The sequence below is a fragment of the Aquarana catesbeiana genome, linkage group LG06 (assembly GCF_042186555.1).
Source record: "Aquarana catesbeiana isolate 2022-GZ linkage group LG06, ASM4218655v1, whole genome shotgun sequence".
Lineage (NCBI taxonomy): Eukaryota > Metazoa > Chordata > Amphibia > Anura > Ranidae > Aquarana > Aquarana catesbeiana.
The window spans coordinates 330,730,970-331,019,327 of record NC_133329.1 but is presented as its reverse complement, the minus strand read 5'-3'; the positions used below and the strand labels follow the sequence as shown (position 1 = coordinate 331,019,327).

General features: G+C 42.8%; 1 protein-coding gene across 1 annotated transcript; it reads right to left on the bottom strand.

Annotated features, from left to right (window-relative positions):
- Positions 1-166,455: 166,455 nt before the first annotated feature.
- On the bottom strand, positions 166,456-168,866 carry LOC141148073 (uncharacterized). The gene is made up of 2 exons (XM_073635226.1): positions 168,418-168,866; positions 166,456-166,881 (listed from the first exon to the last, which is right to left on the bottom strand). Exons 1-2 carry the CDS (start codon positions 168,841-168,843, stop codon positions 166,456-166,458), a joined length of 852 nt encoding a protein of 283 aa, XP_073491327.1. The 5' UTR covers positions 168,844-168,866.
- Between the last annotated feature and the right edge of the window lie 119,492 nt (positions 168,867-288,358).

Genomic DNA, 288,358 nt, shown 5'->3' with positions numbered 1-288,358 from the left:
CTGCCCATGTGTACGGGGCTTAACCCTCCTGTATCAAATTGTTTTGTAACTACACTGTTTCCCTTTATTTTGTAAAGTACTGTGAAAACTGTTTGCGCTATATAAATCCTGTATTATAATAATATTAATAATGCAGGAGAGACATAGTAAGTCTCCTCTGCAACAAAAAGCCTGCTTGGTTGTCCTTTATACATTTTTTCTTAAAGTTCCACTTTAAAGTCTACAACTACAGTACATGTCCATCTAAGACTACCTCGTCCACATGGCGACAACACAATGAGAATTCACTGCAGAACAAACAGCATTCTCACCCGAGAACTGGTTAAAAGAACTGAAAAATAACAGATCTACTGGCAGAGTCAACGGGCAATATAAATATGCTACAGGGAAGACTCTGAAAACAAACACTACAGTGTTAATGCTACTGACAGACTGCATCTTATATTTCGCTGGTTATTTTGTCCATAGTTCCACTGTAAATAGCTATTTTTGTTTATTTAAAAGTGGATTCACACACAATTTAAAGTGTATATTAACCCTAACAATGAACATGTCTGCACCCTTTTGGTTTGTTAAATATACTACTAAAATAGTTTTTTTTATCTGTTAATTAGTTGATAAAATTGAATAAAGACACCAGTCCATCCAGTTCAACCGGAGTGTGTCCGTGTGTGTGTTTATGTCACTACCATCAATATCCTTGTACATTGTGTTCTCTGAAAAACATATCTAATGCCGCGTACACACGGTCGGACTTTTCACCTGCAAAAGTCCGACGGACGCCGCCGGACCAAGTCCGGCGGACAATCCGACCGTGTGTGGTCTCCATCGGACTTCCGACGGACCGTTTCGGGCGGAAATCCGACGTACTTTAGATTTGAAGCCTGCTTCAAATCTTTACGTCGTACCTCCGCCGGACTCAGTTCCTGACGGAAAGCCCGTTCGTCTGTATGCTAGTCCGAAGGACCAGATACGACGGAGGAGCAGGTTACCGCATCTCGCGCTCGCTGCAATAGGAAAAACTAATTTTCCCATTGCGGCGAGCGCGGGGGGCATCCCAGGCCCTTAGGTCTGGTATGGAACTTTAAGGAGAACCCCCTACGCCGAAAAACCGGCGTGGGGGTCCCCCCAAAATCCATACCAGACCCCGATCCGAGCACGCAGCCCGGCCGGTCAGGAAAGGGGGTGGGGACGAACGAGCGCCCCCCCCTCCTGAACCGTACCAGGCCGCATGCCCTCAACATGGGGGGGTGCTTTGGGGGAGGGGGCGCCTTGCGGTGCCCCCCCCCACCACAAAGCACCTTGTCCCCATGTTGATGAGGACAAGGGCCTCTTCCCGACAACCCTGGCCGTTGGTTGTCGGGGTCTGCGGGCGGGGGGCTTATCGGAATCTGGGAGCCCCCTTTAATAAGGGGGCCCCCAGATCCCGGCCCCCCACCCTATGTGAATGAGTATGGGGTACATGGTACCCCTACCCATTCACCTAGGGAAAAAGTGTAAGTAATAAAACACACTACACAGGTTTTTAAAATATTTTATTAAACAGCTCCGGGGGGGATCTTCCTCCGGCTTCGGGGGTCTTCTTCCGGCTTCGGGGGTCCCTCCGCTTCATCTTCTCCCGGCGTCGGGTTGGTTCTTCTCCGCTCTCTTCTCTCCAGTTCTTCGGCCGGCTCCTCTGCTGTCTTCAGGTAGCTCTCTTGCCAGCAGAGGTCCGGACTTCTTGTCTTCTTCTCTTCTCCAGATGTTGACACGACGCTCTCTCCGGCTGGACTGCTCTCCGAGGGCTGCGTTGTGACTTATATAGGCGGAGACCCCGCCCCCTTTTGATGTCACAGTCCCTGGGCATGCTGGGACTGGGACGTTTTAGGGGGCGTGGTCACTGGGTGATGTTGACCACGCCCCCTAAAACGTCACAGTCCCAGCATGCCCAGGGACTGTGACATCAAAAGGGGGCGGGGTCTCCGCCTATATAAGTCACAACGCAGCCCTCGGAGAGCAGTCCAGCCGGAGAGAGCGTCGTGTCAACATCTGGAGAAGAGAAGAAGACAAGAAGTCCGGACCTCTGCTGGCAAGAGAGCTACCTGAAGACAGCAGAGGAGCCGGCCGAAGAACTGGAGAGAAGAGAACGGAGAAGAACCAACCGGACGCCGGGAGAAGATGAAGCGGAGGGACCCCCGAAGCCGGAAGAAGACCCCCGAAGCCGGAGGAAGATCCCCCCCCGGAGCTGTTTAATAAAATATTTTAAAAACCTGTGTAGTGTGTTTTATTACTTACACTTTTTCCCTAGGTGAATGGGTAGGGGTACCATGTACCCCATACTCATTCACATAGGGTGGGGGGCCGGGATCTGGGGGCGCCCTTATTAAAGGGGGCTCCCAGATTCCGATAAGCCCCCGCCCGCAGACCCCGACAACCAACGGCCAGGGTTGTCGGGAAGAGGCCCTTGTCCTCATCAACATGGGGACAAGGTGCTTTGGGGTGGGGGGGGCGCAGGGCGGCCCCCCTCCCCCAAAGCACCCACCCCCCATGTTGAGGGCATGTGGCCTGGTATGGTTCAGGAGGGGGGGGGGCGCTCGCTCGTCCCCTCCCCCTTTCCTGACCGGCCAGGCTGCGTGCTCGGATCGGGGTCTGGTATGGATTTTAGGGGGGACCCCACGCCGTTTTTTCGAAAAAACGGCATGGGGTCCCCCCTAAAATCCATACCAGACCTTAGGGCCTGGTATGCCCCGCGACGGGGCTCGCAAGGTGTCAATCTCGCCGATAAAAGCGGCAAGATTGACATCCTTTTCTAGTCCCGTCGCACCTGAGTCACGTTCAAAATGAACGGACTTGTCCGTGTGTGGGCAAGTCCGTTCATTCTGAAAGTCCGCCGGAACTCCGGCGAAAGTCCGTCGGAAAGACGGGCGGACTTAGCCCGCCGGAAAGTCCGGGCATGTGTGGGCAAGTCCGTCCGTTTTAAAGTCCGGCGCACCTGGCGGACAAAGTCCGTCGGAAAGTGTGCCGGACCAAGTAGGATAGAAAGTCCGACCGTGTGTACGCGGCATTAGGGTTTTTTTTACCTTAAAGCCGTTGTAAACCGACGAACATTTATTTTTTTCTTACCTGCAAGATAAAGCCATAATGTGCTAGTATGCATATCATACTAGCACATTATGTGAAACTGACCTGCAAATTAAGCATTCTAGCGATGTGATGTCATTGCTGGAGGCTGCTTTAACCTTCACCCAGCTTGCTTCCGGATTTGGGGGCTCCGGCTCTGTTACTGGCCGGAGCTGTGATGACGTCACTCTTGTGCATGCATGCCAGAGCCACCGTTAAAGGCACAGGGGTCTGAAGGAATGGCACAGCTGGCCATTCCTTCAAAGCGCATGTGCCAGTGATGTCACTGGTTGCATGTACAGTAAAGATCTCCTAAATTGTGCAAGTTTAGGAGATATTTACACTACCTATAGGTAAGCCTTAGTATAGGCTTCCCTATAAGTAAAATTTAATGTTTGAAGTCTACTTCCACTTTAATGCATTCTCTGCATTAAGGTAACAAAATGGAAAAAAAAAACCTGTGCCAGGATCCTCCCCCAGCTCACCCTTATACTTACCTGAGCCTAATCTCAATCCAATCCTGTGCCCAAGAACAGGGGTTCTCGCCGCTCTCTCCCTCCTCACAGGACAGATTGAAAGGGAGCTCTGCTGTCAATCAAATTCTGTGACAGGGGAGCAAGAGGTGAGGCCAAGCTGCACTATCTGTATGCACCACTCTAGATCAAGCCCACATAAGTGTCCTATAGGTAGTGGCTTCCTATGGGGGAATTTGCTGAAGAGAATGAGCCAGGAGTGCCAGCGGGGGGACCCCAGATGAGGAGGATCAGGGCCGCCCTGCACAAAATCATTGCACAAAGCAGATGAGTATAACTCACTTAAAACAAAAAGGAGGTTTAGAAAGAGCTTCTTGTAAAGTTGCTGATCAATGATGCAAAAATATACTCATTGATCCTGCCAGAAATCCAGTAAGCTGGTGCCTTCCTGTGCTCCCTGTAATGTTTTCTTAAGCAATGGTATCAGCCATGCCCAATTCACTTCTGTAAACTACAGAACATCTTCCTATATTATAGAGATGAAGAGGAGTGTTGTATAGTCCATGAATATTTCTTAATTTGCAAATAAGTTCATAGGCACATTGCAAGTAAATTGACTATTTTAAGAAAGTCAGTTCCCTAGCTTAGCCCCATCACCATCGTAGCCCTTCTCCTGATCTGGTAATGTCCAATTACTCTCTGTGTTGGCCCAGCTGCTCTGCAACTCCCACCACCTTTTTACATAACTGTTTATGTAGCAGTTGGTGGAGGGGAGAAGGGGAATACTATAGAGCAGTCATTTTTAATCAGGGCTCTGTGGAACCTTAGGGTTCCTCCAAAGCATGCTACAGTTTACTTGAGCTGTGGCTGATTGACCTCCCATCTGATGGTGCCTGCAAGGCCACTTGGCAAAACCAGCAGCATGGCACTAATCATCTATTTAGCTGTCTGTAAGGCTTGCATCCTATCACCACTGTAAGGGCTCCATTTTTCTACTCTTTAGGGGTACAAACTTGTCTTCAATGACGAAGAAAACAGTCAATGGATAATTTTGTTGCTTTTAGTATACTAGCTGTATAGCCATCTCTGCACGTTTGGAAGTAATAGGCGAATTGGGATTTAAAAAAAAAAAAGAAATTTGATATTGGCTTATTTATAAAGTTCCTGTAATCTAGTTTGTTTCCAGTCACACTAGCTGTGCCCGGTACTGTCTACTTTTGGTTCATTAATGTATCTTTTCTCTGCTGACCTTGTTCAGCTCCAGCTGTGTTTATGTGATAGTGTGTTTAACATTCTATAGGACATTTCTGAAATCACTGGTTTGATCAGGTCCACAGTATCTGTTTTAGTAATGATAGATGTGGGTATAAATGAGTTTACCATGTCCTTTAAAACACTGAAGGTCATTTACTATGGTCTGGGGCACAGATTAACATATTTTCTGCACCTTTGCGCGTGTAAGTATTTAAAATATACACTACATATGTCATTGATGTCATTTAATGGATAGGAACTCTGTGCTAATGATGGGTATACCCACTGTGGCCATAAAATTCATAATATATTTTATATTTGTGGATAGATATAATAACTGGGGTTGTTGCATACGGCCATGGCTTATGCCGCGCACACACAACCGGACTTTCCATCAGATTAGACTCTGATGGTCTTTCCTACAGAGTTCAGATGGAGTTCCGCTGAAACGGACTTGCCTACACACGATCACACCAAAGTCTGTTTGTTTAGAACGCGATGACGTACGACGGGACTAGAAAAAGGGAAGTTCAATAGCCAGTGGCCAATAGCTGCCCTTGCGTTGTTTTTGGTCCGTCAGACTAGCATACAGACGAACGGTTTTCCCAATAGGAATTGAGTCAGTCGGAAAGATTTGAAACATGTTCTATTTCTAGGTCCGTCAGAATTTTAGAAAGAAGAAGTCCGATGAAGCCCACACATGATCAGAATGTCCGACGGAATGATTCCTTCTGACCTTTTCTCCCGGAAAGTCCGGTCGTGTGTACGCGGCATTAGATGCTATTGGGCTCCATTAGCAGAAATTAAAGCTGAAGTTAAGCTAAAAAAAAATAATTCTCTACACTTACTTACATTACTTACTCGTAATGATGGATGTCCCATAATGTGTAGGTTGCTGGATTCTGTAGAAATCTTCACTGCAGGGCTGTCCTGTCCTCTTCTTGCTGCCGGAGCATCTTATGCTGTGGGGATTATTAACTTCAGGTCACTGGGCTTAGCTGCACTAAAGATGATCTGATGGAGACATCACCCTCTCCTGCCCTTTCCTCCATTGACAAAAGTTATTTCACTGATTTCAGTGCCTGTAACATGATCTGTGAATAGGGCAGTGTGTGATCAGGAATAGGATTTTCTCTTCTATTCTCAGACTTTGTTACAAGCAGTGCAATTAGTGAAAGAACTTTTCTCAATGAAGGAGAGGGCAGGAGAGGGCATGTCCCCATCAGATCATCATTAGTGCAGCTAAGCCCAGTGACCTGAAGTTAATAACCCCCACAGCACCGGAGGATCTACAGGAAGAGGACAGGCCAGCCTTGCAGTGAAGATTTCTACAAAATTCTAGCAGCCTGCACATCGTGGGGCATCCTTCATTGCAGGTAAGTCATGTAACTAAATTTGTAGAGAAAACATTTTTTAACTAATTGTCATCTTTATTATTTGTGAATACTTGCTATCAGGGCATCACACACTTAAAAATGTACATGTGAGTAATTGAGCTTGCAACTACAGCCAATCATTCAGCTGTAGAGGCAGGCACAATTGCATATTAATTTACTTTCTCCTGTCAGAGATTTATATTCAGGAGCTTTTGCTACATTGCCCAAGCCCTGATGAAGGGGGGTGTTTACCCCTGAAACACATTAATGGTCTTTTGCCTTCCTGTTGTTACCTGGGATAATCTTGGACTCTTGAGACAATCATTTGGCACTTTCCCCTTTTTCATTTTTATGTGGACTTTTTAATATCGGTAACCCCTGTTTTTTTTGAGACCCTCTTTCTTTGTGGAAAGCTGTCAAAACAAAGCCATTAGCAATACTGTTGCTTCCTCATTGCAGGTTAAGGATCTACAGCAGGGATCCTCAAACTACGGCGCTCCAGCTGTTGCAGAAGTACACTTCCCATGAGGCATTGTAAAACTCTGATATTCACAGACATGACAAGGCACAATGGTAATTGAAGTTCCTGAACAACTGGAGGGCCGCAGTTTGAAGACTCCTGATCTAAAGTATCTCACAAAAGTGAGTACACCGCTCACATTTTTGTAAATATTTTATTATATCTTTTCATGTGACAACACTGAAGAAATGACACTTTTCTACAATGTAAAGTAGTGAGTGTACAGCTTGTATAACAGTGTAAATTTCCTGTCCCCTCAAAATAACTCAACGCACAGCCATTAATGTCTAAACCACTGGCAACAAAAGTAAGTACACCACTAAGTAAAAATGTCCAAATTGGGCCCAAATTGTCAATATTTTGTATGGCCACCATTATTTTCCAGCACTGCCTTAACCCTCTTGGGCATGGAGTTCACCAGAGCTTCACATATTGCCACTGGAGTCCTCTTCCACTCCTCCATGATGACATCACAGAGCTGGTGGATGTTAGAGACCTTCCGTTTGAGGATGCCCCACAGATGCTAGGGTTTAGGTCTGCAGACCTAAATAGGGTTTAGGTCTGGAGACAATGCTTAGCTAGTCCATCACCTTTACCGTCAGCTTCTTTAGCAAGGCAGTGGTCATCTTAGAGGTGTGTTTGGGGTCGTTATCAGGTTGGAATACTGCCCTGCAGGCCAGTTTCTGGAGGGAGGGGATCATGTTCTGCTTCAGTGTGTCACAGTACATGTTGGCATTCATGGTCCTCTCAATAAACTGTAGCTCCCCAGTGCCGGCAACACTCATGCAGCCCCGGACCATGACACTCCCACCACCATGCATGACTGTAGGCAAGACACACTTGTCTTTGTACTCCTCACCTGGTCACATGCTTGACACCATCTGAACCAAATACGTTTATCTTGGTCTCATCAGACCACAGGACATGGTTCAAGTAATCCATGTCCTTAGTCTGCTTGTCTTCGGCAATCTTTTTGCAGGCTTTCTTGTGCATCATTTTTAGAAGAGGCTTCCTTCTGGGACGACAGCTATGCTGACCAATTTGATGCAGTGGGCGTATGGTCTGAGCACTGACAGGCTGACCCCCCACCCCTTCAACCTCTGCTGCAATGCTGGCTTCATTTATACGTCTATTTCCCATAGACAACCTTTGGATATGACGCTGAGCACGTGAACTCAACTTCTTTGGTCGACCATGGCGAGACCTGTTCTGAGTGGAACCTGTCCTGTTAAACTGCTGTAACTGCTGTATGGTCTTGGCCACCGTGCTGCAGCTCAGTTTCAGGGTCTTGGCAATCTTTTTATAGCCTAGGCCATCTTTATGTAGAGCAACAATTTTTTTTGTCAGGTCCTCACAGAGTTCTTTGCCATGAGGTGCCATGCTGAACTTCCAGTGACCAGTACGAGAGAATGAGAGCGATAACACCAAATTTAACACACCTGCTCCCCATACACACCTGAGGCCTTGTAACACTAACGAGTCACATGACACGAGGGGGAAAATGGCTAATTGGGCCCAGTTGAACATTTTCACTTAGGGATGTACTCACTTTTGTTGCCAGCGGTTTAGACATTAATGGCTGTGTGTTGAGTTATTTTGAGGGGACAGCAAATTTACACAAGCTGTACACTCACTACTTTACATTGTAGCAAAGTGTCATTTCTTCAGTGTTGTCACATGAAAAGATTTAATACAATATTTACAAAATCTGGACAAGTCTTGTCCCCCTGGTAAACGCCTCACCAGACCCACTAAACAGAGTTTTCGTATAGCCAAACTAATCTTTCAACAAGGTCTCGTTGATATTTGGAGGGAAGTAAATCCCACCCTACGAGACTTCACACATTTCTCTAATCCCCATAGATCCTTCGCGAGAATCGATCATATCCTCATCGCTTCTGCTTCTATCCCCCTAACGAACAGGGCATATATCAAAGATGTAGTCTGGTCGGATCACTCACTGGTGATCCTTTCCATTCAGCGCCCGTTGGGCCCTAAACCCTGCAGATTCAAAGAAATCGAAACTATAATCTGCAATTACTTTACCACAAACGATCAGCCAGAAACTAGCCCTTCATGCCTTTGGGCAGCACATAAGGCCGTAATTAGAGGACATCTGATCCAAATTGCCTCTCAGATCAATAAAGCCAACAAAGCTGACATAGAGAAATTGGATAAGGATTATACAGCCTTAACTAAAAAACACAAGGCCGACCCAAGAGCTGTTCCCACCGTCAAGCTGGATGCAGCTCGTACGGCATTAAACCTCGCCCTGACCACAAGGGCTGAAAAATGGCTACGGTGGAATAGATCCCGATTCTTTTGCCAAGGCGATAGAATCGGTTCTATGCTTGCGGGCAGGCTATCCCCGAAGTTTAAATCCCCAGCCCTTCTCAAAATCAAAATCCAAGGCGGCACTCTGTCCCAGAACCCTAAACGAATAATGGTGGAATTCCTGACCTTTTACAAATCCCTATAGAGTGGTGAGAACGGTCCCACTACAGAGACGGTAGATCACTTCCTAGACAACATTCAAATTCCCAAATTAGAAGAAAGACACCGCCAAAAACTAGACTCCCCTATCTCCGCTGAGGAAGTATGTGCAGTTATTAAACACTTGAAATCTCACTCGGCGCCTGGCCCAGATGGCTTCTCCATACCATATTACAAATCGTTCTCTTCTATTCTTGCCCCTTATATGGCCCGATTCTTTAACGCACTCAGGCAGGAGACTTCACTAGATGCCTCACTTAACACGGCCTACATCACGGTCATCCCTAAACCTGATAAAGATGCCAGCTCGGTTAGTAACTATAGACAAATATCTCTCATTAATAATGACTTAAAGATTCTGACTAAGATCCTTGCAGACCGCCTGGCCTCCTTCATTAGATTATACATTAACAAAGACCAAGTGGGCTTCATCCCAGGGAGGCAGGGACCTGACCAAACTAGACGAGCGATTGATCTAATATCTCTTCTCAATTCTAACTGGGATGGGGGCCCTTCCAGACAGGGATGTTTACTCTCTCTAGACCTCCAAAAAGCTTTTGATACTGTCCAATGGCCATATATCTTCAAAACTCTTCAAAGGTGGGGATTTGGGAATTCATTTCCTAATGTCATGCATGCCCTTTATTCCAACCCCTCGGCTCAGGTGCGTCTGCAGGGATTTTACTCGGAATCCTTCCCCATAGCTAGAGGCACCAGACAGGGCTGCCCCCTATCCCCATTAATCTTTGCCATAGCAATTGAATCCTTAGCGATAGCCATCAGAAACAACCCGAATATTCAAGGCATTCAAAGTGGCCCCAAGTGTCATAAATGCGCATTATTTGCAGATGACATCTTACTATTTGTCTCCTCCCCACTAACGTCACTCCCCAACGTATGTCACCTCCTAGAACAATTCGGGGCGGCATCAGGCCTTAGGGTTAACTACGATAAATCACAGGCACTCAATATTAACATCCCAGACTCTCTTTTGGCCAGGCTCAGGGAGAGCTTCCGATTCTCCTGGAATGACTCCTCCATCACATACCTGGGGATCAAACTGACCCCCAGGATAGAACTCCTATACCAAGCCAATTACCCACCTCTCTACAAAAAACTAGAGGAAGACCTCTCCGGGTGGTCCCGTCTATCCCTGTCATGGCTGGGTAGAATCAACACGATTAAGATGACTCTACTCCCCCGCATTCTCTACTATTTTAGAGCCCTCCCGATTCCTGTAGGCAAAACTCGCCTACAACGACTCCAAGCTAAAATCGTCAAATACATTTGGGATAGAGGGGGACACAGATTCCCCAAAGCAGTCCTGTTCAGATCTAGAACTGAAGGGGGCATGGGACTTCCAAATCTGCTTTGGTACTTGCAAGCTGCTCATCTAGCCCAGATCTCAGCGGTATACTCACGCTGGGAACAACCTGACTGGATTCACATAGAAAGGCAGGCAGTCCCTCTCCACACTCTAGACTACCTTCTCTGCAGCCATAGAAAACTAAGACCCTCCATACTTTCCCCAACCCTCTCACACTCCTTCGCACTATGGGACAGTCTGCGTGGCAACCAACATCTGACTTCCCCCACAAAACCGTTGCAACATTTATTTCGAAATCCTGATTTCCCTCCGGGCCTTGACATATCAGCATTTCGATGGTGGCTCGACAAAGGGTTATACAGAATAGGGCACTTCCTTAGACCTCTTGGCCCACTCTCCAAAGCATTCTGTGTTAGTAACCTAGACATGCCTGTCTCTGAATCCTTTAGATTATCTCAAATCTCAAACTTTTTACACAAAAGGTGTAAAACACTTCCGAATGGGCCCCAACTAACTCCCTATGAAGTATGGTGTGGTCAGGACAGTGAGCAGAGGGGGGGCATCTCGGTAATCTATAAAGCCCTGTCCTCCACGCAATCCAAGACGTCTTACATGCAGGCTTGGGAAACTGACCTTTCCCAACACTGGACATTGGAAACGTGGCACAGGAACTTTTCCCAATCATACAAAGGTATCCTTAACTCCAGCCTCATGGAAGCTAGTTTAAAAGTGTTGACTAGATGGTACCTGGTCCCCTCAAAGCTAGCGCACATGTACCCGTCAGCATCTCCCCTATGTTTTCGAGGATGTGGCCTTACAGGCGATATGCTCCATATATGGTGGACCTGTCCCAGAGTTCGACCATATTGGCACAAGATCTTTTCTTGGATTGGCAAGCTAACCTCAATACCTATTCAAATGTCCCCCCTCATAGCGCTCCTTAACTTCCCAGTGAAAGAAGCCTCCAGGATTACTCAACGCCTTATATTCTTTATCATCTTAGGTGCCAAACTCACCCTGGCTCATGCATGGAAAAAACCATCGATTTCAACACTTCTAGCCAAAAGAAAGATCTCTTGGATTATGAACCAAGAGAAGATGGCAAGTGTAATCCTGGATCGCTCGGACAAATTTAAACAAATTTGGGAACCCTGGGCTTCCTTTTGTAGGGGTTACCCTCTAATTATCTCCCCCTGGATGTCACCTTCCGGCTCTCTTTCCCCCCAGTCGACTCGTACTCACCTCTTCTATCGTATATCTCTTCTTTCTTTTTCCTCCCTTTTCTTTCCTCTTGTATTCTTTCCTATCCCCTACCTCTCTAGGTCAGTCTTGGACTTCAGCCACTGACTGACTGGTTGTGACCGGGGCCGGGGTCTAGATTTACCCTGCTCCCGGTCCCAACTTCGACTACAACCTAGATTCTTACGGACATGTCGCTGTTTTAATTCCCTGTTTTATACACCATGTGTTCCCATGCATGTGTCCTTGTTTGTATTTTACTGAGCAGTCTTTCCTTCACAGGACTCGAAGTTATTCCTTTGTCCAGAAAACGTTGGACTAGTTCATACACTTACTGTTCTACGAATTGTTTTAATAACCCTCTGCATTTTCTTTTTCTTTACACAAGATTAATCAATAGCTTTATTGTCTATGATGGGGGGATGCTGGGGGGGTGGGAAGCGCCGCCACAGCTTGTGCCCAGTTGGGGTGGCGGGGGTTTCTCCCCTTCTGCACCTCTCGTCGGATAAAGCTCCTGGGAACATGTTTGACACAGGGGGATTCTGATCAAAACACCTGACAGGTTATGTTTGTTTTATGCAGATATGTTTTGTAATAATATCATTGATTAATATGTCTTCCACATGACCGTGTTGGTCGCCCCAAGACAAATGTCTCACGTTGTATCTATAACTTGTGATGTATTCTTTTCATCCACTTTTGACAAAATAAAATATATTGAAACATAAAATATTTACAAAAATGTGAGGGGTGTACTTACTTTTGTGAGATACTGTATGTCTAGCACCTCAGCCCCTTCTTTCTTTAAATATTACACCCAAAGACACTTTTTGTGCACATTTGCAATGTTGCCTTGTGATACCAGTATTCTCAGTGTGAAATTCTAGATATCCCTATACTAATATTCTCTGGCTTGCTGTGATATGAATGTAAAGCAAGCAACTTCTAGCCACTATGCATTTCCATGCATCAAAATGTATGTGTTCTACTTCAGGAAAATAGAAAGTGCAAATAAGCCCAATTGTAATTTCTGTGCTATTAAAGTGGACCTGAACTCAGTAATGCCCTGTACACACGATCGGACATTGATCGGACATTCCGACAACAAAACCCATCCTTTTTTTCAGATGGATGTTGGCTCAAACTTGTCTTGCATACACACGGTTGCACAAAGTTGTCGTAAAATCCGATCGTTCCGAACGCGGTGACGTAAAACACATACGTCGGGACTATAAACCGGGCAATAGCCAATAGCTTTCATCTCTTAATTTATTCTGAGCATGTATGGCACTTTGTCCGTCGCATTTGTCTACACACGATCAGAATTTAAAGGATCGGATTTTGTTGTTGGAAAATTTTATAGCCTGCTCTCAAACTTTGTGTGTCGGAAATTCCGATGGAAAAAGTCCGATGGAGCCTACACACGGTCGGAATTTCCGACACCAAGCTCCGATCGCACATATTCCGTCGGAAAGTCCGACTGTGTGTACAGGGCATAAGTGTACATTTGGTATGTTATAGGGAACATTTACAAATGTTATATTGGTGTTAAACCCAAAATCCTTAACTATTGTGGCTGTATTTGTTTTCTTTAGGCCCCTTTCCTCTGTTCTCACCTGGCGATCTGGCCAGTAACACACCTCCTGTATTAGAGTGCCTCTACTCTGGATGAAGGAGCGTACAAGTGTGAGGGGGCTGAGAGCGTACAGGTGTGAGGGGGGCTAAGTGTGTATAGGTGTGAGGGGGCTGAGTGTGTATAGGTGTGAGGGGGGCTGAGAGCGTACAGGTGTGGGGGGGCTTAGAGTGTATAGGTGTGAGGGGGGGCTGAGAGCGTAGATGTGGGAGGGGGTTGAGAACGTACAGGTGTGAGGAGGGCTGAGAGCCTACAGGTATGTGGGGGGCTGAGAGCATACAGGTGTGAGGGGGGCTGAGAGCATACAGGTGTGCGGTGGGGCTGAGAGCGTACAGGTGTGAGGGGGCTGAGTGTGTATATGTGTGAGGGGGGCTGAGATCATACAGGTGTGAGGAGGGCTGACAGAGTACAGGTGTGAGGGGGGCTGAGAGCGTACATGTGTGAGGGGGGCTGAAAGAATACAGGTGTGAGGTGGGGCTGAGAGCATACAGGTGTGAGGGGGGCTGAGTGTGCATATGTGTGAGGGGGGCTGAGACCGTACAGGTATGAGGGGGCTAAGTGCATATAGGTGTGAGGGGGGCTGAGAGCGTACAGGTATGAGGGGCGCTGAGAGTGTACAGGTGTGAGGGGGCTGAGAGGGTGCAGGTATGGGGGGCTGAGGGCATACAGGTGTGAGGGGGCTAAGAGCATACATGTGTGAGAGGGCTGAGAGCATACAGGTGTGAGGAGGGCTGAGAGCGTACAGGTGTGAGGGGGCTGAGAGCGTACAGGTGTGAGGGGGCTGAGAGCGTATAGGTGTGAGGGGGGCTGAGAGCGTACAGGTGTGAGGGGGGCTGAGAGCATATAGGTTTGAGGGGGGCTGAGAGCATACATGTGTGAGGGGGGCTGAGAACATACAGGTGTGAGGGGGCTGAGAGCGTACAGGTGTGAGGTGGGGCTGGGAGCGTACAGGTGTGAGGGGGGCTAAGTGCATATAGGTGTGAGGGGGGCTGAGAGCGTACAGGTATGAGGGGCGCTGAGAGTGTAAAGGTGTGAGGGGCTCACAGCGTATGGGTATGGGGGGCTGAGAGCGTACATGTGTGAGGGGGCTGAGAGCATATAGGCGTGAGGGGGGCTGAGAGCGTACAGGTATGAGGGGCGCTGAGAGTGTAAAGGTGTGAGGGGGCTGAGAGCATATGGGTATGGGGGGGCTGAGGGCATACATGTGTGAGGGGGCTGAGAGCATATAGGTGTGAGGGGTCTGAGAGCATATAGGTGTGAGGGGGCTGAGAGCGTACAGGTGTGAGGTGGGGCTGAGAGCGTACAGGTGTGAGGGGGCTAAGTGCAAATAGGTGTGAGGGGGGCTAAGAGCGTACAGGTGTGAGGGGGCTGAGAGCATACAGGTGTGAGGGGGCTGAGAGTGTACAGGTGTGAGGGGGCTGAGATCATATAGGGTGAGGGGGCTAAGTGCATATAGGTGTGAGGGGGCTGAGAGCATAGAGGTATGAGGGGCGCTGAGAGTGTAAAGGTGTGAGGGGGGCTGAGGGTGTACAGGTGTGAGGGTGCTCAGAGCGTATAGGTGTGAGGGGGCTGAGAGCGTACAGATGTGAGGAGGTCTGAGAGCGTACAGGTGTGAGGGGGGCTGAGAGGGGGGCTGTATTAGAATGCCTCTACTCTGGATGAAGGAGTGTACAGGTGTGAGGGGGCTGAGAGTGTACAGGTGTGAGGGGGCTGAGTGCAAATAGATGTTAGGGGGCTGAGAGTGTACAGGTGTGAGGGGGGCTGAGATCGTACAGGTGTGAGGGGGGCTAAGTGCGTATAGGTGTGAGGGGGCTGAAAGCATAGAGGTATGAGGGGCGCTGAGAGTGTAAAGGTGTGAGGGGGCTGAGAGCGTATAGTTGTGAGGGGAGCTGAGGGCGTAAAAATTTATGATCACCGCCATTACTAGTAAAAACAATTAAAAAATTATATAAAGTCCATAAATCTATCCCATAGTTTGTAGATGCTATAACTTTTGCGCAAACCAATCAATATGTGCTTATTGGGATTTTTTTAACCAAAAACATGTAGAAGAATACTTATTGGCCTAAATTGATGAAAAAATTTGATTTTTTAAATTTTTTTTATTGGATGTGTTTTATAGCACAAAGTAAAAAATATTGTGTTTTTTTTTCAAAATTGTCGGTCTTTTTTCGTTTATAGCGCAAAAAATAAAAACCGCAGAGGTGATCAAATACCAGCAAAAGAAAGTTCTATTTGTGAAAAAAATTGTTGTCCACCCACATAGGAAAATTTTTTTATTTGGGTACAGCGTCGCACGACATCGCAATTGTCAGTTAAACTGGAGTTCCACCCCAAAAAAAAAAAAAAAAGGCATTACTGTGCAGGAAATAATATAAAAAAAAACATTTGGACATTTTTTTTTTTTTTACTCACCCCTTAATTCCTGTTGCTATGTGGTCCCTTGAAATCTTCCTCTTTCCTCACGGCGGCTCCTTACGTCACTTCTTTCGGCGCCTCGGCTCGCTACTGCTCCTGGGAGATGTTTGTCATCATTTCCCAGGAGTCAGTGGGAAACGCCGAGGGCTTCGTTACCATCACAACGGGGCGAGCACTTCCGTCGACGACGCCCGTTTTGATGGCAACCTGATTAGTTGACGGTGTCCTGTTGAGAAATGCCCTCTGTCGAATAATGCCCGCCTGGTGCTACGCATGTGCAGAGCTTGCGCAGTACGGAGCCGCCGAAAACCACCGAACAGTGGATTCCACTGTTTGGCGGCTTTCGGCGGCTCCATACTACGCAAGCGCTGTGCATGCGCAGTACAGGGCGGGCATTATTCGTTCGACAGGGGGCATTTCTCGTCAGAACAACGGCGCTGCGAAAATGACACAATGCGCATGCGTGAGATCGGGGAGAGAATGGGCACCGTATCCTGGAACAGGATGCTTGTGGGCTTCATGAAAATGAAAACGGCCAGAACACCATGAACAAAGTTCTTTAAACAGGTGAAACCGGACATCGGAGGAGAAATTTAACAGAATACGTGAGTTTTACAATGCCTTTTTAAATGCTTGTGAAAAGGTTTAAAAATATATATATATAGATTGTAGTTGGAACTCCGCTTTAAAGCAATGCAGTGCAGTATTGCAAAAAATGGCCTGGTTAGGAAGGGGGTAAAATCTTTCGGAGCTGAAGTTGTTAATGGGCTATTCATTTTGGTATTTTGAGTTGGAGTTCTGCTTTAAGGTGGAATATCCCTTTAGGCATTAGTTATGCATAGTGATTACATTGGACAGCATTGCTGCAATATGCTAGCGCCGGTAAGAAGATCTCATTCTGTAACCACATGTGTAGGTTTATCTTTATTTAGCTCAAGTTCGTAATAGTAAATAATCCATCTCTTTTTCTGTGTAAATCTTTATGAAAGTTTATTAAGGGTATATGTCACTTGCGTTCAAGATGGATGTTCCTGAATTGCACCATTGTTTCTAATTAGCAGTGTTTTTTAATTAACAAAGCTACATGCAAATTACATGAACACAGTTTACTGCATTGCAATTTCACAGGCCGTGCTCATGAATATGGTAATTTGTTTGATTTTATGCCCTCCTGAATTGTCTTTTTGAAAGAAAACACCATATTTTATTGGCAATTTTATTTTTTATTCCTGTCTAGAATTCCACTGCTAGCATTGGCAACTACCCCTGTAACAATAAATAAATAAAATAAGTTGTCTGCGGTAATAATTTAGCACAGATTTACACATTCGGCATGTGATAAAAATCATCGAATGCTCAAATGACAGGGCATTTTGAAATTTCAAACTTTATTTATTCTTTTCGCAGATAACAGCAGCTTACTATGGCCTACTGAGAATTAGATCATTTTTATTTTATGACCTGGAACAATTCCTTTCCTTTTTTTACATTTAGGCATCCGACATTTGCTTGGGTAAACATTTTATTTATTTTCCTAAATAAAATGCTAACATGTTCTACTCCTCGCATGCAATTACTACCGCTCTCTACTGTGTTTCCTAATTGTACTTGCTGGGGTTGTTGGTTGGAAGCCAACAGTTTTGATGGTTAGTGAATTATCATTTTTATTCAGCTACCTGGAAAAAAAAATCATTTGCAGAATCCCCTGTGTAATTAGTAGGACTCATGATTAATTGTCCTGCAAAATTAGCTCCACTGTTGCTTTTATTTCACTGCTTCAAATATTAATTAACGTTAACTTCTTCCCTCCGCCATTGCCTCTTTAATATTCAGCGTTGCGGTGAAAAATTAGTCAGGTTTTCTTCCTGCATTAGCTTGCCGAAGCTTCGATTGCAGGAATTAGTATTGTGATTTAGAAGATCACACTTGGGTCAGAAATAATTTTTATAGAAGGGCAAACAAAGCAGCAAAGCATCATGGGAAGGCATTCATGCACTAACTGGAAGTAAATTGTTTAAATAATGATTCATTCCCTTGTGCTTTTGGGTACTATTAGCAAATACGCAAACCTCTGTATGCTTGTGTGCCCAGGAATTGTTTAATAGCATGTAGATAAAGGGTTTGCATCAGGCAAAACACAAAGTCTGAACCTCTGGTTTATCCTGGCATGAGTGTCATTACATTTCTGGAAATAAATTGGTTATTTATGGGGTCCCTCCATATATACATTTGAAAAATTTTGTTTTGGTGGTATATATATGAACAGAGGCCTTTGTTATTGGGGAATCACACATTTCCTTCTGCTTCCCAAACTACTAAAATTGACTATACTATTTACAAAAAAATACTAAAATTGTTTATTAATTACTTGCATACTCTGCATTTCATTGATCCACACCAGCCTTTTTCAATCAGGGTTGTTCTAGAGGTTGCTAGAAGTTCCTTGAACATTGGCAAACTGATTTCACTCTGACAGTGGAAGTATAGTTCCAGTTCTGCTCTTGTCTCTCAGGTATAAAACCACTGATACCAGAGATATCTGTAAGGAGAACATTCCTCTCACTGGGCTCAATTCACAAAGAGTACATTTCCAAATAGTTTTGTGTGATAAATCATCTCATGAGATAAAATAATATATATATGCAATTCACGAAAATACGTGAGTTAATTTTCTCATGCTATGTTTCTTTAAACCAGTCATTATTTTCTACTTGATTCATGCGAGCCGAATTCAGTGTAGCTTGCCGAAGATTTCAAATCCAGGAAGTGTCAAACAGGCTCTACAGAGGAAGAAGGAGCCTTCAGCAGCCATGTTAGCATGCCTCTGGCCGATGACATCACAAGGGGTGACTCCATCCTTGAGTTTTTTAGGTTCGGCGGTGACGACGGGCGACGTGATTGGCGATGATTCTACACCGGGGGACTTTTTGCTTATTTTTTATTTTTTAATGAAGGACTTGTCAAAAACTTGTGTTGTGTCTTTACTCACTTGTTACACTTTTTTGGTGAATGGGTAGGTACCTCATATTCATTCACATTTGGGGCCCAGGATCTGGGGGCCCCTTTTGTTAAAGGGGGCTTTCAGATTCCGATAAGCCCCCCTGCTGGCAGACCCCCACAACCACCAGCGAGGATTGTGGGGAAGAGACCCTTGTCCCCATCAACATGGGGACAAGGTGCTTTGGGGGAGGCAGAGCCACTCAGCCCCAAAGCACCCCCCTCATATTGAAGGCATGTGGTCTGGTATGGTTCACGAGGGGGGGAGGCACTCCCTCATTCCCTTCCCTTTCCTGACCTGCCAGGCTGCATGCTCAGATAAGAGTCTGGTATGGATTTTGGAGGGGATCCCCACACCATTCTTTTTTCAATTTTGGCATGGGGTTTGCCTTAAAATCTATACACGACCTGAAGAGCCTGGTATGCATTGCGGAGGACCCCACACCATTTTTTTCCTTATTTTTTCTTTGCTGGCAATTTTGCTGGCTGATGACTCATCGGTTGTTAAGAACTCAGCGTTCCCCCACTCCTTAAAGTGGGGTTCCACCCAAAAAACAAAAATACCTGTAAAAATTCTAAAAAAAAAACCAAAAAAACATTTGGATATTTTTTTTTTTTTTCACTTACCTCTAAATGCCTGTTGCTAGGTGGTCCCTCGTAGTCTGCCTGTTCCTTTGCCTGGGCTGGTGACATCACTTCCCCCCAGGCACAAGAAGGGCTCCGCTCTGCTCCCTCCCTCCTGTCAATCATCTGGGACCCAATACAGGTCCCAGGTGATTGAGCGGCCAATCACGGCGCGCGGCGCCGCTCGCGCATGCGCAGTGGGTGCCAGGCTGTGAAGCCACAGCCCGGCGCCCACAGTTGAAATGCCGGCGCCGACGAGCGGAGGGGGGGGACGAGCGGGGCTTCAATCCCCCGCATCGCTGGACCCAGGGACAGGTAAGTGTCCAATTAAAAGTCAGCAGCTGCAGTATTTGTAGCTGCTGACTTTTAATTTTTTTTTTTTTTGACGGCCCCCCTGGGTGGAACTCCTCTTTAACAACAATGCTGGCTGTTAAGGACCCATTTTTTGATCAAATATAAAAGATAAAGTTGTGTCAAATAAATAGATACCAAACATGTCAAGTCTTAAAATTACGTGCATCCGTCGCAAAAAACAAAGGTACCCAAAAATCTCTATACATGACGCTTTAAAAGCCTTTACAGCTCATCAGTTTAGAGCTCACTAGGAGTTCTTGTGCTAGAATTATTGCTCTCACTCACATGTGGTGCGACCATGGTTTACATTCGCGTATGTACCCTGTGCTCCATTTGTGTTTGAGCATGTGTGAGGCAAGAGGGGGGTTGCTGCAATTAAAAAAAAATACATTTTATTATAATTTTTTTTCAAACTTTTATTTATTTGTTTTTCTTGATTCCTATTACAAAGGGTTAGTGAACCCCATGTAATAGCATTGGGCAGGTGACAGGTATTCTTTATGGAGACACTAGGGGTCTAATAGTCCCCATTGTTTCTCTTGCCCTTCACAGCATTTAGTCAAGCACAGATCAGCTTGGTTGGATGCGTCCCCTGGCTGCCCTGGCCAGGAAATGGTGGATCTGAAACCAGAAGTGACAAAATCATTGTCAGTTCCGATTTCTTTGTTTATAGGTGAGATTGAGGCATGGATTTGCCTTGCTCGATTAACAGTTCACTCTGTGGATGTACGTAGTAATTCAAGCTAAACTTGTTAAAGTGATAGTAAACTCCACTTTTTCACTTGTATCTACAGGGAAGCCTATAATAAGACTTACCTGTAAATACAGTGAATATCTCCTAAACTTGCACCCTATAGGAGATATTTACTATTTTAGCAGCCATTGATTTCACTGGTGCATGCACACAGTGCTCTGCGTTGATGGCACACTGAGTGATGGAGTGACATCATCGCAGCCTCGCCATTCAAATGACCAGAGAGTGCAAACCCAGAAGGACGACCGGGTGCAAATGGAAGCACCGACAGTGGTGACAGCATGCCACTGGAGGGCTTCATTTTACAGGTAGGTCTGTCATAATGTGCTAGTATGTGGTGCATACTAGCACAATATGACATTAAAGCATAGTTCCAGTCATTTTTGTGTTTATTAAAAGTCAGCAGCTACAAAAGTGTAGCTGCTGACTTTTAGTAAACAGCACTCACCTGTCCCACAATCCAGTGATGGGCTAACCCCAGCCGTTTTCACCCCATGTCCTCCCTTGGCAGCCCTGGCATCTTTACTATGGGCACCCGGCTGTGACAGCTTGCGGCTTCACAGCCAGGTGCCCACTGCACATGCGGGACCTGTCATGTGGCCAAGAAGACTGTAGGAGGAATGGGGGAAGGAGACCTTCCACTTCCGATCATCTAAGGTGACCCGAAAGGAAGTGGGAGCTGTTATCTGTCAAAATCGGGTACCCGCTCCCCCCCTCCCCAAAAGCTAAGTTTCACAAACATGAGTTGGGTAGGAGGCCTTAAAGCGGAACTTCCCCTTTTGGGTGAAACTCCGCTTCAACCTGCAGGGACCCAGCTATTTTTTCATGAATTTACCACCATATTAACTTACCTTTTTTGTGTCCACATATTTGTGCCCCTGAAGGCACTAGTGACATAGCCCCAGCTACACAGATGCCCCATGGAAAGGCAACATTACTTCAGGCCTTCTGGGAGATCTTATACTTAAGCTCTGAGATCTTGTGAGATCTTGCAGCATTCTCATACTGCGCATGTACAAGTTGAAGCACATGATGTCATGCATGTCATTTCCTACATGCAAGGTACGGCATCAAACTCATTTTTAAATTTGTTTTAAAAAAAACATTTTCTGTAATATCTTGCGGTTAATGATTTTCTTTTTCATTAGATGAATATAATTTTTCATTAGATGAATATAAAGCTGTATGGCACATGCATGAGATGAGGTGCATGACATCATGTGCTCCATCCCTCTCATGCCAAGGAGAATATGCATCTTTAAAATGGTAGCGTGGTAGCAGAGACAATGGCTACACAGAGGCAGCCTGAAAAGGGTACCAAAGGAAATAAAGGAAGCATGAACATAGGTAAGTGTACAAGTTTATGCATACTCTAATACTGTACATATTATTGCCATTTTCAGGCAGGGAGGAAGGTCCTCTTTAAGTACAGTGAACTCTAGACACAATCATTTCAAGCAGGGGCTCCCTGAGACCTGAACATTATTTCAAGGGTTACTCCAGGATAGAATGGTTAAGAACAGGTGATCTACACTAGCCAAGCAAAGATCTATGAAGGGCATTACCTGAGAATAAAGCATTCTTCTTTTCTTTCCAAACTATTGGCTGGTACTTCCTTGTCAGATATAGACCTCTAATAATGCACTGACATGCACCTCCTACCTTCTTCTCTGTGTTTCTGTTAAAACTAAACTCCAGCCAGATGGGTTAAAGCCCCTTGGAAAACAAATGTTGGTGTCTGTGCTCATATTTTGGCATGGCATTTACGTCAGGGCAGGAAGTGATGGAAAATCTCTCCACCAAGAATGCAGACAAAAAACATAATGAGCTCTCAACCATATGCCTTCTGAAGGCATAATGATCTACATGTAGCCCACCTGTGTAGCTAGCTAGTACCAAGGTCAGCATAGTAATGGAGATACTGGAGGTAACGTCAAGACATATTATTTACAAACTATAACACCTAGTTTTTTTGTCTTTCCTTTGGACATTTGTAGTTAATGTCAGGAAGAGAACTGTAGGGAAAGGCAGTTTAGAATACAGTAAGAAGTCAGAAGACCTATTACATTCAAAGAAACTACTTTCTCCCGTTTGTTGGCATGTACAGCTAAAAACTAGCAATAAACAATAAGCAGGCTGAACACTTCCTCCAATAGCATATTTTACATTTTATTAAATAATCAAATAACGCAAACAGTAAAGTTTGCACAGAACGTCATCCGTCAGGTGTTTCTAGCAACATGTATTTAATACAGCCTTAGTCACAAGGCTTTTTAGTCACATAAAAATTTAAAAAAGGAAATTTTGACTTTAAACTGAACCACTGGCAAAAGCAATGTTGGCAAGAAATAGGACAAGTATATGCACAACTATTTGAACATTGTCCTTACATCAGTCCTTAGGGGGTGCACGGCGCTGTCCCCCTATCCATGCGTCCGGCCCCTAATCTACATTCAGGGCACCGTCGCTAGGATTCCAATGTTTTTTTTGTTTTTTTTTAAGCACATTAGAGCCTGAGGCTCTAATTGGCTTCAAAAAAGTGTGGACTCGGGCGCAATTCACCCTGAGCCCACCCAGTTGTGTGAAAATAGTGAATTAATATTCACTATTTTCTTCCTGCTTCTCCTCCCCGCCAATCAGGAAGCGGTTTGACCAGATTGGCCGAGAGGAGAAGCGGGCAGGGGGGAGGATGTATGGGGAGATCTGGGAGCCCCAGCTGCCATTGGTCTCCCTCATCTACCGATCGTACTGGCAGTAGGAGAGTAAGAAGAAGCAGTGTATCTGCAGCCTGGCGCTCACCGACTTCACCGGGCAGTTGCTCACCAGCCCCATCGTCATCGCTGTCTACCTGGCCGGCCGGAAATGGAGCCGGGTGGACCCGTCCGATCACCTGTGCCACTTCTTCGAGTTGAGCTGTAACCAGGGAGCCGGGGAGCTGTGACCGCAGTGATCACACAGCTCTGCTTACAATACCCCAGAACAGTGTTTCTTAATCAGGATGCCATGGCACCCTGCAGTTTCACCTGGGTTCTCTTGGGTTTCCACAATTTAGTTTTTCTGAATCAGTGTGATGAGTTACCATGGTGTGGGCAGGCTGGCCGGCCGCCAGCACCATAACAACCAATGACACTCAATGGCCAGGAAGCATTGTGTCATTTGTTGCTATGATGATGATGCCTGACTGCCCAGAGGCAATACATGACTCAGATCCAGGGCAGACTGCATTCAGAGCTACTCTCAGCATTCAGTAGAAGATGGAAGTCTGCTTGCTCCAGATCTTCTCTACTTTCCGCCTTCTGGTTTTTAACTGAAGCCAAAAAGTAGGGCTCTAATGTGAAGAAGGGGGTCTGTGCTTGGTGAGTTCTGTAATGGGGGACTGTGCGATTGGTGGGCTTGGTGATTGGGGGACTCTGATGTGATAGGGAGGCTCTGATGTGATGGGGGACTTTAATGTATGGGGGGGACCTCTGATGTATAGGCTGGAATCTGACATGATGGGGTGGGGGGTCTCTGTTGTGATAGGTTGACCTATGATGTCATGTGGGAACCTCTGATGTGAAGGGGATCTTTTGATGTGAAGTTATTTTCAGGGTGGATTTGATTTAAATCAAGTCGATGTAAATCATGATTTAAACTAATAAAAAGGCTTGACTTAAATTAACTCGATTTAAATCATAATTTTTAAAGAGCAACTGTCATCTCTGTCCTGCAGAGGCTCCTCCTCTGACCCACTGTTGACTCACTGACAGTCCCATTCACTTTAATGGGACGGCTGGTGATGCGGCCATGACACAACAAGGTGAGGGACGTAGCGGCAGCAGGTGAGTGGATGCCTGCTAACAGGCGCTGCCATGATTGATCTGAAATGACAGGTGCTCTTTAAATGTAAGGACTCATTCTTGCTGGTAGTTAGAATCTTTAATATTTGAAAACAAAATGAATGTTTCCTATTTAGAATAAGCTGTCAGGTTAGTAAAACGGCGAGATCAGAACCGACTCAATTATACAGTTTGTAGTGTACGTAGATTTGCAAAACAATGGGTTAAAGGACAGAAAAAACAAATACCAGGGTTGATAAACAACCCCGGTCCTAGCGCACAAAATAGAAAGAAGAAATGAATCTACCTTAAAAGTGATTCTAGCTGCTGTTATAAATAAAAAACAAAATAAAGGACAAAGTATACTCTCTTAGAAAAAGGAAGTACTAACAGCGCTTAATGCATTTAAAGATAAATAAATAAATTAAAATAACTCATATAAGCTAAAATAGTCAAACAAACTAAACGCTTGTAGTAAAACTCAACTTTCAAGTGTTAGCTCTGACAAGGATATGTAGAAGCACAACATACAGTGCAGTGACATGAGAGCAAAAAGTCGTTATGTCATCCAGCTGGGACCTCTTGTTCAGTCTTCAGCAGCACACAAGTTGTTTACCATGAAATTGCACTACCCTGACTGAGGAGGATTGGAATACTCTAGCGGTGGAAGAGCGGATCTATGGGAGAAAGGATATGACAGGCTTGTCTATTTCTTGCCTCTGGTAAGCTCACATCCAAAGGGGGCCTGTCACACGGTGATGTGGTGAAGGTGTAGTGACCCTTGGATATGCACACTCCGGAACGAATAGAATCCCTTTCTTTTGTTTGATGTCCACTGCTTGCAATGAACTTTTCATGGAAAATTTAGAGTCAGTGCAGTGATTGCGATAGATAACAGATACCATTGTTGGTTTTTGTATGAACTTTTGATTTGGGATTTTTTGTTCTCATGTCACTGTACTGTATGTTGTGCCTCTACATATCCTCGTCCGAGCTAACACTTGAAAGTTGAGTGTTACTACATGCGTTTAGTTTGTTTGACTATTTTAGCTTATATGAGTTATTTTAATTTATTTATTTATCTTTAAATGCATTAAGAGCTGTTAATACTTCCTTTTTCTAAGAGAGTATACTTTGTCCTTTAATGGGTTAAAGGAATATTCCTGAACTTTGGTTTATCTCCTGGTTACTGTGAAATTGTGTGAATGCATCAATGCGGTGCATGTTATCTCAGCTTGCAGAGCTTGGATTCATTGAATGAGTTTACCAAAAATGTAAATGTTGCAGAATATACAGCGTCATGCTAAATAACTAAGCTCCATTTCACACTGAATAAACTAAATTATTAATGTATTCTAAATAGAAAACTATCTTTAGATAGATATAAATTAAATATATATAAATTTGATAAATATCAAAAAAATCTGAATTTAAATAAAAAAAATCTGATTTTTTGTTTTCAATCTCTTTTTATTAATTTTCTAAAAAATCAATTGTATAAATACATATACATGCATATTACTCGCTTTATAACATTAAATGTTGCGCCGTATTTTCAACAAAGAATGATAATATCTCGTAATAATTTCTGTTTTCTAATTCTATATCAATCCATTATTCTTTCATTATTTACATATAATTCATTACTCTGTCTCGCTTCCATTCATCACAAACATTTAAACTATAACACTATCCAGTCAATAAACACACACAAAATACTAAACAAAACTAGACAAAACAAAAAAAAAAAAAAGGGGGGGGGCGGTACGATCATTTTTATAAATATTGTATGAAAATTGCCGGGGTCCGAAACTCTTCCCATTGTTGTCATATTTTTGGCATTTGATTGCTTAAATTTCCTTCGGTCCTAATCACTTCCTCCATGCATTGTATTTCGCTCATCACGCAAACCCACTCTACAATTGTACGGCCTTTTGCTTTTCGCCAGTTTCAAGCTATTATTGTCCTTGTAGCTGTTATCATATGGCGGAAGATATCTGCCATAATGGCTTTCATTGATCCTGGAATAATGGATAATATTGAAATACTGATATTTGGTTGTATCTCAGAACCAGACACCATCCGATAAATACCAAATATCTTAAGCCACAAATCTTTCACCATTTGGACACTTATACCAAATATGTGTCATTGTTCCTCTTTCTTTAAGACATCTCCAACATGTTTCTGAATTATCTCCGTTTATTTTATGTAAATCTACTGGGCTCCAATACCATCTCATAATAATTTTATAGTTTCTTTCCTGATGTTTAACTGCTATCGATAGTTTATGTGTCAAAGAAACTGCCTTTTTCCATTCTGATAATGGAATCAACCTCTCTATTTCATTTTGCCATATTCTCATACATATTAACTCATCGAGGGATCCAGAAGAGAGTAGGAGTTTATATATAGTTGACAAGTTATGGGTCGATCTTTGTTCCTTTATTAATAGTTGTTCAAAACTAGTTAATGGTCTATCAATCAAGGAAAGTTGTATACTAGATCCAATGTATGTATTTAACTGCTGATATTGCATCCATTTATGTTTATGTTCAGGTCCCAGGTCGCATAGCCGAGGAAACTTGCCATCCACAAGGGTCTGGACTATCCTTATATTCTCAATCCTGTTCCATTTGAGAAAATGTATAGCCTCTAATGCAGGTGGGAAATCAGGATCAGAGAACAAAGGAGTCACTGGCCCAATCAATGTGGAAAGGCATCCCCTTTTCAACATTGTATCCCATATTTTCAGAGTTGATGACACAAAGAGTGTTAATTCTTTTTTCCCTGGTAGAAACTGGGGTTTAAACCATGGGAGGGATTTAAGTTGCAAAAAGGTAATATCTTCCTCTAGAGTTACCCTAGAGTTACCAATTGTTTATATTTTGCATTGTGAAACCAGTCTATAATCCTGATTAAAGCGGGGGTCCACCTATCTATCATTTTTTTTTTTGAGTTCATTCACAAACTTTTCTTCTCAGCATTACATACTGACATATTGTGTGTAATATGTCCGCCTGTGACAGATTTCGTCGGAAAGAATAACTTATATTATTCACTGCAGGCGGTTTCCATCTTCATTGTGGGCATTTGAAGCCCACAAGCATTTATTTCCTGGATGTGGTGAATGCTGTGCTCCCAGCATTCACCGCTCGTTCCCGCACATGCTCAGTGGCATCCTGGGAAGCCAGAGACTAGCTCCCAGGAGTCTGGGAGAGGCTAGAAACACGCCTACTCCCACGGGAGGAGAACCAGGAAGTGCAAAGGAGAATAGAAAAATAAAAGGTAATTACGGCGATTTAAATTTTTTTAAACGGCATGTCAGCATCTAGGCAAGGAAGAGAATACATACAGATATTGTTCAAAATTTGGGTGGAACTCCGCTTTAAGGACACTGCTTGCAAATATATTGTAAAGTCCAGAAGAGCAAGACCTCCATTCTTGTTTGTTCTAATTAGGATTTCTCTTTTTATTCATGGTGTTTTCTGAGCCCAAATAAAACTTCCTATATCTTTATGTAGCTGTGCCATTAAATTAATTGGAGGGATCAAGGGTATAGCTTAAAATACATATAATAGTTTTGCTAGTACAGGAGGTCCCCGAGTTACGAACCTCGGACTTGCGAACGGGCACATCAGAAAACAGCGGAAAACACTGGAAAACAGCGGAAAACAGCGGAAAATGACGTAGGAAAACAGAGAAAAACAGCGGAAAACATCGGAGAACATTGGAAAACGAAGTTGAAAAACATGGTAAAACGACGTCTCTGCCTTTCTGCGCACGCACTTCCAACTTACGAACAGATCCGACTTAAGAACAAACAGGCAGTCCCTAACCCGTTTGTAACTCGGGGACTGCCTGTATATCATTTTTCACTATGTTAATTCTTCCCATCCATGAATAAACCATTTTATCATATCTTTGAAGTGATTTTATAACTTTCGAACTATTGGGGAGTAATTCAGCTCCTGCAATTTAGCCATATCTCTTGGGATATGTAACCCTAGATATTTAATTGCTATTTTTTGCCATTTAAAGGGAAAAATTCTTCCAAAGAAGTTCCTGAACTTTATTTGATAATGATACATTCAACATCTCTGACTTATTATAATTAACTTTAAAGTTACTTACCCTTCCAAACCGTTTAAATTCAAGATTTGGTAGTGTCGTTATCGGGTTAGTAACATATATTAACCACTTGCCGACCGCCTCACGCATATATACGTGAGCAGAGCGGCACGGGCAGGCAAAATCACGTACCTGGTACGTGATTGCCTTCCCGCGGGCGGGGGGTCCGATCGGACCCCCCCCCGGTGCCATCGGCGGTCGGCGTTTGGCTGGGAGAGTTGAGAGACGAGGGGGAGACCATCCGATCGTGGCCCCCCCCTCGCGATCGCTCCCAGCCAATGAGAAACATCCCCTGCCTCTGTATAGTACACAGAGGCAGAGGATGTGATGTCATCTCTCCTCGGCTGGCCAGTTTCCGTTCCAGCGCCGAGGAGAGAAGACATGTAAGTGCACCAACACTCACACAACACAGTAGAACATGCCAGGCACACTAAACACCCCCGATCCCCCCCCGATCGCCCCCCGATCCCCCCCAATCACCCCCCCCCCCTGTCACAAACTGACACCAAGCAGGTTTTTTTGTTTTGTTTTGTTTTTTTCCTGATTACTGCATAGTGTCAGTTTGTGACAGTTAGCAGTGGTAGGACAGTTAGTATTAGCCCCCTGTAGGTCTAGGGTACCCCCCTAACCCCCCCTAATAAAGTTTTAACCCCTTGATCACCTCCTGTCACCAGTGTCGCTAAGCGATCATTTTTCTGATCGCTGTATTAGTGTCGCTGGTGACGCTAGTTAGGAACGTAAATATTTAGGTTCGCTGTCAGCGTTTTATAGCGACAGGGACCCCCATATACTACCGAATAAATGTTTTAACCCCTTGATTGCCCCCTAGTTAACCCTTTCACCACTGATCACCGTATAACTGTTACGGGTGACGCTGGTTAGTTCGTTTATTTTTTTTAGTGTCAGGGCACCCGCCGTTTATTACCGAATAAAGGTTTAGCCCCCTGATCGCCCGGCGGTGATATGCGTCGCCCCAGGCAGCGTCAGATTAGCGCCAGTACCGCGAACACCCACGCACGCACCGTACACGCACCGTACACCTCCCTTAGTGGTATAGTATCTGAACACATCAATATCTGATCCGATCAGATCTATACTAGCGTCCCCAGCAGTTTAGGGTTCCCAAAAACGCAGTGTTAGCGGGATCAGCCCAGATACCTGCTAGCACCTGCGTTTTGCCCCTCCGCCCAGCCCACCCAAGTGCAGTATCGATCGATCACTGTCACTTACAAAACACTAAACGCATAACTGCAGCGTTCGCAGAGTCAGGCCTGATCCCTGCGATCGCTAACAGTTTTTTTGGTAGCATTTTGGTGAACTGGCAAGCACCAGCCCCAAGCAGCGTCAGATTAGCGCCAGTACCACTAACACCCACGCACGCACCGTACACCTCCCTTAGTGGTATAGTATCTGATCGGATCAATATCTGATCCGATCAGATCTATACTAGCGTCCCCAGCAGTTTAGGGTTCCCAAAAACGCAGTGTTAGTGGGATCAGCCCAGATACCTGCTAGCACCTGCGTTTTGCCCCTCCGCCCGGCCCAGCCCAGCCCACCCAAGTGCAGTATCGATCGATCACTGTCACTTTTTTTTGTAGCGTTTTGGTGAACTGGCAAGCGCCAGCGGCCTAGTACACCCCGGTCGTAGTCATACCAGCACTGCAGTAACACTTGGTGACGTGGCGAGTCCCATAAGTGCAGTTCAAGCTGGTGAGGTGGCAAGCACAAGTAGTGTCCCGCTGCCACCAAAAAGACAAACACAGGCCCGTCATGCCCATAATGCCCTTCCTGCTGCATTCGCCAATCCTAATTGGGAACCCACCACTTCTGCAGCGCCCGTACTTCCCCCATTCACATCCCCAACCAAATGCAGTCGGCTGCATGAGAGGCATTTATATGTCCTCCCGAGTACCCCTACCCAACGAACCCCCCCAAAAAAGATGTGTCTGCAGCAAGCGCGTATATAGACGTGACACCCGCTATTATTGTCCCTCCTGTCCTGATAATCCTGGTCTTTGCATTGGTGAATGTTTTGAACGCTACCATTCACTAGTTGAGTATTAGCGTAGGGTACAGCATTGCACAGACTAGGCACACTTTCACAGGGTCTCCCAAGATGCCATCGCATTTTGAGAGACCCGAACCTGGAACCGGTTACAGTTATAAAAGTTACAGTTACAAAAAAAAAGTGTAAAAAAAAAAAAAAAACACAAACAAAAATAAAAAAAAATAGTTGTCGTTTTATTGTTCTCTCTCTCTCTATTCTCTCTCTCTTGTTCTGCTCTTTTTTACTGTATTCTATTCTGCAATGTTTTATTGTTATTATGTTTTATCATGTTTGCTTTTCAGGTATGCAATTTTTTATACTTTACCGTTTACTGTGCTTTATTGTTAACCATTTTTTTGTCTTCAGGTACGCCATTCACGACTTTGAGTGGTTATACCAGAATGATGCCTGCAGGTTTAGGTATCATCTTGGTATCATTCTTTTCAGCCAGCGGTCGGCTTTCATGTAAAAGCAATCCTAGTGGCTAATTAGCCTCTAGACTGCTTTTACAAGCAGTGGGAGGGAATGCCCCCCCCCCCCACCGTCTTCCGTGTTTTTCTCTGGCTCTCCTGTCTCAACAGGGAACCTGAGAATGCAGCCGGTGATTCAGCCAGCTGACCATAGAGCTGATCAGAGACCAGAGTGGCTCCAAACATCTCTATGGCCTAAGAAACCGGAAGCTACGAGCATTTTAGGACTTAGATTTCGCCGGATGTAAACAGCGCCATTCGGAAATTGGGAAAGCATTTTATCACACCGATCTTGGTGTGGTCAGATGCTTTGAGGGCAGAGGAGAAATCTAGGGTCTAATAGACCCCAATTTTTTCAAAAAAGAGTACCTGTCACTACCTATTGCTATCATAGGGGATATTTACATTCCCTGAGATAACAATAAAAATGATTTAAAAAAAAATATGAAAGGAACAGTTTAAAAATAAGATAAAAAAGCAAAAAAATAATAAAGAAAAAAAAAAAAAAAAAAGCACCCCTGTCCCCCCTGCTCTCGCGCTAAGGCGAACGCAAGCGTCGGTCTGGCGTCAAATGTAAACAGCAATTGCACCATGCATGTGAGGTATCACCGCGAAGGTCAGATCGAGGGCAGTAATTTTAGCAGTAGACCTCCTCTGTAAATCTAAAGTGGTAACCTGTAAAGGCTTTTAAAGGCTTTTAAAAATGTATTAATTTTGTTGCCACTGCACGTTTGTGCGCAATTGTAAAGCATGTCATGTTTGGTATCCATGTACTCGGCCTAAGATCATCTTTTTTATTTCATCAAACATTTGGGCAATATAGTGTGTTTTAGTGCATTAAAATTTAAAAAAGTGTGTTTTTTCCACAAAAAATGCGTTTGAAAAATCGCTGCGCAATTACTGTGTGAAAAAAAAAAATGAAACACCCACCATTTTAATCTGTAGGGCATTTGCTTTAAAATAATATATAATGTTTGGGGGTTCAAAGTAATTTTCTTGCAAAAAAAAATAATTTTTTCATGTAATCAAAAAGTGTCAGAAAGGGCTTTGTCTTCAAGTGGTTAGAAGAGTGGGTGATGTGTGACGTAAGCTTCTAAATGTTGTGCATAAAATGCCAGGACAGTTCAAACCCCCCCAAATGACCCCATTTTGGAAAGTAGACACCCCAAGCTATTTGCTGAGAGGCATGTCGAGTCCATGGAATATTTTATATTGTGACACAAGTTGCGGGAAAGAGACAAATTTTTTTTTTTTTTTTTGCACAAAGTTGTCACTAAATGTTATATTGCTCAAACACGCCATGGGGATTTGTGAAATTACACCCCAAAATAAATTCTGTTGCTTCTCCTGAGTACGGGGATACCACATGTGTGGGACTTTTTGGGAGCCTAGCCGCATACGGGACCCCGAAAACCAAGAACCGCCTTCAGGCTTTCTAAGGCCGTAAATTTTTGATTTCACTCTTCACTGCCTATCACAGTTTCGGAGGCCATGGAAAGCCCAGGTGGCACAAAACCCCCCCAAATGACCCCATTTTGGAAAGTAGACACCCCAAGCTATTTGCTGAGAGGTATAGTGAGTATTTTGCAGACCTCACTTTTTGTCACAAGGTTTTGAAAATTGAAAAAAGAAAAAAAAAAAATTTTTTTTCTGGTCTTTCTTCATTTTCAAAAACAAATGAGAGCTGCAAAATACTCACCATGCCTCTCAGCAAATAGCATAGGGTGTCTACTTTCCAAAATGGGGTCATTTGGGGGGGGGTTGTGCCATCTTGGCATTTTATGGCCTTCAAAACTGTGATAGGTAGTGAGGAGTGAAATCAAAAATGTATGCCCTTAGAAATCCTGAAGGTGGTGCTGGGTTTTCGGGGCCCCGTACGTGGCTAGGCTCCCAAAAAGTGCCACACATGTGGTATCCCCGTACTCAGGAGAAGCAGCTGAATGTATTTTGGGGTGCAATTCCACATATGCCCATGGCCTATGTGAGCAATATATCATTTAGTGACAACTTTTTGTAAATTTTTTTTTTTTTTTTTTTTTTTGTCATTATTCAATCACTTGGGACAAAAAAAATAAATATTCAATGGGCTCAACATGCCTCTCAGCAATTTCCTTGGGGTGTCTACTTTCCAAAATGGGGTCATTTGGGGGGGGTTTGTACTGCCCTGCCATTTTAGCACCTCAAGAAATGACATAGGCAGTCATAAACTAAAAGCTGTGTAAATTCCAGAAAATGTACCCTAGTTTGTAGACGCTATAACTTTTGCGCAAACCAATAAATATACGCTTATTGACATTTTTTTTACCAAAGACATGTGGCCGAATACATTTTGGCCTAAATGTATGACTAAAATTTAGTTTATTGGATTTTTTTTATAACAAAAAGTAGAAAATATCATTTTTTTTCAAAATTTTCAGTCTTTTTCCGTTTATAGCGCAAAAAATAAAAACGGCAGAGGTGATCAAATACCATCAAAAGAAAGCTCTATTTGTGGGAAGAAAAGGACGCAAATTTCGTTTGGGTAGAGCATTGCATGACCGCGCAATTAGCAGTTAAAGCGACGCAGTGCCGAATTGTAAAAAGTGCTCTGGTCAGGAAGGGGGTAAATCCTTCCGGGGCTGAAGTGGTTAATAAGTCGATATTTGATATCCTTGCATAATCAGAAAGCATACCATTTGTAGATTTTGCATACGTTTAAAGGGTGCTGTGACTTAAAATAGGTTGCCCTAGAACTTCTGGTTTCATATTTTACCCACCAATCATTGTTATAACTGTTAAAAAGATATTAGTATGCTTCAGTAAAGCAAATGATGTAATCCTTGCCTCCCAATCAGCTTCCAGTTTATTGTATGAGCTTACTGCTCTTTGCCATGCTGACTATGGCTGCAGGTGAAGCTGTGTACTAGTGCAAATGAAATGCTACAAGTTCAGTGACTTTTGTATCGCAATATATTTCATGGTGTTGAAAGCGATGAGTGTTCACTTGTGCTTGTGCCACAAGTTTCCTTCCCATTCGGTCAGATTTATTGCTGGTTTCTTCCCTTATAACCTTTGAGGCTTACTGCAAGCAAGCAAGAAGACTCTGACAGCTTTATTTGTGAAATGCTTAGGCCTGCCAGATTTGAGGTTAGCACATGACTGTTCGCTGCATGTTTAAAGAGATTCCATGTGTAAAATATTAAAGATTTCCTACTGCGAGGAGAAATATGTACTTTTAGTCAGACTGAGAAAAATGAAAATAAACAGCGTGTGCAGGAATGTTTAAAATACAGAATATTTGAGTAACAAATGTTTTCATAAATGATTGGAAACCATGGATCAGGGTATGCAGGACAATGTCTTCACTATTTGGATGTAATTTTATACAGTCATTAGGTTGAATGCCTCTCGTGTATGTAAGTATTGGGCTTTATAATATAAACTTTAAGTGCCTGCCAACACGCAGACATAGTAATTCCTCGTTCTGTAAGCAGAATGTATGTATGTAGGTGGTCTTTCAGCCTCCTCACATATAATGAAGGACCACTCGTCTTGCATTGTATGCAATGATGTCAGAATGTCTATAATTATACGACCGGTGAGGAAGAGCAGCTTCCTGGGACTAGTTTTTCACATAGACAGTCCTAGCCTGTGCTGACAGATACCAGTCTTTTATAGTTGAATAAGAAGCTGCAGGAACCATTCAAGACCCACCAAATTCCCTGGCTGAACAACTTCAAGACATGAAGAAGCCCTCTCCTACACTAACGCCCCAACGGTGGCCCACCTCCTACACTCATTAGTTCTCACAATTCATCTATCTTGTCTACCTCACATTATGTGTGTATGTGGTTTTTCATGTGTCTACATCACACATGGTTTGTTTTTATGCATAAGTGAGCATTACCTTCTATGGGCTGAATGAAAGGCCTAAGCAGCCACCATAGGTGTGCACAGCCTATTGCATTAGGGTGTGCACCCCAAAGCTCAAACACATTTGCGTGTGTGTGCATGTGTATATATAATGACGGTGTCAGCAGAGCAATAGATGTTGTCAGTAGGGCAGAGACTGGTGTTAGTAGGGCAGTGGACGGTGTCAGTAGTTTTTATTTTTATTATTTTTTAAAATTATTTTGTACAATTGTATTTTTTTTTGTATTAATATGTTTTACAATTGTTTTTAGGAGCCCCATTAGGGGGCTTTGGTGAAATATCAGGGGTCTAAACAGGGGGAATCTGTGCCACACTGGGTGATTAGAATGTGCCCCGGCACACCTGGCACACCCTGTGACAAATTAATTTCCATGACAAATTTGACAGTGTAAGGCCAAACAGTGAATTAATCAGTTTAGTAGTAAATAGCCTTAATTGTCTGTCTTGCACTTTTATGATAATAGGGCCTCTCAACATATGTATTCTCCAGAAAAAATAAGACATATTGTAATTATGGTTATGTTTATGCGGGAAAACAGATATGTAGTTGCAGTGGCAGGCCCATCCATTAGGGGCGCAGGGGCGCCACCCCCCTAATCCATGCGCCTGGCCCCTAATCTACATGCAGGACCGGACACATGGATTTCAATAGGGTTTTTTTTTTTAAGCACATGATTAGAGCCTGAGGCTCTAATTGGCTTCCTTCAAAAAAGGGTGGGCTCGGGGCACAGAGCATTGCACCCTGAGCCCATCCAGTTGTATGACTATAGCGAGTTAATAGCATTATTCACTATTGTCTTCCAGATTCTCCTCCGGACCAATCACGAAGAGGGTCTTAAGACCCGATTGGCCGAGTGGAGAAGTGATCTTATTGGCTGCCAAGGGAAGGAGGAGGGAAGCCGCTAAGTAGGAAGCCGCCGCCATGGAGGAGGAGGAGACGCAGGAAGGAGTCGAAGCTGCTAGATGGGGTAAGTGTGGGGCTGGTGAGGAATGGAGGAGCGAGCGACGGGGGAGTGGTGGAGGGTTTGACTGAGCGACCGACAGACTGACCGGGGGGGGGTTGGGTGGTGGCGACGGGTGTCTTGTTTGCCCCCCCCCCCCCAAAATATACAGCACCAGCCACCACTGTGCAGTTGGAATTTTTTAATTGTGCCCGTGTATGGTGAAAACTGTTAGAAAAGCATTCCATAAACACAGTTGTATTTTCACAGATACTGCTTTCTATAAATTCTGCAAGGCAATGAACAGCACTAAACAATTCTAAAAAGGTTCACCCAAATGACTGATGTGGGTAATGAATACTATTTAAAAAGTTGCAAGCATTACTGCCCACTCATTGATAGAAAGTAAACCTGTAGTTTGAAGGATTGTACAAAGCATTTTTAGTCCAAAATAGCAAACTTATATTTAACATCACAAAAAAAAGAGAAAAAAGATTTATTTTCTGGTAACTTCATGATTTAAACTGAACCTGTCCTTCATCTAAAACCTTTAAAAGTTTAGTGTAAGATTATGTCAATTACTTTTATTAGCTGGAAAAGCCTCTTTTCTGCCAATGGCATGGTTTGACCTGCATGTTGGCTACTCTACCATTACAAGAAAAGTATGGTCGTTTGTTGAATGACTGCATTTCCCAAGCTCCTTTAAATCAAGATATTGCTTTTAAATTAATGTTTTAAATGTTCTTGTTTAATAATAATAATGATAAATAATAATGCCAATGCCATTACTACTACAAAAAAATCATAATAATAATTTGGCAACAACTCTGTAATCAACAAAACCATACTCTGAAAATCAGGAAATACATTTATATTTGTAATTTTTCTAAGTATGACACTATTATCCACTTCTAAAACACTATGTAATATTAACACATAATGGCATAGGCTCTTTGCCAAGTTGAATCCACAGTGCAGATAAGCTGTGATTTTGCTGTAAAGAATTAAAAGTAAATGTGAAATATGCCTACCAGAATGTCATTATTGGCTTTATTAATAACTTAATTGACATTAAGGCAAGCGCTTCAACCCTTAATGCAGTTTATAGAATTGCCAGAACACTATGAGAACAGATTTTATTTTCCCTGAAGCTACAGTACTTGATAAGACCACATTTTATTCCAAGTGTTCAATGCGAATAGAGAAGAACACTAAATAGTGAGTGTGAGAATAGTCACCATAAATCATTATAAATGTATTATAATAAAGACGTTATGAGCTATCGTATATTGGCTGCACTCTTTACATCGGAGATGATCTAAATGTATATTCTGAATTAGTGTCTGATGTGGGGAGAGGTGGTTAATGTAACCCTGACCTAATATGATCCCAGTCTACACCCATCTCTGCTGGGTGATAGGCTAAAGTCAAATCTTTGACCAGCCAGCTTAAGCTTACAAATGGCAAGTATGATCTCTACAAATGGAGCAAAGAAACCTGGGGCAAATGAGGAGTTTTTGCACACTGCAACTTTTTCTGGAAAGATAAAGCAATTAATGCTAAATTTCAGGTGGATATATATAACAAACTACAGTATATGCCTTTGTACATTCTTTTTCAATTTTTTAAAAAAAATTTTTTATTTTTTATTTTTATTTTTTACATACAACTAGACCCTATAACCTTACAGATTATGGTTGGAAGTGATTAACGCATTCAAGAAGTCATCACTCTAATTAGTGTGTAGAACAGTAAAGCTTTCCTAAAATATTTGCATGTCTCATTCCATCAGATATCCCACATGACTATAAAGCTCAACCAGTGGCAACTGGTAGTCAATATTTTTGGAGGGGGGCAAACAAACCTGTCCCCCTCACTAGCCACCACAACCCCCCCCGTGAAAGACAGACTGGAATCGGAGGTGGTGCGGGTCCCTGGAAGCTGCCCCGGCCCCCTCACTTGCACTAGCACACATGACCCCCCCGCCCCCGGACAGGTCGGAGGCCATCCATGTCCACATGACAACCCCCGTGCGGGAGACGGACAGGAATCAGAGGTGGTGCGGCCTCCCGGAAGCTGCCCCTGGCCCCCTCGCACTGCCCCCCCCGTGGATGGGTCGGATGCCATCAATGTCCTTACCTTAGAAGGTGGTGCTGGTGATCCAGCGTAGGGCTCCTGGAAGTTGCCCCTCCACCTGCTGCAGCTTGCTGTTACACCAGGCCATCGCTTCTCCTCCTAAGACTCCTCCCTGGCCAATCGGGTCTTAGGGCCCGCTTTCTGATTGGCCGGGAGGAGAATCAGGAAGACAACAGTGAATAATAATTTGCTATTGTCACACAACTGGGTGGGCTCAGGACACAGTGATCTGCGCCCTGAGCCCACCCTTTTTTGAAGCCAATTAGAGTCTCAGGCTCTAATCACATGTTTCAAAATAAAAGCCCTTTGAAATCCATGTGTCCGGCGCCCTGCATGTAGATTAGGAGATGGGCGCATAGATTAAGGGGACGGCGCCCCTGCACCCCTGCGCCCCGTATGGACCACTGTGCTCAACCAAAAAAAAAAAATCTCTATTGTCATCAGTGTGAATGGGCCTTTAACTCACAATTTATCCAGAAGAAAGAAAAAACAAACGCTTAGAAAAAATAGTCTTCATGTTTGCAGTGTTACTTTCATACAAGATACAACATGTTTTTGAGAAATTGTACTGAACAAGTGACTGTTTGTAACACAGTATAGGCTTGTCAGAATATTTGGAAATGTATTCTGATTATTTGGGGAAGAGGAGACACTAGAGCTGTGAGATAAAAATAACTTAACCAAAACCTTCATAACAAAACTGAGATTTGGCTGCACACACACAAACAAAAGACAGAGAGATCTAGCAGACTCTGATGTTGTGACTTTTACATATCCTGTGATACTGAGATGCGAATTTTGTATGTAGTAGCTACCAATTCTTAGACGATCTTGCAAGAAATGTGTTCCTTAATTTCCTGTGAATTGAACTAAAAACAGTGTTAACTTTCGTATGTAATTAGTAATCACATCATACCCCATGTAATAGAAATGAACAGAGGCAAACATATTTGTCCAGCCAGGGTGACAACTACAGCAGGGTGCTGTGATGTCTTCAGGAAACTCTGTACAGTACCATGTTGTCCATTCCCACGATCTGCCTATATTGCATACAGAACCTCAGAGACTCAGCGATGATGCCAATGCTTTAATTTAAAAATTTCATTAGGGGCAAGAAAAACCCAGGATAGTCAAAATATAAGCAGATTAAGCTTCAGCTTTAAACATAACAAAATCTTAAATGTCAGCCCAAATCTATAAAGTTTTGATAATAAAAATATATGGATGTTATAAATTTGCAAATAATTATTTGATATTTACTGAAGAATCGTGTCTTCTTCCTAATTGGTATAAAGTCAATCATTTCCTGTTGGTTTTTAGTGTCTACAGCCCAACTTTGCTTTTTTTCTGTATTAGCACCCTCCTGACCAAATACCTATGTTACTTTTATTAATATGGTTTTCTTAATCAGACTGAGAGGGGGTCAATTTATCGCACGTCTTGACGCTATAAATCAAGGTATAGATTGAAAAAAGGACCATTATATACATCAAAAAAGTTACTATAAAATGTAGATTTTTTGAAGTGGTGTCTGTTTAAGAGAAGAAAAATTTAAAAAAGAGCTCTTCATCAATTCATCAGACTGAAAAGTAATGTTTAAACAGAGCGGAATTTATGAATCTGCATACCAAGCCGCCCTACACAGGGTCACAAAGGGATGTTACATTTGTACAGGCATTTGCTGAACGTCTAGAGGTTTAATGCAATTTAGCATGCAGTGAAGAAATACTTTCCTATCTACCAACCTTCTTCATAGTAAAACAACGACTAGTATTAAAATGCTTCAAAAAACATTCTTGTTATGTGTAGCGCCCAAAGAGGCTTATTTTACAAAATTCTTGACAAATTACAAAAATTTATATTTATCCTTTTTAATATTTTCATTAAAAACTGCTACATTTATTTTGAAAGATAACAAATTACAAATGGAGATAGTTGCAGTTTGTAAATGCAAGTATAGACATTTAGCTAGATTTAGAGCATCAGCGTTTTAAGGCATTTTTTCCCAATGCCCCATTATTGGGGGGGGGGGGGGTGTAGTACCCCAGGCACCTCTTCTTCCTCTTTGTGTGTAGTTTTCTGAACAAGGAGATAGAGCTATGCAATTAAAATAGAGTATAGAGGAAAACTGGTGCTTACCATTGTGTGTGAGAGGAGAAGAAGACTGGAAGAAGACTGAGGCACATAGCGAGGAAAAGAGAGAGGTAAACTCTTGTAAATATGGGTGCATCCCCTAACATTCCAGAATCCAACTGGTGGATATTTTGTCCAGATATATAAGGATTTATGAGGAAATCAGAACTCAATAAATTTTACAGCTTTGCCAGAAAGTCAGCGTCCACCTTTGACAGCTTATTGACTATTGTTTGACGACATCTGCAAAGAATGATTATCAACATGAGGATGAATGAGAGCCAACACGAAAATGAATACCAACATTTCAGAAAGAAAAGAAGAAGTGACTTAGGCTACATTCACACAGGTGTCTGTAGGCAGGGGTCACTTAGTTGCCCCTTTAAATGTATTTCTTCTTTAAAATCCTTCTAGGTGGGAGATGATTTAATTTCCTCTTGGCAGGATCATATACATACCCTGAGTAGAGCTTAGTTCTGGGTAGTCCAGCTTGACTAGTGGGAAGATTGAATGAAGGAAGAAATTGGCTGCACACCGACGTGATTGAAGTCCATTTATTGAATATTCCATGCAAACAATGACAACACCACGGTTGCAGTAGGCTACTTTGACTACTGCACCAACTAGGAGCCACGGATGAACTCCTGCACAGCCAGGCACACTGAATTTTCACAGGCACTCCAGAGTCAGAGAACATTACGTGACTTTTTTTTGTTATCTATTGAGGGTTGATAACTTGGCTATAGGTGGGAGGTTACGGGATGCCCATTTGACTTCAGCAAAAACTTTGGCAACAACCTCAGGGATATCTTCCTATGTACAATTTATATTCAGTCTCCTTGACATTCCTCCTGCACACACTTGCTTGCTGGCTCCAGCTGAATCACTGTTTGTAGATCCGACAGGTTCTCAGTCAGAATTTTTAGCAATGTCCCATTACAGGCAGGAACCTGAGGCCTTTTGTTGCGTAGCAAAATACAGTGACCAGCTTGTACTTCCTCCTGTGGCTACTGATACCAGCAACACCTCTTCAGGCACTGCCAACCCACCTGGCTGCAGCTGCCCCTTTCACTAGCCCTCCAGGCAACTTCTCCACACCAGTCCTCCAGACTGACTGACTCTCACCAGCCCACCCGGCTGACTCTCAGGAGATTTCCCAGGGAAGGGATGAATACTTAAGCACTCCGCTGTCTTCAGAGAGATCTGTCTACATGTAGCAGTCTTCCTCCTTGTGAGTCCCCAATAGTGCTCACCTACTCACGCTGTCCTCTCTCTTGCTCCTGTGCCTCCAGGAAGGGCTTCCTCCATGTGCTGTGGCAGGATCCTTCCAGCACCCAAGCCCCGGCCCAAGGTCACCCTGTCCCCAGACTAGGGGCCACCCCTCATGGCTACCGACAACACCCACAGCACTATATCTCCATCTTCCACCCAACCAAACCGGATATAATCAAAAAATCCCCCTGCCGCACATGGCAGGACCCCTGCAGGGCGCGGACAGACCACGTGGTGTATGGCATTATTTGTCCGTGTGGGTGCCTCTACGTTGGCCGGACTTCTCGTCCCATGAGAGTGCGTATTGGCGAACATAAATGTGATATCACTAACACACGCGTCAAATATTTGGTCCCTCAGCATTTTCAAGAAGCCCACCATGGAGACCCATCAGGCATGAGAGTGTTTGGGATTGAGTCCATTGGGGGAGGTCTCAACAGGGGTAGAAGACACCATAGGCTTTGCAAACACGAAGCCTATTGGATCTTCACCCTTGGAAGCATGACCCCCGGGGGATTGAATGAGGATCCTGAGGTTCACAAAATTACCTAATTCTGTAGAGTCCATCAGTAGTGTTCTCACGCCTCCCTTCTCCTCCTACCTTTGTCCATTCTTCTTCTCCATTTCTGCTATCCCTCTCTACATAGGTTGGCTCTGTCGGTTGTGCTCTTATGCGTATGCTTCTCAATAGGTTTTTTAGTTCATGGTTTTTAATTCAATTTTTTAATATATATTTTCTATTTAATATTCATTGTTTATTTATTTTGTTATTGTGACACCATTCATGACACTTTTTGTATTATATAGAATACGTGTATCCTTTTGCTTTTGACAGTTCTGTCATTTCGCAATCATATGTTGCACACAGTAACTAGGGAGGGACTACTTGTATTCCAATTAATTTATCGTATGTCTCCCTCGCCTTCTTTGGGTATATTGATATACCTAGCATTTTGCATTTAATATATATTGTGTTTCAAGTTACTGTATGTTGCCACATGTGTTCATCTCCTTCAGCACCATCCCTGTTTAGTATATTTCAGCTTGGGTTGTCCCTCTATATGTATTTTCCCCACATGACGACCTTTGGTCGATTCGTGGTGTCAGCGGTGTGGGCACATATGTGATGTGCAGATTTGCATATACAGGGTGCACCTCATGCGTCGGCGGTAGTTATGCTGGCATTTAGATGGTAATTATTCAATTTATTTATTATTTAACAATTTTTTATCAATTTTTATTATTAAGAATTACTCATCATTTTTTAATCATCCCCTCATTTTGATATTGATTACCATTTTTGTAGCATCATTTAGTACTTTGCAGGGGCCCCCTCCCCCTTATTTCTGTCCTTCTTTGGCCCCCTTGAGTTGCTGCCCGCAAGGCAGCTGTATGTTCTGGCTGATGCTGGGTGGCTCTAACGAGCGGCTGGCCTTGACCTCCCATAGTCTGCCTCCAGCAATATGGTGCAGAACAGTTCTTCGCCACCTACATCATTGACGGGCGACGAATGACGAGGAGGAAGTGACGCATACTCCGCCTCTTCCTCCACCCTGGAGCGCAAAGCATCAGCGTGCGTTCCAGGATGGGAGTGCTACCCGGATACGATCAGCGGTCTTTTTGTTTGATGGTGCGGCGGCCCACATGTACGATAATCGGTGAGGCCTTTGAAGGTTCACATATTTGTTTTGATATGATCATTTGTTCACATGGTGAGGTGTCCCCCTGCCTGCTAAGTTCACATAGCTCATGTCACCTTTGCACTTTATGTGCGCTGTATGCCACGACATATTACTAAATGTTTGCTGTGCTTCCATCATGGGCAACCCTGTATTATTATTATTAGTATTAGCTATTTACTTATTTGATATTTATTAATTTCTAGTCATTTATTTATTTATTTTTCATTTTTCGCCCACATGATTGAAGGGCGTGAGAGGGAGGGGCAGCTTGAGGGGGTGGGGCCCCATGCGCCCTACCTGATCCACTGATGGCGCTCTCATCTCAGGCACTATATATACAGGGACTGCTGAAGGAGTGATCACTGCTGAGCTCTGATGAAGAAGGGATGTTCCCTTCAAAGTGCATTAGCTGGTAGTGATGCTTGTGTGTTCCTCCATGACCCTTGGAAGGTTTTGCTCACCATAGAACCGTATGCTGCTAGTTGGTGCATTTTTACATTGCGCCTTACTCTACTATTGCTTGTGAGTAATTTCTTTTTATCATTTATTCAATAAATACTTCTACAAAAGATAATGCACATGGCTGGTGCGCCCTCTTTTTCTTTCTTTCGCGCATTCCATGTAGCCTGGTCTCGCTGGGCTTCTCTTGGTTGAGCCCATGAGCAACCCCTGGGTGGACTTTGCTGTTTTTATATTTTGGGTGGCTATTACTTGGTTTTCGATCATCAACGTGTAAGTCTGTTTTGGTACAACTACCACAATAGGCAATGGTTCTTCTCCATATGTTTATATGATGTATACTGTATTTTCTAAATCTTACCTGTCTGTATTTTAGTGTAAATGTTTTCATCTATTAATAAACCGCTGAAGAAGGAAGGGCCTTTAAAGTCCCGCAAGGGGGAACCTTGCTCTCTTCATCCATCTGCCACCCGACTGCCCTGCTGGCACGGCCCATGTCTATTTATAAGGTAAACTCTGCCCCCCTGCCAGCCAATTACTGAGGATTGGCCAAGGCCTCATAAATATTCAAGGCAGCTCCTCCTCACCTCCATCCACTAGTTCTAGAAGGTTCTACAACCTTCTAGGGTGTATAAGAGTAATGCCCTGTACACACGGTTGGACATTGATCTGACATTCTGACAACAAAATCCATGGATTTTTTCCGACGGATGTTGGCTCAAACTTGTCTTGCATACACACGGTCACACAAAGTTGTCGGAAAATCCGATCGTTCTGAACGCGGTGACGTAAAACACGTACGTCGGGACTATAAACGGGGCAGTAGCCAATAGCTTTCGTCTCCTAATTTATTCTGAACATGCGTGGCACTTTGTGCGTCGGATTTGTGTACACACGATCAGAATTTCCGACAACGGATTTTGTTGTCAGAAAATTTTATAGCAAGCTCTCAAACTTTGTGTGTCAGAAATTCTGATGGAAAATGTGTGATAGAGCCCACACACGGTCGTAATTTCTGACAACAAGGTCCTATCACACATTTTCCATGGGAAAATCCTATCGTGTGTACGGGGCATAAGAGTATTAGCTCTTCAAACATAAATAATACTGAAGCCTATATAAGTGTTAAAACTATTTCTAAATACATGTTGAAAATATCACCTTACCTTAATCCTCTTTTTAAACTTATATTGTTTCACTTAATAGGCCATATACATCTTTTTTATGTCTTTATGTGTTTGGACATGCACACTTGATCCAATAATTTTTTAGCTATTACCATAAAGTAAGCTTATGGAATCAGAAGGGAGAGTGGGGCAAACCATGTCTACCACTGACATCTCCTGAATTGATTGGCTAAAAATATTTGATATCTTTTATTTTGTCCAGGATTGTTGATCTAGGTATGTCTTGTGCTGTCTGCTAATGCCCATAGACTGTTTCATGATCAAGCCAAAACTGACAACATTGAACGTTAGCTGTCTCATCTCATATAGATACTACTGTATAAAAGGTCTTAGACTGGCATTAGTGATTTTTGACAGGAAATCATCAGGACAACAATCTGTGTCTACATAACTGGGATACTTACTCACACACCTGAAGCTTTCTGGCAGATTCATTCAGTATACCACCTTTAGTCCTTTCTCACCACAGAATGGAATTCTCATTACTGTTCCAACTGCTTAAACAAGCACATAAAACACTCGCATTTAAGTCTAGTCATTTACTTCCTAATGCAACTTTGAAGTGGGAAGACTGAGCTGTAAGTAAAAAGCACAGAGGTTGTAATCGTGTCCATATGACTAAATCTGTACTAAATTGAAATTTATTCTAAAGAAGAATTCTAGGTATGGAAATTTTTACATACCAGTAGTTACATATTTTTACAGAGTTCCATTGGTCCAGCTTGGACCAATGTACTGTAACTTTGCATATTCCACACCTGTGATATCCCTCAGAAGCTGGAAATCACTGTAGTAGACACAGCTACTCCAGTGATCTCAACTAGCTTCAAGTGATCTCCCTGCTGCTTTGTGAACACAGGAGGTCAGCCGCTGGGCATGGGTGCAATTCAGAGGATGGTTTACATTAACTCAATGAATGCAAAGTGTTCTCTGATTGTAGAAGGTGGAAAGGCATGGCGGTGGCATCACTGTCCCCATCTTGTCCAATCAGAGAATGCTTTGCATTCATTGAGAAAATGCAAAGCATCCTCTGAATGGCACCCATGCCCAGCAGATGACCTCCTGTGTTCAGAATCCAACAGGGCAGCCACTCGGCTTGGGACCCAGAGGCTAATGGAGATCACTGGATTAGTGGTGGTATTGTCTACTACTGTGATTTCAAACTTCTACAAGGATCCCTTAGGTATGGTATCTACATATTATACAAGTGTAGGCGCAATGAACTGGAAAAAGCAGCAAAAAACAACCCTAACCCACAAACTGGTATATATGAAAGAAAAAACCAAATGTGTGTCTAAAGGAAAACATTTAAAACTTTAAAAACATCTCGGAATATAAAAATACATTCAAAGGCAGGTGCATAAAAAAGGCCACAGTAGTGGATATATATATCTATAGTATAAAAACCATGTATATACAGGAAAAAAGTCCAAAGGTCCAGAACCAGGACAATGAGTCCACATATAGGGTTGCATTCAATGGGAACTGAAACGGGTTCCCAAATCCTGAGGAGAAGCACAAAGAAAAAGAGGCGCCTCTAGGTGTAGACTTTAAAACAATTTATTCATAAATCTTGTGTCAATCACACTCACATTTAGAAAGTCATCAGAAAGGCATGTGAATATAGAATATCCATCCAAGAGGTGTCATCAGGTCGGTCATAGAACTCTTGCCTGCTAGCTGTATGCTCTGCCTGCGTGTGGAGAGGCACCGCTGTGATGTTTATGCCGGCCGCGGTGACAGCAAAGGACCAAAACGAGGCTCGGAGCGCAGGTGGATAGCGGGCGAGGAAAAATGACATCACTGGCAAGCGACGCGTTTCCTGAGCGCACGGGCTGCGATGACGTGACAGCCGCGCCCCTTCATCAAGAGCTTGTTCCTCTCAGCAAGCACATACACTCTTATAGCCTAATCTGAAATTTGATATGCGTAGCAAGATGGGCATTTATTCTAATCAAATATATTAAACATTGGGCACTTTAAATAGAATTTATTGGGAAAAATATAGGAAAAATCTTTGCTGAGGCAATCAGTGGATCAGTGGTAAACTGAAGTTTTGCAATCACCAGATTATCAATTGCTTGACTTGACAATCTGTCTCTCAGTTTCTAAACATACAGCAATGTGGTGTTAGGCAACTTGCAGACAACCACAAGCTGTCAAACTTCAACTGACCTCTGACCCCCTTGTATTACAGCTAAAATGTCAGGCACATATAAATTAAATCAAGTTAAAGGATAGGTTTACCTTTAAAAAATAATAAATATACATGTTTTAGCATTTATTATTTTTTCTTGGGAGTCTGCAGAGTTTTGCACCTGGTGGGTGCAATGTCAGGCTCCTGCAGATACTGCCTACAGTTTTCTGCCCATACCTCTGTGAGGGCTTTCTGTTTGAAAGCTGCAGGAAGTGTCAATGAACTACAAGAATGCTATCCAATAACCTTTGTAGTTGAATATGGTTGTGTATGCAGGGTTCCCTCTTCACCTAGTGAGTACTTCATGAGGCGCACTTCTCAACAGTTCTCAACATCTCAGTCTATCAGTCAAATCTCCACCATTGTAATTATCAGTTCAATCAACAGTTTCTCTCTGATAGAGGTGTATCTTAGTGTGCTCAAAGCAGGGGTGTCCATCCATGGGGTATAGTTGAAAGGAATGTATCTTAAGGCATCTGTCTTCTATGGCTCTTGTCTTCCCACTAGCCAGAAGTAGACAGCAAAGTAGGATTCATTTAATCTGCGGCTCCTAGGTGGTACAGTCTGCATGGAGGTTCAGCAGCCTGTCAACAGGAGACGTCCCCATGCAATCTCCAAACAGACTTCGGTTGCCTCAACACCATTCACCCCCTTGCTGCAAGTAAAAGTCATCAAAAGCCATACAGTTTTAGCAGCAGATCCAGATGCCGTTATAGGTTGTTGGGATACCTCTAATCTCCCATATGCCTGGTCAGACCGTTGTGGTCTTCCGAGTTGGTAAGGAGCCTCATATTCACTTGGGTGCATTCACCTCTTGGGAGATTGGATTTTCTCATCACGGATTCTGGATCAGCTTTTTTATGCTTATGAACTTTTTATTTATTTTTTGAAATTGCACTATATGTGATGGGACTCTTTGTATGATTATATTTCTTATGAATATTTTTCTGCCTATACGACACTATCACTTTATTATTTTTATGCACAATTTTTTAGTGATTATATTAATCTTATAGGATGTTTTTTATGTTATTAGGTTTATGATAATATGTCATTCGTTATTTTTCAAAGTTTTTTGGTATTTGTTTACACTTTCACTTATTGGTTATCCTTAGCGCTGCATTGTTTTTACTACTAATATCTGGAGTTTGTGTCTGACTTTTTGATGCTGGCTGCTTTGGTAATTTAGGGTTAAACTTCCGATTTTTGTTTATCTTTATATCAACCTGTTTTAGGCTGTAAGGGTTAATCCTTTATAGATACCAATTATTTACTAGGTTTGTAGCGCAGCATTAACCTTTGGGTTTTTTTATACATCATTTAAAAATTTGTTTGAAAATTCTCAGCACATTCAATGACTTGATGAATGTTGTTCAAAAGTACTTCAACCTTTTGGTTGCTTTTGATTTGATTTTGAAGTGAATAGACTTTCCTGAATGAAAACTGCATACATTGTTAGAAACTTGTTTGTTCAAGAACAAAGTTCCAATTTTCTTGTCAAGTCGAAAATGAACCACAATTTGAACCACAATTTGACCCCACTAAAAATTTGGAATTAAATTCTACTAGTGTATGTCCAGCTTTAAATTCCATGAAAAACCTAACCTGTCCTAAAACAGCTCCCTCCCTACCTCCTAACCCCTATTCTGACTAACCTATGTAAGAAAGGCATGAATAATTAGCTATTTTCTGGCCACTCCGTTCTGGTCTTGTGATCGCCCATGGGTCAGCCAGCTGCAGGAAAGAATAGAGAGTACTCGGCAATGGCTGGAAATGCCTGGGAGCAGTGACATTACCTATAGGCTCCAATTGCCCATCTGTTGTTGGCGCTTCCTCCTCTGCCCTGTAGCCATTGCTGGCTGACCAAGGGGAGCCAGATCATGTAACATGGAGCAGCCTGAAAATAGGTAAGTATACAGGCAGGGGCGGAACTACCACCATAGCGACCCATGCAGGCGCTATGGGGCCCGCAGCCGAGTGGGGCCTGGTGAGGATGAGAGCACCGCCGGCACAGTCTCCCAGCCAGGGGAAGAGAGAGGAGAGGAAGAGGCAAGCTGTCCGTATCAGCAGAGAGCTGAATTGCCCGATGTAATAGCTTTCATTAGGACTTCCAGTGTTTCCGGGGCTCACTTCACATAGCTCCACCTCTTGGCCCGGTGCCTTTGATAGACAGAACGCCAATCCAATGCAGGACGTGTGACGTCATCAAAGGTGTCAGGCCAAGAGGTGGGGCTATGTGACGATGAGCCCAAGGAAGACGGGAAATTCAAATGAAAGCTATTACAGCGGGCAATCCCGCTCTCTGCTGATCCGGGTGGCTTGCCTCTTCCTCTGCACAGGTGAGGCTGTATGGGGCACAGGCAGACCACGCTGTATTGGGCACAGGCAACGCTGTATTGGGCACAGGCAACGCTGTATGGGGCACAGTTCACGCTGCATTGGGCACAGGTCACGCTGTATGGGGCACAGTTCACGCTGCATTGGGCACAGGTCACGCTGTATTGGGCACAGGTCACGCTGTATGGGGCACAGGTCAGGCTGTATGGGGCACAGGTCAGGCTGTATGGGGCACAGGTCAGGCTGTATGGGGCACAGGTCATGCTGCACTGGGCACAGGTCACACTGCATTGGGCACAGGTCATGCTGTATGGGGCACAGGTCACGCTGCATTGGGCACAGGTCACGCTGCATTGGGCACAGGTCATGCTGTATGGGGCACAGGTCACGCTGCACTGGGCACAGGTCACGCTGCATTGGGCACAGGTCACACTGCATTGTGCACAGGTCATGCTGCATTGGGCACAGGTCACGCTGCATTGTGCACAGGTCACGCTATATGTGGCACAGGTCACGCTGCATTGACACTAGGGCAGCTGTGGGGGGGCTGTTTGCAGGGGGGCCCCATACAACATTTTGCTATGGGGCCCTGCTATTTCTAGTTACGCCCCTGTATACAGATTTTTCTTGCACGGGTTAGTCAGAATAGGTATTAGGAGGGGGAGAGAGCATTTTTAGGACTAGTTACGTTTTGTATGGAATTCTACTTTAAAGTGTTTGTTAATCTAAATGATTCACTGCCAGCCCCTCTATTATATTCAGGCATACCACACTGTATACATCCTTTATTAAAACAAGGCATGTGAATACCTTTTTAGAGCTATCTTCAGGCCAGTCATGTGACTCGCGGGGCTGTACAGCTCCGATACATGGCTACTGCAGGAGGGAGCGAGATCCTCCTCTGTAATAAGAATATTCCTGCGCTACCCAATTGGAAAAAGAAAACAAGAACTTAGAAAAATAGTAAAAACGCACGTATGCGACTGGACAGCTGCATGCACCGAAGCAAGGGTCAGACATAAGCCCAAAATCAAACTAAGGTATAGGGGGGGAGGTGCTGCGCTAACCAGAAGAAAGCTGTAAATCTCTGTCTGTGATCAATTAATAAAATGACATAAAATCGCATAATAAATCGCATAAATAAGTGTTGACACTAAAAAACATTCAAGTCTTAATAATCAGCATCATGTGTATGTGAAAAAAAGTGCATAAAAAATCCTTTTCAATTGGTATATACTAAATGACAAAAAAAATTGCATGTTAAATCGCATAAATAAGTGTTGACACTAAAAACATATAAATCTAGATAATCATGTGTTGGTGCACAAAGGGACATAAACACTACTTCATGTGAATAATTCTAAATAAAAATACATAGAATAAATCAGAAATAACCATCAAAAACATATCCTTATAAATGGTGCAAAACGCACAAAGTGCCAGTGCTTAAAGGTGATCTAGATATCGCAAATAAAACACATCAATCCAACGCAATATGGATAATAAATAATATAAATAAATGTCCCAATAATAGTGATATAAAATATATTGTGCTGGCCTGCGAAACAAATGACCAATGACATGCCAGTAAGTGCAGCAAACTTAAAGTGCCAGTGTAAAAGTCATTGAAGGTGCAAAAGCAAGTTCTGGTGTATTCAATAAAACAACAGTAGGGTGTCTGGGATGCAATTCACTCAGTGTCCTCTTCGTGCATAAAACACTAATGTAAGCAGTGGCCCCTTACCTAGCGGTGCTAGGTCAACCGCATGAATTGTAGCTAAAACGCCAGGTCCTGAGCCTCAATCGCGTCCCTATATCCACGCTTGCCGGTGTTGGGTTATCCTAATGGCAGCTGATTACAAGTGGCTATGGTCCTATCAGGGGTCCTGGACCAGCGCGGATCCTAGCTCAGCCTCCACATCTCAGGTATGTATGTACAGGAATATGCAGGACAAAGGTACTTGATAGTGAAGTATGTATTAACCAGGTAATGCTTTATTAAAAATCTTTAAGTAGATGTACTCACATAAAAACAATGCAGAGCAAACCTCTCTCCTACGAGCAGCAAACTCGTTCTGTGTCTAGCAATGTGAAACAGCCTATTCCGTCCCTACGCGTGACATCACCGATCACGTGACTTCTTCAGGGGAGATCCTCCTCTGATGTCAGCCGGGGAGGTCACATGGCCAGTCTCAGACCCTCCTGCTATAGCCCTGGAGACCGGCCGTGAGTCACGTGACCGGCCTGAAGATCGCTCTAAAACTGTATTTACATGCCTCGTTTTAAAAAAAGACGTATTCAGTGTGGTGTGCCTAACTATAATATAGGGGCTGGCAGTGACCATTTGTAAAATTTTATTTGTACTAATAGTGGCAGGGGGGGGCGCAGACACAGACACGGAGCTGACAGGCAGGGAGGAGGGGGAGAGAGGAGAGCAGGGAGGAGAGCTGCGGATGATGGAGGGATGTAGGCTGACCACGGTGGTCAGGCCTCAGCAGCCCTGATTATCGGGGTCAGCACAGAGAGGGGGACCCAGGAAGTAGCAGGAAGAGCCAGGTTTTTTTTATAGTTTAGAGAGGGGCAGATTACACAGCACAAGCACTGTGCTGTTTAATCTGATTTAAGGGAACAGGAGCTCTATTTTTTTTTTTAGGTTAACAAACACTTTAAGGAAATGACTGTAAGGATTTTTCTTTATATTTATTCATTAAAAGAACAGGCCAGAGATCAAACAGTAGGGAAGTACTCCTCTGGTTAACCACTGTGTTCTTGAGCATATGGAGGGAAAACAGAACAGGGATAGGAGGTTGCTAATAAAATATATATTTAACTGGACCTCTGGATATCCTATTAAAGTTCATGCATGTGCTGAGTCCAGCCACAATGGGTATACCATATCTGAGAAGAGCCTTTATTTTTTGGGAGACATCTAATATTCTTTATGGCACCACATGCTGGACTTTTTATTGGGAACCAGAACACGGCAGGGTGTAAACATTTCACTGCCCTGGGCAGTTTGCAGGCAGTGAGGAGTTCAACCTGTTTATAAAGAGGTGGTCGGGTGAAATGGAGTGTCAATATGATCTTTTTATGAAAGTAAACTCATCATTTAAAATCTTAAAGGATCTAAGAAGCATTTTACTGCAGCAAAGTCCATCAAGCATTTCATCAATGTTATGTTGATACACTCATGCTGCTTTATATCACACACTTTCTGTATAGTTATATTCCAAGCCCCACTGAACAGCTATAAAGTCTCATGAAGCTGAACCTTCACAGTAAGTGACATACTGGTAGTGGTTTATAATTTATATCTGAACTGCCATGTGTGTGGGTATTTTCTGGAGTTTCTAAAACATCTATCATATGAATGGTTATTCTCTGCAATAACTTAGAAGAACATTTCATTGTTCCTAGAAAATGTAGAATAAATAAATGGAATTTCATAATATACAGCAACTTTTTTAATAGCTCCACCTTTCATTATTAAAAATTCAGTCTTCAAGTTTGGGTCAGTGAATATGACTAGGTTGAGTCATTAGTCTGCTGTAGGCGGAGTCTCCCTTCCTCTATTGATCAGACTACAACATTTTAACTGTGTAGCAAGGCAAAAGGGGCTTATCTTCGTCAGACAATTGTGAACAAAGCCAAGAACTTCACAAGCACCAAGGATTTACATGACCAGGCCTGGACTCGCCATAGGGCTCACCAGGCATTTGCTTGGTGGGCCGGAACCGCCAGACCGCATGTCTGTGGACCTTAACTTCAAGAGGCTCCTTATATTAGAGGTGAACAAGATCAACTGCCCCCTCCTGCTGGGTGCAGGCACAGTGCTCACATTTTGCCCTGCTCGGCTATTTCTGCCTCAGCCCGTTCGGGAACAGGAGTGAGCCCCGCGTGGATCTGTCCCTTTCCTTGGCAGCTGCATGGCTCTACACACAGCGAGGCTTCTCCCCTTGCCCTGTGTGTCTGTGCTCTACCCAGTGAAGAAACCCTCCTCCGGCAAGCAGCGGCACAGACACACAGCAAGCACTATTGGAGCAGGTCAGTGTGTGAGTGTGTGTGAGTCGATCACTGACAAGTGAAAAGTAAACTCCAAAATCAATGCCTAAATATATCTTGCCATGTTAATAATGGGAAAATTAGCATATATAGTGTCTATGCATAAACAAAAGTTCATACATAAAACATATTGTTCTGAATCCCAATTTCCCACTGCTTAGTGAAACCAAAACTCCAGTGCAAACAGTCCTATTTGCTGTGATCATCACTTTTCTATGTCAGTAATTTTCGTTTTATGGTATGAACACTATATAGATAATTAGTATTTGACACAGCAGTGCAGCACATATATTTATACGTATTTTTGGTTTAAGTGGGGAAGTTACACTTTGCAGCAGCTGAATTTATTTATTCATGTTTATTCAAGTGGCAGCGCATACTTTTTTTTTTCTGTTTTATTTGAACAGAGTGTTTAAAGCTCCTCTCTCTATATATACAGTATATGTATACATACACTATATTGCCAAAAGTATTGGGATGAGCCCCCCATCTGCAGACCCCCACAACCACCTGGCAAGGGTTGGGGGGATGAGGCCCTTGTCCTCATCAACATGGGGACCCCAAAGCACCCTCCCCATGTTGAGGGCATGTGGCCTGGTACGATTCAGGAGGGGGGGCGCTCTCTCATCCCCCCCTCTTTTCCTGCAGCCTGCCAGGTTGCATGGCCAGATAAGGGTCTGGTATCGATTTTGGGGGGGACTCCCACGCCATTTTTTAAAATTTTTGTGTGGGGTTTCCCTTAAAATCCATACCAGACCTGAAGGGCCTGATATGGATTTTGGGGGGGACTCCCACGCCATTTAAAAAAAAAAAGGGTCTGGTATGGACCTGGGGGGGGGGGGACACCCACGCTAGTTTTTTTCAATGATTTTTTATGTATATTGCCAGGATTTGGCAATACATTACAGCCGCAAGCAATTTTGAGTGACATTTTTTCCTTTAGAAATGTCATTTTGTTGCAGTACTGTTATAAACATGGGAAAGATGCGCTACTTTACAGGCAGACTAAGGGGACCCCCCAGGCACAATATTTAAAGGAATATTTCATTTTTATTGTTTCACTTGAAGCATTATTTTAAAATCACTGCTCCTTTAAAATCTTTTTTTGCATTCATACATGACCCCTAGGGCAGTACCTGGGTCCCCAAACACTTTTTATGGCAATAACTTGCATATAATGCCGCGTACACACGGTCGGACTTTTCGTCTACAAAAGTCCAACGGACGCTGACGGACTAAAGCTGGCTGGTAATCCGATCGTGTGTGGGCTTCTCCGGACTTTCAACTGACTTTTTCAGCCTCAAATCCGACGGACTTTAGATTTGAAACATGCTTCAAATCTTTCCGACGGACTCGAGTCCGGTCGAAAAATCCGCTCGTCTGTATGCTAGTCTGACGGACAAAAACCCACGCTAGGGCAGCTATTGGCTACTGGCTATCAACTTCCTTATTTTAGTCCGGTGTACGTCATCACGTAAGAATTCGACGGACTTTTGTGTGATCGTGTGTAGGCAAGTCTGTTCGTTAGAAAGTCCGCCGCAAGTCCGTCGAAAGTCCGTCAAAAGTCTGTCGGACAGGCTGTCGGACTTTTGTAGCTGAAAAGTCCGACCGTGTGTACGCCCCATAAGCCTTTAAAATTAACACTTTTTATTTTTCACGTTCGTGTCCCATAGACTTTAACGGTGTTCGCACAAATTTTTTGTCTGTTCCCATGTTCTGGTGCGAACTGAATCGGGGGGTGTTTGGCTCATCCCTAATTGTAATGAAATACAAGACCTTTCAATTATGTTTGGCTTCATACTGGCCTCATATATGGATGCCTGTGATGAGAAATCTCAATTTTCAAGCCACATAATGGTGTCAAATGCCCACAAGGAGTTATCCATACTGTAAAATAAATAACTGGAAAGCCAGCTAAAAGCAATGAACACTTTTAATGTGGCCAATATGGAGGTTGAGGAGACACAAACTAATGCAGAGGAACCACTAAGACATATTAGAAGCTGCCAGATAATTCAACCCACTATTTCCTATCCAAAACTGAAATACTAGTTTTAGGTAGAATTGGCAATTAACAGTAAGAACTCAAAACAAGTGTTCTCTGGAATCTACCACAGTTTCCCTTTACTGGTGCTGTCATCTGTGCTCTACAGATGACTTCTATAAGCAAATGAAAATGCATAGCAAGCAGAGCACAGGGAATGCACTGAAAAGGAAAAAATAGAATAGGAAGGCACCATTTATCCCTGCGGCACTTTGGAGAAAGGGATCACTGCATTCACTGGAGCTTGGAGGCTTCAGAGCTGAAATGAAGACTGTAAAAACGTCACATAAAGGAAGAATGCATTCCAGATTCATTTTGCGATACCCATAATTCAGTAATGTCTCTAAGTAGCTGGAAGAAATATAATAAATGTTTTTCCACAGCATTGATCATACTGTATCACAGGAAATATTAGCGGGCAGGGAGCCATGATTATATGGGCAGTAAGTCTCAAACCAAAAAAAAGGAAAAAAAAGTTTGCAATGTTATAGGCTGAAATTATTTACATTAGGAATAACACTAATTCAGCATCCAATGGCCTAATAGAACTGCTAACCTAACACCATTGTCTGGCAAATCAGAGTCTGTCTACGTTACATGGAATATTTTAAATACAGATGCTTCAATATGTATAGCCCTAATAAACTGAGACAATTCTGAACATAAAAATTATGGCACGCTCATAAAGCAAAATCTTCTGCTGTATTTTCATCTGGCTGGAGTATGTTTTATTAGATTTCTATATATATGGATTCAATAAAATTGAAAAAACATAGGAACTCTTCATAAATCTACAATATTAAACAGACTGATTTATTCAGTATGAAAGAGGACATTTTCCTGAGTGAAAGACAATTATGGGGCCAAACTGTAATAGTTTAGAATAAAAAGCAATGCAAGACATGCCGAGGAATTCAACCCTGATAAAACTGCAGGCAATATTTCAAAATGGATATTATCATGGCAAGAGAAGTTAGTGGACAGATATGAATGTTAGGAGCTTCTGATAAAATAAGGCAGAGCGGCAGTGCAACAATGAATCTCTAGCAGTCTATGGGGTAACTACAGGAGTTGCTACTGTTAGGGGTCCAAGCACAACTGGTCTTTATCTTTATTAACCTGCTGTGTGCTTACAATAAATTCCATATGGAATGAAAAAGCTCAATTCACAAAGCTTTAAAGTGGAAATAAAGTGAATTTTTTTTAAAAACTTGTTGACAGGTAGGGCTTTGATGACAGAAGAAACTCTGAGGCTGGGATCACACTAGAGTTCACAGCGGCTTACAGCAGGAGTCCAGTGCGTCTCCATTCACCGTTTCGGGTCTGATTTTAGTGTTTGTGTACTCTGAGCCAAGCATGTACAATATACAGTCAGTCCCTCACACATTTGCAGTAGTTCTATCATCCCAATCAAGAGAATGAAGACTGAATCCAGAAGACCAGGAGATGAAGGAAGCATAACAGAAAAGAGCGCTGACATCAGTTTTGTATGTAAGTCTGCTATAGTGTGCAGCTTCTGGGGGCTAAAAATGTTTATTTTGGGGTTCTAGGCGAGGTCCACAATACTTACCTCTGCTTAAAATGGTTCAAGATCCCTCGGTATTGAAATCTTCTACCTGGCTTCTTCTAGCGGACTGTGGCTGTCTTGCTTGGCCAGCACAGGATGAGGTCACTCCTGCACATGCACAGGTGTTCAATCATTCCAGCACCCAGGAACTGTACCAAATTGTAAACTAAGCTGCGCATGTTCAGTTCACTATACAAGTAGACTGCAAGCAGGTGAGTAGGTTTATGTTATTGCTGAAGAGACATTACATGTCTGCATGCTAGTAGTTTTTTAATTGGAGACTTTAGTTCCAATTTACAGTAAGAGAAAAGCCTAACACTACCTATTTTTTTAATTCCCTATCCCCTCCTTCTACCTGTAGGCGTATGGGTGAGTGGAGCCTGGGCCTACAGTGGTAGCTGCTGTGTGGTTGTTAGTCATGTCCTCCATGTTCCCCATTAGCTTGTTGGGCGGCAAGTACTGGCTGGCAGTGTGGGTTCTTCTGAGCTACGTTAGGCACTCTGTACAGGGTCATTTCGCTACACAAACAGGGTGCCTTTAATTTGTGTCATTCTCTATACCGTGCAACAAGGCTGAGGCTGCCATCGGGGACTACTCCACCTTAGGCAGGCCTCTACTCCTCAGAGATGAATGTACACCATGTACACTGCACTGCAACTGTTCTCCAGTTAACTCTCAGTTTCTCATGTCAATGTACACCTTCACAGTAACTTGCATTTTGGAAGGGACACGCTGAGCCAATGTCCACAACCACCTGACCAGCGTTATCCATTACCGCTCCCAAGTAGCAGAGTGGGGCTCACACATGCACTCAACTCAACTCTTGACCTTCTGTACCTTTGTACTTCGCTGCTAGAGACCATGTACACGGCATCGACAGGCTGCTTGTTGCACTTCTGTTACTCTTAGCAACTACTTATGTCTTAAAAATACTTTACTCCATGTTGGTATCTTCATACCCCAATGTGTTAAAGACCCACTTGTTAACTGTATGTATGCCAGTTACTTACGATACACCTCTTTAGTAACTTCAGACCAGGCCAGGACAAGGTTTCAAAAACGTTACTTAATAAAGGTACAACAGGCAAGACATGATACTTTCCTAGTCCCTAGCATTTTAGTGTCTATAATCCTTTACAAACTGCTTGCTATGGGGGCATTCGGCAGGAGGGAGGGGTCAGGAGCGCCAGCGAGGGACCCGAGAAGAGGAGGATTGGGGCTGCTCTGTGTAAAACCATTGCACAGTGCAGGAAAGTATAACATGTTTGTTATTTTTAAACAAAAAAAAAACAAGACACTTTACTTTCAGCTATATGACTGTAGTTTTAAATTTCATTGGCCTTAACTGAAGCTAACTGTCACTTTATTTGTAAATAAGGATACTTATCCTGGTATATTTGCTTTTTGAATTGAGCCCAAAATCTGTGTGTAGTGTGAACATTTCCTGACTGTTGATAACAGGAAAAGCATACAGTGCCTTGCAAAATTATTCACCCCCCTTGGCTTTTTACCTATTTTGTTACATTACAGCCTATAGTTCATTGTTTTTTTTAATCTGAATTATATTTGATGGATCAGAACACAATAGTCTAAGTTGGTGAAGTAAAATTAGAAAAATATATACATAAAAATATTTTTCAGAAATAAAAAACTGATAATTGGCATGTGCGTATGTATTCACCTTTGTTATGAAGCCCATAAAAAGCTCCGGTGCAACCAATTACCTTCAGAAGTTACATAATTAGTGAAATGATGTTCACCTGTGTGCAATCTAAGTGTCACATGACCTGTCATTACATATACACACCTTTTTGAAAGGCCCCAGAGGCTGCAACACCTAAGCAAGAGGCACCACTAACCCAACACTGCCATGAAGACCCAGGAACTCTCCAAACAAGTAAGGGACAATGTTGTTGAGAAGGACAAGTCAGGGTTAGGTTATAAAAAAATATCCAAATCTTTGATGTTCCCTAGGAGCACCATCAAATCTATCATAACCAAACGGAAAGAAAATGGCACAACAGCAAACTTGCCAAGAGACGGCCGCACACCAAAACTCACGGACCGGGCAAGGAGGCCTAATCAGAGAGGCAGCACAGAGACCTAAGGTAAGCCTGGAGGAGCTGCAGAGTTCCAAGGCAGAGACTGAAGTATCTGTACATAGGACGACAATAAGCCGTATGCTCCATAGAGTTGGGCTTTATGGCAGAGTGGCCAGAAGAAAGCCATTACTTTCAGCAAAAAACAAAATGGTACGTTTTGAGTTTTTGAAAAGGCATGTGGGAAACTCCCAAAATGTATGGAGGAAGGTGCTCTGGTCTGATGGGTCTAAAATTGAACTTTTTGGCCATCAAAGAAAACGCTATGTCTGGCGCAAACCCAACACATCACATCACCCAAAGAACACCATCCCCACAGTGAAACATGGTGGTGGCAGCATCATGCTGTGGGGATGTTTTTCAGCAGTCTGGACTGGGAAACTGGTCAGAGTTGAGGGAAAGATGTATGGTGCTAAATACAGGGATATTCTTGAGCAAAACCTGTACCACTCTGTGTGTGATTTGAGGCTAGGACCGAGGTTCACCTTCCAGCAGGACAATGACCCCAAATACACTGCTAAATCAACACTTGAGTGGTTTAAGGGGAAACATGTAAATGTGTTGGAATGGCCCAGTCAAAGCCCAAACCTCAATCCAATAGAAAATCTGTGGTCATACTTAGAGATTGCAGTTCACAAGTGCAAACCATCCAACTTGAAGGTGCTGGAGCAGTTTTGCAAGGAGGAATGGGCAAAAATACCAGTGGTTAGATGTAGTAAGCTCATAGAGAATTATCCAAAGCGACTTGGAGCTGTGATAGCCGCAAAAGGTGGCTCTAAAAAGTATTGACTTTGGGGGGGGGGGTTATAGTTATGCACATTGACTTTTTCTGTTATTTTGTCCTATTTGTTGTTTACTTCACAACAATAAAAAAAAAAAAAAAATCTTCAAAGTTGTGGGCAGGTTCTGTAAATTAAATGATGCAAATCCTCAAACAATCCATGTTAATTCCAGGTTGTGAGGCAACAAAACACGAAAAATGCCAAGGGGGGTGAATACTTTTCCAAGGCACTGTACGTACACATAATTTGTAATGCTGTTTTTTGGGGTTTTTTTTGCTTTTTTCTTTAAAAAAAAAAAAGAACCTATTAAAGAAATGAATCAGGTTTTTGGACAATGATAGTGACAGAGTAGGAGTACTGAAATAGCAAAAGGACGTTGTGGTTTTTAGTTATTCTGCTTTTCCCCTTAAAGATAAACAGGACTATACTACAAAGCATAAAACATGCAATTTGTCCTTTGCATCATGCATCTCAAAAAGCAATGTCCACTGTAAAATTCTCTCCTTTTGCAACCGCTTTGAAATGCTATGGCAGAGTCTATCAGGAGTCTTGGTGACCTCTGGGAATATTGTAAAGTGGTATGCAATGCTATATAGTTAACATAACAAGCATACTTCTCTGTCTTTCTCTGTACCTCTCTAAACGCCCATGCACACGATCGGACTTTTCCACAACAACGGTCCGACGGACCTGTTTTATCGGACAATCCGACCATCTGTATGCTCCATCGGACAATTGTTGTTGCTTTTTCAACGGACAGATGTTCGCTGTGTATGCTCTCGAACTTTTTGTTCCAATGTCCGATGGAGGATAATCTGATCGTGTATACACAAGTTCATTGGACTAAAGTCCAAAGTACAAACACGCATGCTCAGAACCGATGCTAAACATCAGCCAACAATAGCAAAAGTTGCCCAAAGGGTGGTGGTAAAGAGCTGAAAAACCATGTGAGTTGGTGAAAGTTGGCTGAAAATGTTCTGCCGTGTGTATGCAGAACAAGTTCACGGCCAACGCCCTTTCGGACAAAAATCCACGTAAAAGTCCGATGGAAGTCCGATCGTGTGTATGAGGCTTTAGACTGGGTTCCCACCGCAGATCTATCAGCGATTTTCACTCATTTTACCAATGTTTTTTGCCACAGCCCTACAGACTTTCTACTAGAGTGTGCATTTTTACTGTGTTTTCTGAAAGTGCACCAAAGATGCGGCATGCTGAACTTTTGGTATACTTTTGGAAACCATGACAAAAACGCGTATCTAGTAGAAAGTCTATAGTACCACCACTAAAACCGTGGGTGAAAATCACAGACGCACCCGCACTGTTACCAAACAGAAAGGCCAGGTTCTCTTCAACAGTGATTTTGACCTCCTTGATATACTATTTGCCAAAGCTGTGTCAACTTAGTCAATACTAAAAAGGCTTATGCCGCGTACACACGGTCGGACTTTCCGGCATACTTGGTCCGGCGGACCAGAGTGTGCCGGACAATCCGCCCGTGTGTGGGCGGCGGCGGACTTTTCCGGCGGACTTCTTCCCAAAAGCCCGCCGGACCTAGATTTCAAACATGTTTGAAATCTTTCCGTCGGACTCAGTTTCGGGCGGAAAGTCCGCTCGTGTGTGTGCTGGTCCGACGGAAAGCCCGCTCGTGTGTAGGCTGGTCCGACAGACCAAATACGACACGAGGGGATGGTATTGCATCTCGCGCTCGCTGCAATAGGAAAAACAAATCTTCCTATTGCGGCGAGCGCGGGGCATACCAGGCCCTTAGGTCTGGTATGGATTATAAAGGGGAACCCCGCTACGCCGAAAAAACGGCGTGGGGTCCCCCTAAAATCCATACCAGACCCCGATCCGAGCACGCAGCCTGGCCGGTCAGGAAAGGGGGTGGGGACGAGCGAGCGCCCCCCCCCCTCCTGAACCGTACCAGGCCGCATGCCCTCAACATGGGGGGTGGGTGCTTTGGGGGAGGGGGGCGCCCTGCGCCCCCCCCCCCCCAAAGCACCTTGTCCCCATGTTGATGAGGACAAGGGCCTCTTCCCGACAACCCTGGCCGTTGGTTGTCGGGGTCTGCGGGCGGGGGCTTATCGGAATCTGGGAGCCCCCTTTAATAAGGGGGCCCCCAGATCCCGGCCCCCCACCCTATGTAAATGAGTATGGGGTACATGGTACCCCTACCCATTTACCTAGGAAAAAAGTGTAAGTAATAAAACACACTACACAGGTTTTTAAAATATTTTATTAAACAGCTCCGGGGGGGGGGATCTTCTTCCGGCTTCGGGGGTCCCTCCGCTTCATCTTCTCCCGGCGTCCGGTTGGTTCTTCTCCGCTCTCTTCTCCCGGTGTCGCAGGTCTTCGGCCGGCCCCTCCGCTCTCTTCATGTAGCTCTATTGCGAGCGGAGGTCCGGACTTCTGGGCTTCTTGGCTTCTTGGCTTCTTGGCTTCTCTTCTCTTCTCTTCCCCCAGATGTTGACACGACGCTCTCTCCGGCTGGACTGGTCTCTGAGGGCTGCGTTGTGACTTATATAGGCGGAGACCCCGCCCCCATATGATGTCACAGTCCCTGGGCATGCTGGGACTGTGACGTTTTAGGGGGCGTGGTCGGGGGCGTGGTCGACCACGCCCCTAAAACGTCACAGTCCCAGCATGCCCAGGGACTGTGACATCATATGGGGGCGGGGTCTCCGCCTATATAAGTCACAACGCAGCCCTCAGAGACCAGTCCAGCCGGAGAGAGCGTCGTGTCAACATCTGGGGGAAGAGAAGAGAAGAGAAGCCAAGAAGCCAAGAAGCCAAGAAGCCAAGAAGCCCAGAAGTCCGGACCTCCGCTCGCAATAGAGCTACATGAAGAGAGCGGAGGGGCCGGCCGAAGACCTGCGACACCGGGAGAAGAGAGCGGAGAAGAACCAACCGGACGCCGGGAGAAGATGAAGCGGAGGGACCCCCGAAGCCGGAAGAAGATCCCCCCCCCCGGAGCTGTTTAATAAAATATTTTAAAAACCTGTGTAGTGTGTTTTATTACTTACACTTTTTTCCTAGGTAAATGGGTAGGGGTACCATGTACCCCATACTCATTTACATAGGGTGGGGGGCCGGGATCTGGGGGCCCCCTTATTAAAGGGGGCTCCCAGATTCCGATAAGCCCCCGCCCGCAGACCCCGACAACCAACGGCCAGGGTTGTCGGGAAGAGGCCCTTGTCCTCATCAACATGGGGACAAGGTGCTTTGGGGGGGGGGGGGCGCAGGGCGCCCCCCTCCCCCAAAGCACCCACCCCCCATGTTGAGGGCATGCGGCCTGGTACGGTTCAGGAGGGGGGGGGGCGCTCGCTCGTCCCCACCCCCTTTCCTGACCGGCCAGGCTGCGTGCTCGGATCGGGGTCTGGTATGGATTTTAGGGGGACCCCACGCCGTTTTTTCGGCGTAGCGGGGTTCCCCTTTATAATTCATACCAGACCTAAGGGCCTGGTATGCCCCGCGACGGGGCTCGAAAGGTGTCAATCTAGCCGATAAAAGCGGCAAGATTGACATCCTTTTCTAGTCCCGTCGCACCTGAGTCACGTTCAAAATGAACGGACTTGTCCGTGTGTGGGCAAGTCCGTTCATTCTGAAAGTCCGCCGGAACTCCGGCGAAAGTCCGTCGGAAAGACGGGCGGACTTAGCCCGCCGGAAAGTCCGGTCGTGTGTGGGCAAGTCCGTTCGTTTTAAAGTCCGGCGCACCTGGCGGACAAAGTCCGTCGGAAAGTGTGCCGGACCAAGTAGGATAGAAAGTCCACTCGTGTGTACGCGGCATTAGGCTTAAAGCTGACCTCCAGGTAGATAGAAAAGACACCTATTAATGCAGCTCTGCATTCATTAATACTTCTTTAGTTGCATTTATTTATTTAATATAATCTTTTTTTATTAGAAATGTTGAAAGTACTAAATTACAATAATACAAATTACAAAGAAGAAAAAGGGGAGACGAGTCGATTGTTCCAAGAAATAATCAGAGACAACCATGTATCTCGTGTACAGATATGTAAATAGGATACAGCATTGGTTTTATAATTCTACCTAACACAGCACGACAGCCAATTGCAAGAGGACTGTATAGGTAGATCCAGATTTGTTTAAATGTATGTCCTCACACCACTCAACAACTCTGAAGATGAAAATAACACACAACAAGCACATAATCATTTTTTTATTTTTATTTTTTTATTATTTATTTCAGAGATAAAGATTAATGAATATCATGCACTGATTTATTGCGTATCTGGAGTTCTGCTTCAATGACTTTAATTTAAATATATTCCTCAATACCCACAAAGGATTAAAATCCACTTTGTGTGCACTGAAGGCCTTCACAAAACCCAGATATATGGCATCATCTCTGTGCTGTAGATAGTCTGTGCAGGGAGCAGAGCTATGGGAGTGACCCAGCAGGCTCCACCCACTACAGGCTGCCTGCAGAAAACTACAGAAGGGGGTGGAGGCAAGACTAGTCACCATGCGCAAGGAGGGAGAGCAGCAGAGACCGGTCTTTATTACAGGAAGCTCCTGCGCAGAGGTATAGTTTCACACTGGATAAGTAGCACAGATCTGTAAGAAATACACAAAGCACATTAAGATTACAAGAATTACCAAGAATACACATGAATACACATGAATTGTTTATTTAGACAAGCCTTTTGTAAAGTGATTGTAAAGTCTCGTTTAAAAAAAAAAAAATAACCAACATGTTATACTTACCTTCTCTGTTGCAGTGGTTTTGCACAGAGCAGCCCCAATCCTCCTCTTCTCAGGTCCCTCTTCGTTGCTCTTGGCCCCTCCCTTCTCTTGAGTGCCCCCACAACAAGCAGCTTGCTATGGGGCCCCCACAAGCCGAGCTGCAGTTGGCAAAACTTCCTGAGTGCATGAGGCCTTAAAGGTGTACTGCATTTAAAGTGGTTATAAGCCCTTACATATATCCAGTGAAGTGACTGGCCTCAGGTGATACACAGAGATCAAACAAATCCTCCTACATAAGTTATACCTGTTTATCTACAGCCCTCTCTTTTTTACATCTGTTTAAAGTCCAAAATCTATAAAGCTTGTCTGAGCTTTTTGAGCAGAGCTCAGTGAGGAGATCTCTGAGAGCTGTTTGGAGGGAAGGGACAACCCCCCTTTACACAGCACACAGGAACAGAGCTGAGGCTGTCAATCAGTTGGAGCTCCTTCCCTTGTCACCCTTTTTCTCTTGGTGTCAAGAAAACTTGTCAGAAGTGATCCATGCTGATAGCAGAGGAAGGAAGCAGCAGACAGAAATTACACTTTCTGCTCCTAATTGGAACAAGTACACACTATAGAGGAATATGCTTTGTTAATATGTTTTGCCTGTGGTTTGCAACCACTTTAAGATGACTAGTAAACATATACAATTTCAGGTTATGTGTCTTTCCTGCCTGCTTATTGATTGTTTTGAACATGGCAATTACTACACTTGGAAAGTATTGAAGGTACTGAGGAAATCCTCTTTACCAGGGGCGGACTGACAACTCATGGGGCCCCCGGGCAATATAAGATTATGGGGCCCCCAGCTTACAGGTGACCGCCATGCCAGGAGTAAGTAACAAACAAAACAACATATAGAGTACACCAGTCAGGAAGAGCGCCACGCTCACATCAGAGTCCTCCCTTACACCAAAGTCCCAACATTCTCCCTATACATCATAGTCTGCAGAGTCCTACCTTATGGCAAAGCCCCCCCCCAGTGTGTCTCCTTCTATCATTGTCCCCTTACACACACCTTTGCACCTTAGTGCTTGGTGTGGCAGTCAGCTGGCAGGAAAAGGCCTTTAAATTAGAAAAAAAAATCCACCTGTTGCAGGCTCTGAACTGCGCAAGTGAGTCTTAAGCCCCATACACACGATAGGACTTTGTACAAACTTTCCCTTGTATTTTTGTACAAAGGGCATTGCCCAGAAGTTTGTCTTGCTCACAGACGGCAGGACTTTTCCAGGCAACTTTCACCAAATCACGTGGTTTTTCAGCTCTTTACCACCACCCTTTGGTCAACTTCTGTATTGTTGTCTGATATTGTGTCAATCTCGCTACTTTTATTGGCGAGATTTACACCTTGCGAGCTGGGTTCACACTGGTGCGAGGATCCAACTTGGATCCCCGCCAATGCCAGGCACTGTGTTTGGTATGAATCTTGAGGGGGAACTCCACGCCAAATTTTAAATAAAAAAAGGCATGGGTTCCCCTCCAGGGGCATACCAGGCCCTTAGATCTGGTATGGATTTTAAGGGGAACCCCCTACGCCGAAAAAACAGCGTGGGGGTCCCCCCCAAAATCCATACCAGACCCTTATCCGAGCACGCAGCCTGGCCGGTCAGGAAAGGGGGTGGGGACGAGCGAGGCCCCCCTCCTGAGCCGTACTAGGCCGCATGCCCTCAACATGGGGGGTGGGTGCTTCGGGGGAGGGGGCGCCCTGCGGCCCCCCCACCCCAAAGCACCTTGTCCCCATGTTGATGAGGACAAGGGCCTCTTCCCGACAACCCTGGCCGTTGGTTGTCGGGGTCTGCAGGCGGGGGGCTTATCGGAATCCGGGAGCCCCCTTTAATAAGGGGGCCCCCAGATCCCGGCCCCCCACCCAGTGTGAATGAGTATGGGGTACCCATTCACCTAGGGAAAAAAGTGTCAATAAAAAAACCACACTACACAGGTTTTAAAAGTAATTTATTAGGCAGCTCCAGGGGTCTTCTTCCGACTTCGGGGGGTCTTCTTCCGACTTCGGGGATCTTCTGCTGACTTCGGGGGTCTCTCCCGGATTCCGTTAAGCCCCCCGCCCGCAGACCCCGACAACCAACGGCCAGGGTTTTCGGGAAGAGGCCCTTGTCCTCATCAACATGGGGACAAGGTGCTTTGGGGTGGGGGGCCACAGGAAGCACCCACTCCCCATGTTGAGGGCATGTGGCCTGGTACAGCTCAGGAGGAGGGGCGCTCGCCCCTCCCCACCCCCTTTCCTGACCGGCCGGGCTGCATGCTCGGATGTGGGTCTGGTATGGACTTTGGGGTGACCCCCACGCCGCTTTTTCGGCATAGGGGGTTCCCCTTAAAATCCATACCAGACCTAAGGGCCTGGTATGCCCCCAGAGGGGAATTCCCTCTCATGCTCGCCGCAATAGGAAAATGTGTTTTTCCTATTGCAGCCAGTGCGAGATGTACAGTACCCTGTCGCCGAGAACCAGCGCGATGTGTTGGCGCTGGAAACATTCTCAAGGCCGCGTACTGCAGTTTGTACAAAAGTCTGATGCTTTTGTGTACACAGGATCGGACTTTGCTCCATCGGACTTTTGTTGCCGGAAAGTTTGTCCATTCGCACAGCCAACAAAAGTCCGATGGAAAGAGAAAAAGTTTGTCCGATGGAGCGTACACACAGTCGGATGTTGCTAAAAAACAGCTAATTTGCATGTTTGTCCGATCGTGTGTACGGGCCTTTAGAGCCAGCGAAATAGTGAACTGCTGTGGTTGGCCTCAGATCTGGCAGTGGGGCGTGTGAATAAAAGCCATGCTTGATGTGTGCCATATCACCGCACAGGCAAGCACCCAGACCTGCCCTGCTGCCTGATCCGAGGCTGGGCTCAGCAGTTCCCCATTCAGCTGCCTCCGAATGACAACAAGTGGATTTTTCACGGGCATAGGATTGTTAGATCGACTTCTGTTTAGCGGCAGTAAGCACAAATGAAACATACAGTATACATACACACACAGTATACATACACATAGACACACACACACATTATACATATATACACATAGACACCAGTGGCGGCTGGTGCTCAAAATTTTTGGGGGGGGTGCAAACAAACTGAAAACAAAACATCAATTACAGCCACTGTGCCCATCAAATGCAGCTACTGTGCCCAAACGCAGCTACTGTGCCCATCAATTGCTGCCACAGTGCCCATCAAGCGCAGCAACTGTGCCCATCAAGCGCAGCCACTGTGACCATCAAACGCAGCCACTGTGCCATCAAACGCAGCCACTGTCCCCATCAAACGCAGCCACTGTGCCCATTAATTGCTGCCAGTATGCCCATCAATTGCTGCTACTGTGCCCATCAATTGCTGCCAGTGTGCCCATCAATTGCTGCTACTGTGCTCCATCAAATGCTGCCAGTGTGCCCATCAATTGCCGCTACTGTGCCCCATCAAATGCTGCCAGTGTGCCCATCAATTGCCGCTACTGTTCCCCATCAAATACTGCCAGTGTGCCCATCAATTGCCGCTACTGTGTTCAATCAAATGCTGCCAGTGTGCCCATCAATTGCCGCTACTGTGCCCCATCAAATGCTGCCAGTGTGCATCGCCCAGCACTTACCTGTCTCGCATCGGGTCAGCAGTGGTGTCCTGCACGCTCTTCCATGTCTTCTTCCATCCTCTCTATCAGGCGTCCAATCACAGCGCCTGACGCTTCAGCCAATCAGGTGACAGGTAACAGACCCGAGCACCTGATTGGTTTAGAGGTGGTTCTGTGTTAGCAAAGTGAATTCCTTCGCTTTGCTAACATACAGCTGAGTGAACAGCGAACGCCCAGCATTGTGCCCGCTGTTCACCTTTTTGGGCGCGACCATAGATAGATTCATGCAATGCATGAATCTATCTATGGTGATAGAGAGGTGCCAAGAGAGAGGGGGCAGCGCCCATGTGCCCCTTATGGACACACTGCCACTGATAGACACACAGTTTACATATACACATAGCCATAGACACACTCTATACATATATACACATAGACACATAGTATACATATATACACATAGACACACAGTATACATATATACACACAGACACACACCATACATATATACATATACACACACACACACACACACCAGCACTTTTCACCCAAAAATCAGTCTAAAGGAAACACACTGCTGCCCCCATCTCCTGACATGCTGGGACTTGTAGTGCCCCAGCAGCTCACAGACACTTTAGGTGGTAATGCAGGAGAGGAGGGGATTGTGTCTGTGTATTGGTGGGTAGGTAATGAGTAGGGAGGTGTAGCAGAGATTGGGGGAGAAGTTCAGAACATTCTTCGTCCAGAAGCATGGCACTTCTGACACAAAAAATCGATCTAACAGCTTCAGAGACAGGGGGAGCCCTGCTAGAGGAAAAACACATCCTCCCCCTCCCTCCTGCTCACCAGGGTAAGCCACTGACAAAAATACAATCAGTTCAGCTCAGCAAGCTTACCTTCCAGCAGGTTGCAGCCCTTCCCACACTGCAGGCTGTGTCCCCCCCTCCCTCTCCTCTCCTCCAGCTGTCGGCAATCTCCTGCTCTGAAATCAAATGAGCGAATGAGGAAGGTGTCGTGCACACTGTGTTCCCATTGGCTGAGGAGGCAGTACAGAGGTGGGGCAGCTATAGCCTCTGTTTTTTTTTACAACAGAATGATGTCGGCAAGGGACATTTCAGGGACAGGTGTAAAAAAACACAGATTTTTACATACTGTCCCTGCTTATAGTGAGGCAGGCCACTCTGATGGGGCCCCCTAATGGCATGGGGCCCTCGGTCCATGCCCGAGTGCCCGAATGGTCAGTCCGCCCCTGCTCTTTACATAACTCTTAATACGCGTCTTGTTTCACTCAACTCTCTGAAAGACGATGCTGCATTTAAACTGGAAGCCTTACTCTTTTAAGAATAGATAGCCTTCCCCTAGCATTCCTGCACATGTTGTATGTTGTATCCTGGGTTATCCAAAGTGACCTGACAAGTCCAATGAGTGGCAGCCTAGGAGCCTACAGTATATTGTGAAGTCAATCACTAACCCACCCTAGTTTAAAAAAAAAACACTTTTAGGAATTGCTTTCATCCTATGGAGAGAAGGAGCAGGCATTAACAAGTGAGAAACTAAAAACAGAGTATACTGGAGGTATTGTAGGATTTTAGGATGCTTTTAAGCTTGTGCATGTGTTGACATATCTTTCTGGCACATCAGTGCATGTTATGTTGAATGGGATGTTATTTTTTTTTTACTGTCCCTAAACAGACTCAACAATAAAATTTGACATGTTTATTTTCAGTGCACCACAAGGCGACACCAGTTTTTATTGCATGCCCTGTAGGATGCTGAGCTTCAGATGCATTCGTGTTGAGCATGCATATGCTTTGGGGTGATATTGAAAATGAATGGCAAGGCACCCCGTATTGTTGTGTCATGTGTGAATGCACATTAGAACACTGCATTAAAGGGGGAAAAAATGTCAAAATGTTTGGTACCCAGACTACAGTGAGCATTTTCTTTAAACATGATAGGAGGATTAACTGTAAAGGATGCTAATATAAATGGCATGTGGACTCCAAAAATACATTTTCCGGGCCTTAAACCAGAACTTTACCCATAACAACTTGATAAAAAATAATGTTCTTTAGCAAGGAACATACATTCCACATTAATTCCACAATTCTGTCCCCAGCTACATCACTAACCTAGTCTAAAAATATCAACCAAACCGCTCTCTTCGGTCATCCCAAGGCATCCTGCTCCCTTGTCACCTTCTCCCACGCTCGCCTCCAGGACTTCTCCTGAGCTTCTCCCATCCTTTGGAACTCCCTACCCCAATCTATCCAACTATCTTCTAATCTATCCATCTTTAGACTACAACTGAAAACCCTTCTCTTTAAAGAAGCCTATCCTGCTTCTAACTAATACACTGTGTTTTTACTTTGTCCATCAGCTCAACCCCCACAGCTATTACCTTTTGTATCACTTGACCCTCCCTCCTAGATTGTAAGCTCTAACGAGCAGGGCCCTCTGATTCCTCTTGTACCAAATTGTAATGTAACTGTAATGTCTGCCTTCATTTTGTAAAACGCTGCGCAAACCGTTGGCTACCAAAATTAATGTGAGCTGTAAATTGCCTCCAGGATTGCACCTGTTTCTTCTTGCTGGAGGTTGCAATTTTGCTGATGCCCAGAGGCCCTGAGTAGCAGTAAATCTTTAGTCTGTCAGGAGATAGGCCTCTACATTTTCGGTCACAAATTGGAGAGCAACTGAGCATGTGCAGACCATGGTGACATAGTGTATTACTAGATTGTAAACAGTGAAGGCACTTTTTAAAAAATGTTTTACATAGCTATACCAGCAAAAGGGGCCAGACTAAAGTTATCTAGCAGGATTTAACCTCTTCGCGCCCACACTATAGCCGAAAGTCGGCTGCAGCGCGGACGCTAACTGCTGGGAGGCCGTCCCTGAACGTCCTGCTGTTTACTTTACTAATACTCAGGAGAAGTAGCAGAATGTATTTTGGGGAGTTATTTGTGGTATAAACATGCCATGTGAGAGAAATAACCTATTACAATGACAATTTTGCAGGGAAAAAAAAAATCTTCATTTTGAAAAGAATTGTGGGAAAAAATAACAACATCAAAAACCTCACCATGCATCTTACTAAATACCTTGGAATGTTTACTTTCAAAAAAGGGGTCATTTGGGGGGTATTTGTACATTCCTGGCTTGTTCGGGTCGCAAGAAATGAGATAGGCCACCAGTACATCAGGTGTGATCAATTTTTTATGATTTGCACCACAACTTGTAGACTCTCTAACCTTCACAAGGACCAAATAATATCCACTAATGTGGGTTATTTTTACCAAAGATATGTAGCAGTATAAATTGTGGCCAAAATTTATGAAGAAAAATTAATAATTTGCAAAATTTTATCACAGAAACGAAGAAAAATTCGTTTTTCTTTCAAAATTTTCGGTCTTTTTTCATTTATAGCACAAAAAATAAAAAACCCAGAGGTGATCAAATACCACCAAAAGAAAGCTCTATTTGTATGAAAAAAAAAGACAAAAAATTCATTTGGGTACAGTATTACATGACTGAGTAATTGTCATTCAAAGTGTGAGAGCGCTGAAAGCTGAAAATTGGTCTGGGCAGGAGGGGGGTTTAAGTGCCCAGTAGGCAAGTGGTTAAAGCCTTTGTTACCACAACACTTCATATTCCTGCTGTACCATGTACTTGCATGAGAAAGTATCCTTTTCTCTTTCTATTGCTTCCTTTGTGTGGAATCCCTGGTGTTTCTACCAGTCCCCTTGCTTTCCTATTAAAAACTGACCACACTAAGTAAACCTAAAAAAGAGAAAAAAGGTATTTAGAATTTTTTTTTGTATCTATGCAATTTTTTTTTTACTTTTATTGTTTACAATCACTTTCATTTTCTGACTAAACTTCCACTTTAATAACCCAATGCTGTTATAAGGGATTAAGAGGATTAAGAGCCAGATAAAGACACAAGCTACAAATAAAAGGGTTAGAGGGATTGTTCTGCCAATGCGATATAATCCTCCTATGAGAAGTAAAGACACTACAAAGGCTAGATTGAGTTGTGATTTTTTGATTGTAACACTTGGGATAGTGTATTTGCTTGCTGCATCCCACAGGGAGAGCAAATTACCATCAGTTTAGTAAATAAAAGGGTTATACTAGTCTCCTTCTGTAGGTCAGGGTCCTCCTGCAGTGACATATAAACTTTGATAAGTTGGAAAGATTGGAATGATGTTCAACTGTGTGCTACGATTGGGGTAAAGAAGTGGTACTTAAAAAAGAAAAAGGTGGACCCGGCAAACTCAAACAAAGAAAAAAAGAGTCTCACTGTGGTACCATCTCATTAGTTTCAAATTCCATACAATGTAAGCTGACGCGTTTTGCTACATATGCTTCTTCAGGGTATACGCTCTAAAGATGGCAGCCAAGTGAAGTGTCTTAAACAATTAAAAAGACAAAACCCTATGCATAACCCTCCATCCCAGGGTAGGAACTTGTAAAGTTGTCCAGAAGCCCCAAACTTACAGACCAAGAAGGTGGGATTACATATCACAAACACTTTATATCCAGGATGTGTTCCAAAAGATGGATAGTTATAAAGACTCCTGAGAGGTAAAGGCAGGGATGGACATCCAAGACAAATGTGTGGCTGAACTGACTATACTTCACTTCAAACGTCTGCCATAGACTGTGTTTGCCTCTTACCATATGAGGCAAACATAGTCTATGGCAGATGTTTACAGTGAAGTATAATGGGGCAGGGATGGACATCCATGAAAAGGCAGGGATGGACATCCCAGAAAAATGTGTGGCTGAACCCACTATACTTCACTTAAAGCGTCTGCCATAGACTGTTTGCCTCATACCGTATGAGGCAAACACAGTCTATGGCAGACGTTTGAAGTATAGTCTGTTCAGCCACACATTTGTCTTTAATGTCCATCCCTGCCTTTTCCTCTCAGAAGTCTTTATATCTATCCATCTTTTGGAATGGTGTCATCCTGGATATAAAGTGTTTGAGACATGTAATCCCACCTTCTTGTTCCGTAAGTGTGGGGCTTCTGGGCAACTTTACAGGTTCCTACCTTGGGATGGAGGGTTATGCATAGGATTTTGTCTTTTTAATTGTTTAAGACACTTCACTTGGCTGCCATCTTTAGAGAATGTACCCTGAAGAAGCAAATGTAGCGAAACACGTCGGTGTCACGTGGTTGCTATACCTATGTACATTTGTCTGATCTTTTTAAGCTGTTGATTTTAATCTAGATGGCATCTTTTAACAAGATACAATAAAACTGATGTTATTATGACGTGAGGGTTTTTTGTATATATTATTTGGCTTCTCACTTGCTTGGCACATTTAAAGTCCCTTCCCTGGTGGAGGAATAGCTTCGTGTCTGGTTGTATCCTGGCTTCCTTCATTAAGGGAATTTACATTGTATGGAATAAGGAAGTGGTACCCTATCACCTGTTCATGAATACCAGAAAAGAAATGTCTATGACAACTGGTATAGTAGCAGGTCGGTGAGGCCCTGTCACTTATTCACTAATGCCACTATGGTGTTGAGGTGGCCTGGAATGTGTACCTTTCAGCAAGTCTTTAAGGGGATGTTGTTTTTCTCCCTTATAGTATAAAGACAAAACTTTTTTTATTTTGTTTTATTTTATTTAGTATTAGTATTTTATTTTGTAGCACTTGGTTTAAAGAAAAAAAGATTTGGGTTTACTAGTTTTTTTTTGTTTTGTTTTTTAACAGCCAGTAAATGTTCATGATTTATGTATATTATATAGATACATGTATAGTTGTGTGATTTTTGAGAGTGCCCACAGGATGTCAGTGTTGCATATGTGAGGTTGTTAAAGCAAATACATTGATTCTTTTCAGTAAAGAGGGGCGGAAAATATTATTAGTCGCTCCAGCAGGGTAGGAAGAGGGAAAGATCAACACGGTGTAGGAAATAGGAAATATCTCCCCTGCTGATGACATCACACGGTTTTCATCACCTATCACACGCTGAAAGGAAAGTTTTGGAAGGTGGTAATTAGCACATTAAAGTGTAACACTGCAGTTCTTTTAGATACATAGGATTTTTTAATAAAAAGCTCATTTACACTTTCATTACCTTCAAATACATAATTTTTATACCTTGTACTTCTGCTTACTGTTTTACATAGTAGAAGTGGAAAAGGACACCAGCTCCAATAATTAAATCATTTGTTGAGGGATTTCTTTTTATTACTGCTATGTACAGAATTACAGTTTCACTTCAAAACAAACTGGACCATTTTCAGAACATTTGAATACATCTGAAAACCTAAACATAACCCGTGGAGTCCTTTCTGTTAGCTAATATTAGTAATGCTTCTGGAAATATAAAATTCCTCTATGCCTACTTGGTGTAAATAATTTTAAAGGGAACCTTTGCTTCTTCCATGTAGTTTAAAGCAACAGGATCATTTTAATGGCAGCCCAGGTAGCAACCTTGTTATATTCCAAGGAGTGAAGAAAAAATCTGGATCTTCGAGGTATAGGAAGCATAATGCCGCGTACACACAACCGGTTTAGCCGTCGGAATAAACTCCGAAGGTTTCTTCAATGGAACTCCAATGGAATTCCATTCAAGCGGTCTTGCCTACATACGGTCAATCTGAAGTCCGACCAAAGTCCGACTGTCCAGAACACGGTGACGTACAGCACGTACAATGGGACTAGAAAAAGGAAGTTCAATAGCCAGTAGCCAATAGCTTCCGTCTCGTACTTGCTTCAGAGCAAGCATCGTTTTTTGTCCGTCGGAACAGCATACAGACAAGCGGTTTTCCCGATAGGAATTGGTTCCGTTGGAAATATTTAGAGCATGTTCCATTTCTGGGTCCGTCAGAATTTTCGAAAAAAAAAGTCAGATGAGGCACACACGATCCATCTGACTTTTTCTGTCGGACATTCCGCTCGTGTGTACGCGGCATAAGACTTCCCCGCCTCCGGTATGATAGAGCTGGTACTTAGCCACTTGCCCTCTGTAAGATTTACCCTCCCTTCAAGACCAGGACATTTTTGTTGCGATACAGCACTGCTTTACTTTAACTGACAATTGCGCAGTCGTGCGACATTGTACCCAAATAAAATTGATGTCCTTTTTTTCCTACAAAAAGAGCTTTCTTTTAAGGGTATTTAATCACCACTGCATTTTTTATTTTTTTGCGTTATAAACAAAAAGACCGACAATTTTGAAAAAAAAAACAATATTTTTTACTTTCTGCTATAAAACATATCCAATAAAAAAAATGTAAAAATCGAATTTCTTCATAAATTTAGGCTAATATGTATTCTGCTACATATTTTTGGTAAAAAAATCCCAATAAGCATATATTGATTGGTTTGCGCAAAAGTTATAATGTCTCCAACTATGGGATATTTTTTATTTTTTACTAGTAATGGCAGCGATTAGCGACTTATAGCGGGACTGCAATATTGCGGCAGATAAATCGGACACTAACTGACACTTTTAACACATTTTAGGGACCAGTGACACTAATACAGTGATCAGTGCTAAAAAAATATGCACTGTCACTGTACTAATGACACTGGCTGGGAAGAAGTTAACATTAGGGGCAATCAAAGGGTTAAATGTGTTCTTAGCCAGTGCTTGTGGGAGGTGCTTTTACTAACGGAAAGCATAGATCCATGTCCCTGCTTTTGAGACGTGACTGAAGACATGGGTGTTTTTAGCTATAAATTGTGCCTTTAGCCACTTCAGCCCCTAAAGGATTTACCCCCTTCCTGACCAGAGCATTTTTCGGCACTGCGTCACTTTAGCTGACAATTGCGCGGTCGTGTGACGTTGTACCCAAAAAAAAATTGACGTCCTTTTTTCCCACAAGTACAGCTTTCTTTTGGTGGTATTTGATCACCTCTACTTTTTTTTTTCTGCGCTATAAACAAAAAAAGATTTTGAAAAAAAAAGCTATATTTTTTCATTTTTGCTATAATAAATTTCTTCCACAGTTTAGGCTGATATGTATTCTACATATTTTTGGTAAAAAAAAACACAATAACTGTATATTGACTGGTTTGCGCAAAAGTTATAGCATCTACAAAATAGGGGATAGATTTATGGCATTTTTATTATACATTTTTATATCATTATACATTTTTTTTTACTAGTAATGGCGGCGATCTGCGATTTTTATTGTGACTGCGACATTGTGGCGGACAGATCGGACACTTTTGACACTATTTTGGGACCACTGACAATTATACTGCGATCAGAGCTAAAAATAGCCACTGATTACTGTATAAGTGTCACTGGCAGGGAAGCGTTAAACACTAGGGGGCGATCAGGGGGTTAAGTGTGTTCCCTCAGTGTGTTCTAACTGTAGGGGGGATGGCTCACTGGAACATGACAGAGATCACTGCTCCCAATCAGTGGGAGCAGTAGATCGCATGTCATGTTGCTAGGCAGAACAGGGAAATGCCTTGTTTACATAGGCATCTCCCCGTTCTGCCTCTCCTCCTTCGCTGGTGAACATTGAGTCCGAGGGACCTGCGGACACGCTAGGTGGGAAATATGAAAGTCAACATAGGCTTGTGTATCTGAGATATTCCACATCTATGAGGAGGTCCACTCAGCTAATGCTCCAAGCCACGACCGGTTTCATCACTAAACTGACTTCTTCCATGCCCCGGAAGAATTCAGTTTAGTGATGAAACCAGTCGGGTGATAGCGCCATTTCCTGTCATCACAATTGGAGGATACACCTTAGAAACCATTATGTCTGATATATATGCTGTTTCAATCATCTTTTATGTTAGTGCATTACTTTTATTAAATCTTGCTGGTGGCTTGGAGCTTTTGCTAAGTGGACCTCCTCATAGACGTGGAAAATCTCAGATCCACAAGCCTATATTGACCCCCCGTAATAGGTGGTCAACACTCTTTGGTAAGGGCACGCACTGTTTATTGGTGGTGGTCTCACAAGGAGGAGGAAGTTGGTGACGCAACAGTCAAACTTTCACTTTTTGTCACGTTCGTGACTCCTGGACTCACTTGTTTATACTTTATTTTCACTTGTTGTTCAATTTATTACCACAACATACACTTTTATTCATGAGCCAGGCAAGAACCTGAAAGAGATTTTTCTTCCAGAATCTCCTTTATCCATCCATACTAAGTACTCTGCAATTAAAGTATCTGACAGCACTTACTCCTCATTTCTTCTTTCAGGGTCACCCTGAATAGGTTAGCATGATGTGTATGCCTGGCTTAAGTGCTTATGCAGTACCTGTGATCAGTAAACAGTTAAATACAATCATTTGAAGCATTAAACAAATTTTAATGCAATATACACAGGTAAAATGTGTACTTATTTATACTGATCTCTACTGTAGAGCCAAAAGAGAGACATAAAGGGAGGAATGAGGGACACAGGGACTTGGTTCCCAATAAGGGACAGTCCCTCTAAATGAGGGATAGTTCAGAGGTATGGGCTTGCAATTTTTCAGAAAACTAAACTTGCTTCATGACAGTATTAAAATATACCTCTTAAAAGTTTTCCTAAAATGTACTTATAAACTCAGTAACTTAATATAATAAACCAGACATTTATTGGTTATATTTGACCTATTTATTTACACATAAGAGGATGATTTACGCTTTTGCAGTTTAAAATGCCTTTATCTTGGAATAACAGCTAATAAAATTGTCAATATTTTTAAGTGAATGACTTACATGTTAGCTAATTCACAATAAAACATATTTGTTCCCATAACAGTGCTTCAGTGCTCAAAACCCCATTGCATGCTAAAGATGAAGGGAAAAGTCAGAATAGCTCACAAAGGATTCCTGGCCTAGATTTTAGCTGTGGGATTGCTGTTTTCGTACAATGTTACAGAAGTAGGTTGCCTGCCATCAATGGGAAGCTATGCTTTAAAGTGTAACTTATTGTTTTCCTATCCAATGCTGGCAGCTGAATCAAAGAGAAGGCTGTGCGCATTTTTGTTTCGTGCATGCCAAAGCAATACAAAAACACTGGAAGGATACAGGCAAACCCCAGTGGAGATCTGTGCTGCCAATTTTTGCACATGATAGAAGTTGTACAATGACAGAAGATCTTTGACAACTGCTGAATTGTCTACGTGCCAAGGGAAGGAACTAGCAGCCTGGAAGGAGAATACATGAGGTGGCAACAATTCACTAGAATTACACATTTCCTTCGTCTGCTGTAGATAAACAGGGGGGAAAAATAATATATATAGACTTTGTAAAAAAGAAATAGAAAACTAAAAAACATTTTAATGTTTTTTTTAGGCATACTTAATATTCAAAAATTAAGCTTAAAGTGTTTCTATGGCTGGTGGTAAAGTATGTGCAGCGCTAATCTTATTTAAAATGGGTGTATTACAACAAAATGAACTTTGAGTGTTCAATTCAGTGCCAACTGAACGTAATAAAGTCAGTGTAACAGTGTAGGTTCAGTGTATCCTCATAATTATGATGGGCTGCCTCACTAACTAATCAGAATGTTCAGGAGGCAGCTTTGCCTGTGGGAATGGCCCAGTATTGGGGCAAAACAGTGGGCCCTAAAAGTTGCTGTGGGTAAGTTTACCTCTTTCTGTCGGCAGATCATTCTTGTTGCAGCTTTTCATTTTCTAAAACTTACACAGACTTTCTACATTTCATCCAACATTTAAATTCTGCCCAGAATGGAGATCAGTTAGTGGAATCACTTATTGCTTTTTTCAAGGACTCAATCTCCCTGCTTCACCTTCCAGCCTCAACCCTCAAAAAGGGTGCCACACTTTCTTAAAGTGCATCTGTGCCCAGACTTGGGACATAATGTATTTAAATATTTAAGAACTTAAAAATGAGTCATCCCTGACCTCTCTAGCTGCTTGTACAATGAAGTAATTAATTCTCACAGATTGCAACAAATATTCTAAACTCAGGTTTCAGTTGGTTTAGAAACAGGCAGCTTAGAAACTGCTCTGTATTTACATTAAAGATGCTTCTGTAAACTCTAAAAATGAATTTCTTCCCAAAATGAGTACATATAGCTACAAATGTTTTTTATGGCTTACTCAGAATATATAAATATATTCAGAATATATAAATATTTTAGTGTGCATAGTATGGGCACAGGTTCACTTTAAATGGATTTTCCATAAGGTTAAACAAGTTACTAATTGGGGTACCCAGTAACGACGTTTGTGGACTGGAGATACAAAATGAAAAGGAGAAGTCTGACCTCCAGAGACCCTAATGCCGTGTACACACGTGCGGACTTTTCGACTGGACAGGTCCGACGGACAATTCGACCGTGTGTGGGCTTCATCAGACCTGCAGCTGACTTTTTCGGTCAAAAATCTGACAGACTTTAGATTTGGAACATGTTTCAAATCTTTCCAACGGACTCGAGTTCGGTCGAAAAGTCCGCTAGTCTGTATGCTAGTCCGACGGACGAAAACCGATGCTAGGGCAGCTATTGGCTACTGGCTATGAACTTCCTTATTTTAGTCCAGTCGTACGTCATCACGTACGAATCCGTCGGACTTTGGTGTGATTGTGTGTAGGCAAGTCTGTTTGTTCGGAAAGTCCGTCGGAAGTCCGTCGAATAGACCGTCGGACCAGTCCGGTCGAAAAGTCCACTCGTGTGTACGCGGCATTACACATATTAGAACTTCAACTACTTTATACCAATCCAGTCCTGAAATATCAGATTTGGGTGGACTTCAATTAAATTGTAAGATTTGTGTAGAGGGCATCTAACTATTTGTTCTAATTACCCTGTTTCAGCTTGCAACTGAAAAAAAGAGATCTCTACATAGGTTTGTATGGTTCCTTAAACCTAAACCCTTGATGACAGTGCATCCACCATGTATACAGGTGTTGGAAAACAGAAGTATGCATCTCCATCACTTGCATCAGTCTTCAACCATCCAAGTCTATGATAAGTGTGCTATCTCACAGGGCTGCATAGAAAAGCTTTACTTCAGTTCCTTCAAATAAAGCAGGGGTAGGTTCCAGAAAGTCCCCATATACATGAGAGAAGTGGGGAAAGGCTCCAGAAAGTTCCCCTCTACATGCGACATTTACTTTAAGGACCCTTTCACACAGACGCCTCAGTTCTGTGGGATACACTTGCTCAGAGGGGGATCGCTCCACTGATCCCCACTTGGCAGGCAGGTGACAGGTCAGTCTTCGCTTACTGAGCAGAGCGGAGACGGACGGAGTCTCACTCTCCTCTATGTGGAGATCGAATGAAATCGGACCACTTGTCCGTTTTCATTTGATCCCATCCGGTCCACCAGAAGGATGGAAAATAGGACCTCTATCCATTTGTATTTGTATTTGGTGGACAGGATCGGATTGGATATCGGCGGACATGTCACCGCTGACATCTACCGATCCATAGAGGTGAATGGAGTGTCCGATCAGGTCTGCCTGAAAAACTGACAGGCAAACCTGATCGGACAGCCCATGTGAAAGGGGCCTAACACACCTCTCTTACATTAAAGTAAGATATTTACTTCATTTCCAACAGTTCTACTGGGCCTAGACTTGAACCTGGGACCTCTGCTGTGTCTGGCGTTGACTCTTCTCACTGAGCTACCTGAGATGCTGCACAGCACCCTGTCTGATCCATTGAACAACCCTGCCTTGTGCCTTGACTTATGCTGAACCTTGAACTCTTTGCTCCTCCCATGAACGTCCTGATTTAAGCCATGTCTCTGAACTTCGTGTTTGCAAGATTATTGTGCTTTCTCCAGCCAATATTTAACTCTTGTCTTCCATGCTGTCGTCCATATTTTGCTACCACTCGTTACCAACCTTTGGCTTGTTCCTAGAATATGCTTCTGCCTGATCCCAACCTGCAACCACTTGTTACCGACACTTGGCTTGTATGCTGACTTCTGTTTGATCCTTATCTGCTATATCCGCTACTGCACCCTGTCTTACTCACCTCCTGGTGGGGCGACCCTGAGGGCTGCGACCTAGTACTAATACCCAGCAAAACCCATCTCCACCATCAGGAGCTCTGGTGAACACCGGATCAGTAAAGCCAAAGAAATGCTGCTCTAGGTGAGTGACCGACTTTCACATGTTGTGAACTGGGTGCTGCACAGCTCGTCTGTGAAATTCAGTAAGATGCAAAATCCGGAATATTGCTGCACTCCTTGGTATCTTTATTGAAGCATTAAAATCACAGGTATCACAGGAACGTAAAAGGTAACGCGTTTCACGCTAAAGTCAGCGCTTACTCAAACGTGTTACTTTTTATGTTCCTGTCATACCTGTGATGTGATTTTAATTCTTCAATAATGACACCAAGGAGTGCAGCAATATTCTGGATTTTGCATGTTACACATGTGAACACCGGTTAGTACTTAGACTCCGCACCTTGAGTGAGCCCACATCATCTGCCAGGGTGACCTGCTGGTTAGTGGGAGTCCCCCTACTGCTATAGTTAATGGTCTCAAAGCCTGACCCCTGATTGTGACATCTATTCTTTCATAGTCTAGTCATACTTATTTAGTTAATGTTCTCTTTATTATATTTATAATGGTGCCAAAGTTTAAGATGAAATAGGTTACCTATAGTGAGAGCTGCATATCAGAACAATCAATAGATTCAGAAATGCAATGAACTGAATTTATATGGAAATATTAACTTTTCCCTCATAAACTGGGTTGGCTTAATTCCTAAAATTGTACAAGCCCACATATTACTTTTGTAATATAAATGGTCGCTTCACAAACCAATAGGAGGCTCAGGATGGGCAGGTGGCGGCAGAGTCTTTTATTTATTTTGACATTCAGTATATACTAAATTTAACATTTGCCTGTTAATTTTGTATCGTTTAAATTACTCAAGCTTGAAAAAGATTTACTTCATCTTTATACAAACAGTTGAAACTCTGTTCACCAGATTTTCACAGTGTTGTTGGTTGAAATTTACACTCTTTTCACATGATTCTGTACTGTGCACACATCCTAAGAGCTAACAAATTTGGCGCTGAAACCTTAGAACATGCAGCCTGCCTTTCCAAAGGCTTAGATCCAGGGCAATACAAAAATAAGTATACTGGTAACTGTAGTGTTTATTTAGGTAAACTGTGTTCTCAGAGTTAGTTTTAAAATTTAAAATTTCAAGTGCACTTAGAATTCAATTGGCTCTGATAGTGATATAGCCAGGCTGGTAATAAAAATGAAAAAATGTGTGTCAACGTCACTGGACATGCTCACCACATTATTTGCATAGTCACTTTTTCCCATTAAAGAATGTGATGCATAAGCTAATGCAATAAGCAAAGACTGAAAGTGATGACTTTGTATTTTGTTCTTCACACAGAGCTGAATAAATATAATCTGACAACTCTTGGCACAATCCACAAGTACTTCAGATAATGGTATGAATATATTTGCACTGCCGCTCCAAATTCAAAGAACTGGGCTCTTCGAGCAAAGCCAGGTGACAGTTCACCTGTGTTCATATAATAGAGAACATATGTCCAAATAACTCTTATTATCCCCATGTGTCCTTGATGTATAGCTAATATCTTAGGATCAGTTCAGACCGTTTTGGTAAAAGGTCAGAGCCTAATCAGTGATTCAGAAAGTGTGTTCATAGACAGTAAGCAGAATACATATAGTATTTATTTGTAGCATACTACTTAGCATAGCTAGCTGTATTGTTCCATCTGGAAGAACTACAGGCTTATTAGTCTAGTTTGATAAAGTAACTTTCTCAAAGAAGAACGGATTGAAATATTTACTTACAAGCCTTCAATGCAAAAATTGCATTTACTCTGAAGTCCCCTTGCTTTGGTATCTACTCCAGAGCAGTCCCATTGGAAAACTGTTCCTTACGTAAAGTGTCATTAAACCCACATGATTAAAAATGATCAATAAATTCTGCATAACATTTTGTTCATACTCACTCAGTCACTATGGGATTCATTTTTCATATTCTTCAAAAAACCTGGTTGATCCTGCTGTGCTCTGTCCCCTCCTCCTGTGTATGTCCCCACTGCAGTTGGGGATTTTGCAGAGCACTGTTGGCAGCTAGTGCACATGCTCAGTGTATTTTCTACCCTGACCATTTCCTTCGTATCACATCTGAGCAGCCCATGTGACTAGAGAGTCACACATGTGGGAATATACATAGTGGTAAATGACAGCCCACTCCCTCCCTCCTCCTCCATGCCCATTAACCAACTAAACACAATGGAGGCGGGATATTAAATTTTGATTGATGGAGGCTTCACCTCCCTGTTATTCTAAGACACAGTCTGGAGGTGTGTGAAATGCACATACCCCATGTATTGCCAAACAATAATAAAGATTTGATTTCAAATATATATTTATATGACCGTTTAAAACAGTTTATCCAGTTGTAGACTCTGGGGGTACTAGGCACGCCCAAAAACATGGCATCATTGTACACAGGATGTGACTACTACATCCAGTCTTTCTGCCCTGCTGCCGGGATCCATCTCTGTCCCAGTACTCGACAATTCAGCTTTAATTAATCACATCTGCATTGCCGAGTACACAGAGAAGAAGGGTAGAAAAGGAAGCGCCACCTGAGTGTAGTATTATAGGATGCTTTAATCACACAAAGGAAGATCACACTTACAGGAAAAAGGGGTTAAAAAGGCTCATCTGTATATATGTGGTCCATGGTATGTTCCTCGGGTCCTGATCCGGATGGTGCTGCAGGGATGCAGAGCAGCAGATCATTGGTTATCATCAGAAAGAGGCTGGGGCTGGTGTGAAACGCACGTAGAGCGCGCGTGACATCACGGATCATCCGATCACTTCCGGGAACACTTCCGGGGGAGGGCCTCCACCAAGGAGAGAAGCTGTGGATTGGCTGCGCGCTCAGAGCTACTGCTCCTTCAATAGGCCTGAGTGGAAAGAATCAGCAATGTGCTATTTATAAGGTGGCGCCGTGGGACAACAAGTCCTAGCGCCGGCCAAAAAGGAAAGAACCGATTATACATTAATAAATATATCTAAATGTAAAAAAGAAATAACATTTAAAATAATCGATAGATAAGTGTGTAAGTGATTGGTTGATGGTCAATAATGGTCCATGATTGGTAATTATTAATAGTTGGTAAATACTAAGGCCGCACTAATATATATAAACACTTAATGAGCATGAAATTGATCATATTTTAGATTATACTTTAAAAAAAACTATTTTAAAAATATATATTTTTTTAAAAAACGGAAAATTGTATACTCACCTTTCCGTAATTTTCCTTTCCTGTCGTATCTTCATGGCAGCATACACTTTGGGTTGTGACTCCGCCCCCACAACCTGATAGGACTACATAGCTATAAATTGTAGAGGTGGCCCCTGCCCAGTATTCTCCGTATATATATCACCTTAGACGGGTGGGAGATTGTATGCTGCCATGAAGATACGACAGGAAAGGAAAATTACGGAAAGGTGAGTATACAATTTTCCGTTTTCCTGTCGCATCATGGCAGCATACACTTTGGGGAGTAACTCGCAAAGACTGGGTGGGAATTCAAACTAAGTTTATTTAACAAAGAATAGAGGAATTGGCCTGGATAACGGATCTTCCGAAATCCACCGTGGATAAGCAGGCGGAATCCACCTTGTAATGAGACATAAAGGTGTTCCTGGAGGACCAGGTAGCCGCTCTGCAAATCGTCTCCGCCGAGACTCTACAATATGCCGCCCAGGAGGTTGCCACTGCCCTGGTGGAATGTGCCCTTAAGCCCTCAGGTACTTGATGGTTACTCAGTGAGTAAGATCTCTAGATGGTCTTTACTAGCCATGAAGCAATGGTGCGTGAGGATGCCGCTTGACCTCTCCTGAAACCATGTGGGATAATTAGGAGGCTCTCTGACTTTCTGATAGATTTTGTTGCCGAGAGATACTCCATGACGGTACCCTTAACATCTAATGGATGGGGATCTCCCTGATCCGTGCTGAGTGCTGGAAGATTAATCTCCTGGTTAAAATGGAAAGATGAGGATACCTTGGGGATGAATCGATCCGAAGGTCTTAGGACTAGCCTGTCTGGAAGAACAACCAAATATGGTTCGCTAACCATTAGAGCTTGCATCTCTGACACTCGCTTCGCCGATGTTATGGCTATTAAAAATGAAACTTTCAGCGTTAGATCCCAGAGGGATATGCTCTGTGTTGGAAAAATAATGCCTCCAGATAATGCCTCCAGAACGATTGAGAGATCCCAGATCGGGAATGACGGTTTCCTAGGGGGCCTCAGCTTTAGACAGGCCCTCTGAAACTGAATCACCAGAGGCTCTTGCGCCCATTTAACTCCTGTCAAGGCGGACAGGGCCGATACCTGGACCTTCAGGGTGCTTGACCTAAGGCCTTTTTCTAGGCCTAGCTGAAGGAATTCCAAGATCTGAGACACCGACGGGGAGGACGAGTCCCAACCTTGCTGCTGAGAGAAGGAGACAAATTTTTCCCAAACTCTTCTGTACGTGATGTTGGTAGTAGACCTTCTGGCCTGGAGTAAGGTATCCACCACCTTCTGGGAACATCCCTGCTCTAAGTACCTAGCCCTTTCAGCCTCCAGGCCATCAAGTGTAGCTTCCCCGGGTTCGGGTGAAGAAGATGTCCCTGGGAGAGTAGGTCTGTCGTCAATGGGAGAGGCAGAGGCTCTGCCGTGTTCAGCTGCATGAGGGTAGTAAACCATGGCCTCCTCGGCCAGAAAGGGATCACTGCTACCACCAATGCTGTTGACTTCTTGAGCCTCAGGAGGAATCTCGCTATGAGAGGCGTCGGGGGAAAAATGTACCCCAGGTGAAAGTTCCAGGGGTGTTGGAGGCAGTCCGTCCCCTCTGCCGAAGGAAACGGTACCCTTGATAGGAATCTCTGGCATTTTGTGTTCTCCGGAGTTGCTGCTAGGTCTATCTCTGGAGAGCCCCAGGTCCGGGATATGAGAGCATAGGCTTGTGGACTCAGAGACCATTCGTTGTTGGAGGAGAAATTCCTGCTCAGCGAGTCGGCTAAGGTGTTCTGGACTCCCGGAACATAAACCGCCCTTAGGTCCAGTAGATTCAGCTGCGCCCATTCCAGAACAGGACGGACCTCCTGCAACATGGACCTGCTTCTGGTGCCCCCCTGCCTGTTGACGTAGGCAACAGCCACCTTGTTGTCCATCCTCAGGAGGACGTGCTTCCCCCTCAAGTGAAAACTGAAGGCCAGGAGAGCCTGGAATGCTGCTCTCATCTCCAGAACATTCGACACTGTATCCTGTGCCCTGAGAGGCCAACGACCCTGAGCCGCAAGGTCCTGATAGTAAGCTCCCCATCCCTGTAGACTGGCATCTGAGGTCACGATTTCTTGATAGGGAGTGATTATATGCCTGCATCTTCCCAAGTTGTGAGGTCGTACCCACCACTTCAATGATTGCTTTACCTCCTGAGAGATGAAGATTGGTTGGGACATTGATGTGCCCTTCCACTGACGCAGGAAGGAGATCTGGAGAGGTCTCGAATTCCATTGTGCCCATTGGACCATTGGAATGGTGGAAGCTAGGGAGCCCAGGATACTGAGACATGTCCTGGCCGGGAGCATTGTAGCAGAGATTGCCCTTTTCACCTTTTGAATTAGAGGAGGGATTTTTTCCCCCGGAAGTTCCACTGTTTTCTCCCTCGTGTCCAGTTCGGCTCCCAGAAAGACCATTCTCTGCGTGGGATGGATGTTGCTCTTCTTCCAATTTATCAGCCACCCTAGGGACTGTAACGTGGAGACGAGGATTTCCCTGTGAAGGACGAGAGAATCCTGGCTGTCTGAGAGAAGTAGGATGTCGTCCAGATAATGATGGACCCTCAGCCCCCTTTCTCTCAGGTGGGCTATTACAGGTAATAGGACCTTTGTAAACGTCCTGGGTGCGGTAGAGATCCCGAACGGGAGGCTTCGGAATTGGAAGTGCCGATGGTTTAGGGTAAACCGGAGAAACTTTTGAAACTCGGAATGGATAGGGATATGCAAATATGCGTCCTGGAGGTCGATTGACAGCATCCAATCTCCCAAGTTTATTGCTTGGAGGATTGATTGAAGGCTTTCCATCTTGAATGTTTCTATCTGTATCGACCGGTTGAGGTTTTTTAGATCCAGGACTGGACGAAGGTCCCCTGATTTCTTTTTCACTAAGAAGAGTGGGGAATAGAAACCCTTGCCTCTTTGAGATAGCGGTACCTCCACTATTGCTTGTTTTTGGAGCAACTCCTGAATATACTGGACTAAGGATAGTCTTTTCTATTGAGAAGGAGGAAGTCTGGTTGAGCAAAATTGGTCTCTTGGAGGACGACCTCTGAATGCCCACCTGTGTCCGAAATGAATGGGGGACACCGTCCATGGGTCCTTTATCATTCCCGCCCAGACCAACTTGAACTTTGTGAGTCTGGCACCCACTACCGCTGGTTGGGCGGGCGAACCTTCAAAAGGACTTCTGGTCATTGGAGGCAGGGGTCTTGGGTTTCTGGAATTTGAGGAAGGACGTCTGGGGGTTCTTCCAGCTCCTTCTGTATTCCTTCCCGGGTCTATAGGATTTTGCATCCCTGTATCTCTCTGGAAGATTACGTTTAAAGGGAGGTGGCCTTTGTTGTTTCGGCCTTCTGTCCGATGGTATGAGACCCGACTTCCCGCCTGTCACTTTAGAGATTGCGGTATCCAGCTTCGTCCCAAAGAGGTTCACCCCGTCATACGGAATCCTGCACCAGTTAGATTTCGAGGCGGGGTCAGCCGACCAAGGTTTGAGCCATAGTGCCCTTCTGGCCATTACAGAAGCTAACATGGACCTTGATGTGGATCTGATAGTATCTACGGAAGCTTCCGCCACGAATTCTCCCGCAAGGCTCAGTTCTTGTGAGGCCTTAGTGATCTGCTCTTGATCTGCGCCCTCAGTGACGAGTCTCGCTGTGGCTGAGGACCAGCTGGAGATAGCTTTCCCAACCGCCGCTAATGCCACCGCTGGCCTGCAGGCACCTCCTGCGAACAGGTAAGCTCTCTTAAGGTCTGTATCCACCTTCCTGTCAAGCACGTCCCTGAACGTTACTGCATCTTCAATGGGGAGCGTCACGTGCCTGGCTAGACGCATCAAAGATGCATCCACTACTGGAGGAGAAAGTAAAGGGGATACTTTGGGTTCCTTGAGTGGGTACAGTTTGGTAAGCCTGTTGGACAGACTAAACTTCTTTTCAGGATTCTGCCACTCCTCCTTAATCAGTTCATCTAATTCGTCGATGAATGGGAAGGCCTCCGGGACCTTCTTGAGGTTTGGGAAATACTTTCTCTGTTTTGGCTGTATCTCCTCAAGCTCCTCCCAGTTAATCGCTTCCTTAACCGATCTGATGAACGGTTCTATGAGCGCAAAATCAAAGCCAGCTGAAGCTTCCAGCTCCTCACCATCCGATGGGAGTTCTTGATCCCTTGATGCACTGGGAATGGTGGGTGAGGTGCTATAGGCCGTAAACTCTACATCAGGAGTTGAGACCTGGGGAGTAGAGACTCCAGTGGGTTCTATGGAATCCGGCTCTTTCTCCCTGGTGGCTTCATCCATGCACTTGCGGCAGGCTAGTTTGTCTGGGAGGGCCGTGGCCCCGCATACCCAGCAAGCGTTCCCGGCTGGGCGGGAAGGGTGCGCAGAGGATTGGTGTCCTCGTGCAGGGGATCTTCTGTGGTAAGAACGGCTATGTCTTGAATGGGAACGACTCCGTCTACGACTCCCCTTGTGGCCTGAGCGACTTCTTCCGTGTGAGCATCTGCGTCTATGGCCGGAGCGGCTTCTCCTGTGCGAAGACTCTCTTCGTCCTGACTTGGATGATCTTGCGGACCTGACAGGGCTGACCAATTAGGTAGCGATAATACGGTCCTGCTCTCTTTTTCAATCTTCTCTACTTACCACTGGAATCCCCCCCCTTACCTATTAGGCTGGTGGTGATCTGCTGGGGCAGCGGCCTCCATAGGAGAGGAAGGTGAGCACCTGAGAAGGGTATAGGAAGGTAAGAGCATGCAAACAGGCCCCAAAAAGACAGTGCATAAGTATTAGACACTTACCCAGAGAGGGGATACTTCAGGGATGCAGCAAGTCAAAATACAGCAGTCAGAAGTCTTCCAGGAAGCAAGGAGAGCTCAGAAAAGACAAACAGGGCTTTTAAAATTGCCGCCATGGCCGCCGAGGTCACGACCCGCTCGCGCACGCGCAGTAGCGGCGCGAGGCGCCCGGCGCCATCTTGGAAACTGGCAAAATCGAAAGGACGCCCTGAGGGTGCGCACTGCGCATGCGCGGAAGCGCCGAGACGCCCAGGAAGCCTGAAGGGAGGCACAGAGGGACCACAGAGCCCAGCAAAGGAGGAGAAAAAAACGAAAGTGAAACAAAGTGACATGGAGACCGCTGCACAACAACTAAGCCTGTTTAAGGCTTATACTGGAGCCGCAACATACCCCCGAGATCACCAGAGCGGGGTTCCTTCCATCTAGCTTGTTTAGAGGCTGTACAGGTAAGGACTTCCACCCAGGAGAGGCTAGAACCTGGCTGGGGCGAATTCGGTAAGGGGGTGCTTCTGATATGTTCAGTCCTTCAGGTGAGGAAAAATAAGAGAATACTGGGCAGGGGCCACCTCTACAATTTATAGCTATGTAGTCCTATCAGGTTGTGGGGGCGGAGTCACAACCCAAAGTGTATGCTGCCATGATGCGACAGGAAATATATTTTTAAAAATATTTAAAAAATATTTAAAAAAGACAAAAAACATAATTTTTCAAAAATCATATATATGAACTCTTCATAAATATATATCCATATTTAAAATGGTGTGTATCCATGTTTAAAGCTATATGCATATATTGTATTATATCATTTAAAGGAAGAGGTTGGGCATGCGTGTTAGGAAGGCACAAAAAGGCATGTTAGTCATAAGTATATGTACCTGCGCACAGCATGCATATAAATATGCATTGCTATAAAAAAAAAGTATATAAAAATATATATATAAAATATATATAATATATATACGCATATGTACACATATACCTATACGCACATATATATATATGTACATGCATGCGCATTAATTGAATATATGGAAAGGAATGTTAAAAGGAAATAACATATATGATTGGGGATATATGATAGGTGTATAGTTATATACAAATACGTAGCTAAAAATGTAAGGAAAGAAGTGTAATAAAGGGAAGCTATATTACTTGCTGTTCTTATCACTATTGTACTTACTTTGGCTGTGCGAAATGAGGGATATCTGTAAAAACAAACAAAAGGGGGGGGAAGAATTTTTGATAAATCATTTAGTGGTTAGTTAATTGAGTGTATGCACACAGATAAAACACATACGCGCAACTAGCATGCATATATGTATGAGTGGCAAAAGTACATTCCCAGATGTGCATGTACCCATACATCATGGCAAGAAGTGAAAAAAGATGAAAAACGTACACAGCAAGGTTACATCTGTTGGGGTAGTCTCATGAGGAGACGAGGTAGCTCATAACAGTGTATGCACCTCGATATCCTCGTTTAACCCCCCAGGTGTTAAGGTGCCCAAGCAGTAGATCCATTAGGTTTCTTGTTGGCACAAGCGTTTATAATGCTTGGCCACAGGGTATGTAGCCGGAATCTACTCAACCCAGACCAACCGTGGCTGTGGTGTGTTAGGAAATATTTAGAGATGCTGTGGTGGTCACGGCCTTTTTCAATAAAGCGCCTATGTTCGCCAAAACGTGCCCTAAGTGCTCTGATGAGGGATTATTGGAGCCTGTGGGTAGACTGCAGTATTGTTAAAAGCCGCATCTATAAATGGGGTAGGGTATCTTTTGTCTTTGAATTTCTTATACAAAAGTTGACCATGGATGTCATAATCGGGGGATATTACTGACCCATCTGGGATGGTGGCAGCTGTCATAGTGTATGAAAGAATTGCCTGCAGTGGGCTTGAAAAAAGTTTTTTGCATATATGATTTCATTATTATGGCAAAGTTCGAGATCTAAAAATGCCAAAGTATCGTGGTCGGCCAAGGTGTCAAGGTTACAATACTGTACAAAAGCAACAATGTGTTATGTGATATACTACGATCGATATATCGTCGATGTAGTAATCATTTGGGATGGCTCGTTTGATGACATTGTTGCTTTTGTACAGTATTGTAACCGTAACACCTTGTGCCTATCCTTTACTCACGTGGCCTTAAAGCGGAGTTCCACCCAATTTTGAAAGACCACCTCTCCACCCCTAGTTTTTGGATATTTAAAAATCTTTTTTTTACTTTCTCTCGTACCCTTTCAGAAGTACTAAGAGTACTTCCGATCCAGCCGAGCCGCAACCAAGGGCATCACATCCTCTTCTGCAGCGAGTCCCCCATTATCTTCTTGGATATGTGTGTGTCTCAGAAGACAAGCTGGCCATTCGCAAAGTGCCATGCGACTCGCGCATGTGCAGTCGGAAACCGGCAGTGAAGCCCGCAAGGCTCCACTGCCGGTTTCCCTTAGTTGGATGAATCGGCCTGGGGGGGCAACATTGCGGGCTCCCTGGACAGGTAAGTGTCCTTATTAAAAGTCAGCAGCTACAGTGTTTGCAGCTGCTGACTTAAAAAAAAAAAATTTTGGCTGGAACACCGCTTTAAAGGGGCAATAAATACCAAGAGTGCATTACGTACAGCGTAATGCCCCGTACACACGATCGGACTTTCCAACAACAAAACCATGAAATTTTGTTCGAAGGTTGTTGGCTCAAACTTGTCTTGCATACACACGGTCACACAAATGTTGGCCAACAATTACGAACGTAGTGACGTACAAGACGTACGGCGAGCCGATAAAAAAGAAGTTCAATAGTCATGGGCCACCCTTTGGGCTCCTTCTGCTAATGTTGTGTTTGGTGAGCATTGATTCCGAGCATGCCTGTTTGTACTTCGGACTTTTGTCCGACAGACTTGTGTACATATGATGGGAAAGTCCGACAACACACATTTGTTGACGGAAAATTTGAAAGATGGCTAGCCAACATTTATTGGCGGAAAGTCAGACAACAAATGTCCGATGGAGCATACACACGGTCGGACTTTGTGAAGTGTGTGTATTTGTTTAAAATCATTGCGGAAAATACCTTATTTACAGCACCGCTGGGCACTCACGTGACCTGCCGGAGCACTCCTTCTCTGCTCCGAGCACTACAGTGGGAGGAGCTGAGATTCCATGCTGACGTCAGCTGGGAGGAAGGGAGGAGAGCGGCGGAAGGTCACGTGAATGCCCAGCGGCGCTGTAAATAAGGTAATTTTGCAATTATTTTAAACAAATATACACGCTTCACATTCTATTATCCTGTGACAGAGCGGATTACAGGATTACAGGATTTCTCATGAGTTATTAGAGCATAGAGAGGAGTAAATGACACAGCAAAAGCACTGTGCTGTATATCATGCTTTAAAGGATCAGGATCATTTTTTTTTTTTTTTTTTTAGGGTTACAACCACTTTATTGTGACCAAAAGTTTAATTACAAAACACTAGAAATCGCTAAAACTGCCTTTGGCGGGTGAATGGCTGCTAAAGGGGCCAAAATCTGCTTGATAGAGAAAATTAGAGGAAATCAGAATTGCTAAACAATACGAATTTCAGACTTTTTACTCCATCTGGTCCGCCTGGATAACATTTAACCACTTAACCTCCCTGGCGGTATGATTATTTCGGATTTTAGGTGCTGAAAGCGGTACCATTATTTTGCATGGAAATTTGGCGTTTTATATTGTAGGTCTGTAAATCTTAACAATAACACACTTAAATCTGTCCAAACCAGAGTCTAGTAGATATCCCGGGTATGATAAAGTTTGAAACACAAAAACATAAATTATAATATAATAAATAAAAATAAATAATTTTAAAAAATTTAAAAAAATAGTAATAAAATAAATTTCCCCACAATTCACTATCGCTCAATTCTGCAAGTGTTCTAATTTATTATCGCTGTTTTCTAGCTGGTCTAAAGCCACTTTTGACGTAAAGGGACACTTTTTGGTTGCTATGGACAATCTCCAGTTTCCAGGCAGAAAGAACAGTGTATATCATGTAAAACTGCATGCAGGGCATGGGCCAAAGCACTGGGGACAAAAGGGATGTGAAATCATTTCATACAGTACTGTAATCTGTAAGATTACAGTACTGTATGTGTTATGATTTTGACAGTTTTTTGAATTTGCCGCCAGGCTCCGCCCCCGTGCGTCGCGCCGCTCGCAGGGAACGGAGCCTGGCTCGGAGAGGCTTCGGAGGAGGACGGAGCCCTCGGACACTGCGGGGGACATCGCAGGATCCCGGGGACAAGGTAAGTAACGCCGCCCCAGGATCCTGCAATGCGATCCCGAGTGTGGCTCGGGGTTACCGCTAATGGTACTGAATTTTAACCCCGAGCCACACTCGGGAAAACCGCCAGGGAGGTTAAGGACCAGCCTCGTTTTGGATTTTAGGTGTTTACATGTTTAAAACAGGTTTTTCTGCTAGAAAATTACTTAGAACCCCCAAACATTATATATGGTTTTTCTTCTAACACCCTAGAGAATACAATGGCGGTCATTGCAATACTTTTTTTTGCACCGTATTTGCGCAGCGGTCTTATAAGCGCATTTTGTTTGGAAAAAAATTCACTTTTTTGAATAAAAAAATAAAACAACAGTAAAGTTAGCCCAATTTTTTTTAATATTGTGAAATATAATGTTACGCCAAGTAAATTGATACCCAACATGTCATGCTTGAAAATTGCGCCCGCTCGTGGAATGGCGTCAAACTTTTACCCTCAAAAATCTCCATAGGCGACGTTTAAAAAATTCTACAGGTTGCATATTTTGCGCTACAGAGGAGGTTTAGGGCTAGAATTATTGCTCTCGCTCTACCGGTCGCTGTGATACCTCACATGTGTGGTTTGACCACCGTTTTCATATGCGGGCGCTACTCGCGTATGCGTTCGCTTCCGCGCGCGAGCTCGTCGGGACAGGGGGGTTTTAAAAAATTTTTTTTTTATTTTTATTATTTATTTTAAAATATTTTATTTATTTTTACACTGTTTAAAAAAAAAAAAAATTGTTTCACTTTTATTCCTATTACAAGGAATGTAAACATCCCTTGTAATAGAAAAAAGCATGGCAGGACCTCTTAAATATGAGATCTGGGGTCAAAAAGACCTCAGATCTCATATTTACACTAAAATGCAATAAAAAAAAAAAAAAAAAAAAAGTCATTTAGAAAAATGACATTTGAAAAAATATGCCTTTAAGAGGCGTGGACGGAAGTGATGTTTTGACGTCGCTTCCGCCCAGCAGTATCTTGGAGACGAGTGAGCACCATCTTGGCCTCACTTGTCTCCTGACACACAACGGAAGAGGACGCGATCGCCTCCGCCGCTACCGACGGCTCCGGTAAGCGGCGGAGGGCACCGGATCGCGGCGGGAGGGGGGGTGCCCCTCTCCCGCCACCGTTAAAAGTGATCTCGCGGCGAATCCGCCGCAGGGACCACTTTTATCTGAAAGCCGGCCGCCGCACGAAAACGGGGATACCGGGGTTATGGCAGCTAGCTGCTGCCATAACAACGATATCCCCGTTCAAACTTAGGACGTATATAGTCGTGCGGCGGTCGGGAAGTGGTTAAATACTCCAGCAATCAGAAGACCAGTGTACCTCCTGTGATATTATTGCTTGATTCACTGTGAAGATGGTTGTATTTTAGCTTGTATTGCTGAATATTTTTTTTGTAGAATAATGCCCCGTACACACGTTCGGACATTGATCGGACATTCCGACAACAAAATCCATGGATTTTTTCCGACGGATGTTGGCTCAAACTTGTTTTGCGTACACACGGTCGCACAAGGTTGTCGGAATTTCCGATCGCCAAGAACGCGGTGACGTACACCATGTACGACGAGACTAGAAAAGGCCAGTTCAGAACCAAGCGCGTCACCCTTTGGGCTCCTTTTGCTAATCTCGTGTTAGTAAAAGTTTGGTGAGAGACGATTGGCACTTTTTCAGACTCGTGGTTTTCAGATCGTTTTCTGCTGTTCAGTTTGTGCTTGTGGGTTTGTATCTGCTCTTCAGTGCGTGCAGCAAGTGACGCGTGACTCTTGTCATTCTGTTCTTGTTCGTTCGTTACTGTTTTTTAGGTTGCTCTTCACAGGCCTTGCTGTTCTTCAGTGCGTTCTGTTACTTCGTTCTGAGCAGCTGACCGTTTTCTAGCCATGTTGCATATATGTACTCCTCGTAGAGTTCGTGCTGTGTGGGGGCTTGGTGTTGGGGTCCTGACCTTGACACAAGTCCAGTCCATGAACAGGGTGGGGAGGAGTTCATGGACCAAGAATTGGTTGCTTCAGCGTGACCAGTTCTGTCATATGCCTTTGCTCCGTGAGATCCGTGAGAATAATCCTGATGATTTCAGGAACTTTCTCCGGATGACGGACCCTGTATTTCACTGTTTGTTGGCTTTGTTGACCCCCTATATCAGCATGCAGGATACCTGCATGAGGCAAGCCATCACTCCGGAGCAGAGGCTCGTCGCCACCCTGCGGTACTTGGCGATGGGGAGAAGCCTGCAGGACTTGAAGTTCTCGACAGGCATCTCCCCCCAGGCTCTGGGGATCATTATCCCAGAGACCTGTTCTGCCATCATCCAGGTCCTGCAGAAGGAGTATATTAAGGTAAGATTTTTATCCTTTAACATCACATTTTCTTGTATTTAATGTTTGCTAATATATTGTATTTCTTTCCTCATTCCCAAATTACCATGATTGTAATATGCTGTGAATGTCCCCTTTGTCCTTATGCATGCTTGATATTTTTGTAATTATTTTTTTTCTCCTTCATGCATATTTGCCTTCATTTACCTCCCCGGCATGCTCTCCTGGCCCTATATTCACCTCATGTAGTCACTTAACAATGTATTTTATCAGCTCCATAGTAGTGCTTTACACCAAACACCCCTAAAATGTTTTGAAATGTGATTTGTGCTTTAAATTCAGGCAGAGTGCCAGAGGCTTTTTTTGGGGAGTCCCCAAATCATTTGGAACCCTCCCTCCCCCCAACTACTAAGTCAGCTGATACCAATTCTCTATCTATCCTCAATCATCTATCTGCTGACTTTGCCAAACCCATACACACTATACCTACCTCTTTTGTGGTCAGATGTATGGATGAATTCCCCAAAGCATGTAGTGCAAGGGCCTGCCTGTATACTTTCAAATGGTACTGTTTAAAGTTTTGGTATCCTATTATTATCTTGATAGATAATAGCAGAATGTCCAAATGTGCTAAAATGTGTACAGTGTGTATTTATATCTTTGTATTATGACACTTCTTACCTGTCCAGTGGGCTGTCAATAGTGTAACTAAGGAGGGGCTGTTCCAAGTAATACACATTATTTAGGCATTCATCTCTCAATGAAGTGGAGAGGGTTACCTGTCCAAGAGCTCCCCCCCTATAATGTTAGAAATGGCCCATGAGAGGGGGGAGGGGAATGTGATAGGTGTACCTTATACTTTGGTCTTTTAAAAATTCCCATAAATAAATGTTATCTTGATGTTGGCCAAGAATGTTTGTGTCTAATCTGCTTTCCATGTTTATGTGCAAAAAGACTAATTTTTTTGTTTGTTTTACTCCACAGTTTCCTTCCACGCCACAGGAATGGCAGACTGTGGCCTCCCACTTTGCCCAGCGGTGGGACTTTCCTAACTGCGGAGGGGCAATTGATGGGAAACACGTCCACATCATCCCACCACCCAACTCGGGGTCGTACTATTATAATTATAAGGGGTTCAATAGTATTGTGATGTTGGCAGTGGTGTCGGCTACTTATGAATTTCTGTATGTGGACGTGGGGAAGAATGGCCGGATGTCCGATGGTGGAGTCATCGCCGAGACGGAGTTCTACAGGCGTCTCCAGAATGGCAGCTTGGACTTGCCACCTCCAGAAGACAATGTGGAAGGACTTCCATTCGTCTTCGTTGCAGATGAAGCTTTTGTGCTGGGGGACCATCTTATGCGGGCATTCCCGATGAGGACCCTTACCCCGGACCAGAGGGTTTTTAATTACCGGCTGGCCAGAGCCAGAAGAGTGGTGGAGAACACGTTTGGAATCATGGCCAGCTGGTTCCGCCTATTTCTTACACCCATACATATGGCGGAGTACAAACTGAATCACATAATCCTGGCGTGCTGTGTTCTACACAACTTTTTACGGCAACATTCTGCCAACTCTGCTGGCTCAGTTGGGCCTGAGGCCGGAATTCAAAATGAACCAACCCTGACGGCGCTTGAAAGTGGCCGTCCTGGCTTTCCCCCCCTGAGTGCCCGTGATGTCCGGCTAAGATACCTTGAATTCTTTGCGGGTAGGGGGGCTATCAATATGCCAGACAATGTGTAAAACCTTTTTCAAATAAAAAAACAAAATAAGCAAATCTTTGGTGACATTTACTGCATGTGTTTGTTTTAGCTGACCCTGACAGAAATGTGGTGAGTCCTGAAAATGGCGTGATTGTGTAACCTTACAAAGCATTGTTGGGTGTTATTTACTAAAGGCAAAGACACTTTGCACTACAAGTGCACTTGAAACTGCACTTGTAGTGCAAAGTGGATTTGCCCTTAGGAAATAACACCCATTGTCACAGAAAGCAGCAATTAAAGCACCCCAAAAGTGTAGCGTTGAGACAATAATTCACACATTCTTGATTAACAATCTTTTTAATACCTGCACAATCACAGGTGCATTTAGAAAAGGTTTTTTTAAAAAAAACAACATGTTTGTTGTGTAACAATTTTTGGGGGTCACATTAGAAAAAGTAGAAATGTCCATTTAAGATAAAACAGGCATGTTTAAAACCAACAAGAAAGACACAAATCTTGAACTTACAAAGTTCACATTTGGTAGAACTTGAAGGCAATATCAGACATGAGTATTTAGAAACTGTGTTTGATATTGCGTTCAGATGGGGTGAAGTCACCCCCGGAAAAGCCAAATTTTGAAGATGCACACAAATAGCCGAATGTCAACATGTGCTAGCTGCCATCATGGGGGATCAAGGGACGTGTTTTGGGGGAGCAACCCCTTCCTCTCAGCTACTTTATTATTGAGGAAGGGGTTGCACCCCCAAAACGTGGCCATTGATCTCCCGTGATGGCAGATAGCACATGTTGACACACTGTGTGCATCTTCAAAATTTGGCTTTTCTCCAATTTGACAAAAAATGTTAAAAAATTGTAGCACAGCATAAAACAAAGGGATTTGGAGGGGTTTTAAACTCTCCCCAAAACATCAATGATGTTCTTATTTTTTTGAAGAACATCATTGATGTTTTTCTTGATGTTTTCCAAGTCCCTATTACACCCCATGATCTCCCCAATCAGGATCTGTGCACTTTCCGAGGTGAAAGGATCTGGATCCACAACATCACGATCACCTAAAAAGATAGAAACCAAAAAAAACCATGTATTATAAATATGCCGGCATTCATCTCTTACCTGAGCCTGTGGTCGCAGACACTCACCTGTTGTGGTGCCAATTTCCACCACATCTTCCTCCTCCTGCTCTGTTTGTCTTGGGTGCATTTCCCCTTTTCCAGAGGTGGGGGGTCTCTGGTCTCCTCGGATGAGGGGTGTCCTCCGAGTCTTTTCTCCCCTATGTAAAAAAAAAAAAGGTATACTCAGCACACAGATATTTGAGGGAAGAACTATAAATATGAAACATTGCTTTGAAGTGGGGTACAATTGTCTGTTTTGGCAGAGTTCCAAGATGTAGAATTTTTAGTGTCCTTTGTCAAGCTTCAATACTTTACCTGTTTTGTACAAGCTTCACAGATGGAGACACCCCTATAGTATACACTGGAGCACCTGTGTGGGCCCCTAATAAAAAGGGTGTTCTTGTGTCCTTGTGTGCTTCTTGTGTGCTCCAGCGTCCAGATGTCTAAACAGCTGCTGAGTGTCCTCTCCTTACACAGAATCTAGTTTGCATTTCATTCTAGTAACAAACCCATCTACACAACCAAATTATTTTCAGACAAGTAGGCCCTAAAAAATGTGGGCAAATGCATATGGCCAAAACAATGGTGTTTTATAGGCTGAAAGAAAAATGTCTGATACGAACGAATAATGTGCCCATGAACATGAAAGTTGACATTTTAAACTGGATAACAGTTAAGAAAAGCACATGGAGCAGCACGAACGTAATAAACACAAAAAGACTAGGAACACAGCACAACTACTTACTTTTTTGCAGCACTCTCCGGATCTTTATGTACTGCTCATGCTCTCTTCATTTCAGGTCCGACCACCTCTTCCTGAGCTGATCTTTCGATCGACGTACCCCGAAATTCTGGTGCAGACTTTTGACCACTTTCGCCATGATCTTGGCCTTTCTGACATTGGGGTTGGGGTAAGGTCCATACTTTCCATCATAGTCGGCCCTCTTCAGGATGTCGACCATCTCCAACATCTCTCCAAAGGACATATTTGATGCCTTATATCGTCTCTGGGGTTTCCTCCTCCTCCTCCTCGTTGGTGTAAATATCAGACACCTGCTCTGACTCCGTCATGTGCTCTTCTCCACTGCACCGAATGAAAAGGGGCGGGGAATAGACTAGAAAGAACGTCAGGGGCGGGCGGAGTTTCACGCATACGCAGTGTCTATAAAGCGTAACACGCGTGCGTAGTACGTACGATCTGGAAGGAGTGACGGAGGCGCCAATTGTGATAACGAAGGTAAGATTTAACATTGGGCCTATACTGCTTCTAGATTGAGGCCTGTATTTGCACAAGTTTAGAAGACTTTAGGCTGACATTAGGGTTTGTCTTATGTTGTGTCTTGCAGTGAAAATGGATATCTTGAAAGATAAGGACTTTATGGCAATCTTCATTGATATGTTCAGGTAGCTGCCCTGTCTCTGGGAGATAAACCACCCTGAATATAAGAACCAAACAAAGAGGAAGGCAGCGCTGGATAAATTGCTGGAATTTGTGAAGACGGTGATCCCCACGGCAGACATCACCTATTTGAAGATCTTAATTGGTGGCCTGAAGAGCACTTATCTAAGGGAGCACAAGAAGGTCCAGGATTCCCAGAGATCAGGAGCTGCAGATGACATTTATGTCCCCTGGCTGTGGTACTATGACAGGCTGCATTTTCTGGCAGGTCAGACTGAACCCAGGCCAGCACTTTCCAGTCTTCCTTCCATGCTCCCTTCCCCCCCAGCTGAGGCTTCTGAAGCCCAACCTGGGCCTTCCAGGCAGCAACATGTGGAGGAGCCCAGCTTGAGCCAGGTATAGCATTCCTCTAAATCTTCATGGTTGTCCAATCAATAATGTTAACTAGATGTTAGTTTGGAGTACTAATTTATGATTGTGATTGATGATGCAAAAACTACAACCATGTCCCTTTTTCATACACAGGGAAGTCTCAGCCAGGAGGTGGCCGGGCCAAGCAGGCTGCCTGATATCCAGGTCCCTCCCCTATACCTTCAAAGACAAAGTGGCAGGAAGATGAGTAACCTGGAGGAGGCTGCCATAGGCCTCTTTTGGAAGGCTACAGAGGCCCTGAGAAGCCCCCACAGTGTGGAGGAGGACTTTGCTGGCCTAAATGCCTGCAAAATGCTGCAGATGGAGGAGGGCCAACGACTCCTGTGTGAGTCCTTAATTTTGGAAACTCTCAATAAGGGATCGAGGGGCCAAATAACATGTGCTACCCACATTTGTAACCTCACACATAGTCCTCCTCCTCCTCCAGGTCCTACTCCTCCTCCTTCTCCTCCAGGTCCTACTACTCCTCCTCCTCCTCCTCCTCCTCCTCCTCCAGGTCCTACTCCTCCTCCTGCCACATCTCCAACACCAGAGCCACAGCCGGGAAGGGAGCGTGGAAAGAAGACCAGAGAGTGATGACCCTGGGTCCAGTCTGGTCTGGCAAAAGATGCAGCCTCTTGTAGTACCACAGCCTGGGGACACAGATGTCATCTGCTGCTTTCATGATCTCTGGGACTTCTGGACCAGACTGCACTCCCTTAGATATGGACTCCTCAGGCCACCAATTTTGCAGGAAAAGATTTGATGTCTGCCCTGGGGGTCCAAGGCTTCGCCAATTTCTGCTGTTTCTCCAGCGTTGCCTCCCTCTTTGTTTGGTTCTGAGCCCTTAATAAAGGAATTTTTGTTTCAATTATACTCGCCTATGTGTGTTTTCCTTAAAAAAGGACAGTTTGTTTGTGAGGATTCAGGTACATTTCAAAAATACAATGTGAAATTAACAAGGGACACCAACACCAAGCAACCTTCTTGAGATTAAATAATACAAGATAATAATGGTGTTGTGGTAACTTGACACACAAAACACACACAAAAATATTATCGAGTAAAACTAACAATAAAATAAAACAAAGATCAGCCTTGAAAAAAATACAACCCCCCCCCCCCCCAAAAAAAAAAAACAGCCTTGAAAAATAAATAAATAAATAAAACAACAAAAAAAAATTTGTCAGATGTGACAAATCAAAACATATTGAGGGAATCACGATAAATAATAAAGAAAAAAGTTTGTGAGAAGTCTGTGTGAATATGAGCAGCAATACTACTTCATTCTTCTCATGTTATAAAGTAGGAGAGAGTGCGCTGTATTAAACCATTTTTTACATTGCAGCGTGACGAAAGTGCTGAACGCTAATTTTACCAGACCGAGCTGTTCCGTCTTGGAATTTCTTCTGAGCATGCGTGGCACTTTGTGTGTCGGTACTGGCCACACACGGTCGGAATTGACGTGATCGGATTTTGTTGTCGGAAACTTTTATAGCCTGCTCTCAAACTTTGTGTGTCAGAAAATCCGATGGAAAATGTCCGATGGAGCCCACACACGGTCAGAATGTCCGACAACACGCTCCGATCGCACATTTTCCGTCTGAAAATCCGACCGTGTGACAGGGCATAAGAATAAGTTTAAGAATAAGAATAGAAAAGGACACTGAGATGTAACCCCCATTGTCTGTATGTGTGTGTGTTTGATTATGTATTACCGTGGTTGTATTGGCAAAAGTTTGTTTATTATTCTAGATCTGTAAACTTAAATACAGAATAATAAAGAGATGTTATTGATTCAAATGCACTATCACTATGTTTATCTGCACCGTGTTACCTGTATATAGCAAGGAATGCATTCCTCACGTTGTGTTTTGTAAGTGTGCGAAAAAAAATCTTTTGGAAATTTCATAAAAATGTACCTTAAAAATTAGGTGGTTCCTGAAAATCCATTTCTGTAGGGAGGCTGATAACATTCTATTTCCCTTGCTGTTCTCCTACACAGAACTAAAAGTTTTGCTTTCACACATGACTGGTCTACTGTTTCAGCACAGCACCTACTCCTCAGCTGGTTATTAGTCAGCAACTGGATTACACCAAGGGTGTCTTTGAGCTAGTTCCCCTACAACGATTTCAGATGGCCTTTTGATGCAATTTAATATGGTCAGATCAGGCAACTTATGTCTGTGGGCACCCTTAAATGGCCATGCATATGGGAGAGATCCGTTTACATCAGAAAAAAAACTTAGTAGTCAGTATTCAATCAGTAGCTACTAATTGCTCTGACTCATATTACGAACTAGTCATGTGAGCTGGTGGAGTAAATGAAGCAATAGCAGAAGAACTGTTCAGTATGAATTTTAGCTTTGAGCATAGCTACATTTGTAGGGGCATATTGCAAAACCTGAACTAGGCACCCTAACCGCCCCCCCCCCCCCCCCTCCCACCCCCTTTATTGCACCCATCCTCTATACAATTCTCAAGTGTAACTTACTCTTTACGACACAATGCCATATTAGAGTAAGAAGATCCTGAGGGCAACTATGGTCCCCATGCATAGTCTTTGCTCAGGCATGTGATTTGAAACACCATAACTAAGCGCAGAGTATACAGTAGAAACATCACTGTGCTACAATCAATTATGGTAAGGACCTTCGTATAAAGCAGTGACCATGATACAATTCAATCTATTGCCACTCTACTCTTTCACAACTATGCCGTCATTTAACATAGTGTAGCAAAGTGGGTGGGCTTGGATCCATAGCTTAATGTGATGTCAAGTGCTGAACTCTATATTAACTGCCCTTCCATTTCAAAGAAAGTGTTAAAAGGCTTATATTTAGTGATTTCAACAGCTCCTTGATTTAAAACTCTACCTTTCTTTTTTTAAATAGACTGGGATTCACACAAATTGTCTGAGCCTGTTCTATGTTATATTCTAATTCAGAAGTCTGTTTCTAAAATATATACATTTCCTAATGTCTTGGGACACAAAGCTATATAAAAATTTTATTGGACTTGTAATAATAGTTCTGCTTATGGAATCAGTCTCTGTGTCTGACTGTCTCCATTATTTGTTTAACGCTGGCTGCCCAGTAATTTATGACCTGGAATGTTATCCAAACCTAATACCAACTGCAGCGTAACCCAAGCATAGCCTAGCGTGAGAGCAGAACACTCTGGATATGGACAGGAAAATGACCACACTGAAACCAGCACAATTATATGGAATCACCATGAAATATGTAACTGTTCAGTGACTTTGTGTTTGATGGGGAAAATTTTCTGGAATGCAGAAATCATTATGATAGGCTGTTTTCTGTTCTAGTCTCTCTTATCTCAAGCTGAAAGGACGTGAACAAGAGGTGTTTCATCTTGTTTTTGGTCAGGGAAAGAAAATATTATATACTTGTACTGAGATGCAACTCTTGTACATTTCTGCCAAACATACATTTGTATTTTATCTTTTGTGTATGCTTCACTTGATATTTAAAACAATAGAATACTCCATGTCTGAATAATCAAACATTCCAATAATAAGACAAAAGATCCCTTGTAACAAAATCACCTTTTTTTTTTAAATTATTTTTTCTTTCGTATAAAATGCATAAATATAAGAAAATGGAAGATTAAACTTGAAAATGATTATTTTTATTTACAATACCATAAATACCAGAATAGCAGCATTGTATAGGATGAATCAGTAGTCCCTAAACTGTAGCTAGCACAGAATATCAAGCAAAGCTCTGAAAACACAAATAACACTAGCTGCCCCTTAATTCTATCACCCATGGTGACTTGTTCCAAAAGGGGATCAAATCCACAAAAACCATTGCCTGGGAAGTTCTAAGGCTGGTTTTCTGGCATTGTGTGTCTTTCTTGAGCTTCTACTCCAACCTCCAGCTCCTGCTGCAAAAACCCACTGTTGGAACTGGTGATGCTCCTTTTAAAGGTATAGGTGGTGCTATATTCTCAGACTCAGTCTAATTCCACAGGATACAATTGATTGGCTGAATTAAGATGCATTCACACTGAGCAGACAGTTAGAGAAGGGCTTTTTGAAGGGAGAGCACTTAAACTTGCAACCGTAATGGATAGTATTATTTTGTATGTGAGTGAATGGTATTGACTAAATAGCAGTGCCAATGGAGGGTCTCATCCCTAAGTTTGACCAACAATATACAAATACATGGTAGGATTTGAGGGGTATTTAAAATCCTACTATGTATTGAGGGGTATTTCAAATCATACCATGTATTAGGGGTATTTAAAAGCCTACCATGTATGAGGGGTATTTAAAATCTAACCAGGCATTTGTATTTGTAATGGATAGTAGTCGCATCCTGCTTACAAATTCAAATCCAAAACAACTTCAGTCCATTATATGTATCCACTAATATACAGCAAAATATTTAGCATGCTTCAGATGCTCAAAGACCCCCCTTTCATCAAGGTTTGCAGAGTTTATTGTAGTTGTAAATGGGCTCTTGATGGTTGAGAAAGATGCCAAACTCCTAAGTAACATGCCTAACAAAAATACTACTTGGAATCTTTCCAAACTCTGCATATTCGACTTTCAACTTTAAAGTGGTTCCAAATATCAATTTTTTTTTTTACCCTGTGTTTTGTTCCTTACTGTGCCCTTCCCCTCTCAGACACTTATTGATCCAGCTCTGTGCCCAACATCAATTCTTCTTTCCTCTCTCTCTCTGCTTTCATGAGCAGGGGCAGACACAGAAAAGGAGGAGCCAAGATCATTGACGGGGACCCCAGAAGTAGAAGTTTGGGGCTGTTCTGTGCAATACAATTGCACAGAGCTGGTGAGTATACCATGTTTATTATTTTTATTTTTAAAAAATGCCTTTACAAACGCTTTGACAAACACTGCAAGCCCTGCTGAATGGGAAGGGGTATCCCCAAAACGCACTGGATATTTTTGCAATATCTCAGTGGAATGCTACAATGGAATAAACTTATTTTGGATTCAAATCTTTGAGTGCAGCACTCCGTCTCTTCCCGGTTCCTTCAAATTAACTGGCAGCTTTGATCCCTGCTTCCACCTTGTTGTCATGTGGCTACCCCATAAACAACAGTCTGTTGCTGGGCAATCAGAACATAATCTGCAATTCCAAGAAACTAGGAGGTAAAGCCAATATTTAAGGAGCTGCACTGGACACCAAGCAAGGTAAAATTGATTACCCCTCTTCTGTACTCATAAAATCATAGTGACACTGAAATATATTGTTGGAAAAACAGCAGGCTCTTACCTTAAACTTTGATCATCCAATCATTTAGTAGTACTGGCCCAGTCTTTACAGGATGATAATTTCAGAATTCATCAATAATGAAGCCCCAACAATAGGTCATAATGTCTGTAGGACCTAAAGATCTAAGTTTTATACAATATAGCTGTATTACCTGGCGTAGTAATCTCACATCCCCAAACACCTACATTTATATAGCAACCTAAATACCACCACCTCTCTTTAATGAGATATGTTGTAATCTTGATCTATTGTGTGTATACGAGCTGCCATCTCCTAGTCACTGCAAAGCAATTTAAATTTTAGTTTAAATGTTACTAGTTCCCTTGTGGAAAGTGTGTAATAGCTGCTTGTAACATTGATATGTTGCCTCTTCCTAAGTCCTACACCTGGCTTGTCATGTGATAATTGGTTGATTGCCTTTTACCAAGAGAAGGTGCGCTTGCCTCTACGTGTAAAAATGGCACACTTCTAAAGCTGAAATTATGTTTAGGAATTGAGATTTAAAAGTAATGAGCGTGTTTTGATTACATTTTGTTTGGACATAAATCACTTAGTAGCAGACATCGTTATTGGCAAACATTTCCATAAAAACTAATTTTATTTGTGCAAGCTATTGAGAAATGTTTATAAAATCAACCACCACATAATGAGCTTAATTTGTGGATTGTTAATAACACCCATATGGTGTCATATTCTGCCAAAGAAATCCTCTTAGGATATGATCAGCTGCTTTGCCAAAGGAGAGATACTAGCAGAACAGTAAAGAGGACAATGAGAAAAAATAAGTCAAAAGAGGTAGGTCTTAGGAAATATAGTGTTGCTCCACTAATAGATTTACATTTTAATTAATGATGAGAATATATTTTTTAAAAATTGACCACTGTACATTTATGCATCTTCCGTCTAATTCTGATCCGTCTAAATCTGACTGGTCAAACATTGTTACAGGGTGGCCATAGACAAGTATAAGGTGCCCTGAGAATGATGGGTCGGGAAACATCTGTCTGACCTTGAAGTAGATCATAAAGTGATTATAAACGATCACCTTGTAAAAAAAAAATTATAAATACATTTTTCCCTTATTTTATAAATAATCTCATTCCCTTTGTTCTCAGCTGCATACGAGCTGGGGAGAGGAGAAGCAGCAGCTTCCCAGTGAATGGCTGTGCAGCGGGGGGGGCATGTCAGGACAATAGCTAGAGAACTGATCACAGTGTGCTCTCCTGCTTAGTGTGGTCAGTTTTTAATAAGAAAGTAGAGGGACTGGCAGGAACACTAGGGATTTTACATAAAGGAAGCAATACAAGGAAAACAGGATACATTTTCATTCAGATATATGGTACAGAAGCTACATATCAGGAATATGAAGTGTTGGGGCAACAAACACCTTAACCACTTCCCGTCCGGCACACGCCGATGTACGTCGGCAGAATGGCAAGGCTGGGCAAATAGGCGTACCTGTAAGTCCCACTGAATTCCCCGCCGTGCCATTGCGTGTGCGCTGCCGGTGCTGCCGGGAGCTCAGTGAGTCGGGTCGCGGGTCCCGCGGACTCGATCACCGTGGGGATACCTGCGATCGCCTCAAGGAGAGGACAAATTGGGAGATGCTGATGTAAACAAGCATCTCCCTGTTCTGCCTAGTGACAGTGTCACTGATCTCTGCTCCCTGTCATCGGGAGCAGAGATCAGTGACGTGTCACAGCTAGCCCATCCCCCTACAGTTATAAAACACTCCCTAGTACTGACTTAACCCCTCCCCGCCCCCTAGTGGTTAACCCCTTCGCTGCCAGTGTCATTTACACAGAAATCAGTGCATTTTTATAGCACTGATTGCTGTATAAATGACAATGGTCTCAAATATGTGTCAAAAATGTCCGATGTGTCCGCCATAATGTCGCAGTCACAATAAAAATCGCTGATCGCCGCCATTACTAGTAAAAAAAAATTATTAATAAAAATGCCATAAAACTATCCCTATTTTGTAAACGCTATAACTTTTGCGCAAACCAATCAATAAACACTTATTGCGATTTTTTTTACCAAAAATATGTAGAAGAATACGTATCGGCCTAAACTGAGGAAAAACATTTTTTTTGATTATTTTTGGGGATATTTATTATAGCAAAAAGTAAAAAATAATGCGTTTTTTTCAAAATTGAGGCAATTTTTTTATTTATAGCGCAAAAACTAAAAACCATAGAGGTGATCAAATACCACCAAAAGAAAGCTCTATTTGTGGGAAAAAAAGGACATCAGTTTTGTTTGGGAGCCACGTCGCACGACCGCGCAATTGTCAGTTAAAGCGATGCAGTGCCGAATCGCAAAAAGTGCTCTGGTCAGGAAGGGGGTAAATTCTTCCGGGGCTGAAGTGGTTAAGCCATTTTTTTTTTTTTTTTTTAGATATAGGGGAGGTTTTACAAAACACTACAAAACTAACAGAAAGTGCACATGCATCATGTTTTTGCCACCAAAAAAAATTTTCATTACAAATAGTAAAAACTGATATTAACAAACATTCTATACAAACTACATTTGTCATATAAATCCCTCTAGTAGATCCTGCTCAAGAGAATACAGCCACTGTCTCTATTGTGCATTACCAGTGACTGGTTTCATGGGGGGACCCTCTTCACTGGAACCCTAGAGCAGAGGAGGGTTAAATCACTGTCAGGTTTCTTTTTTGCCATCGGTCTCATAGGGAGATTTCCCTTCACATCTTATCCTGTACACAGGAAGTGAGAAGATACATTTCCAAAATACCCAGGACAGTTTTGAAAAATATTGCTTAATGTAAGTGCCATACCTGTAGGCCATTTGTGGCATCCTAAAACCTGGCCCAAAAAATCCTATATTGTTTCCATTCCTGTTGTGAGGCCCCTCCATACGTTAAGCGCTCATTCCAAGCATCACAGGAGCAAGCACTCTGCCTCATAAAAAAAAGGGGACGTGTGCAGTGGGCTCTCTCTCTATCATTGTAGCAGCAGCAGCTGAGCTCAGTGTTGCTGCTATCTCGGGAGAGAGCCCACTGTGCAGGTGTGGCTTTTCAACCAAGAAAATCACTCTCTTCTATGATGCCGTTGGACACATGGAGCAACTAGGTAGGACCGGGAATGCAATCAATGTGGGAGTTTTTCGGCCAGGCATTGTTCACAAGCAATATTGTTCAAAGTCATACAGTGCATTTTTAACTACTAGGAACGTTTGACTGGACAGTCAATTTTCTTTAAAAAAAAGCTTAGCATTTAAAGAGAAACTTCAACCTTATCTTAAAAAAAAAGAAACCTTTAGAAATGTTTAGTAATGGTAATCTATCTAACAGATACTTGTAGGTAGTTGCAGGCTTTATGTAGTGCTTACCCCCCGAAGGAGCCGTTGATGTATGGGTTCCCAAATTCCAGATAGCAACAACCCCTTCTGGCAATGCTACATCCTCTGACACACCAAGGTTGAAGAAGGAAAATGTATTTGGGCTACACACGCAATAAGCCAACATCAATAGCAACAGCACTAGACAATCACAAAGTAAAGCAGATTTGTACCGTTCGACAATAACAATGCGTGATCCAAATATTTCTGGATCTAAACCCCACCAGTCCCTCAATCCTGACTCTGGGGAACTCTAAATATAGGTTGTACTCATCTAGTGGCCAAGGCCTCATTCACATGAGGCAAATTAAAGTGTGTGCTGATGGAGGGCCCTGTTAGCCCCATACAGGCAGTCCAAATTATGTCAATTGGAAACATTGGCTACATGGACATAGACGCTGCTCCCAATCTGACATCTGTGCAGGTGCATGGTCCAGAATAAACATTGTGTGAATTAGGCCTAGAAGTCTTAGAGACTCTCTACAACCCCTCCCACTGGCCATTGTGGTTTTAGAAGTTGGCTAGCACTGGAGCCAAGAGTCCTGCATTGGAACTCTCAAATACATTTGCAATCCAACGGTAGAGGGCTAAAATTCCCAAACTGAATCCCAAATTAGGATGGCACTGTCCCTTTAAGAGAACAGTACAGATGTTGTGTGCAGCAGCCTCTCACTACTATACAATCTGCTATGAAGAATCCTCCCTTTCTCTGGTGTCCGGAACCCAGGACACTCAAGGGCTGCTTCCTGCAAAATTTGAAGTGATGGCGGCAATTCTAGATTCTGTAGGGATGATCTCTTAGTTTTGAGGCTTTGGAGTATCTCCACACTCCATGAGATAGTCAGAGCTCTGGAAATTTTCTTGTATTCATACCAGGGTTGTCAACTTTCAGTAAATTTACGAACAGTTTGTAAAATCTGTATTTTTGCATCTGTCCATGAATGTCCTTTACGGACATGCTTTGCTTGTCCGTAATGGACATTTACAGACAGATGCAAAAATTACAGATTTTACGGTGTTCGTAAATTTACCGAAAGTTGGCAACCCTGATTCATACCCAGACTTATGCTTTCCAATCATCTTTTACAAAGTTGCTTGGAGTGCTCTTAAAGTGGTTCTAAAGTCATCAGGTTTTTTACCTTAATGCATTCTATACATTAAGGTAAGAAAAAACTTTCAGTGCCTGTTTATACCCCTCTCTTCCTAAATACTTACCTGAGTCCTGTATCGATCCAGTACTGTGCTCCGCTGTGTCACGTCTACCCCAACCCAGGTGATCAGACCCTATATAATATAAAAAAACGTGAGCAGCGCTACAAAAACAAAAAGTGAGAAACATATAAAAAATAAATAAATAAATATGGTCAAAGGATCCGTGATGGACCCAAAGAGATATACAAAATTAACAATATAAGTGCCAAAAAACATAAAGGGGTGGTAAAAATTAGTCCCAACAATAAGAAATGTGGATGTAATAATGAAAAGCCTGTGAATAAAAACATCCAAAAGTGTTCAAAACAAATAAATGTGAGGTTAATCAATCACACAGACACCAACATGTGAGGAGATCCACCACCGTATGTATTGTACACTTACCAGACGGCAAGCTATAGTAAGCTTGTATGGCAACCTGACACTCAATGGCTGGTAACGTCACACCACGGCTTTCCAGTAAAGGGCCAGAGACAGACAGGGTAGCTCCATCCAGTACGACAGTCAATAGGGGGGACCCAAAAAAATAAAACAACGGCTCTCCATAGTGTAAATCGATAAGACCCAAGTTTAATAAAGGTTAAAGGTTACACTTACATGGAAAATGCAGATAAAAGCATGGATAAATAACAGCAGCAGCCGGCCGGCTTACAGACACCCGTTCAGGACGAGGTACTCAGCGATGACGTCAGCGTGTCAACCATCCGACGTACGTTTCGTCTCGGAAAAACATCGTCTAGGGAACCCACTCATCCTCATACATCCACCTATCCTCATACCACGGATGAGGATGAGAGGATGTCCGTGATAGGCTGAACAATGACTGCTGGGAAATTGAGTGTTCTGCCTATCACAGACGAGGAGGAAGCAGCGGCTTTTGAACAGTGGAATGGCCGCCGTGACTTGAGTATAAGCCGAGGGGGGCACCTTCAGCCTAAAAAAAAAAGGGCTGAAAATCTCGGCTTATACTCGAGTATATACAGTAATTTCTTTGATACATGAGGTGACAATCTCTTCTTCAGCTAACTATTATGTTGTGGTTCTGCTACACACACACCTTGTTTTTGTTGATAATGTATGTAATGCATTAATGATAATAATATTCATCATTTTCAGCACCCTAAATTAATTTTTTGGAGTGACGAAAATGGCCTGATTGATGCAAATTATAAAGCACTGTGGGTGTTATTTACTAAAGGAAAATCCACTTTGCACTACAAGTGCACTGCAAAAGTGCACTTGAAAGTGCACTTGTAGTGCAAAGTGGATTTGCCTTTAGGAAATAACCCCCATTGTCATTGTAAACACCAACTTAAGCCAAAAACTGCAATTGAGCATTGAAAGAAGAAGCCATTGTTGAGTAGAAAAATTTTCACTCTGTGCTCATTCACATGTGCATTTAGAAAAGGGTTTTTGAACAAACCAATATTTTTTTTTTTAATAAATGTTTTTTTTGGACAGTAGAAATATCCTTTTTTGTGGTAAACAGCCATGTTTCTAAAAACATAAAACAATACACAACTTAGGAACTTACTAAGTTCAACTTTGATAAATTGAAGGCAATACCAGACATTAGTATGTCCAAACTGTGTTGATCCTGCCTTCATCAGATGGGGTGATGTCATCCCTGTGAAAGCCAAATTTTGAAGATGCACACAAATTGGGGGACTGTCAGGGCTCAGCCCTTCCTTCTCTGAGCTGGCCGCTCAGCTGTCGGCTAATTGACAGGTCTCATCTCTCTCCACAGTTAACCAGCTGTTCCTGATCCTGCTTGTCTGACCTGCCTACTTAAAGCTGTCCAGCTCACTTCATCTCTGCCTTCGCCTTGGTCATATCACAAGAAACCATCTCCTGAATTCCTGTTTAAGACTGGCTTTGCTGACATCCCTTCTGGCTCCTTATCCTGCTTGCTGTTCCTCTACTTGGACCACTGACTTCTGGCCTGGCTGATTACCTGATCTGGTTACTGAACTCTGGCTTGGCTGATTACCCGATCTGGTTACTGGCCTCTGGCTTGGCTGACTATCCGATCCGGTTACTGGACTCTGGCTATGCTTTGACTACGCTTACTCTATTTACCTTTTTATTTTTATTAATAAACAAGTGTGATTTTACTGTACTTCTGTCTCGGTCTGGTTCATGGTTTCTGACAGGGTCAAAATGGGGATTTCCCTCCTGATCCCATGCCTAATGTCAACAACCCCCATCATGGGGGATCAATGGACATGTTTCAGGGGTGCAACCCCTTCCTCTCACCCACTTTAGTTGCGAGGAAGGGGTTGCACACACAAAACACGTACCTTGATATCCCGTGATGGCAGATAGCACATGTTGGCACACTGTGTGCATCTTCAAAATTTGGCTTTCAACATTTTTTAGAAAAGTTATAATAAAAACAAAAAAAATTGGGTGTGTTTTATATTCTGCCTAAAACATCAATGATGTTTTTGAGTCTTTTTTCCACATCATTGATGTCTTCCTTGATCTTCGGTAAATCACGATTGCACACCATGATCTCCCCGATGAGGACGTGTGCACTTGCACTTGTGCAATGAAAATCTTGTTCCACAAAATCCACATCACCTAAAATAAAAAATCGCACCATGTATTGGAAATATGCAGGCATCCATCTATTACCTGAAGCTGTGGTCTCAGACACTCAGCTGTTGTGGTCACTATTTCGCCCACTTCATAAATCTCTCCTTCCTGAGGTTGTGGTTTTGGGATTTCCCCTTCTTTAGGAGGTTGTGGGTCCCTGGTGTACTCTGATTCTTTTCTCCCTTATGTGAATAAAAAATAGGTATACTTAGCACACAGATATTTGAGGCAAGAAATAGGAATATGAAACATTGCTTGGAAGTGTCGTACAATTGTCTGTTTTGACAGAGTTCCAAGCTGAAGACATGATTTTCTCCCTTTATTAAAGCTGGAATACTTACCTTTTTGGGTAATGTTTCACACATGGAGACACCCTTAGTATCCACTGGAGCACCTGTGTGGGACACCCTAAAAAGTTTGTTCTGGTGTCCCACACTAGTGCTCCTGCGTCCAGATGTGTAAACAGCTGCTGAGTGTCCTCTCCTTACACTGAATCAAGTTTGCATTTCATTCTAGTTACAAACCCATCTAGACAATGTCCTAAACTTCTTTTAATCCAAATAGGCATGAACAAATGTAGTTAACCTGCATCTGCCAAAAACATCGTATTAGTGGGTGGACAAATGATGTTTACTACAAATGATTTACTGTGCCCACGAACCTGAAACTTGCCATTTTAAACTGTACAACAGTAAAGAAAAGCACATGGAGCAGCACGAATGTAATAAGAATAATAGGAACACACAACAAATACTTATTTTTTTGCAGCACTCTCTTGATTCTTCTGTACTGATCCTGCTCCTCCAATTTGAGGTCTGACCATTGGTTCCTCAGTTGATCCTTGGATCGCCATACCCCAAAATTCCTCTGCAGACTTTTCACAACTTTAGTTATGATCTTGGCCTTTCTGACATTTGGGTTTGGGTAAGGTCCATGCTTCCCCGTCATAGTCGGCCCTCTTCAAGATGTCCACCATCTCCACCATCTCTACAAAGGACATATTAGAGGCCTTAAATCTCCTCCAGGATCGTGACATTCATTTCTCTGGGCTTTCGTCATTGCTGCTGTCTTCATGCACTTGTTCTTTCTCTGCCATGTGCTCTCCCACTGCGCCGAAAGAGAAGGGGCGGGGAATATACTATAAAGAAAGTCAGGGGCAGGCAGAGTTTCACGCATGCGCAGTGTAAAGCGTAACACGTGTGCGTCGTACGTAAATCTGTGAGCAGAGGATGTACGTTCTAACGAAGGTACAATTTTAACTTGGAGCATCAGTGGCCTATACTGCTTATAGATTGAGGCCTATATTGGGACAAGATTATGCGAGTTTAGCCTGACATTAGGGTTTGTCTTGTGTTGTGTCTTGCAGATAAAATTGATAGATTCAATGATCACGATTTCCTCCCCAATTCATTGATTTCTACAGAGAGCTGCCCTGTCTATGGCAGACAAAACACCTCTTTTATACAAATAGACTAAAGAGGAAGGCAACACTGGATAAATTGCTGGAATTTGTGAAGCCGCAGATCCCCACGGCAGACATCAACTATTTGAAGTGCAAAATTGGTGGCCTGAGGAGCACATATAATAGGGAGCGCAAGAAGGTCCAGGATTCCCAGAGATCAGGAGCAGCAGCAGATGACATTTATGTCCCCAGGCTGTGGTACTACCACAGACTGCGATTTCTGTCAGACCAGACTAAAATCAGGCCATCACCAGCTGAGGCTTCCGATGTCCAACCTGGGCCTTCCATCCAGGAAGAAGATGTGGAGGAGCCCAGCTTGAGTCAGGTATAGCATTGTTCAACATATTTCTCAAAATTGTGTCCCTTTTTCATACACAGGAAATCCTCAGCCAGGAGGAGGCTGTAGAAAGTGGCAGCCAGGAGGTGGCAGGGGAAAGTGGCAGCCAGGAGGTGGTGGGGATAAGTGGCAGCCAGGAGTGGCAGCGGGGGTAAGTGGCAGCCAGGAGTTGGCCGGGCCCAGTAGCCTGACCGAATCCCAGGTCCCTCCCCTCCGCCTTTAACAAAAAAAGCCCAGGAAGGGGAGGAGCGTGGAGGAGTCAGCACTTGGGTTAATTCGGCAGGCTCCTGCGGCCCTCAGAACCAACCCAAGTCTTCTTGAGGCCTATGCCTGCATGGCTGCCAACAAAATGCAGGAAATGGAGGTGGGCCAATGCCACTTTTATGAGAAAGTGATATATATGGCCCTAAATAAGGGGTTGAGGGGCGAACTCACAAGCAAAACCCACCTGTGTGAGTTGGACCATCCTCCTCCTCCTTCTCCACCTCCTCCACCTCCTGCCACAACTCCAACACCAGAGTCACAGCCTGGAAGCAAGCGTGGAAGCAAGCATGTAAGGAAGACAAGAGAGTGATGGCCTAGGTTTGGTCTGGTTTGGCAAAAGATGCAGGCTGCTGCTGTTCCTGATCTCTCGGAGTCCTGGACCGGATTGTGCTCCCTATTAAATGGACTACTCAGGCTCCCAATTTTGCCTGTAAAATAGTTGATGTGTGCCCTGGGGTACAAAGGCTTCGCTAATTTCACCAGTTTATCCAGCGTTGCCTTCCTCTTTATTTTCTTATGACCCTTAATAAATGTATATTTTTTTTCTTAAATCATTGGCTATGTGTTATAATCAAAAAAGGACAGTTTGTTTGTGAGTAGGCAGGTATATTTCAAAAATACAATGTCAAATAAACAAGGGATACCAACACCAACCAATCTCTTTGAGGTTAAAAAATACAAGATAATAATGGTGTTGTGGTAACTTGACACACAAAACGAGAAAAAATATTATGGAGATCACTAGAAAAAAAATAAAAAAACAGGAGATCTTGATTAAAAAAAAAAAAAGGAGATCACTATAAACAAAAATTATAAACATTATTCTGATGATCTGGCGAAAAAATAAAAAATATTATTCATGAGATCACAAGAAATAATAAAGAAATCAGTTTGTCAGAACTCTGGGTGAATATCAGCAGCAAAACAACTACATACCGTATTTATCGGCGTATAACACGCACTTTTTTCCCCTTAAAATCAGGGGTAAATTGCGGGTGCGTGTTATACGCCGATCCCCTGCGATCCCCCGCTGACTGTGAGCGGAGCGAGCGCCAGCCGCCGATATACATAGATAGCAGAGTGTACTCAGCTAGGTTCGGATAGCTCTGCTCACAATCACGCCCAGTCCCACCCTATGATGGACACAGGGACTGGGCGTGACTGTGTGCGAAGCTAGCCGAACCTAGCCGAGTACACTCGGTTATCTATGCATATGGGCGGTACTCGGCTCCGCTCACAGTCACGTCCATCCCGGGCTGGACTACGAGAGGAGCTGAAAGTGTCCGAGAGCCGCCGCAAGACACCAGCTCTGTGTATCTTGTGCCGGCGGCGCCATTTTCAAACTGCAGTGACACTGACAAGTCACTGCAGTTTAACTGCAGCCTAGGCAAGGTTGCAAATGGAAACTGACAAAGCTGCAAATGGACACTGACAAAGCTGCAGATGGGCACTGACAAGGCTGCAAATGACACCAAGGCTGCAAATGACACCAAGGCTGCAAGGCTGCAAATGACACCAAGGCTGCAAATGACACCAAGGCTGCAAATGACACTGACAAGGCTGCAGATGGACGCTGTGCAAGCATGCATTGATGGGCATTTAAATGTAAGTTTTTTTCCTTAAAACATTTTTTTCCTTAAAATCCCCTCCTAAACTTGGGGTGCATGTTATACACCGGCATGTGTTATATGCAGATAAATACGGTAATTCTAGCATTATAAAGAAGAAGGGAATGCGCTGCATTGAAAGATTTCAAAATTTGAAGCAGGACGAATGTGCTATCTCCATTAGGAACGCTAGTTTTACCAATTTACCTATTTTTTGGAATAAAATAAATTTAATATATATAATATAAAATTGTTGGAACGTTCCTGTGGTGTGCAGCCGTTCTTTCCTTCCTCTCCATTTTTCATCCAGTCATTGAAGGGAAGGATAGGGTGCAAATTGATATAAATGTATGATTATCCATTTACACCCATGTCCCTTCAGAAAGCGGACCCAATGAATGTAAATACAAATACAAAAGAAAACACTACGGGACTTTATGAGCTTAGGAGAACAAAATAACACTATCTAGAGAATTTTTTAGTCTAAAAGATCAATACAAATCAATACAAAGCTTTACTTAAGACAAACAATGAATTCTCTTAAAATCCAGACCCCTTATCCAAGCATGCAGCTCCGCAGGGGCGGGGTCACCAGATGATGTCACTGGGGGACTTTGTGCCCCTTAATATTTTTTAATAAAGGACTTGTCAAAAACTTTGTTCTGTGTTTATTTACACTTGTCATTTTTTGTGTAAATGAGGTATAAGTAGGGCTTTCAGACTCCAATACCTTATCACCCCCTGCACCCCCACAACCAACAGGCCAGGATTGTGGGGGTGCCATTTTGAGGGCAAGTGGCTTGGTAAGGTTCAAGAGAGGGACCACACACTCGTCGCCCCCCCGTATAGATTTTAAGGGGAACCCGCACTTATTATTATGTCTATTGGCACTTGTCAGGGGTGGGTTTTTGCCTACTCTCTTGGTGTTTTGATTTCTATCCTTCACCATCCTATTCTTTTCAACCTTTATTGGTTGGACCTCATTTACACTACCTACCACCCTGTCCTGTTCTTTACCAAGTACAGGATATATCACGCATTATAATTAGGCCTTTTTTACGCAGTCCCTCTCTTGATGTCTCAGCACTTTTGGTCACTTATGACCATTTTCACTTCCTGGACACTTGCCCTCCATGGATGTTGTTCTTGTTGGGCTTTGGACGTCAACACCACCTCAGCTTCCGGCGGTGATGTCTCTGATCTCCAGTGCCACATCCCTATAATCTAGCTATATCTGTAAGTATCTTAGAGAGTGGAGGTTATACTAGCTTCACTTTTATCTTAATAATTTTAACTCCTTCCTTTTCCTTGTCAGGGTCAGACCTCATAGAAATCCAGTTTATGAGTACATTTCAGACTCAATACACGTGCGTGTTCCTGCAAGGTAGATCAATCTACGAAATGCGTAGAACCGTTATATGTTGTGTCTTAATCTATTTTATGTTTTATGCTTTACCAGACTATGCTCAGTATTATGTGATTAACTGTGTGCAATCATGTGGCTCCTTGCCTCCATTGTATGTACATATGTATTTACATCAACTGTTATTATTATATGACATGATTACCATTATGTATCATATTATCCATATATACTAATAAATCTATATATTTTTATACCCACGTGCCTCATTCAAAGTCCCACCCCTGTCCCCTCCCCTTTAACTAGATAGGGATGGAGGCATTAGACCTTACCAGGTCCCATATAAAGTCCCACCTTGCCTTTTGGCTTTTTGCTTTTTTGCTCTTTGACTTCTTTTTATAGCTCTTGGTTGTTGTTGTTGAATAATACACAGATGAGCCATAGGTTTATGACCACTGACAGGTAAAGTGAATAACATTGTTTATCTTGTTACAATGGCACCTGAAAGTGGGTGGGATTCATTAGGCAGTGAACATTTCCCGATAGAAAGGTGTCAGAATACACAGTTCATTTTAGTTTGTTGCATATGGGGCCTGCGTATCCGCAGACTGGTCAGGATGCCCCTGCTGACCCGTGTTCACATCCAAAAGTGCCTTCAATAGCATGTGAGCATCAGAATTGGACCACAGAGCTATGGAAAAGGTGGCCTGGGCTGATGAATCACATTGTCTTTCACATCATATGGATGGCCGGGTGTGTGTGCATCGCTTACCTGGGAAGAAATGGCACTAGGTTGCAGTATGGGAAGAAGGCAAGCAGGTAGAGGCAGTGTGAGCCTTTGGGCAATGTTCTACTGGTGCTGGAAAACCTTGGGTCCTGCCATTTATGTTGATGTTACTTTGACACGTGCCACCTACCTAAACATTGTTACTAACCAAGTACACCACTTTATAGAAACAGTATTTCCTGATGGCAGTGGCCTCTTTCAGCAAGAGAATCCACTTTGCCACACTGCAAACATGGTACAAGAATGGTATGAGGGACTCGACAGAGTGTTTGAGGTGTTGACTTTGCCTTCACATTCTCTACATCCAATCAAGCATCTGTGGAAAAACAAGCCCAATCCATGGAGGACTCACCTCACAAATTACAGGACTTAAAGGGGTTGTAAACCCTTGTGTTTTTTCACCTTAATGCATCCTATGCATTAAGGTGAAAAAACACCTGGCAGTGACCGACTCCCCAGCCCCCCCATTTTACTTACCTGAGCCCTGGAACTTTATCTGGCGGGGATGCGCTCTTCCTCTGCCCGGGCTTCTCAGCTCTTGATTGGATAGATTGAGAGCAGTGCAGCCATTGTCTCCCACTGCTGTCAATCAAATCCAATGATGCGGGCACTGGGGGGGGGGGGCCAAGTCATACATTCAGTGGCTATGGCCACCGAATAATGGACACGGGAGTGCGCCCGCAAGGTAACCCCCCGGGAGAGCGCTTCTCCTAGGGGGTTATCTGATGTGGAGAGGAGCCACAAGAGCCGCCGAGGGACCCCAGAAGACGGTGTTCGGGGCCACTCTGTGTAAAAGGAGCTTCACAGTGGAGGTAAGTATGATATGTTTGTTATTTATTTTTTTTAAATAAACAAAGCTTTACAATCACTTTAAAGCATCTGCTACTAATCTGGCTTGGTGCCAGATACCACAGCATACCCTCAGTGATCTCGTGATGTACATGCCTGGATGGTCAGGCTGTTTTGGCAGCAAAAGGGGGGCCTACTTAGTATTAGGTGAATGTTCATAATGTTATGGCCATCAGTGTATGTGTGCTGATCTAAGTAAACCTTGAAGATCTATTTTTTTCATGTTAAACCTCAGATGTTGTGGCTGCTAGTATAAAAACTTGCATATGGGACTGTGTTGAATCACAGAGTGGATTTTCCATTATTCATTTATCTCTAGCAGGCAAGTCTTAAATCAATCTGTGAAAATTATGAAGAGTGTCATATATTAGAAATTTGTCTCATGGTAGTGTGACAAATGGCACAACTTGCGACAGATTCCTGTTACTGTTAAGAAGACATGCATAAATCTGTTGCAGAATTGTCTCAGATTTTTTTCTGCAACATAATACTTATACATGCCACACAATTTACCCCAACATGGAAGTGGTCTTACTTACCTCCACTTTCCCTATTACTGATATGGAGGTATTTCTTTATAAATTTGCCACAATGATAGTTCCAGTAAATATCTGTGTAGCATATAAGAACTACATGAAATTGTCACATACAGTGATACTAACAATAAAAATGTTGCAAGAGTTTCATGAAGTTGGAGCAGGGCTTCTGACTACATACATTTCACTAGAAATGTGTTGCAAATAAATTGCCCCCATTTTTTTTACATGAAATCATCTAAAGCTCAAGCGTTTTTTTTTCTTCATTTTGAAAAAAGGGTTAAACCCCCTTGTCAGGATTTGCTTTTCCCCTTTGGGGAGCTTGTCCACTCACTTCCTGTACTGTAAACACAACAAGTGAAAGTTAATCAGTGTTAAATATTTTTGTTGACGAAATTAACACTACTTTAGTAAACTAAAATATGACTAAAACTAAAATAATTCCAATGACTAAAATATGATTAAAACTAAAATGCCATTTTAGTCAAAAGACAATCGAAATTTGACGTCAAAATTATATATCACAACAGCTAAATTTGTGTCTGTAGTACATGTTCAAACTTTAAAGTGGTTGTAAACCCCATTCATGAAATTTGCGCTAGGCACATATATCTGTAGTGTTCACTTATCTTCTCCAAAGCTCTAAGTGCCATTTCTCTCTGGTGCTTCGTTCTTCATAAGTCACTTCTGACAAGTTCTCCGACACATGAGATAACAGTAGCTGAAAATTTGTGTTGGGGAGGGTGCATAGAGGGAGATATTCAGGGTGCTTGTCTATTCAGAATACATCTCTGCATTTTCCTTCCTTCGTTCCTCTGCCTATGTGGTGTGGTGGTGGTGGTGGGGGGGGTGTCCCTTTCCTCCAATCAACTCTCACACAGTGCAAATACAGACTCCCACCCCAATTTTTAACATGATCTGCACTTTTCAAAGAGTGTAGAAAGGGGAAGACAGCAGATATACAAGTAAAACTTATGTCATGGGATTTGTTTCATCTATGTGTATCATCTAAGGCTATTCACTTCACTGGGTATATGTGAGGGTTTACATCCACTTTAATACCATGAATAATAACATGTTACAGTATTATATTTTTACTCCAGGTATCATGTTAATAATAATAATAATGTTATTAGATTTTTACTCCAGATATATAATGAGTTTGGAAATTCTAGAGAAATGCTTAAATAACGCATTACAATTCAACTAAACCCATCAGGTTTTAGTCGACTAAAATGTACTGGTGATTTTAGTTGACTAAAATGTAGGAGATTTTAGTCGACTAAAATGTACTGGAGAATTCAGTCGACTAAAATAAAACAATTCAGATGACTAAAATACGACTGAAACAAAAACAATACAGATGACTAAAATACAACTAGAACTAAAATGGCATTTTAGTCAAAAGACTATGACTTAAACAAAATCGAAATTTGATGTCAAAATTAACAAATCCCTCCTGTTACTATTTAAACTTTTGGATTTTCAGTATTGCTGATAGGACAGATAGCAACCAATACCTGACAACACTATCCAAAATTAAAAATAAGTTTTGTTTGCTTTAGATACACTTTAAACTGATGTTGGTAAACTTTCTTGATAATGGGGGCCTCACATGTGGTCCCTTATATCATCAAAGGCCGCAGATAATATTCAGTGAAAGTATCAATACAGAAACTATCAGAGTCTGCAGACATGCAACAGGAGATGGTCAGAGACTGTGAACCTGCTATAGGAGTTGAGTTGTCGAAGACTGAAGATTTGCTTCCATAGACAGTCGTTGCACTATACATGAGACTACTAGAGATTACTGCTATTACAGCTCCATTGATTGTGTGAAACAAACCAAACCATGTTACTACTAAATGCCAGTCTAAAGAATAGTTTTCCCTCACTGGCCTGAGTAAACAGGTAAGGAAAACACATACTGTATTACAGGAGCTCTGAGGGATGCACACTAATGCCCCGTACACACGGTCGGACATTGATCGGACATTCCAACAACAAAATCCATGGAGTTTTTCCGACGGATGTTGGCTCAAACTTGTCTTGCATACACACGGTCACACAAAGTTGTCGGAAAATCCGATCGTTCTGAACGCAGTGACGTAATATACGTACGTCGGGACTATAAACGGGGCAGTAGCCAATAGTTTTCGTCTCTTAATTTATTCTGAGCATGCGTGGCACTTTGTGCATCGGATTTGTGTACACACGATCAGAATTTCCGACAACGGATTTTGTTGTTGGAAAATTTTATAGCAAGCTCTCAAACTTTGTGTGTCGGAAATTCTGATGGAAAATGTGTGATGGAGCCCACACACGGTCAGAATTTCCGACAACTAGGTCCTATCACACATTTTCCGTCGGAAAATCCTACCGTGTGTACAAGGCATAAGTGTCTTGAGCCCCAGGCTTTAAACCTTGTGCATGGGACAAATGAATCAAAGTTGTAAGTAGTTGGGCTTATAAGTCCTTTCTAAAATGACATATCTACAGAGTATTTTTTTATGTTTTTAGATGCAAATGTGAACATACAATTTAGGAAACCCCAACCTAACTACAGATTGTAAAAATCAGAATATTGAGGACAGTGAACAAGCTTCACGTTTAACAACTCTCCCATGGTTTAGAAATGTCTTTGTCAGCAATGCTGCAAGTACATGCAGACAGAGAAAACTGTGTTTCAGTGTCTCTCAGATTCCCAGCTGAAGACATTTTTATTATCTCTAGTATTTAAGTAATATAATACAGTAGGATTTTCCCATCATAAATAAAGTACATAAATTGACTTCTCATATTTTGCAGCTGGGGGACATTAAAGATACGTCTCCAACCGTAAACCCGTGGTGTCTATGAGCTACTGTGGAATTATTGCTGTATTTTGAAGATTTGTGGACTATTTTTCTGGTCAAGAGTGTAACAGTTGTCCTGATAGTCTGCACAGCTGCTCTGAAGTCCAACATACCTTTTATCGATTAAAAAAGGCTACATATACATAAAACTAGTTCAGTGGTGCAGCAAAAAGAACACTGGTGATATGCAGTATACCATAGCAACCAATCAGAAAGTACAGTAAACTCCAACTGAAGGACATCTAGTTTGTTAAAGCACTGTGCATAATAAAGTTTTCATACTTTTTTCTTCTGCCTCTTCTGAAGGCCACTTCCTGTCTTCATGCACTCCATCAATGGTTAAACCAACCTACAAATATCTGAGGAAGAGGAAGGACCCTCGAAATGCGTACTGTGACCCTGGACTTCTAGTTGACATCACTATCCATTGGCCATTAGCATTGGGAATGAGGAAGCTGCGGCATTGCACATGTTTGCTGGGCTGTCAGAGCCATTTCCCTACTAACAGTCAGCAGCACAGAGATCCGGACTTTGTGCCTGCAGCAGCTCATCATCCATCCATCCAGCTGCACCCTTTTAGGATTGTGCTTTCACCTCAGGCTCACCCTCTTCCGTGGACTCCCATATATATATATATATATATATATATATATATATATATATATATATATATATATATATATATATATATATATATACTGTATATATATATATATATATATATATATATATATATATATACAGTATCTGAAAAAAGTGAGTACACCCCTCACATTTTTGTAAATATTTTATTATATCTTTTCATGTAACAACACTGAAGAAATTACACTTTGCTACAATGTAAAGTAGTGAGTGTACAGTTCGTATAACAGTGTAAATTTGCTGTCCCCTCAAAATAACTCAACACACAGCCATTAATGTCTAAGCCACTGGAAACAAAAGTGAGTACACCCCTAAGTGAAAATGTCCAAATTGGGCCCAAAGTGTTAATATTTTGTGTGGCCACCATTATTTTTCAGCACTGCCTTACAGGTTGCTTCACAGGTTGCCACTGGAGTCCTCTTCCACTCCTCCATGATGACATCACGGAGCTGGTGGATGTTAGAGACCTTGCGCTCCTCCACCTTCTGTTTTAGGATGCCCCACAGATGCTCAATAGGGTTTAGGTCTGGAGACATGCTTGGCCAGTCCATCACCTTTACCCTCAACTTCATTAGCAAGGCAGTGGTCATCTTGGAGTTGTGTTTGGGGTCATTATCATGTTGGAATACTGCGCTGAGGCCCAGTCTCTGAAGGGAGGGGATCATGCTCAGTGTCACAGTACATGTTGGCATTCATGGTTCCCTCAATGAACTGTAGCTCCCCAGTGTCGGCAGCACTCATGCCGCCCCAGACCATGACACTCCCCCCCCATGCTTGACTGTAGGCAAGACACATTTGTCTTTGTACTCCTCACCTGGTTGCCGCCACACACGCTTAACACCATCTGAACCAAATAAGTTTATCTTGGTCTCATCAAACCACAGGACATGGTTCCAGTAATCCATGTCCTTACTCTGCTTGTCTTCAGCAAACTGTTTGCGGGCTTTCTTGTGCATCAGCTTTAGAAGAGGCTTCCTTCTGGGACGACAACCCTGCAGACCAATTTGATGCAGTGTGCGGCGTATGGTCTAAGCACTGACAGGCTGACCTCCTACCCCTTCAACCTCCGCAGCAATGCTGGCAGCACTCATATGTCTATTTCCCAAATACAACCTCTGGATATGATGCTGAGCATGTGCACTCAACTTCTTTGGTCGACCATGGCGAGGCCTGTTCTGAGTGGAACCTGTCCTGTTAAACCGCTGTATGGTCTTTACCACCATGCTGCAGCTCAATTGCAGGGTCTTGCCAATCTTCTTATAGCCTAGGCCATCTTTATGTAGAGCAACAATTCTTTTTTTCAGATCCTCAGAGAGTTCTTTGCCATGAGGTGCCATGTTGAACTTCCAGTGACCAGTATGAGAGAGTGAGAGCGATAACACCAAATTTAACACATCTGCTCCCCAATCACACATGAGACCTTGTAACACTAACGAGTCCCATGACACCAGGGAGGAAAATGGCTAATTGGGCCCAATTTGGACATTTTCACTTAGGGGTGTACTCATTTTTGTTGCCAGCGGTTTAGCCTTAATGGCCGTGTGTTGAGTTATTTTCAGGGGATGGCAAAATTACACTGTTACACAAGCTGTACACTCACTGCTTTGCATTGTAGCATAATGTCATTTCTTCAGTGTTGTCACATTAAAAAGATATAATAAAATATTTACAAAAATGTGAGAGGTGTACTCACTTTTGTGAGATACTGTATATGTGTGTGTGGTTTGTATACTTTTGTGAGTATTGATTTTTTACTTTTCTTTGTAATTAAACCTTGTTGAAACTTACTACACCAGAGTGGTTGCACTGTTTCTTTCCCTTCCCCACTCCATCAATGGTTGCATGGGCATTTCTCAGAAGGGGATCCTGGGTGGTGACATCAGTAAGCCATGCCTGCAAAATGTCAGTTGGAACACCTAGTTATAATTTCCATTGGAAGCCCAAGTGACAGGGGGACAACACAGGAGCTCAAATGGGTGACTGTGTCATCCTATGACAGGAAGAGCCTAGCAAGGACCTGCAAACTGGATCACTACGGTATTATTTTAATAAAAAGTACAGATTTAAGAATATTGAAAATCACTTTGAAAATTACATTAGTGTGATAATGCTTATATGTGATTTTAGTGACTGGTTTACATACATTTTAAGTAAAAACCGCAATGTATTTACATTCTTTTTTAGTGGTATCAGCCCTGTTGGTTCTGGATTCTGGATCTTTGGTACAGAAAACGAGTGCAAATAGAGATTTGTTTTTTGAAAAAACCGTCTCTACATGTGAGGGCCAATGCACACCATTTGCATTGGAATGCTGCCCAAAGCAGTCCCAATGCAAAGACAAGACAATTTGCCTTGTTTCCTATGGTATCAGTTCACACCATTGCACACAGTACTTTTTTTTACACCCAGACTATAGCCTATCTCCAGACAAAATGTATTTATTTTTTGGTGTGGAGAAATGTTTTATTGCTGTTTACATCCCCCTTTGAAGACCTATCTTCTAACTTTCTATTTGACAGGGGTCATTCAAAACAGTAAATGAGGAAAAAATCTCCCCAATGTGCCCAACTGAGAATATTCCCTCGTGCTTCCTGTCCAGAATGGGAATTGAGGGGCAATCTCCTAAACAGATAAACAGGCAACATTTAAGCCTGGCTAATGTTACACTGGCTGGCTTAAAATATGCTTAATTATTATTATTTTTTTATAAATGTATACCTGGAAGAACTTTTTTATTTTATCTAGCCGGCGCTCAGCTTCAGCTTGTTATTTAAGGGTTTGCATTGTTGAAATTAAACAAATAAATATGCAGCACAAAATTTATTATGTATACTATAATATGGGCAGTATAAGGCGTCATTCACACGGGCACCGTCAGTTTAGCCACGTTAAAAACATCAGTTCTTATCTGTTGCTTCATCTGTCTTCATCTGTCTTCCATTCTGTTAATCTGCATCTTCATCCGTCTTCAGTTCCGTTAACATCTGTCTACATCCGTAAATTTACCCTTTTACATCTGTTTTTGCATCTGTTTCGATCCATTCACAGCTGTTTCTGTGGCTTTGATGACATTACCCAGAAAGCATTGCTCTTCCCATGCTACATTGCAGTTTTCAGTGACTTGTCCTTGCTGTGTCCTTCCTTTGTCCTTGTCCTTGTGTGTGCTATCTGCATTGTGTGATGGATTCCAACAAGTTTTGGGACAGCGTGACATTGTTTGTCATATTTGCCTAGATGAGGAGAATGGAGAGCAAGAAAAAGCAGATTGTGGCTAGGAGACGCTGATTTTGGACCCACCCCATGCTACTGAAGCGGCCTTCTGAAGGTTTTGTGGCTCTACACTACACTCATCTCGACAGTATCCCAGCAAATTTTCCAAATTGTATCGGAGTCCTTGATGGAAAGCATATCCGTATCCAAAAGCCTCCATGTTCTGGGTCCAGATTTCATAATTACAAGAAATATTTTTCATTGGTCCTCATGGCTATCTGTGAGAGCAATTATAAATGTATCGCTGTGGACATTGGGGCATATGGCAGCAGTTCTGATTCCAGAGTGTTCCGTGAGTCTGTAATGGGTCAAAGACTGCGAGAAGGGCGATTCAACATATCATCTGATCAGCCTCTGCCTGGAACTGAAGGACCAGACCTGCCTTTCGTGCTTGTTGCAGATTAGGCCTTCGCACTTTCTCAATACCTGCTTAGGCTTTATGCCAGAAGTAATCTGGATGACAAGAAGAGGATTTTTAACTATCGGCTGAGCCACGCAGGACGCCTCATTGAATGTATATCTGGCATATTGTCCAGTAAATAGCGTGTTTTCCAAACACCCTTGCAACTCAGTCTTGAGAATGCTGAGTTAGTAACTCAGGCCTGCTGCATTCTGCATAATATTGTCTGGGATAAGGAGGGCATCCACATTGAGGAAGAGGAAGAGTTCCACCTGCCCTCCATACAGTACAGGAGAGAACGTGCAAGGAGATCCTACATTGCCATGCAGGAACAATTTGCCAACTACTTTCTATCTTCACCAGGATATTTTCCATGGCAATATCAATATATGTAAATAATGCAGTGCAAATTTCAATAATTGTACAAATATGTCCTAAGATGCCATATGAAAATGACTTGTGTTTGTACCTGTCAAAGGCTGCAGTTAAAAGTGCAGCAGCATGTATATAACCCTGTCCTGCTGTAACGTTAGATTTCCAGTGGGCAACTGGGGCTGGGGCAGTAAAACCGAGGTTCAGCCATCTATTTTACTACCCCCTGGCTGCCAGTGGGAAAGAGCCCTAACTCAGTAGTTTGGTCTTTTGAAGTCTAGCTTGTCTCTTTTTCACAGTTTGACATATTTGTATGCTTAGATTCCAGGCTAGGGTAGTATATAAACAGTCAACAATTTGTTCATATCTTATGCCCCTAACACAATATTTACAGTACATCTGAAAAAGACTGTGAACATAATACTAGGGGCTAAGATTTCTCTGGCAGACATAGACTGAACATGGTGCATGCAATCTGATCCCACTCCAGCCAACACACAATCAGTTGGTCACTCTGTAATTTACTTCTCTTCACAGATTTCATTGTGATTCTGCTGCCTTAAGCCTGGTACACACTATGAGTTTTTTTTTCATTCAACCCAGTGAGTTGAACAAAAAGAAACTGTCAGCTCTGGTCGGAGCCTCTGTACTAATCATCCAAAGTTAGTACAGCGATCTCCCCTGATGAGCAGCCCCCTGCCAGAACACTCCAATCAGCGCTCTCTGCCTTTGGCTGAAAGCGCTGATTGGGAGTCGGTCGGCTGCTGTTTTCCAGTATGCTAGTCCAACGGAAGCCGGACAGACCGACATACACACGAGCCAAATGTCAGTTTTCTTTTAACCGGCCAGTGTCTCCTGACATTCAGCCTGTGTGTACGGGGTTAATTCTTCTTTCCCCATGGATATGTTACATCCAAGCAGTATATGAACCTATATAAGGAGTGAAAAAAGAAAGAGCTATAAAAAGAAAGCAGTCCCTATAGATAGAGCTCACACAGGGAGAAGAAAAAGCAGCACAAGGAGCCAATCAGTGCTGCAATGCTGTTATAACAATTGACATTCCGATACAAGGAGACAACAGAGATAGAGAGATGAGCTTATCAGTTTCCTGCTCCTTTCATGGTCCAATCACAGTCTGGGGGAGGGACAAGACCTGTAAATGTTACTAAATTGCCACAGAGAAAAATCAGGTCAGTCAGGATTGTGCTGTGAGGCAGAGCTGTGTAAATCCCAAGATTGGGTAGACATAAATACAAATCCTTTGGCAGGTCAGACAGCCCTTATATATGTATTTGCTTGGTGCATGTAGCTATTTGCCTGGAGTTCAGTTTTAAACTATAGCAACAGTATTTTTATTTTTAATGACCCCGAAAAAGTATGATGGCTTCCATTGCTGACCTTCTTCGGGATGAGCAAAGTCCTCTGTGCTTGATCTAGGTTTGCCTCAAATAGTTTTGAAGCCAGGACTGTCAGATAATTAGCATTGTAAGAGGGAGATGACAGTAATATCAGCCTCAATAACTGTCCCTACAGGTTCACTTGAGGACATGGTTAATTGGTTTAAAAGTATGCACTCCTGTAAATTAAACAAAAAATCCCCCCCCCCCCCCCCATAGTGCTAGATACATCAGAAGCTAAATGTGTTCTTGTCCTTAGAGCAGGCAGATTTTAAAGTGAACTTAATTTTATACTGTAAAAGTGTTATATGCTTATTTGGCTGTTCTACGACTCTTCTATTAGAGGCTTCATATGAGAGAGAAATGAGAAATAATATCTTGGTCAATTAAACTCAAAATGCAGATTTCTTGGCTCATCAAAAACTACAAATTATAAAGCTCAATATATCAGATCTTTTATTTCCAATCAGACATGCACGTACTGTACATGGGCATTCGGACTCGCCATAAATCTATTTTTAAGGTAAATCTTCATAGAGACATAAGCTCCATTTCCTCGCCACCATCCCCCAATGAGTGTAACGCTAATAACATTCGCAAGAAATGAAGTTCTCAATTTCACCTCTCATTCAGTTTTATGATACCAAGATATCTAAAGAGAAATTCAGATTATAGGCTTTCTTTGTCTTCATACTGTAATTCGTGGAACAGTATAAATTAATGACATTTTTTACCAGTATTTGGAAGATATTTTTTTTCTGCGAGGTCATACTTGGGACGATAGATATAAAATTTTCTAATATGAATTTGCTAAGAAATAAAAAATGAAGACAGAGTTATTTTTATCAGAAAAAAAAAGAATAAAAAAAAGGTTGCCCGTAAAAAATATCCTCCCTTAAGCTAGCCATACATTAAGCAATTTTCTTCCCTTCAACTACGGGTTGAAGGAAAGAAAATCGCTTAAATCTCTCCCGTTGCGCTATTGAATTCTGACAGTGGGGGGTTTTCCTGACATCAGAATACAATAAATACTACTTATGGCTATAGCTGGTGGTAGTAATCACAACCAAGAAAATCCACTAGGTTGGTTGTACTGAAGTCGATTAAAAGATCAACTTCAGTACAACCAGCCTGTCTGTAGATGGATCGAAATTTATCCGGTTCCTGCTGTAAGTGATCTGTACATTGACCTCAACAGACAGAGAGAAAAAGGTCCACTATAGGCTCAGATCCCCAGGCTTCCATTGATGACAGGAGCTGGTTCCCTGTAGTTGTAAGACAATAGGATAATCTCTGTAGTTGCTTCATAAAAGAGCAGGGAGACGCTCACCATATTAAAAGCCTCAAAACCATTTATTAGTTGAGCCAACTAACAGATCCATCCATCTGAGGTGCAAGAACCCGAATGTGTTTCACTCAATAAGGAGCTTACACATAGGGTAACAATTGCAAACATGCCAATATATCAGAATACATCACCTGAAAGTTCCAAAAATTGTGGCAAAAAATTAGATCACTTTGGGGTATCTGCTTTCTCAAAAGGGATAACTTTTGGGGAATTTCGTGACATTTTTATTTTTATCAGAAAGTAGAGAAACAGGTTATTTTAATAACGTTCGGTCTTTTTCCTATATAGTGTATAGTAAAAAAGAAAAAAAAGTAAAGTGATGTATGACAGAGTAATTGTCAGTTAAAGTATCACAGCACTGAAAATTGAAAAATGGCCTGGCAATGAAAGGGTATTACTGACTGGTACTCATTACTGTAAAATGGTGCATAAAAGAAAACGGAACAGCTGTAACACAATATGAGTGATTTTAATGCTATGCAAACTCTGTTGACTTAGAAGAGGATGTCTTTCCCTTCCTTTGTGCCTGCTGTGATTACCACATTTTTCTATTCATTAGCTTAACTCACAAACTTTTTTGTGCCTGACTAATGAAGATGTTTCTATTTCTGTTTGCATTCAGGGGATATGCCAGCTCGCCCTTGGCGTATTATTATTACTACTGCAACTGCTTCCAAATTCAATAGACATTCTATAGGTAAAGTTCCTGACCAGACAGCAAACTCATCAACATTGTAGATAGCAGATTACAATGACATATTTTAAGGTAATTCCTTATGTAAAATAGATTGAGTAGGGTTCTTTAATATATTATTTTGTTGAATTGATAGGGTAATGTTTAGAATAAAAGGCATACAGTTTATTGATAATACATTTCAGGTTATCCATTTTTGCAAGACCTAAATCTTACCATAAAGTATTAAAATGAATGAATGTTGATATACCGAGCACAGCTGCTTGGCAATGGTTTTTGGTGATTTCTGCAATATATGTCTACATTTTACATCCAGTTTACGGGAATCAACAAATGTTCAACAATTGCTGCTATAACATCATAGTGTATAATGAATTTTAATTGGATGAATTCAGCGGATGATTGTGTGTTATTAGATTACCAGACATAATTATCAGCTGTCTTCTGCTTTGAAAGAGGTAGAAAAACATGTTACCGCCTATAAACTTGAAAGGACTGTGACAGATATATACCAGCACTGGAAGGGCCATATGGCAGGAGACAGCTTACTAAATGAGAAGTTTTATGAGGCATTTTAACCCAGTCGTGTTGTCACTTTATTCTGGTTATATAACCTCTGAGCATACTGTGCTGCCAATCTGATGTTGTAATATGGCACCATTTTAATGGGAAATGGTAAGAAAGGCTATACAAGGGGTGCATGATAAGGTAAATCACATCTAATTGGTGATACATAAAGTTCATACAAGAAAAATCTAGAGTGCTGACAATTAGGCAATAAAGATGTGCAACAAATAGCAACTAATTAGAGGTCACCACTCACTGATCTCATTGTCGTAATCTAAAATGCGATTGGTTAATGAAGCATTAATCCTCTTTGCACTGATCTTTGTCAGAACAACTCAATCAAAACTTTAGTGGCTTATATAAAATTACTGTAGTGCAAAAATTCATGCAATTAAAATAACTAAACATTTAAAGCTGAATTCCAGGCTTGGCAATTTAGAGTCAAATGAAGAGGTCAGGCAGGAAGATCATAATCTCCACCTTTTCCAATCAGAGAATGCTTTGCATTCTTGGAGAAAATGTCAGGTTTCCATGCTGATCAAGTAATCTCCTGTGTTCACAGTGCAGCATAGCAGCCTCTTGGCACAGGACCAGAAGCTAGTGGAGATCACTGTGCTATCACTTTGCAAGCTTCTATGGAGATCCCACCAGCATGGTACATATATATTTACAATTGTCCAAGCTGAACCTATTGTAACTATAGATACATTTCAGCTCAGTTTTAACAACCACCAAGAAAATTGGAGTCCCCAATGTGCTCATGTAACATTTCGACTTTCTGGGCTTGATTTACTAAAACTGAAGAGTGCAAAATCTGGTGAAGCTCTGCAAAGAAACCAATCGGCTTCCAGGTTTGATGTCAAAGCTTAATTGAACAAGCTGACATTAGAAGCTGATTGGCTACAAGGCACAACTGCACCAGATTTTGTACTCTCCATTTTTAGTAAATCAACCCCAAAGTGTGACTCCAACTCTTTTCACTTTTCTTAAATTTGGAATTGTAAGCTGGGACAGATAAAGAAAGGTAAAAAGTAACATTACAATTTGCTTCAGAAATACAAACATAGGCACACATAAATGCTGAAAAGCTTGTATTATTTAATGACTACTTTTATGATAGCCATACCTATAGTTATGGTAAGGGGTGGCACGTACACTGGAAGACACTCCAAAAAAATAAAAAAAAAAGCCAGTAAACTCCCCAGCATGGTATCCTATGTGTCCATGCACACATAGGCTGTTATCAGCGTTTTTGACAGGGGCGTTTTCTGGCTGGAAAAAAACTCCCAGAACTATTGGGTTTTAAGAGGAGTTTTTCAGCTGTAAAAATGCTGAAAAACATGGCTGTTCTTTGTTTATCAGCGTTTTTGAGCCATAAACTTTTGTGGGAGTATAGTTTTGCTATAAAAAAATCTAATAAATGCTACAGCTAAAAAAACACCGAAAAACGCTACTGAAAAAACACGGCAAAACTCATTCTACAGCTTCAGCTTTCTACAGCTAATGCTACTGGTGTTTTTATAACGTCCTGTGTGCATGAGGCCTAAATAGTTTGGTCTTGAAGGAAACCTGCCATAAGATAAGCATGGGGTTTACCACTGCTGACATCTCAGAAAAAGGATAGTTGCCTGACAGTCATGCTAAACCTTAAGTGCTATTGTTGGCAGGTGTAGTGCCCCTTAAGTGGTGCCACTCCCCTGGTGTATTAATGGGTGGAGTCTGTGCCCTTTTTATTAGCTGCTGTGGGTGGGGCCAGTGAGTTCATGTATAGGAACAGGACACCACTGACCAACCCCATGTAGGTCTATGTCCTGTATACAAGAGTCAGAGAGACCTTTGCAGGGCAGGACTGCCAGGAGGATTCTATACAGACTCACAAGGGAGAAGGTGGAAGAACCATGCTACCCCTCACCCTCACTTAGCAGGTCTGTAGCTTGGTTTGAGGACCTCGGGCCAGGAGAGTGAGTGAGATAATATGGTGGACTTTCTCCCAATGATCAGGTATGTGAGTGTCCCATCCAGGTCCCTTGCACACTAACCATTTGCCCTACATGCATATGATCTATTATAACTGGAGTGTTTATTTATTGTAATACTCTAGGTTTTTAAAAAGAACTCTTCAAGAGAGAGAGCAACATGGAGGCTGTCACTGGTTACATCTCTATTTGAAAATCCTATTTTCCTGGTTTTCATTCTGACCCTCTTTCTTCTATATTTTCAGTCACTAATTCACAACAAGTATACAGTGTATTTATTTATTATTACTATATACAGCATATATATTTGTGTGTATATATATATATATATATATATATATATATATATATACACTGTATATATAGTCCCAAGGGTAGGCACCGTACTCTATGTATGAGGGGAATGCCTAGCTGCTCACCCACAAATCCAAAGCAAATCCAAAACAGGTATAGAGGCACTCATGGGTCTTGCAGCAGAGATAAATCAAAGCAACAGCATTTTATCATCAACGCCTCTATAGAGCTTAGCCCATTTTTCTCATCTTGATTAAGGTGGACTGAGCTCCATTGAAACATTGACAATAAAATGCTGCTGCGTTGATTTATTGCTACTGCAAGACCCATGAGTGCCTCCGTACCTGTTTTGGATATCTATCTATCTATCTATCTATCTATCTATCTATCTATCTATCTATCTATCTATCTATCTATCTATCTATCTATCTATCTATCTATCTATCGATACAGGCATAATGGGGTTTATTTACTAAAGCTGGAAAGTGCAAAATCAGGCTCACTTCTGAATAGAAACCAATGAGTTTCCAGGTTGTATTACCAAAGCTTAATTGAACAAGCTGAAGTTAGAAGCTCTTTGGTTTCTATGCAGAAGTGAGCCTGATTTTGCACTTCCCAGCTTTAGTAAATAAACCCCACTGTGTACTTAAATGTGGGGTATGCCTGTATAGTATTTCACAAAAGTGAGTACACCCCTCACATTTTTGTAAATATTTTATTATATCTTTTCATGTGACAACACTGAAGAAATTACACTTTGCTACAATGTAAAGTAGTGAGTGTACAGCTTGTATAACAGTGTAAATTTGCTGTCCCCTCAAAATAAAATACTGCACAGCTATTAATGTCTAAACCACTGGCAACAAAAGTGAGTACACATCTAAGTGAAAATGTCCAATTTGGGCCCAAAGTGTCAATATTTTGTGTGGCCACCATTATTTTTCAGCACTGCCTTACAGGTTGCTTCACAGGTTGCCACTGGAGTCCTCTTCCACTCCTCCATTATGACATCACAGAGCTGCTGGATGTTAGAGACCTTGCGCTCCTCCACCTTCTGTTTGAGGATGCCCCACAGATGCTTAATAGGGTTTAGGTCTGAAGACATGCTTGGCCAGTCCATCACCTTTACCCTCAGCTTCTTTAGCAAGGCAGTGGTCATCTTGGAGGTTTGTTTGGGGTCCTTATCATGTTGGAATACTGCCCTGCGGCCCAGTCTCCGAAGGGAAGGGATCATGCTCTGCTTCAGTAAATGAGACAAAGTAAATCATTTCAGAACTTTTTTCAACCTTTAATGTGACCTATGAACTGTACAACTCAGTTGAACGACAAACTGAAATCTTTTATGAGGAGGGAAGTAAAAAAAAAAAACTAAAATAATATGCTTGCATAAGTGTGCACACCCTTAAACTAAAACTTTGTTGAAGCACCTATCAGCATGGCACATCTTGACTTGGCAATATTTGCCCACTCTTCTTTGCAAATATGTCAGATTGCGAGGGCATCTCCTGTGCACAGCCCTCTTCAGATCACCCCACAGATTTTCAATGGGATGTAGGTCTGGGCTCTGGCTGGGCCATTCCAGAACTTTAATCTTCTTCTGCTGAAGCCATTCCTTTGTTGATTTGGATGTATGCTTTGGGTAGTTGTCATGCTGAAAGACGAAGTTCCTCTTCATGTTTAGCTTTCTAGCAGAAGCCTGAAGGTTTTGTGCCAATATTGACTGGTATTTGGAACTGTTGTGCTAATCCCTCCTACCTTGACTAAGGCCCCTGTTCCAGCTGAAAAACAGCCCCAAAGTATGATGCTTCCACCACCATTCTTCACTGTAGGTATGTTTAATCTTGGTTTCATAAGATCACAACACATTTCCCCACATGCTTTTGGGAGACTTTAGATGTGTTTTGGCAAAATGTAGCCAGGCTTGGATGTTTTTCTTTGTAAGAAAAGGCTTCTGTCTTTACCCCATAACCCAGACATATGAAGAATATGGGAGATTGTTGTCACATGTACCACGCAGCCAGTACTTGCCAGATATTCCTGCAGCTCCTTTAATGTTGCTGTAAGCCTCTTGGCAGCCTCCTTGACCAGTTGTCTTTTCATCAATTCTGGAGGGACGTCCAGTTCTTGGTAATGTCACTGTTGGTATGTGGTATATCTAATGCCTTGGAAATTCTTTTGTACCCTTCTCCTGACTGATACATTTTAACAATGAGATCCCTCTGATGCTTTGGAAGCTCTCTGCCGAACATGGCTTTTGTTGCAGGATGCGACTATGAAAACGTCAGTAAAGAACCAACTAGAACAGCTGAACTTTATTTAGGGTTAATCAAAGGCCCTTTAAATGATGGCAGGTGTGTGCTGACTCCTATTTAACATAAGTTTGAATGTGATTACTTAATTCTGAACACAGCTACATCCCCAGTTATAAGAGGGTGTGCACACTTATGCAATCACATTATTTTATTTATTTTTTTATTTTTACTCACCCCCCGCCCCAAAAGATTTCAGTTTGTTTTTCATTTGAGTTATACATTTTATAGGTCACATTAAAGGTGGAAAAAGTTCTGGAATTATTTATCTTTGTTTCATTTTTTTACATCACAGAAACCTGACATTTTAACAGGGCTGTGTAGACTTTTTATATCCACTGTATATATAATTTATTTATTGTTATTAACTTATTTAAATATGAAATTTTTTCAACTTTTCTCACCTGCATACTTGTTCTGGGACAGTCTTTGATTAAGTACTGATGCTTTTGCATCCGCATGATAGCCAAGCAACTTGCATTTTCAGCAGGAGGTCAGAAAAAGCAGCCTCCAATGCCTCTCATGACAGGTTTAGAGTATGCGCCAAATTATCATTCCCAGATGTCGCGAAGCATGTTATCACAATATAAACATTAAGCCATATGCTTATCTCCCACTGAAATGTTTCTATATATTTATTACAAATGGGATCACCTCTTCTTTTTTTTTTTTTTACAACTACATAGAGCATCTAATATTATGCATGGGGAAGGCCAGCACAGAAAAACTGCCCATTGGGGGAGGAAAAAACAAACCTGGTCCTGAAAATTCACAAGCAGGTTGTAAAGGTGTAACTTTATCACCTGGACGTCTAGGACCTGATATACAGTATTGAGGCAAAAAAAAACAAGCTCTTGATTGGACCACCTCATATGTTTCCAGGGGAACCCTCTACTTTTTTTATAAAGCTGTCTGAAAGTGGGACTCGTTAGAGCACTATGGCAAGAAGTTGTTTAAATCACAATTTGCAGATTACAGCACCTTTTAAACTGAAGCAGAGTGAATGCCAAGCCAGGTAAAATGTCATTGGGAGACCAAGGTCTGAACTTGGACGGGACGCTTTATGGCTTTCTAGTGTGTGATAAAACCTGTTCACCAGATGTACTATCTGTCTCCTGTGTAGCATACTAGAACGTCAGCTAGGCCGTGGGCCCATTCGTTTCATGTAATTGCCTTTCCTATGCACACCTTAGGGCACCTTAATTCTCTGTTTTATTCCATGCACTGCACAGAGTACCATCTGCTGGTTTTAAACACTTTCCATTTTATAGCGGTACTGCAGTGAAAGGCTATGTTCTTTCCTCAACAACACTGATTGGCAAGAGCCGGAGCGGTTCCTGCCAGATGATTGTTTTATATTTATCTAAATGAAGCATGTTTGTCTAGAAAGGCTGCCTGTCAGTACACAGCCTATTAGTCAGCTAGGTAACTTATGACTTCACCAACTAAAGTTGGTAGGATTTCTTAAAAACTTGTGTAAAAGGCACAATATGCAAAATATTTAATCAACACCATTACAAATACAGATACAGTTTTTTTTAGAAAAAACCCCAATTGGATGACATTTAGTTTGCTAAAGCAACATTTATTGTAAACCAATTTTTAAAATACGTTATTAACACTTTCTAATGCAGTTATAACTATGTAGGCACTATAACCGCTTTTGCTTCGTTTCAGAAATGATCTTTCTTACCATTTTTACAAGGTTAAAAAGAGACCACAAATTTCTTCTTCCTGATAGTAGGGGGCGGGGTTACAAGGCACTGTGCAGACACACAGTGTGCCTGTATTCCATAGTCTGTTCAGCCTGAGGCAAGATGCAGGCTGCGCTAGAGCAGGGGGAGTGTTCAAGAGGAAGGCTGAGATTAGGAGGAGGTGTGTGCCAGATGCAGGCTGTGATTGGTCGAAGGGCATGATGGCTGAACAAACTACCCAATACAGGCATGCTGTGTGTCTGCACAATGTCTTGTACCACAGAAAGGCCAGCAAGCAAGGATGAAAACTGACCACGCAAGACACACAGCAAGACAGCTTCTGCGCTTTGTGTGGTCAGTTTAGAACAAGGAAGAGAGGTGACTGGCAGGACCAACCAGTTACTGCAGATGGAAGAAGTACATGAAAATGATGGAGAATGCGATTTATAAAATATACATACTGTATGTGAACACACACATAGAAAAAAAATATTTTACACATAACATACACATACACTTTAAATACCATTTTCACTTTTTTTCATCTTTTGTTGTTGCACCTCAGTGTTGCTGAATTCCTCCTTAGCCATTTCCTGTCTGTATGCACTCGCCCCGACCTTGTCTATACATCATAGCACTGGACAAGCTTCATGATGGTGAAGGACGGTTGACCACGACAGAGATTTATCCAAACAACTTCACCAAAACAATGGGATTTTTAAGGTACCTGCTCATATATTATTTTTACATCATTTTACCAAATATTTATTTAACCCATAAAAACATTTATAAAAATGTATGACATGATACCAAAGCATTTCCTTAAGGATAAGGACAAGCATAAAGAGAATGTTTCACTGTATAGCAATATCTATCCCACCCTACACATTAGTGTTTGACTTTTTTGATTGTATAAATACAATACTGAAGGTGTTCAAAACAGTTTTCTTAAGGCTGGCCATACATTATACAATTTTCTTGTGTAACTTTCCTTTAGATTTACCAAAACCATATAATATGAGGTCAGACCTAAACACTTTCAATTTGTATGCAATCAGGCAGGCCCTTCTACTATATAGTTGAAGATAAATCTAAAGAAAATTGTATAAGAAAATTGTATGATGTATGGCCATCTTAAATGGGAGTTCCACCATAAATCACAACAGGTGTTCTGGGTATCATGAACCCCAATTCTTCAGGTGCTGTGAAACTCTAAACTGTAAATCAATATTTATTTCCAACAATCAAATTTTAATGCACTTTACATACAAATATTATAAACACCTTTATTAATTATCAAGCATAGGATTCAGAGCCTGGAAACCACCAAACTGCACCATAGCTCCCCCTGGAAGGAGAACCATGCAAGAACTGGAAAACAAAAATTCTACTAAAAAATTATATTAAAGCAATGGAGACAGAAACAGAGGAATTACTTCTAAATGAACTGCTACTAAATAAGGCTTCTTTCAAATAATACATACTTTGGAATTATAGTAGAACTCCCAAAAGAAGGAAAGCAAAGGGAAAAAAGAGGGATATTTCCCCCTCAATAATTGGTATAATGATCCTATGCCATAAAATGTTAGCCAAGCAGATGCCTAATGAGACCAAAAAATAAAAAAATAAATGCCTTGGGGGTGGTTACCACACAGATATTAGACATAAATAACTGAGCAAAAATAGGCCCAAGATTTAGCATCCCATTCATCCCAGAAGATGATGAACATTGGCCCCATCTCTATTATATACAGTATATCCCTCAAACACGGAGGGATATCCAGCATCTGAGTAATGTATATTAGCACATCCAAGTAGTCTGCATCCATGGTGAATGTGACAGGATGACTACCAAGGAGCACATTTGGAATATGGAGACAGATGTCACCCAATAACAGGAAACACCTGAACAAAGGCCTTTGATGGTACAGCTGGCCCTGGTATCTGTCATCCCATGATCAGCGGGGATGTGTACAGTATAAATATGACTTTCCATACCCCATACATACCTCCAAAATTTTTGAGATGGAAATGAGGGACACCTATTAGCAAAAGTATGTAGGCATAGGACACACCCCCTGCCACACCCTCTTAAAGGTGAATTAAACAAAAAAATTAGGTAAACCCACAAGTGCTTTTTTTTACCACTACTATTCCTTTATATTGGCTTTTGGCATTTGCCAATGGAGACATTTAGAAACTGGATGAATGGTGTACCACTGGGAAACACTTTTTGAAAGATAAATAGTGCATTTTATATACAACTATGTAGATCACACTAAAATGAGGAACACATGAGGAGGAAAGAGGGATAGAGGGACTTTGTTCCAAATGAGGGACAGTCCCTCGAAACTAGGGACAGTGGGGGCTATGCCCATGTGAATGCATCCAATATAATTTTATTATTAAAAGTTTTCTTCATTAAAGGAAAAGTCCAGCCTGAGCTTGTTTGGCTGGGCTTCTCCTATGGGTCACAGGAGTGCAATTTGTTTTGCACTCCTGTGACCCATTTTCAGCAGAGAGCGGTCTGAAGTCCACACTCTGTTGACATCAATGAAATCAGTCCAGGCACCGTGTCATCACGACAATAAAGTCTGGATCCGCCAGGTGCCTGGACTGATGCCTGACTCAGCCTTTCAGCGAGCCACTGAGAAACTGAGACGGCTGCTCCCCGCTCCTCCACAGCTCAGCGCTCCAATGAGCATGGAGGAGCAGAGAGGAGAGCTGCTGATTGACAGTCAACATCTCTCCGCTCGGGGATCTGTGAGAACCGAGCCATCGTGATGTTCGATGGTTTGGTTCTCAGTGCAGAGGTGCCAGGGGACAGATGCAGCATCGGTCCAATGCTGCATCCACCTAGTTAAGTATGATGGGTAAATAAAAAAAAAAACATTTTATAACACCAGAATTGTAATAGCAATACAAACAATAGTTGTTTTTGACAATTCATCATAAGTCTGCTTAAAAAATCTAACTTAATTTTGTTAGTGCTGCCTGTCTGCTAGCCATCTCTTTCCACAACTTCCCTGCATGCTTCTTAGCTTTTCCTCTGCTGTTTACTTTCAATTTCCAAAAGCAGACTCTGTGGAATGTGTGACACAGCAGTGCCTACTCACTGGGCATAGTGAATACATTTCATAGAAAATGTGTGGGAATCTTCACAAAGTAAGTTTACAAATTCCAATCACGTTACAAAAGTTTGCCCATACAACATGAGGGTAGACAGTACAGTTGCAATACAATTCAATACAGGAGGAATCAAAGGGCCCTGCTCGTTAGAGCTTACAATCTTGGAGGGATGGTCAAGTGATACAAAAGGTAATAGCTGTGGGGGATGAGCTGATGGAGTAAATAAAAGTACAGTTGTTAGGTGGGGGCAGAATAGGCATCTCTGAAGAGGAGGGTTTTCAGGGATTGTCCAAAAGCAAACTGAGTAGGAGATAATCGGACAGACTGGGGTAGAGAGTTACATAGGATGAGAGGCTCTGGAAATGTCCTGGAGGAGAGCATGGGAGGTGGTGACGAGGGAGCTAGAGAGGTCTTGGGAGGAACAAAGAGAACGATTAGGTTGGTATTTTGAGACTAGGTTAGTGATGTAGTTGGGGGCCAAGTTGTGGATGGCTTTGTAAGTTATTGTTAGTATTTTGAATTTAATTTGTTGGGTAAGTGGCAGCCAATGGAGGGATTGGCAGAGAGGAGTAGCAGACACTGAACGGTTGGAAAGGGGATGAGTCTGGCTGCAGCATTCATGATGGACTGAAGGGGGATAGACTATGTAAAGGTAAGTCAATGAGAAGGGAGTTGCAATAATTGAGGCGGGAGATGACTAGGGAGTGAACTAGGAGCTTTGTGGTGTCATTGGTTAAAAAGGGGAGCATTTTGGAGATGTTGCGGAGGTTGAGACGGCAAGATTTGGACAGTGATTGAACGTGGGGCTGAAAGGATAGATCAGAGTCCAGGATTACACCTAGAACCTTGGCATGTGGGGACGGGCTAATAGTTGTGCCATCGATCTTGACAGAGAGATCAGGGGAAAAGGCACGTGGGGGAGGAAAAATGATGAACTCTGTTTTGGATAGATTGAGTTTGTGGAAGTGGGACATCCAGGCCAGATTGTCTGTTAGTAAATTAGTGATACATGAGGAGACTGAGGGAGTGAGCTAAGTGGTAAAGATATAAATTTGGGTGTCGTTGGCATAGTGATGGTATTGGAAGCCGTGGAAGGCTATCAGCTGACCCAGGGAGGAGGTGTCAATCGAGAATGGGAGAGGTCCAAGAACAGAACCTCGAGTGACCCCAAAAGAGCAAGGAAGAGGAGAGGAGGAAGTAGAATTTTAAGTAACGCTAAAAGTGCGGTTGGATAGGTAGGATGAGAACCAGTGATAAGTACAGTCAAAGAGACCAAAGGCGTGGAGTCTTTACGTTCAGATTAATAGGAGTAGGCTAGAAATAATTGAATTATAATGTGGAAGTGAATATATGATTTTAAAATTTGACAATACATATGCTTTAATGGACAAGATTGGTGTGCTTTCTTATTTTGTCTTTTCATTGCACTTCACATTCTCAGAGGACAAAATTCTGAGCTATAATTATGTTTACAGAGCAAACATTTACCTAAATCATGTAACTGCATTTTCTTATTACACCCAAAGCAGACATTGCAAGGAAAACTGACTTTATAATTTCCAACAACAACAGAGTCGAAGTTAGGACTTCTTTTTATGAAAGGGTCAGAAGCTCCCGCCTAATACATTGTATTTATGAGGGCTGGATATCCAGTTTAAAGTTTAACTCAAGGAAGACACTAAATAAAAAAACAATGAATGCAATCATGAAAAACTTATTTTTAAATACCATTAATAAAGGCACCTCAGTATCACTTAAAAAGTTAGTTCATCTTTACCAAAAACTGCCTATACAGGTAAGGGGTGCCTGTAGATGAAAACAAACTGTTCTGCTTTGACGAAAGTTAAATAATGTCCTTGCTATAGGTGTAGGCCATTTAAATAGTACCTCCCAAAGCCTTGCCGTAAAACTCCCAGAAATGGTATTTACCCTTCCCTCTTGTTGCTGGGATGTTTCCAAGATATTCCCAGCTGATTCATATCTCTCTCCCATCACAGTAGCTCTCATCTCAGCAGTGCTGCGACAGAGGAGTAGATCACACATGTGTAAGTGATTAAGAGCGTGTTCCTGTGATGGAGGAGATGAGCAGTAATGGCTGGGACTGTCTTAGCAATATCCTAGCAACAAGGCAGGAAAGGATGACGCTGTCTCTGGGATTTTTTTAGCCAAGTTTTAGGGGGTACTTAAATAGCCTACACCTATAGCAAGGGCATGATCCAACTTTAGCAAAGCTGCACAGTTTACCTTTATTTACAGACAATGCCTTACCTGCATAGACATTTTTTTGGGGTAAAGAAGAACTATTCTTTTAAAGTGTATGTTACCCCCTGCTTGCAGTGAAATACTATGAAATCCTGGCAGCCTCCCTTCTTTACTTTTGCAATCTGGCCATGGGAAGCATTGAAGCAGATCAATGTTCATTTTGCATCCCTGGGACTTCTATTGACAGATACAGGCACGTCATGCATTTTAGCTGCCATGCCCCCAGTCATGCTGTATTGATTGACAGCACCACTAGAAGCTTTTCTTTCAATGCCTACATGGATGCCAGTCAGAAAGTTCTAGAGTGTAGTAACATGGTACCCAGCCAGTGAGGACTCAGGTGTACCAACATGGTGGGTTCATGATTTACCCAGCAGTAAAGGTCACATGACTCTCTTCTGCCAAACACAGCTTCGCCTTATCACCAACATAGCTAACCCATGGAAGGAAGTGCTGCACACACATGTACCTCCTCTCTGTGTGTGACATCATACGTTGTCCACCAAATAAGCAACCACACCCTCTGCTATGGAGAAGAGAGACAAGAAAGTAAGTTGTGCGGTCATGTGATTGCCAAATAAAGCAAAAAATAAAGGTAACTAGAAACTAGGTTTGTAACCGTAAACGTGATTATAGTGCAGATATAATATTTGCTACATTACCATATACATTGTTAGCAGTGCATTCACAGATACTTTAACAACTTTACGACTGCCTCCGTAGATATACTGCGGCAAGGCGACTTGGCTTCGCAAACCGACGTACTGATATGTTACGCGCGCCCCCGCAATCGCCACAGTGATCTGATTCGCTACAGAACCGATCGATCTACAGGTGCAGGCCAGTGATTTTTGACAAATGAAAAGCCTCATCTGCCTGTGTAATGTAAACACAGAGGAAGTGATGTCATCACCCCTCGTGAACTTCTTTCGGTTCCAGCGCAAGAGGAGAAGACATCTACAGTGAGTACACCAAGCGCTACACTGACACCAGGAGATGTAGGTACACTTTTCAACCCCTGATCCCCCCCCTGATCGCCCCCCCAGTTAACCCTCCCTGTCACAGTGTCCAGGAGGTGTAATTTTCAGATTTTTCACTGATCACTGTACTGGTGTCACTTGTGACACTAAACAGCATTAGGGCAGTTAGTGGTAGTCTCAGGTAGGTTCAGAGTATCCCCATATAACACCTAATAAAGGTTTACCCCTTGATCGCCTCCCAGTTAACCCTTTCACCCCCGTCACAGTGTCACTAGTATAGTGTACAGATCTCTTTTCTGATCACTGTGTTTATTGTCACGGGTGATGCTAGTTATCTAGTTAGTGGCAGTGTTAGTCTTGTATAAAGTCAGGGTAACCACCATATATTTCCCAATAAAGGTTTAACCCCTTGATCCCCCCCCCCCCAGTTAACCCATTCACTCCCTGTCACTGTGTCACTAGTATAGTGTACAGATCTCTTTTCTGATCACTGTATTAGTGTCACTGGTGACATCAGTTAGGTATTAGGGTCAGTTAGTGGCAGCGTCAATCCCAGACAGCGTCAGATTTTAACCCTTTGATTGCCAGTAGCATTAACACACATGCACACACCATACACCTCACTTACTAGAATAATGTTTGAACGGATCAATATCTTTGATCTGATCAGATCTATACTAGCGTCCCCAGTAGTATAGTTTTCCCAAAAATGCAGCATTAGCAGGATCAGCCCAGACACCAGCCAGCACCTGCGTTTAGCCTCTCTGCCTAGCCCACCCAAAGTGCAGTATCAACAGATCACTGTCACTTTACAAAACACAGCACACAAAACTGCAGCGTCAGCAGAGTCACGCCTGATACCTGCTAGCACTAAAAGTTAATTTTTGTAGCAATTCAAACAGTCTCTGACAACCAGGTGCTCTTTTACCTGTGAGTCACACTAGCTGTATCTGTAAATTTAGTGGCCAAGACGTCATACGAAAGGTACAGTAGTGAAGAGGCCTACAGGATACTGAGCATGACAGATGAGAGCGCAGGGGAAGCCTCACTGTCAGAATCACAATCTTATTCAGGCTCACTATACGAACCTGTAGAGAGCAACGGCACCCTGACAGATAGCTCTTACGAAGGAGTAACCGTCCCTGCTAAGGTCAGGCGTACCCAACCCTATTCTTCTGTTGCTGAGATGCAATAACCGCATGAAGCCAGTACTAGTGCCGCTCAACCTTCTGGTGAACTGGCAAGCACCAGCTGCCTAGTATGTCCTGGTCGTAGACAAACCAGAACTGCAGTATAGAAAAAACAGAAGAACTGCGCTAGACTTATAAGAACACAGAGGCTGCAACTCAAATGTGGAATACACACAATAAACAGGTAGGATGGAAGAGGTTGTGCCCACAAATTAACATGATTTATCACAGTCAATAACTTCAGTTCTTGATATGCACCACAGTCAGTTCACACATAATGAAGAAAGTGCCCGACACCATATAAATTGCCTGCTCACCAGATAGTAGGCAATATAAAGCGATCGGCTGTAACCCAGCCGCTGCCTTGACTGCAGGAACGGCTGCTAAACACACACAGGAGAACACCTGGTAACAGACCTGGTATTAGCAACCGCTTAAGCATCTCACTGGATCGTGGCCATAACAAGGATGTACTCCAGGTAAGCTCAATGGAAAGAGAAACTGACCATAGCGTAATACAGTCTACCAGAATTAATAGAGAGCAAAAAGTATTGCACTTACATGAATAAATAAAACTTTGCATTAAAAACAAGTGCCGGCCAGCAACACAGGAGCCTGTCCTCCTCACAAACAGCGCGGTGACGTCAGTGCATGACCTCCCAGATGCGTTTTGTCATAGGTGACGTTTTCAATTGATTGAACACTGTGTGTGTTCAGCAGCCGTTCCTGCAGACAAGGCCACGGCCGGGTTACAGCTGATTGCTTTATACTGCCTAGTATCTGGTTTCTACTTTTCAAAAAGGGATAATTTTGAGGGGTTTTGTGCTGCCCTGCCATTATAGCACTTCAATAAATTAGATAGGCAGGCATAAACTAAAAGCTGCGTAAATTCCAATAAATGTACCATAGTTTGTAGACACTGTAACTTTTGCACAAACCAATAAATATACGCTTATTGAATTTTTTTTACCCAAGACATGTGGCTGAATACATTTTGGCCTAAATGTATAGCTAAAATTGATTTTATTGGATTTTTTTTATAACTAAAATTTGAAAATATAATTTTTTTTTATATCACAAAAAATAAAAATCCCAGAGGTGATCAAATACCACCAAAAGAAAGCTCTATTTGAGGGGAAAAAAAAGACACACATTTTGTTTGGGTACAGCATTGCATGACTGCGCAATTACTAAAGCAGCACAGTGCCAAATTGTAAAAAGTGAGGGAGTAAATCCTTCCGGGGCTTAAATGGTTAATATCAGCCTCTGTACAAAAAAGTCAAATCACCAATCTGGCTGTGCTGAGTGGCAGAGCTATGCAAATCCCAGTACTGGATGGACAGAAATATAAATCTTTCAGTAGATGAAGAGCTTCTGTATATGCATTCTATCTGCATATTTCGCTATTTGCCTTTAGTTCAGCTTTAACATCAACTGAATGAAAGAAATTATTTCATAAAGTTTGCAAAGTTTGCAAATTGGCTGGTAATATTGTGCTATTAGTGGATGCAAATTATAATAAATACATTTCTAAGGAAATAACATTTATTGATCTAAGGTACCTCTGATAAATTTAGCAGAATAATGACCCGGGAAACAATACAAATGGTAAGAAATTGGAGAAGTGAAATAATGAGATTTTGCTGAAATGCATTTAGGATGATTTGTATGTGCCTCTATTAAAATGTTACGACCTATAAATGAAGCTCACTTGAAGAAGGTAATACTTTATATATCCACACATTATTCTTTTATCAGTACAGCTAATTGCAACTTGATGCATTTCTACTAGAGATGACATTCGGGTTCGGTGATACCATAGGTTCAAGACAAATCCTGTGGATTTTTGCAGTCCTAGCAAATTTATTTGTAGATTTGCCCTATGGTCAGAAGGTACCTAACTTGTGTGAATCAATTACATGTAAAAGATGGGAAAGAAATGATAATGGATGTTTATTTTTATTTTTTATTTTTTTTACAATAAAATTTTTTATTGAGAAAGAGATGAAGGTTACAACCTTGTATATAGTAAAACAAAAAATAAAACAAAACGGATAACATCCAGAAAGGGTATTTGAGCCTGCATTGTATTACAGATGTTCAATTTATGATATACAACAGTCATGTTGAAAGTTGGACAAATCTCGTTATTTCCTGCAATAACCCATAATTGTGTGTCACACGTCAGATAGGGATGCATTGTATTATATCAGAGTATCCACATGTAAAGAAATTCAGAATGATTCTAAATGTAGATTTGAACATGCATAGAAACAGAAAAAAAAACCACAAAAACAAAGAGGGGTGGCAATGTTATCTCTTTATCTCCCATGCGGATAAATTCACAGCGTATGACACACTTGTGTGCCTCCCATACGGTTAATGGTGACATCTCGTCCGAGATGTTTAGTTGAAAATATGTTTGTATTGCTGCAGTGGCCTGTTTAAGTGTAGCTGGGTCCGTTAATAAAGTAGGATTTAATCGCCAGTTGCACGACTTATGTGGCAAGCCTGAAACTTTTAAGGACACAGATATTGGAGAATGATAAGAGAAAGTTTGTATCCCAATATTAGCTGAGTGTAATAAAGGAAGGTCTCGTCTTGTGATAAAGGCATAGTCAATCCGAGAATGTTTTTATGCGTTGCAGAATAAAAGGTATAGTCTTTTCCCAATGGGTGCACCAAGCGCCATGTGTCCACTAATGCTAGAGAGTTCAACTGATTTTTGATCCCTTTCAAAACCTTGAATGTTATACTGGATTTGCTATTGGAGGTGTCCTGTAATGGGTTTATAGGGACGTGGAAGTCACCTCCAAGCAAGATACAGCCTTTAGCAAAACTTTTTAACTCTTCAACAATATGTCTACAGAAGGCAAGATGTCCTGGATTTGGGAAGTAGACATTAGCCAGTGTTACTGACTTGTTTCACCAGATTCCTTTTAAGAAGAGGAATCTACCCCGGGGATCAATTTGTTGTTGAGACAGTTCAAATTCTGCCTGCTTATGTATTAGGATTGAGACACCTTTAGCTTTATGCAGTGGACTCAACGTGTGGTAAACCCTCGAGTAATGTTTATCATATAAGTTTGGTACAGATCAAGACTTAAAGTACGTTTCTTCAAGAAGAACAAAAGAAGGGTTAGGCCTTTTTTAATTCTCTCAGAAGCAATGTTCTCTTTTCGGGAGTATTAAGTCCTTTCACATTGTGTGAAATTAACGTGGGGCACTTTCCTAAGGAAGCGTATGCCATCTTGTTAGTGGTAGGGTCTTAGTTTGTATTATAGTGAGTCAAAGGGCTCCAGAGTGGAGATAGGGGAGAAAAATAAGAAAAAATAGAGATAGGAGAGAGAAAAAAAAAGGGGGGGGGGGTGAAATATGAGCATAGAGAGAGGGAAATTAAAGGCAAAGTTCCCTAAAACAGGGAATATATGTACAACAAATTCTGAATGTTACACTTCCACTAATTTGTAGAAGACACAAATTTGTGTGGTGTAAGCAGCTTAATTTGAAACTGTTATCAAGTTCTTAAACCACACTGTTGGGGGTAGTGGGAGGAACTGATTGGGTAATGAAGCCAATAAAAATCAATAACGTGAAAGAAACATCTCAATGTACCCGTGACTTCATACAAAATGCGTTAATCATATATAAATTAGATTAACACATAGAGACTTAAATGCGCTTAAAGGACACTGGTTATGGTAGTCTCCTAAATATATTAAAGTCAGCATATGCGCAAACTAAAAAAGTATATAACCATATGTAAATAACCATATATAATGTGACTTATTTAAAGCAAAATATCCTTATAACACCAACAATAACTATGGTTGAGTAGGGTAATCAAGCAAAACTGCTAAACATGTCCTAGAAGCAAATACTCAACATGAGGTGTTGAACAACATTGGTGCTTCACAAGGCATAGGGGTTGATAAACAGATCTCCTCATTAGCACGATAAAGAGCAATGTCTTCATTCCTCCAAGTATCTTAGTCCATTTCTAAAATAGCTGCCAGTCATTCAAAAAGGCATTTGGAGTCGGAGTGGGTGGAGTCCCTTAAAGGTGTAAAACACCCTTTGTAAACAGGAGCATATTTTTGAAAGCCTGTGGCGTGCATAACACACCCAAAAAACTTCACCCAGTGCCAAAAAAATGTGCACACACATAAAGAGTGAAACACAAAAAAGTGCAATGGATACACAGAGAAAGCGCAGACCCAGTATGATGTTCTGTCAACCACCGTAGTCGCTATGGTAATCGTCACGCTCTAAGTATGGAACCCGACCGTCACATGGCTACCCTTGATAAAGTCACGTGACATGTGACGCAATGCGTCGGGAGGAGCCTAGTGACGTCATCCATAGTGCTGTAGTGTTACTCGCAGCTCAGCGCGAGGAGGAGATCTTTGGTGGACAGCTGACTACTCTATGCGCTATCATATTGATTCAAGATTGAAATACAATACCGGAGATGATTAACAGCGGATTGCCAGCATAAACAGTGAGCTGACTGAGAGTGCAATTATAACATATGCTGAATTTGAAAGGCGAAACCTATTCAACCTGAGTTTCCTCTGACTTACCTGTATTCCACACCACATTTGTCTTAAACATTTTTTATGCAGTAGGTGGACCTGTGATTTCCTGAAAGACCACTGCAAGGTTGTTCCGATGGACTATATTTTATGATTTATGATAAGGTCATCAATTAAGTAATCAGAACACAATTATATAATTTTATTATTTTTTTAGCACAATTGAAGCAGTGTATTCCGCGCACCTTTTAATTACACATTTTTATTTATTAATAGTGGTATCAGAGCACTAAGTAAAGGTACAGCTTTATATAGAACATTCTAATTTTAATTTTGTGTATATGAAAGCACATTTGAGTGTAATATTAGCACGTAATATTTGGATTGAGGATTTTTCAAAATCACCACAGATTAGCACATATTGATTTTAGACATTTTTAAATCGCCACATAAATGCAAATTTTTTCATAACCTTTAATTATTCACCAATAGAATCCATAAAGCGCTTTAGTTTTATTATCACAAAAAGGATACACAGACGTGTCAATGCCTTGAATCCCCCGGGGCGATAGGCTCCTGACGGGGACAAGGGTACTTTACAATTGGTCCATCTGGCTGAAACCAGACAGACCCCGTTCTCTGGAGGGCCTGCTGAAACAGAACCCGCCCAAGTACTAGGTTAGGCTCCCCCGAAGGGAGACCCCATGAGAGAGGGTGAACTAAGCCAGAAGGCCATGTCCACCCCTTCCCAAGACTTTCAGGGATGGCCCGAGGACCTGCATCCCTACTCGTCACACAGTGCAACAAACCGTGTACAAACATAAAAATACAAAAAGTGACAAACATAGGCATCAATTAAATAAAATAAATAAAATAAGGTGGGGAATAGGGATGAGCCGAACACCCCCCTGTTCGGTTCGCACCAGAACATGCGAACAGGCAAAAAATTCATTCAAACACACGAACACCGTTAAAGTCTATGGGACACGAACATGAATAATCAAAAGTGCTAATTTTAAAGGCTTATAAGCAAGTTATTGTCATAAAAAGTGTTTGGGGACCTGCCAGGGGACATGGATCAATGCAAAAAAAGTTTTAAAAACGGACGTTTTTTCGGGAGCAGTGATTTTAATAATGATTAAAGTGAAACAATAAAAGTGTAATATCCCTTTAAATTTCGTACCTGGGGAGTATCTATAGTATGCCTGTAAAGGGGCGCATGTTTCCCGTGTTTAGAACAGTCTGACAGCAAAATGACATTTCAAAGGAAAAAAAGTCATTTAAAACTACTTGCGGCTATTAATGAATTGCCGGTCTGACAATACACATAAAATTTATTTGATAAAAACGGCATGGGAATTCCCCACAGGGGAACCCCGAACCACAATTTAAAAAAATGACGTGGGGGTCCCCTTAAATTCCATACCAGGCCCTTCAGGTCTGGTATGGATATTAAGGGGAACCCCAGCCAAATTTTTTTTTAAAAATGGCGTGGGGTCCCCCTCAAAATCTATGAAGGGTCTGGTATGGATTTTAAGGGGAACCCCGTGCCAACATTTTTAAAAAAATGGCGTGGGGTCCCCCCAAAAATCCATACCAGACCCTTATCCGAGCATGCAACCTGGCAGGCCACAGGAAAAGAGGGGGGATGAGAGAGCGCCCCCCCCTCCTGAACCGTACCAGGCTACAAGCCCTCAACATTGGGAGGGTGCTTAGGGGTAGCCCCCCAAAACACCTTGTCCCCATGTTGATGAGGACAAGGGCCTCATCCCCACAACCCTGGCCGTTGGTTGTGGGGGTCTGCGGGCGGGGGGCTTATCGGAATCTGGAAGCCCCCTTTAACAAGGGGACCCCCATATCCCAGCCCTCCCCCCTGTGTGAAATGGTAATGGGGTACAAAAGTACCCCTACCATTTCACAAAAAAAAATGACAAGAGACAGTTTTTGACAATTCCTTTTTTTAAATGCTTCTTCTTTCTTCTTTCTTCTATCTTCTTTCTTCTTTCTTCTATCTTCTATCTTCTTTCTTCTATCTTCTATCTTCCTTTGGTTTCTTCCTCCATCTTCTTCTTCTTCTGTTTCTTCTGGTTCTTCCTCCGGTGTTCTCGTCCGGCATCTTCCTCTGCGACGCCGGCGTCTTCTTCCCTTCATCTTCCCGGGCCGCTCCGCATCCACCATGATGGAAGGCTCCCGCTGTGTGACACTTCTCCTCTTCTGCCGGTTCTTAAATAATGGAGAGCGGGGCCACCCGGTGACCCCGCCCCCCCTCTGACGCACAGTGACTTTCCTGTCTGCCCCCCTCTGACGTCACGGGGAATGCCACAGGGAAGTCCCCGTCAAGTCCCCGTGCGTCAGAGGGGGGCGGGGTCACTGGGTGGCCCCGCCCTCCGTTATTTAAGAACCGCCAGAAGACGAGAAGCGTCACACAGCGGGAGCCTCCCATCCAATCAGTATAATCAAACACAGCTGGACTTAAATGAAGGTGTAGAACCATCTCAAGGATGATCAGAAGAAATGGACAGCACCTGAGTTAAATATATGAGTGTCACAGCAAAGGGTCTGAATACTTAGGACCATGTGATATTTCAGTTTTTCTTTTTTAATAAATCTGCAAAGATGTCAACAATTCTGTGTTTTTCTGTCAATATGGGTTGCTGTGTGTACATTAATGAGGAAAAAAATGAACTTAAATGATTTTACCAAATGGCTATAATATAACAAAGAGTGAAAAATTTAAGGGGATCCGAATACTTTCCATCCCCACTATACCTGTGGATAAGGGGCTGAAAAACTTAGGAGTAGATTGTTCAGTAAAATGGGTCTCCTGTAGGCAAAAAATGTGGATTTTAGCTGCGGCAAATTAACTGAATATTTTAGAGCATTTTTGTGGTATAGTAGGACCTTGGACATTTAGGGTCAAAAAGTTTAAGGGGGCCATATTGGTAATATAAGGAATTACATAATAAAAATGTTCTGACAGTAGGATCACACACATATCACTATAGGGAGTAGGAAAAAGGAAAGGCTGGAAGGAAAGGAAAGGAATTGTCTCTCGTCGAGCAGATATTACTAAAATTTGTAAAATAATAAAGAGAGCTAATAGCTGAACAGAATGGCGTACTGGGGGATCGACAAGCGGTCCACCAGAGGCCAAACCTACCGTCAGAAGCCCACTTAATAATGGGGATCCAAGCGTAGCAAACTGGTGCAAAAACACCACCAAAGGGAAAACCGCAAACAATTAAAAGTAATACATAATAGAAATGATACCATTGTCCCGTTGTCCCAAAAAGTTCCATACCCATCAATGTGTCATGATAAAGCAAATGAAGAGGGATGGAAGGGATGGGATAAGGTGTAAAGAGGTAAAAAATCACAGAAAACATTCAAAAAAATAATAATAGCTTGAGGCTATGTAAAGAAATATAGCAAACAACTCGCTACTGTCAGTAAAAAAAAATAGACTAGCAGAAAAGTAAGGAATTAAACAATAGACAAAGTTTGCATCGAGTGAGTTCTAAGCTGCTAAGACAAAAAAAAAAAGTTTACCAAATATCTAGTTAGACGGAAGTTAAAGATATAAAAATACCTGACATTGAGTCAAACAAAAAGAAAAAAGTCAGTCCATAGAGTTCTCGGGAGTTGGCGTAGGAAAAGGAAAACAACCACGTTTTGATTGTCCCTGGCGACTTTTATTTCCTTCAGTACCAGCTGATTTTTGCAGGGAACGGGTGACCATTTAATTTAGTGCGTTACTTTGTTTGAAAGGGCATTCTATAAGCTGGATGTTTTGTAAAGAAGATTGGAGTTCTTCAGCAAAACGGCAGACATATTTAAATCCTTGATAAGTGAAGCAAATTGATAATGGAAAGCCCCATTGATAGGTGATTTTTATGTCGCTGTAAAACTTGATGTAGTGGCTTCAAAGCCAGATGCTTAGAGATGGTGAGTTGAGATAGATCAGCAAAAAGTTGATAGGTATGTCTTTGGAAAATCAGTGAATTTTTTGCTCTAGCTTCAGCTAGAACAGTGGTTCTCAACCTGGGGGTCGGGACCCCCTCGGGGGTCGAATGATGATTTGCCAGGGGTCACTGAATCCTGGGCTGTTCCTGAAGCCTGCACTGCTCTCCCAGCCTTTTTGCGGCCGCCCAGCAGGGCTGTCCCTGGAGCCTGTGGCCACCCAGCTGGGCTGTTCCTGGAGCCCGCGTCCACCCACTCAGCCTCTTTGCAGATGCCCATTCAGTTCACAAAGTCAGCGACACAGTGAAGCCGGAGACACAGTGAGTAACACTACCTGTGATTATAGTTGCCATTAAAACTCCCCACTACAGTTCTCAGATCAGCAGATGACCTTGATCAAGAGCACCTAAGGTGGTTAATCAGAACTCCCCCCAGCATTGCCACTCATCCCAACTCCCCGCTAGCACTGCCACTCATCCCAACTCCCCGCCAGCACTGCCACTTATCCCAACCCCCCCCCACCCCACCAAGGAGTAAGAGAAGGAATAAAAATAGAGAATACATGGAAGGGAGAGGAAAAGAGGGGGAGGAACAAAGAAAAATGGAGAGAAATAACAAGAAAGATAGCTAGAGAGAGGGATGGGGGAAAAAAACAAGAAATTAGGATAAAGAGAGATAAAAGGGAAAGAAAGGAGAACAAGGAGAGAGTGGTACATCCTAAAATGTACCATAAGAGGTTTTAATACTGTACGAGTGTCAGGGGTGCAAACTACTTGTCTTGCCTTGGGTGCTGACAACCCACGCTACCAAAATAATTTTACCGTTAGGGGTCCCTACAACTTGGGAAATTTTATCAAGGGGTCATGGCACAATCAGGTTGAGAACCAATGAGCTAGAAGTTGTTCCTTTATACCAAAATAGTGAAATTTGGCGATAATATCATGCGGTGGTCCTTCGGCTTTGCGAGGTGTGAGGGAACCCTGTCCATCTCCATTCGTTCGAATGGTATGGAAGGTTGTAGTTCTTGAAATTGGGATAGAATAGTGGATTGCAAATCGGTGACAGATTCAGGTATTCCATGTATACGGATATTGGAACGCCGAGCCCTATTTTCGTATTCTTCTAAACGAGATTGAAGGAATACGTTTTCCTATTTGAGGTTTTCTAATTCAACTGCAAAATCCTGGGTGTTATTTTTAAGTTCATCAACCCACAGTTGGCCCAGTTCTCTGATTTCCCTAGTCAGACTGTTTGTTATATGATCTGAGGTCTGTTTAAGGGCTTTGTGAAGCATTTTTTCAAATTGCCTCAGAACAGAAGAATGAGCAGGGTCTGTAAAATATGTAATTTGTGAAGTTTGTATAGATGAATCTGAGTCATATTCCCCCTGTGTAGCCACAGATACTTTAGAGCGCTGAGAGGATTTTAGGGGGGGAGAGGATGCAGCTAGTACCATTCTGACTGAAGCCTGAGGCAGCACTTTTTTTTTTTGTTTTTCAGACGAGAACTCCCAAGAACCATTACGTTAAGTGGCAGGGGTTATTAGCAGACCGAGTGACAATATTTACCGGGTGAAGCTGAGATGGGACACGGTATAATACAACAGAAACATCCCTTCAGGAGCAGAGCTCTAAGCTGGCATGTATGGTCAGTCGGGCTCCACCCATGCGCCTCCCCAGAAACTGTGCTTTCGTTCTGATTGCTACCTCTACGGGAAATCATCCTCTATGCTGCCTTTTTTGTTATTTTTGTGAGCTTTTTTGTCCTTAATTTTATTTTGCAGTTAAATTGAGGTCAGCAGTTTCAGCTGCTGTTCTGCCCATAGCATTTTTTTTTTGTTGCAAAGCATTTTTTTACCTCCAAAATTTTACCACCTTCCTGCCCAGGCCATTTTTAAGTTTTCAGTGCTATCACACATTGAATGACAACTGCCTAGTCATGCAATGCTGTACCCAAATTCACTTTTTGTTTTTTTAGACACGTAGAGCGTTCTTCTGGTGGTATTTATTCACCACTGGGTTTTTTATTTTTGCTATATAAGTGAAAAAATTACACCCCAAAACACATTCTGCTATGCCACCTGAGTATGGGGATACTACATGTGTGAAACTTTATCACAGCCTAGACGCAAAAAAGAGACCAAAATCCAAAGAGCACCTTTGGACATTCAAGGAGCATAAATTACACATACTGTAAATTACACATCTAATTTTCTGACTATCTATCACATTTTTGGAAGCAGGACAGTGGAAACAACCACAAAATCACCCCATTTTAGAAAGCAAACACTCCAAGGTATTTTTTAAGAGGCATAATGAGTCTTTTGAAAATTAAATTTTTGCCACAAGTTTTTGGAAAATGCAGGAAAGAAATAGAATTTTTTACACAAAATTGCCAATTAATAATATATTTCTAACACACATTATAGGCCTGCTTAGAATTACACCCTAAAACACATTCTGGTACTCCTCCCGAGTATGGAGATACTGCATGTGTGAGACTTTTTCACAGTCTAGTCACATAGAGGATCCCAAAATCCATGGAGTACCTTCAACCTTTCTAGGAGTATAACTTACCCATCTACTTTCCTGACTACCTATCACATTTCTGGGTGCCCTGGAGCACCAGGACAGTGGAAACACTCATCAAATGACCACATTTTGGAAAGAAAACACCACAAGGTATTTTCTAAGAGACATAGTGAGTCTTCTGAAGACTTAATTTTTTTTGCCACAAGTTTTTACAAAATGTGAAATGAAAATGATTTTTTTTTTAAACAAAGTTGTCATTTTATTAAGATATTTCTCACACACAGCATGAGCATTCTTAGAATTATACCCCAAAGCACATACTGCTACTCATTCTGAGTATGGCAATACCTCATGTGTGAGACTTTCAATGCTTGGACTAATTATATGGACATTGGGGTTGATTTACTAAAACTGGTGCACCTGTGCATGGTAGCCAATCAGATTCTAACTTCAGCTTGTTAAGCTTTGACAAAAAAAAAAACTTGGAAGCTGGTTTCTATGCAGAGCTGAACCAGATTGTGCACTCTCCAGTTTTAATAAATCAACCCCATTGCATCATGGGTATCATACAAATCAACCAATTGTATCAAAATCTGTGTACCATATACTTGAATGGTCACCTCTGTATGAGTGGTCAGGCAATATAGCTTGGTGTAGCATCACCTATAGCAGTCCCTGTTCCTATAAGCCAAGCAATCCTAGTTCATTGGTATGTGGCTACCCCCAAGAATGCCATGTTCACTGGTCAGGAAGTACTGGAGGCTAAACCAAGTAAGAACAATAGAGTCCCAGGAGTACAATTGTCTGTGGGAACATAGTCAATGGGATGTGCAGATGAGTCAGTTCAGGTGCGGGCAGAGACATGGTAAGCAAACAGGTAAAGGATTGGCCCAGGCAACAGGCAGAAATGTGCTCAATAAACAGGCCAGGGTTTGTACATGCCATGGCTGAAATGCTTTTGCTTCACAGCTGTGGCAGGAATTCTACCTCCTGTACTTCCGCAGATCATGGCCCATTCAAGTGAATATGGTTGCTTTTGCAGGGCCCAAATGGTTAAAGCAGGTGGTGAGGAGGCAATATAAGGCCTCCCGCTGCCTGTCAAATGCTATTTGAATATGGATGGCTCTTTGGAAAGCATCGCACATGTGTCCTTATGGTGACACTGTGACTTCTGTGATGGTGATCAGGAAAATTGTGACTGCTACGGTAGTGATCAGGGACACTGTAACTGGTGTGGCAGGGACAAGGGACACTGTAACTGATGGTGATCATGAGCAATAAAAGGTCCCTTTCACATGACCAGGTTGGTGCGGCTACCAGTTTCCTGCTAGAATGACTGGGTTATGCGATCAGCAGCAGCTGCTCAGCCCCTTTAACCCCTTCCCGCCCACGCTATAGGCAAATGACAGCTACAGCACAGGCTTACCTTGCCAGGAGGGCATCTATTGACGTCTATATGATCGCGCTGCCGCATGCCCCCCTGCAGCGTGGGTGGCATGCGGGCAGTGCGCTTTTTGATCGCAGAGTCTTTCAGACTCAGCTGATCACAGATTGGGGTAAAGGGCCCCAATCTGTGCTCACGGATTGCTCACGGATGTAAACACCAGCTGGTTAAAGGCTTTTCTTTCCTCATGCTGACAGCATGAGGAAAGAAGAAGAGAGCCGATAACCGGCTTGTGTTAAAGGGACATCGGCACTGATAATTAGGGAACTGATTACAAGTGTTCTGATTATCAGTGCAGTAACAACAGCGCCCACTAGTGCAGCCAATCAGTGCCCACCAGTGCTGCCAATCAGTGCCCACCAGTGCCTCCTCATCAGTGTCACCTATCAGTTCTGCCTTACAGTGCCCATCAGTGCCGCCTATCAGTGCCAGCTATCAGTGCCCATTAATGCCACCTAGAAGTGCCGCCTATAAGTGCTGCCTATCAGAGCCACCTTTCAGTGCCCTTCAGTGGTGCCTATCAGAGCCCATAAGTGCCACTTATCAGTGCCACCTATCAATGCCCTAGAGTGCCGCCTATCAGTGCAGCCTCATCAGTGCCTCCTCATCAGCGCCCATCAGTGCTGCCTATCAGTACTGCCTCATCAGTGCCCATCAGTGCTGCCTCATCAGCACACATCAGTGAAGGAGAAAAATTACCTGTTTGCAAAATTTTATAACAAACTATGATTTTTAATTTTTTTTCCAAAATGTGTCTTTTGTCTGTCATTATTTGTTTGTTAAGCAAAAAAATTAAAAACCCAGTGGTGATTAAATACCATCAAAAGAAAGCTCTATTTGTGTGAAAAAAGATGATAAAAATGTAATTTGGATATAGTGTTGCTTGACTGCGCAATTGTCATTCAAAGTGCGACAGCACTGAAAGCTGAAAATTGGCCTGGGCAGGAGGGGGGTGAAAGTGCCCAGTAAGCAAGTGGTTAAAATAATAGAGGGCTGAGAGTGGCTGCTGCTGTTTGCATGTATTCTTGCTGTTGGAATGGCCGGGTCATGTGAACAGCAGTGGCCAATGTCAGCCTGCCATTAGTATGAAACATCTGAGTGCCTACCGTTGATCACATAACTCAGTCATTTCAACAACAAGAATCCCCAGATTCTTGCTGCCTAAATACCAAGGTCGCATCAGCCCAGCCATATGAATGGAGCCTAATTGGTATGTCAGTGATCAGGGACCCTGCAAACAACAAACAGGGAGTAACACCACTCCAGGTGATGGTAATACCTTCCTTAACGATCAGGTGCAGGACCAGTCCATGATCTTGGTAACTGATGCAGGAGACAATGACTAAGTGAAGCAATTCATGAAACGCGTCAACCATGCTCCTCTCTGTGCTGTCATGATGCTAACCTCGATGGTTTTTCATGTTGCATGTTTTTATACCAATAAAGCAATTTTCCTTATCCTTGGAGTGCGGTCAATCATTTTGTCTACTGCATCAGGGACACTGCGACTGGTGCAGCAGTAATTAGGAACATTGAGTGCCTGGCAGTGATCAGGGACATTGACTAACTGGTGTAGTGTCAATCAGGGACACTGCGACTGGTGCAGCAGTGATTAGGGACACTGAGTGGTTGGCAAGTAGTAAAAAGAAAATAAGAAGCAGTTTAACAAAAAAGAGAGGCCCTATCAACAACAAAAAAATGAAAGACACTCATGACATTTAAAATGATTGCTGTTACAGTGATCATCTTTGTAACACAAGCAAGCACAGTGTAAAAAAATGCCCAATCACCTTTCCAGTACAGTGCCACAATGGTGACACTGCACTACTCTGGTGACAGTACGTAAAAAAAAATTATAGAGATTGATACAAATTGGAAAAAGAATACAAATAAACATTGTAAAAAAAAAAGATATATTATTACTCTTTGTTTTTTCCATTTGAGGGGAGTTACCTTTTGTTTGCAGTATTGTTTAAAAGAAAAAAAGCTCGAGAACTGTGTGCACCTAAATCATCTCAGACTATATCAGTCACATTCACCGCACTTCCCTATCACCATAGTAGAAATAAAAGTTAGGAACACCGAACTGACCTTTTATCCCTGATTTAAACTGTCATGCTACTGGCCAATTTTACAATACTGTGTAGCGCTCACTCCTGTAGGGGTCACTGAGAATATGCCCAGGTCCCCCTTACGAGTACAGAGGCTGCTTGCCACAGATACATTTCCAAGCACACCAACAACACAGGCTCAGTTTAGGAGATGTCTTTTGTGGATTTTATTTGTAGAAACATGATTAAGAACGGATTTAAGGGTTCAGGCTACTCTTAAAATGATAGCAGAAATCAGCAGGACAAACTTCTTATACATTCCTATTAAAACAGCCTTGAATGGGGAGGTAAAAGGAAATGGCCAGTAATGCGTACTTTTCGACCGGACTGGTCCGACGGACTTTCCGACGGACTTTCGACGGACTTTTGACGGACTTCCGACGGACTTTTGAACGAACGGACTTGCCTACAAACGATCACACCAAAGTCCGACGGATTGGTACGTGATGACGTACGACCGGACTAAAATAAGGAAGTTGATAGCCAGTAGCCAATATCTGCCCTAGCGTGGGTTTTCATCCGTTGGACTAGCATACAGACGAGCGGATTTTTCAACCGGACTCGAGTCCATCGGACAAATTTGAAACATGTTCCAAATCTAAAGTCCATCAGATTTTTGACCGAAAAAGTCCACTGCAGGTCCGATGGAGCCCACACATGGTCGGATTGGTCTGTTGGACCAGTCCAGTTGAAAAGTCCGCCCGTGTGTACACGGCATAATTCTCTGTAATAGCAGACCCAATCCATCCAGTTACCATTGGCACTCAGTTCCCTCCAGCCCACCTGAGCGTTCAAAACCAGGTCTTACTCACAATGTCCTTAGCAGTTGGCACTGTGCAGCAAACGACCGTCCAGAGCAGCACTGTGCATTACTGGTCATCCCTCAGACCACCATCCAGCACTGTGCAGCATTACAGGCCTCTCAGACCACTGGCCCTGACCACTGTGCATTACAGGCCTCCCCTCAGACCACTATTCAGCACTGTGCAGCATTTCAGACCACCGTCCAGAGCACTGTGCATTAGACGGCTCCTCAGACCACTGTCCAGAGCACTGTGAATTACAGGCCTCCCCACACCACCTTCCAGAGCACTGTGCAGCATAACAGGCCTCCTCGGACCACCGTCGTCCAGAGCACTGTGTGCTTTACAGGCCTCCTCAGATCACCATCCAAAGCACTGTGCAGCATTACAGGCCTCCTCAGACCATCCAGAGAGGCTAAATTTGTATCTCGGAATTTGTTCAAACATTAATACTAGAAATAATAACATATTAAAATCTTTTACTCCAGGAGTATATAAGTTTGGAAATTCTAGACAAATGCTTAAACAATGCATTACAATTTAACTAAACACATTCGATTTTAGTAGACTAAAATGATTTTAGTTGACTAACGTGTAGGGCATTTTAGTCTACTAAAATGTACTGCAGATTTAGTTGACTAAATATGACTAAAACTAAAACAATTGCAGATGACTAAAATGGGACTAAAACTAAAATGGCATTTCAGTCAAAATTCTAAGTCTAAAACTAAATTGAAATTTGCTGCCAAAATTAACACTGCTTCCATGCGACACTCTTCAGTGAGGGAGACAAAGATCCTTCTCCACACCAGACTCCAAGATGATGCCCTTCAGTGAAAATCTTTTTACCATATCTTCTCCAGGCCCTCAGCCCAGCACCTGCTGAGGCCCAAACACCTGCTCCAGTACACAGGCTGCATCCCAGGGGCAGCAGCCCCATGACAGGTAACCTCTAAGCAGGCCTCCGAACAATTAAGCCCACCTTTTTGGACACCACCTTCCCAGGGACTGGTTGGGGGTCCGGTAAATTATTATAAATAAGTGGCTGACCCTCTTATTCTATTTTCTGGAAGCTTCCTCAAGAAACAGACCAGAACAATCAACCACTAACCTTAGGGAAACCCTAACCAGACCAAAAAAACAGATAATTTCTCCAGTGAAGTACAGTGAAGCCAACAAACTAAATTTAGGCTAACTTTTGGCAGGGCAATACAGCTGTATTGTCTACAGTTTTCTAATTCTTATAGTAAAACCTCAGCTTGTGCTCTTTATCTCTAGTTAATTTGGGCTTGGTCTTGCTCATTAAAAGTGTCCTGCTGCAGGCCAGTTATTCACTGCTGTATCATCTGTGGTCTTTTATTTCTCTTATCAAAACACCCTGCTTGTACTCTTTGTCTCTATCTCTAGTACATTCCTGAACAGTTCTCCTTGTCCTGCTGCTGGACCAATATGGTACTGCTGGATCAACTGCAGTCTCTCAATTTTTAATAGGAGTTTCATAGAAATTGGCCAGTGGCAGTACAGTAGGCATTACTGCTGAAATTACCTAAAAAGCCCCTTTTTCAAACTGAAATGAACCAGATTAGGATGCTTTTTTTCTTTATGAATGCCAAGCTGATTGAAACAGAAAAAAAGAATCAATTCCACAGCAAAATATTCACTGCAAGTATACTCTATTACTCCGAATTTTGCTGAAAATCATACAGTTCTATAACATCACAAACAGCTTTAAGGCATCCCTCAAGCATATTATTTGTAGGATTTGTTTATTTTCAGTGTTGGCCTTGAAGCTGCATAAAAAGTTCCTCTTTGCTGTAAATATTTAATTGTTTTATTTGCATTGGTACATGTTCCCACGGCCCTTACAAAGATGAATATTGTCAGAGAGCCTTTTTTTAATTTGCATTAACAGTTACATTTTAAGAACAAGCTTTCAAGAAGCTTGCCCTGAAAATATAACTATTAGTGCAAATAAAAAAGGATTTCGGACAATACTCAACTTTGTTGTTGCAATAGTGCATTATTATGGCTACAATTGTCATGGTTTAGCCTGCAGTTTTCTTTGTCTTTGCACTCTGCACACGCGAGTGGTCTCTGCATCCTCATCTGGGTGTACCTACTGGTTCCTGCTTGCTGCAAGTCAATCCCCACCATCAGGGGGTCTGGGGAAGAAGGCTGGGGCTTAGACTACTTTTCCTGCTAAACCCTGAGTTGGTGATCTACAAGGACTCTCTATCACAGATACCTGACAACAATCACCTATTAGCCATAAAAATCCGGCAGAGTTTACTAACAGGATTAGTCCTCCATAGACTTCGGAGGAACCCACAGTTATGGTGGGAAACATAAAAAACAATTGTATCTATCAAGATCAACGCAGCTCAGCTGATGCATTGTGAACAAGCCATTACTGTACATTGTTTTGCTTTTTTGAGTATTGTGACATCCCCCATATTTTACACCAACTAGGAGCTCAACGCATCAGTCTACCCAACAGTAATATTTCATAGGTGGACATTTTAGGTGGTACTGTCCCTGAGGCTCATTCACTCAAAGGCCTAGGCTCGACATTCAACATTTTACAGGTTTAGATTTAGACTATAAAACAGTGTGTGATTACAGATTCCAAAGAGTAATGAGAAGGCCAGACCTACGGCCTCTTGCACATAGGACAGGCACCCAAGCCAGTTCAACATGAATGATTCAGTTGCATGCTGAGAACATAAGGCAGCTCCAAGAACAGATGGTCAGTAACAGGCTTTCTTGGGATAACAACCGATGCAGCTAAAAAGCCGCTCGGCTGTTATCCCAGGCAACGCGAGGGGACGTCCCCCTCCCGCTGCCTTCTGCGGCTCATCCGGGCTATCCTGTCTCACCAGGAGGCCCGAGCGACCAGCCGGAACGTCCGCCAGCTGGAGACCCAAACAAAGCCAGTATTGGCTTTGATCGGGTCTCTGTTCTATAGACTTAAAGGCGTCAAATTTTTTAAAATGACAGCATTCAAAACTGCCAAACTTGGCGTTTTGAATGCTTATAAGTGCAAAGGAGGGATTTGGGGTCTTATAGACCCCATATCCCTCCATAAAGGGTACCTGTCACTTCCTATTACTGTCACAAGGGATGCAGCCTTGTGAGCAATAAAAATGATCAGAATTTTTTTTAAAGGGACAGTGCAAAAAAATGAAATAAAAATAAAAACAAATAAGAAAAAAAAAAGTAAAGCACCCCATCCCTCCATGCTCACGTGCAGAAGCGAGCACATATGTAAGTCGCGACCACAAATGTAAATAGTGTTCAAACCACACATGTGAGGTATCGCTGTGATTGTTAGAGTGAGAGCAATAATTCTAGCACAAGACCTCCTCTGTAACACTAAACAGGTAACCTGTAGAATTTTTAAAACGTCACCTATGGAGATTTTTTTTGTACCATAATTTGTCGCTATTCCACTAGTGTGCGCAATTTTAAAGCATAACATGGGGGTGTGGCTGAGTAATATGCAGGGGGGCTGGGTAGGAGGGGGCTGTGTGATGTGCAGGGGGGCTGTGTAATGTAAAGGGGTCCAGAGGTACGTGGGCTGTGTAACGTAACGGAGTCCAGAGGTGCAGGGCTGTGTAATGCAAAGAGGTCCAAATTATTATCTTCATTTATTAGCAGGTGAATGCGGCCCTCCATGCATTCGCATACATTTAATCCAGCCCTTAAGCGGAAAAAGGTTGCTGACCTCTGCTCTAATTAAAATGAAAACCCCAAAATACCACACCTTCCCACACCTTTTTTTTCAAGGAGGGGAAAAGTGCTGACCTCAAATCAACCACAAGATACAATTAAAAACAAGAACTCAGAAAGGGTTCCCCAACGAGCTAACAATCACAATAAAAGTACAGTTTCCTAACTGACCCCAATCTCTCCCTATGTCAGCTTCCCCTATCCTTTCGCTACAGCAGCATATAATACGCTGACAATAAGGCTGTTCTGTACCTTTCCTTTGGATGGCTTATCCCAAAGCCCCCTTATCGGCCCTTCCAAACCAGCTGGTCAAAGCCCATGCAGTGCACTATAGACAAAAGTTTAATACATACCATATACAAAAGTTCTCCGGGATAAATATGCTTAGAAATTCATATGGACTGTGAACCTGCAGAATTAGCCTTGAACAAGAAAGGAGCAAAGGGCGCAAACACCTAATGCATTATCCAAGGCACTTTAATAAAAGTGAAAGATAAAAAACACTCACAAACCACAAAAAAGAGATAGCATGTCACAAACTCAGACCCAGATACCAGCCCTCGAACCCTGTAGGTCCAGACACACCAGATCTACAGCTGATGCGCTTCGAGGATCAAGCACCTTTCTCAGGTCAAGAGCCAGACCAAGTGTCATGTTCACTCGGATTCCTGAGAGTTAACTTTGAATCCATGGCATCATTGATCCTGAGCTTCATCCATAATTTGCTGTGTTTTAATTAGGTCAGAGAATTTAGCTTGCACCTTATCTAAGATTAGCTTGATTAATTTCCGAACACTCCATGTTTTGGATTGCTAGCAGCAGTCAATTTTAACTTGGATTTAATTTTGTCTTTGGATTCCACCTCTGCCTGATACCAACTTATGCAGGCCATACACGATGCGAATTTCGAACGATCCGTCGAGCGATAAACGAAAGCGGCACTCACATACAGCATGCGAGTATACCATCAATGAGGAGCGAAAATCGTATGTCAAAACACTATGTTTTCGTGCCAATAGAGGAAGTGATATAATGCTTTGTAACCTTTTAACCACACCCCTACTATACAATATCGGGTCGTGCCAATTACGAAACGAGCAGTCGTTTCTTGCAGCGCACGGTCATACGTTCTGAGAAAATGGCTTTCAAGAGGTACAATAGAAAACAGAAAATGGCAGCCATGGTAATTGCAATAATAGCCTTGGAGGAAGAAAAGAAAAAAAGAAGAAACAGACGGAAGAGCAGAGTGTGGACAAAAAATTGGCTCCTTCAGCGTGAGAAATTCTCACATGTAAATTTATTGATGAACCTGAGGGAAAATAATCCTGAGGATTATCGTAATTATTTACGGATGACACAGGAGTCATTCGAGATGCTATTATCGCATGTGCGGCCATATATCACCAAGCAAGACTCCTGTATGAGAAAGGCTATCAGCGCAGAGGAGAGGCTCATGGCAACCCTCCGTTTCCTGGCTACAGGCAGGTCTTTTGAAGACATGAAATTTACAACGGGAATTTCTGCCCAATCATTAGGTCGGATTATACCGGAGACGTGTGAGGCCCTAGTTAAAGTGCTCCAACCACAGTATTTAAAGGTAAGAAAACATTGTGAACTGTCTGATTTCCATTACATGACTACATATGAAATAGAGTTGAAATATGTAAAATTCAGCAATCTGTCTAAAATTGGCCAAAAAGCTATTTATTCCAAGAAAATCCATATCAATCCATATCCAAAAAGAGACGTTTTTGAAACAGAATATATTTTTTATTTAACAATAGTATTATTTAACAATGACCGTTTCAAATTCAGTAAGAACAAGAACAGTAAAGAAAATGTATTTTTCTAGTCAAAGATTTGCATATTGTGGGTCACGAAACCAAGGACCTTGATGTGGTTCTTGGTGCATTGCCCAGCTTGTGGTTCCGTGTTGTTGGGACATCTGCCAGTTAGAGACAGATGGTACAGGTGGGTGAGATGTACATCCCTGATACCCTATAAGATCAGTGTTTGCTGTAAGATGTCCCTTAAGTCCAATGCCAATCATTTTATGTAGCAGAGGTTCAAACAAGTCTCGCTGTTGCATGGACATCCTGCGTAGCTTGTGTGAAACAAGGTAACCCAAAGCATCACATTCATCATCCTTCTGTTGCATGATAGATGATGCATCCTTCAGTAAAGTGGAAGTATCATAATCTAAATTACTCCTTTTCTTTCCTCTCTGAGTCCTCATACCTGATGGCCCTGGCTGCTGTGGTACTGGGCTTGGAGTATCCTATAGAAAATAATTAAAACAGTAATTAATCATCAATTACTATCAATGCTAAATATTCTTATGTCTTTTTTACCAACAGTTTCCCACAAATTCCCAGGAATGGAAAGACCTTGCAAAAGAATTCTAGGATATGTGGAATTTCCCTAATTGTGGGGGTGCAATTGATGGGAAACATGTAAGGATCACCCCACCAGCCAATTCAGGATCCTACTTTTATAATTACAAAGGGTTCTTTAGCATTATATTAATGGCGATCGTCAATGCAAAATACGAATTCATATACCTGGACATAGGGAAAAATGGAAGAAACTCAGATGGAGGAGTAATACAGCGGAGTGAATTCCTGAACAGACTGAAAGGAGGTGTTTTGCATTTTCCATCTTCAAGTGAGACTGTGGAAGGACTAAATTTCGTCTTTATTGGGGATGACGTGTTTGGTTTGCATGAACATCTTTTGAAACCTTATCCCTTACGTAACTTAACAGCTCAACAGAAGATATTCAATTATCGCCTGTCTAGGGCAAGACGGGTGGTTGAAAATGCGTTTGGCATTATGGCCAGCAGATTCCGAATCTTCCACACCGCTATGAATGTAGCAGTGGAAAAAGTCGACATTATTGTGGAGTGCTGCTGTATGCTACACAATTTTTTACGATGCACAACAGTGTCATACATGCCATCATCTGCAGTTGATATGGAAGACATTACCAGTGGGACAATTGTGCCAGGTGACTGGAGAAATGACAGTACTGGTTTGCAAAATTTAGCTCCTGCAAGGCCTAGACTACCAACTGCCAATGCACGTCAGAATCGACAAAATTATACTGATTATTTTGTAGGCAGGGGAGCAGTTGCATGGCAGGATTTTATATAGCTATATATAATATGGTTTATTGTCTAATAATTGCTGGTAATGTGTAAAACATATTAATTTGGTAACCCATGACTCTACATTCAAAATACATTTCAATAAAACATTTATAGTAAATATATACAGTTAAATACTTTTTTTCATCTGCAGTATGTAACAGTCTTGTTACTTCTATTAGTGTCAGGTTAAAGCTTGGAGGAGGAGTTTTCATTCTACTTTGACTGTCCTATGAAGCTACAGGACCACTGACCCTCTGTCTGCACAGTGCTAATTAGCCCTGTGCTGATCACATGCACTCAATATCCCCCCCCCCCCCCAAAAAAAAAAAGCTATAGCAATACACATCAAACAGAGCATGTGCACCTTGTCCCCTAGCCTCTGTTCTATCAGGAGATGGATTGGGGACAGTGAAAGAAGGGAACAGAGAAAACAAGATTAAATGGTCATTGTAACTAATGCAGTGGATTAACCCTTGTTTCACAATGAGTGCAACAAGAATGCTTTACTGGATATAGATGACATGCTGATTTTAATATTGTGGTTTTGGTTAGACTTTCAATTTCAAAATATTCATGCAAGAAGGTATAGTAGTGTACAAATTATTCACTACTCTATTGGCAGTTGTTTAAAAAAAGAATATAACATATGATACAACATAATTTTACCTGTGTCTGTGTTTGGGACATATCCTCTGTTTCAGATAATGCACTGGAGTCTGATGCCCCACTTGCTTGAAGAGTACAATGGGACTCTCTGGGATCATCTGAATCAGCTAAGAACATCAGGTCTTTGAAGTACCACAAACGTGGCACATACACATCCTCAGCTCCTGCACCAGATTTTTTGGAGGCTTGTATTTTTTTGTACTCCTTCTTAAAAACGGTGCGCAAGTTAGCAATCTTGTTCTTCACATAGTGTTCTGTGGGTTCAACACAAACTGCTTTACATAGTTCTTTTAGTTCTTTGACAGCTTCATCACGCTTATAGCGATTGGAATAATCCCTTGACCTGACATCCCATAAGCAGGATAATTCTCTGTATTTATCAATAAATTGCGGTAGGAAATCAGGAGATGTGAATTTAGAAGCCATTGTCCTTTAACTAAAAACACACAAAAAAATATATATATATATCAAATTTCAAAGGTATTATAATACATGTGTAGAATTTCACAAATGGCCATCTAGAACACACAGGCCTGAATACCATAACAGGACAGCTACAATATTACAATAAATGGTACTTACATCAATCACACACACATCCATGGACACATTAAATAATCAACATAGAGTCCCCAGATCAAACTTACCTCAGGTATCTATGTTAGAATTTTCGTCTATTGAACGAATATTCCTTCCTACGTGACGTCACGAAACCGCGTGCGTTCGTATAATCACATGTGATGTATCATGTACAGGCCACGCCTCTTCATTAATACAGTGCACAGTTGCAGACATTATGGCAGAGCACATGGCAGATTCTCCAGGTGCAGGGCCACAGATTGAGGATTTGGAGATTGTGAAGGTGGAGGTGGAGGGAAGTCAGCCAATAAATCCAATGACAAGAAGGAGAAAGAAGAAAGCCACCAACATGACTTTGGAGGAGATGGTAGACATGGTGAATATACTGCAAAAGAAGGATTATGATTGTCGGGAGCAAGTATACAGCAACATGAACATACGCAAAGATGCAATACTAGAGAAGGTGCAACATGTTTTACGCAAACGCCATGGCATTGAACGCACAAAAGACCAGTTAAGAAAACGATGGTCTGACCTGAAATTAAGAGAAGAAAATCAGCTTAGAAAGATCAACAAAATAATCCACAAAAGTAAGTACTGTATATTTATGATCTTCTTGTATGCTTATTCCATCATATTTGAGTGTTATATGCCATCTGTATGCCATGTGCATCCTTTCTGCTTTCACCCATTTTGCTTGTGAATCTACATTGCAGTAGGTTGCTTGACTTTACAAATATACAAATGTTTGAAGTTTGCAAATGTGAAAATGCTATATTCCACCTGCACCTACTGTACATTTATATATTTTTTGCATTTAGGAAGCCGAAAAAAGAAACATGGAGAGGTGGAAATAGCACATGAGGATTTGGAGCCGACAAGTGTTCAGTCTGACATGGCTCCAGACACAATCATACTGACGCCTGTTGAAGGGAGTGATGAGAGCAACCATGTGTCCACTTCAGGTAAATTAACTTTATTTTTTGACTCTGCTTTATTTTTTTAATGTTATTATTTTTTTAAATTTCATAATTTGGCTTTTTTTATAGCTGTTGGATCATCTGCTTCATGCAGCTCAACGTTGCACAGTACATCAGCGAACAGAATTATTGCGGATTTAAAGGCATTAAATGCTGACATTGAGAATGTGCGCACTACCCTGAATTCTTTTCCACGTAGAATTTCAGAGATCATTGAGCAATTATCTACAGTTTGAATTGTTCTGATGTTTATATTGTTCGTTGCATGGTTCGTTTTTGCACATTAACATGCACCTTTTTATACCTAATGGGGGTTATTTACGAAAGGTAATTCCACTTTGCACTACAATAGCACTTGATGTGCACTTGGAAATGCATTTGCTGTAAATCTGCGGGGAGTAGATCTGAAATGTGGGTAAGCTCTGCTGATTTTATCATGTGCAAGATAAAATGCTGTTTTTTATTTTCCTTGCATGTCCCCCTCAGATCTACAGCGACTGCACTTCCAAGGGCACTTTCAGTGCAATTTCAAGTGCACTTTGCTATTGTAGTTTGCACTTGTAGTGCAAAGTGGATGTGCCTTTAGTAACTAACCCCCATAGTGTTCTTGTTCATCTTTACAACGTAGCTCAATGGATCCTTATGGTACAAATGTACACATTTCCACATTGCACAGCAGTTGTAGGCAATGTTTTGACATGTACAGTTTTAATGCATACATATTGTGCGTCTTGGACACTTGTTAAACTTTTATAGTTTTTAAAAAACTATGTTTTTTGTATACGTGTACCGAGTAGTATACTGCATCTTTATTGAAATAATGTCTTTTCAAGCATTCCTTCCATTTTAATGCAGCTATGTTTTGGTCCACCTCTACATATATTGCATACCTATTGCACATATGGAAACTTTATATGCTTGTGTCTACCGTATTGTCCACCTCTAGACAGTAGCACACTGTATCCCTACTGTGATAATGTTCACTTTTTCATAATTGCACTACTACTGTACAAAATGCATAGTGGTTTTATATAAAGATGTTATATTTTTGTATTTAGAAGTTTAACTTTTAATGAAGAAAATAAAGCATGGAACCATTCCTGTTTTGGGTTTGGCACAATAAATCTGTGCTTGTTTGAATTTGGTGTGGAGTGTCTTTATTTTAATCATTATTAATAATCATTAATGCATGATGTGATACCACCTACATGTATTCACCACACTTGATGTTGTAGATGATTTGAAATTTCAATTATACAATAAACATTCATAGGAACATTTTTTTTTCCCCCACTTTGCTTGCAGACATGTTGGCACCTCCTGGGTTAAAACACTTTTTTTAAGAGCAAATTTGCTGCAATAGGTTATAGCCTGCTTTCTTTATATTTTTTCCTGCCATGACATAGAAGGTGTGAAAGGACCAGCACAGACATTTGTGTTTGTTTCACTTCTCTTGGTCACTTGTTGGCACCTCATCAGACTTTACTGTGGCCTATAGTTTTTCCTGTATTAATATCATTTCGAGTTGTAGTCGAAAATTTGTTCGTGGGTTTCTGTATGTTTTCCTTCCGGTTCGAACTTTCTGGGGATCATGCGCAGTTCTGTTTCTTAGGTAAATTCGTCCAATTCTGCCATTAACGATCCGAAATTTGGACGATTTTTATTAAAAAACCCAACATGTTGGATCTGTCAATTTGGGCTGTCGTACGAAAATCGCGTGTCGCACATACCACACTAACGATACGAAAAACGGACGATTTTACTTTCGATTTGGATTTTCGATCGAAATTCGCATCGTGTATGGCCTGCATTAGACAAGTTCTCCCATGTGTTGCAATCCAGAGTATTAGCAGGGTGAAACCTATCTGAAAGTAAGGGGAAATCTCAACAATCACAAAGACAACAGTAACAATATATTTTTTTAGTAAAACATAAAACGTAAGAAACCACTAAGAAACCACTATCCTATTTAATCAGTGTCTATGTCCTTGTTACTGGGGTTTTTCCTCACTTCTTGGCCTAGTGTTGGTGTCACCAGAATAGAAAGTGAGGAGCAATTATCTTAAGCCCTGGTTCACACCAGTGTGGCTACTGCAGCATGATTTCAAAGCTGCAGGTCAGTGCGATTTGTACCTCCAATTTTCAGTTAACAGAAGTCAATGCAAGTCGCAATGAAATCAGAAAAAAGTACTGCAGGAACCTTTTTCAAAGTCGCTGCGACATGAGTCATGGCGTTTTAAATGGTTCTATTGCCGACAATGGGGCGTGACTTGTCATGCAATTTGGAACTGACAAATTGCATGACAAATCGCACCGGTGTACACCAGCACTAATGGAGCTATAAACAGCAATAAAAAACTGACAGAGGTTCTAACTTTTCTCTATTTTATCTAAAATGACAACAAAAATCTTTAGTTAGCCTTCAAGGGATATGTGCACGTATTCCCCCTCCCCCAGATGAATACTTACTGTAGCTCTATTCACTGACTGCGACCGCTGGTATTTGTTTACATTCTGATCTGATCATCTTGTGTGCGCTGGCCAAAACTTTTTTAAGGAACCTTCAACCTCTGGCAGCAGGACATGCTCTTATAGAAGTCTATGTAAAACATCTGCGCATGTTCAAATGGCGCACAAAGGATGTTCAGGTCAGGATATAAATAAATGCCGGAAGTCATGGCCATCAGTTCAAGGTACTTACGCATCTGAGGAGGAGGCTAGTTTAGGTCAGTGAGGGTGGCAAAATTGATAATTGAACTTATCCTCTAAATAAAGTATTAAAAGAGTAGAAAACCTTTCCAGCCATTTCTTGTGTGTGACATGGTTAACCTTTAACTGAAAAGGATATAGCATAAATATCAACATTTCCATCTCTTCCATTCCATTGTGAAATTAAGCTAGTTTTATCTCTAGCTTTTGTAGAGATATTTGTCTGGCCAATTGCAGCCTGCTAGTACAGTTCAGTGAGCACACAGTTTGCTAACTTTGAGCTGTAAATCAATCATCCATTAAAACACAATTTCCTACTCTAGAAAGTCTGATTCATTTACATGAGAGGTTAAAAAAAATTCTTGGACGTGGTGCAAAATTATGCAATGTCATGAACATATTAACATTTCGATCAAAATTTTACATCTTGTCAGATAGTAAATATTATAAATGGTTGAGATTTGCAATAAATAATTGTCTATTAATACCCTGGCATGGTGCTGCAAATTAAAGTCACACTTCAACAATCACAGCTGTAGGCACAAAACTGAAAAAAGGCAGATTCCGTGAAAAGACAATCCGATCATATTTCTGTATCTCTTGCTTGCTTTTCAGCTTCATTTATTTCATTTAAAGTGTCAGTTCACCATTGAAACATTTTTTTACTTGCAATTAATTTGCTGTACATTCTTCCAATTTTCATTTACATTTTCTAACCTATTTTTCCTCTATGCTTGATTCTGCACTTTGTTTAGTCTCAATGACTCCAGTCACCTGCCCATCGACATGGGCCATCTCTTCACAACTAGAGCTTCTATGTGAAAAGAACAAAATGGCTTCTGGTATCAGTCTAGCCTGAGTGTAAATGCCACTCAAACTATGCAGTGCAGCCCACACCAGTTGCTAGAAAGAAGCAGTGCATGTAGATATACAGTATATGATTTATTTGTGTTTTCTACAAAGCCCTAATTAGATGTCAACAAGACAATAATAATGGCTATCACTGGATTTCAGGACATTGTGTGCAACCTTGTGGTCCCCTCCGCCATTCCCATCTAACAATCATGCTATCATAAATAAGGAAGAGCAGACTGATTTCAGCTAAATTGATTTTCCTTAAACATTTGTGATTTTTTTCACTGGGCACTGAGCTTCTTTACTCCTCTTTTCTTTATTTAAAGGAAATAGCTTTTATTTTATAGTGTTTTTCCCTTTTTTTGTACTTGATCTATATTTGTGTATGGTTACTTTAATTTTTTCAATGTGTTTTTTTCTTTTTGTGAAAAAATGTGTTTTTAATAATAAGTTTATTCTAACAGTGTAATATTGAGACTAACGAGGGTATGTTGTTGGCACAAAAACATGTCCAGAATAGTTGAAAGGATCTTTAACCCTCAGAAATTATTTGAAGCCTGTAGAAAAATAAAAAAAATAACACTCTGATTTCCAAAAAGATTTTATTGAAATGTTTACAGGATAACAAATGATGTTTGACATACATTTTAGTGATTCAAAGAACAGATGGTTATTAGGCAAATATAGATAATTACATTAAATGAAAGAAAAGGTAAAAGGAAGCAAGGGGTGGGGGGTGGTAGAGGGGAGGGAGGTTGTGCGCCCCCGCAGATTCTTTTCAAGTGGAGTGTAAATGGTATGTGCATAAGCCTGAATTCTCCCAGTAAGAGGCACAAAGTGCTCAGAGAGTTGCAGCACTATGGAGCAGATGTGGTTTTCCTGCAGGAGACCCGCTTGGCATTGGAGGTAGGCACTAAGCTGTACTCAAGAAATTTCCCAAACTGGATCTACTGCGACTCCCCCATAAAACGGGCGAAGGGAGTGGCAATCGGTTTTTCTAAACGGATTAATTATGTATTGATAGAAAGGAAAACGGATCCGGAAGGGCGTTTTCTTTTCCTAAAGGTTAAACTTGGGGAAAGGATTTTTACTTTCGCCAATGTTTATTGTCCGAATAGAAATCCGATCAAATATCTCTCTCAGATCTTAAATAGTTTGATGGAATTTAGGGAGGGGGAAGTGATATTAGCGGGAGATTTTAATTTCTGCCTTGATCCAGAATTGGATAGTTCGTCAAGTGCACAGGGGGTTAGTAAAAATCTCTTAATGAGCTTAGGGCGCAAATTACATGATTGTCAGATGATAGATGTATGGAGGGTACATTATGGTTAGGGATTATACATTCTTCTCCCATGTGCACAGGACCTATTTAAGACTGGACTATCTGATGGTGGATAACAGTTTATTTGACTCAGTGGGGGAAACGAAGATCGAGATCAGGACATTGTCAGATCATGCCCCTGTTATGATGAAAGTGAGCATAAAAGGGTTACAAAGGCCCCCGTATACATGGCGTCTTAATAAAAATGTAATTAGGGACGATAAGATACCTGGAAAAAACAGCAGGAAATCGATTTGTTTTTTCTGATAAATGATACCGGAGAGATCTCGGGGGCAGTCCTGTGGGAGGCCTTTAAGGCATATATAAGGGGGGTTTTGATTTCTATTGGAGCGAGAGAGAAAAAAGAAAGAGTCAAAAGGAAAGAGAATCTTATCGCAGAAATTTATAATCTAGAACAAATACCGTATTTATCGGCGTATAACACGCACTTTTTTCCCCTTAAAATAAGGGGAAAATCGTGGGTGCGTGTTATACGCCGATCCCCGCTATTTTGTGATCTGTCGGAGCGATCGCCGCGATCGCCGCCGACATTCACATAGCTTGTATTTTTAAACATGGCGCCGCGGAGTTCGGAGGCACTCGGCGGCGCTCGTTCAGCTGAACGAGCGCCGCCGAGGACACAGTGACTGGGCGGAGCCGAGATACACATAGCCGAGGCTTCTCGGCTATTCTCGGCGCCGTTCACAGTCACGCCCAGTCCCGCCATTGGACCTGTGTTATGTCCATCATAGGGACTGGGCGTGACTGTGAACGGCGCCGAGAATAGCCGAGAAGCCTCGGCTATGTGTATCTCGGCTCCGCCCAGTCACTGTGTCCTCGGCGGCGCTCGTTCAGCTGAACGAGCGCCCCCGAGTCCCTCCGAACTCCGCGGCGCCATGTTTAAAAATACAAACTAAACGTTTGTATGTCCGCGGCGACAAGGCTGCACGGACCACTGGGGACAAGGCTGCACTGGGGCAAAGCTGAACTGGGGCAAAGCTGCACTGGGGACAAGGCTGCACTGGGGCAAAGCTGCACTGGGGACAAGGCTGCACTGGGGCAAAGCTGCACTGACAAGGCTGCACTGGGGCAAAGCTGCACTGACAAGGCTGCACTGGGGCAAAGCTGCACTGACAAGACTGCACTGGGGCAAAGCTGCACTGACAAGACTGCACTGGGGCAAAGCTGCACTGACAAGGCTGCACTGGAGCAAAGCTACACTGACAAGGCTGCACTGGGGCAAAGCTGCACTGACAAGGCTGCACTGGACACTGGGGAAAGGCTGCAGATGAACACTGATGAGGCTGCATTGATGGGCATTTAAATGTAAGTTTTTTTTCCTTAAACTTCCCTCCTAAAAGTTTTTTTCCTTAAAATTCCCTCCTAAACTTGGGGTGCGTGTTATACGCCGGCGCGTGTTATACGCCGATAAATACGGTACATAAAGACTGCAAAGGAATCGATAGGCCCCTGCTGCAGCAACTGACAATTAAAAGAGAAGAATTAAAAGACTTAATGGAGAACGAGTCAAACAAGATCATGAATAAACATCTAAGAGATAACTACAGGTGGGGAAACAAAGTGGGTAAACACTTGGCAAAAATCTTAAGAAAAAAAAGGGACATAAATTTCATCGATAAGATTCAAAATAAAAAAGGTGAAATGAGGTTTACATCTAGAGAGATAGGTGAAGAATTTAGGCAGTATTTTACATCCCTCTATTCTGTTAGACAGAGTGAAAATAGCGGTTGGAAAAAAGAGGAGAGGGTGAGAGATTTTTTGAAAGGGGCGGGGCTACCTAATTTGTCTGAAAATGACACAATAGAATTAGACAGAGCTATAACCAAAGAAGAAATCTGCTTAGCTTTGAAATCATCTCCTCCGGGTAAAAGTCCTGGACCAGATGGCTTCACATCTTACTTTTTCAAAAGATTTAAAGACTCCTTGATCCCAAGGCTCTGTCAGCTTTGGAATGGGCTGGGGAAGCAAGGAGAACTGTGCGAGGGTGCTTTAACGGCTTTAGTGACCTTAATTTTCAAAGAGGACAAAGACCGCACCCTATGTTCTAGTTACAGGCCAATAGCGCTTATAAACGCAGATATCAAATTATATGCCAAGGTGTTGGCATTACGGCTCAAGGAAAAAATGTCCTACTTGTTCCACCCGGACCTGGTCAGCTTTATTCCAGAGAGTGAGGGAAGAGATAATGGGGTGCGGTCTCTGCTCATCTCAGAGGCCATTAAATCCAGCGGATCCCCAGGTCTATTTCTGTCAATAGATGCTGAGAAGGCCTTTGACAGAGTAGACTGGGGATTTATGATCAAAACGCTTGAAGCCATTGGCGTCGGACCAACAATGCTAAAATGGATCAAAGTCTTGTACAATCATCCTACAGCATTTGTGAAAGTTAATAATTTAGCCTCTGCACAGATTGCAATGGAGAACGGGACTAGGCAAGGATGCCCGTTGTCTCCTCTTATGTTCGTTTTGACATTAGAGCCCTTATTGGCCTCGATCCGAAAAATTTCGGACATCAGTGGCTGCATGGTGGGGAAGGAGGAGCACAAATTGGCAGCTTTTGCCGATGATGTTCTTCTCTACATTACGAAACCTAGGATCTCGATCCCCAATTTACTGTCTACATTGAAGAAGTACGGAGAGTTATCAAACTATAAAATCAACCTCAGAAAATTGGAAGCCCTAAACATTAATGTTGATAGTCAGGAAGTGGCTAGATTTAGAGAGGTGTTTAATTTCCCGTGGAGGGAAAACATTAAATATTTGGGGGTTAGGTTAGCAGGTTCTCTGAGGAAGATTTATCTGCTGAATTTTATCCCATTATTAGATGAAATTAGATTATAAATAAAAAGAATGTCGCATCGCCCAATCTCATGGACACAGTTAAAATGGTGCTGGCCCCAAAGGTGTTCTATAAGATGCAGATGCTACCAATCCCTTTGCCTCAAACTTACTTTAAAATGTTAACAGGATTAATTAGTAGTTTTGTTTGGAATAATAAGAAACCAAGGATAGCGTACACGGTGTTAAGTAGAGAGAAAGCACAGGGGGGGATGGCCATCCCGGACTTACTATACTTACATACTATAATGCGATTGTTTTATCACGGGCGATAGATTGGGTAAAAGGGGGCACTAATAAAAGATGGGTACATTTAGAAATGGGTTTAAGTAGGGCATGGCTGAAATACTTGTTTTGGAACCCTCCTCAATATTGAAACCTAGGTCCAGATAAACACGTTATAACACATCACACATTTAAAATTTGGGACTAGATTTATTCTAATAACAATTGGGAGTATAATTCACCTTTAATTTATTTAAAAGATAATGTGTTCTTCCCCCCTGGGATGGAGGAAGTGGGAGGAAATTGGATTATAAACAGAGATGCACAATTAAAAGATATCACTAAGAAAGGAAAAATTTGCACTTTTCAGGAATTAGCTACATTTAGGGATTTAATGCAGATAAATGGATGGCGGTACGGCCAGCTCTCTCATTTTGTGAGAAGCATTCCAGGGCCTATAAGAGAGGAAGAAGACCTCAGACCAATAGAGAAGCTATTTTGTAGGGAAACGTCAAGGAGGAATGTTTCTGCGCTATATAAAATTCTGTTGAACAGAGGAGGGCTGGTAGTGCCGCCATTCATTAAAAAATGGGAAAGGGAATTGGGGGTAGCCTGTAATAAAAGTTCGGTAGGGAGCATCTTAGGGGCAACACATAGCTCGGCGCTAGACATGAAAATGAGTGAGACAAATTACAAGTGCCTAGCTAGGTGGTATGCAACACCTGTTAAAATCAGCAAATTCCAACCTGATAAATCCCCAAACTGTTGGAGAGGATGTATGGCCCTGGGAACGATGGCTCATCTTTGGTGGGGTTGTCCAATAATTAAAAAATACTGGCTGGAGGTGATTCAGCTTACTGAGGAGATTACGGGCAAAGCTATTCCGTATGACCCATGGGTTTGCCTGTTTCACGGATCTGAGGGAGTGAATAGAGGGTATAAATCTTTTATAATTCCTGTGCTCTTGAATGCAGCGAAAAGTGTAATTCCAAAAAAATGGCAGGACGCAGAAGGGCCTAAGATTCGAGAATGGATTTCAAGGGTTAACTAAACTTATATTTTAGAGAAGAGTGAAGCAGTAGACTCTTTGTTTGGGGATCAAGAAGATAGTGGTGGTAGATGGGCCAATTGGGTAGCCTTCAAGAAATCTGAAAGATTTGCCGAAGTTATCATGAATTAATATATGCCTATCTACACTTCTGGGTCTCGTTATCTTGTTCTGAACGGAAAGAATCTGCGAGGGGGGGGGCATAAGGGAGGAGGGAGGGGAAAGTCTGGGGTTACTAAGGGGTTTATCAATGTTTTTCAAGGATATGTATAATTGAAGAGTATAACCTTTGTATTTTTATATATAAAATTAAATAAAGAATTTAAAAAAAAAAGAAAACAGAAGACCAGGTGGTAACCTAGGAAATTTGGGAAAAATTGCTTAATGCCAAAAAGAAAAAGAAGCATGCAAAGAACTAGTAGAGTGGACCTAGATGGGATAGGGTGCAAACTGATCCCTCAAACTTTAAGATTTTGTGATGGCCAGTCTGAGCCACCTAGAGATGGTGGTGGATCCAATAGCTGGTATAACCGTACAGGATCCATCTGGGATGAAGAAAAAGAATCAGGCTTCTTGAAAGAAGCAGTGGCTGAGAAATAGACCAACACAGCCCAAACGAGGTCTGGCCAATGGGAGCAAACAACCTTTTGGTGCACTGGTATGGAAGGAGATTGTCCCAGTTGAAGTCAAAAGCAGAAACCATCTTAATCAAGAAAAAATCCTTTACTTCAACACTGCCTTCTGACTGTGAAGAGGCAGAAAGGTTTCCTTGAAGAATAAGGCCACCAATTCAAAACTCATCACACAGAGGTAATGGCTAAAATAAACACTATCTTGAGTATCTAATGTAGAGAGAAGAGTGCCTGTAATGGGTCCAAATAGACATTTTTTTCTGAAGCACAGAAAGAACCAGATTCAGATCCCACAAAGTCACATAGAAACAAATGGGGGGTCTACAGAGGAGACTCCCTGTAGAGATGCCAAACACCAGTGCAGACCAAGACCAAGAAAGGGGAGGATGTATACCACAGAGAAACACCTAGGGTGGAAGTTCTGAGATTCACACCAAGTGACATAGGCCTTCCACTTTCAGTGATAAACCTTTCAGTAAATAACTGTTCGTTGAACAAAATTGAAGGGATCTCAGATTTAGAGATGACCCTGGAGTGAAACCTGTACTTCAACAGCTGTGTCCAAGAAACAGGATGATAAATTGGTTTTTGTGACAGAAGATTCTGATGAGCATATAGAGCAACCTCCTGAGGTCTTAACAGGTTGGTGCACCACAACCTCCTGGATCATTCAGGAATAATATGAAATGCCCTCATCTGAGAAGCAGATGAGAAAGAAGTTTCAGAGGAAGGTTTGAGGAAGTCTACCTGCCAATTGTCTTTGCCTGGTGTGTACACCATTTACATAGTTCTAACGCTTCTTCATACTCATAAATGTGTGGTTCTGTTTTTATGTTTTCCTGTTGGAGAAATTTCTCATCGCGTCTGCCAATAGAGAAACATATATAGATAAAAACAAAATCATACTGTATTTAAGGGCACTCCTATTCAACTACTGTCAAACCATTCTAGACAAGTACTGATTGTGCATCAGTCCCTAAAAAGCAGTTCTCGAACCGTTAAAACGTGATATAAATACAAATACCGCTGGGGTTATCCTTTTCAACATAGCATTAAAAAATGTAAAGTCTGCCATCTTTCACCATGTTCCAAAAAGCATTTTGCAAGCAGAATATTGGAGATAGTGCCACCATTCCTAAGAAATCTGAAACTTTCCTTCTTAATGAAACTCGACCTCCAACTAATTACCAGTCTCCATAAGCTGCTTTGCTTCCTGCGTATTTATTATTTGTTCCTTCCCCTGATCCTGACACATAGAACCAACTCTTTGGCTTCCAAGACACTGCCAGAGTCTGCCTCACTTTTGTTGTATACAGATTTCTAGTTTACCATGTTTATCGTGGGAGGAAACCACAACTGATGTTTCTCTACCATTACTTTTTCTGGCTCTGACACATACCTATCTAGTGCCTTATTATGATTTTCCTTCCCATTGGGATAGTGGAATCCTGCGCCTAGGTGCATGCTTAATAATATTGTATTTTCTATCTCCTCAAATTATCATATACCAGACCTCAATTGTATTAAATTATTGACTGTTAATTTTTAGTTGCCAAATGTTTTACAAAGATGATCACCAACCTACTCCTGCCTCATTTCCCTAGTCTAATCCAAAACGATCAAGTAGGCTTTATAATAATTTGAGAAGCTAGGGACAACACCTCGTAGGTACTTGACCTAATTTCCCATGCTCGATCTAAGTCAACCTCCCATTGTCTCTTCACAGTTGACTCTGAGAACATGTTCGACCAAGGTTAGTAGATCCTTCCTAGAAGCCTCTTTACATGAAATTGGAGTAGGCAACTTCCTCCTCCACAAGATCTTGGTATTATACGACAAGCTGTTGAGCATGGATTAGATAAAACAGCATCCTCTCTGACCCATTCTACAAACCTAATAACACCCGCTCAAGGCTGCCCACTATCACCCTTGTTTTACACACTGGTGATGGAACACCTGGCCTAATGCTGAGAGACACCAAATCTATTGAGGTCTCCGAGCTGGTACGAAAATTAACAGGCTAACTCTCTACTCTACTCTGACTTTTGCCAATGACTGTTATTTGAATCAGTCAGTCATTAGTCTCCCCAGAATTCTGCTGGAATTCAAATTCTTTGCCAATCTCAGCAATTCCAAAGTAAGCACTACTAAATTGGACATGTTAAATATCACCCTCCCCAAAACCATACAGCTGTGTTTCATAACCTGTCTATGAACCCATATCCCCTCTGATCTGAACACCCTATACAGTGCCTTGAAAAAGTATTCATACCCTTGAAATTTTCCACATTTTGTCATGTTACAACCAAAAGGGAAAATGTATTTCATTGGGATTTTATGTGATAGACCAACATAAAGTGGCACATAACTGTGAAGTGGAAGGAAAATGATAAATGGTTTTCAAAATCTTTTACAAATAGATATCTGAAAAGTGAGAAACGTGCATTTCTATTCAACCCTCCTAAGTCAATACTTTGTAGAACCACCTTTCGCTGAAATTACAGCTGCAAGTCTTTTTGCGTATGTCTCTACCAGCTTTGCACATCTAGAGAGTGACATTTTTGCCCATTCTTCTCTGCAAAATAGCTCAAGCTTTGTCAGATTGGACGGGGAGCGTCTGTGAACAGCAATTTTCAAGTCTTGCCACAGATTCTTAATTGGATTTAGGTCTGGACTTTGAGTTAGCCATTCTAACACATGAATATGCTTTGATCTAAACCATTCCATTGTAGCTCTGGCTGTATGTTAAGGGTTGTGGTCCTGCTGGAAGGTGAACCTCTGCCCCAGTCTCAAGTCTTTTGCAGACTCTAATGCCACATACACACATCCGGACTTCCCGACAGAAAAAGTCCGATGGAAGCTTTTGGTCGGACATTCCGACCGTGTGTATGCCCCATCTGACTTTTTTGTCGCATTTCCAATGGACTCAGATATAAAACATGTTCTAAATCATTCCGTCGGAAATGCCGACGGAGTTTAGCCCATTGGCAAGTCCGCTAGTGTGTACGCGGCATAACAGTTTTTCTTCTAAGATTGCCTTGCATTTGGCTCCATCCATCTTCCCATCAACTCTGACCAGCTTTCCTGTCCCTGCTGAAGAAAAGCATACCACAACATGATGCTGCCACCACCATGCTTCATGGTGGGAATATTGTGTTCAGCGTCATGTGCAATTTTAGTTTTCCGCCACACATAACGTTTTGCTTATAGGCAAAAATGTAAAATTTTGGTCTCATCTGACTAGAGCACCTTCTTCCACATGTTTGCTGTGTCTCCCACATGGTTTCTCGCAAACTGCAAACAGGACTTAATATGGCTTTGTTTCAACAATGGCTTTCTTCTTGACACTCTTCCATAAAGGCCAGATTTGTGGAGTGCACGACTAATAGTTGTCCTGCGAACAGATTCTCCCACCTAAGCTGTGGATCTCTGCATCTCCTCCATAGTTACCATGGGCCTCTTGGCTGCTTCTCTGATTAATGCTCTCCTTGTCCGGCCTATCAGTTTAGGTGTACAGCTATGTCTTGGTAGGTTTGCAGTTGTGCCATACTCTTTCCATTTTCGGATGATGGATTGAACAGTGCTCTGTGAGATGTTAAAAGCTCAGGGTTTTTTTTTTTTGCCTAACCCTGCTTTAAACTTCTCCACAACTTTATCCCTGACCTGTCTGGTGTTTTCCTTGGCCTTCATGATGCTGTTTGTTCACTAAGGTTCTCTAACAAACTTCTAAAGGCTTCACAGAACAGCTGTATTTATACTGAGATTAAATTACACACAGGTTGACTTTATTTACTAATTAGGTGACTTCTGAAGGCAATTGGTTCCATTAGATTTTAGTGAGGGGTATCAGAGTAAAGGGAGCTGAATACAAATGCACTCCATACTTTTCAGATATTTAGTTGTAAAAAATTTTAAAAACCATTTATCATTTTCCTTTCACTTCACAATTATGTGCCACTTTGTGTTGGTCTATCACATAAAATTACAATAAAATACATTTAGGTTTTTGGTTGTAACATGACAAAATGTGAAAAATTTCAAGGGGTGTGAATACTTTCTCAAGGCACTGTATACCCTTAATTATGATAATCCGCTAACTGAAACTTCTCAATATTTTTCCAACTGGAAAACTAAAAATGTATTGTGGTTCAGTAGAATCAACTCCCTAATGATGAATATTTTACCTTGTTTCCCTAAATTCCATACTCATAATTGCTCCCAAAACAATTTTTTTTGCCGAACTTCGCTCTTGCACTATTGGTTTTGTGTGCAGGAACAAAAAGTCTAGACTGAAATATTCCATACTCACAACACTGAAACATAAAGATGGAATTGGACTCCCAGACTACGAGCTCTATCACAAGGCGTCTCTCCTCAGTAGATTTGCTGACTGGTTTTACTGTTGCTCTGTTAAGCAAATTTTCCAACTAGAGTTCTGCATCCTTGATTTGAGAGTTCTCCACTGTTGAGTCCCTTATCACAGCTCTCGCCTTCACCTGACCTGCTCCCCTTATTGATATGGGACCAGTTTGTTTTACCCAAGAAGCTATCCTATCAAGCCGGCCCCCTCACTCCTCTACCTGACAATCCTGCCTTTTGCATAGAACTAGAGACTCCTGAAGTATTATATTTTTCCAAGGCATCAAGGTCACAACTTTGACATGTATTAACTAAACTACCCATGGCTCAGGAAAGACCCCCTGTGATGACAGAAAGATCATGAATCTCACACTGGTTTAAATCCCTACAAATCCATAGCTTTATATACTGTACAAATAAACAAAAGGAACACATGCCCCAAACTCTCAAATTCACCCCACTCAAATACCTCCATTTCTGCTACTTCCCCAACCTCCCACATGGTTTCACAAGTCTACCCCCTGTTGAGGGAGGGGACCTCCTGGAGCAAACCTCCTTTCTTGTTCCTGTGAAAGTGCTACCTAGGTCAGGGCTTTTCTAAATATGAAAGTGTTTTGTCCTCATCCACAAACTATCCATGTCTTCCTATTTCTATGGAAAGAGTTACAATATTGGCTCCCTCTGATATCAGAACCCCCCCATGTTTACTCTACTATTTCCAGTCAGTCCTGGAGATGCTCCAATGAGATGGGCACCTTTTTACAAAGATATATGTGTAAAGGAATGTCCCACACTCCACTTGAGTGCTTTTGTCATATACTGCTTCCTCCAGTCTGAACATAAAGATCAGATATTATAGCTGCCTACTGTAGCCAAGAACTAGGCAGGACTCGTATGGATGCAAAGCTGGAACTCTTTATGTGAAACTCAAAAAAATACTTTTATATCCCACAGGAGGACATCCCCCCTCCTGATCATATTACCCTAACAATACAAACTGTACATAGGAATATAATTACAACAACCGACATACACTATAAACATTACATTAATTAGCCACCTGGATAACTCAGAGGTCTCATTCCAGGTCAGACTTGCCGGTTTCTAGCTCAGAAAGTACAATACACATTATTACAAGTATAAACACATCTCTTAATAGTTTGCTAGAAGACAATAGGTGACACAATTAACAATTAACCATGGAACAGACAAGCTTAGCAGAAAACACATAATATCTTAATACAGCAGCAGACTGTCCGGCTCCTAACTACAATAGTCTATGAGGCAAAGCTCATACAATGTTCCATCATTCTGATACAGTGGAATTAATGTACCATAGATTTATTGAGGGATATTTTTGATAAATATTACTGTCCCATTTGAGGTAATCCAAACCACATTCTTAGTGTCCATTAAGTAGTTGTTCATCTTTTTCTCCATCACCTAAGGGGGGCCTGTGGAGCTGTTCCCCGACCTCTCTAAAGTAAGCTGGGTTCCATGAGCCTACCACCCAAAGTGACTCCTGTCACGATGTGAATGTCAGATAGTATAACCCTACATATAGTGGAATGGGCACAAATCCTAAACAACATCATGACTACAGAGACCCTAGTGTCAGTTGGCAGGAATAACCCTGACAAAACCAACACCCCACTTCACTTATTCAAGTGAATGGTGTTGCTCTGCAAGCAAGAACCACACAACTGCATGCAATGCACACAGTTGCAGCATGCTAGTGCGTGGATAAGGTTAAAGCAGGTGGTGAGGAGGCGATCCATAGCTTCCCTACCACCTGTCAAATGCTCGCTGAAGAGCAATCTGAATGTTGATTACTCTTCAGAGATCAAAACATGTGTGAACAAACCCTTAATTGGTAATGTTTTTAATTATTTTATTACGTGTTTTTTTTACAGTTTTTAGAAATGTATTTGTTTATTTTTTACATTTCAACAGCTCTGTTGGGGGGCTTTGGTGAAATATCAGGGATCTAAACAGACCCCTGATGTCTCACTTTTGAGACAGAGAAAGGGACTAAGGATATATATTCCACGGTCCCTCTCTGTGCAGCCTCAGCTGCACTGGACAGTGAAGAGCTCTGTACATAGTGGCTTCCTGTTCATTCACAAACTGAAGCATAGTAAAAAAAAGTTTACTATGCTTCAGTTATGAATGAACACAGGAACAATCAGTACTGATCGCTTGCTGTATTCATTCAGGAAAGGAAGGGACCAGTAAATATGACATATTTACTGGCCTCCCACTCTCCATCCTGAACTCCATCCTCCTGTGCCCCACAGCAGCTGCAGCCAGCCAGAGGGAGAGGAGAAGAGCAGGCAGTGCTGTGGGAGAGGGGCACACAGAGGATCAGAGCTGCAAGGTTAAGTGGGGGTGGTCGCCGGCGTGGCTCTTCATGCAAAAACTGTAGTTGGAGGGAGGAAGAGGAGAAGGTTAGAGGGAGAGCACACAGTGGGGATCTGAGAAGTGGGAGCACTCAGGGGGAGCAGTAACCAGAGGGGAAGGGCACTGGACACAGATGCTGTAACTGATACCCTTGCATTGCAGCCAGTGAGAGAGAGAGAAGGAGAATCCTGTTGCAATGCAGGGGAATTGGAGCGGAATCGGAGCAGGGAGAGTACTGGAGCCCAGTGTCGGATTTAGCCTGTATCCACGGGGTACCGAGATTTCAATGAAATCTTGGGGCGGTACCGCCCATTCCCGGACAGTTTGTGTCAAATACTCATTTTATTAAAAAATCATGCTGTAAATTTACAAAGCTTTACAAATTTTCACATGCTGTAAATGTACAAAGTTTTGGTTTATAGTGCACAGTTGATCTCAGTTTATTCAGGGTATCACTCTCATTCAGAGTTACTGTTTTATTTTTTGGTGGAGGTCATGTGTTTCAGCTTTTGAATTCACATGGGGGGAGTCTTGCTTTGAGCACTTTAGTTTCAGCAGATTTATATTTGTGCACTTTATATATTAGTCTTTTCTGCATGCGGCTTTTAGTTTGTTGATATAGATCACGTTATATTATATCATATCATTTTTTTACATGTCCTTTATATCCAAAAATGGATTTTCATGATGGAAAGCTGCATGCTTTGTGTCATTTATAAAATGTAGCCTACTCCAACTGCCTAAATGCTGACTATGGAGTCTGTACAATATTTCCAGCCTTTGCTTCAGAAAATATACACTCTAAATTGTTTTTCACAATAAAACTTGCCTCGTCTCCCCCTCTTACAGTGGTGCCTGGTAAAGACACTTACATTATTGCGCTATATGTCTGACTATTAATTCTGAAATATAGCACTGTAGTTTGTATTTCAGCATGACAACTGAATTATCTTTGGAATATGGGGTTTGGTTTTGAAATGTTTTCTTTGTTGACAATTTATTAAACTTTGTAGACAATACAATGTGATAGTGAACAAAAGAATATTACAAGCTATGGTATGAAACTGTTTTACCACTGTTTACCAATAGGTATAAAATTGAAGGCTTCCATTTTATATTTTAAGTTAAGTATAACCTTTCAATAGTTTTTAGATCGGCTGTGTCTGCTACTTTCAATGCTCAATTTTGGCCTATTACTGCTAGATCAAAAACCCAGGTGTTGCATCAAAAACTTGTTTCAGATGGAGTGCTGATGCTACATGTAAGCCATAATGTAAGTAAAAGTAAACCGAAATATGCAAATTATGTGATGTCAGAGTACATTTTCCATGAGAATTGTACTGTACAGCTTAATGCCATCTCCCAAGCATGTAATTTGAAGGATTGCTGTTTTTCTCATATCTCCCTTGAAGTTGTTTAAAATAGAGGGCCCCCTCCCTGCTGAACAATATTTCCAAACTTTTGTTTTTTGCAGTGGCACATGACCCCCATGGCAGTACCCAGCACCCCATGCCATTTGTTTGACAATCCTTTGCCTGTTAGCTTTGACCAGAAGTTCTGGTCAGAATTGATTTTCGAGATTTTGCCCTGGCCCTCACTGACTTTGATGGAGTTCAGATTAAAGCTCACAACTTCCAAAATTATAATAATTTAGGCAAATTATTTAAATTGAACTGCAGCTCATTTGCCCATCACTTCTGCTGATCTCCTTGAGCCACCTTGTAACCACTGCCTGTCTACTTGCAGTCGCTCCAGTGTTGGATGCATTTCATTGCTTTCGGCCAACTCCCCTACAGTGATAATGATGGTCTATGATTGTGCATTGTATGTTGGCACAATCAGTTGTATTCTCCATTACGAGGGTGAAAGACAGGATGACAACAGAAGAGCAGAATTGGGAAACAGTTGCCACTCTTAAAAGGAAGTGCCTTAACAAATAACTTTATGTCAGGATCACAAGATATATTTTTAAAGCCCAACTATATCTTTTGGTACGCGTTACCCTTTAAAGTATGCCCCTACCCACTTGGTCCAATACTTACATGTCTCAGTTCCAGCAATTTTCACTGGGCGACCCTGACTCGAGCTACACAGCTTTTTTTTTTAAAAGCATCCCAGCTGGATCCTCCTCATCCTTCTCACACACACCATGGACCCATTCATTCTTATGGGGAACTGTACTCATTGCAGCTTCGGCGGTCCTGAAAAGTATGGGATGATGAGGATCTGGCAGAATTCTTTAGGAAAAAAAAGCTTTGCATCTCTGGGCAGGGCTGCGTAGTGAAGATGACTAGAACCGGGACAAAGGTTGCAAAGGGCTGCAATCAGGGTGTAGGGGCATGCCTTAAAGGGAAACTTGTACAAAAGGTCAAGTTGTCCCTTAATGAAAACTTTAGTTTTAAAGAATCAAAACAGCCTTCAGTAGTATGTGGACCTGGTAAAGATTTTTGATTATTGGCTTTAGATCTACTTTAATATATAGAAATAAGCGCATTGCATTGCAATAGATTTACAGTATATATGATCTTGCTTTATATGTTATGAATTCAGTAACACTAAAATTCAGTTACACTAAAAAATAGACAAGGCTTGGAAAATATCTATTGTTACAAAAAAGAAAATATGCTTTTGGCACAATATTCTTCATAAGAATTATTTTATCTATCGACTTGCTACACTGTTTGCACATAGATCTTTAGCTGCTGAACACAATGGTAAATTTAAATCTTGGGGTAGTAATGTGGCAGAAACAAATGTACTGAATTACTGGAAAGATTAATACCTTTAGCAAGGTCAGGAACGACAGCAAGGTTGAAACAAGTGTTTAATTATGAAAATGCTTGATATCAATCATATGGTGAGATGCACATGAGTTCAGCGCTGCTGTATTTCTTCAATTCTTGTGTCAGACTTGTGCATCATTTGAATATTTGGATGAATCATGTCTAGTTATAGTGCACAAGGCTCAAGTTCACGTTGGGTAGTAACAGCAGATATGACAATTGTCTGTGTATATTTATCTGTAGAAAGCTGTGTTCCTAGATGCATCCCTGGTTGTCAAAACCATCTGAATTAACAAAATATTCAGTCTACTGTACATGTATGAATTCATTATTTTTACATATTAATTCTATCTGAACTTTATATTCATTCTCCAAGACAGTATTGAGGGAGGTGAGTTTAGATACTAGGGTTTAATGTAGTCTTTTTGCAGCTCTCTCCTGTCTGCATGTGCTCAAGTAATGGCTGCATGGCATTGCTCAGGGTTTTTCTTATGGTGACAACTTTGTACCATGCCTGTGTTATGTGTGCTGAAATCACCATTTATAGTTAAATTGAAACCCCTTCTGACAACACAAATATAAAAGGACAGAGCATTGTCACCATACAATGGGCAGAATTACAAGTACAATTTATATAAAAGATGCAGATTTAAAAAATATTAAATATTACTTTTGAAATGACCTTAAATGGTATCGTTTAGAGGTTTTATGATTCGGTATACAAATAATATACAAATAATGTAATTATTTTTCTCCAATCAAGAAGCATGAGCTTTACTGACTGCCTAGCTCTAACTTAGTGGGGAGCACATGGGACCACTGCAGAGAGACCACTGTTCACACACAGATAGCAGCAGTCCTTTCTGAGCTTACCCGATAGCTCTATAGGAGCCTATGTCATTTGAGTGTCCCTTGCTGTTTTTAACCTAGTTAAAATAAGTTGGCTATATGCTGGTACAAAAATGTGCTAATAAGTGAATGGATTATCAATCTTTACAGAGTCCAATACCATAGAGAGAAGCAGGATTCCAATAAAAGAGATTATAAAGTGCACGTGACAAACCTTTAAACAGGTGGTCATTCTGATTGGAGTACTAAGTCATACACACTAGTGGATTTATTTAATATTCAAGATTGCACATTGAAATACAGACTATCGTTCTGTGCTTTATTTTGCTTGATTTACACATTCTTTTACACATTGTTATTATTTGCTCTGACAATTAATATTTGTTTTTTTGTAATCTGAATATCTTTTGTTAAGGTGTGCAGTACATATTTAAGGCAGCCCTCAAATTTTCCACTCACCTACTTGCATTTTGCAACTGGAAAATGAGGGCTTGCGAGCTGAGCTGCCTGTGTGTGTGTGGGGGGGGGGGGGGCGAGCACCGCCGGTGGGCGGGGTTGATGGGGAGCCATTTTCCCAGTGATCGCCCCGGTGAAAGAGAGCATGGAGGAAGAGGAGAGCCAAGGGATCACCGAGCGGTATAACACACTGTTACAGCTTACATTGAAATTGCCTCCGCTCTGCTCACTATCACACACAGCCCCGCCACCTCCTAACCGCGGCTCTTTAACCATGTGATCGCCTGTGTCCAATCACAGCCGGTCACATGTAAACATGGAGATGCTGGTAATCGGCGCACCTCGCCTCACACTGACAGAGTGTGAGGAGAGGAGAGCCGATCAATGGCATCTCCTCGCAGAGGACATCTAGGTATGTAATCAGGGCACTGATCATCAGTGCCCTGATTACAATAAAGCCCCCAAAGTGCCAGCAATATGTGCCCACCAGTTCCAGGAATGAGTGCCCACCACTGCCAGCAATCAGTGCCCACCAGTGCCAGCAATCAGTGCCCACAAGTGCTAGCAATCAGTGGCCATGAGTGATGCCAGTCAGTGCTGGCTATCGGTGCTACCCATCAATGCCCATCACTGCTGCCTATCAATGCCACCCATCAATGCCCATCGGTGCCCATCACTGCCGCCTATCTGTGCCCACTAGTGCCGCCTATCTGTGCCCACCAGTGCTGCCTATCAGTGCCCACCAGTGCTGCCTAACAGTGCCCACCAGTGCCACCCATCAGTACCCACCAGTGCAACCCAGTGCCGCCTATCAGTGCTCATCAGTGCCACATATCAGTGCCACCTATCAGTGCCCATAAGTGCGGCATATTCGTGCCTCTTCATCAGTGCCACCTAATTAGTGCCCATAAGTGCCGCTTCATCAGTGCCCATAAGTGCCACCTCATCAGTGCCCATCAGGGCAGCCTATCAGTGCCCATCAGTACTGCCTGATCAGCACCCACCAGTGAAGGAGAAAAAATACTTATTTACAAAATTTACTGACAGAAACTAAGAAAAACTTTTTTTTTTCAAAATTTTCAGTCTTTTTTTTTTTTTTAGGAAATAAAAAAAAACCCAGAAGTGATTAAATACCACCAAAAGAAAGCTCTATTTATGTGAAGAAAATGATAAAAATTTCACATGGATACAGTGTAGCATGACCGTGCCATTGTCATTCAAATTGTGACAGCACTGAAAGCTGGGCACGAAGGGGGTGTAAGTGCCCAGTATTGAGGTGGTTAACTACCACAGGTTTTATACTTTATTATTTTTTTGTATCTAACCTTCACATTATTGCATTGATTATTAAAAGCCAGTGCCAATTAAAAGTGGTTGTGAAAAAAAAGCCCTGATGGATTTAACCAATAATTTTTAGTGTATTAATTCTTTGTGGTCCATGTAATCGGGAATGTGACAGGGTTGTGTACTTCACATTCTTTGTTCTAAAAAGAGACATTTTCTCATTTCAGAAAGGTGGGAAGTATGATATAAGTGTGCGTTCAACAAATTTTCTGAATGTGTACGACATCTAAAGTGCACTGGAACCTGGAAAGCATCAAATGAAGAATCAGCTGTGTAAGTTTGTTCACCAACATTTCTCCTAGGTGGGATCAGTTGAAACTAAACTAACAATGAAACTGGGTATGTCTGTCTATGTTTAATGTAGCACAGAGAAAACAGGAGTCAATGTTGCCCTGAGGTTCTGTGAGCATTTCATTTTTTTTTTTTAATTTTTCCTGCAGCTGGAGCTGGGGTAGTAAAAGCTACAAGAGTGTACAAAGAACACAGTTTTTTGTGATTCCTTGTACACGGTTTTATAAACTACTTATGATCTGCAATTCACTATGTATATTGAAAGCTCATGTATATTACTAGCATTCCTAAGATTTAGTGGAAGCTCTTTGTAGTGCTGATTTAGAATTATTTAGTGAGAAGTGAGAAAAGTTAATTACAGATATTTTAAAACCAGTTGGAATACATATGCACATCCAACTTCCAACAAGCATGTACATGATATTTTTTCTTTAATTTACAATACAGTATATAGTAAAATATGAATTTGTTGATGCTTATAAAAATCCTGGCATAGGGCCTTGAGCATATTGCATGGAAAGTCATAGATTACTTACTTAAATTAGCAAGTTCTGCAAGTTAATTCATCTGGTGGAAAGTAAGACACGGGACAATGCTTTTTAATAATTGACATTCCACATGAAATGCAATGTTCTCGAGGAGGAAATTGAGCTCTGGGTTGCTATTAGAGGCAGCAGAGCAGCAAGACTTGGAGAAAAATGGCATCTCACATTATTTGAGTTACTGCTTCTGCATAACAACTATCTGCCATTCTGATGAACTTTGTAAAATAGGCAGCCACAGCCACAAAAAATATATGAGTATTGAAAGGTAACAAGTACATTAGGAAGAAAGTGCTTAGTTTAGGCTAAAGCTAAAAATACTTTTACATTTAGATGCGGACAATAAAATAGATAAAAAAAGTAGCATTGCTCAATTAGTAACTGTAAAACTGGCTAAACACTAGAAGATTTTTGAATGAACATTAGTACAAATATTTGTATGACTATTCATATGACCATTTGTATGAAAATTTTTTGTACATTTGATGACTCAATGAATGGCATTCAAAAGTACTTCAAAATTTTGTTGGCTTTTAACATTCAATTTTGTAATGAATGTAATTTCACAAAAGAAAACCACATACACTGTTAGAAATGTATTTGTTCTAGAAACATTTTCCATCCTTCTCTTTCAAATTTTCTCCTCACTGTGTTAAAAAAAAAGTCAGTTTGACCCCACTAATGGTTAGAAAATTTGGAACAAAATTCTACTAGTGTATAGCTAGCTTAACTTGTAGTTTACTAAACAGGTAAAATATTAGAACCAATATTGCAAAACATGTTCAGAATGCAAAGAACATTAATAGACAGCAGATTATTACAAAACAAATTATGAAAGCTGCACAAAGTTTTTTTAGGAGCAGTGATTTTAATGATGCTTAAAGTGAAACAATAAAAATGAAATATTCCTTTAAATATCGTGCCTGGGGGAGTGCCTGGGGGGTCCCCTCAGTCTGCCTGTAAAGTGGCGCATCTGTGTGATGTGTAGAACATGTCGCAGCAATAATGACATATTTAAGAAAAAATGTACCATATTTATTGGCGTATAACATACACTTTTTTCCCCTGAAAACAGAGGGTAAACAGTGCCTGCGTGTTATACACCAATAATATGTTTTACCAGGGCTTTTTTTCAGCAGGAACTAGGGGGAACTCAGTTCCACCACCTCTGGCTCAGGTCTTCTGCTCCCTGCTCACCACTATCACTTGGTAACATTGAAGTCCAGCTTCTGGGTTTACAAGTGATAGCTTATCTCCCAGTAGCTCCCACAGGTCAGATCTCCTGCGCAGATCCCACGAGTGCCGGACAGGGACAAGGGAGATACAGAACAGGTGCCCAGGGTTCAGTGCAGTCATGGGCAGGAGAGGGTGTGTTGTAGGCTGCACCCTCTGTGGTTTCCATTTTTTCCCTGGTGACCAGTTGCTGATGCTCCTACTGCATGATCTCCCTTGCAAGTGACTGTAGTATAGTATAGTATGCTGGGAGGTACTACAGCCAGATAGCTGCTTCAGCTTAATATTGCAACAAAGGTAAGACATATGACAGATGGTGGAGCTTTTAAGGAGGGGGGGAGATGAGGGCAGTGGAGAGAGGGGTTGTATGCAGAGGAAAGAGCTACTATTTGATGCCATTTGGCAGGTATGTGTGTGTGGCGGGCATAGTTGAGTTCCTGCACCTTTTCTCTGAGAAAAAAAGCCCTGTGTTTTACCAACAGGGGGCAGGGATCGGCGGTCTGCCCTGGGAGCCACCCATATGGAGGGGTGTCAGGCCGGCTGCCTCGCCTCTCCTGGCCCTGGAACAGTGCTGCCTGCATAGTCTAAAGTTGAGAAAAAAATCACTTGCCAGCCCCTTCTCATACACTGTTCCTGCGTCAGTGTCATTGTAAACGAAACTTCTAAATATCTCAATAGCTCAGTTTTTTCTGGCTGCTCTCCTCCTCGCTCTCCTCCTCCTCCAAGTGTAGCTTTAGATTGGAGGAGGCAAGGGTTCACATGAGCTAATGAGGTATATGGAGGCTGTAGAGTATGCTGGCAGTGCTGTCCCAGGAGACTGGGGTCCCCTGGGAGTGCAGGGGGAGGGGGCTGTATACTGGATGAGGGGCTGTGTACTGTGCAGGGGGAGGGGGGCTGTGTGCTGGGGAGGGGGGTTTTGTACTGGATGAGGGGCTGTGTACTGGATGGGGGGCTGTGTACTGTGGAGGAGGTCTGTGTACTGTGCAGGGGGGCTGTATACTGGATGGGAGGATGTGTACTGGGTGGGGGCTGTGTACTGTGCAGGGGGAGGGGGCTGTGTTCTGTGCAGGGGGAGGGGGGCTGTATACTGTGCAGGGGGAGGGGGGCTGTGTACTAGATGGAGGATTGTGTACTGGGGAGGGGGGCTGTGTACTGTGCAGGGGAAGGGGGACTGTGTACTGTAAAGGGGGCTGTGAATTTTTTTTTCCCTTAAACTTCCCTCTTAAAAAAGGGGGGGTTATATGCTTTTGCGTATTATACGCAGATAAATATGGTAACTTAAACTTGTTCATGGCTGTAATGTATTGCTGGCTCCCGGCAATATAGATAATAAATCAATGAAAAAAAAACAATGTGGAGTTCGCCCCACCCCCAGTCCATACCAGGCCCTTCGGATCTGGTATGGATTTTAAGGGGAACTCCATGCCAAAATTAAAAAAAAAATTAGCGTGGGGTCCCCATGGGAGGCCTCCCGGCGACTGCTGTCTTTTCGCTTTAACAGCTCTTATATAGGCAAGGGTGGGGCCACCCGCTGACGTAACCGGAAGGCCCGTCCCCTCTGATGTCACATGATGTCAGAAGGGGGTGAGGTCTCCTGGTTACATCACCAGGTGGGCCCGCCCTTGCCTATATAACAGCTGTCAAAGCCAAGAGACAGCAGTCATTGAGCTTTTTTAATTCTTTCTATTTTTCGGGTCAGTTGGGCGGCGTGATTGAAAATGGATGTACTTTGCAGGACACTTTTTTTTTCCTTTTTAATAAAGCAATTGTCACAAACTGTCTCTTGTGGTTTTTACTTTTTGACACTTTTTTTTGTGAATGGGTAGTGGTACAATGTACCCGATACCCATTCACATGGGGGGGGGCCGGGATCTGGGGGCCCCTTGTTAAAGTACTCTGCACTGTATTATATATACTACAAGGTCTGCACTATATACTCTGAACTGTATTATATATTACACTGACTGCACTATATACTCTGAACTGTATTATATATACTACACTGACTGCATTATATACTCTGAACTGTATTATGACTTGAACATCGAGTCCATCCCTAGTCATCATCAACCTGTTTTTCATTATTCTGCAGGGTATGCGTGATTTTGCCACCCTAAACCTGTTTTGCATTATTCCTTCTAATTTTTAAGCTGTTTAGTAAACTCAAGTTACATTTACTCCCTGTTTGATAATTCGGCTGATTACCCATGTTGTCAAAATACCACACCCACTAAAAAAAATATAATAATTTATTATATTTGCAAGATTACACATGTTATAAACAACGCTAGTCAAAAAACGTTTCTTTTTGTTTTGGATAGACCTGGGATAAGTAAAAAGCTGTCTATTTTGTCATCTCAGACTTTGTTGGGAAGATCTCCCTTCCTGTCCCTGTGCCTGGAGGACAAGAAATAAAGGGAGCAGATGTTTTTTACTTTTCCCATTTTACGTAAAAAAAATTGTTGTGTTGCAGGTTGTGTCTCCACTGTTTGCTGATCACTTCCTGTGCTGACAGGTGCATACACTTGACTTGTCCAAGTGTCAGAGAGGTGAAAGCATACTCATACTCTCAGCTCTCCACTTTTAACTGCAAGCTCCTACATAGTGTTTGACTGGTGCAGGAGGAGGATAGAATGTAACCAAATCCACAGAGGTAATTGCCTATATTGCCCAAGCAAAGAAATGCCATTGATGTTTTCCCTTAGCATTGTATTAGGAGTGGTTCCTGCTCACTAAAGGCCTTTTTTGCACCTTTTTCAAAGAATTCAGTCCAAGCCAACTTCAGCAGGCTTACATTCCTTCTTATGTTCAGTATGCAGATTACAAGCGCTTTACATATCTACATTCTTGTAGGAGTGAACAGCATAAATTATCCTAATTCTTGATTTTGTGATGAAGCAGCCATCTGTTCTAATACTGCTGTGACAGTGATATAAGACTGAACAATCTGCGTTTAGTCGGCAGAACAGAAAAGGACATATTTTAAAATGTCAGGATATATCAGAAATGTATCCTAGAAAGTTTGCATGTATTAGAATTGATAGCTGTGAGTATATATCATGAAGCCCATCTGATCATGCTGCCTTGTCTGCTTAGACAAGATGAGGGTTTAAATTGTTTTTAATTAAAATCATATTACTCTTGTAAACAGTACATATTCATTTGCCATCAAAGGACTGTGTGTAATAGTAATGAGGGACTGAAAGGAGTCCTTTATATGTAAACAGGGACAGATTTGTTTTCTTATCTGTAAAGTAAGAAAGAAGGAATGATAAAGCAGTTTTTAATCTGGATCAAATCTTCGGTTTTCATTGGACCACTTCTCTGTGTATTAAAGTGTATCTAAACCCAAAATCGAAAATATATTGCAACTTACCCGTCCTTAGATGTGATGGCTGTATTCTTTTATTTTTTATTTTTTTGCTGTAAAAAGTTTTGTTGATGTTATACATTATAGTTACAAGAAATGTGATGTTTACAGGGTGCAGAGAGTCAAATGAATAAGGAACATGTTGAACATGTCAAGGCACAGTAGGGTGTAGCGTATAGGGTATGTTTCTGTTGTTGGGACTAGAGAAAGCAAGGAAGGAGACAGAAGGAGGGACAGAGGATAATGGTGACAGGAAAAGTGAGTAGGGAGATGTGGGGCAAAGGAAAGTCAAGGAAAATAAAAAGAGAAGGGCAAGAAGAAGCCAAACCTGGGCAAGTGGGAGCATGGGAAGGAAAAGGGTTTAGGCTGGGTGGGGGTATAGGACCAAGTTGGAAATCACAGGTGTTTTTGGAACCATTGCTGCAACATTAGCAATGTCAAATCCGCTCTTTTTCATGCTTTTTTCTTTAATTTTACAAGCAATTTTTCCTAGGAACACACTTCCAGTCCTAGAATGACAACCCTCACTTACCCTTCTGCATCAAGACAACAGAAAAACAATAGGACTACAGAACCCCTCCCTACTCCTATTCTCTATTACATAGATTGATGCAGCTATGTAGTCGTGAGAAAATAATGTATCTTATTCCAATGAAGCACAGGCAAAGGACACAGTAAGATTTCTGGCAAGATCAACAGGTATTTTTTTGAACTTATCAAACAGATATAACAAAATACTTTCAATAGTATGTTTAACATAACAAAAGGTTAAACAAGATGGGTTCCATGCCTTAATGTGGTCCTGTAAGTGTTGCCTGCATTTCTCTTTAAATATTTCTATTATTTATTAAGTTATAATAAATTAGCTGGCTTACAAATAAATTATTTATTTTAAATGGCTCTTCTACATTGGTCTAAAATTGGAACTCTTGAATATCTTGCAAAGTATTAAACATATGTTTCATTGTTATTTATTTAACCTAGAAGACTAACTCTATATATGTAAATATATAGGCCTGTCTAGCATGCCACTATATTTAAATACATAAGCTACATTATCAGAGACCTATCCTGGGTTCCCATCTTGGTACAATGGAGAGGAAGTCTTAGTTGATGCAGAATAACAAGAGTCCACTGATAGCTTAAAATATATGAAAAATAGAACCTTTTTTTGTTTCTGGATATAGAGAAGTTAAAATCTACATCAGGCATTTTTTTGCTGCCTGTATCCTGATATGGAGATTTCACTTCCTGTCCTACTGATGCAACAGAAAATTAGAGGAAATCTCCCCAAAGTGAGGGGAGTTCCCATCTTAGACATTTGTCATCAGAACATTTGTCTCCATTGGAAGATTTTCCCTCATCTCTTTCTTTATTATTTATTATGATTCCCTCCATATATTTTGATTTGTCACATCTGACCAATTTTTTTTGGTTTGTTTTTAATTGTAAAAAATTTGTTTTCAAGGCGTTGACCCTCCTGCATGCACTTCAGTTTGGCGGCAGCCATGCAGGCAAAGGCCTCTTCAGGAGTGGGTAAGGCTCTGAGGGACGCAGAAGCCTCCTGAATGAGCCTGAGCGCTGAATCCTGCATGTGAGTCGCCTTCCTTGCTCTTTTGTATGGAAGGCGGAGGGGAGGAACCTGCGATTCGGTCAGGCTGCGACTGGTCCCAGGCTTCTCCTGGCTGCAACTTAGCCCTGCCTCCTCCTGGCTGCAACTTAGCCCCGCCTCCTCCTGGCTGCCACATTCCAGAGCCTCCTCCTGGCTGAGGTCTTCCTGTGTATGAAAAAGGGACATAGTTTTAGTTTTTTATTCATCAAGCACACACAATTTTCATCTCATGATTGTTGCAAATTGAATGTTAACAAATATAACTGATGATCATTCTGAGCCCAGCATTTTTCAGTCTTGTCCCAATTATTTTTGCACACTACTGTCTATTGATATGTCAAACACTTTATTAAATCAGCAATTAGTGATCAATAATAACATCTAGTAAACATCATTTATTTATTGACCAGAAATCTGTAGAAGAATGCTATACCTGGCTCAAGCTGGGCTTCTCCACTTCTTCCTGGCTGGAAGTCCTAGGTTGGACATCGGAAGCCTCAGCTGGGGTGGAAGGAAGAGTGGAAGGAAGGGTTGAGAGGGATTCCCTGACTTCAGTGTGGTCTGACAGAAATCGCAGTCTCTCATAGTACCAGAGCCTGGGGACATAAATGTCATCTGCTGCAGCTCTGGATCTCTGGGAATCTGTGACCTTCTTGCACTCCCTAAGATAAGTGCTCCTCAGGCCACCAATTTTGGTTTTTAAATAGGGGATGGTTGCCGTGGGGACCACCGGCTTCACCAACTCCAGCAGTTTCTCCAGCATTGCCTGCCTCTTTTGTTTATGATTATAATGGGGGTGTCTCACCTGCCACAGACAGGGCAGCTCCCTGTATTTGTCTATGAACAGGGGGAGGAATTTGTGGTCATTGAAGCCATCCATTTTATCTGCAAGACACAACACAAGATAAACCGTAATGTCAGTCTAAAGTCTACTAAACTTGTGCAAATACAGGCCTCAATCTAGAAGCAGTATAGGCCCAATGTTAAATCTTACCTTCACAATCACGATCGGCGCCTCCGTTACTCCTTCCTCCGCTCACAGATCGTACGTACTACGCACGCGTGTTATGCTTTATACACACTGCGCATGCGTGTAACTCCGCCCGCCCCTGAGTCCTTTCTAGTCTATTCCCCGCCCCTTTTCATTCGGCGCAGTGGGGGAAGAGCACATGGCGGAGACACAGCAGGTGCGTGCTAATTATAGCAACGAGGAGGAGGGGGAGGAAAGCACAGAGCCGGAAACGTCCCGATCCCGGAGGAGATTTAATGCATCAAATATGTCCTTTGGGGAGATGTTGGAGATGGTGGACATCCTGAAGAGGGCTGACTATGATGGAAAGTATGGACCTTACCCAAACCCCAATGTCCGAAAAGCCAAGATCATGGCGAAAGTGGTCAAGAGCCTTCATCGGAATTTCGGGGTACAACGATCGAAAGATCAGCTCAGGAAGCGGTGGTCGGACCTAAATTAAGAGAGCATGAGCAGTACAGAAAGATCCGGAGAGTGCTGCAAAAAAGTAAGTAGTTGTGCTGTGTTCCTATTCTTTTTATGTTTATTACGTTCGTGCTGCTCCATGTGCTTTTCTTAACTGTTGTACAGTTTAAAATGGCAACTTTCATGTTCGTGGGCACATTATTCGTTCGTATCAAACATTTTTCTTTCGGCCTATAAAACACCATTGTTTTTGCCATATGCATTTGACCACATTTTTTAGGGCCTACTTGTATGAAACTAATTTGGTTGTGTAGATGTGTTTGTTACTAGAATGAAATGCAAACTAGATTCTGTGTAAGGAGAGGACACTCAGCAGCAGTTTTCACATCTGGACGCTGGAGCACTAGTGTGGGACACAAGAATACCCTTTTTATTAGGGGGCCCACACAGGTGCTCCAGTGTATACTATAGGGGGGTCTCCATCTGTGAAGCTTGTACAAGACAAGGTAAGTATTCAAGCTTGACAAAAGACACTAAAAATTCTACATCATGGAACTCTGCCAAAATAGACAATTGTACCCCACTTACAAGCAATGTTTCATATTTATAGTTCTGCCATCAAATATCTGTGTGCTAAGTATACCTTTTTTGTTTCACATAGGGGAGAAAAGACTCGGAGGACACCCCTCATCCGAGGAGACCAGAGACCCCCACCTCTGGAAGAAGGGGAAATACCCCAAACACAAGAAGAGCAGGAGGAAGACGACGTGGTGGAACTAGTCACCACAACAGGTGAGTGTCTGCGACCACAGGCTCAGGTAAGAGATGCAATCCGCCATATTTATAATACCTGTTTTTTTTTTGTTTCTCTCTTTTTAGGTGATCGTGATGTTGTGGATCCAGATCCTTTCACCTCGGAAAGTGCACAGATCCTGATCGGGGAGATCATGGGGTGTAATGTTGCATTGGAAAACATCACGAAAAACATCAATGATGTTATTCAAAAAAATAAGAACATCATTGATGTTTTGGGGAGAGTTTAAAACCCCTACAAAGCCCTTTCTTTTATGGAGTGCTACAATTTAAAAATTTTTTCACTAATGGTAGAAAAGCCAAATTTTGAAGATGCACACAGTGTGTCAACATGTGCTATCTGCCATCACGGGAGATCAATGGACGTGTTTTGGGGGTGCAACCCCTTCCTCAATAATAAAGTAGCTGAGAGGAAAGGGTTGCTCCCCCAAAACACGTCCCTTGATCCCCCGGAATGGCAGCTAGCACATGTTGACATTCGTAAATTGGTGTGCATCTTCAAAATTTGTCTTTTCCTGGGGTGACTTCACCCCATCTGAACGCAATATCAAACACAGTTCCTAAATACTCATGTCTGATATTGCCTTCAAGTTCTACCAAATGTGAACTTTGTAAGTTCAAGATTTGTGTCTTTCTTGTTGGTTTTACACATGCCAGTTTTATGTTAAAAGGACATTTCTACTTTTTCTAATGCCACCCCAAAAATTGTTATACAACAAACATGTTAGTTTGTTTTACAAACCTTGTCAAAATGCACATGTGATTGTGCAGGTATTAAAAAGATTGTTATTAATCAAGAATGTGTGGATAATTGTCTCAACGCTACAACACTTTTGTTGTGCTCTAATTGCTGTTTTCTGTGACAATGTGTGTTATTTCATAAGGGCAAATCCACTTTGCACTACAAGTGCAGTTTCAAGTGCACTTGTAGTGCAAAGTGTCTTTGCCTTTAGTAAATAACACCCAACAGTGCTTTGTTAGGTTACACAATCACGCCATTTTCACGACTCACCACATTTCTGTCAGGGTCAGCTAAAACAAACACAAGCAGTAAATGTCACCAAAGATTTGCTTATTTTTTTATTTGATAAAGGTTTCACACATTGTCTGGCATATTGATGGCCCCCCTACCCGCAAAGAACTCAAGGTATCTTAGCTGGACATCACGGGCACTCAGGGAGGGCAAGCCAGGACAGCCACTTTCAAGCGCCGTCAGGGTTGTTTCATTTATAATTCCGGCCTCAGGCCCAACTGAGCCAGCATAGTTGGCAGACTGTTGACGTAAAAAGTTATGTAGAACACAGCATGCCAGGATAATATGATACAGTTTATACTCCGCCATATGTATGGGTGTAAGAAATAGGCGGAACCGGCTGGCCATGATTCCAAATGTGTTCTCCACCACTCTTCTGGCTCTGGCCAGCTGGTAATTAAAAACCCTCTTGTCCGGGGTGAGGGTCCTCATCGGTAATGGCCGCATAAGATGGTCCCCCAGCGCAAAGGCTTCATCCGCAACGAGGACGAATGGGAGTCCTTCAACATTGTCTTCTGGAGGTGGCAAGTCCAAGCTGCCATTCTGGAGACGCCTGTAAAACTCCGTCTGGGTGATGACTCCACCATCGGACATCTGGCCATTCTTCACCACGTCCACATACAGGAACTCGTAATTAGCTGACACCACCGCCAACATCACAATACTATTGAACCCCTTATAATTATAATAGTACGACCCCGAGTTGGGTGGTGGGACGATGTGGATGTGTTTCCCATCAATTGCCCCTCCGCAGTTAGGAAAGTCCCACCGCTGGGCAAAGTGGGAGGCCACAGTCTGCCATTTATGTGGCGTGGAAGGAAACTGTTGAGGAAAACAAAAAAAAATTGTCTTTTTGCACATAAACACGGAAAGCAGATTAGACACAAACCTTCTTGGCCAACATCAAGATAACATTTATTAATGGGAATTTTTAAAGACCAAAGTATAAGGTACACCTATCAGATTCCCCCTCTCATGGGCCATTTCTAACATTATAGGGGGGGAGCTCTTGGACAGGTAACCCTCTCCACTTCATTGAGAGATGAATGCCTAAATAATGGGTATTACTTGGAACAGCCCCTCCTTAGTTACACTATTGGCAGCCCACTAGACAGGTAAGAAGTGTCATAATACAAAGATATAAATACACATTGTACACATTTGAGCACATTTGGACATTCTGCTATTACCTATCTAGATAATAATAGTATACAAAAACTTGAAACAGTACCATTTGAAAGTATACAGGCAGGCCCTTGCACTACATGCTTTGGGGAATTCATCCATACATCTGACCACAAAAGAGAAGGGTGCAGTGTGTATGGGTTTGGCAAAGTCAGCAGATAGATGATTGAGGATAGATAGAGAATTGGTATCAGCTGACTTAGCAGTTGGGGGGAGGGAGGGTTCCAAATGATTTGGGGACCCCCCAAAAAAGCCTCTGGCACTCTGCCTGAATTTAAAGCACAAATCACATTTAAAAACATTTTAGGAGTGTTTGGGATAAAGCACTACTATGGAGCTGATAAAATACATTGTTAAGTGACTACATGAGGTGAATATAGGGCCAGGAGAGCATGCTGGGGAGGTAAGTGAAGGCAAATATGTATGAAGGACAAAAAAAATAATTACATAAAAATCCAGCATGCATGAGAACAAAGGGGACATTCACAGCATATTACAATCATGGTAATTAGGGAATGAGGAAAGAAATACAATATATTATCAAACATTAAATACAATAAAATGTGATATTAAAGGATAAAAATCTTACCTTAATATACTCCTTCTGCAGGACCTGGATGATGGCAGAACAGGTCTCTGGGATAATGATCCCCAGAGCCTGGGGGGAGATGCCTGTTGAGAACTTCAAGTCCTGCAGGCTTCTCCTTGTCACCAAGTACCGCAGGGTGGCGACGAGCCTCTGCTCCAGAGTGATGGCTTGCCTCATGCAGGTATCCTGCCTGCTAATATAAGGGGTCAGCGAAGCCAACAAATGGTGAAATATGGGGTCCGTCATCCGGAGAAAGTTCCTGAAATCATCAGGATTATTCTCACGGATCTCACGGAGCAAAGGCATATGAGAGAACTGGTCACGCTGAAGCAACCAATTCTTGGTCCATGAACTCCTCCCCACCCTGTTCATGGACTGGACTTGTGTCAAGGTCAGGACCCCAACACCAAGCCCCCGCGCAGCACGAACTCTACGAGGAGTACGTATACGCAACATGGCTAGAAAACGGTTGGCTGCTCAGAACGAAGTAACAGAACGCACTGAAGAACAGCAAGGCCTGTGAAGAGCGACCTGAAAAACAGTAACGAAAGAACAAGAACACAATGACTAATCAAAGTCATGCATAGCTTGCTTGCATGCACTGAAGAGCAGATACAAACCCACAAGCACAAACTGAACAGCAGAAAACGATCTGAAAACCACAAGTCTGAAAAAGCGTGAATCGTCTCTCAAACTTTTACTAACACGAGATAAGCAAAAGGAGCCCAAAGGGTGCCGCGCTTGGTTCTGAAATGGCCTTTTCTAGTCTCGTCGTACGTGGTTGACCTCACAGCGTTCTTGGCGATCAGAAATTCCGACAACTTTGTGCGACCGTGTGTACGCAAAACAAGTTTGAGCCAACATCCGTCGGAAGAAAACCTATGATTTTGTTGTCGGAATGTCCGATCAATGTCCGATCATGTGTACGGGGCATAAGACTGTGGTGTTGGACACCTTCTATGAAGCAGGTAGGACAGCTGATCAGCATGGACATGAGAGGCAGACATGTGTCGCCTTTTTTTTTCTTTTTAAATGTAAAAAAAATGTAAATAGATGATCGTGGTAGATGCTGAGTTTTATTGAGTGAAGGTATTCATTTTAAAGCAGACCTAAAGCCTCTGAAGCTGGCCATACATGCAGCTTGCACACTGAACAAAAGAAATCTAAGAGGTACTTCCATCCATGCAAAGCAGCACTTTGCCCATACACCTCAATACTGTCCTCTTACTGTCCTCTGCGCATACACCTCAATACTGTCCTCTTACTGTCCTCTGCGCATACACCTCAATACTGTAATCTGTCCATGCACCTTCATACTGTTCTCTGTCCATGCACCTCCATACACTGTTATAGTAACCTGACCTTCATGTAAAATGGAGAAATATGTTTTTTACCTTTTGTTATACCTTAAAGACATTGCTCATCACACTAGCTACATGTTTGTAGCTTAAATAATGATATTTGCACTGTTTTGCATCAAAAACAGTAATTTTAATGTATGTTTTCGATGTGTCAGTATTAAATGTGGCTCTGTCAGTAAATGCCATGATGTCCACCAGTAAAAAAATGGTGCTGTTTGTAAATTTTGGATGTCCTGTCAGTAAATTTTACTTCGGGGGGTTGGCAACACTGCATATAATGATGCAATATGTATATTAAAGCTACGATTAAGTGCCGGTTCACACAGGGGCAACACGACTTACAGCGCGACTTTGCAAAGCAACTTGGAGGCGACTTCAGCGCGACTTTGAGCGACTTTCACCGAGACTTCAAGTCGCCTCCAGGACAGGCGACTTTGCCTGTGGCCAATCAGAGCCTATCAGCTCTTGTGACATCATTGCTATACCTAGGTAAATTCTTTTCTTCTTCCTGTTAAGTCGCTTCAGTATAGACGAGGATCCGACTTCAAGGCAACCTCTATTGAAATCTATGGGTACAAGTCGCCTAGAAGTCGCCTTGAAGTAGCACAGGAACCTTTTCTGAAGTCGGAGCGACTTCAGTAGTGTACATTAAGACGGCTCTCATTAACTATAAGGAATTTCTGATGTCAAGCGACTTGAGGTCTGACAAGTCGGGTCCCAAGTCGCTATAGTGTGAACCGGCACTTAGACAACAGAGAGTTTGAAACACACTAAAGAAGGTCAATGTGACTTTTGGTGATTCATTTATATTCAAATTATGAATCTAAGTACATATTTAGCCCAGGGGATGATTCATTTGAAAAGGCCTTACATGGCTGGAGATGAAAAACTTCACTGTTCGGTTCAAATACATTTAAAAAGTTCAGTCCTTCCCTAAAAACTGGTGGTGATACAAAGACACTTGAACTTGCAAATGTGTTACAATGCGGTTGTAAAAATAAGATGATGAAGAAGCCTGTTTAGTTTTGAAAGCTTATGCTGTGGAATACATCGTAAGATTGATATACTGGGCCGTTAAATAGCATAACGACCTACAAAGCAATTTACGGGAACTATGAAACAAAAAGTTTGGAAGTGTTTTCAGACTTTTATTACGTATTTATTTCCAGTAAGTATGCCATACAAACGAAGTCTATCATGGCATGTTTTTCAGATGAAAACTCAGAAGAGGAACACATGTTTAAATGTATTACATTTTAGGAGTCACAAGCAGTGAACTTCATTGCCTTCTGGTGAACTGTAAGGTTTGAAAATAAATCAGACTGTAAAGTTTAAGTGGATGTTCATATGAAGGGATCACCAATTTACAATGTTTATTTGTACTGGAATGTTTGCCTAAAGGGACTGTGATACCATTTTCACCAAAGAAGCAATTTCATTTCCTTAAAGGGAAAGAGTCAAAGGAATGTTTTATTACTCCTAAGCATAAGAAGAATTATCTGCAGTAAATGTTTGTTCAGTGTCAGATTCACTGCTTTATACATTTGCCTCTTAGTGTATTTAGTGTGTTTGGTAGAATATTTCAGTTGATAAAGAATACACATCAATTGATAAAGAATACACATCCTCATGTAACCTTTTAACTAAATGTCCAGGAGATGTTTTAAAGCCAGTGCTCTCGTCTTCTGTCCAATGCTACAAAATGTGGTCAGGGCCTCATCATCCTTCCATACAAATGCAGGAATGTTGGCCCTGCATTGTAAATGATGACACCAGAGAGCTGTAACCTGCTGGGCAATGAAGTGAAACTTTGGGGGACCATTCACATATGGAGAAGAAAGCCTATGGGAGCAAGGTATAAAGTAAGCATTTGTACTCATTCGGTTTCCTCTAGCAAATACAAACATTTATCCATGGAGTGTGGCAGAGTAAGGGTTTTGGCCGGCGCATGGATAAATTTAACAACAACCTGAATTGGGTCAGTTTGTAAGTTGCAATTATAATTACCCACTGTTTCACTTGAGTTTAACATGCCTAATTTAAAGGCTTTCTGTCAGGCTACATCAATTTAATGGGCAATGTTATCTGAGAACAAGCAACAATATAAAGTGAATAGGAAGTACAAAAGACCCCAGGCAGAAATGTACCGGTATTTAAAAAATACTTCTTTAACGGAAATGTGGAAACTGCCCTTGTTAACCTTCTAAAAATGCTTGTTGGCTCTCTCTAGCCTTAGTATTTTTGAATACTGACCTGGACCACACTGGCAGATAAGGAAAGCTAGAGTGAAGAGAGCTAGTATTTTTAAGAGAAGTCATCAATAACAGCCTTTTCACTTACTCACTACATGCTTTGACTAACTTGGTGTTCTTCCTGGTAAATCATACAGTGAGATCCTTCCTTTTTTCCCATTGAGAAGTGGGAGGAATTGGCCAGGTTGCAAGAAGGATGTTGAAACAAGCCAGTTCAGTCTGTTGGGTAATATATCACAAGATGCAGCAGAAGGACCATGTCCCACAGAATCTCAGTAGATGTTTCCCTAAATATTGATATTGACATCTAGTCCTTCAGTTAGTTTAGTTAGCTTTTGTGTGTGCAAGTGTATGCCTGCATGACTGTGTTAGTCTATAAGCTCATCTTGGTAAGAAAATGATGTGAAAAGTTCAGTATACTCTTTATAAAAGGCCTGTACCTTGCCTATTCAGGGGAAAGTGACAGTCTGTGTGGGGCCATCTTCCAGACAACTTAATATTCACCTCTTCACCTCAGTGGTCACTTGTTTCTCCATCTTTTGACGCCACCACTGTAAAATACACAATGCTTCAACGCATAGGGGGAGAATGTTCCTCCCATAATGCAATTATTAAGACTAGGGGACAATCCTTAAGGCAAAAATACAGTCACATGATAGAGGAGTGATGTTGCATTTCCCTCTAAAGCTGCGTACACACGAGCGGAATGTCCGACAGAAAAAGTTTGACAGAAGCTTTTCATCGTCTATTCCGATCTTGTGTATGCCTCATCTGACTTTTTTTTTCGAAAATTCTGACGGACCTAGAAATGGAACATGTTCTAAATATTTCCGACGGAACCAATTCCTATCAGGAAAACCGCTCGTCTGTATGCTGTTCCGAAGGACCAAAAACGAAGCCTGCTCTTAAACAAGTACGAGACGGAAGCTATTGGCTACTGGCTATTGAACTTCCTTTTTCTAGTCCCATCGTACATGTTGTACGTCACCTCATTCTGGGCGGTCGGACTTTGGTGTGACCGTGTGTATGCAAGACCACTTGAGCGGAATTCCACATAGTACATAGTAGGTGAGGTTGAAAAAAGACACAAGTCCATCAAGTCCAACCTATGTGTGTGATTATGTGTCAGTATTACATTACATATCCCTGTATATTGCGGTCATTCAGGTGATTATCTAATAGTTTCTTGAAGCTATCAATGCTCCCCGCTGAGACCACCGCCTGTGGAAGGGAATTCCACATCCTTGCCGCTCTTACAGTAAAGAACCCTCTACGTAGTTTAAGGTTAAACCTCTTTTCTTCTAATTGTAATGAGTGGCCACGAGTCTTATTAAACTCTCTTCTGCGAAAAAGTTTTATCCCTATTGTGGGGTCACCAGTACAGTATTTGTAAATTGAAATCATATCCCCTCTCAAGCGTCTCTTCTCCAGAGAGAATAAGTTCAGTGCTCGCAACCTTTCCTCATAACTAAGATCCTCCAGACCCTTTATTAGCTTTGTTGCCCTTCTTTGTACTCGCTCCATTTCCAGTACGTCCCTCCTGAGGACTGGTGCCCAGAACTGGACAGCATACTCCAGGTTGGAATTCCGTCGGAGAAACCTTCAGAGGTTATCCCGATGGCAAAACTGGTCATGTGTACGCGGCATATGATTTGACACCAGCAATCGATGGGTATTTTGGTGGTACCTGTGACAGAAAAGAGCAGCAAGAGAAAGCTGGACAAGTGACTATAAAGTTGTCAGGGGTGGGCATTACAGAGACGCTATCACTTTGTCCTGAATGGGCAAGGTGACGAGATCTCTTTATAATTGTTGTGCAATATGTCACACCATGAATTAATACATAGTATGTTTTGTGCTAACTAATGCATAGTATTACTGAAATGCAGGAGCTTAGCAACCATCTCTTATCCCAAACTATAACAACAGCAACAATAGCCTGCTATTGTAGGCTAGCAATACTTAGAAGGTAACTTACAGTTTTGTTCTTTATAATGACATTGTCAAAGTGAGTATAATTAATTCATCTTTTCTTCAACTTTAACACGCGCCTACTGTATGTAAAACTGAAGCCATACAAGTTGACCAGTGCAGAACATCATAATAAACATGCAATCATATTAGTATTTATCTCTAATTTCACATAGAAATGTTTATTTAATTGTATATATTTACTCTATAATTACTTTAAAGATAGAATAAAAAAAGGAATATTTTCGGATGAAGACTTGCAATAACACAGGCAACAATTATATTCATGTCATGGTTTAAAGGCTTTTGCATGAAAATACAGTATGTTCATTGACTGGTGGTGATGAATTATATCTTTCATTAAGGGCTTTGCAATCCTGTGTGTACTCACATAGCCAAAGTCGTTTTTTCTGTCTGGATGAATGTTATTTATTTCCAATGCCGAGTATAGAGTAGAGAATTGCATAAGAAATACCTCCACTAAACTTATATGTTTTAAATTAGCATTGTCTCTCTCCAATTATGGCCTGGCAGTATATTTTTACTTGCTGTCAAGAAAAGACGGGTGAACTGTAGTATCATGTCTATCACTGCATTGTACACATCATTATTTGTGTAAGCTGTTAAGTCATTTAGTCTTATGATGTTTTAGAAGATATAATTCAACTACAAATTATCTGGAGAGTGATAGAGTATGATAAAGGCATCCTTAATGCTATATAATACCTGTTTTAGTCCTAAGAAAATAAGATTTGGAACAGTAACATAAAGGTTCACACCACCCAATTTTTTTCAAAGACAGAGTAGAGTCAAAGGATGAGTTTAAAGTTATAGAGGACCTAAGAAATAAAAGTGAATAAAAAATTACATTATTCCATCTGATTTCATTTTAGCTGTCCATGAACTGTTTAAAAGCTTTCAATTCACTTCCTTTTCTTCGTGACAGTCTTTGACTACAGGGCAAGAAATGAGGGAGCTGTTGTCATCGGAAGAAACCATGATAGTAAAGAAAACCTAACAAAGGTTCACACCCTTCCCCAACATACAAAGAAAGAGTAGTTTTTTTACCCTGGAGACCAACACTGCTTCTAGTAATTAACCTAGTTTATTTCAGGTGTTGGGGAGATAACGAAGGGTGGTGCTATCCTCCAGATGCAAGTAGATGTCATCCACACCAAGATATCATTAAAATAACTACTTTTTTTTTAAATTACAACAATGTATGCAACCTTTTTGGGGCCGCACAGGTTCCCCTTCATCTGGAAACTGTGAGAAACTTGATACTTGTGGTACTTGTGATACTTCCGCAATGCATGATAGTACGATACATGGTGCTGGTGGGGGAATTCTTTAAAGTATTTGCAACACTTTTCTGGTGGTATAGTTCATCTAAAAAGTTGTGCACTTAATTCATGAAAGCTTTGTTTTGGTAAAAGTTTCAACAAACTAGAGAGATTCATTTACGTGCTTATACAATGTGTCGTTATGGCTGTGACAAATTCAAAAAATAATTTTGAATTTGCGGGAAAATGACAAACTTTTTTTTTTTTTATACAAAGTTGTCACTAAATGATATATTGTTCAAACATGGCATGGTTATATATGGAATTACACCCCAAAATACATTCTGCTGCTTCTCCTGAGTACGGGGATATCACATGTGTGGGACTTTTTGGCAGTCTAATCGCGTACAGGACCCAGAAAACCAATCACCGCCTTCAGGCTTTCTAAGGCCGTAAATTTTTGATTTCACTCCTCACTGCCTATCACAGTTTCTGAAGCCATGAAATGCCCAGATAGCACAACCCCCTCCCCCAAATGACCCCATTTTGGAAAGTAGACACCCCAAGCTATTTGCTGCGAGGCATGTTCAGTATTTTGCAGATCTCACTTTTTGTCACAAAGTTTTGAAAATTGAAAAAAGAAAAAAATACATTTTCTTTTCTTTCTTCATTTTCAAAAACAAATGAGAGCTGCAAAATAATGACCATGCCTCTTAGAAAACACCTTGGGGTGTCTACTTTCCAAAATGGAGTCATTTGTTTTTTTTTGTGCTAACTGGACATTTCAGGGCCTCCGTAACTGTGATAGGTAGTGAGGAGTAAAATCACAATTTCATGCCTTTAGAAAGCCTGAAGGCAGTGCTTGGTTTTTGGGGTCCTGTACGCGGCTAGGCTCCCAAAAAGTCTAACACATGTGGTATCCCCATACTCAGGAGAAGCAGCAGAATGTAATTTGGGGTGTAATTCCACATATAACCAGTCCATGTTTGAACAATATATCGTTAAGTGACAACTTTGTGTAAAAAAAATAAAAAAAATAAAATATGTTATTTTCCCAAAACTTGTGGAAAATATAAAATATTCCATGGACATAACATGCCTCTCAGCAAATAGCTTAAAGTGTCTACTTTTCAAAATGGGGTCATTTGTGGGGAGTTTGTGTAATCTTGACATTTCATGGCCTCCAAAACTGTGATAGATAGTGAGGAGATGAAATCACCATTTTAGACCCTTAGAAAGCCTGAAGGCGGTGATAGGTTTTCGGGGTCCTGTGCACGGTTAGGCTCCCAAAAAGTCTCACACGTGTGGTATCCCCATACTCAGGAGAAGCAGCAGAATGTATTTTGGCATGTTTGAGAAATATATCATTTAGTGACAACTTTGTGCAAAAAAAAAAAAGTTTTTCATTTTCCCGAAACTTGTGGCAAAATATAAAATATTCCATGGACTCAACATGTCTATCAGCAAATAGCCTGGGGTGTCTCCTTTCCAAAAAGAGGTCATTTGAGGGGTTTTGAACTGTCCTGGCATTTTATGCACAACATTAGAAGCATATGTCACACATCACCCACTCTTCTAACCACTTGAAGCCCTTTCTGGCACTTTTTGTTTACATGAAAAAATATTTTTTTTTTGCTAGAAAATTACTTTGAACCCCCAAACATTATATATTTTTTTTAAAGTAAAGGCCCTGCAGATTAAAATGGTGGGTATTGCAATTTTTTTTCCCATAGTATTTGTGCAGCGATTTTTCAAATGCAATTTCTTTGGAAAAAAAACACTTTTTTAATTTTAATGCACTAAAACACACTATTTTGCCAAAATGTTTGATGAAATAAAAAAAATTATCTTATGGCGAGTACATGGATACAAAACACGACATGCTTTAAAATTGTGCACAAACGTGCAGCGACAATTTACATACATTTTTAAAAGCTTTTAAAATCCTTACAGGTTACCACTTTAGATTTACAGAGGAGGTCTACTGCTAAAATGACTGCCCTCGATCTGACCTTCGCAGTGATACCTAACATGTACGGTCCAATTGCTGTTTACATATGACACCAGACCGACGCTTGCGCTCGCCTTTGCACGTATGCATGGGGGGGCAGGGATGCTTTTTCTTTTTGTATTATTTTACAGTTCCTTTAATTTTTTTAAAAATAATTTTTATTGTTGTCTCAGGGAACGTAAATATCCCCTATGATAGCAATAGGTAGTGACAGATACTCTTTTTTGAAAAAATTGGGGTCTATTAGACCCTAGATCTCTCCTCTGCCCTCAAAGCATCTGACCATACCAAGATCGGTTTCTTAGGCCATAGAGATGATTGTAGCTATTCTGGTCTCCGATCAGCTCTATGGTCAGCTCAGCTGGCGGAACCACCGGCTGGATTCTCGGGTTCCCTGGTGGGACAGGAGAGCCCAAGAAAACCATGGAAGACAGCGGGAGGGGAGGCGTGAGGGGGACGTTCCCTCCCACTGCTTGTAAAAGCAGTCTAGAGGCTAATTAGCCACTAGGATTGCTTTTACATGAAAGTTGACCGCTGGCTGAAAAGAATGATACCAAGATGATACCTAAACCTGCAGGCATCATTCTGGTATAACCACTCAAAGTCCAGCAACATACCAGTACGTTGCTGGTCCTTGTTGGGCATATAGTGTAATGTTATTTTTTTCATGCAGCCTGTGGGCTGCATGAAAAAAAGAGATTGATCGGTGGGTATGCCCACCATTAGAATACTGCCCTTCATCCGTCCACTTCTAATTATGGGCATACATGCACCATTTTTTTTTAACTGTGGTGGTGAAATCACCTCCTACAGCGCTGGAGTCACTTATTTACGTATGCTGAGAGCAAACACTGTTGCTGTCAAATAAATCAGTGCTGCAGCTGAATGGCGTAATTGAATTTTTTAGGCAATTTTTTAAGCAATCTGTGCCTAAAAAATATATGCCAAAGCATTGGGGCAATCTGCTCCTAATCTTAGGAGCAAATTGCCCCTCCACACCTGCCCCCATGCTTTGGCATATATGCTCTTTTTGTTAACTGTGGTGGTGAAATCACCTCCTACAGTGCTGGAGTCACGGCTTTACGTATCGTCGGAGCAAAAGCTGTTGCTGTCAGAATAAATAACGGAAAATTGTATCATACTTACCGTAATTTTCCTTTCCTGGTGCCAATCCATGGCAGCATACATGTGATAGAGCTCCGCCTCTACTCTGCCTTCAGGACTAACGAATAGCATAAATTAAAGGGCATAGCCCCTCCCCCAACATTCTTCGTAATATAGAATACTGAGGGTGGGAGCGTATGCTGCCATGGAATGGCACCAGGAAAGGAAAATTACGCTAAGTATGATACAATTTTCCGTTTTCCTGGTGCCTCCATGGCAGCATACATGTGATAAATAACTAGCTCACATGGGTGAGTTTAATGCTTTAACGAAAAAAAAATTTAATCAGACACAGACATGGCAGCACAAAGTGCTCTTCTCCTGAACTCTACTGTCAAAAGAGCTCCGGGATCAACACGATAATGTTTAAGGAATGTGTGTCAAGAAGACCAAGTGGCAGCCCTGCATACTGTTTCCAAAGAAACACTTGCTCTCGCTGCCCAAGAAGCTGATACCACTCTTGTTGAATGAGCATTCATCTGAGCCGGAGGTCCCAAGTTTTTCACCCTGTAAGCTTTCTGAATTAACTTGATAACCCAGGATGCCAAGGTTCTGGTAGAAGCTTCCTTTCCTCTATTCTTGCCCCATGTAATGCATACTTGCCAACAGTCCCGATTTTACCAGGACAATCCCGATTTTTGGACCCTCGTCCCAATTTAAGCTTGTCCTGATTATTTTCCCGGGATTTTTTTTTTGTCCCAGGAAAATCTGGAATGTTTTGGGCTAAAAACGGCAGCGGGCTACACAAAGATGCCTTTGCCAGGAGTATTGTTTCCCCTTGTATTCAGTGGAGAGGAGAGGGCAGCCAATCTGCTTCTCTCTTCAGTGCTGCAGGGATTGGAGACCCCTCCCCTCTCCACTGAACACAGCAGGAAGAGATCAGCCGCCGCCAACCCTCCACCCCCGTGGAGCAACATGTGACCGCTCCCCTTCAGTTTAATGATGGCTCAGATCCTCCTTCCAGTATGGGAGAAAGCAAAGCAATGTGAGTGAGGAAAACATATCATGCTGATTAACCTGCCTAGATACTTGTTTTTTTATTGTTAATGCCAATGTGGCTTTCCTGGAAGAGCCATGTAATTCCAAGGTGATTTATTAAGGGGTTACTCTGAGATGTTTGCCTGAGATTGTTATATTTATGTCCATGGCTTTATTATTTGTGCCTGCCTTGGGTGTAAACCAATTTACTGAGGAACTACAAGAGCTAGCATGCCTGGCTTGTTTTTATACTAAAATGGCATTTCATCCAGCATAGACACCATTAGATACAGTAAGTGGTTTGTAGAACTACAAGAACCAGCATGACTTGTTTGCTATATAATGACATTGCATCACCCAGCATGGTCTAGGGTCCCTGATACTAGTGACACCAGGAGATAAGTGGTCTCTAGAACTACAAGAGCCAGCATGCACTGGGGGACTTTGTATGATTACAGCATTTACAGATAACTAGGCTGAGGAACTACAAGAGCCAAGATGCCTTGTTTGTTATTTAATGACATTGCATCATCCAGCATGATCTGGGGTCCCTGATACTAGTACCACCAGGAGAACTACAAGAGCCAGCATTCACCGGGGTACTTGGTAAACGTTGCCACATTTACAGATATCTAGTCTATAGAACTACAAGAGCCAGCACTCACCGGGGTACTTGGTATGTTGGTATGATTGCAGCATTTACAGATAACAAGGCTGAAGAACTACAAGAGCCAGGATGGGTTGTTTGCTATATAAAGACATTGCACCATTCAGCATATGTGATCTGTAGAACTACAAGAGCCAGCATGCCTTGTTTGCTACATAATGGCATTGCATCATCCAGCATGGTCGTACCCCACAGCATGCTGCCTCTTGTAGTTCTACAGACCACTTATCTTCTGCTGTCACTTAACAAGGACCCTAGACCACGTTGTATGAAGCAAAGTTAGTGTATAGCAAGTAGGGCAGGCTGGCTTTTGTAGTTCTATAGCCAACCTATCTGTAAATGCTGTAGATTGCATTAGGTACCCCAGTGATTTCTGGTTCTTCTTATTCTGTTGATTGTTTATCACATGCCACCACTTCTCCCAGGTACCCCAGTGCATGCTGGCTCTTGCAGTTCTTTATCCCATTTATCTCCTGCTGTCACCTGTACCAGGGACCATAGACCATGCTGGGTAATGGAATGTCATTATATAGCAAACAAGGCATGCTGGCTCTTGTAGTTCTTCACCCTAGTTTGTACCAAGTACTCCAGTGCATGCTGGATCTTGTAGTTCTACAGACCACTAATCTCCTGGTGTCACTAGTATCAGGGACCCCAGACCATGCTGAGTGATGCAATGTCATTATATAGCAAACAAGGCGTGCTGGCTCTTGTAGTTCTTCAGCCTAGTTATCTGTAAATGCTCCAATTATACCAAGTACCCTAATGCATTCTGGCTCTTGTAGTTGTATAGACTAGTTTTCTTTGGATGCTGTCTGTTATACCAAGAACCCTAGATCATGCTGGTTCTTGTAGTTCTATAGACTAGATATCTGTAAATGTGGCAACGTTTACCAAGTACCCCAGTGAATGCTGGCTCTTGTAGTTCTACAGACAACGTGTCTCCTGGTGTTACTAGTATGAGAGACCCCAGACCATGCTGGATGATGCAATGCCATTATGTAGCAAACAAGGCATGCTGGTTCTTGTAGTTCTACAGATCAGTCCTATACATACGTTTGCTAGTAGGTGTCCCTCATTCCCATTGCAAAATGTTGGGAGGTATGCTATGAAGCTTAAAGAGGAACTGCAGTCTACTCACATAATTTGTAATAAAAATATCTTTGCCATTCTGAAACTTTACTCAAACCACTTTGCATATTATTTTATATGTACTGTGATTCTGTACTTGCCAAATATGCTGCAAAAATCTCCCTCCACTGAGTCTGGCCGCAACTGTTTTCATACTTGCCAACAGTCCTGATTTTCCCGGGACAATCCAGATTTTTGGAGCCTTGTCCCAATTTAAGCTTGTCCCGATTATTTTCCTGGGAGTTTCTTTTTGTCCCCCCAAGATCTTCTGGACACGGCTGCTAGACGTGACCTCTAGACTGGGTTTCCATCCTCCCCAGCATGTGGCTGGTGCCCTTCCATGTAGGGCAGTGGTTAGTGTAGTGGGTATTGTAGTAATTAGTGTAGTGTAGTGTAGTGGGTGTTGTAGTGTAGTGGGTGTTGTAGTAATCAGTGTAGTGTAGTGGGTGGTGTAGTGTAGTGTAGGGGGTGTTGTAGTAGGTGGTGTAGTATAGTGGGTGTTGTAGTAATCAGTGTAGTGTAGTGGGTGTTCGTAGTATAGTGGGTGTTGTAGTAATTAGCGTAGTGCAATGGGTGTTGTAGTAATCAGTGTAGTGTAGTGGGTGTTGTAGTAATCAGTGTAGTGTAGTGGGTGTTGTAGTGTAGTGGGTGTTGTAGTAATCAGTGTAGTGGGTGCTGTAGTAATCAGAGTAGTGTAGTGGGTGTTGTAGTAATTAGCGTAGTGTAGTGGGTTTTGTAGTGTAGTGGGTGTTGTAGTAATCAGTGTAGTGGATGGTGTAGTGGTAATCAGTGTAGTATAGTGGGTATTGTAGTGTAGTGGACAGGTAGGTCAATATACTGGTCAGTATAGGAATCAGGTAGGTCAGTGTAGTGGACAGATAGGTGGGTCTAATGGTCAGTCTAGGAATCATGTAGGTCAGTGTAGAGGTCAGTATAGGAATCAGGTAGGTCAGTGTAGGAATCAGGCTGGTAAGTACTATTGTAGGAAGGGAAGGTACTCAGGGAGTGCTAAAAGTCTATAGGTTAGGGGGCGCAAATTTCTTGCCTTGCACCAGGCACTGACAACCCACGCTACGCCACTGCTGCTGGGGGCACCTGATGCAAGGAGGAACTCTGCTGGTGGCACCTGATCCAAGGAGGGACTCTGCTGGGGGCACCTGATGCAAGGAGGGACTCTGCTGGGGGCACCTGATGCAAAGAGGGACTCTGTTGGGGGCACCTGATGCAAGGAGGGACTCTGCTGGGGGCACCTGATGGCATCTGGTGGCAGGCGATATGGCAGGTGACACGCTCAGGGGTCCCACTGATTCTGCATTATGGTGAGTTGAATGATTTAATTTTATATTACAATGTAATAATAGAAATAATGCTCTTCAATCATCCTGACACCATAACAACCATGGTGCCGGGTTGATTGAAGCGCTAACACCAGGTGTTTGGAGTATCTTTATCTGCTGATTGTGAAACTCTGGAATACACATATTTCTATTGTGGTGTAGGATCTGGGGCTGCTGTCCCTCCATCCCTCTCCCCCCCTTTCCCCCTTTCCCTCTCTATTCCTCATTCATCTCAGACTCTGACCACACCCCCTTTGAGGCACGGCCATTTAAGCCACGCCCACTATTTTGCATAAACAACACCCACTTTTCAGCGCGGCGCGCACCACATTTTTTTTCTCCCCTGTGCCACACCTACAAACACATGCCCCGCCCCCTAATTATAATGTGACTCCGCCTACAGCCAAAAAAGTGTCCCTAAAATTTTTTTTACAATGTTGGCAACTATGGAAATGATAAATAATTTTTCAGAGTTCCTGAAACTTGCTGTGGCTTTCAAGTAGGCCCTGAGGACTTTGGATATGTCTAACTTATGACAGGAGTTTGATTCTGAGTCCAAGAAAACTGGTAACGCCCATGGTTTCCAATAGATGTGCTGTTATGATGACTTTAGGCGTAAACCCTTGGAGAGGGTAAAATTCTACCCTGTCTAGGAAAAAGGATATGTGTTCATCCCCCACACCCAGAGAGTGGAGTTCCGAAATCCTCCTGCCGGATGTGATAGCCAACAGAAAAGTTGTTTTTAAAGTAAGGTTCCAAATTGAGACCTCTTCAACCGGCACGAACGGACTAGAAGATAGAACTTCCAATATTAGAGGAAGATCCCACTTTTGAAAGGAACGTCTGGGTGGAGGACACATCTTCAATACGCCCCTGAGGAACGTAACCACTACAGGATCTTCTGGCCACCTGGTGTTATTTGCTGCAGACATTGTGGACACTTGTACCTTAAGGGAACTCTGCGGGAAGGGGGGAATTCTGATCGGAGGATCCAAACTGAGGTGCATGGCTAGTGGAAACCAAGGTCTCTTCAGCCAATAGGGTAGCACTGCTAGCACTTGGACTGGTTCCCTCAGGAGTCTGAGGAGGAAGTTCGAAATGAGTGGGTGAGGAGGAAAGGAGTAAGCTGTCTTGAAGTTCCAAGGACACGATAACACATCTACTCCCTCTGCTTGTGGGTGTGGGAGGCGAGAGAAGAATCTCCTGAGTTTGGAATTCTCCTGCATAGCAAAGAGATCCACTTGTGGGGTCTGCCATAGATGGGAGATTTGGTTGAACACATGGGGGTGGAGAGACCACTTGTTGTTGTCCCCAAACCTCCTCGATAAGACATCTGCCTCCAAGTTCATCTTGCCTGGGAGATATATTGCCCTGAGGTCTACCAGGTTCCTCTCTGCCCAAACCATTACAGGTTCCACTTCCCTCAGAAGTGTCTTGCTGTGGGTGCCCCCTTGCTTCCGAAGGTACGAGACTGCAGCCTTGTTGTCCAAATGCAGAAGTACTCTCTGCCCCCTGACCTGAGATGCAAAAGAGGTTAAGGCTAGAAATGCTGCCCTCATTTCTAGGACGTTGGACAGAACCTTCTGGTGGGAAAGGACCATCTTCCATGAATCTGGAATTCTCTGCAATGGGCACCCCACCCCTGACCATTCGCATCTGAAGTAATTGTGGTTCATGAGTGGGAACCCAAATGATGGGACCGGGAGAGATTCTCTGGATTCATCCACCAGTGCAGACTCCTGCTCATTAGTGTTGTTAAACGGTTTGTCTGGGAAAGATGTTGCCATCTCTATTGTGTTAAGAATCCCATCTGGAAGTGTCTCAGGTGCCAGTAAGACCATGGAACTAGAGGTATGCATGAGGACATCGTGCCAATAAGGCTGAGACACTGTGAGGTTGATAAATGGGACCTCTGTATGGTCTTGGATGTCTTCAGAATGATGCCTTCCATCTTCAATTGGGGTAAAGAGACTGTGCCTAGGTGCGTATCGAACATTGTTCCTAGATAAATCATCTGTTGTGTTGGAACTAATTGGTTCTTTCGTTGGTTCACCAACCACCCCAACCCCGTCAACGACTGTAGAAGAATCTCTCTGTGGGCTATAAGCTGGCTCTGGTTGTTTGACAGCAAGAGGATATCGTCCAGATAGTGATATATTCTTAATCGCCTTTCTCTCAGAGGGGCCAAGACAGATATCAACACTTTTATGAACACCCGAGGGGAGGTGCACAGCCCGAAGGGCAGAGCCTGAAATTGCAGGTGGACATGACCCACTGCGAACCTTAACCACTTGACATCCGCACTATGGCCGAATGATGGCTACAGCGAGGACCTGATTTTCTGGGAGGCCGTCTGGGTGGCCGTCAGCCAATGACAGCTGATCACATGATCAAAACAAAAGCTCTGTGATCGTTTTTTTTTCTCCTCACGCTGACAGAGCGAGGAGAAAAAAAAGCCGATCACCGGCTTATCAGCAAGAGACATCGGTCCCGAAGAGGAAGAGGCAATTCTGCCTCATATGTGCCACAAGTATCCCCTGCCAGTGCCACCTGCCATTGCCACCTGACAGTGCCCACCAGTGCCACCTATCAATGCCCATGGGTGCCACCTATCAATGCCTACAAGTGCCATCTATCAATGGCCAAAAGTGCCACCTATCAATGCCCACCAGTGGTGCCAATCAGTGCCACCTAGCAGTGCTGCCTATCAGTGTAACCAATCAGTGCCCTTTATTTCCACCCATCAGTGCCCATCACTGCCACCCATCAGTGCCCATCCGTGCCGCCTCATCAGCGTACATCAATGAAGGAGTAAAATTACCTTTTTTAAAATTTTATTACAAAATATAAAAATATATGTAAATATTTTTACATTTTTTTACTAAAAATAAAAACTGCAGAGGTGATCAAATACCACCAAAAGAAAGCTGTATTCGTGGGGAAAAAATGATAAAAATTTAATTTGGGTACAGTGTTGTATGACCGCGCAATTGTCATTCAAAGTGCGTCAGCGCTAAAAAGCTGAAAATTGGTCTGGATGGGGGGGTTTAAGTGCCCAGTAAGCAAGTGGTTAAATACTTTTAGAAGGATGGTAGAATAGGGACGTGGAGGTACGCATCCTGCAGGTCTATCGCTAGTAACCAATCTCCTGGTTGTATGGTTTGAATAATCGTTTGGAGCGACTCTATCTTGAAGCTTTCGAGATGAATGTATCGATTTAGTTTTTTCAGATCTATTACAGGTCTCCAGTCGCCATTTTTTTTTTGTACCAGAAAAAGGGTGGAATAAAAACCTGTAAATCGCTCCGATGGAGGAACAGATACTGCTGCCCCTTGACGCTGCAGAGACTCCATAAATTGGTTTAGGGCCAGTGCTTTCTGTGGGGAGGCCGGTAACTGTGTTTCCTTGAAAGACGTGTGAGGAGGCTGATGAGAGACAGTGCAGAAGTGACCTTACTGGATCGTTGATAGGACCCATGGGTCTTGACACTTGGAGGCCCAGATGGGGAAAAAACATTTTAGCCGGGCTCCCACTGGGGGTGTCTCCGCCCCTTTGACGTCAAAAAGACTTTGTCCCCTCCCGGGCAGCGGTGAGGGACTTGTTCTTTCTGACTTCCAAAAAAGAAGTCTGAGTGCCTCTCCATGATTTCTTGTTGTCCCTAAAGGGGCAAGACTGCCTGAAGTCTCTGGAATTTGATCGCCAGAATCGGGATAGATAGGCCTTTGTTCTCCGGACCTTCCTGTCCTGAGGAAGTAAGCCAGATTTGCCCCCTGTTACTCGAGAGATTGCTTTGTCGAGTTTCTCGCCAAACAAAGATTTTCCATCAAAGGGAAGCTTGCACCAATTTTGCTTTGATGCCAGATCGGCTGTGCAAGATTTTAGCCATAAGGCCCGTTTGCCATAACTGAGTGCAGCATTGAATTGGCCGAACAACAGATTGTGTCAATTGCAGCTTCTCCTACGAAATCCGCCGCCAACTTAGGCTCCTCCAGAGCTTTAATTATGTCATCTTTGGGAACGTCTTGGTGCAGGGCTGTTTCAACATTTTCTGTCCAAGACCTGATGGCATTGGAAACAGATGTCAGTGCAATGGGTGGTCTACAGGCTGCCCCTGCCACTAGATAGCTCCTTTTGAGGTCTAGGTCAATACGTCTATCTAGGGGGTCCTTGAATGACGGTGAATCCTCCATTGGCAACGTTACATTTTTTGCCAGATGCACTTCAGCCGCGTCAACCACAGGCATTGAACTTAAGGACTGAGTATCCGAATCTGCCAGTGTATACAGTTTGTTTAAACGGGCTACAGAAAACTTTTTGTCGGTTTTGTTCCACTCATCCTCTATGATCCCCCTGATCTCCCCCATTAATGGGAAAAAGATTTGATTTTTCTTGAGGAATGGGAAATAGGTTTTTGATTTTGATTTTTGAGGAGGTTCTTCCGGATCTTCCCAGGCAATGGTGCTCCTCACCGCTTGGACAAAGGACTGAACCAGGGAGAAACTGAAACCAGATGGTTCAGAGTCATCTGAGGATTCCTTGGATGAATCCACTGGTGGAGTTTGTTTAGCTGTTTTCCCTGATGGAGGCAAAAGAGTACTAACAGCTGATGGACCCAGAATGACGGGGTCTAAATCCAATACTTGTGCAGCTTGTGCAACTGGGTAAGCGGGGATCATGGCCGTCAATTCAGAGAGTCTTTCATGGTTTGTTTAAGTAGGTGAACCACCTGTTGGCCTTCTAATTCCCGGTTGGCTGCATAGTCCCTGAGACAGTCTCTGCAGACAAGCTTATCAGGGAGTGGAACTGCGCCACATGCCCAGCACTTTTTTCTTGACACCCATGGTGGGGGTGAAGGCAAATGATGGTGTCTTTGAGATCCTGATCTTTTAGAAGACCTATGGTGCGAAGAACATGACCTCCGCACAGGGCTATCGTCATTGTCATGGCGCCTTGAGGACTTTCTGGACTGCTTTAAAGGAACAGGGCTGAAACATAGTTTGTTTGTCAGGGGCGCACTCTTTTTTAAAAAATATTCACGTACAGGTGGTCCCATACCTATTGGATATAAGAGGATCTTGGCTTCGCGACGAATGGCTCATGATGAATTATGGGCAGGAGGATCAGCTGAAGGAAGGCGAAGTAAGAGACAAAAGTAAAATATAGAGTCTATTTGCAAAAAAATAAACTAAATAAGGCTACCGCAATGGAAATAGGATAAAAGTGTAACACATACCTGAATCACTGAAGTAATTTGGACTGCAGGGCACACAATTGTTATGCAGAGCCGCCCTGAGCCCAATTTGGAGCCAAAATTTAAAGATAAAAGGGGAGGGGAAGTTTAATTAGAGTGACTTACCCTATTACTGGGAAAAAAGCTGAATTTTAGTATTTTTTCCCTACACCAAGATGGCCGCCAAAGCCTCACCAACTCACTGCACTAGAACCAGGAAAGAAAGCCTATAGGAAACACACTCTGTTCTAAGCTCTAGATCATGCCTGCACACAGAGGCTGAGGACACGCGGCTCCTATATCGGGGAGGATAGCGGCACACCCCCCACTTTCCACCGTTCACACAGCAAACAGGGAAAGGAAAAAAAAAGGCACCAGAACAGGTAAGAAACTTAAAAACGGGAATCCCGGAATGCGCATGCGCAATACGAGAATAAAACTCTTAAAGAGGACAAATTTTACTGCAGAGCAGAGATGTATTTCACAGTATATTTATCACTCTGCTTTCCCAAAATAACATATTGATCAGATCAAACACACTTCTTAAGGATATGAGGGGAACAAAAAGAATCAAACCTGACCCAGGGAAACCAAAAAGAGCTGATCCTCCTGTCACACACACCAACATTCGTTTGTTCTTGACTTTGTCAGCAGACTGCGTTCCTATGAGGAAACTCTGTAAGACCCCAAAAGACCGCCGAGAAGGGGTTCCCAGTCTTATCAGTGCTAATAGTGGCCCAAGAACAGGGACTGCGCACGGGAGAGATTGAACCCGGCGGACACTGCCGACTGCAGAGGTATGGCGTACTGCTACTCTTCACCAGTCAAGAGGTATGAGGAAAAAAAGGAGAATGTTGGGGGAGGGGCTACGCCCTTTAATTTATGCTATTCACTAGTCCTGAAGGTGGAGTAGAGGCGGAGCTCTATCACATGTATGCTGCCATGGAGGCACCAGGAAAAACCCACGCTGCAGCTGAATGGCGTACCTGCTAAGCAAATGATGGTTAACAATAAAACAAAGTAACATTACAGTATAACAGTAAGACATACCATACCTGCAAAGCAAATACAATAAAACACAGTAAAAATAATACATTACAGTTCCAAAATACAGTAACCATAGAGAGAGAACAATAGATATAGAACAATAAAGAGTGAACAATAGAGCGAACATAAGAGAGAGAACAATAGAGAGAGAAGAAAAATAAAATGACAACTCTTTTTGGCTTTTTGATTTTTTATTTTGTTTGTGTTTTTTTTATGTGTTTTTTTGTTTTGTTTTTTGCACTTTTATATAAACTGTAAACTGTAACTGTAAACTTTCCAGATTAGGGTCTCTCAAAATGTGATGGCCATCTCATCTTTCGAGACCCTGTGTAAGTGTTCCTTAGGACTGTGTAGTGCTGTACCCTACGCTAATACTCCACTAGTGTGTGGTAGCTAGGGATGAGCTTCGAGTTCGAGTCGAACTCATGTTCGACTCGAACATTGGCTGTTCGCAAGTTCGCCGAACAGCGAACAATTTGGGGTGTTCGCGGCAAATTCGAATGCCGCGGAACACCCTTTAAAAGTCTATGGGAGAAATCAAAAGTGCTAATTTTAAAGGCTAATATGCAAGTTATTGTCATAAAAAGTGTTTGGGGACCTGGGTCCTGCCCCAGGGGACATGGATCAATGCAAAAAAAAGTTTTAAAAACGGCCGTTTTTTCAGGAGCAGTGATTTTAATAATGCTTAAAGTCAAACAATAAAAGTGTAATATCCCTTTAAATTTCGTACCTGGGGGGTGTCTATAGTATGCCTGTAAAGGGGCGCATGTTTCCTGTGTTTAGAACAGTCTGACAGCAAAATGACATTTTGAAGGAAAAAACTCATTTAAAACTACCCGCGGCTATTGCATTACCGACAATACACATAGAAGTTCATTGATAAAAACGGCATGGGAATTCCCCAAAGGGGAACCCCGAACCAAAATTTAAAAAAAAAAAATGACGTGGGAGTCCCCCTAAATTCCATACCAGGCCCTTCAGGTCTGGTATGGATATTAAGGGGAACCCCGGCCAAAATTTTTTAAAAAAAATGACGTGGGGTTCCCCCTAAATTCCATACCAGACCCTTCAGGTCTGGTATGGATTTTAAGGGGAACCCCGCGCCAAAAAAAAAAAAAAAACGGCGTGGGGTCCCCCCAAAAATCCATACCAGACCCTTATCCGAGCACGCAACCTGGCAGGCCGCAGGAAAAGAGGGGGGGACGAGAGTGCGGCCCCCCCCCTCCTGAACCGTACCAGGCCACATGCCCTCAACATTGGGAGGGTGCTTTGGGGTAGCCCCCCAAAACACCTTGTCCCCATGTTGATGAGGACAAGGGCCTCATCCCCACAACCCTGGCCGGTGGTTGTGGGGGTCTGCGGGCGGGGGGCTTATCGGAATCTGGAAGCCCCCTTTAACAAGGGGACCCCCAGATCCCGGCCCCCCCCCTGTGTGAAATGGTAAGGGGGTACAAAAGTACCCCTACCATTTCACTAAAAAACTGTCAAAAATGTTAAAAATGACAAGAGACAGTTTTTGACAATTCCTTTATTTAAATACTTCTTCTTTCTTCTATCTTCCTTCATCTTCTGGTTCTTCTGGTTCTTCTGGCTCTTCTGGTTCTTCCTCCGGCGTTCTCGTCCAGCATCTCCTCCGCGGCGTCTTCTATCTTCTTCTCCTCGGGCCGCTCCGCACCCATGGCATGGGGGGGAGGCTCCCGCTCTTCTCTTCTTCTTCATCTTCTTCTCTTCTTCTCTTCTTCTCTTCTTCATTTTCTTCTCCGGGCCGCTCCGCATCCATGCTGGCATGAAGGGAGGCTCCCGCTGTGTGACGGCGCTCCTCGTCTGACAGTTCTTAAATAACGGGGGGCGGGGCCACCCGGTGACCCCGCCCCCCTCTGACGCACGGGACATGACGGGACTTCCCTGTGGCATTCCCCGTGAAGTCACAGGGAAGTCCCGTCAAGTCACCGTGCGTCAGAGGGGGGCGGGGTCACTGGGTGGCCCCGCCCCCCGTTATTTAAGAACTGTCAGACGAGGAGCGCCGTCACACAGCGGGAGCCTCCCTTCATGCCAGCACGGATGCGGAGCGGCCCGGAGAAGAAAATGAAGAAGAGAAGAAGAGAAGAAGAGAAGAAGATGAAGAAGAAGAGAAGAGCGGGAGCCTCCCCCCCATGCCATGGGTGCGGAGCGGCCAGAGGAGAAGAAAATAGAAGACGCCGCGGAGGAGATGCTGGACGAGAACGCCGGAGGAAGAACCAGAAGAGCCAGAAGAACCAGAAGAACCAGAAGATGAAGGAAGATAGAAGAAAGAAGAAGTATTTAAATAAAGGAATTGTCAAAAACTGTCTCTTGTCATTTTTAACATTTTTGACAGTTTTTTATTGAAATGGTAGGGGTACTTTTGTACCCCCTTACCATTTCACACAGGGGGGGGCCGGGATCTGGGGGTCCCCTTGTTAAAGGGGGCTTCCAGATTCCGATAAGCCCCCCGCCCGCAGACCCCCACAACCACCGGCCAGGGTTGTGGGGATGAGGCCCTTGTCCTCATCAACATGGGGACAAGGTGTTTTGGGGGGCTACCCCAAAGCACCCTCCCAATGTTGAGGGCATGTGGCCTGGTACGGTTCAGGAGGGGGGGGGCGCACTCTCGTCCCCCCCTCTTTTCCTGCGGCCTGCCAGGTTGCGTGCTCGGATAAGGGTCTGGTATGGATTTTTGGGGGGACCCCACGCCGTTTTTTTTTTTTTTTTTTGGCGCGGGGTTCCCCTTAAAATCCATACCAGACCTGAAGGGTCTGGTATGGAATTTAGGGGGAACCCCACGTCATTTTTTTTAAAAAATTTTGGCCGGGGTTCCCCTTAATATCCATACCAGACCTGAAGGGCCTGGTATGGAATTTAGGGGGACTCCCACGTCATTTTTTTTTTTTAATTTTGGTTCGGGGTTCCCCTTTGGGGAATTCCCATGCCGTTTTTATCAATGAACTTCTATGTGTATTGTCGGCAATGCAATAGCCGCGGGTAGTTTTAAATGAGTTTTTTCCTTCAAAATGTCATTTTGCTGTCAGACTGTTCTAAACACAGGAAACATGCGCCCCTTTACAGGCATACTATAGACACCCCCCAGGTACGAAATTTAAAGGGATATTACACTTTTATTGTTTGACTTTAAGCATTATTAAAATCACTGCTCCTGAAAAAACGGCCGTTTTTAAAACTTTTTTTTGCATTGATCCATGTCCCCTGGGGCAGGACCCAGGTCCCCAAACACTTTTTATGACAATAACTTGCATATTAGCCTTTAAAATTAGAACTTTTGATTATTCATGTTCGTGTCCCATAGACTTTAACGGTGTTCGTGTGTTCGAACGAACTTTTTTCCTGTTCGCATGTTCTGGTGCGAACCGAACAGGGGGGTGTTCGGCTCATCCCTAGTGGTAGCATTTGAAAGAGTCACAGATGCATAGACCAGGCTGGTCAGGACAGGAGGGACAATAAAAATGGGTGTCACGCCTAAATCTGCGTTTTCTGCAGACACAACATCTTCTTTGGGGTGTTCTTTGGGCAGGGGTACCAAGGAGGACATACGGAAAATGCCTCTCATGCAGCCGGCTCACTGCATTTGCATTGGGAAGTTGGGCCACAGCACCATCTGGAAACAGAAGGGCAGTGATGATCTCTTCCTGGTCGTTGAGGTCCACCCCTCCCATGTTAAGGTTGTATTCATGGACACAGAGGGGTTTCTCCACAACACCAGTCACCGTTGGAATTTCAACTGTCGTATCTGCGTGAAGGGAGGACAGAACTAAAACATTCCGATTGTCCCTCCACTTCACTGCGAGCAAATTATTACATCTAAGTTGGGACTCTACAAGCCGTTGGGGGAAGCCCTGGCGATAAGATCGCACGGTGCCACAATGGCCAATTCCACAATCAAGAAAGGTGACTATAAAGTGTCACGCTTGTGTAATAATTGTTCACATACAAGTGGTACCCCTTTCTGAATAAGGGTGACACCAAGTCCCACACTATCTTACCAGTGCTCCCTATGTAATCTGGGCAGTTCTCCGGCTCTACGTGACTATCTCTTCCCTCGTAAACCATAAAACTATATGTATAGCCTGTGACCCTGTTACAGAGCTTATACATCTTGACCCCATATCTGGCACGCTTTCTGGGAAGATACTGTTTGATAGACAAGCGGCCAGAAAACGTAATCAAGGACTCATCAACGCAGGCAACTTGATCGGGAGTAAACAAGGCTGCAAACTGCTGGTTGAAGTGGTTTAGGAGGGGCCAATTTTTGTAGAGCCGATCAAATCCAGGGTCACCCCGAGGACGACAGAGTTCATTATCATTGAAGTGCATGAACCGCAAGATTTGCTCGTATCATGTCCTGGTCATGGAGGCAGAGAAAACGGGCATATGGTGAATTGGGTCAGTGGACCAATATGACCGCAACTCACTCTTTTTAGTTATGCCCATGAGGAGGGATAGGCCCAGGAAGATCTTAAATTTGGAAACCGTAATAGGTTTCCAATCTCTGGCAAGGGTCAACTGGGGATTAGCGACGATGAAACTGACCAGCATACAAATTGCTTTGGTCCACAATAGATCTATAGAGATCTTCCGTGAAAAACACCAAATAAAAATCAAATGACGTAAAATCAACTGTATCCACCTGAATTCTGGGTTGGCCAGTGAATGGGGGAAGTACGGGTACTGCAGAAGTGGTGGGCTCCCAATTCGGATTGACAAATGCAGCAGGAAAGGCACTATGGGCTCGATGGGCCTGTCTTTGTCTTCTTCTTGGTGGATGCAGGACACTACTCATGCTAGCCTCACCAGCTTGAACTGCACTTACGGGACTCGCCACATCACCAACGCTGAATGTGCTGGATATACGACCAGGATGTACTAGGCCGCTGGTGCTTGCCAGTTCACAGAAGAATGAGCGGCACTAGTACTGGCTCTCTGCTCCATACGAGAGTGCTGCGGTCCTTGCACTTCAATGACTGCAGAAGAGCAGGGTCGGGTACGCCTGACCTTGGCAGGGACCACTACTCCGTCATCAGAGCTATCTGTCAGGGTGCCGCTGCTGTCTACGGGTTCGTATTCTGAGCCTGAATCTGACAGATGGGTGGCTTCCTCTTCACTATCTGTCATGCTCAGAAACATGTAGGCCTCTTCACTACTGTACCTTCGGTTTGACATTTTGGTCACTAAATTTACTGGTACAGTAGTGAGACTCACAGGAAAAAGAGCTCCTGACTGTCATCAAGTGCTTCAAACGCTACAAAAAAACTGTTATGCCCTGTACACACGGTCGGATTTTCCAACGGAAAATGTGTGATAGGACCTTGTTGTCGGAAATTCCGACCGTGTGTAGGCTCCATCACACATTTTCCATCGGAATTTCCGACACACAAAGTTTAAGAGCTTGCTATAAAATTTTCCGACAACAAAATCCGTTGTCGGAAATTCCGATCGTGTGTACACAAATCCGACGCACAAAGTGCCACGCATGCTCAGAATAAATTAAGAGACAAAAGCTATTGGCTAATGCCCCGTTTATAGTCCTGACGTACGTGTTTTACGTCACCGCGTTTAGAACGATCGGATTTTCTGACAACTTTGTGTGACCGTGTGTATGCAAGACAAGTTTAAGCAAACATCCGTCGGAAAAAATCCATGGATTTTGTTGTCGGAATGTCCGATCAATGTCCGACCGTGTGTACAGGGCATTAGCGCTCACAGGGATCAGACCTGACTCTGCGAATGCTGCAGTTATGTGTTTAGTGTTTTTAGTAAGTGACAGTGATCGATTGACACTGCATTTGGGTGGGCTGGGCTGGGCAGAGGGGCTAAACCCAGGTGCTAGCAGGTATCTGGGCTGATCCTGCTAACACTGTATTTTTGGGAACCCTAAACTGCTGGGGACGCTAGTATAGATCTGATCAGATTAGATATCGATCCGCTCAGACACTATACTACTAAGGGAGGTGTATGGTGCGTGGGTGTTAGCCCTTCTGATGCTGCCTGGAGCGACGCAGACCCTATCTGACACTAAAACCTAACTGATATCACCCGCCAGGTGATCAGGGGGTTAAACATTTATTTAGGAAATATACGGCGGGTGCCCTGATGATATAAAAAATAACTAGCTTACCAGCGTCACCCGTAACACTAATACAGTGATCACTGGTGACAGGGGATGATCAAGGGGTTAAACCTTTATTAGGGGGGGTTAGGGGGGTCCCTAGACCTATCTGGGCATACCATTAAGTACCCTAACTCTGATTTTTGTCACTAATGACACCAATACAGTGATCAAAAAAAATATGAACACTGCACTGGGTTACACAGTGACAGGGGGTGAAGGGGTTAACTGGGGGGGGGTGATGGGGGGGTGACAAGTGTACCTACGTGTACTGGTGTCAGTGTAGTGTTGGTGCACTTACTCTGAGATGTTTTCTCTCCTCTTTCTGGAAGGAAAAGAATTGGCCTTGCTGTAAAAAATTGCAATGATATGCACCTGTCAAACAGGTGCTGAGACATTGGTCTTAGCCTGTCTGAGGAATCTGTTTGAAATCCTACAAAATGCAACAATACTGTTGGGATAAGTGTGAACCCAATAACAGTCTCTTTTAACTGCTTTCTGCCCACCCACAGTACATTTACTGTGGACTGGTTGCACAGCCCCCCTGCTCACCCATGCTGTGATTGGACACCGCATGAGTTTGTCAGCAGATTTCAGCTAATGATTTGGGCTGAAACCTGCTGATCTGCTGTCGCCAATCACAGCACATTGTTCTGTGTTAACAAACATACAGAACTCTGTACACAGACAGCAATCTGTCTGTTTCTTCTCCCCTAAATCAATCCTGAGTTCAGGGAGAAAAATCAGAGAGATCTGTTAGTAAAAGCAGCACACGTTACACACATTACACTTGTTAGGCACACAGGTGACCCATTGATTGCTCCTTGATGTTAACCCCTTCCAAGCCTGTGTCAGTATAGTGTACAGTATCATCACTGATCAACAGGAATGGGCCCCTGTTCGGTTCGCACCAGAACTTTCGAACACCGTGAAAGTTCGGACTCAAATAACAAACCCAATTAAAGTCAATGGGACCCAAATGTCAAAAAATTGCCCATTTTGAAGGCTTATATGCAAGTCATTTGGCATACAATGGTTATAGGGGTCCGGGTCTTGCCCTGGGGGACATGTATCAATAAAAAAAAAGTTTGTGAAAAACGTCATTTTTAAATGAGCGTGATTTTTTTGATTTTTTTCAAAGTGAAGGCATAAAAATGAAAAATTAATTCCAGTATAGTGCCTGGGGGGGGGGGGGGGGGCGCTCAGTCTACCTGTAAAGTGGCAGATCTGTACCATGTCTAGAATCTGCTGCAGCAATAATTGCATTTATAAAGCCAAAAAAATGACATTTTCCCTGCAAGCTGCCTTTATTTTGCTCAGCAACAGCTGAGGAGCCAGTGTGTATGATGAGGCCACAATGTAGTGCACTGGGAACAAGATTAGAGATTTTTTTGACACATTTTGACTTTGGATAGAAGTAACGGGTGCGTAAAAATTGGTCTTTGGGTGTCGGTGGCGCCTTCCCACCGTAACCATATAGAGGTACTCTTGATGAAAGCAAGAATTGGTCTTGCCATAAAAAATTGTAATGATATGCACCTGTCAAACAGGTGCTGAAAAATTGGTCTTTGGGTGTCGGTGGCGCCTTCCCACCGTATCCCAATAGAGGTACTTTTTTAATGAAAGCAAGAATTGGTCTTGCTGTAAAAAATTGCAATGATATGCACCTGTCAAACAGGTGCAGAAAAATAGATTTTTGGGTGTTAATTGTGCCCATGAAACCTGTACCAAAAACATTCTTCCAGATGAAATGATTGAACACCCTCAAAGCTAGGCAGCCTCGAAGTCCTGCAGAGATTCCACATCCCAAAAAGACTTAATCAGTGACATCGGCATCAGGGGCTTCATAGCTGGTAATGGATACAAATAGTGTAGCGCTTATATAAAAAACGTGAGTAGGCACACAAGTCAGACAAAAGGGTACTGAACCCCAATAATCATGAATGAAAAATGAAAAACAAAACATTTATAAAAAAAAAACTTTGACTATTGATGACTAAAAAAAGAAAAATTCCAGTGAAAAGTGACTCAAACTAGGTCAGATTTGCATGAAAAAGAGTCCAAAAACTTCTTAGGAAAACACAACGGTGAGCAGGGTATATATTTGCAGTGAAGTATACCACCACCAAACACTAGGAGGCTTACCGGAGCGTTTGAACCTACAAGAGCATATGCTCTGTGTGTCAAACGGGCTGGTGTTGTATGAACAACTGTGAAGCCAGAAACCTGGGATGACTCCAACAGGAACACACGGCTCTCCTCAAGATGGTGAAATGGCTGTGTAGATATGTCTCGTAGGAAGTAGTAACCAGATGTATGTGGATACAGTGTATGGATTAGAATGAGGAGAACAGAAATGACAACATAGCGTAATTCTGTTTGGATACACAATAAAATGTAATGAAGTATGAAAACTTACATTTAGCAGGTTAAAACAGCGCTTTTTCTAAAAACAAATGGTAGCAGTGGAGTCCTTACCGACGCGTTTCGTCTCCTTGGACATCGTCTGGGGGGTTACACCTTCATAGCTGGTAATCCAGGACTGATTCATTTTTATAAAAGTCAAACGGTCCACGGAGTCTGTGGACAGATGCGTTCTATGATCAGTAACAAAACCTCCTGCACCACTGAATGCCCATTCTGAAAGCACGCTGGATGCAGGGCAGCCCAACAACTCAACAGCATACTGGGCAAGTTCTGGCCAATGGTTTATTCTCATGACCCAGTAAGTCAGTGGATCGTCAGCTGGAAAGCTCTCCATCTCTGTTTTGGCCCCGAGGTAATCGTCCGCCATGTGATGCAGACGCTGCCGATGGGATGTGGAAGCTGACAGCCCTAGGCGGCGAGAACTCTCTGTGGGAACGGGATGAGTTCTGAGACCTTCCCCTTATAATGGTGGTCAAGGAGGGTTGCCAACCAGTAATCATCCTTCTCCTTTATGCCACGTATTCACAGGCTTTGAAACATGAGGTTGCCCATGCACCTCAAATTTGCCGAGGCTTGAGAAGCAGACTCCCCGGGGTCACTCAGGATGACAGCTTCTAGAACTTCCTCCTCCCAACCACGTACCACTCCCAAGGGTCCTGGGGTTGGAAAGCCATCGCTTACAGATTGATGCATGTCTTCCTCTTCTTCAAAGCCTATGAAAGTGCCAGAATCCTCCTTCTTATCCTCCTCCCCTCTCTCCTTCTGTGTGTTCTGTGACATAGGAATGATGGTGTCTGGATAAAGTGGGCCTTGAGAGGAAAAGAAATCCTCCTCTTCCTCCTGCTGCTCTGCCTCCAGTGCCCTGTCCATAATGCCATGCAGAGTCTGCTCCAGCAGGAACACAACAGGGATTGTGTCACTGATGCATGCACTGTCACTGCTCACCATCCTTGTGGCCTCCTCAAATGGTGACAATACAGTGCATGCATCCTTAATGATCAGCCATTGGCGTGGCGAAAAAAATCCGAGGCGGCCTGAGCTTGTCGTTGTACCGTACTGGCACAGGTACTCGTTAACGGCCCTCTGCTGCATGTATAGCCACTGCAGCATTCCCAAAGTTGAGTTCCACCTGGTGGGCATGTCAGAAATCAGGCAGTTTACGGGGAGGTGAAATTCCTGCTGAATTTCAGCCACCCGAGCACTGGCTGTGTATGACCGCCTGAAATGGCTACAGACTCTTCTGGCCTGCTTTAGTACATCTTGCAACCCTGGGTACGTACTTAGGAAACGCTACAACACCAAATTAAGGACATGTGCCAGGCATGGCACATATGTCAACTTTCCCTGTCTAAGGGCAGACAGGAGGTTTGACACCACCATTCCTGGCTCCAGCTGGCGTGGTGTGAACCACCTCTGGGCCTGTCCCTGCAGAGCTGCAAGAATCTCTGCTACACTGTGGTTCCTGTCCCCTAAACACACCAGCTGAAGCAGCTGGTTAAATGCCTTATTAAGCATTTGGTACCCAAATGGTTGGTGTTTTTGCCACGTTTGATGTGCCTGAGACACAGTTTGCAGATAGCAACAGTGTGATCTGCTGCAGATGTGCTGAAAAAGGCCCAGGCAGCTGAGCTTTGGGGTATAAAGGGAAATAGTCGCACTACTAAATAAAATTAAAACCTGAAAAAAATGATATTATTCATAAACCAAATAGGTGTACACAAATTTAATGAATCTAAAATAAATCAAGATTGAAATAATATATATATGACAATATAGATATGTTCACAAAAAGTCCACATGAAATAATCCAAATGAAAATCACATAATATACACAAACATATATGTGCACAGTCCATGTAAGGTAATCAGTGAATCCAATCCAGAAGTGAAAAAAAATGACAGAGAAGATGGGAAAATGTACTAGATTTTCCACCACCACCGAAGGGAACTTGGGATGAACATATCCTTGGGGTATACACCGGAAGAAGTAAAAACTCTTAACACATAAACAAGACCTCCTATTAGAAGCGAGGTCACCAGCGCCTGCAGATATAGCCCTCTGCGGGGTCTGAGATGAGTCCTGGATGCCGATCCCACTGCGATCCAGTGTGCCCCTGTGCCCCTGGAAGAAGTCACATATGAAGAAACATGTCTGGTGGAGCTACGCACTGACGTCATCACGCTCCACGTGACCCCGGAAGCACGGGTGTTCGTTCGTATTTTTATTGCCGGCAGATTTTAAAGTTTTATGCTACATTGGAACCTTTTTGAACAAATAAATGAACTGTGTTTAAACTATAACACACTATTGGAGGCTTTTTTCTCCTATAAGCTACGCTCCCATTTGGGAGATCTTGCCTCTGAGCACAGTGGACGGAAGGCCTTTTCTGAAGTGAGGAGGATGCCTGGATCGCAGTGGGTTCGGCATTCCGGACACATCTCAGACCCCCAGTTGGATATATCTGCAGGCGCTGGTGACCTTGCTTCTAATAGGAGGTCCTGTTTATTTGGTAAGAGTTTTTACTTCTTCTGGTGTATACCCCAAGGATATGTTCATCCCAAGTTCCCTTCGGTGGTGGTGGAAAATCCAGAACATCTTCCCATCTTCTCTGTCTTTTTTTTTCCCTTCTGGATTGGATTCACTGATTACCCTACATGGACTTTGCACATATATGTTTTTGTATATTATGTGATTTTCATTTGGATTATTTCATGTGGACTTTTTGTGCACATATCTATATTGTTATATATATATTATTTCAATCTTGTTTTATTTTAGATTCATTAATTTGTGTACACTTTTTTGGTTTATGAATAATATCATTATTCATTTAAGGTTTTTTTTTTTCAGGTTTTCATTTTATTTAGTAGCATGACTATTTCCCTTTATACACCTTGTTTTCACGAGTTTATCGCATGTTTTGTGTCGCTGCTTTCTTTTTCTCAATTAGTTTATAATTCCTTTTTAATTAGCGCGGTATATACCCCACTTGATTAAAATCTGAGCTTTGGGGAGTGGGCCGGGAGATAACAGTTGCAGAATGTGATGGAATAGGGTGGCTGCTCTCTACTCGTTCTTGATGTCAGCCTCCTTGGGGTTGTGCCGCCAAACCTTCAGTTTCCTCCTCTGCTCTATCTGGCACCCAAGTCGCATTAGTGACCTCATCATCATCATCATCATCATCATCATCATCTCCATCTCCTCCATCTTCATCATTACCACTGGAGACAACTTGGCAATACGCTGCAGCTTGGGGAACATGAATGCCAATTTGTCTACCAGTATTCCTCCCTCTCTCTAGGCTCGTGTTCCTGTCATCCTCAACCTCAGAACCAACATCTGAATCCAGTAATGGCTGGGCATCATCAAGGAGCAAGTGGCTGACGTTGTGGTCAAATAACTCAGCTAACTCCTCAATGGCTGATGTTGGGGCTATGGCAGGAATAGATGTGGACAAGGAGGCAGGTTTAACTACTCTGGCAACTACAGGGGACTGAACACTTGCTTGTGTGACAGAGGATGATGAGGATGAGGAAGGTTTAGTAAGCCTGTCCACCACCTCCTCTGCATGCTGTGGCTGGATAGCACGGGCAAACTCACTAAACAGAGGAAATGATGCCCTGCCTGTTAAACTGGCAGTAACGCACACAGAACTATATGGTGTTAAACTGGCAGTAACACACACAGAAGTAAATGGTGTTAAGCTGGCAGTAACGCACAAAACTATATGGCATTAAACTGACAGTAACGCACACAGAAGTAAATGGTGTTAAACTGGCAGTACCGCAATCAAATAGACGGTGTTCAACCGTCACTACACTGAAACTATATGAGCTGTCCCTACTCTACACTAATGTATGTATGAATGACACGGTCTCACTACACTACAGTGAAACTATCTGAGCTGTCCCTACTCTAGCTGTACACTATGCAAAGCTGAATGATGGTCCTCCTCACTACACTCACACTGTCCCTAGACTGACACTAATATTCTACACTGACAATTGAAGCAAAATAGCACCATATAGCCCTGTTCTATCTCTCTCCATGTGAAAATCACATTGAAAATGGCTACCATTAAAGAATACTTTTATACTGTGGGGTGAGAATGAGCCATGATTGGATAAAGTCATGATGACAGTGTCCAATCATGACTCTGACAGTGCTCTGTGCCCTGATTGGCTGAAGCTTTCACTGCTTCAGCGAATCATGGCTTGCAATGCACTGTTCAGCACCGCAATGCATTGTGGTCAGTTCAGGGGGGCGAACAAATGGTCAAATGACCCATTTGTTCGGCTGTTCGCCGACCGACCGAACAACAAAAGTTCGGCTGAACTTATGCTCGGGCTGAACCATTCGCCCATCCCTAGTTTGGATGTCCTCTCTCCTCTCTCTGGAATGGAATATAATTCCAGAGAGGGAGATGACATCACTTCCCCTGCCTGTGTTTACACTTACAGACGGAGGACAGTCTCCCATTCACCAGATTCAATCACCAGGCCCAGGCCAGAAATCATTGGCCTGGACCTGGAGACTGATCGGCTCTGAAGCAAATCCGATCGCCACGAGTGCGCCGTGTGCGCGCGTGCCCGACATACAGCTACGAAGCCTCACCCAAGAGAGCCAACCTGCCACAGTATAACTGTGGTGGCTGGTCCAGAACCGGTTAAGTTTTTTTTTTTTCTGTCTGTGTGCAATCAGAACAATCTCTCTTCACTTTCTGTCCCAAAGATACTTCAGGAAGTGAGAGGGAATCTCTCCAAAGCAAAGGAAAATCCCCTCTTACAGAGTTGTGACCAGAACAGTTGCTGCTATTGTCCTCTTCTGTAGACATGTGCAGATTTGTTTTGTTTTGGATGGATTAGGTATGTTACTAATTTTGTTTTGATGATTTGTTGCGAAATTCGTCTAGTTTTAGTGTAGTTTAATTTCTTTTTGTTTATTAATCTTCTAATAAATTCCAAATCTTCTGAACGATTCGAATTGTGATCGGACTAAAAATGATTGACTAATTCAAGTTATGTGTGAAGAATAGCTGGTTGTTAAGGAGCGGGCCGGGAAGCTGGCTCAGCTGTCGGGCTACCCCGCTGGGAGCTGAAATGTAAACAAAAGAATGCCGGCAATAGGCCAAAAACAGTGTGGGGTCCCCTCCCCAATCCATACCAGGCCCTTATCTGAGCATGCAGCCTGGCAGGCCAGGAAAGGGGGGGGGGGAGCGAGCCATACCAGGCCACATGCCTTCAACATGGGCGGGATGCTTTTGGGGCAGGGCAGAGCTTCAGATACACCCGAATCTCCGAATTACCAAAAATTGTCTGAATTTACTTTCAGGCCGCAACAAGTTGCACATGTCCACTATTCTGCTGATAACTACAAAAGGTTTCGATAATTCATAATTTTCGGTCTTGGAGACAATGGTCACTTGGACAAATCAAGTGGTTGAACCCCCACAGCATGGGCACAAAAAGCAATACAAAAACTGAAAGAGATTCAAGCCCTTCCCTGCTCTAAAATTTTTTTAAAATTAGGTCAAAGATACAAATTATTGCAATCATTTTCAAAAATGTATTTATGTTTACCTTTGAAAAAACAAAAACAGTAAAAAGAATTTATTGATGCATCTGCTTTAGGGCATTTAGGTTGGAGCTATGAAATAATTTGAATACCTTGCTCTAATTTAAACATTGTTCACAGCACAGAACAGCTTTCGACTTTGTCCCATCACATATTTTTTTTCAGCTGGTTTCAATCATTTTTACAATTTAAAAAAAATCTACATCCAAAGGGAATAACCATTAAAATGCATTAAAGAAGTGAATATTAAGTGCTGACTGATTCAAATGCTATTTTAATCTGTAACCAATGTTGCCCATTTAATAATCGTGTAGCTCTAGAATCAGAAGACAGAGTGAAACATTAAGGTCTTTGTGGATTTCACAGATTTGGGAGCCGGTGCAATGTTTTTTCATCTCCAGTACTTTGACGACTAATTATGTGGCAAAGGTATAAGTTGGGCTTTGCAAATCATTATTTCCATTAGGAAGGTGTTGGAAACAACCCTTGTGAGGTTTTTCCCTCCTATTTTTGCAGCTGCTATTCCCATCGGAGGTGGACCATTGCCTCCTGGCTGAAGCTGGGGCTTCTGTTCTCTTTCCACGGCACTTGGAAGAAAAACAAGACCAGGCTAATGAAAAACACACACGGGAAATACTTTATTATGTCATCATCCTCACCTACTGAGATCTGGCACTGCTCAACATAGAGGAAGGACCTTTATTCCTCCCTCTCTCCTGATTTCTCTTCCCCTTTCCAACAGAATGCTGTTACATAAGGCCAGCTTGTCATTTCCTGTCACATCATTTAGGAAAGAGTCCCATTTCCCGTATGTCCCTTTCCTCTTATTAGTGTTTAACTCTGGATGCTTGATTGTGTCATTTGTGCCCAGAGAACAATAGAACTTAGCGGGCCATAGGGTGTCACTCCTTTACACTATCTAATCTGCCAATCCAATTCACAGGTCAATGACTCATGAAATGGAAAAAATGTTTAGTTACAGTGAATTTATTTAAGATCACATGTTGGTGCTCAGTTAGGCAGAGCAGTTACTTATGAAAAGGAATCCAAACTCATCTTACTGTAGACAGATACGATAGAAGATTATTATAGGTTGCTATGGGTCACTGCATTTCATTCATCGCCATTGGATTGTGAACTGCTCTACTGAATAAGCCGCATAGAGTTTCTGTTTGTTTCAACCTGTTGTCCAGTTACCCAAAATGACACAGTTGTTAGTGATTGTCCAGAAATAAAGGTGGTTGTACTGTCTCCACAACATATTCTGATACACAGAAGTCAAAGGGATTGGGAAGACCAATGATGATGTACAGGGGAAAAAATGATATTGTTATTAATATTATTATTAATATACAGGATTTATATAGTGCCAACAGTTTGCATAGCGCTTTACAACATGAGAGCAGATAGTACAGTTACAATACAATTCAATACAGGAGAAATCAGAGAGACCCGCTTGTTAAAATTTACATTCTAGGAGGGAGGATCAAATGATACAAACAGTAATAACTGTGGGGGATGATCTGATGGAGAAAGTAAAAGTACAGTTGTTAGGTGAAGGCAGAAGAGGCTTTTCTGATAGGAAGGGCTTTCAGGGATCGTCTAAAAGCAGGCAGAGTAGGAGACAGTCGGACAATTGAGGTAGGGAGTTCCATAGCATAGAAGAGGCTCAGGAAAAGTCCATGGGAGGAGGTGACAAAGGAACTAGAGAGCAGGAGGTCTTGGGAGGAATGAAAGGAATGAGTATGTTGGTATTTTGAGACTAGGTTAATGATGTGCACCTCAGAGCATCTTGTGTCATTGTGGCATCTAGTGATACCTAGTGCACTCTGTGTGCCTCCATGACACCCGTGACTTCTCACAGTCATCTGGCCTGGTACACTCCACCATCAGTACCCTCTGCGAAAGGATCATTTCTAATTTTTTTGCCACCTGGCCAATTTTGCCGCTCCTCAGGATTACACCACTGCAACACCTCCAGTCCCTCCCATGCCACTCAATTTTTGCCACCTTTTATTTGCTGGAATACAGAACAAATAAAGATGCTGTGGCTCAGCTGCCAGCACACTAGCAAGTAATGAAGCTGTGGTTGCTAGGACCCAGGTGGCTTGGCCACACAGTGTCCTACCAACCAGCTATGCTGGAGCATGGGAGGGGGGGGAGAGAGAGGGGGGGGCGGGAGGGGCAGATACGGGATTTATTTATTTACTTAATTTTAATTTTGTTTTTTCTTTTTTTCCCCTTTTTTTTTCTGGGGGGGTCTGGGATGAGGGGTTGTATGTTTAATGCAGAACATTATACTGAAAATGAAAGGTGGAGACACCAATTCTGTAAAAATGCAATCATGTCGATTAACTTGAATAATTTATACTAATAAAAAGATAATATATAAATAATGCTGCCCTGTGTACAAAGGGCAACATTACTAAGTTGGAGTGAGGATTATTTCTTTGTTGTCTGTATCCCTTTAGGTAGATTTCGCTTCTCTTCTTCTGCTGGAGAAAAAACAGGAAGTGAATGAAAATCTTTTTTTTTTTTAACAACAAGGTTGGTCTTTATTTAAAAATCATGATACACAATACAGAAGAAACAATACAGTGGCTACAAATATATCTGTACATGTTTTTAACACGGAGCTGTTACAATTACTTACAGTAGTATTTATGCAAACATAGCATCAGCGCTAGGAGGGTGAGAGGAGAGAGGGGGGGGGGGAGAAGGGGAAGAAAAAATGGCAATGGGGAGGGGGGGGGGCAACAGTACAACGTAGGAGACCACAGGCAGATATCAGGAATGTGCCAGATTACACTGAATGAGAACCGCACCCGGGTTCAGTCCAGGGTTACCAAACCCTACTGAACTTCTGAGGACAACCCCTACTTATATATGTCAATTTGTACATGGGAAGAACAGCATTAACAGACTTTTCCCACGCTCCCACCGTTGGAGGCCTGCTAGATATCCACTTTAATATAATCTCTTTTTTATCCTCCACTACATCCAGTTCAAGTACGGGTGGAGTCGGGAACTGCGCCCGGAATGCATGCCGTAACTGATAGTAACGGAATATCATCCAACCAGGGAGGCCGTACCTGCTAGCTAATTCCCAAAAGGAACACAGTGACCCTGCTACCATAACATCTTTCAATAGTGTAATATTGTACCTAGCCCACAGTTGCGGGTCGGGGATTGACCTAAAGTGTGGGAATGAGGGGTTACCCCACAGTGGGCAAAAGGGAGACCATCTGCCTGGAAGGACAAACCGTCTCCTGGCCATACTCCACACCCCAAGAGCCGTCCTGGTAGGGGTCGGCAATAAGGGGTATGGTGAGGCACCTCGGTATATGAGGTTACCCAACTCCCTGAGGGATCCCACAACAGTCGCCTCAAGGCAAACAGCAGCATTTGCTCTAGACTGTTCCAACCACCACCTAACCGTTACTAAAATGGCCGCCCTATAGTACAGTAACAGACTGGGCAAAGCCAGTCCTCCACACTCAACTGGTAACTGCAAGGTCGATCTGGCCAGACGAGGGGGGGAGCCCTGCCACAAAAAGGAGCTAATGCAGCCATCTATTTCCCTGAAGAAGGATCGGGTTAACAAAACAGGGCAATTCCGAAACAGGTAAATAAATTTAGGGAGATAGATCATTTTTATAATGTTTATTCTTCCTAATAAGTTAAGGGGTAAATTAGCCCATCTGGAGCAGTGGTCCTTAAGGCGCGAGACTACAGGCTGGAGATTAAGTCGCTGGAAGGACTGGAGATCTCGAGTAATTCTAATGCCCAGATATACAAATTCTTCCACCCAACGCAATGCAGATGGGACCGCCAATTGTGCAGTCTGTGCATCAAGAGGGAAGAAGATGGACTTCCCCCAATTGATCCTAATGCCCGAGAACCTATCAAATTCATCAAAGGCAGTCAAGGCGGCCTGTAGGGAAGGGCCAGCATCCTGCAGGTATAACAGCGTATCGTCCGCGTATAGTGAAATTTTCTCCTCCAGAGGGCCCACCCTAAGTCCTTTAATATCTATGGCTTCCCTAACTAAAACCGCCAGGGGCTCCAGGGCTAATGCAAATAGGCTGGGCGATAACGGGCAGCCCTGTCGGGTTCCCCTCTGGAGGAGAAAAAAATCTGAAAGAGTGTTATTAACCCGGATCCTTGCTTTAGGAGATCTATACAGTAACCCCAGCCAATGTAGAAACTTAGGCCCAACACCGAATCTACGCAACACCTCCCACAGGTACTCCCACTCAACAGAGTCAAAAGCCTTCTCCGCGTCCAGAGAGGCTATGACTCTGAAGCCCGCATTCTGATGGGAGATAGCTAAATTTAGAAACAGGCGCCGGATATTAATGTCCGTGCCTTTACCCGGCATGAACCCAGTCTGGTCTATGTGTACTAATTCCTCCATCACCCCGCTAAGCCTACGGGCTAGAATTTTAGCCAGCAATTTTGCATCGGCATTAATTAGGGAAATGGGCCGGTAAGAGGCACACTCTTCAGGGTCTTTACCGGGCTTGGGCACCAATACCAGTATCGCCTCGGACCAGGACTCCGGAAAAGAGTCCAAGTCAGAGGACTGGCGCAGTAGTGAAGTAAGTCTTGGGGCTAGAAATTCCTGGTAAACCGAATGAAATTCAATGGGAATTCCATCAGGTCCCGGAGATTTGCCTGACTGCATAGATCCTAGTGCCTCCTGTACCTCCTCAAGGGAGATCTCTCTATCCAAGTCTTCCCTCTTCTCTCTCGTCAATGCAGGGAGTGGAATCTGGTCCAGATATTGCACAAGCTCGGGGGGCTGAAAGTCAGCTCTAGAGGAGTATAAGGTCTGGTAAAAGTCTAGGAATCTAGCACTAATATCATCCGGGGCTGTTAGCAGATGTCCATCTACATTCTTCACCCTACCAATATGAGTCACCGTAAATTGGCCCTTTGCCAACCAGGCCAACAGTCTCCCGTTCTTGTCCCCATATTCAAATACCCTCTGAGCACTATCGAGCATAGCCTTCTTGGTGAGTTCAATTCTAAACAGGGATAATTGCCTCAAGGTGTCTTGCCAGGGCACATAAGACCCCTGACTGGGAGAACGCACATACTCAGCCTCTTTCACTCTTGCCTGTTCCTCCAACTGCAGCAGGGATTGCACAGATTGCCTTTTTTTTGCAGCTATGCGAGTCATGTACGTGCCCCTAATCCAAGACTTAAGGGTATCCCAAACCACTAAGGGTCCGGCAGAGCCCTCGTTTACCCTCCAAAAGTTACACAGTGCCTCTGGCATCTCCTCCTGAATATCTGGGTCCATGATCCAGAACTTGGACAGCCTCCATACACGTACACCCACCACCTCTGAGAGCCTTAATGAGACAGACACCGGAGCGTGGTCCGAAATTCCGCGCGAGAGAATCTCAGATGAGACCACTCTACGCAGCAATCCCGACGAGGCAAAGGCCAAGTCGATACGGGACAAGGTCCGGTATGTAGTAGAAAGGCAAGTAAACTCTCTATCAGAGGGGTGGAAATGACGCCAAACGTCAGTCATATGGAAGGTTGAGGCCCAGTGAGTCAGACCCAACGTTTGTGAACCTGAAGTATGCAGTCTGTCCAAGACTGGAGAAGGGGCCATATTAAAGTCTCCCACAAATAAAACGTTCTCTACATTATAGAGTATAACCTGCTGCATCAACACATGCAGTACATCTATATCAGCTGGAGGTGGAAGGTAAATGCCCGCCACCACAATAGGTACCTCTAAAATCTGTGCATGTAGGAGCACATACCTTCCACACGGGTCAATCTTAATATCCAGCAGTTGAAAAGGTAGGGATTTGTGTACTAAAACACTGACTCCCCTGGCATAGCTGGAATAGGTAGCATGGTAGTGAGCTCCTACCCAGGCCCGTTTTAAGCTCATGACACGGGATCCCATTAGATGCGTCTCTAAAAGAATACACATCTGTGGACGTATCTTCCTTAAATAATTATGTACTAGTGAATGCTTTATAGCAGAATTTAGACCCCTCACATTCCATGTCACCACTAAACAATCAGCCATGAGGGAAAAAGAAAAAAAAAACAGATGCCTGTGGCAAGTTTGCGACCGGTGGCGTCCTGCGCCGTCTCAGCCATTGAAAATAGGCTGAGACCTCCACCAGGTCGCAAACCCGCAAACATGCACCAGAATGAGCTGTACCATAAAGAACTGTGAGGTAAGTAATCAACATTTTTTGCAGATGACCAACAATACTTGTATAACACTTGTAAAAGTAGAACACCCAACACTGGTTAGCAGATGCCAACTCCCCCCACCCCCCACCCCGCGCACCTCAGAACTCTGAGGAGCGCCTGGATCCCAAAAACCCCATAGTCAACTGACTATGACAATCTAGTTAGGGTTGCACGACCAAAGGTAATACCTGTACATTACCAATATCTATACAATCAGGTTTAGGTATAGATAGAAAAAATTCCCTGAGCATGGAGTAGCACAACTGAAAATTATAACATCAAAAAGAAAAAGAAAACTGACATTCACCTGCCTAGACAGGGGCACATACTTATGGCGTTTTTGCAACTTAGAGCCTGTCATGAACAGAGAGAAAAAAAAAAAGAATTTTTTTACCCTTTTGTTCGATAAGGAAGAACTGTTCAGGAAACTAACATTCACCTGCACAGGCAGGGGCACATACTTATGGCACACTTATCACTTAGAGCCAGTCATTAAATAGAAAAAAATACCCTTTTGTGTAGTTTGGAGGAACTGTTCAGTCTGACACAGTGAACACAGCCTCCGCGCCACAGGTCCCGATATATACACAGGGGAAATCAAACCTCTTCTCCTCTTGGGGTGTATAGAGATAGTTCCAACATAAAGCGAGGTAGATTATGTTCATCCTGCATACTTCCTTTGAAAAACTTCGCACAATATTAAAACTTAAACAGTTATGAAGGGCATAAAAAAGTAGTAATTGCTGGATAACACCCATCTCAGAACAGTAAGAAGCACTGCCAACCACAGCAACAAAACGCCAACATAAGCGGTGAGTCTTCCCGGCATCTTACGGGGGCAAGGTTTCCAGCCAGGCAGCTGCGTCCTTAAGGTTGGTGAAGAAACAAATCGTCTCCCCATTCACCACACGGTGCTTTGCAGGAAACAATATGCTGTACTTGACTCCTCTCTTGCTCAGACCGTCCTTGACTGCATCAAAAGAGCGGCGCTGCCGCTGAGTCTCCATGGTATAATCGGGGAATAAGAGAAGCTTGACATTATGGTAGGGGAGTTTGCCCGCAGCGCAAGAGGCCCTTAAGAGTTCATCCCTATCCCTAAAATTCAGTAGCCGGAGGATGAAGCTGCGGGGGGGGGGATCCCTCCGGACCCTGTCTTGGAGGAACACGGTGCGCTCTCTCCACTGTGAAGTATGGGGAGAGCTGTGCAGAGGGCAGGAGCGAGCGTAGCAGGTCTTCCGTAAATAGGGCCGGTGATTTTCCTTCAGCGCCCTCAGGTAAACCCACAATCCGCAGGTTGTTCCTTCTACTGCGGTTCTCCGCATCCTCAGCTCTATATTCAAGGGCTCTGACCTTTGTTGAATGAAAATCTTTACAGATTAAAAAGAATTCCCCTTTAAGACCGTTGTTACTGGAACAGGTGTCTTCTTTAAAAGAACTACCTTCGGAGCCAATCCTGCTATAACATTTAGAAATTTCCATCTTTCTGTCTTGTTAACACTGGTCATTAATAGAAGAAGCGAGGGTGGATAGATATAGTAACTGTCTTAAAAACTGCTTTTTGATGACAAAAGATATGTGTTCATTACTGTTTGCAGTACTCTGTAGTTGTACACTACATACAGTATCTTACAAAATTGAGTACACCCCTCACATTTTTGTAAATATTTTCTTATATCTTTTCATGTGACAACACTGAAGAAATGACACTTTTCTACAATGTAAAGTAGTGAGTGTACAGCTTGTATAACAGTGTAAATTTGCTGCCCCCTCAAAATGACACCATCTGAACCAAATAAGTTTATAGTAATTGCCGACTGAAAACGAGGATGGCTGTAGCTGCAGGCATCATTCAGATATACTGAAAGTCAAAGACGTCATATGACGTCCTTGGGCTGGAAGTAGTTAAATACAGTTGCATATTTCATGCAAAGTAGTGATAGATAAATGTTGAACTTTCATAAAGCAGATCATCTCCTCTGCTGAGATACCATTTATATTTGTGCTTGTTTGAAAAAGCACAGATATCTCTGTAAGCCCTCATCACTAAGACACTAATTCATGGGCTCTAAACAAGTGTATTTCATAAAAACAAGTGAACATTGCCAGCATGATCTCTTACTATAATCATATCTCTCAGTAAAATATATCAGGCAGGCTCACATAAACAGATATACTAGCTTAATCTATTTGCCTCTAACATTTCCCTCTCTTTGCAGCTATGAAACATACAACATATACTGTAGATGGCATGTGGGTTATCGCAAAAGTGAATAAGTAAAAAAAAGGAAAATATGTCATTCCAATTCATTTATAAAGCAGTGAATGACATTCACCAGACATTCACTGCAGGTGAATCTTCCTGGCTTCTTGTTACATTTGTTTCCATTTACAGTAAATAATTCAACACTCGTAAATGTTTGGTAAAAGTTAAATATTTTTTTCGTGAACTTTGGTGTGCTTTGGGCATTTCTTCCTTATTACTAGTCACTTCTAGCTGTATATCAGTAGATCTAAGGCATTGTTTATAACTGCTAGTCTGCTTTATGCTGCTCGCTGTTCTCTTTGCTGGATACTGTGACATGAGGAAGCAAAGCCCTGCCTCTACCTATTTGTGTACACCTACACAGAGACACAGAATAGAGCAAACCATGGTAAATCAGTAATATAGATAGATCAGCTGCAGGACGACCTCCCGTAATACTGCTGAATACTCATTTGTCCTCTGCCTGCCTTTTTCTGGTCACAGTGTTCAGTTCCTCTCTAAAATCCTGACTTTTATTCCTGGTTGTATTACCCCCAAGCACAAAATTCTGCTCTATTTCAATAAAGTACCCCCCTAACTCTTGACTGCCTAGTTAAAGCACCCCCCATAGGCGTGCGCACAGGGTATGCCAGGTGTGCCTGGGCACACCCTAATCACCTAGTGCACATTAGCATTGTCTCTCTGTGTGGCAGCAGGGAGATGGGAAAGATTTCCCTCCTATCGGCTCTGCCATAAGATAAGTGCTATGCACATCTCTTTCACTGTGCTGGCAGGAAGATCAATGTGTCTGGCCATATATACAGTGCATATAGGCTGCGCACACCTATGACACCCCCTAAAAGTTAACCTTGCCTTTACTACTATAATAAAGGACAACCTTAGCACATAACTCTCTTCTATCTCATTTAAGTACCGCCCTAAAACATAACCCTCCACTAACTCAATAAAGCTGGCCATAGAAGGTTTTTTTTTTTTTTCTTTCAGCCAGCTGACACTGGTTCCTCCATCCACACAAATGAGGTGGATGGAGGAATTCTCATATATTTTAATTTAACAGTGGCTCCTGCTGCTGTCCGAATACACCACTGGCTGCAGCAACTGATCAAGAAAAGTTTTCTAACATTTCCCTTGAGCAGAAGTCAATCAAACAATCGACTTCTGACAAGCAGGGATGGCCACACACTGATCGAAATTTGGCTGGTCCCTGCTGAACAGGCTGAATTTTGATCCATCTGTGACCTGTTTTAGGCACACCCTAACAATTAGCCCCAAAATACCTGAGGCCTACTTAACTCTTATCCTAACCTCTAAAATGTGACTTAACCACTTCCCGCCCGGCCTATAGCAGAATGACGGCTGGGCAGTGGTTCAGTTATCCTGACTGGGCATCATATGACGTCCTTCAGGATAACAGCCGCCGCACGCCTGTGGGGGTGCGCATCGCGGCGATCGGTGCTGCGGTGTGTCAATCTGACACACCGCTACATCCGGCGGAGGCTCTTTACCACATGATCAGCCGTGTCCAATCACAGCTGATCACGATGTAAACAGGAAGAGCAGGTGATCGGCTTTTCCTCACTCGCGTCTGACAGACAAGAGTAGAGGAGAGCCGATCGGCGGCTCTCCTGACAGGGGGGTCTGCGCTGATTGTTTATCAGCGCAGCCCCCCCCAGATGCCCACACTACACCACCAGAGAAGCCCCCAGGACCACCAGGGAAGCCCCCAGCATGTGGATGGCCAGGTACATTCCCCATGGCCATCCACATGTAAAAAATATGCCCAAAATATGTCAATCAGTGCCCAGAATTGGGCACTGACTGGCACCTCTGTGGCACATTACAAAACAGGGATGCCCAGCAATGCCACCCATCAGTGTCATCAGTGTCACCCATCAGTGTCCATCAGTGCCACCTATCAGTGCCCATCAGTGCCCACCTATCAGTGCCCATCAGTGCCCATCTGTGCCACCTATCAGTGCCACCCATAAGTACCCATCAGTGCCGCCTATGAGTGCCTATCAGTGCCGCCAACGAGTGCCCATCAGTGCTGCCTATGAGTGCCCATCAGTGCCACCTATGAGTGCCCATCATTGCCGCATACCAGTACCACCTATCAGTGCCCATCAGTGCCACCTATCAGTGCCCATCATCAGTGCCCATCAGTGCCACCTCATCAGTGCCACCTCATTGGTGCCACCTCATCGGTGCCCATCAGTGCCCCAAACAATCTTCACTGCATCTGAGCCCCACAAACCAAAAACACTATTTCATTAATTTTTATCCACTTGACCAGAAGGTTTACCCCCTTCATGACCAGGCCATTTTTTGCAATACGACACTGCATTATTTTAAGGGCTAGTTTACACTTGCTTCGAAACAAGGCTTCGCACACGCTTTGTTAAAGCTCTCTGAACGCCAGTCAAAGCCCCTGTCACTGAATAAAATGGTTAGCTTACAGTCCTGTTTATACCTGCTTTTGCTTGGTGCTTCGATAAGGCTTCGATGGGGCTTCATTGGGGCTTCAGTGGGGCTTCAAGCGAGCTTTGCCATAGACTTCTATAGAGGCTTTGAAGACGCTTTGAAGCACCACCTACATGGGTTATAATTTTTTAAGCGAAGCTGAAGCAAAGCAAAGCAAAAGCAGGTGTAAATAGGACTGTAAGCTAACCATTTTATTTAGTGAAAGGGGCTTTGACAAGCGTTCAGAGAGCTTTAACCGCTTGCCGACCAGCCGCCGTCATTATACTGTGGTAAGTCGGCACGATCCCGCGAACCGCCGTAGCTGTACGTCGGTCCTATTAAGTGGGATAGTAGGTGCACGCATGTGCCTGCTGCATTGCAGGGGTGCCAAAGCACGTGGCCGGGGGTCGCGATGACCGCCGGCCATGCACGATCGTGGGCACGAGAGCCAGAACAGGGACATGTGTGTGTAAACACACAAATTCCTGTTCTGTGAGGAGAGGAGAGACAGATCGTGAGTTCCTACTAGCTAGGAACAACGATCTGTCATTTCCTCCAGTCACTCCCATCCCCCTACAGTTAGAACATAAACTAGGGAACACAGTTAACCCCTTGATCGCCCCCTAGTGTTAATCCCTTCCCTGAAAGTGACATTTACACAGTAATCAGTGCATTTTTATAGCACTGATTACTGTATAACTGTCAATGGCCCCAAAAAAAGTGTGAAAAGTGTCTGATCTGTCTGCCATAATAATGTCGCAGTCCCGAATCGCTGACTTCATTATTAGTAAAAAAAAATAATAACTTTTGCGCAAACCAATCAACGCTTTTTGCGATTTTTATTACCAAAAATATGTAGAAGAATATATATCAGCCTAAACTGAGGAAAAAAATTAGCTTTTTTAAAAAATAATTGGGGATATTTATTATAGCAAAAAGTACAAAATATTGTGTTTTTTTCAAAATTGACGCATTTTTTTATCTATTGTTTGTTTATATTAATATATATATTATTTTTTTGTTTGTAGCGCAAAACCTAAAAACCTCAGAGATGATAAAATACCACCAAAAAAAAGCTCCATTTGTGGGGAAAAAAAGGACCTCAATTTTGTTTGGGTACAGTGTCGCACGACCGCGCAATTGTCAGCTAAAGCCACGCAGTACTGTATCGCAAAAAATGGCCTTGTCATTGAGCAGCCAAATCTTCCGGAGCTGAAGTGGTTAACAAAGCGTGTCTGAAGCCTTGTTTTGAAGCAAGTGTAAACTAGCTGTTAATCCGTGTTGTAGCCGAAGCAAGTGTAAACGAGCCCTAACTGACAATTGCGCGGTCGCTGTACACAAATAAAATTTCCTTTTTTCCCCACAAATGGAGTATTCTTTTGGTGGTATTTCATTACCGCTGCGTTTTTTTTTATTTTTTGCACTATGAACAAAAAAAGACCGACAATTTTGAAAAGAAAAACAATATTTTTTACCTTCTGCTATAAAACACATCCAATAAAAAATGTGAAAAAATCAGTGATCAGTGTTAAAAAAATATGCACTGTCACTATACTAATGACACTGGCTGAAAAGAAGTTAAGATCAGGGGCGAGCAAAGGGTTAACTGTGTGCCTAGCCAGTGTTATACTATACTGTGTGAGGTGCTTTTACTTAGGCTTCGCAGGATCACACATTCCATCCCTTCCCTCCTGTCAGAAAGGCAATCTGCCTTGTTTACATGGGCAGATCGCAGTTCAATCTCTCTGCCTAAGGAATGGCGGGTGTCGGAGGACATCAGGTACCATATACCCACTGATCGGCTTCCGCTGTGTGTAATCACAATGGAAGCTAGCCAACGGCAGCACGCATGTGCGCCACCTACCCAGAAGGGTTGGCTCACTTATGTATTTGTTATCTGGCGCACAGATGCCACCCTGCAGCAGTGAAACTGCTATAGGGCAGACCTTAAGTGATTACTATTCAAAGAAAAGTCCTCCATCCATCCATGTCTTCATGCTTTATTTTGTTGAGAAATTACTTTCAAAAACAACCCCCTAGCATTTTTGGACGTGGCCATCTTGAGTAAGGGCAAATGATTCATATAGCATTCACTTTCTGGAATCCATTTGCCCTTAGCTCAAGCATGCATGCATGCAGGAATGTGTGCTTAGCTGAGAAAACTCATCTCTGCTCCTGAAGACTCCTGGAATGTATGACATCATTTGACAGCAAACCAGGAGGTAACTGAAGAAATGTAAAAAAAAAAAGTTTAAAACAAGTAAAAATGATATACTTTCCTATTATTTCCTATTTCCTATATTAAAAATATTCAATGTTGATTGGGAGAGTGAAGTTACACTTTAATACTGTTACTAACCCTAACACATGAGCTAACCATTGAAGTGAGCCCAAAATACTTGAGAACTATTCCAAATCCTAACCACTATTTTTCTGCACACTCACCCTATTTTGCACTGTATTCTAGGCATGCACAATAATTTTGCAAAGCTTGATGAAAGTTGGTAAATTCCTTATAGCTGCTGCAGTTTTCTTTCCCTTGAGTTATGCAGCGTACACACGGTCGGAATTTTCGACCGGACTGGTCCGACAGACCGAGTCTCGGGGCTTCATTAGACCTTCAGCGGACTTTTCCAGCCGAAAAATCTGACAGACTTTAGATTTGGAACTTGCTTCAAATCTTTACGTCATAACTCCGCCGGACCCAGAAATCCGCTCGTCTGTATGCTAGTCCGACGGACAAAAACCCACGCTAGGGCAGCTATTGGCTACTGGCTATCAACTTCCTCATTTTAGTCCGGTGTACGTCATCACATACGAATCCACCGGACTTTGGTGTGATCGTATGTAGACAAGTCCGTTCGTTAAAAAGTCAGTTGGAAGTCTGTCAAAAGTCCGTTGAAAGTCTGTCGGAAAGTCCGTCGGACCAGTCCGGTCGAAAAGTCCGCCCGTGTGTACGCAGCTTAAGGTTACATGGGCATGGGCCCATTTACCTGCAAAGCGTAAAGACATTGTTTTTGTTTTACCAGGTGTCCTAGAGCTACGCACAGCCACCCAAAGATATGAATGGGTGAAGGTGGCTGTATGCAGCTGTTTGCGTAAAGTAGTGTATGCGCATAGACATAATGCACCAAACACACTAGAGGTGCATTCGGTGCATTCTCTTTGCATGCTTGCGCTACTTTAAGCAAATAGCTGTGTACAGCCGCCTTCACTCATACTGTACATGTCTATGGGTGGCTGTATGCAGCTCTAGGACATCTGGCAAAACAAAACCAATAAACGGTGTCTTTACATTGCACTGGCAAATGCTCCTATGTGCATGTACCTCAATTTCAGAAGTTTAGAATGGGCGGCCATGCCACTGTTTTAACTGGTACACTGTTATTCAATAGCGTATATAACAAATAACTTAATCTCCATTTACATTCAAATGTTTTCTTGTTTTCACAATTAATGAATCGAGTCAACCAAGAACATATTGGTACAGTGACGTTGCCAATTATTTAATATACACTGTGTCTGCAAAATTAGCCTCTAGCTGTAGGGTTAGTCTGTTCTCTAGTGTGGTTAATACTGACGTAAGATATTCAGGACTCAGATCTGTGCAGTTATAGTTATCCTCAAATGATCTGCCACTAATGAAATCTAGACACAAGAGTGCTTTGTGCCTTCAATAAACATGTTCCTAGGCACAATGGAGTCAAGGTCCCATGGTTCAGTTCTCATGGTGTTCTATGATATTAGGAAAAATGTGTAAGTCATTATACATGTTTGAGGCAGTGCCTATGTTGTTCATGCAGATTCAAGAGATGTACATCTGTGCCTATTGGCTTAAGAGACCTTGAGAGGCTGGATCAAAAACTATTACTCTCAGACTACATTACAGTGTAAACGTTTTAGATAGGTGTCAAGAAATGCTGTAAACTAATGTCAGAACTTTGGTGAAGCTCTGCTGATTTTATCATCCAATCATGTGCAAGCTAAAATGCTGTTTTTTATTTATCTTGCATGTCCCCCTAGGATCTAAAGCGACTTTACTTCCAAGTGCGCTTGGAAGTAATAATAAATGCCCTAACTGGTCATTGTTTTTAGGCTGAAAAGAGCCCACAAAGGAAGTTTAAAGAACAAAAATTCTGAGGCTGGTTAAAGGACAACTTAATCCAGAGAGGAAGAAATAATTTAGCTTTAATATTGTATCAAACAAAATTGTGATATTGCTAAATACAATGTTGGAAAGGACTCACAAAGGGTGTAAAGCAGTGGCGGCCTGTGCACTAAGGGCCCAAGGACACCGCCCCCTCTCTCCAGCCACCCCCTCTGTGCATTATGGATAGATTCGTGCATTGCATGAATCTATCCATGGCCACTAGTGCCACCCCCATTCAGGCGTCCGGCCCCTTTGCAGGCGCAGGGCGCCTGAATTACAGCAGCGGGGTTTTTTTGAAGCACCTGATTAGAGCCATAGGCTCTAATAGGCGTCAAAAACAGTGACATGCGAGCACCATACTTGGCGCTCGCAGTTCACTCAGCTGTGTTAGGAAAGCAAATTAATCTTTGCTTTCCTAACACTGAACCGCCTCTCCGCCAATCAGGTGCTCGAGTCTGTTACCTGTCACCTGATTGGCTGAAACGACAGGTGCCACTATTGGATGCCTATCAGGAGGAGAGGATGGGAGTTGGGAGAGGAGGACGGCAGGAGACGCTGACTTGAAGGACCCCACTTGTCGCCGCAGCATTTGATGGGCACAGTGGCTGCAATTGTTGGCACAGTGGCTGCATTTGATGGCACAGTGGCTGCGTTTGATGGCACAGTGGCTGCAATTGATGGCACAGTGGCTGCGTTTGATGGCACAGTGGCTGCAATTGGAGTTTGATGGGCACAGTGGCTGCAATTGATGGCACACTGGCAGCATTTGATGGGTACAGTGGCTGCGTTTGATGGCACAGTGGCTGCGTTTGATGGCACAGTGGCAGCATTTGATGGCACAGTGGCTGTAATTGATGTCTTTTTTTCAGAATTCTTCAGTTTGTTTGCTCCCCCTCAAAAATTTTGAGCACCAGCCACCACTGGTGTAAAGGACTCTCAAAGGGTGTATAAATGTTTTTAAATATAAAACATGATGATGTATGAAAAGACTTAATCAGGATGACACATTATCTTAAGAGGATCTATTAAGCTTATTATAGTTATGTTTATTTGGAATCAATATTTTTAGGAACGTATGTGTGTTTTATACGTTACCATATTCAAATAATAGTTTATAGTGTATTTTATGTATATCATTAATATCTGATTATGAAGTCATGCCATAGCTGTAGAAAAGTTTACATTTGAATACTGCTACACTAGAAGAGTAATGATCATAAATTAGCAATTACCAGACTTTCCTAGGCATTCCATTTATTTGACATACAATCACAGAGTCGAACTTGTTAGAGGGAAATAATAATTTGCCCTACAACAGGTTTGTGACAGACCTAGCCGGGACAGAGGCTGTTGGAGAGGACTGAATGCAAGCCTCTTGCCTTTTGATTATGGGCCCTGGATTTTCAATGGAACAATACTCTTTGTGAGGTGAATTAGAAATCCAGTCTGAACTATACTAATCGGACTCAGTCGTGTATATATGTATATATTGTATGTTGTTTGATTCTGTTGGGGACTCCTTGCTGTGGTCTTCTGGGATTTGTGTCCCTGAAGAGGGAGGGGGGATTCCTCCAGCAGCCCCCTGCTGATAAGACTGATTCATACTGTTGGGACACATCCTGTGAGGAGATGCTGGTGTCATCAACTCCAACTACCTGTGTTTATGTTAATTGAATGAGCTGATCACATTGTCCTCTATACAATGTAGGAGACGGGACGACTCCTATTGGAGCTGCTGCTATTGTGAGAAAATGTCCTGTGATAATTAACTCAGTCTGGGCAATAGGTCATGTCTCAGTCACCTAGGCTGTATAAAGGATTAGTTAATTAGCTCATGTTAATTAGGTTAATTAGGTTACAGTTGTATTGTTAGAGGAGGTTCCAACGGCATATAAAGTCTTGTAATTTTGATTCTAAATAAAGTGAGTTCATGTTGGCAACAAGCAAGTGTCGCCTTGTTTTGTGCTCAGAGAGGTTGGAATATCTGATATCTGTATACAGACTGGGAGGAAGTGGTATATGACGGAAGCACTCAAGCGGAGTGTGGGACGTTCCGTGACATTGATGGCAAGCAGCGGGAAAGCTTCCTGCAGTCTGGGACATCCAAACTTCCATCTGGATCCAAGGTCCAGATAGCAGGAGAGGAGAGGAGAGGTACAGATACCAGCTGCCATGGAAGAGGAATTCAGAAGGAGGTTGCGAGAGATGCAGATACAGCACAGAGGATCAGTATCAGAGCAGGTCCTGCTGGGATGGTGTGATTCTATTCGCTGCAAACTCTGGAAAGAAGCGCTAGCCCGTGAGCAGCGACACCAGGGAAAAATTCTCCCCTCCATCGAGGAAAGGTACTGGTCGCAGTACGGACTGCGGGTGCAGTTTTTGGGAGAAAAAACGCACAAGAAGCAGACAGCTGAATTAAGCAGGCTGGTCTGGGCAGAGATAAACCTGGATGACAGCTACAGAGCCCTCCGGTGGCATGTATCCCAAGCATGTCCCTGGATAGCAGATGACAGCCTAACGGAAGGCTTAAGCTACGGCGGCTTGGGACTGTTGTATGTGGAGCTGACAGGGGACTCTAACTTTGGGAGTGATTTGGAGTGGCGGGTGGACGAAATCATGGATTTCAGAGAAGGGCTACTGAACATTTCGGAAGTGCACTGGGCACAGGAAGATTTGGAGTTTCTGGACGTTCAGGAATGGGAGCTAGAGATCGCCTACAGACGGCTGCTAGACATTGCTCAGTGCTGGGGCTGGGCTCCCTTTGCCTGGGACTATCAGGAAATACCAGCTGACAACCGTGAAATCCTGGCTGAAGAGTCGGCAATGTGGCAGAGCAATAGTGTGCTTTGCCAACCTGCCCCCGCAGCTATGGAGGCGGAGGTCTTATGGCGGATGCAGCAAGTGCTGACTGACCTTGATGATCCTGTTTCTGCATGGGATGATCTTGGATGGAGGAATGTGCCTGTCCAGCAGCATGCCAGAGAATCTGCAGTAGAAAATCCGGAGATTGCCGTCCCCAAACCTGAAGTGCTGACATCAGGGCAGAGCTCTGCTAACCTCTGCCCAGAAATGATAGCATCTTCTGGGTTCAATGGACAGGAGATGGAGAACCTCTATCCCCAGACATCAGTTGCAGAGACATGGGATTTGATACTTTTCTGCTGAGGAAGAACAACCTGATGAGCCTCCAGCAGAAGAGCTGCTATCAGGGCCAAAGTTCACTGTATTCTGCCCAGCACCAACAGTGGCTTCGGCCTTCTTGAGAGAAGAGGTAGTCGGCCTTTCTCCCACAACACTGACAGGGACATGTGATTTTCTGCCAGCAGCATCTATGGAGTTAAAACAAACTTCTCCAGCAGAAGTTCTGGTAACTGAACAGAGGGTCCAAGACCTCTGTCCCACACTTTTACCAATTCCAGAGACTGGGGATTTAATAGACGTTTCTGTAGAGGAGGAACCACCTGGCAAACCCCCAGCAGAAGTGCTGGCAACCAGACAGAGGGTCCAAGACCTCTGCCCCACACCCGCAACAATTGTGGAGGCCCAAGGTGAGGAGGTGGCAGTCTATCGCGAGCTACAGATCAGGATCCAAGGAGAGAATGCAGTCATCACCTCACAACTGCAGCTTGATCTGGTGTCGGTGGATGGGGCTTCAGTCCCCACCTGTATGCCCCAGGGATTCTGGGCAGTCGGCCCAGATCCCCAACGGCAGGATGGAGTGAGCCCAGTCCCCCTCTCTTCTCTCCAGTGGCAGAAAGCACTCCAGGGAGAAGGGCCAGTCCAGGCCTCTCCCCAGTGGTGGGCATATTCTCTGAGAGAGGCAGAGGATGGCTGGGTGAGTAATAAACTGTTTGGAACAATTTGTTTGGGGTACTGTGTGGGTACAGGCAGTAGAGGACTGGAACTATGGACTAACTTCGGAAGTCAACCCATCTGGGGTCTCCTCCTGTGTTAGTCTCCTGCTGAAAGGGGAGAAATGTGACAGACCTAGCCAGGACAGAGGCTGTTGGAGAGGACTGCAGAGAAGCCTCTTGCCTTTTGATTATGGGCCCTGGATTTTCAATGGCACAATACTCTTTGTGAGGTGAATTAGAAATCCAGTCTGAACTGTACTAATCGGACTCAGTCATGTATATATGTATATATTGTATGTTGTTTGATTCTGTTGGGGACTCCTTGCTGTGGTCATCTGGGATTTGTGTCCCTGAAGAGGGAGGGGGGATTCCTCCAGCAGCCCCCTGCTGATAAGACTGATTCATACTGTTGGGACACATCCTGTGAGGAGATGCTGGTGTCATCAACTCCAACTACCTGTGTTTATGTTAATTGAATAAGCTGATCACATTGTCCTCTATACAATGTAGGAGACGGGACGACTCCTATTGGAGCTGCTGCTATTGTGAGAAAATGTCCTGTGATAATTAACTCAGTCTGGGCAATAGGTCATGTCTCAGTCACCTAGGCTGTATGAAGGATTAGTTAATTAGCTCATGTTAATTAGGTTAATTAGGTTACAGTTGTATTGTTAGAGGAGGTTCCAACGGCATATAAAGTCTTGTAATTTTGATTCTAAATAAAGTGAGTTCATGTTAGCAACAAGCAAGTGTCGCCTTGTTTTATGCTCAGAGAGGTTGGAATATCTGATATCTGTATACAGACTGGGAGGAAGTGGTATATGACGGAAGCACTCAAGCGGAGTGTGGGACGTTCCATGACAAGGTTAATTTATAAGATTAATTTCCCAGATAAACTTAGAATAGACCCTTTTTGTCCTAGAGTGCCACCTGGTGGCCAAGGGAGGTGATGTTTGAATAAACACATGGTTGATAATTATCCTGTCCAATGAGAAGGAAGATTATACCCTCTGGGTGAGATTTTGAATGTATTGTTCGCAACTGAATATATGACAAGTCAGGTAAAAGCCGTCTAGCAGCTAATTATCCACTAGGATTGCTTTTATATGAAAGCCGACCGCCAGCTGCAAAAAAATGATACTAAGATGATGCCTAAACCTTCATCATTCTGGTATAACCACTTGAAGTCCAGCAGCATACCAGGACATTGCTGGTCGTTGCTTGGCATATATTCCTCCATTCACATGGTGGTGAAATCACCTCCTACAGCGATGGAGTCATGGATTTACTTGTCATGAGAGCAAACCCTATTGCTGTTAAAATAAACAAATCAGTGCTGCAGCTAAATGGTGTACCTGCAAAGAAAACAATGATTAACAATAAAACACAGTATCAATAAAACATTAACTTAATAAAACAGCTTTTTTTTTTTTTAATTCAAATCTGTGCTAAAAAAAGAGTAAAAAACATGATGAAGCATAGGAGCAATCCACCCCTATGTCCATCCTGCCCCTATGCCTTACCATGTACGCTATTTTTTATAACTGTGGTGGTGAAAACACCTCCTACAGTGCTGGAGTCACGGATTTAGGTATCGTGAGAGCAAACCCTGTTGCTGTCAAAATAAACAAATCAGTGCTGCAGCTGAATGGCATACCTGCAAAGCAAAGAATGGTTAACAATAAATCACAGTAACAGTACAGTAAAACAATAGAATGGCATACCTGCAAAACAAAGAATGGTTAACAATAAATCACAGTAACAGTACAATAAAACAGTAGAATCACATACCTGCAAAGCAAGCAATAGTTAACAATAAATCACAGTAACAGTATAGTAAAACAGTAGAATGACATACCTGCAAAGCAAACACAATAAAAAAATTTTATTTATTTTTATTTTTTTTACCCTTTTATTATAACTATAAACCTTCCAGGTTAGGGTTTCTCAAAGTGCAATGGCCATCTATCATCTTTCAAGTCCCTGTGTGAAAGTGTGCCCTAGGACTGTGCCATGCTGTACACTATACGAATACTCCACTAGTGTGTGGTAGCGATGGAAACAGTCCCTGATGCCAAGACCAGGTTCACCCAGAAAGGACAAAAATATCAGGTGTCATGCCTGTATCCGCGCTACAAACATGGCATCTGTTTTGGGGTGCTCTGTGGGTAGGGGTACCAGGGAGGACATCCGGAAATGCCTCTCATGCAGCCGGCTCACTACATCTTGATTGGGAAATTGGGCCACAGCACCTTACAGAAGGGCAGTGATGATCTCTTCCTGGATTTTTAGGAAGGATCCAGTTCTTCCTGACACTTTGTATAGCACATAAGTGTTGAACAGTGCCAATTGGAATAAGTATACAGACACTTTTTTGTACCAGCGTCTGGCCTTACGGGCAACTAATTACGGCCCCATCATCTGGTCGTGGAAGTCCACCGCTCCCATTTTGCGCTTGTAGTCGTGGACACAGAGGGGCTTCTCAACAACACCAGTCGCCGTAGTAATTTGGACTGCCGTATCTGCGTGAATGGAAGACAGAACAAAATGTTCTGTTTGTCCTTCCATCTCATTGCAAGCAATTAATTGGATCGCACGGGGCCACATGCGCCAATTCCTAATTGAAAGAGATGTCTAAAAAGTGGCATGCTTGTGTAGAAATTGTCCACCTATAAATGGTACCCCTTTCCGAATAAGGGTGACACCAGGTCTCAAACAATCTTGCCGCTGCTCCCTATGTAGTCTGGGCAGTTGGGGGGCTCCAATCTGCTATCTTTTCCCTCGTAAACCTGAAAACTCCATGTATAGCCTGTTGCCCTGTCACAGAGCTTATACATATTGACCCCATATCTGGCACGCTTGCTGGGGAGAAACTGTTTGAAAACAAGGTGGACAGAAAATGTAATCAGGGACTCATCAACGCGGACATCTTGTTCAGGGATATACAAAGCTGCAAATTTTTCGTTGAAGTGGTATATGATGAATTGGGTCAGTGGACCAATATGACTGAAACTCATTCTTTTTAGTAATGCCCATGTTGAGGGATAGGCCCAAAAAGGGCTCAAATTTGGGTCAAATTTGGGTTTTGGGCGATAAATTGACCAGCATATAAATTGCTTTGGTCCACAATAGATCTTCCATGAAAAACAGCTCAAAAAAATCATGGGGCCCTTAAATCGGCTGTCTCCACCTGAATTCCGGGTTGGCCAGTGAATGGGGGAAGTACGGGCGCTGCAGAATCTGTGGGCTGCCAAACAGGATTTGCAAGCGCATCAGTAAGGACACTATGGGCTCTACAGGTCTGCGTTCAAATTCTTAGTGGCTGCGGGACACTACTTGTGCTAGCCACCACACCAGCTCGAACTGCACTTATGGGACTCACCACGTCACCAAGTGTTATTGCAGTGCTGGTTTGTCTATGACCAGGGTGTGCTAGGCCGCTGGCGCTTGCCAGTTCACCAGAAGGTTGAGCGGCTCTATTACAGACACTCTGCTGCATATGAGAATCATGCGTTTGTAGCACCTCAGCAACAGAAGAACGGGGTCGGGTAAGTCTGACCTTAGCAGGGACCACTACTCCATCGTCAGAGCTATCTGTCAGGGTGCCACTGCTCTCTACAGGTTTAAATACTGAGCCTGAATCTGACAGTGAGGACACCCCTGCGCTCTTCTCTGTCATGCTCAGTATCCTGTAGGCCTCTTCACTAGTGTACCTTTTGTTTGACATTTTGGCCAATAAATTTACATGTACCTAGTGTGACTCACAGGTAAAAAAGCACCTGGTTTTTGAGGACTGTTTAAACCGCTACAAAAAACATAACTGCTAGTGCTAGCAGAGATCAGGCCTGACTCTGATAACGCTGTGGTTTTGTGTGCTGTGTATAGGAAGTTACAGTGATCTATTGATCCTGCACTTGTTTAAGTGGGTTTTGCGGAGGGGCTAAACGCAGGTGCTGGCAGGTGTAGGGGCTGATCCTGCTAACATCACATTTTTGGGAACACTATACTATTGGGGACGATAGTATAGTTCTGATCAGATCAAAGATATTGGTCCATTCAGACACTATTCTAGTAATGAAGGTATATATTGTGTGTGTGTGTGTTAGTGTTACTGGCAATCAAAGTGTTAAAATCTGATGCTGTCTGGGATTGACGCTAACTGACGCTGATGCTAACTAGCATCACCTGTGACACTAATACAGTAATCAGAAAAAAAAATCTGTATACTGTTCTGACACTGTGACAGGGAGTGAAAGAGTTAACTGGGGGTGATCAAGGGGTTAAACCTTTATTAGGGAATATATGGGGTGTACCCTGAACCTATCTGAGACTAACGCTAACTACCGCTATCTGCTAAGTGACACCAATACAACAATCAGTAAAAAATCTGAACACTGTACCTTGGTGGCACTGTGACAGGGAGTGAAAGGATTAACTGTGTGTGTGTGTGTGTGTGTGTGTGTGTGTGTGGGGGGGGGTGATCAGGGGGTGAAATATGTGCCTATGTGTCCTGGTGTCAGTGTAGTGCTTATGTACTCACAGTTGGATGCTATCTCCTCACGTGCTGGAACCGAAAGGGCTCCAGGAGGGGAGATTACATCACTTCCTGTGCCCAGGGCTTTTTTTCAGCGGGAACGAGGGTGAACACAGTTCCGGCACCTTCAACACTGAATGTATGTAATGGCAAGGGGTGCTGGATTGTGTTACAGTGTCTATTGATGCTGGCTGCTGGGGGATCTATTTTTTTGCAGGAGTTTATTGTTGCTGGGGAGGTCTATTGTTGCTGCCGGGGGGCCTATTGTGACTGGAAGCAATCTATTTTTGCAGGGGGAGGTCTGTTGTTGCTGGCAGAGGGATCTATTGTTGCTGGGGGGTCAGTTGTTGTTAAGGGGATTTACTGTTGAGGGAGCAGTCTATTGTAGCTGGCTGCTGGAGGGTCTATTGATGCTGTCTGTGGGGGGGGGGTTCTGTTGTTGCTGCCGGGGGGGCTTTTGTTGCTGGAGGGGGAGAATGGGTCTATTGGTGGCTGCAGTGGATCTTTTTTATACTGCTTTTCTTGTTATCATTAACAAATTTCATGTTTTCTAAAAGGGGCAGTATTGGGAGGTGGACAGTGGGTAGAACCAAGTAACGGTGCTCGGAGGTGGGTAGGAGCAGAGACAAGGGCTAACTCCGAAAGGCAGCTTCGAGTTCCTGCACCTATTCTCTGAGAAAAGAAGCCCTGCCTGTGCCTTTGTTTACATTACACAGGCACAGGAGGTTCTTTCATTGGTCAGAACCGATTAGCGGGTCCAGGCCATAAATCATTGGCCTGGACCTGATGAGTGATCGTTTGTGGGGACGGCGGGCACAAATCACGTACCTGTATGAGATTTTGCACAGCCGGGCCGCCCTGCTGCAGTATATGTACGTGGGGCAGTCTGGAAGTGGTTAATCAAACTGTGATGCCCTGTACACACGATAGGATTTTCCAACAACAAAACCGTGGATGTTTTTCCGAAGGATGTTGGCTCAAACTTGTTTTGCATACACACGGTCACACAAATGTTGTCGGAAATTCTGAACGTCAAGAACGCAGTGACGTACGACGAGCCGAGAAAAATTAAGTTCAATATCCAGTGCGGCTCTTCTGCTTGATTCCGAGCATGCGTGGACTTTTGTGCGTCGGAATTGTGTACACACGCTCGGAATTTCCGCCAACAAGATTTGTTGTCGGAAAATTTGAGAACCTGCTCTCAAACATTTGTTGGCGGAAAGCCCAACAACAAATGTTCTTTGGAGCCAGACAGTCAGACTTTCCGACAACAAGCTCACATCCAACATTTGTTGTCGGAAAATCCTATCGTGTGTACAGGGCATAAGTGTTGTTTGTATGTGACTTATTGTAATAAATATGAATTTATTTTTGATACCTCAGTCTATAATTACATCAATCTTTTGTCTTTACTTTAAAGAATTCTTCTTGGCTAAAGTTCTGTGAGCGTTACTGCCAGTTTAACGCCATATCGTTTTGTGTGCGTTACTGCCTGTTTAACACCATATAGTTTTGCGTGCATTACTGCCAGTTTAACGCCATATAGTTTTATGCGTTACTGCCAGTTTAACGCCATTTACTTCTGTGTGCGTTACTGCCAGTTTAACGCCATATAGTTTTATGCTTTACTGCCAGTTTAACGCCATTTACTTCTGTGTGCGCTACTGCCAGTTTAACGCCATATCATTTTGCGTGTGTTACTGCCAGTTTAACGCCATATAGTTCTGTGTGTATTACTGCCAGTTTAACACCATATAGTTTTGCATGCTTTACTGCCAGTTTAACGCCATATAGTTCTGTGTGCATTACTGCCAGTTTAAAGCCATATCGTTTTGTGTGCGTTACTGCCAGTTTAATGCCATATAGTTCTGTGAGCATTACTGTCAGTTTAACGGCATATTGTTTTGTGTGCATTACTGCCAGTTTAACGCCATATAGTTTTGCGTGCATTACTGCCAGTTTAACGCCATTTACTTCTGTGTGCGTTACTGCCAGTTTAATGCCATATAGTTTTATGCTTTACTGCCAGTTTAACACCATTTACTTCTGTGTGCGTTACTGCCAGTTTAGTTTTGCGTGTGTTACTGCCAGTTTAACGCCATACAGTTCTGTGTGCGTTACTACCAGTTTAACGCCATATAGTTTTATGCATTACTGCCAGTTTAATGCCATTTACTTCTGTGTGTGTTACTGCCAGTTTAACGCCATATAGTTTTATGCGTTACTGCCAGTTTAACGCCATTTACTTCTGTGTGCGTTACTGCCAGTTTAACGCCATATAATTTTCTGTGCGCTACTGTCAGTTTTTTTTTTTAAAGGGTTTTTATTTGCCAAATGTACATACATAGCAAAAAATAATGCAAACAGGATACAGTCATAGTTGCATATGTCAGTATATTATTGCCATTTAGGAGTCTTTACTTTTTCCACAACTAAAGGTAATGTGTGCATCAATACAAATAGCTCTTTTTTACCAGTTGTTAATATCTGTGATGTAAACTATCATCATCTTATAACGTATTAAAAGTAAAAAATAAAGAACAAAAACTTGGAGGTAAATACCTCCAGAACCAATTGTGCTGTGTGCCATCATTTCCCCAAAACCACAGAACCATGCTCTCCCTCTTTCTTCTTACGTTATATATAACTCTACCTTTGCATACAAAAATTATTTTTTAGATATCATTTGGTACAGTTTCCCTGGAGTTTATCCACCTTCCCCACACTTTATTTTTTATTTTTTTGCACATCCCCTCGTTTCATAAGTCATTTTATACAATGTGATATTGGCATTAATTAGTCCTTTCCAAGCAGATAATGTAAGATGGTCCCTTTTAATCCAGTTGAGGACAATTGGCTTTCTAACATAATAAAATAGCAGTTTCAGGAGTGTTCTCATATTGTTACTCATGGCTTCATCTTCTATAATACCTTAGAGACCCAACAATGGGCTACATATGTTCGGGAGATCAAACGTATCCACAAGAAACTGGGTTACCTGCGACCATAGGGGGGCCATATCCTATTGCAGTCCCACACCATGTGTATAAAGGTACCTTCTGCTGCTAAACACTTATGACATGTGAGGTTTTCATTTCTTACCATCTTATATAATCTGTGTGGGGTATAATACATTTGATGCAGGTATCTCAGTTGTATCAGTTTGTCCCTGGCTGAAATAACCGTGGGCATATATGAGGTCAGAACTTCCTTCCATTGTGCCTCTGTAAGTTCCGGGACAATAACAGTCCACTTGTCTCTAATTTTCTTTTTCCTCGGGTGTTTTTTTATCCATGAGTGCAGTATAGTTTGTGGATATTCGTTTAGTATGGTCATAGTTTGTGGATATTCGTTTAGTATGGTCAGGTGCAGCAAGGAGTGTTTCTAGTTTAGTGTTTTCAAGAAGTACCGGCCCCATCCCGAACTGAGTGTGAGCTGCATGTCTCAGCCTGGTGAATTGAAATGTCCAGGAATCGGGGACACCCAGCTCATTCCTCAGCTGTGCAAATGACTTTAATTCGCCATTGTCATACAATTGGTGCAGGTATGTAAGTCCAAATTTAGCCCATCTATGTCCGTCCTCTAGGTAGAAAAATACAACATGGGTTAAACCATAATGGGGCATTGGGTGACAAATGTAAAGGGCCGTCAGTTATGTGTTTTATACAAATCCCCAGCACCCGCTTAGCTGATCTGAGCATGGTCATACCTCCTGCTGTAGGGACTTCCCCTCTAAATAAAAAGTTCAGTAGTGCTTCATAGGAGATGCCTTAACCGCAATTGCGGCATTGCTCAACTGTGGGAACATACGCCAATGAATCTGCACCAGCTGTGATGCCAGGTAATAGAATCAGGTATTGCCAGACCTCCCCTCCCCACCCGTAATTGCAAGATGGCCAGTGATACTCTAGCTGCCTTGTCTCCCCATGAGAAGGAGGTCAACAGGGAATCAATGTATCTGAAAGTTTTCTTCTGGAATGTATATCGGGGCATTAGAGAGTACATATAGAAATTTTGGTAGGAAAATCATTTTAAACAAATTAGCTCTGCTTAGTAACGTGAGCGGGAGGTCTTTCTGTTTCTGTACCCTGTCTAATTACGGGCCAAAGGTTCACCTCTGTAAATGAGTCCACTGGTAGTTGGATATTAATTCCTAAGTATTTAAATTGGGACATCACAGCCAGAGGGCATTGAGCAGGAGGTACTAAGTTGGGCTGTGGGTCTAGAGGAAACAACGTCGACTTAGACCAGTTAATTCCAAAGCCGGAGAAATCTCTGAATTCTTGATACCTGATTCTCTACCTGATCCTGGATATAATCGGAAGACCATCTATGGAGGATGGCAGCAGGTCTATTCTGGTTAGTGTCCTATGAGTCTCCGAGGGACAGGACTACTCTCTGACTCCAGGATTGTTTCGACGCCACAAGTCAGTAAGAGCATAGTTTTCCAGCCATGAAGAGAGAGTGTGGCGCGAGTCAGAAGCACATCCACATTTTTTGCCTGTTCGCATGTTCTGGTGCAAACCGAACCGGAGGGTGTTCGGCCCTTCCCTACTCGTGAATATGTGGAATATTCGGCATGGATAACTCTCATAACATTGGCTTTTTTTAATGCCATAACTTTAGACCCTTGTATATGTGCCTCCTGCAGCAGGATAATATGGGGTTTATACCTCTTTATAAAATCAAATATGAGGGATCTCTTTAACTTTGAGTTCATACCATGAAAATTCCAGGACAGTACACTTATCTTACCCGCCATTTAGAAGGATACCAGTAAATGTTCCCTGGGAGAGAAGTGGCCAACCAGTCTTTGGTCAGCTCATCCATCCTGTGGGGATCAAAACAGAGAGAAACAACAGCACACAGCACTAACCAATAAAACACAACATCCCTTCCCTTCTCTCCCTGCACACAGCCCCAACATGTTGTGCTCCTGTATCCCATAACTGCAACATTAAACGTCCTAGGGGGGTCACTGGTCTTTAGTACCACACCAGTAGCAGCCCACTAGTGTGTAGAGTCACTTAAAGGAGCACAGTAACGTCTATATATAACCAGTTTTTCCTTAAGGTATCCCCAAGAGAAAAGAAAAGGGGATACAGCAAAAGGATGTAGTTCAAAAATCTGAACTGGACAGCAGAAGAAAATTCAGAGTTAAGAAAATAAAAATAGGTGAAAAAATTTAAGTCAGTTTATAGACATATAATTAGTCTATCCAGGAGCTGAGAAAGAGAAAGTCTCAACGTAGGTGTTCATTAGAATTGTAGGAGTCAGTTTTCTAGTCAGCTTACCAGTCGGCGTGGGACTTCACGCAAAATGAATGTAGTGTCAGGAAGAAAATAAAGAGCTACACTTCTATATAGCCATAGAGTGCATGAATGGCCTGTCCCACCAGTAAAGGGCTAAAAGCAATATAGATTCTTTATCCATGTGCAGGGGGGGTTATTGCGCCCCCTAGCATCTAACCAACTTGATGCTTCCGGGGTGGGTGTTGAAGAAGAAAACTTTTCCCCTATCCACCACTCTCAATTTTGCAGGATATAGCATACTATATGCCAGTTGTAAATCTCACATCCTTTTCTTCACATGAACAAAACTGGCCCTATGTCTCTGCGTAGCCGCCGACAAGTCAGGGTAGCATGAAACGCGGTTTGTATTATACTGTAGGTCACCCGGGGAGCATGCCGCACGAAGGATGTTTTCACTGTCTCTGAAGTGCAGTATGCGTGTTATAATGGGGCGTGGATATGCACCAGGTGGAGGAGGTTTAGATGGTATTCTATGGGCCCCTTCTATGGCAAATAAACGTGAAAATGTGTTATCTGCCATATTGTCCTGAAGCCAAAGTTCCAAGAAATCCTTGGGTTGTTTACTCTCTGCCTTCTCAGGGAACCCCAGAAAGCGAACATTGTTTCTTCTTTGGCAGTCCTCCATGTCCCCTAATTTATCAGTGTGGGCAGTGATTTCTCTTTGCATAGTTTGTGCTGTACTTTCTAATGGGTGGACTACATCCTCCAGGTCACTGGTTCTATTTTTAGCTTCTGTGGCCCTCTCCCTGATATTCTGAACATCTTGCTTAATAAAAGACATTTCTGCCCGCATGCCGTCTATATGTGCTGTTAGGGTGGTTTGGCATGTAAATATGGCCTGCATTATTTGCTTCAGGGAAGGCTCCCCTTCTCTCTCTGCCAGCGCTGGATTTCCTGGATCTGTGTGGGGCAGCCTGTCAAAGGAGAGGCCCCTTCTCAGCCCTCTAGACCTGCTGGGCAGCGGGCTTACTTTACTGGAGGTAGTGGGGGATTGATTCTCTCTGCACTGCTGTGTAATGCCTGGGCTCTGGTCCGTCTCCTCGTGGCAGCCGCCATCTTGGGTTTCCCATGCAAAGCGTGATAGACGATCCGCGGCCGAATCCATGGGTGCTGGCCCGTATTTAACCATCTCCTACCATTCCGCCCACTCCAGGGTGTATTAGGGTGTAGATTTGGTGCAGGATCTGTGTCTCTGACACTCAGGATGTTCGTAGGAGAATTCGTCCCGGCCGGAGCTCTCACTCAGTGCTGCTTATATGTCCGCTGCTGGCTCCGCCCCCCTGCGTTACTACCAGTTTAACGCCATATAGTTCTGTGCATCACTGTACGCTTGGCGCATTATATTGTGGTATATAATAGTGTATCCATGGAGTGTGTCTGTGTAGTGTGAGTACTCAAATTAAAGTGCACCAAACACCTCTTTACATTGATTAAAGTGCATCTACGTACAGATTTAAACTTCTTCTTTACATTTGCTTATAAGCACTGCCCCCTCCCTCCCAATAATGTCTGGGAGGACAACAAGGAGAGGCAGAGGTTTCCTTGGCACTGTAAAGGGGGCCAGCAACAAATGTGTCTACAGGCAAAAGTGGACATTGTGGTCAGTCCTCAGGCAGGGCATCATTTCCTCTGTTTAGTGAGTTTGCCCATGCTATCTAGCCACAGCATGCAGAGGAGGTGGTGGTCTGGCTTACTAAACCTTTCTCATCCTCCTCATCCTCTGTCATGCAAGCAGAGACAAGAGTGCAGTCCCCTGCAGTTGCCAGAGTGGATAAACCTGCCTCTTTGTCCACATCTATTCCTGCCATAGCCCCAACATCAGCCATTGAGGAGTCAGCTAAGTTATTTGACCACAGTGTCAGCCACTTGCTCCTTGATGATGCCCAGCCATTACTGGATTCAGATGTTGGTTCTGAGGTTGAGGGTGACAGGAACATGAGCCTAGAGAGAGGGAGGAACATTGGTAGACAAATTGGCATTCATGTTCCCCAAGCCGCAGCGTATTGCCAAGTTGTCTCCAGTGGTAATGATGAAGACGGAGGAGATGGAGATGGAGATGATGATGATGATGATGAGGTCACTGATGCGACTTGGGTGCCAGATAGAGCAGAGGAGGAAATTGAAGGTGAGGCGGCACAACCCCAAGGGGGCTGACATCAAGAAAGAGCAGAGAGCAGCCACCCTATTCCATCACATTCTGCAGCTGTTATCTTCCGGCCCACTCCCCAAAGCTCAGCTGTCTGGGCCTTTTTCAGCACATCTGCAGTAGATCACACTGTTGCTATCTGCAAACTGTGTCTCAGGCACATCAAACGTGGCAAAAACACCAACCATTTGGGTACCTCATGCTTAGCAAGGCACTTAACGTCCAACCACTCAGCCTGTTGGCAAGAGCACCTAAAAGCCACACAAAAGGGGCACAAATCTGTCCCTCCTCCTCCTTACCCACTTCAGTCTGCCCCTGCGATACCGAGACATTACCTTTCAGCAGCCTCCACTGGCAGGGATGATGGTATAGCACAGGGTGTCCCAAGTCCTAGCAGCACATCTGCCAGCAGCACACCACCAGCTGTAGACTGTAGCCAGCAAATTTCTCTGCCCCATCTGCTGCAGTGGAAAAAAAAATACAGTCCCTGCCACCCACATGCCCAGCGTCTAAATGCAAGCTTGTCAAAGCTTTTGGCTCTCCAACTTCTGCCTTTCAGCCTGGTGGATTTTGCCCCCTTCTGTGAATTCGCACAGTGTGCTGTACCACAATGGCAGGTTACCAGTCGCTACTACTTTTCACGTACAGTGCCTTGCAAAAGTATCCACCCCCTTGGCTTTTTACATATTTTGTTACATTACAGCCTTTGGTTCAATGTTTTTTTAATCTGAATTATATGTGATGCATCAAAACACAATAGTCTAAGTTGGTGAAGTAAAATTAGAAAAATATATGCAAAAAACTAATTTTCAGAAATTAAAAGCTGATAATTGGCATGTGCATATGTATTCACCCCTTTTGTTATGAAGCCCATAAAAAGCTCTGGTGCAACCAATTACCTTCAGAAGTCACATAATTAGTGAAATGATGTCCACCTGTGTGCAATCTAAGTGTCACATGTTCTGTCATTACATATACACACCTTTTTGAAAGGTCCCAGAGGCTGCAACACCTAAGCAAGAGGCACCACTAACCAAACACTGCCATGAAGGAACTCTCCAAACAAGTAAGAGACAATGTTGTTGAGAAGTACAAGTCAGGGTTAGGTTCTAAAAAAATATGCAAATCTTTCATGATCCTTAGGAGCACCATCAAATCTATTAAAACCAAATGGAAAGAAAATTCATAAAATGCATAACAGCAAACCTGTCAAGAGACGACCGCACACCAAAACTCACGGACTGGGCAAGGAGGGCATTAATCAGAGAGGCAGCACAGAGACCTAGGGTAACCCTGGAGGAGCTGCAGAGTTCCACAGCAGAGACTGGAGTATCTGTACCTAGGATGACAATGAGCCGTACGCTCCATAGAGTTGGGCTTTATGGCAGAGTGGCCAGAAGAAAGCCATTACTTTCAGCAAAAAAACAAAATGGCACGTTTTGAGTTTGCGAAAAGGCATGTGGGAGACTCCCAAAATGTATGGAGGAAGGTGCTCTGGTCTGGTCTATGAGACTAAAATTGAACTTTTTGGCCATCAAAGAAAACGCTATGTCTAGTGCAAACCCAACACATCACATCCACCAAAAAACACCATCCCCACAGTGAAACATTGTGGTGGCAGCATCATGCTGTGGGGATGTTTTTCAGCAGTCGGGACTGGGAAACTGGTCAGAGTTGAGGGAAAGATGGATGGTGCTAAATACAGGGATATTCTTGAGCAAAACCTGTACCAATCTGTGTGTGATTTGAGGCTAGGACGGAGGTTCACCTTCCAGCAGGACAATGACCCCAAACACACTGCTAAAGCAACACTTGAGTGATTTAAGGGTAAACATGTAAATGTGTTGGAATGGCCTAGTCAAAGCCCAGACCTCAATCCAATAGAAAATCTGTGGTCGGATTGCTGTTCACAAGCGCAAACCATCCAACTTGAAGTTTTGCAAGAAGGAATGGGCAAAAATTCCAGTGGTAAGATGTGGCAAGCTCATGGAGACTTATCCAAAGCGACTTGGAGCTGTGATAGCCACAAAAAGTGGCTCTACAAAGTATTGACTTTAGGGGGTGAATAGTTATGCAGATTGACCTTTTCTGTTATTTTGTCCTATTTGTTGTTTGCTTCACAATATTAAAAAAAACATCTTCAAAGTTGTGGGCATGTTCTGTAAATTAAATGATGCAAATCCTCAAACAATCCATGTTAATTTCAGATTGTGAGGCCACAAAACACGAAAAATGCCAAGGGGGTGAATACTTTTGCAAGGCACTGTAAGCCCGTTCCATCTCTCTACCATCACATGAAAGGGAATGTTCTGGCATCGTTGGGCAAGGCAGTCAGCCATAAAATATACCTTACTGGTGACACGTGGTCCAGCAAGCATGGGCAGGGACAATATATTTAGTTCCCAGCACACTGGGTAACGCTGCTTGCAACTCGAAAGGATGCAGGACAGGGCTCGGTGCTGCAGCTTGTTGTGCCCCCACGTCTCCATACAGCTGGTGGTGATGATGCCAGACCAGTGAGCTCTACCCCCTCCTCCTCCTCCGCCACCTCCATGCCCTCCTCTGCAGAATCGTCATATGAACATCAGGTACCCCCTAAGCATTCAAAGGGCTATTCCAAGAGTCAGGCTAAAAGGTGCCATGCAGTGCTTCAGCTGGTGTTTAGGGGACAGGAACCACACCAAAGCAGAGATTTTTGCAGCTCTGCAGGGACAGGCCCAGAAGTGGTTCACACCATGCCAGCTGGAGCCAGGAATGGTGGTGTCCGATAATGGCTCAAACCTCCTGTTCACCCTTAGACAGGGAAAGTTGACACATGTGCCATGCCTGGCACGGCACAGTTGCAAGATGTACTAAAGCAGGCCAGAAAAGTCTGTAGCCATTTCAGGCAGTCATAAACCACCAGTGCTTGGTTGGCTGAAATTCAGCGGGAATTCCACCTGCCCATAAACCGCCTGATTTGTGACATGCCCACCAGGTGGAACTCAACTTTGGGAATGCTGTAGCGGCTATACATGCAGCAGAGGGCCGTCAACGAGTACCTGTGCCAGTACAGCACAACGACAGGCTCAGGCCACCTCAGCTTTTTTCCCCCATGTCAATGGCTGATCAAAATGAATGCATGCACTGTATTGTCACCATTTGAGGAGGCCACAAGGATGGTGAGCAGTGACAGTGCATGCATCAGTGACACAATATCACAGAACACACAGGAGCAGAGAGGGGAGGAGGATGAGGAGGAGGATTCTGGCACTTTCATATTCTTCGAAGAAGAGGAATACATGCGTCAATCTGTAAACGATGGCTTTCCAACCCCAGGACCCTTGGGAGTAGTACGTGGCTGAGAGGAGGAAGTTCCAGATGCTGTCATCCTGAGTGACCCAGAGAAGTCTGCTTCTCAAGCCTCGGCAAATTTGAGGCACATGGGCAACCTCATGTTTCAAAGCCTGCGAAAGGACCCAAGAATATGTGGCATAAAGGAGATGGATGATTACTGGTTGGCAACCCTCCTTGACCACTGTTATAAGGGGAAGGTCTCAGAACTCATCCCCACAGAGAGTGCAGAAGATAAAATCTCTTGAGGACACGTTAAAGAGAACTTTATTGAACGGTTTTCCTGCCTCCAGTAGGTTACACTGTCGTGGAAAATATAGTTTTGAGACTTCTGTTGGTCAAGAGAGGAACGTTGAAGAAGGCGTCCGCCTAACTGAGGCATTTCAGAATTTTTTTAGTCCTCGCCGCCCAGGGCTGTAAGTTTCCACATCTCATCAGCAGCATTTGCATCACATGGTGGACGATTACCCCGGGGCCAAAACAGAGATGGAGAGCTTTCCAGCTGATGTTCCACTGACTTACTGGGTCATGAGAATAGACCACTGGCCAGAACTTGTCCAGTATGCTATTGAGTTGTTGGGCTGCCCTGCATCCAGCGTGCTTTCAGAATGGGCATTCAGTGCTGTAGGAGGTTTTGTTACAGATCATAGAACGTGTCTGTCCACAGACTCCGTGGACTGTTTGACTTTTATAAAAATGAATCAGTCCTGAATTACCAGCTATAAAGCCCCTGATGTCAATGTCACTGATTAAGTCTTTTTGGGATGTGGAATCTTTGCAGGACTTCAAGGCTGCCTAGCTTTGAGGGTGTTCAATCATTTCATCTAGAAGAATGTTTTTGGTAGAGGTTTCATGGGCACAATTAACACCTAAAGACCAATTTTTCTGCACCTGTTTGACAGGTACATATCATTGCAATTTTTTACAGCAAGGCCAATTCTTGCTTTCATCAAGAGTACCTCTATAGGGTTATGGTGGGAAGGCGCCACCGACACCCAAAGACCAATTTTTACGCACCCGTTACTTCTATCCAAAGTCAAAATGACACCAGAATGTGTCGAAAAAATCTCTAATTTTGTTCCCAGTGCACTACATTGTGGCCTCATCATGCACACTGGCTCCTCAGCTGTTGCTGAGCAAAATAAAGGCAGCTTGCAGGGAAAATGTCATTTCTTTGGCTTTATAAATGCAATTATTGCTGCAGCAGATTCTAAACATGGTACAGATCTGCCACTTTACAGGTAAACTAAGTGAACCCCCCAGGCACTATACTGGAATGAATTTTTCATTTTTATGCCTTCACTTTAAAAATCAAAAAATCACTGCTCATTTAAAAATGACGTTTTTCACAAACTTTTTTCTTATTGATACATGTCCCCCAGGGCAAGACCCGGACCCCTATAACCATTGTATGCCCAAGTACTTACATATAAGCTTTCAAAATGGGCACTTTTGATTTTTGACGTTTGGGTCCCATTGACTTTAATGGGGTTCGTTATTTGGGTCCAAACTTTCGCAGTGTTCGAAAGTTCTGGTGAGAACCGAACAGGGGTCCATTCGGCCCATCCCTATTGATCAGTGATACTGTACTGACACTGGCTTGGAAGGGGTTAACATCAAGGGGCAATCAATGGGTTACCTATGTGCCTAACAAGTGTAATGTGTGTAACGTGTGCTGCTCTTACTAACAGATCTGTCTCATTTTTCTCCCTATACTTAGAGTTGATTTAGGGGAGAAGAAACAGACAGATCGCTGTCTGTGTACAGAGTTCTGTATGTTTGTCAACACAGAACAATGTGCTGTGATTGGCCACAGCAGATCAGCAGGTTTCAGCCAAAATCATTGGCTGAAATCTGCTGACAAACTCATGCAGTGTCCAATCACTGCATGGGTCAGCAGGGGGGCTGTGCAACCAGTCCGCAGTAAATGTACTGTAGGTGGGCAGAAAGCAGTTAAAAGAAACTGTAATTGGGCTCACACTTATCACAACAGTATTGTTGCATTTTGTAGGATTTCAAACAGGCTGTCTCTTTGATGTGCCTGAAATAATACCACCTGTGCATTTTGGCCCTACTGATCAAAAGCCCTATCCATAGCATTTACCCAGCAATAGCATTTTATTGCTTTTTGCTGTTCCCTTAATTTTTTTTTTTTGACATTTTGCTACTGAATGTTTAATGTGCCTTTGGCTTTTTGTATACCATTAGGCTTTGAGGTACCGAGTGTCATTTGTTTTTGGGGGTTTTTGTTTTGTTCTTTTTCTGGAAATCTTTGGTCCTTTTATTTGTGCATTGGAATGCCAACCTGCTTCTCCATTGTGACTCAGTTTATGGATATCACAGCGAAGGTGTTACATCTTTAGTAGATGGGCAAGATTGATTATTTATGTGGTGTTAATGCCTCTGGCCTATAGATGTCACTATTTACAGTTGTTACTTGTATAATACTTTCTATACTCTGTACAAGTTAGTTCCCATCCTGCTCCTGTTGTGGTATACTCAGAAGCCTGCACGTGTTTTATGGATGCCTGAACTTGTTAATAAAGAACTCTATAACTACCCTGCCTCCCAAACTACAGGTCCCAATAGATTATGATTCAGTACACTGGACCAGGTGCTCTTCTGCTTACCCTATAAGAGAATGTTAAGTGAGCCTAGTAGTGTTGTCACTAAAAGGTGTGCCAGATTGTGACACCTCTTCAACCTTTTTTTAATCATCTCCATTTTTTCACCAAGCAGAAAGAAAGGAGAATTGGAAATAAAAAGGAGCCTTAGCCAGCATTTCCCTACACGTACGTACAAGCAGCATCATGCCTTAATTTGCTGATTTGCCAACTGACAGGTGCAGATATTTGCCAGCAAAGTAAATGTGCAGTCTAATTTACACAAATCAGAGGTGGGAAAATTTGATTGATTTGCTAATCTCTAAACACAACCATTAAAGCTACACTCCAATTCTAAATTATATTTTAGCAATTAAACTGACTCAGTTGATGTCCAACTACCTGATGAAAGGCTGGCATTCATCCTGTTATTCATCTTGTGCTGCCAGCTGTTCCCCTAGCTAAAATCTGCAGGTCAGTGTGCTTTATACTCATGCCTTGCCAGGACACAAATGAGTTTATCAAGAATTGTGGCTGGGGTAGAATCATTTGACATGAGGCGGCAGCCCTACCTACTGGGAAACTTTATCAGCTTTGGTTTTGGATTCAGGGTAACCTGGCTTAGGGCCTTTTGAGTGAGTAAATCACTTACAATGTAAAAATTAGAAGCTGCTTTATTAATTTTTACATCAGTATAGCGCTTACCCCCTCAGGAGCCGTTGATGTTGATGAGTCCTCTGTTCAGCTATGATTCTTAAAACCGCTTGCTCCCCACTGACACACACGGATAGAGGTAGAGGACTATTTATACCTGGATAACATAAAAGTTAGAGATTCACAACAATGCACAAAAAAATAGTCCCAGATTACCAGGTAGCAGGTTAAGTAAATGTTTTATCTCAAAGCAGGTAAACAGTACAAGACATGACATCAAGCAAATAAAACCCTTCAAAGTTGCAGAAATGAATAAATGGAACACTGGCCTATAACCTGAAAGACTAACTGTACTATGGCAATGTTTAACTGGACTGACTACAATTGAGCTAGATTAGCCTGAGCTAACTCACAGATAATGTTCTTGAGAGCACTCTATTAAGATACCCCAGATACAAGTATCTGAAAATGTTCCTAAGTGGGGTACCCCCTTAAGGTGGTGACAAGTACCTGGCTCCTTAATGCTAGTGTTGGCTGGCTTCAGTGGGGCCCTTCTCTCAGTAGTGCACAAACGATTGTCTCTTTAAAAGTGAGAGGTACATGGCTGTATGTAAGTAAGGAAGATTCTGTGTAGAACGCAGTGTAGCAAAGGATTCAATGTGGGTTCTCCTCTCACCACTCCAGGAAGGTGACAGATCCCGTCCCACATGCTTGGTGGTTAGCCGCCCAAACGTTCCTGGAGGCTCTGTTTCTTAACTCACACTGGCAGTCTTTGGCAGCTCAGCAGCCTCAGCGGCAGGTCTGTCCTCCCTTCGGAACAGTCAGTCAGGCTCCTGTGGCAAGGCCCCTTTGCAAGACTTACCCTCTCTGATGCGGCAGCAGTACATCTTACAGCAGGCCCTTTCAGAATGGCTTTCCCTCGCAAGACTAATCCAGCCTCTCTTCTTCACTTGGGAAAAACAGTCCTCCTTCTCCTCCTCTGTATATAGGGATCTTGGCTCCTGTAGTTTAGAGTCCATCTGTGCTCCCCCTCTGAGAAAACAACAAATCCCATGAGGCTCTGCAGCACAGCAAGTTTTCTTCCTCGTGCTACAATTGCTTCAGACTTTGTTGCTCTTTGATTGGCTCACGCTCCCCTGCTAGGAGAGGAAAGGGAAAAGGAGCGAGGGGATTTGACACAGACTGAGCGAGGGGAGAGAAGCTGGTTGCAAGACTCGGCTACATTTGTTTTTGCCATTAGTTAGAGTGATGCAGTGACGGGGCAGTCACAAACACAAACAAAAAATAGTTTTTGATAGTTTTATATGCTAATTTTCATATTGTTCTTTTGACTGATAGAAAAGCAGATAAACATTTATGTTAGTTTTAACTGCAAATTCAATGCAGTAAGCTGCAAACTCAGAAAGACACATTGTTTAACTCAGCATTTATCAGCACCCAAAAAGAATGCAAAATCTTGAGGTACCGCATTCTAAAATGTAAAAAACTTAAATATTACTTATCAATGAGAAAACATGAGCCTGGGATGATGCACACGACCGCCTTAATGAAACTAACTTCACATCAGAAGCCCTCCTTAACATCAGAGGTCCCCCCATCACATTAGAGCCCCCCTCCACATCAGAGTCCCCTATTCATGTCAGAGGCCCCCCCTTCACATCAAAGGCCCTTCATCAAGGTAGAGGTCCCTCCATCACATCAGATCCCCCCTTCATTTCAGAAGCCCCCAATCACATCAGAGTCCTCCATCACATCAGAGAAACACTGGTTTAACTTACTCTTTACAAAAATCAAATGCAGTTAGGCTTGTCACAGATCTGTTGAATTGGACAGCCTTGTACATGCTTTTGTATTGTAAAACAGAATACTTAATTTTAAGAGAGCAGAGATTTTCCAAGACTTATGCCCCGTACACACGGTCGGATTTTCCGACGGAAAATGTGTGATAGGACCTTGTTGTCGGAAATTCCGACCGTGTGTAGGTGCCATCACACATTTTCCATCAGATTTTCCGACACACAAAGTTTGAGAGCAGGATATAAAATTTTCCGACAACAAAATCCGTTGTCGGAAATTCCGATCGTGTGTACACAAATCCGACGCACAAAGTGCCACGCATGCTCAGAATAAATAAAGAGATGAAAGCTATTGGCCACTGCCCCGTTTATAGTCCCGACGTACGTGTTTTACGTCACCGCGTTCAGAACGATCGTATTTTCCGACAACTTTGTGTGACCGTGTGTATGCAAGACAAGTTTGAGCCAACATCCGTCGGAAGAAATCCTAGGATTTTGTTGTCGGAATGTCCGAACAAAGTCCGACCGTGTGTACGGGGCATAAGGATGGAAAAGAATATTGTCAATGAAGAAAACAAAACAGAAATAGGAATGTATCAAAATGACTGCAGGAAAACTCACTGCCAAATATATCCCCATAGGCAATAAGTTTAAAAGGCTAAAAGTAAAACCCATGTGGCTCACTTCCAAAGTTAAAAAGCTATAAAGAATGAGAAAAGGACATTTTAAAATGTAATCACAAAGGGACACTATAAGTTAAAAGTTACAAAAAACATAAAAGAATATGTAAAAAACTAATCAGGGCCACAAAAACTGAAAACAAATTAAAGGGCGCCTCATCCTCATTCCCACCCCCCACTCCCTGTGGGGTTCCCCCATAAAATCCCTCCCAGACCCAAGGGCTTGGGATGAATTGGTGGGGAAATTCATTGTCAGGGCTGGGCTCTCAGTCCTCCCTTCTCTGTGCTCAGGTTGCTCAGCTGTGGGTTAATTGCCAGTACTCATCGTTCCACAGTGGCTTACCTGTTGATTATCTCCTGCTCGTCAGTCAAGCCCACAACAAGCCCCTTCTGGCTATTTAAACTGCCTGGTTCATTTCTTAAATGCCTTTGCCTTGGTCAACATATCTAGAGACTCTCTGCTGTGTTCCTGTTGAAGACTTGCCTGGATGACATACCTTCTTCTATTCCTCATCCTGTCTGCTGCCTCTGACTATGCTGATCTCTGGCTTCCTGATTTCCTGGCTTGTTCTGACTGCGCAATTTGGCTACCTAACCCTGGCTATGTTTTCACTACGTTTACCAGTTGTACCATTTTTAAAAATGTAATTAATAGGTGTGATTTTTACTACATTTTCTGTCTCTGTCTGTTTCATGGTTCCAGGATAAGGGTCTAGAATAGATGAATAGAATACCCAGCTACTGTATTTTTTTATGTGTAGGACAAAACCACTGGGAGCTGTCATTTTGCCAGCAATTAAAACATTTTATTTTCTTTGTAGATGTTCGTTTTCTTTTAGTAGGTTGTATACATTGCATAAATGTATCACCTAACAGGCAGGGTCAGGGCACCCCCAGGTATATTATTTGGAGGAGTTTTACATTTTTGATCCCTTCTAAATTGAATTTATGCTTTGGTACATGTCCCCCAGGACAATTCCTTGTCTATTAGCCCAAAAAATAGCCAGAACTTTTTTTAAACATTCGGCTCCAATTGACTTCACTCGGTTTCGGATTCGGCATTTTAGTAGTTTGGATGTTAGTTCACGAAAAGGATATTGGGGAACTGGATAAAGTGCAGAGAGGAGCAATCAAACTGGTAAGAGGCATGAAGGACCTAGGCTATGAGGATAGATCAATTGAACTTAATTTATTCTCTCTTGAGAAGAGGCGATTAAGGTTTTTTTTCTTTCCTCTAGATCAACTGTGGGTATAGGATTGTGTATATAGAGATTTTCTGTCTAGTTATTTACTTTTTTCTATTGGCTATACTAGATGGACTTTTTCAACCAGATTAACTATGTAACTATAACCTCCAAAACAAGTTCCAAAAAGTTTGAATGGGGTTGCACTGTGCACAAGAAGGAGTGTGGCACTTAAAATCGTTAAACATTCAAGCATGTAATTAAAGTAATTCTGAGGCCCCCTTCACACGGGACGTATCCGTGTTGATCCGCCCCGTGTTTATCCGCTGCTCAGCGGGGATCGCTCCGTTTTCCCCAGCTGAGCAGGCAGATGACAGGGCGGGACCCGCACACTGTGCAGGGACCGCCCTGTCAGATCTCCGCTCTCCCCTATGGGGGATCGGAGGAACACGGACCGTCTGTCTGTGTTCATCCGATCCGCTCTGCAGACGGATAGAAAAATAGGATTTTTTTCCGTCCGCAGAATCGGACGAGAGCGGAGCCGGACAACATCGGGTGTTAGCGGATGTACATCCACTGACACCCGCTATCCCATAGGGATGCATGTATGTCCGTATTTCATCCGAAAACGGATGGATGAAATATGGACATACGGTCCGCATGTGTGAAAGGGGCCTAAAGGAAAGAATAAAAAAAAACAATAACAAACATGTTATACTTATCTGCTCTGTGAAATGGTTATGAGGAATTTAGAGGAAGGAGCATTTAGAGAATAATGAATTATTCTGGCCAATGAAATGAATTAATGCCCAAGCACTTGACGTGCCTAAACATGTGACACGTGTTTACAAGCGTCAACTGTTTATTCTGCCCAAACTTTGCTGCTAGGGGAAAGGAAGTCTAGGAGATTTAGCAAAATGTCCTGTGTGCATGAGGCCTAAGACCACTTTCCCCCCGGGAGGCGGTTTTTAGGCGCTGAAAACTGCCTCCCATTCATTCCAATGTGACTTTTCACACTCGGGTGGTGCGCTTGCGGTAAAAAAAGTCCTACAAGCAGAATCTTTTGGGCGGGTTGGGAGTACTGTATTTAACGCTCCCAAAACGCCCTGCCTGTTGGAATGAATGGGCAGCTCTTCCAAAGCGCCTGAAAAGCACCTGGAAGCACCGCACCACAGGAGTTTTTAACGCATTCTTTGGGGTTAAAAGCGCCCCACTAGCGGCTGAAAAGCACCTCTTAAACAATGGTAAAGCGCCGCTAAAATGAGTGGCGCTTTACCGCGAATGCCGCCGTGGCCCCAGTGTGAAAGGGGTCTTAATGTATAATATTTTTTTTCTGACAGAAGAGTTCCTTTATAGTGATTTTAAGTTATGCTAGAGTTTTGTTTTTAAAATCATTTCAGTCTGATCTCAACCAAATCTTGTTCCAGCTGATGTAATCATTTTACAGGGCCACTTATACAATATAAATAATATTTATGCTTGGAATTTTGTTTTGTTTCTTACAATATGCCTTACTTTTAAAATCTTACTGCTTGAGTTTACCCAGTTTGAGAAAGCATAAGACAACTGCAATACTCGCTTTTCTACAGTAACCCTTCAAGACCATCTTTATGCAAACTTTCACCTAAACTACAACAGATGGTGTAGAGCCAAGTGAGGGAAGTACCCCAGCTGTTAAATTTAAATGCTAGGTAAATGGCACCAATTCACTGTGCAAGAAATGAAAGAGAAAGATGATACTAGATGAAAATGCAAATACTAATCAAATACTATTGTCTAAATACACAAATTATGACAAATTACATTGACATAAAGAAAACACACATTACCTTAATGGCAACAAAAACAAGGGGAGGGAAACACAACATATCAATTTTGCACACTCATCTAGGTTTATGTATAACCTTTGTATAGCTACGCTTTCACCTTAGAATATAATTATAATACTAATATAACAAATACAAATGAGCGCACATGATGTTATTATCATCAGTCACAAATAGTAAAGCCTTTGCCTATTATGATGATGATAATGATGGAAAAAAAAGCCACGCACTGATATTCTGGCTCAATGCTACCTTGAAGTCCAAAAACTCCATCTTCTGAAGCTGGGTATTCAGCGAACAGGAGTCAATAAAATTATTTTTTTCATAAATCAGATAAAAATAATATAACACATGGATTTTTTTTTTTTATTTCTACCTCGGCGATTCCTTATACAATTGTTCCCTGGCCACACTGCTACATTCCCATTCCCTGCCCCCTGTGGTACCAGGAGAGAGTACTGTATGTGTCTCCTCGATGTGCACAATCCACTCTGTACCCAAATTCTACATCCAGCAGAGCACTACACACACAGCCAGCGTGGGAGGGACACTGTTTCATCCTAATTCATCCTGATAAGTGCTGACCTCACTAGCTCAACCCTACGTGGGGGGAGGGGGGGCATGGAAAGAGGAGGATTTGAGCTAAAAAAATAAATATCAGCACAAGGGACACATCATACTTACTGTAAGTTATGTCCCTTGTACTGATTTTTCAGGTTTTTTTATTTAAGCTGCACTTAGGCTTTAAGCATTCTTTAATAGATAATGTATATACAGTGTGTATACTGTAAAAGGGGAGCCCGGGCTCACCAACCACCAACCAGTTGTAAAAGTAAACAGTCTTTATTGTCCCTTCAAAATCAGACAAATAAAACAGCTTTCTTCAGCAAAACAAAAACAGTCCTTATTTCTGGTATGTGGAAAACAATACTACGGCTCACTGCCAGTATACCAGTCCCACAACTGGGCTGAAGCGGTTGTAAACTTTACTGTATATATATTTTTTAAAATAACAAGCATGTTATACTTACCTGCTCTGAGGTATTGAGCAATGGTATTGCACAGAGTGGCCCCAAAACTTTTCTTCTGGAGTCCCCCGCTGGAGCTCCAGGCTCCTCCTCCTCCCTGTGTGCCACCATAGGAAGCCACTTCCGCTTCCTTTGGGGGCGCACATGCAGGCTCGCTCCAGACTTGGGCTGTGTGTATCCATTGATACACACACACACTGGCTCCCCCCTCCATTCTCTGCTCACAGGATTTGATTGACAGAATTAGGAGCAATGGCTCCAGCTGCTGTCTCTCTGCCTTGTGAATGCAGGGAGAGAGGAGAGAGCCACTAGAAACGGGCACAATGCTGGATCAAGTGACGACTCAGGTAGGTATAAATAGGGGTGAGGGGGCAATACAAATAGTGAGACATGTTTTATTTTAATGCAGGGAATGCATTAGGGTAAAAAATGTCCTGGCTTTAGAACTTCTTTAAGGTTCCGTTTGAGCCAGTGTAAAGGAAAGGCTGCAGAAGCTCAGCAGACAATGTCCGCACAGCTGTGAACTGCTCCTCTCCACCACACATACAGGTGTTGGCTCCTTCTTAATCCTTTTCAAGGTTCTTCAGCGGGTGGATTACCCTTTCAGGACTAAAGTCCCTGTAATTAGGATTTGAGGGATTTTTCCCACCCAAAGTCTCTCCAAGCCCCTGAATTCTGGATTTCAAATGAGAATTTACCAATTCTGAGAGAACTGCCAGCTGGACTACCTTGGAACCCCCCCCCCCCACACACACACACACACACACACACACACACACACACTGCATGTGTAAGAGCCCCTGAGTGCTCAAAATGTGTCTTATTGTCCACCTTAAAAGGGACGATAACCCAAATAACGAGGAAATACGCCTGCCTTCCAGGTCCCATCTCTGGCGTCCTGTACAATACCAACTGTGTATTTAGCCGTCCGACTGAAGTTCGACCTTGAAAAAAATTTTGAACAAAAATATATAATCTAGAAGGCAAGCAGAATCTATTCAAATCCGAGGACCAACCTTTTGAAGGAAAATATTTTGAACTTGGCACTGTTCCTGGAGATATTTGGCACTGTCTCAGGATATATTTGGCACGGAGGTTCTATAAACAAACACACACAGATAACATGCCGTAAAGATACTGCAACAAATTGGACAAGCATTGCTACTAATTACTGTATATCACAATGAAAAAAAAAACAAAATAACACTACCTACATTATTCTCCTGACTGTGATTGGAAATATAATGACTTGCACACAATAAACCTTAAAAAGCGCAATAAAGATAACTGTTAATAAAGTTAACTGTTTTATTTATGTCCTTAAGCTTTTGTTTTTTATTCAAATTGTTTGAAATGAACATATTGATATTTGAGCAGGACTGGATTTTAACAAAAGGGCTCCAGACCTGCTAAGCTTAAGCTTCGGTTCACGTTGCGTGCATGTTTCCCGAACCGCATTCAAATCACACTGCTCTTGCGATATGCAATGGGTGTCAGTGCAATCTTAATGACGTTGCAGTTCCTGTGTGATTTATATATGCGATTCATAGTGTGAACCTAGGCTAAAATAACACTAATCAATATCATTATTACCCAAAGATAATCTATACATATCCACTACTTAATGGCTCTGTATTCTTTTTTTTCATGAAATCGCTACTTACTGTTTTTCTGCCTTCTTGTAATTGTAATGCCCACCAAAAGCTATAAAAGCTTTTCTTTTACCCCTCATTTGTTTGGAACGAGTAGCACATGTTAGTTGCAGTCATGTGCACTGTTCTATGCGAACTACAAATCCCATTGTTCACAGTCCCTTGTCCATTTCAGAAGCGAGCAAGAAAAGTTGTCTTCAATTCTATTTACAGTGGGATCACGGAGAATGAATGTAGCCAACCTTTAACAGGAACTTAGAGCACAGCAGCTAAAAAAAAATGAAATCTGGGGATTTGTAGGAAACTGAGGCCACGTAGGACCTCTTTGCTACTGTGGCCTTGAAAGGTCAATATGTTGCACCTTACTATTGTGATGTTATTACTTAAACTTTGGACAATATCTCAAGCTTGACTGACTCACTGACTGAGCCCACCCAGTCAATGAGAGCAGCATCTCAATGACACAAGTCACCACAAAGGCACATCTCCTCCTAACTGCTTACCCTCACAAATCCCACATAGAGTCTTCAAGGACTTAGGAAATAGCACATCAAGTGGGCAAACAGGTCATGTGGCCACACTGAGTAGTGAAAAGTAAAGGCTTAAATCTCTGCAGAATCTCTCTACACCCACACCACCATATCCAACAGCATCCTTTCCAAGACAGTGCCTCTTCCAAAGCTGCTAGAGCAGATGAAAACAAGGTCCTAAAATAAATCTCAAGCCCAGAATCAGCTAATCTGCACCCTTCTGCAAGTATGACCTGTGCTGTACCACAATGCTGCCACAGTGGACATTTGGGTACTCAGGCTGGAGCTTGTGCAGTATGTGCTGGAGATTCTGGCTTGTCCTGCAGCCACTGTGCTGTCTGAGGCTAGGTTCCCACTGTCACTCTTTGTGTGGCTTGCATTTTATTGGGCACAGCAGCCCATTCATTTGAATGGGCTGCTTGACCCCCCGGGAAATGGTCCATGCCTTCTTAAAAGCAAACCCACACAGACATTTGCATTCTGCAATACATTTTTAGATCTGTGGGTGTGCCATTAAGAATGAATGGCACCCCACACAGACATTTGCACCATGCAGTGCATTTTTAGATGTGTAGGTGTGCCATTAAGAATGAATGGCACCTAACACGTCTGCTAAAGAGCAGCATGTATTGGCTTTTGGGTGTGGAAATATGTGCGATCTACATGCTATGCACCTGCAACCACATGCAAGAATGTGAACCTAGCCTGAGAGGGCCTTTAGTGCAGAAGAATGCTTTGTTATGGAGAGGCAAATCTGCCTGTCCATTGACCATGTGGACCAGCTCACTTTTATTTAATGGAGCCAGTCTTGGATTACCATTGACTACAAAACCTCTGCTACTAAAACTTTTATGTGTCATCCAGACCCCTGCCTCTAAGAGAAAAAAAAGGAAACATGCCACCATTACCAGCTCCTCCCACCTTTGCTGCCCTATTCCGGTGCTCAGGCGCTGTAGAGGTGCTACACAATGTTTCCATAGCTGGTTCTCAGTTGCCACATTTTTAATGTTTGCTGCAGGGAAAATTCTGTGTCACACCATGAAATTTGTGGCTTATTCCGGTGCTCCAGTGGCGGTGGGTCAAACAGGCATAAACAGCAGTCAGGAACATGATCACTGACACCAATTCACACGAATAAGCTGGTATATGAAGACATCAGCATCAGTCAGGTTGAAGGTGACACGACAGCCAGGATTTTCAGTGGAAATGTCCCCGAAGGAGATGGTGCTCATCTCCTCCAAAAAGCAGCATGGATCATATTGAAAAAAGGGAAAAAAGGCCTCCACATGCAGATGAATCCAACATTTAAAATTTATTTAAAAAAATATTAAAAAAAAGTACAAACAACGCATAAGATGCGTACCAAAAGTGATCACAAAGCCGGTAGTAATAAGCGTGGTGTATAGGGATGGGCTTTATGTTTGGGTCAAACATGAGTTCGACTCGAACATTGGCTGTTCGCCGAACAGCGAACAATGTGGGGTGTTCGCGGCAAATTCAAAAGCCGCGGAACACCCTTTAAAAGTCTATGGGAGAAATCAAAAGTGCTAATTTTAAAGGCTTATTTGCATGGTATTGTCATAAAGAGTGTTTGGGAACCTGGGTCCTACCCCAGGGGACATGTATCAATGCAAAAAAAAGTTTTAAAAACTGCTGTTTTTCCGGGAGCAGCTTACTAGCTTATTCGTGTGAATTGGTGTCAGTGATCATGTTCCTGATTGCTTTTTATGCTTGTTTGACCCACCGCCGCTGGCATGTGTGTCCACAGTTCAGGGTACCCATCCCCTTTCCCTGGTGTTGGAAGCACATCCCTGGGTGTCGTGTGTGATCATCACTTCGTATGAATTGGTTTCACCATTACATCCTATGAATTCTAATATTTAGTGACCACATCTGAATGATCGAACTTGATATGTTTGAATTCAATCGCATTTCAAATGACTTTTATGATATCACTTACATCCTTTGCACATATATGGTCAGTTTGTGCTAGTCTAGTCACCATGACTACAGATTTTTGTGACTTTGCGACTTGTGATTTTTGTGACTTTTGAATATGGGTATTCTACATACTTTATGTGACTAAATATTAATATCAATATTTTCCCTTTTATAGAGCAATAATAATGCATGATACCTATGCAACATGATGCAACATACAATGTGCAGGGCATCATTCAACCCAGAAGACTGAGGATATCTAGAGGCGGAAAGAAATTAATGTGGGGGTCAGCACCAGAGAGGAGGTGAGTATTACTGCCAGAGCTTAATTTTTTTATTTTAAACTTCCACTGAGGGACTATTTTTTTATTTGCCTTGAGTTTATCTTTATTCATTTATTTGTACAGTACTGTTTACTCCTCTGCTGTACTATATACATAGATTTGTTAATTGCATTTGTCCCCCTTCACATGATGACTGAACTTTCAAAATCACAATATTTTTTAGCTGTCAGAATGGTGCATGTACATGAGCTCTCCTTTTAATATAACATGAAGTGCTGCTATCATTCTTCTCTGTCACAAAATGTTCTGGTAGCAAGACAGATGGGATGCTCAAAATGAAATGTACCTATGACTGTTTGCTACTATATATATAAAACGTCTCATTTAGTCTCATATGTGGTTTTCCAAGAGGGAAACGTTACCAGGAGTGATTTATCTCCGTCCAACATGTTTGCATCATTGAGTACGGAAATTTCCAGACAGGTTTAGATCTAGTTTGGGAAAGTTGAATTACCTTGTGCCATTGCAGTTATAAAGCTGTTTGCTTGTTATTTATTTATTTAATTATTTATTTATATCCTATGTTCTATATGTATGTGTGTGCTATTTCTAGGTCAACCTTATTATTTTACTCAGTGGTCTTCTATATTACCCTTTGATAGAAGTGGACCAATGATGTAGTCAGATGACATTCATGCAGTTGGAAACTATGAATTATTATAGGACATTCGAAGGTTAAGATTTTTACAGTTAAACATTCACACTATAAAAGCTACAGACAGTTGTAGAAAGGAAAATAAATATTTGATGCTAGTTGTGCAGTAGCTATGTAAAATGTATTTTAACAGGGAAAACATTGTATTTGTGTTGAATATTCAAAGCAGATTTGAAGAAAAAAGATTTGTAGTTGGACAATGTTAATGGCATTTTGACAGGTGGTATATATGATTTTAGATTGTATCTGATTTTTAAGAAAGAAGTCAACAGAATTTTAGAAGCGAAAAAAAATTATTATATTTTAGCTGTTTTTTTTTTGGTTTTTTTTTAGCACAGCAGTACTGCTAAGGCCCCTTTCACACATATGGACTGTTCGTCCATTTTACATCCATCCGTTGACGGATGAAAAAAGGACATCAAAGCATTCCAATGGAAAAATGGATGACAACCGATGATTATATATTTTCGTGCATTTTCATCAGCTTCCATCAACATCCATTTTTTGAACGGATGAAAGCCCTGTTTTTCATCCATCAAAAACGCATCGGACACGGATGTAAACTGACAAATGGTCAGTTATTCATTTTTTTTGCTCTGGTTGTTATATTGTTTTTTTCTATACTTCATAGCGTCCAGAAGGAGCTGTCATTCAGCCCGCCACTAAATTAAACAAAGGGGCTGGGTCATC

What these genes read in the sequence shown, in the direction of transcription:
- LOC141148073 (XM_073635226.1), bottom strand. Translation starts at nt 168,843, where the DNA reads ATGGCTTCTAAATTCACATCTCCTGATTTCCTACCGCAATTTATTGAT. An exon ending in TGTCCCAAACACAGACACAG is followed by an intron (nt 166,882 to 168,417) that starts GTAAAATTATGT and finishes TATTTTCTATAG; the next exon opens with GATACTCCAAGCCCAGTACC.